Genomic DNA, 288358 nt, shown 5'->3' with positions numbered 1-288358 from the left:
AAAGGTGCCTGTGTATATTAATGAATCTAATGTCTTAAACTTTGATCTTGCTACCCTGCTCAACTTTATGGATTTATATTTTGATAGCATCGCTGGACGATTCGTTTGTTCGGACCTAAAGAGTCAATTCATTTGAAGCTCCGTTCAAATGAATCTTCCTCCCACTAAGCTAGTCCGCTATATAATGGTCCAGAAGGTACGCGAGCACTGAAATCTACATCATAACTTGCAACGTTATAACGGCGGGAAAGACGCGGGAAGAATAACCTTGAGCTAATTTACTACAGTAATAATGGTGTAGATATGCAAGCACTTTAATCTACACTATAATTTGTCACAGATTATTAATGTGGATATGCGTGCAAGTTAATCTGCATTATTATTATAATTTGCTACATGTTTATTTGTGGAGAATAAACAAAGCATGAAATATGTATTTTTACATATAATGGTGGAGAATGCAGGCAAGTTGTAACCTAGATAATTAATTTATACAAGCCACTATTTCTTTATTACAAAGGAAATCTAACAGAGATGAGCATAAGCATATTGTGGGATGAATGGATGGATGAATGAATGAGCTGCAACCTGCGAGCCCGCCTTCCAGTTTTAAACATCTGTGAACTGCTTTGTGAGGATTGTATAAAGGTTAGAATAGAGCGTGTTCTTTTTATAAAATAACTTTTTGCTACGCTGAACCACTGTGTCCCAGTGCTTTTCAGATAGCATAACAAGCCACGAGCCGATAGAGATCTCATATCAAGCTAGAACTGAGCGTGTTCCTCAGCTTCTAATTACCTTAAGTTTAAAAAGTTTCACTGCGTGTCCCAGTGTTATTTTTGATCGGCTTTGCAGTTATTAATAGCTAGAGATTGGTTGTCGCTGCGTGTTCCATCGTCAATCCAATAAGCCATCCCCCTCCCTGTTTAAGCTACAGCTAAAAGCATAACTGTGTTTGCTGAACAGAGTTCAGGTAACATCGCGTATGTTTTAGCATGATTTAAACAGCATCTGTAAAGTTAAGGTGTTGTGCCCAACAGTGAAAGCTGCTGCGTTTACGTCTTAGAAAAACACACACATACATACACGCACGCACGCACACACACAGAGGATCCGCAGAGAGCACTCGTGTGTTTTGCCTTATACTCGTGCATTACTAAACTGCTTCTCAAAGTTTAAGCCTGCTCTTGAAGGACAGAGTGTGAAACCCCACATCATAAAACCATTTATGATCGCTGGATAATGCATGATATTGCATAGAAAGGCGCCGACATTTCGTGTTTAATGTTTGAATCTGGGCTGCGTGCAAAGATTCACTTTTTCTAACATTCCCTTTGTTCTGGTTGCCTGGCGACCCGCACATAACCGGAAGTTACCATCTCTTCCGAGGGAAGTCTGAACTGCGCATGCGCAGCACATGTAAACAAACTGCGCGTTACGCCAACAGTTACATTGTTTACATTTATACAAACCTAGAAACATTAATTAATTAATGAATTAGCCTGCAAGGCTAACGATTAGCAACGGTGGTTAAATGCAGTGCCTGTTTGAGAACCTGAAAGTGATTTTAACCATTTAACATCTTTGCATTTTGTTGGTCTCTATATTCTCTACCCCCATTTGTACTATCTTTCGTACATTGTAATTTACTAACAGTTTGCTTTAAAGCAAAACATAACCCACTGTTCTTTTATGTAATAACTAATTACACTTTTACCAAAAAGGAAATACTGGTTCACTATTATTATTAATACAAATTACAATTTGTTTAACAATAATAAAGTGAATGTTCCATTTGTGTTGTGCACAAAAATCACAATATTACATTGAATTGTAATTCTATTTGCTCACAAGCAACTTTGAATTAACATTTCACCAAAATTCCCTTTTTAGTCTAATCCCTTTAGACATTATCAAGTCTTGAGCTTCGATAGTTTAAGCAAGCATACCACTTTTTACAACTTCTCATTCACCCCCTTTACAGAAAATCTGTTTTATCCAATTCAGATTTTGTCAATATCTAATTACATTGTAGTGGTTATGCACCGATAGGAATTGCATGTTTTTGTTTCCTTGTATTCTCCCTTCCTCCTGCACCTTTGCTAGGAAACCTCTCATTACGAGTATTGAATAAATTACAGACAACCCACTCTCATTATAATTTATTTTTACTAAGTTGAACGTCAACTATCAATTTTGTACTCGTAGCGAGAAGTTAAGGCTTCAGAGCTAGTGTGGACCAGGTCCAATTATTGTCAATAAACACCCCCTGTTCTCATTCTGCATTTGGGTCCTCCTTCCTCTAACTTCCTGACAAACTATGGCAAACTACTGGTCTTTTTTTACTGGTGGTGCAAGGACCTTTTTGGAACTGCTTGCTTAATTTTTTATTTTATTTATTCTTTGTTGGTTACACAGGGCCACTGCCAGCTGCTGTGGGTTTTAGTCATTTTCGCATATCTGTGTGAATAGGGATCATTTTGAAAATGCAGTCGAAAAATTAGACATTTTCAGTTTTTAAATTGTTGTGCAAACATGCCCTTAGACAATAACCATGTTTTCACTGTTGCACATAAAGAGAGCGAGCCAGTGCCAGTCGCATTTCCATAGTCACTTCCGGGGCCTAATCAGGCCAAAGCCAGCCAGCTAGGGCTTCGAAATGGAGTGAAAGCAGGAGCAGAGTTTCCAAGATGGTGTGCTGCTGTCATTACACTAGTATTCCCATCACGCACGAGTGCATGTGCCAAAAAAATGAATGAATAAGGGAAAGGAAAAACATAGCTAATGGTCAGTTTAAGATATTCCATAAAATAATAAATAAAGTAGTTTTAATTTAATAAGTGATATTTCCTTGCTGAGTCCTACTTGGTTTCAATAACACATAATAATCTTTACACCATATTAAAGGCACATTCGGCAGTAACTTTCAGTTGCCGAAAGTTTTTGTCAAGTTTAAAAGGAGTGTTTGTGCATGAAACATGCGCGTTTACATGCATGTATATGTGTGTGTTATTTTTTTGCCATTTGTGGGGCATTCTGGAGGCGGGGTTTGCATGCTGCACTGCGAGTTATTGGCCTGACAGTGGAAATGCGACATGATTTCGGCCTCACTGTTTAACCTCCTGGGCGACTGGCCCAACCCGGCCCAATAAAAGCCCTGGCTCGCAGTGACCTGACAGTGGAAATGCAGCTGATGAAGTCCTAAACTGGCAAAAAAAAATACTGCTGTTATGCATTTACAAATATTAAGTACAAAATAGAGGGATTTACCTGCATCCTTTGACTGGCCTCTTGCTTTTCCTTCTCCAGTTCACTAAAGTCTGGTTTGTTGTTTCGCAGGACCTTTATTTCCTGCAAAATACATTTTGCTATAAACATTCTATACTATCATAAAAATTAATTAATTTGACAATTACAAGCCACTAATTTAAATAGGACATGCATACATACATACGTAAATAATATAATAATTATTTTGTAACAATCTTATTGTCAAAAAATATATAATTCATCCTCCCTAAAATTCTAAATAAAGTGAAGAGATATATTGTATATAAATATTGTTTCATTTTGCTTTCAAGATGTTATTCATAGGCGAGGCAGTGGCGCAGTAGGTAGTGCTGTCGCCTCAAAGCAAGAAGGTCGCTGGTTCGAACTTCGACTCTGTTGGTGTTTATGTGTGGAGTTTGCATGTTCTCCCTGCCTTCGCGTGGGTTTTCTTCCAGGTGCTCCGGTTTCCCTCACAGTCCAAACACATGCGGTACAGGTGAATTGGGTAGGCTAAATTGTCCGTAGTGTATGAATGCGTGTGTGGATGTTTCCCAGAGATGGGTTGTGGCTGGAAGGGCGCTGCGTAAAAACTTGCTGGATAAGTTGGCGGTTCATTCCGCTGTGGCGACCCCGGATTAATAAAGGGACTAAGCCAACAAGAAAATGAATGAATGAATGAATGATGTTATTCATTCTGAATTATGTCTTTTAAAATAATTTATTCATGTAATGATAAAATGTTTTTATTTTCAGCAAACATTAATTCAGTTGTCTGCTTTTAATGTATTTTTTTTATTATTAAATGAATGCATTTTGTTGAGCATTGGACAAAAACTCTTACTTGTACCTTTTTGACTAATAGTACACATTAGAAATAAAAGAGGACTTCAATTTGCAGCCAAGAAACCAAACAATAGGGTGCCGTTGATTGCATCAAATTATGCAAATGTAAAATTAATAATGCTCCTAAATGAAAATTGAGAATACATAAGAAGTTTAAAAGTGTATCCTGCTCTGTCAGTTATCATGATCTCATGAAGTAATCTTTACCTCATCTTTAGCTTTGATAAGAGCCTCCATCTCTGCTATAGACTGTGTGAGCTCCTCATTCCCCATCTCACTGAAAGCAGAAACCCCGCTCTGAGCCTCCAGCTCCGCAACCTGAAACATGAAACCAACATCTTACATCAATTTCAGCCCTCAATCTGTACAAAAGCTGAAAAACAATGGAGAATGTGCTATGTCTAAGAAAAGGCTTAAACTCAAAAACTTTTTACAGCCTGAACTAACTTTGTCTAATCTGTTTATGAATTAGTCAGTAGCGCACATTTATTAATTTTGCCCAATTACCGTCATTTTGAGCCCTACTGAAGAACAAAAGTTTAGGGATGTTTCCTTTTACATGCACATGAACTTTAATGACAATCATGACCTTAAGTGTTCAATATGGAGTTAGCAGATCTCAACAAATCCTTGACAATTTTATATAGATCCACATTTGTGAGATCAGACACTTATTTAGGATGAAAAGACCTGCCTCTCAAAGGTGTTAAAACAACCAGGTTAGGGTCTACAGTCTGTGCAGGCCAGTAAAACTTCTCGTTTTTTTAACTTGCGGCTCACTAAAACAGTCACGTATAGGCTGATTTATACTTTTCTACACCACACTGCGTGCTGTGTTGCAATAACACTTCTGAAACGCTAGCTGGCAGTAGCTTATGTTCCTCCGAGTTGAGTTTTTTTGTGAGTGTTTTGTTTTTACTAAATGCTACCTTAAATGTACAAGTAGATAAAACTCGCTCATTTAGAGGCGGAAACCGGCGGAAGTGCAACAACTTTATTCATATGGTAAATACAAAACAAAAATTTCTAACTGGAGCTCTTTCACAGGATGCAACACTTGTAAACACTCGCTCTAACGTGCTCGCAGCTCTCAGCACTCCCCACACTCGTTACCACTACCAAGCAGACAAATCACAGAGCTTGCAATACGCATCGTTGCGCTGTGTAGATAAAATTGTTGAGAGGTGCACGCCAGCCACGACGGTGGCTATGCGACCAAGTCTTATGTTTCTGAGGCCCACTGCACTTTTTAATTAAACCCAGTATTTGTGGCAGGTTGGTGACTTACTCAGCAATTAGGGCACAGGCAGAGCGAGTTCAGACAGATTCTTCTGCATTCATGAAGTTTTGCCTCACTCCCATGCAATTTTTGTGTCTTACATTTATGTCTTACAGTACGTTTGGGTCTTATAGTACGTTTGGGTCTTACGTTTGGGTCTTACGTTTGGGTCTTACGTTTGGGTCTTACGTTTGGGTCTTACGTTTGGGTCTTACGTTTGGGTCTTACGTTTGGGTCTTACGTTTGGGTCTTACGTTTGGGTCTTACGTTTGAGTCTTACGTTTGAGTCTTACGTTTATGTGCAACATTTGACCTTAGTGACTGCAACTGCAAAACTTGCACTGTGCTTGACCAGCCAAAACACAGCAATCCCATTACGATGCTTCCAGAGTGAATGGGCCTTTATAATGCATGTTTTTTGCCAAGTTATACACCAGTTTATTTGCCTTCATTTGCAGATCTCAAGTCAAGAAATTCAAACTGGAATCATGGCAAGATATCCTTTAGAGTCCACTTTGCAAGGTACTTGTAGTCAAATTGTTGTGACAACTGACTGGGTTTGCAGCAGAATCTTCGACCCTGTTTGCACCTAAAAATAATAAATAAAATAAAATAAATATTATATAAGGATGCTATAGCCTTCTGTAACTTAAAAGACCACAATATTTTTGATATTAGAAGCATGGATTTTAAAGATATCCTATTATTAGGGATTTATGGTCAGCTAAAGTTCTAAAGAACCTTTTAAAGGTAATCCCCTGTTTAAAGTATTTATTATAAAGCGCTAATTTAGAAAATACTGCAAATGTTTTTTGTTTTGCTGATTTTTGCAGCCTGTTTGAACTTCATATTATGTCATTTTTAATGTTGTATAACCTACTCACAGGCGTATTTTAATACAATAGTAAAATATATATATAATAATCCAATTTAAATGAAATGGTGGAAAATAAAATAATAATATTAATTAGCAAATTCTAAATAATAATACTAATAACAACAACAATTATGTATACACACACACACACACACACACACACACACACACACACACACACACACACACACACACACACACACACACACACACACACACACACACACACACTTGAAGTCAGAATTATCGACCTTATTCTAAAATGCGGAAGTGCGCCTGTTTTCGCGATTGTCTTAGAACTTCCGTTTCAGTCGCCTATGGAGAAATGACAAGGAATAATAAACGGCAAAAACGGTCAAACTACTTGCTCTACAAACAAATGTTTGCATGACTATACAGACCAAGTAGAATAATACAACAAGGAAATATCAGTTTACAACATCAATCAGCGAAACGAGCAGTTTTTGATGTCTAAAAATGAATGGAAGTGAATGACACCGAAAGTCTAGTGCCAAAAAGATTCAAATGGCAGTGCACGCTCGTCGGCGGAGAATAAGGTCAATTAGCCCCACTTTGGTTTTTTTATTTTATTTTTTTTAAATACTTCTGAAATGATGTTTAAAAGAGCAAAGAAATTTTTACAGTATGTCTGATAATGTTTTTTTTTCTTCTGGAGAAAGTCTTTTGTTTTATTTCGACTAGAATAAAAGCAGTTTTTTAATTTTTTAAACACTATTTTAAGGACACAATTATTAGCCCTTTTAGGCTGATTTTTTTCCGATCCTAATTTTTTCTACAGAACAAACCATCATTATACAATAACTTGCCTAATTACCCTAACATGTCTAGTTAACCTAATTAACCCAGTTAAGCCTTTAAATGTCACTTTAAGCTGTAGAGAAGTGTCTTAAAAATATATCTAGTTAAATATTATTTAATGTCATTATTGCAAAGATAAAATAAATCAGTTATTAGAGATAAGTTATTAAAACTACTATGATTAAAAATGTGTTGAAAAAATCTTCTCCGTTAAACAGAAAACAATAAAAAAATAAACAGGGGGGGTAATAATTCTGATTTCAACTGATTCTAATTCTAATTCTGACTGTGTGTGGTTGTGCATACATTCTCACTATTCAGGCCAAACGTAACAACATTCTTGCTTTTACTTTCCACACAGTCATAGTTTCTGTGATTTAGCATCTCTTCTTCAGAGGTCATTATAATGTACAGTCAACACTACACTCGCACTCAGCCCTGAGGGAAAGTAAAGCAGGCCATCTCTGCACTCGGGTTTTTAGTGCTGTCACAATTCAGAGACATTTTTTTCTGTTTGTTAAGGAGAAACTTAGCGGCCTCATTTCCCCCATGGTCATTTGTCTTCTGTTCCAGGCAATGAAGCCATATTGTCTTTTCCTATAAATATCCCTGTACATGCTCTCCGAGGACCTGAACTATATACGTCACCTGGTTGATGTCTGTTTCAGTAGACCTTCAAAGTATTGCAAATCATTTATGTATGATTATGTAAAAACATTGTAAACTACCAAAGGGGAAATATTCAGTTTGCTCAAGTAACTGCTGAGATGAATTGTTAACACATGAGAACATTTAAAAGTGGCTGTTGTCCTAATATTGTCCTCAAAAAAGCAGCAGTGTGGAAAAAACTGAATAATTTGGAGCTCTTCTTGCGTCTCTCAATCCTCTTGTGTACATTTAAAGGTGCACTAAGCCAATTTCATAAATGTTCTATAATTTTGCAATGTTGATACGTGAAGGCTCTAAAGCAAACATACGCATTCCCCAACCGGACCTCCTGACTCATCCCTTTTTAAAATCTCCACTATCATTATTAGACATGCCCTTAGACTCAACTCATTTTAAAGTCATCATATGATTGGTTTAAACATATGGAATTTCTGAGAGCCCAGTGTTCAGCAATTTTGACTAGCCTACACGGAAACAAAAAAGTCTGATCGAATAAAAAAAAAAAAAAAAAAAAAAACTATACATCGATGACAATATCCAGTGGTAGAGTTTTATTAAATGCAGCATTCTTAACAATGTGAGAGTCATGACATCATATTTTTAAAAAGCGTTTAAGAGATTGTTTGAGGCACTTAAATGAAACCTAAAAGTGATATCTTTATCAGCAATGGCAAAGAAAAGAAGATAAGGGCAAAGGGCACTTGAACCACATGACGTACACACTATTCATGAGGTGCGTTGAGGTTAACGCTTGTGGGAGGGCGTATCTGAAGCTTCGTGCTGATCACTTTCTGCCTATACACAGCATATTTACCAACCACCTCCTTCCAGGCTTATTCCCCTCAGGTAACATGTATATAAAGACTATAAAGCACTGGGTGATTACCAACCATGAATAAGCAGGGTTCCCACTCTAAGTCAAACGTGAAATTCCAAGACTTTTCCTTGATTTTCACTGACTAAAAGCTGAATTTCCATGACCCACCTACTTTATTATTGATATAATGAGATATGTCGCCTTTGTAACTTCATGTGCTCTACTTTAACCATCTAGATGCAAAGTGTAAAGCGCATTGCGCAAAAGCATTAAGGGCGTGTGTAAATCCACTTTTGCTATTTTAAGGTTAAAAAATATGCTCTGCGCCACGGTGCATGGTCTAACAGGGTTGAGCTTCTTCTCTTAATGAGTTATGAGTCTGTTTTGAGCATAACGTGCATTAAACCAATTAGAGTCTCATCTCCCATTCCCTTTAAGAGTCAGTTGCATCGGGTCATGGCACTTTTCCGTTTAAAAGTGTAAAAACTGAACGCTTCACTAGCGGGAAAACAGATTAACAGACCATCTGCAGCGAGGCGATAAAGAACAAACCTCCTCCATTCGGCTTCTTTACTTTCACATTTTACTTTAATCCTTTACTCTCGTGCATAAGGAAACGATGGGAACACACTCCACTGAAGACATCCATCAGCCTACATATTTAATTTCGTTAAGCACAAAGATTTGTTTCCAAACTATTTCTAATTTCTAGCATACGAATAAATGAACAATAATAATGAAGAAACACATTCTTATGCTCCATATGGTGATGCATATGTCTTCAAAACCCTAGAGGTGGACAAATCTAAACTTGTTTTTATTAAAACTAATATATATATGCATATAATAAATAATACTGGTAATAATAACATTATAAAAATGCAAATTGTCATGAATAAACTAAAAAAAAGTAATAAAGTAATAAAAAGTAATAAAAAAAAAATGTAATAATTTTTATAACATTTTAATCCTTAATTTTTTTTCTTATTTGTGTATTGCTGTACATCCTATGTGTATTAAACAGTGTTTATCCATTTGGACTTCAGACCTGCTTTTAGTTGGTTAATTACGCAGTCTATTTAGGTTGCTCAAAATAGCTACGCGCCAACAATGTGCCTCAACACCCCGTTTTTACACCAGCACACCCATGAGTCCACAAAGTGGCGCAAATGGATTTGCTATTAAAACAATGTGGCACAATACGTGAAAAATACTGTTGCGCTGGTTTAAAAACAGTAACAAATCGTGTCTTATTGCGCAGAGTGTATGATAGAGCCCAATGTGTCAAGACATCCAGTCTCATTCACTTCCATAAATTTTTAGGGTCCATTCACATTTAAAAGTGTGTGGAAAGCATGAGCGCTTTACTTCCTTCTCCATTATCAATGCGAGAAATTGCTGCAGCTCTGATACCAGTTTTATTTATGAAGAAAATTACTGCACTGCAGTGTTTGAGTTTTCTGTGTTTGCCTGAAATAATTAGTCTACCGAAACGTGTATATTCCATACAAACTATGAAGCTGATTGTCAGCTCTTGTCATGTGACTCGCAGTGCACTCGTGGATTTCTGAAAAGTTGAGATGTTTTCAACGTGGTGTGCCTGGAAAGTGCGAGCTCGTTTTGCCGCTTATACGCTGTTCCCAATATGCGCGTGCAAGCCACACACCTTCATTGAAAATAACAAATTTGCTCATTCAAAAGACAATATGTAAACGGCCCCTTAGCTGTAAAAACAACTTAATACTGCTTAATGATGTAAAAATCCTATATTTTATTTTTTGTCATCAAATAAATATATATTATTGCTGGTTGACAAGTGGTTAAGCTATACAATGGCATGAAAAAAAGACCACCGAGAACAATAGTTATGTTTTCACCCAAAGATGCAAATAAAATTTAATACAATTAAAAACTAGATAAAAGATCTAGATCTTATGAAAGATTTGTGTATAATGCAGCCTTTCCACCCAAAGATAGTCAAAAAAACAAAACCATCAATACTTGATAAACTGGTGCCAAATATTAAAAAGAAAAGCAGATTTTGTCCCACTAGAAGAAGCTGCGCAGTCTTTTTCTTACATAATTGACTTATGCCTCAGAAGACATGCTGACAAACAAAGAACGTGTGGTGGCGTTTGGAGGTGTAAGAGGCTCCTTGGGCGCACAGACGCTCAAGTTTTGGAGGTATTATAACAATAATACCACTGTGAACTACTGTGATGACTGGTTAAGGTTTGTGATGATAGGTTAAGGTATATAATGTAAGTGGATTGGTATATATAAAATTCCCTGACTAATGTCTGGAACAGACCTTTTAAAATTCCATGACTTGTAGGAACCCTGAAAAAGTTTCTCCATTTTGAAGGCTTTTTCTAAATGGTGTTATTCTCCGGTGTTGCATATGTGTGATTGGTTAGTGTCTGTTATACATTTGCATAAAGTAATCTGATTGGCTGAAGCCTGCATTGGTGCTTGAAAAGTTAAAAGTTTTTAAACTTCTGCCATGAGCAAGAGACACAAAGCAAAACAACAGACACACAACTGAGTTTCAGCAATGCTTGACATCACGTCATTCAACATGAATAAGAAGCATTAATGTCAATGCTCCATATAAATAAGGCATTATAGTTGTGGCTACAATTTTTAGAACAGATGTATATGTAACTGTTTCAGCCTTTTCATTGAACTCATTACAACACCCATAAAATAATAAAAATATTTACAAAGTCATAATTAAGCACTGTAAAATCCCTGAATAGAGCCACCAAAAGGAAATTTAATTCACTGCCAATGACAAACAATCATATTCCCCAAAAGTCAAAGGAAATTCTTTGGTTTCAGTAACAAAAGGCATTAAAAGTACATAGAGTACTTTAATGATGAAGTTCTCAGAAAAAAAAACAAAAAAAACAAAAAAACACTGACACTATGCCAAAGATAAGTGCAAAAAGTAAAAATACCAAATATTAAAGTTAAAAGTGGATTAAAAACAGTATGACTCACTTCATCTGATATTTCTTGTGCTGAGAGCAGCCATCTGCATGTTTCATGAGCTAATCATTTGGTTCCCATTGTAAATGTCAATTCTGGGTGATCTATCCAATAAACCAGGGGTCTTCACCCCAAAATGGCAGAGGGCCATTTCAGTGATTGATAATCCATAGGAGGGCTGTTTTAACATTCAAGCACAAGAAAAAAAGCAGAAACCTGACGTAATTGATGCATCTTAGGATAACAGACATGACGTTTATATTTCAAGCATTACCTGTTACCAGTGATGATGCAAATAAGCACGTTTATTGTTCCATGACTTTTCCAAGACTTTCCAGAACTTTTAAGTACATTTTTATGACGTAATGTTTCATGTAATGTCTACTTACACATGGTAAATAATAAGAAAAACAATAACGTTCAAATTTATTACAGCACATCATAGAGCACGCAACAATCTATTTTGTTTACATTTTTATTAAATCTTTGTAAAATTAATTTTGATAATGCTTACATCGCACTAACAATGTGAGAGCAAGTTTTTGGCCAAGGACAGAAAATAAGTAAATACAACCAATGTATATTGAAGTTAGGGCTTCACAATATATCGTTTCTGCATCAATATTGCAATGTGTTCATGCAAACTATAATTCACTTTTATCTTTACTATATTTTATTTATCTATGCTTGTAATTTATTTGTTATATATTATTCATGATTCACTCCTCTACAAAATCCCCCCAATCAATCCAAGTAAACCTGTTTAATCATCTGGTGAAATTGTATTCACATCGCAATATATATTGCAGAAATTAAAAATATGGTAATGTCAGATTTATCCAATATCATGCAGCCCTAATTCAAGTATACAGATATTTGTTAAAATAATTTCCATGAATTTTCCAAAACTTACTAAATTTTTTCAGGCCTGGAAAATGCCATGTCATAATTCCATGACTTTTCCAGGTTTTCATGACAGTTTGAACCCTGTGCCCCACAAAAGCAGCTGAAATATATCTGTGGTTGTAGTGTGTAGGTCGAGCATTGGACACATAGTCATACTTCCACAGACTACATGCAGTCGAAATTCAAGCTTTTTGTTTCTTATTGTACATATTGAAAGGAGAGTTTAAATTGCTAGGAAAATATAACAAATAAAAGGCAAAATAATTATTATTTTGTCCCAAACAATTGTACAAACGTAAGAACAGCAGAAAGCCAGATCGCAGTTTGGGTAACTTAAGTGACTTTCCTGGCAATTGTTCTACTCAATATCTTTCTTTTTTTGCAAAACTAAAACAAGGGGGGGGGGGGGGGTCTTGTATAGCATATGAGGAAAATCTATTCAATGAAACAACTTGTATCAAATATTAGCAAAGGTTTCATATTTGTTACACCACCAGCATAACATGTAAGCCATATAGAAGTGTTTGCACAACAAAATACAAGTGGTAAAAACTGATAATAATTATTACGAATAAAGCACTTACGGACATATATTTAAACATTTAAATCACATGTGTGTTAATCTCGACCGTACAATGAGAGAAAATGAAAGTAAAACTAATCCGAATGCAGTACTATAAATGTCGACTAGGAGCAATTATTGTTCCTTACCTGCTCTCGGAGGCGTTCTGTTTCTTCTTGATACTCGGCTAATTGTTTTTTCCATTGTTCAATGCTGCTGTTAGCATCATGAAGAGCTGCTACCAGCTTAGTGTTGCTGTCTCGAAGAGAAAACAGCTCAGCCTCTGAGTTTATCTCACAAATTGACCTGTGGAAAAATAATAATAATAATAAAACAGCATCTGGGTTTCAGTTATACTCAGATTTTTCCTTCTGGAAGCTGAGTCAAAGACAAATTTCCTGAAAGTGTTTTAGTCCAAAGACAGCAGATGGCAAACTCTGCACACATGGCTGAGTTTTAAAATGTCATTTCTTTTGTGTTACCTTTACATTTTATGAACAGATTGTGCAAGAGATTACTCATGTTCCCTGTTAGATCTGAAATTTGATCACATTTTAATTGTAACAGCAAGTCTTGTTTAACAACGACAGGTAAGCCATTTGCTGGTTGACTTTCTGAACAATGTGATTTTGAGATGCCATAAACATTTACCATATTGAATGTTGTGATTATTTGGTGAAGTATGTTATGCTTGAGTCCATAAAATGTTTGACGTTAAACTCAGTGGCGATTACCCTAGAAAACTACTGAGGAGGAAGAGTACGTCAAGCGGATTGCGAAACCACACATGCATCTGTGTAAGACAGTGTGGCTCTGTATCAAGGGAAAACAAACGTGAAGCGACTATACTCTATCTATACTCTATTTACAAAATAGGAGTCAAATCTCCAAATATCAAAGAACTATTTTGAACAGTTTTCCCCAATTAATATTTTAACTAGATAATATGAAGAGACATTAAAAAATTATACATAAAATCAGTAAAATGTTAATTATTTTACCAAAAATAAAGTGTTGATACAAAATGCATCTTTTTTTTTTTTGTATTTAGTACTGACCTGAATGTGATAATTTAAATAAAATATGCTTACATATAGACATGATCTACAAAGGAAATTTTTTAGTTCAATTTATGAAGATTAAAACTGGGCCTCACAAAGGCCTTTTATTGAACTAAGGTAACATGGATTCAATCTAAAAACATTTCTAGGAGTTTGTTACAGTGTAAAACATTACATTTTCAGTTGCAAGCAGGTGCTGTTATGACTGGAACTGGATTTTGTTCAGGTCATCATTGATCTGGATTTTGAGGCAGATCAGACTATGCATGCCTGAGTTAAAACAATTTCCTGTTTTGTGGTAAAACATTAAAGTTTGAGAGGTCACCATGGATACGCCCTTCCACAAAAACTCTAAATCTTTGCAATTTAACATCCCCAAGGCCTTTAGATCAGTGTTTCTCAACCACCTTCCTGAAGGACCACCAGCTCTGCACATTCTCTCCCTAAGCATACACATCTGATTCAGATCATGAGCTCATTAGCAGAGACTGAAAGACCTGTAATGGGCGTGACGACAAAGGAGACATACAAAACATGCAGTGTTAATGGTCCTCCAGAAAAGTGGTTGAGAAACACTGCTTTAGATGACAATACACAAATTTGGTATTAATTTTATAAAATCCCTTAGGAGGAGTTTGTTAAAAGTACAACGCCTGAAAATGGTGAAAAGGAAGAAAGAGAAGTTAAAAATATTCAACTTCCTGCTCAGTTTCAAATTTTCCTCCAAGAAAAATGTTTGCAGGTTTTGGCATTTTTAATGTGTGTGGCAATTTTTGTACACACTCATGAAACAAAGCTTAGGGCCACTCTGCTGTCGCTGTCGAGCCATTTTGCTACACCCACTTCAGAAACCCATAACAAACATACATTTTCACAATTTCTGGCATATGTGCAAAGTTTTGTTAGATTTTGAGCATGTTTAGACCCTCAAAAATGCTATTAATTCTAGAGATGAAGATGAAGATTAAGAAGAAAAAGAGCAATTTCAATAGGGCCTATGCACCGTTGGTGCTCAGTCCCTAAAAATACCCACTTTATAGATTTACATACACTGATGCTAAATACTGTGTTGTTTTATTTAGTTGCTCAGAATGCAGTGCTCATTCATTGTCCTGAACCATTAACGGTTCTACAAAATATACCTCAAGTCCCCGAAATTATTTGCTTTTTTTTTTCTCCACATCAGTGTATTTGAACCCTTTCCAAAAAAACTATGATTATGAGTTCCATATTTTCACACTAACAGACTCTTTTTACACTGAGCAACTCTTACAGAAGGTTCAAACAAGGACTGAAGCTCCAGAGGGAACAATGCATTAAGAAGGTTTTTGAATTTGAATATGAGGGTAAATTTAACTTAATAAAATTAAATTTAAATTTTGTCTTTTAAAACATGCAAGAATCTTCTGTAGCATATGAAAGGGTGTACTAAGTACATCATCTAATCTTCCAGCCCTCCCTTTATCACTGTTTCTCCTCTCGCCCAATAACTGGTGTGTGGTGAATGCCATGGCGCCATTGTCCTGTGGCTGCTGCTGCATCATCCAAGTGAATGCTGCACACTGGTGGGATTGAGGACGCCCCTCTCTTATGATTGTGAAGCGCTTTGGGTGTATGGCCATACACGATAAATGCGCTATATAAATACACATACTTACTAACCATTTTTAAATCAAGTCAGCTGATTGATTGTTCTTAGAAATATCAGCCTAGAAAAAAATAATTTTTCATTTCACTTCGTTATTTTTCAACAACGTAACTACAGAAGACGCGAGCTTTAAATAGGAAAATGATCAAAACTCTTTTTAAAATTTGTTGAGCTAAATGCTATTGGACCAATCCGGTTCAATTAATTATGCCAAGCTAAAAGTGAACCCCTTAGAACAAAAAGTAGGCTCAATGGATAAAAAATTCTCTTGGAGAATTGTGAAATGAATGTTCATTTAAGAAAATTGTGGAGTTGATAAGATATATTTAAAGGGGCTGTACGATGCAGTTTCATGTTTTCTGTCTTTTAAGTGTTACAAGCTGTTTGCGTTTAACATCAGGATCAAGTGTGAACAGGCTCTTTTTAAAACTGCAGGTACATTCGTTCTGGGAATTTTTTGGAATGACTAGTTATAACATTACCAGTAAATCCTCAAAATTCAGCTCTGTCTGAACATAGAAGAAAGATTGCTGTTATGAGCACGTACAGGTTCAGTATGTATTAACGTGAAACCAAATCATTTTGCTGGCTTACAGAACAGCCTCTGATTCTGCACCCATTTACCTCCACCTGCTTTTGCAAGTCCACACCCTCCAGAAACCTCCAGTTGGTGAGCGTGGACTTACTGTACCATCACAGAGAAGTTCTAAATCACTTTCTAAAACCTTACCATTCACTGTTACTGGCTGGTGAAATGATCTTTCAATTCATATGCTGACTGCTTATTCACTAGTATTATTCAAGTGACAGCTAAAAACTATTTCTTTGCGAACACTTGAGCACTTCATTTAAAAAAATCCCCTCCTTACGCTATGACTTATTTCTCTGAACCTGAACAAATCCTTTGTATAAGTAGCACTTACACAATCTTCATTTGCAAGTTTCTTTGGACCAAAGCATTTGTTAAATTAGTGTTCTCCAACATCTGGGCAATACCAGCAGTCAAGGGCGCAGGTTTGCTCCTGACATTGGTAAGGTAAAAACTTGAGTTTATGTGACTTAAAGTTTCTTTGAAAAAAGCTCCTTGTGTACACTTTTTGTTATTTGCTGCAACCATTTTCAGTGGCACGTGTCACCCACCTCACACACCGTATCATTGTACTGGAAAATTCCCCCGAAGTTGTGACGCTGCTTGTATCTGAACGCAGCAACAGCCTATCACAGGACAGCAGAGAAAGGCACAGCCAACCACAATGTTCATATGTGTTTCGGGGCATTAATACTCAAAGAGAGATCTTGGTTTAACCCTTTCTGCATATCTAGATTAATGTTAATTTTTTTAAAGTTAATAAAATTATTGGTGGGGTAATAGTTGGTGAATATTGGTAGAGACCCAATGTCCATAGAAACTCTTTCTCCTGCAGGCAGTACTACATTTAAAAAAAGGAGAGAGATTAAAGGGTTAATTCACCCAAAACTGATGAAAATAATAACACACTCTCAATTAGTTCCAAACCATTAAGAACTTAGTTTAGTATAACTTAGAACTTAGCTCCCTCACCCTCCATAGACATCAAGGTATTCAAAGTCCAAAAAAGTACCAAAAAACTCCCTCAAAACAGACCATATGCATGCAGTGACCCAAACAGAACATAATTAAGCAATTATTTTGTGTGCATAAGAGACAAAAAACAACTTTCACTCAACTTCTTCCCTTCTGTGTCAGTATATTGTGCACATTCACAAGCACTGTGAAGTGACTTATGCCTCTTTTTTGGGTTAACTAACACTAGGACAAAATAAAAAAAATTAACATATTTATTCTCATCCCTTTTTTTTTTTTTTTTTTTAATTTAACATTTGGCTCATTCTGTGATGTGTACAGTATGTAAACTCTTGACTTCAACTGTAAAAAACAAAAATCAATGTACCATGTAGATATGAATGTTTTACCCTTCAGAAAGCATCTTTCTCATCTGTTCTTTTTCCGTGGTCTGCTCCATATCAGCGCTTTTACTGCGGAACAGCTTATCCTCACTAGAGCCATTGACACCAAGCAGCGGTGGAGACTGGCGATCCACAGATAGTGCCTGGAAAAATACAGAAAGAGACAATACAATGGCATAAAAATTCAAATAAATAACCTGTTTGAAATTTCTTGTCAATGTGTGTGAGCGTGTGTATTATGAATTTATTGCCATATCAGCTTCTCTAGCTATTTCACAGCAAAACCAGATCAGATTTTTATAAATATCACTTTTCTATAATAATTTTAAAAATACATCAACAATGCTATATATTGATAACACAAATAATAATAATAATAATAATAATAATAATAATAATAATACAAGAAAGTTTACTTTTGATACAAATTTGACCATTTTTAAAAAATTCATGTTTAAAAATATTACCTTTACAGAGTTTCTGGAACAAAATATTCCAAGTTTGTTCAGATACATTAGACATTCTGATTGAACCAGATACTAGTAATTAATAATTATATTTGTAGTTTTTAAAGAAAGTTCAACAACAGTTTCATATGGGTTGATCTATGCCAAAAAAAAAAAAAAAACGTATCATTTTGTTTTGGAAGAAAAGTTAAGTTCCAACTCTTAAATTATGGCTGACAAAGTTACGAGTATATTACATCTAGAAGGAAAAAAAAAAGGTATATTCTACTTATAGACAAGATTTTGTTATTTAAAAAAATGTAGTCCACTTTCATTTCCTTTCTACAAACATTTATGTGATTATGCCTTTAATACCTACTTTTACCACTGAATAGCACTGGTGGGTGTTTGGTTGGGGGAAAGTGTGTTTAATTTTTTGTTCCATTTTAATTGCTATGACTGTTTTTCATTTTCTCTCTCTTTTTTAATGTCTAATTGTTAAAATGTAAGTTTTATTTCTGTATTTAAAAAAATATATATTTTCAAGCGAATGTCAGCTAAAATTTCTAATAAATAAAATATTTAATGTGCAGTAGGTGATTGTTCTCTGAAACATTTTTTTTTTTGTGCTGGTTAAAAGTCTCTTCACATTCCAATAGTAATTAGGCAGAGCAAGGCATAAGACAAAAAAAATGTTCATCCAAATAAAAATTGTCAGGCCAATGACTCCTATAATTCTGATAAGTAGCCCAAACTGTCTGTTACAAATGAAGATTTGTACATCTGCGCAGCCTTTCATGCAGATCCGCAGTTTGCATGTGGACGCACGCCGCGTTGATGACGTGTACAAGAAAGAGAGAGAGGGATTGTCAGCGATAAAAACAAATGCTAAATCAAAGCTTTTTAAATTCCTGAACCAATATTGGAGTTACTTTTGCACGCTGGGGGAAGGACAACATCATGGCTGAAGTATTTGTTTTAGACAGGTAATGGTATTAAAAATTAGTAATTGTGTTATTATGTTATTTATAGTTTTAAAACTTTAAAACTGTTTTAGTCACGCAAAGCTGATGTAGATTGTGTTGTTACAAATGGGTTATATGCACAGAAGTGTTGTTCAGTCACTGAAATCTTCCAACGAAAGACTGATATGACTATTTTAAGTTTTATAAGGTTCCTTTTATAGCATCGATATTGCAGATTTTTATTTAGTTTAACAACGAAATGTCAATCAATAGTGATATTCTGCCTAGCCTGCTTTACTGAGGTGAAGTTGGTTTTATATTCACATTCGGTCTGAAATAGCATGCAAGTATGGCATGTAAGTATGGCAGGGAAGTAAAGTTATTCTGCTAATGTATAGAATTATGGCAGATCACCTACTGCACTTTTAAACCACAAAATTATTTCCAAGTCTCTCCATATAAAAATCGTTGTCAGATCACAAAAATAAGGCATTGCAAAAGTACACATTTAACACTTTGGTCACTGTTGCAATATTGACATTTTGGCGGAACGTCTCTTTTTAGTAAATGTCTCATGTGTCCGATACAGCATCTTGTATAAACAATCTCATAATAAAAATTGTTTGACTTTCCTCCGACTACTGGCTGCATTTCAAAAAGCTGATTTTCTAAGCACTGATACTATTCTGCTGCTAATGTGAGCTTTTCAGGATCAGTAAACTATTCTGAAATGTTTTGAAATATATATTGGTGTGTTTCTAAGCACATAAAGATAACTGAAAGATAACTGATAACTTCCGGCAGCTAGCTCTCTGCAACTCTCACATGGTCGCCCACTGAAGCTAAGCAGGGCTGCGCCCGGTCAGTACCTGGATGGGAGACCACTTGGGAAAGCTAGGTTGCTGCCGGAAGTGGTGTTAGTGAGGCCAGCAGGGGGCGCCCAACCTGCGGTCTGTGTGGGTCCTAATGCCCCAGTATAGTGACGGGGACTCTATACTGCTCAGTGAGGGCCGTCTTTCGGATGAGACGTTAAACCGAGGTCCCGACTCTCTGTGGTCGTTAAAAATCCCAGGATGTCCTTCGAAAAAGAGTAGGGGTTTAACCCCGGCATCCTGGCCGCCTCTGTCCATCATGGCATCCTAACCCTCCCCATATCATGATTGGCATATCATCACTCTGTCTCCTCTCCACCAATCAGCTGGTGTGTGGTCTGGCGCAAAATGGCTGCCGTCGCGTCATCCAGGTGGATGCTGCACACTGGTGGTGGATGAGGAGATCCCCCCCCCCCCCCCATTGTGTAAAGCGCTTTGAGTGCCCAGAAAAGCGCTATATAAATGTAACAAATTATTATTATTACTAAAAAAAATTTTTTTACATTTTATTTTGTTTAACTTACAATAAAATTAGTTTACAAAAGTCCCTGCAAACTTCCAGATATCTAATGATTAGGGAAACATCGATGTTTCAGCCTCCAATATGTATCAGCCCATATCTATGACTTGTTTGCCTTCATTTTAAAGCTATTTATCAACAATAATATGAAAAAGGCTGATACAGATAGTTAATAATTACATGGAGGCAATGAGTTGCAGGTATATGGAATAATCCAACATTTGTCTCAGAGTAAAATCTAAATAAAATAATCAAAGAACTAAATATCAGATGTTCTCCAGGAAGGCAGCTAGTGTGCAACATGCTCAACTCACTCACATTTGAGAGAATATTCTTCTCTGGAGCAGCAAAATGTTTAATTTACATATAGCACCAGCATTTACTATTCAATGTTCAATCATATTTTGATGGATGATGGTGCTGCTTAAAAGTCCAAAGGCCATCAAGATTCAGTTTATGCACAGTAGACATCAAAATCTGTGCCAAAATGCCCTAATACTTTAATGTCATGATGTCCTTCAAACAGTTAAGATTTCTACTTCCCGCAAGAGCCAAACCAACTCGTAGCTATGTGCTATTTAATGTGGATATTTGCTATTTTCTTTTTTAGGGCCAGATATCACATTTTTGTTCAATCAAAAGAGTGTATAGAAATAATGACATGATGATTTTTTATAGAAAATAAAAAAAAGATAAAAAGGTAAATAAACAAGGTAAGTATATATTGTTTGAGCAAGTTAAATCATGAAAATAAAATAAAACAAATAAAACAATGTCAAAAACAGTTCCATTTTAAGAATGCTAAACTGAATCATCTGAATACACTCAATAAACTGAATACACATATTTAATATTTCTCTTCTCAGTAATAAAATAAAATGTTGTAAAATAAACTATTTCTAATTTGTTCTAGTGACCTAGTCAGTGAGCTCGGTTACACCAAGCATCTCTAAAACAAGACTGGCCAACCTCTACGTCTGGCTATTGGGAATGGCGTTCTTCTGCTCCTAAGTATCCAGATCACTGGTTTCAAAAAGCATCAATTTGGTCATATTAATCCTTAAAACATTCTTCTAGAAATTTTTTGGTCTTACCAATTAATTTTCGTGTATCCAACTGTATTTAATTGATCTTCATGGTCCAGAGAATTGTTTCCTTAGATAAAGGCCATGTTTGTTTATTGCTGTTCTTATAAAAATCATTAAAAATTCTTTCCGCCTCTTATCAGGCAATATTAAAAAGTCTTCAGTAGTAAATTCAAGGTTTTTCTCCATTGTTTTGATCAAACATTGTATTTCCCTTGATGGTATTGTGATGATATTTTTTTTTTCACCATCCTAAAAGGTTTTCTGGCGAAACCAATTTCAGGCATATTTACGTTTTTTCTTCTAGTATCCAAGATCCACAGACATTCAACATTCTTCTTTGAAGATTTTGTCAGATTTTAATTTGGCAACATCTGCTACCCAGATTTAATAAATGCACAGGCTACATTTATTTTTGAATACTGTAGCAGTTCAGCCTTAAAGGCACAGTATTCACAGTATATCATTTTGCCACAGTATGTTACTGAGCTTTTCAAAACATAGGTGTGGAATCATAGCAGTTGTCATTTCATTATACAGTACATCCTGCAGAAAGCATGTTTGTGGATGAGCTGAAGTATTGAACACTTATTATGGTAGTATGAAGCTGAGTAAAGGTTTTTTCACACTGAATCTGAACTTTTCGTCCATATTATTGCACGTAAAAATTTATTTGACCTAATGTTGTCAATCGCATTGACATACTGTCACCAAAACTTGCCCGTCATGAAAACATTCAACCTAACAATGTGTCAATCGTATTGACATACCGTCTCCAAAACTTTTGTGCATCATGAAAAAATTAAAACTGGGTTTGAATTTTTTTGTTTTTTCCAGTTTTTCGCATCCGAACATGCACTTTGATTGGTGTTTTTACAATTCAGCACCACTATACAAGTGAAATACAGAATGCAGTTATTTGAGCCACAGATAACTTTATGACAAATACAGTCCATAAAATAAAGACAAATTGTGGCGGACAGATGAGTCTGTGCATTGGTCCTGCGGGCCAGCCTATACACCCTATACAGACCTACTCACACCTGCAGTTTCTCCACGATGGACGCCCAGCATTCTCCAGCCTCTGCAGCTCTACACAAAAAGTTTGGCCAAAAGAAAATAGTCATGCCCACATCTGCCTAGTTTTCTCTCTAGTTTTTTCCTTCACTTTTGTCAATGGGCGAAGTGTCTTCGTCTCCACTGGCTTACTAGGTTTGGGACTTGTGGTGCTGCGCATCAGTGGATTTGCTCTTCAGTGTTTTGACTTTCAGCAGTGAAAATTAAACTTCACTGAGCTGAACTAAACTGAACTGAACTTCAACTAAAAACTAGACTGACACAGTTCCAGTTTACTAAAACTTCTATGTTAAGCTGCTTTGACACAATCTACATTGAGAGCTGGAGAAATAAAAAGAGCTAGCCGCCTCATGGTCTGCTTCGGTCTGTTTTTCAGATAGGTCAATGTGGCCACCATCTAATGTCTACAGCCAGTCTCTGTTCAGGATTTGTTTACGTACGTAATATGTGAAGTATTACAAACAATGAATCAAAATTCCACTAATATCCTGAAATAAACTTTGAATTTCGGGATAATCGAGTGCAGCTCTTTAATCATGAGCAGAACCCCTTCCTCTCTATGTAGTATCGGATGAACACAATATGTAGCCAAATCCTCTTTCTACTTTGGAGAAGAGTGTAGAACAAAGTATAACTGCTAAAATTGACTCAGAAATGTCTTATTAATAAATATTTAATTTTATTAATAAATTAGATTAATAAATACTCATCAGACTCAGTGTGCAAGGATTGTATACAGGTTGAATTTTTTAGATATAAACACGAAAAAAAGGCATACAAAAATTTCAGTGTGCAAAAACCTTAAGGCCGGACGTCAGCAAAATATATTAGGGTAGTATAAAGCAGAGTAAGGCTGAATGTCAGCAAAATAACCCCTTTTCTTGTGTTTTTCAGAAATCTTAAAAAAAATAAAATAAAATAAAAACTTGCAAAGTTTCGAAAGGCTTAATTGTGTTTTAACACAATTTTCTGCCCTCTATACAAATGAATGGCTTTAAAAATCATTGTCAAATAAAAGTTTAATAATCATGACATGGCTGTACTACAAAAGCATTCTGTTCTCAAATAATCAATAAATAATCAATTACATTGTAAAGTTACTCCTTTAAATATGCCACTAAACTCTTACAGATGTCATTTATATAAAGTGATCTAGTTATTTTGTTTTGTTTGTTTATTTTGCCAAGCTTTTTTGTCATGTAAAGTTGTTAGTTTTGTTAGTAGCAGTGCCAGTAGTTTTAGATTTAGTTTTAAGTTACCAGAGTTTTAATTTGCATGTGATTCATATGAAATGTACATAGTACAGCTTAGAGGATTAATGCAACAAAATTGCAGTCGCACTCACGAACCGTAGTCTACCTGAAAAGGATTGCTGATTGGACTACACTGTAATAAATCAATTGTTGAGAAAAAAAAAAACAAAAAAACAAGACAACTTGATGCAGTAGGAACTTTGAGTTGTCTCAACAACTGTTTTTAAGTTCTTCTCAGTAACAATATTTTGTCCAGCTAACATAATTTATTTTATTCATGCAATGTTGATTATTGTATTTTACTAATAAAGATCTTTTTGTCACATTAACAGAAGCAACAGTTACTGCCATTGAGGCCAAAATAAATAATTAGTACTAGTTAGCATATCATCTTGTTTTTAATCATTTTGCTTAAAAATGACACAAACTTAATACTTTAATCATTCATTCATTCTCACTTGGTTTAGTCCCTTTTGTACCACACATCTTTCACCTGTGAACACAGGGATGCCAACTGACTCAGCCGGGTCTTGAACCAGTGACTTTCTTCCCATGAGGAGACTGTGCTACCAACTGTGACACTGTGTCACCCCTCTTATAAGCAACAGATAAACAAGCTTAATTTTCGATCACGTTTCGTATGTGCAAATGATTTAAATACCAACATTCCTTTTCAACACAAAAATGTTTGTTCAGAAAACATTAGCGAATATTGTTGACATAACATTATGTAGATTAATAGTTATTCACGATTCTTAGTATATATGACATAAAAAGAACAGTGTGCTGAACAAATGATGATTTCATTTTTTACAATGGATCAAACGAAGTGTTAACCTAATGCGTTTTACATGGTTAAAGTTGTAAAATTAAAGGTCTCAATTTAGAAATGCAAACTTTGCTTTATTTTTCTGTCAATTTTTGATGGATAGATCTTTTCAGCAAGGCCGAGGTAAGGGAAATTGAGTTTAAAATTGGATGGCGACTAAACGAAAACAATTAGCTGAAAAAAATCTAATAAAAATGATGCAACTAAAGCCTCCTCATGACGTGCAGAGGCTTATGACGTGCAACTGTTTTGTCTCATGTATATTTTTGGTAACACTTTAATTTTGATGGTCCAGTTGAGTACTAGTAGCTTGTCTGCTTAATATCTGTTGATACTGCTTCTTCAACAGACATTTTTCTGACTATAAAACTTTGCAAGCACATGTCATCTAACCCTAACCTAACAGTCTACTTATAATCTAATGAGAATTAGTTGGCATGTAAATGCAATGTAACTTAAATTCAAGTGTGACCATATTTTTTCACATATTTAACTTTTTTGGGGGCACAGATGCCATAAAAACTTTGAATCTCACAAAAAAAGTTGCTATCAAAAATATTCCACTCACAAAATAATTTAAGCTTTTGTTTGAAGATCCAGAGTTTTTATTCTTTGCTTTTGCTCTGCTTCCTTTAACATGGAAATCTTTACCAACTCACTTCTTCCATTTAGTCCATTGAGGTCAGATGAATAAAAGCAATACAAGTGGCTTCATTAATGTAGAAAATGTGTATATATTTACAGTAAGCCTTAATTCTACTCGAAAGCAATCATACTGTAGCATGATACTTAACAACATTGTTTACTGCCCAACAACTATCTTGACCATAGCATTAAAGTGACCGGTTTTTATATTTCACAGACATGTTACATCACCATATACCCGAGTAGCTACTTACAAGATGCATGCAATATTTATGAAACCTCTTTCTCTCTCCTCTTAAATGCCAAGCCTTATCTGGTGCTTTAAAGGGAATACCCGCATTTAAAACGAAAGAGAGTCCCAGTGAGTTCACATTTTCCATACTATGGTGAGAGTTAAATAATTCAAAAACCGAACCTCTTCAAAACACCATTTTTTAGTCTATTTGTTTGATCCAGAAACTCTTTCAACTCGCTCTGCACGTGACTACACAACGCGTGAGGCAGCATATGGCATTGTTTTTTGATTCAGATTAAAAAGGACATCAGGTTTATTTCGACCTGCTGTTTGCGAAAACCAGAGCAGTCCTTCTAAAAGAACACAGCTCTTTTGCTTACACTGTATTACACGCGGAGCTTTGGGTTTTCAAACATGTACAGTATTTCAGAGGAGCAATGCTTCTTGCTCTCGATGCTTGTATAATTCATCAATCTCAAATTCAGCATCCCCCAAAGGAAGACGTTCTATTTCTACTCCAACCGCTCAGGCCTATGACTTGTTTGCCTTCTTTATAGCGTCTCACTGTAGGCACGGGAGCTGGAGACGGAGTTCTTTGTGTTTAATATATTTAAGGGTAGAGCGAGAGGAATCAAAGACATGACAATTCCACTGCACAGTCAACGCCTTGAGAGCTCCATTTTCTTCAATAATGTATATTGCGGATTTCTACATATTTAATAAGGGATCATGGATTCCCACCACATACTTCTTTTATGATTAGCCAATCAATACCACTAGAAAGAGCTCAAATTAAACAACGGTCACTCGAGAACTCAAGCTTGATGTGTGCTTTTTCCCTGAAGAAAAAAAAATTGTTTGCGCTGGACATGCACTGTAAAAATCATGGGTTCCACACAAGAGCGCTACTCACTTGCTTTTGAGTGACGCTCCCGGCCGCTAGATCACCCCCTGGGGGCTGGCTGCAGTACAAGTCATAAAGCCCTTCTTCTTCATGTTAATGAAGGAGACTTGAGCCCAAATTTAAAAAAAAAAAAAATCATTACACTTGCAATAAAATGTCCTGAAAGTTGGTTTTGGTCAATTGAGGCACTGGCTATTATGCTGATCTAAGTGCAGATCTTCATTTTTGTAAACAGTATGTTTTTAGCCAGTAATTTGATGCTATTATACGAGGCGTGTCATTGTGATTGACAGTTGTGATTGACAGTTTCTCCAAAAAGATCATTGGAGCTTCAGGAGGAGACTGAAGTGTTATTATTCCATTTCTGTGTTATTTTACTATGATAAAATGAGTTCAGCAGTACACTAAATTTTCTGACATACAGGATCTGGTGAACAGTTTATTTGGTAAAGTGAGGGTTTTATCTGGCCTTTTTAGTTTGCCGATACATACCTAACCATGACGGGGAAAATATTAAAATATGATTGCTATCTAGCAGTAATTATCTTTATGGGTCGGAAATAATAATTAAGAAGACAAAACAAATGTTAGCTGATCTCCACATCGACCTCTTGCAAGGTTATTTGAACTTGATTTAAAGGACGTCTATGACATCTTGAGTTTCGGCATGCTCGAGTTAATCTACTGAACTTGCTGTTATAAAATATTAATGTTTTAGAAACCGAATCTTATAACAAATAGAGCTGTAAATGTTATAATTAATTTATATACATGATGTATTGTTGGCTTTTTATTTGAAAACTCCTAATAAGCATTAAAATGAATGTAAATTCTTCTTTGCCAGTTATAATTAAAAAATTGAATAAACTAAATAAAAACGGAGGCAAAATAAGCTGATAAACATCAGTAGAGTATTAATGCTGCTAGATTATTGCACAAATTGATAAGGATTATTTTATACAGTGCAGGGATGAGTAAATATCCAGTTGATATTTAGAAATCTTGCTGTATTTATCTTTTAAACACGTTTTTTTTATTGCATGTTAAATCGTTATCTATGGTGTGTAGGCTATATTTTGGTATAATAGTTTGTAGGATAATAGGATTTTTTTACTAGTTTTAGTTTTTATTTGATTTTGACTTTTTGTTTTTAAATTCAGTAAGTTTCAATTTGTCGTTTTAGTTTAGTTTTTATTAGTCTTAAAATTAGTTTTAAAAAAAATAGTTGTCGCCAAAAAACCTAAGAATTGCGTTGTTTCTACTCATTTTAAATAGGTAGTTTGAACAAAAAGAGTTTTTGAGTGTGTTAAAAGGCTCTTTATTCATATGCATTTAGTCATGGAGGAGGTATTGGTGCATTTAACAAGCACCTGACTGATAATTTTGGCTTCAAGGTTATAATAGTTTTGGGTTTTTCATTAGTTTTAGTTTTTATTTTGTTTTGTTTTTTTGTTTTCAAATTCTGTTCATTTTAATTAGTTTTTATGAGGTAGATTTACTAGTTTTTTTTATTTTGAAATTACTTAGTTTTAGTTTTTTTAACTTTCAGTATTAGTTTTAGGTTTTGTTTGTTGTTTTTGTAACTTAGGATGTTTGTTTGGTGCAAGATTGAAAATCATCAGAATAAACACTGTATAACAAAAACCCAATCAAAGCTACATTTTTTGACAAAACACTACCATCTACCCATCCTCAAATACAACAGCCCACAAGACCGCAGCCTTAAGTAAAATATGTGTGCAAGACTGCTTCTGAGGTTAGACACACGGTAGTTCACATCATTAATTCGAACCAAATCTCTTGTGACAATCTTTTCAAGTTTGAACTCAACATATCAAAAATATGTAGCAATCATAATTTAAGTCAGTTAAAACATCCCCATGATCTCAAAGGTTTCTTTACGTTTACTTTTTGCAACCAAACTGAAGCATGATTCACTTAATTAAATTTCATTATGACTTTCTGTTCTGAAATAAACTCTCGTTTAACCCCTAGGTTTGCCTGTGCTGCAGTTGCTCAAGTTTAGTTCAGTCGCAGCAGGCTGTCATGTACTGTTTGTGTTTGGTTCACTAAATGATGCATGTGCAGTGTTAACGGTTGACCGCTTCTCTAATCTGATCTCAGTGTACTGATCTAATAACTGAATATATATATATCGTTTCATTTTGAGGGGTTTAGGGCATGTAAAAAGGGGGTTATTTGCAGATAAGTGCTTAACGTTACTGGAGACGTGAATAGTTTCAAATGATTCAGTTCGATTTGGCGAACTACTTCATGTGGTTCACTTAGAAGATCTGATTAAATAGAATGATTCTTTCGTGATCATGATCACCAATACAGAAATAAAACTTATTATTGGACACAAATGTGTTTAATTAACACTTTTAAGTGTCTGCTAGTAGAGCTGAAGATCTTTGCTCGAAGCCGACTAGACGCGACGGATTATAGCTTAATTTCTATCATTTTAGACGGGGTCGGGTCGGGTCGGGCCGGGCCGGGCCGGGCTTGGGCGGTAAATTACAGACATGTGATGCATTTCAATTAGTGGGAGAAAGTAATCAAATCATTTGTAACAACATTAAAATCCATTCCTGCAAAGGTAAAACAAATAATGATGGAAAAGTCAAAAAGAGCGAATTCTGACTGCAGTCAGGCCAGCCACCTATTTAGAAGGAACGGTCATTCTAGCCGCCAAGGTATTTCGGCGGTCGGTCATACACTGCGTATTCAGTGTTGCCAATGTAGCAACTTTGTCGCTAGATTTAGCGACTTTTCAGACTTCCCTAGCAACAAATTTTCAAAACAGCAACTAGCGACAAATCTAGCGACTGGGTGTTCCTGGAGATTCTTATAGACTTTTATTTGTCCATACTGTACTGTCCCCACTCTTTTCAATGAGCTGCAGGGGATGCCGCTGGCTCTTTCCCTGCATCAGAGCACTGACAGACGGCCCAGTCCTCATACAGCAGTCTCTCCCACCTGCAACCTGACAGCAGATCACCCCTCTACGTACTGACGGCAAATGATTTAGCACCATCAGTATGAAGGTATTTCCACTGTATAGTCAAACCGATCTGCTTCTCCTTACTTATAATATAATTCAATTTGACCGTTTTTTTATTTTCTTGTTACAATAACAGATATTTTAAGTGAGAGTTTCGGAACTTGTCTGAGTTTATTACATCTTAGAGATTAGCCTACTGCATATTCACTACACATCTATAATGATATACTGTATTCAAACAGCAATCGATTTTGTTAAATGTATGCATTTTCTTAACTGTTTGTTCTTAATTGTTTTGTTTCATTTATTTTTACTGTCTGTTTAGAGCAATGTTGTAGCACCTTTTTTGCCCAAGACAAATTTCCTCTCTGGGACAAATAAAGTTTAACCTAACCTAAATTGACATGCATACATAGCGTAGTGCAAATATAAATACCCCTTTATTGACCATAGGCTGTTAAACAAACAGAAATCTTAGAATGTGATGAGGTCAGTAATATGCAAATAGACGTATGACGTAATCTAGCGACTTTTCGGGCAGAGCTTAGCGCCTTTTCATTGAAAATAGTTGGCAACATTGTGCGTATTATGGTAGAGCGCTAAACAGCAATGTATGTACAGCAAGCTGACAGGGAAGATGACGCGGTCACTCGCTACATTAAAACTGCTGTCATAGAAAATGAAATGGATGTTCTTGGCTGATGGAAGATGAACAAAAAATCCTACCCAAAACTTGCTAAATTAGCCAGAGCAGTATGCATCCTGGCCAGTAGCAGCAGCAGTGAAAGGGTGTTTAGTGCTGCTCAGTGTATGCAGGACTGCGCTAAAGCCATTTACAGTGGATTCAATAATGTTCCTCCATAATAACAAGTAGCCTAATCTTGGTGAGTAAAGGGTTTTTAAAATGATAAATAAATATTATAATAAAAATAAATATATTGAAATCATAATGTAGACAGAGTATATAGGATAATGTTAGCATTTTTCTTTTATTGTTCAGCTTCACTGTCGCCTTAAGGCCAGATTGTGAAGAGAAGTGGCGAAACAAATCCCACAGAGCCTTTATCTTAATTTTGTTATTGTCAAATACCCGTCATAATTTATAACTTATTTTAATTTAATTGGTTAAGAAAGACATATTTTTATTGGTGTGTTGGCCAATTTAGTCTAAGTGTATGCACCTATAGGTCTATTTAGAGTTCTGAGATGTTAAGATGTTACAGAGGACTTACTTTATTTCTTTGTTCCAACTTCCAAGCCCTTGTTATGAATAAACAATGTTAAAACGCATATAAACGACTCATTCATGAAAAAGGCAAGAGAGTTGTGTGCATGTGCACATTTAAATAATGTCGGGCGTTAAACAGGTTCGGGCTTTTAAAAAGCTGTCAATCAAAATGTAACGTTACTTGTCGGGCTTGGGCCAAATCCTGTCGAGCTCAGGCCTTGCAGGCCCAACTTTTATGGCCCGATTACAGCTCTATCTGCTAGGGTCATATTTAATGTTGTCACCATGCTGCTGTCATGTCCAGCCATTGTTTTTTTTTTTTGTTTTTTTGTGTGGGAGCAATAGCGAGTATGACGAGAGGAGGACAGGCTTTATCTGGCCAATGACATCAGTATTACAAACTCTGAGGTGCTGTACATTCAAACAACTGGGAGCACGAAAAATATAGATTTACTTCTAAAAGTATGGAGACAAAATAGGGCCATATATACTTGCAACATAAAAAAAGAAACAAGGATTTGAGCAAAAAAAACAAAAAAAAAAAACAAATAAATAAATAAATAAAATATATATTTTTCCCAGTATTACCTTTAAAAAAATCTTTAAAGTCAATTGCAATGCTCATTTGACGATTTAAAAACAAAGGATTCAGATATTTTACTTAATCTCAATTCAATTTTTGACATCGATTCATGGCTGATTTCCTTTTGTCACGATGTGTCCAGCTGATGACATCGCTTCATTGCAGGCAGGTCGGGGCATGCTGTACACGCCCCAGTTCCAGTGATTCCGCCCCCTTGTCAAATCAGGGCCAGAAAAAAAAACAGAAAAGTGAAGTGCAAAAAGAAAACCGGATCGCAAACTCACGGTTGACTAAAAAGCAAATCAAAATGAGCATTGCAATTCACTTAAGAGATTTTGTAAAGGCAATTCTGGAAAAAATATTTAGCAGATATATGTATAATTTTTAAAAATTGCAATTATTACTTTTTTTTGCACTTCTTGATTTTTATTTGCAAAAGTTTCTTTTGTTGCATATGGCCCTAGATTGCCTCCATATAAAAGGCTTACAGTATGTATTAAATATATTTACAAAGACAAAAATGAAGGATGTATTTGCTTTAATTTTAATTGGTTTCAGATAGTTTTATATTTTCACATAATACAGTTTCAGTTAGTTCTAGTTTTTATTTTTAATCCAGTTAATGAGAATGTTTTTTTAATTCTAGTTTTCATTTTTTTCAGTTTTCGTAAACCACAATAACCTTGATTGGTTTCTGTTTTTCATGTTCAAATATTGATTGACACTCTTTGAAATGAACTGAAATTGAAACAACCTAAACTGAGTAAATGACATTGTCTATATCAGCATTTCTCAACTGGATGGTTGCAGAAGTGTTGTGAGTGGCTCCCTGGGTGTTCGTGTGATGCATGACTTTAATTTTGAAAGACGTGTAAAAGAATATGTGCTGAGAAAAAACACTAAAGGCTGTTTCAGTGAGCGTAGGTTGGGAATTGGCCAGGTAAAAATACAAATATATAAGGAATATAAAAGTGTCTGACATGAAAAATAATCCTAGTCATATTCGCTTTATATATAAAAAAGTAGGCTATCACAGACACAACATTTTTGTCATTTGTTATCAAATAAATGGTCTCTCACATAAGGAAAACTGGGGTGCACATAACTGGTGCACATGCGCAATTCAAATAGAAACAGCAGACCAGATACAGAGCAAATTTTATTTTATTTTTTACACATTCCAGAACAGTGTTTCTGCAAAATCAGAAACTTCCCCATGCATCATTGGAAGGATAATTATTACAAAACCTGTGTGTTCTTAGCTGTGTAAAATAATTTGTGCTTTTGTTATATGGAAGTTATGTACTGGTGCCAGTAGACTTCAGATTTATTGCTTCAGCATTAATTTGCATGTGATTCAGTTGGAGTGGAACAGCTTGATAGTAAAACAGCTTGATATAGCCTAGAGGAATAATGTAAAATAAAATTGGTCTCTAATGTATGAAGTTGCAGTTGCACCTGTGACCAGTACCCTGAAAAGGACGGCCGATTTGACCATTGAACCAACATGTTAAACTAGTTTGGGGATCACCAAACTTGCTCCTGCATGACTGGTGTCCTGCAAATTTTTGTTCCAACCCTAATCAAACACACCTGAACTAGCTAATCAAGTTCTTACCAGGTATACTTGAAACACCCAGGCAGGTGTGTTGAGGCAAGTTGGAGATAAACCCTGCAGGGACACCGGCTCTCCATGTTTTTTGGAGATTGGTGACCCCAGATCTAGTGCTTGATATAGTGAAAGATTGTTACATTTAAGGTCTCAATTTGGGATTGCAATCTTTCCTTTACTTTTCAGTCAGTTTTTTTAATGAGTAGAACTTCCCTTTTTGCAAGGCTGAGATTGGGGATTTTGGGCTTAAAAAAATAGTGTTTGGTTGGCTTATGGTGTATTCACTGCTGCACTGGATTTAGATTTGTATTTTTATTATTATGGTTTTTATATTCAGTTTTTATTTTGTTTTGTTTTTGATTAGTTTTTGCAAATTTGTAATGTGCTGATGCCATTTAATTTTTCATATATCAATATGGCTTTATTTTATTTTTTATATTTTAGTATATTTTAGCTGTAATACCTAATAAAAAACCGAACTGTAGGGACTTAATTTTTCCAGACAGCAAATTTGGATGCATACACTCATTAGCCCCTTTCACACAGTGATACAGGTAAATATCCAGAAAATTACCACGACAATTTCACCGGCAAATTAAAAAAGGGCTATTTATACAGGCAAGGACATTCCGGAATTTTTCTAGAAAAGACCATTCACACATTCATTCCAAAATACTGGTATATTCTTACATCATTAACCAGAAACGAGCTATAAAAGGCTGCGCTTGTATTTGTACACCTAGAAGAGGTCTGGCTTTTATTGATGTTACATAATTTGTGTGTGTGCTGGTGCTCACCGGCTACTTCATGTGCACACACGCCAAGCAACTAAAGCAGAGCTTGAAGATAAACAAACAGCGGTTTATCATAAGCATTTTATAATTATTATTTTTTTTTACACAGTTGGCATTAAGAAACATAGTAACATTATCTGACTAACATCTAGAAGATAAATGTGTCTGGAAAAATATTCAGAAGGTTTTTATTTTCATAAACAGCATGGGTGTGAATTTGTCTGAATGTTGATTAGCTGGAGTAGACGTCTCATGTCAGTGAGTTCCAAGCGTGAATTGGCTTTTTCCAGCAATTTTCCTTCTGCGTTCACACAGAGCAGCATTCCGGCAAATTACCTATCATCTTACAACTTCTCTTTCTGGAAAATTGCCAGAACGAATTTACCGGTATTTTCAAAACGGATCTGTTCACACATGAACCCTTTCTGTAAAATTGCTAGTAATTTTCCAGAAAGGTCTGTAAATGATGTGTAAAAGAGGCTATCAGCTAAAGGCCCTAAAACTTGAGTTTTGGACATCACAGGGTCTCAAAACTTACTTTTGTACAAACTGACACACAAAGTGGAATGTGTCATTGTGCATGATTGCAGGGTTTCACATTCAGCTTTGAGTTTCTTTGTCATAAGAGTGCAATAAACCTGCACATGGCAGCTGCACAGGGACACAGGTGTGGACATTGTATGTGGAAACAGATGCAGATGCTAGATTGTCAGCTTACCTGAGGCAGCTGAAAGAGAGAGACGGTCCCATCATCACAGAAGAGACATAAAGAGAAAGAAGATACAAGCATTTTATTCATGAACAAGGGATGTTGACATAATGTTGCATTCTCACTGTCACACCTGACAAAAATGAATGGAATTAAGTGTTTTCATCACTTTATACAAGGTCAATTCCACTGAAAATAATTAGTTGAAAGAATTCATTCAAAATCATGCAACTGAAGCCTCCTGTGAAGCTCATGACGTGCAACTGTTTTTGTCTCATATACAGTGGGTAAAGAAAGAATTTAGACCCCCTTAAATGTTTCGCTCTTTGTTATATTGCAGCCATTTGCTCAAATAATTTAATAAAAAAAATTTCCCTCAATGTACACACAGCAACCCATATTGACAGAAAAACAGAATTGTTGTTCATTGAACATGTTTGCAGATTTAAAAAGAAGAACTGGGGTCCGTTCTTCGTACCTCGCTTAAATGATCTAAGATGATTTGGCAGATCCTGGATCATTTAATCTTGATAACTGATCTCTCGCTAATTTGGTTCTTCAGTTCGCGAATCAGATTAGAATGTCTGGATGAACTGATCTGAGATCGCTGCGTGTGTTGTGAAGGACTGATCTATCGATCCTCGAAATCATGATCAGCAATGCAACGATTGGCTGAAGGCACATCAGCGTAATGACATCATCTGATTAATATTCAATTATCCATGCGAGCAAAATTACATCAAATGAGCAGTAAACGGTTTGTTCAATATGACATGCAATAACCTTCCACATTTGTTGTGAGCTGCAGGCTTTACACTTTCATGTGTCAAGAGTATTCATCATGTATTTCAATGCAAATCAATGTATTTAGTTCTACATTTAGAAAATATTTTCTTTATTATAGTAGCTGTTTTTTTAATCGGATGTTTACAAAAGCATTTTGATATTGGTAAAGGCGTCTGCAACTTTTGTGAAGCATAATCACTGGCATATTAACTGTCAAAACATGTTTATGACTGCATTAATGTATTATTGCTTTTAAAAAAAAGTCACATATTGTGCATTTTTATTATACACAATTTGTACTAAAGCGATCTAAAAAGTTCATATCAATAAGTTTTCTCTTTGCACCACCAGTGGCAATCTTTGTACTTTCATTTCGAGGGTGCAGATTGCATAAGTTTTATAAATAAGTATAACTTTATTTATTTTATTAATAACTATAACTCTATATACATAGTTTAAAAATATTTACCATTTTCCCAAGTGTATATAACTACTACTGTAAGAAAATATCAGAATTTGGAACAAACTTTCTCTATTATCTTTGCTTGAACTAAGACGATCTAATCCTGTTTATATAAATTGAACCTGCTCACGACCAAGTTTGATCTACCAGAACTGTTGCCATGACAACAACTCTCGGATCAGCTTTGAAGAACGAAACAATCTTGGATTGTGTCAAATCGTCAATATCCAAATCCAGCTAACTGAGTAATCCACGTACGAAGAACGAACCCCTGAAATATCACATAATCCTAAGTATTCAGACGCTTTGCTGTGACACCCATATATTTAACTCAGGTGCCGTCTATTTCTTCTGATCATCCTTGAGATGGTTCTACAGCTTCATTTGAGTCCAGCTGTGTTTGATTATACTCATTGGACTTGATTAGGAAAGCCACACACCTGCCTATATAAGACCTTACAGCTCACAATGCATGTCAGAGCAAAAACTGTGAAAAAAACAAAAATCATCAGGCCAAACTGAGCTACTGAGAAGAGACTTGGTGAGAGAGGTAAAGAAGAACCCAAAGATCACTGTGGCTGAGCTCCAGAGATGCAGTCGAGAGATGGGAGAAAGTTGTAAAAAGTCAAGCATTACTACAGCCCTCCACCAGTCAGGGCTTTGTGGCAGAGTGGCCTGACACATAAAAGCCTGGATGTTTGCCATGGAGTTTGCTAAAAAAATAAATAAAAAATAAGGGTCATGGAGTTTGATGAAAAAACAGCTGAAGGACTTCGATTTTAAGAAATAAGATTATCTGGTCTGGTGAGGCCAAGATAGAACTTTTTGGCCTTAATTCAAAGTAGTATGTGTGGAGAAAACTAGGCACTGCTCATCACCTGTCCAATACAGTCCCAACAGAGAAACATCATGCTGGCATGTGGTGGTGGCAGCATCATGCTGTGGCAGAGTTTTTTAGCTGAAGGGGCAGGATGACTGGTTGCAATCGAGGGAAAGATGAACGCAGCCAAGTACAGAGATGTCCTGGATGAAAACGTTCTCCTGAGTGTTTAGGACCTCAGACTGGGCCAAAGGTTTACAATCCAAACAAGACAATGACCCCAAGCACACAGCTAAATTAAGTGCATTCACAACAACTCCATGACTGTTCTTAAATAGCTCAGCCAGAGTCCTGACTTCAGCATCTATGCAAAGATGCTGAAAAAAATGGCTGTCCACCAACGATTACCATCCAACCTGACAGAATTAAAGAGGATCTCCAAAGAAAAATGGCAGAGCATCCCCAAGTCCAGGTGTGAAAAACTTGCTGCATCTTTTCCAAAAAGACTTGTGGCTGTATTAGATCAACAAGCCGCTTCTACTAAATACTAAGCAAAGGGTCTGAATACTTAGGAATAGGGATGCTCCGATCAATTGGCCAGAGATCGGTATCAGCCAATAATCACATTTTATGACTTGATCGGCACTTGTCAATCTACCCCATCTCACGAACTAATCGCAAGTATTTGTTATAAGTTTACAAGCAGAGGAAGACACACATGCTCACCAGTATATTGCACATCAGCAGCGCTAAAACATGTGAGGTAAATGATGCATGAGCAACTGCTGGGCTTCCAACACAGCAGGTAAAATATAAACAGATTTATTTGTAATTTTTAGGTCTATTTGGAACTATATGAAGATAAGTGCCCAACAATGAAAATAAATCACCCTCACGCTATTTGTATACTATCAAGGAGTTCTTTTTCTTATTTTTTGCTGTCACACCATAGGACATGTATAATGTACAGTTCAATAAAGGTTTAACAAAACAAAAGAAAGTGACCCTTTATAATTTGTCAAACAGACTTCAAGCTAAATAAATATATCTATTTTGTCTTCAAAATGGTAAACACTCAAAACTTTTTCACTGCCTATTTGTCAATTATCAACATCTCATTAATAAGTAGGCTGATAATGTATTGATGGTGCTTGCTAATACAAACTTTACTACTAGTGTTATGAATCAGTATGGGACATATTTTTGATGTTCATTTTTTTTAAATTTGTTTTGTAGGATGCAGCTAGGAGGAGTGACATGATTATTGCTGAGAACTTGAGACTGTTGCCTGCAAATCAAAACAGCTCCCTTCAGTTGGTGATCGCTCGCTTGTCCTCCTGATGTTGTTTAAATTTAGTTTTTCCTAGTTTAATCACACATTGATCTATGTTATTCTTTTATAATGTTATCCAACATATGTATGCTTGATAGCCGGCTTTGTCAAATGGGGGCTCATCCAGGAAGTGAGAATTATACCCCTAGACCCTAAAAGCACAAACAATTTCCTAGATATTGGCCAATAACTGCTTTTGAATCAAAATACTTGAACAATTATAAATTCAATTAGGTGGATCTCCAAAATATTAGTACAACTGCTGTATGCTGTAATGACCTGTACCACACAGAATCAGCAGCCACATAAAAAAACAACAAAAAAAAACCCTGCTATTTGGTCTATTTACTTTTACTTTATGATTTTTTCATTATAACAGTGGTCCCTCGCTATAACCCAGTTTACTTTTCATAGTTTCGCAGACTTTTTCTGTGCAATTTGACATGCTTTTTCTACAGCACGTTCTGCGCCTTGATTAGGGCATTATGTACAGTACAGAACGCGTCCAGCTTGCCAAATTTATAGAAATCTTTTAATCGCTAGCAGTGTGACTCTAAAGTGCTGCGCCGTATGTTTGCAAGTTTTCTCCCCATAATGTCGACGTAACATTTTGAACCATCAAAGGCACCCAAACGGTAACACTCAAAAGGCAGAGGAAGATGCGAACTTCTGGACATGCTAAAAGAAGGTATAAGTTACACCGCTGTAGGGCGCCATTATGTCTTGCTGAAATGTCCACCCTGGTTTCATCTTCATCCTCCTGCTAATGTACATGTTGGACTGAAGCAGCTAATATTAATTAAAAATAAGGAAGGGCAGAGGTTTGCTCAATTACTTCCGAGTGATTTTAGCTGCTGTCTGGGCTTTCCACATTTTTCTACAACCCCCTTTCTTCTTGTGTTTAATACTTTTTTGCTGTGCAATTCTATTTTATTACACATAACATTATGGATTTGTCATTATTACACATAATAATTTATTTTTTTTGGTTGTTATCAACATCTGGTGAAAATTTTAAGTCAACAGCATGTTTAGAAAAAAATGTTTTCTGACAAAAATGGTGAAGTGTTGAATATTTATTTCTCCCACAGCATATTATATATTACATTAAATAATTATATAATTTAATAATTTTAAACCTTAAAAAATAAAAGTTGTGTTAAGTTTTATTTCTTATACTTGCAAAATCATTCCGTATAAATCAGCTATTTCTTATTTATCTTCACAAAATTGTGCACAGAAATAGCTAAAAATAAAAAAAATCTGCAGATTCGGTCTGGCCCTAGTAATGACAAATCAACATCAATCATAAGCAGATTTTTCTTTTATCTTTTTTTTTCCATACATTTCCTATGTATCAAACTCTAATCATCAATAATCAACTCTTAATACCATTACTTAAGAGTCTCAACAAAAAATATCAGTGTGGCAAGTTTCACATCCACATACTAAAGATTTAAAAAATATTTCAAAACAGACATTTTGACATGTAAAAGACATTCATTTATGTTTCACAATGATAAATAGCTATTATATAAACAGAATACTGGATTTGTCCTAAAAGCTTTTAGAAGCAGACACCAATATAGAGTCAGTGATCAAAGAGCGAATCTCTCTTTGTCTGACTTATTTATACGCTTCCATTTTACCTCATCACCACTGGTTTCATGTAGGACCCCCAAAAAAACAACAACACTTTATTAATTAATAAGGTTAGCATTATTCAGTGCACAACGTTGATGTTTTGAACTCTGAACACTCAGGTTTGATTAAATAATGAATAGCTCTCAGTCAGTGGCCCGCTTCATTCGCTCTAGAAAGGCACATTTGAACGCAAGAGCTCGTGGGGCGAAAAGCCTGTCATGGCCATTAAGCCACTACAGAAAATTGTATATCAGTGCACAAGACACACAGCATATTCCAATGCTTTTGAGATGTTTTCAATTGATTCTTTTAATAACAATTTTTAAAAAATCATGTATTTCATATTTTAAATATGAAATATTTCAAAATACAAATACATTATTAGTGGAAAGTATCTAGACACATTTTCAGAATTTTACTGCATAAAAACATTGTAAAATACTTATTTAAATTAGTATATTGTTTTATTGTAGTCATGAGAAATTAAATAATGATAAACTTACAAAAATACTGTTATAAAATATAATGATAAAAAATGATGTTTGTCGTTTGTTCAGTTTACTTATTTAAAATGAGCTAAAACACAATTCTTGAGGGTCTAAAGACAAATCTAATTAGTTTACAAGTTTATGTGTAATACAATTAAAAGAGACAGGAAAAAAGTAGGGCTGTGTAGGGCTCAGCCTCAGAGATGAGCAGAGCACACACATCTAATGTCATCTTAATGGGAGCGCTTTGATGGTCAAATACATACAAATTTGTGTCAAAACGCAGTGTTCAGTGATTAATCATTTAAACCCTCATTTAATAGTTAACAAGTTGAGAATCAAACGACATGTGTAAGTGAAACCATAAATCAGAACAGTACTGCTCTTAAAGTGACAGCATGCAATATTCCTGCTGTTTTTATCAAAAATCAAACAACAAAAGGACAAATTTACTTGCTGCTCTTGACTGAAGGACTTTTGTAGCTATAATTAAAGTTTTATTCTTACAGTGAAGATACTTAAAGCAAAGTTTGTTTTATATTTTTTTTTACTGTATTTATTTCCCTTTTCTGACTTACAGAAAAGAAAATAACTGTATATACACAGCTGAAGTCAGAATTATGAGCCCTCCTGGATTATTAGTGACCCTTTTCCCCCTATTTTCTGTTTAACAGAAAGAAGATTTTTTTTCAACCCATTTCTAAACATAATAGTTTTAATAACTCATTTCTAATGACTGATTACTTTTATCTTTGCCATGATGACAGTAAATAATATTTTACTAATGTTTTTCAAGACACAAGCATTCAGCTCAAAGTGACATTTAAAGACTTACTTAAGGTAATTAGGCAAGTCATTGTGTAACAGTAGTTTCTTCTGCAGACAATTAAAAATATTGCATAGGGGGGCTAATAATATTGACCTTAGGTTTCAAAATATTTAAACCTGCTTTTATTCTAGCCAAAATAAAACAAATAAGACTTTCTCCAGAAGAACAAATATTATAGGAAATACTGCGAAAATTCCTTGCTCTGTTTAACATCATATGGAAAAAAAAAAAAAAAAAAAAAAAAAAAATATATATATATATATATATATATATATATATATATATATATATATATATATATATATATATATATATATATATATATATATATATATATATATTTATTTATTTATTTATTTATTTATTTATATTAAAAAATTTATTAAAAAAATACATTTAAAATAAATTAAATTTAAAAAAATTAGCAGCAGGACGAATAATTTTGACTCCACCTGTATATCGTTTTGAATAAACATGATTACAATTATGACCAAAATAATCATGATTATGATTTTTCCCATAATCAAGCAGCCCTAGAAAAAAGTATTGAACACATGAAGAAATGGAGGTGTAGAAAGCCAGAGAAAGCTCAGACAGCAGCTTAAAGACGCCTTAAAGTCACATGTATTGCTCAGGTGTGATTTTTTCACAGTGTAAACATATTAATGGTTCTGTGAGTTTTGTCTATCCAAACTGATCTTTATTTTGTATTTTGCTGAATTGAGATTTTAGCTGCTGTCTGGGATTTCACTGCCTTTTTACACCTCCCTTTCTTCATGTGTTCAAAACTTTTTTCCTGTGTCATTTCATTTTATTACACATAACTTATTTTGTAAACTAATTAGATTTCTTTTCTTTTTATATATGCATTTCTATTGGGTTCAGGTCAGGGGACTGGCTGGGCCATTCTACAGCTTGATTTTCTTTCACTGAAAGCATTTGAGAGTTTCCTTAGCTGTGTTTTGGACAACTGTCTTGCTGAAAGGTCCACTCTGGTTTCATCTTCATCATCCTGCTTATGTAGATGTTGGGCTGAAGCAGCTAATATTCATTTACAATGAGAAAGCGCAAAGGGTTGCTGAATAACTACTGAGAGATTTAATATTATTACACATATTGTATGTAATTTGCAAACTAAATAGATTTGATTTTCTTACATATAGACTTGTCATCAACATCTGTTGAAGATTTCAAGTCAACAACACCTTTAGAAATATGTTTTCTGAGAAAAAATGGTAGCGTGTTCAATACTTATTTACCCCATTGTATAAAAAAACATGTTTGTGTCATTAATAGATTCCATGAATATAATACATGCTTCTTGCACCCAATAACAAAGCTTTATTTTTAAGAGTTTATACTGCACAGCTCATATAAAACGAGTCAAACGCGACTGAGTAGTTTAATCAAAGAACAGATTATATAAATTAACATCCCCCTCTGATGTGCAAGTAGACTTCACTATACTCTCACGCTGCTATAAGGGACTGTAATGAGCATTATAATTGAAGCATGAGTGAGTCACAAATGGTAAATGAAAAGGTCAGCCAACTGCAAAGCAAAATGAGCATGGCTTTTGAATTCCCAGGGTGACACAGTTATATAACTCTGCACAGGCTATAACCAGTCTCTCTATGTCACTTCTTGGCATGTGAGGACACGCTTTGTGTATCACACACTTCCTAAGAATTCAAAAAACAGTCAAGCAGTTCTCTTATGGGACTGGTTTTAAAACGTTCACTGAACCACTTGTAAATTAAGCTATTACATCACAATCCCCTGTGCTACTGTTAGTACATTAAAAGCGCTGGAATAAAATGCTCTAGCGAGTTATCTGAAACTAAGAGATGATGAGTTATTATATGTCTACATTTTAATCATTGCGGTATGCTATGGTGTGGTTTCCAGTTAAAGATTAACTCAAGTTGTATAGTATTTACCTGTGGAGCAGAGATGTTTAGGCCAGGACTTAACAGCTCAAACTTCTCCTGTGATTTGTCCCGGACAAGCCGTGCGGCCTCCTTAAATTCTTTAAACTGCTCTGAGAACTGCAAAGAAAACAAACATTTCTTGATTTTTTCAACAAATGTTTATATAAATATATGAAGAGTTCAAATGCTAAAACCTCTAATTGCCATCTGAAATTATCATCGAAAATAAGCATTTTTCTTAGGAATGCACTGAATATTCATCTGAAGGATTTTTATAACCGAAACAACTTGGCCAAAACATTATGTTGTGGTGATGCAAACAGAAACCGTGGCCTGCACGTGCTTGTCTGAAGCATCATGTCTGGGGTGTGTCTAGTAGATCTAATCGGATCCCTTATGCCTAGTTCACACTAGAGGATTTTAAGCCTGATTTGAGCTCGATTTGGAAGTTAACGAGCTCGCCGACAGATCGGGCTGTGATCGGGAAGAAATCTGCGGGTGCTCGGTGCTCGCCGCTCTTTATGTGTGAACTACTAAACAACACATCAACGAGGCTCGCTGACGCGTCGCCGACACCTCGCAGACGGAAATCCAACATTCAGCATGCTAAATATTCCAGAGCAGTCGGCCGGCTCAACCCCACGTGTGGTCAGATATAGTAACGAGCTGCAGCCAATGAGAGAGCATATCAGCATAAGCTGAATGCCTGTGTGTTCAGGAGCTCAGCAGAAACATCTGTGATTGGTCAGAATGGGCATCAACGCACTCGCTTCATTCTGCGTTAGCACAGACATGAGAGTAGGCTATATTAACAGTGGAACTAGAATTCTTTAACTATTAGAATTACCATACTGCTCATTCTGACCGTTCTTATATAAACGCCATACTGTCACAACATATTTACATTCAAAGCTATTATTAAGATATTATAATTAAGCTTTGAATGTTTGGCATCATATTTAATGACACTATTACCCTAAAAATATAATATTTTTTGGTAATACAGCCTATAAATATGTAGTTAAGATACTAAAACACTTAAAGGTCTTGGCTTTCATTTTCACTTTCAAACAGGAGCTATTTAACAGCACAGAATATGCTGTTTTGAAAGATATCTGAAGTAAATTGATGTTTTTGCCATCAGAAAGTTTTGTTTATGTTAGCAGGAAGTTGCCAGGCAAGAAAATGCACACACATTTAAAGTCACAGCGAAAAGTATCAGCCATGCATGCAGTCATTTTGACCAATATGGTAATTTAAGGCAGAAATGCTCAGTTCTTTACTGTTTTGTAATAAAAAAAATAACAATGTCAGAAAGAAATACACTGATAGTTAGAAAACGGCAGGGTGTTATAAATATGTTAGTTTTATTTCAAAGAGTTATAAAATTACAAAAATTAAAAACTCTCTGTATATCTTTCCACTGGAACCTTGCAGATGAGTGATTAATCCGCTGATAAATCAGCTGATTTGACTATGTTTTTAAATGCTTTCTCCAAAGCTTGAAACGCTGTCAGTGATGTCATCAGCACACAAGCAGCCAATAGTGTTCCGCTTTTTCTGACGACTCCTCCCTCAAATTTTCATTGGCTGTGGTTTGGTATCTTGAATGAGCTGATGGGGAATGAGTTGTTGTCAGATCATGTAGTGTGTGACCCCCCTCTTGTGGATCGTTCACGGAGTGTTGCGTAGTGTGAACACCACAGAGATTAAAAGACACAAAGTCAAGTCATGTAGTGTGAACAGCACAGTGATCTGCTGATGTTTAAAATCCTGTAGTGTGAACTAGGCTTTATTTGTGTCAGTACTTGATCCCCATTATAAAGATCATTAATATGCGAAAATAAAGCCTCACACACCCGAATTGATCCAGAAATTATCCATCCCTAAAGCTACTATATTTGTGACTATCAGTTCGTTGCCATATTTCTGCTAGAGCCCTTATTTTGCATTATAAAAGCTCATTTTTTTGTTTTTGGGGGTCTTCAACAACAGGCTGATATGCATGCAAAGTCAAAAAACACTTTCATTGAAAACAAGTAAAAAGCAAATATACTTTAATATGTTCTGTATATTATTAAACTAGATGGAGCAACATTACAACAGAAGCTTAAAATGTATTCAGTCTGATAAAACCGCACTGCTTCTACCCACATTATTCCAATCTGAAAAACCAGAAGCACTTGACTATGGCATAATATAAGTTCTGCTGCTTTTGTTCCATGTTCATCTATCATCAGCAATAGCTTCAGCATTTCAGCCTGACTCTGCTTATTACTACCATGATAAGAAATTCTGAATGCTTTAGCTCATCCATGATCATAATTTCTGCAGGACATTATTACATAAATATATATATATATATATATATATATATATATATATATATATATATATATATATATATATATATATATATATATATATATATATTCATATTTGTACCATATCAGTCAAAACTTTATGCAGTAGCCGTTTACCACAGTTTTAGAAGCTACTAAGGAATCAAAGGTCTTGAGCACACTGCAAAATTAGGTGAATTACAAAATTTGCACGAAACTGAAATATCCAATCAGCATCAAGAACAGGACAAGTTGAGATCTGTTTCTTCATTTATTCATTCATTTTTTTTTTGGCTTAGTCCCTTTATTAATCTGGGGTCGCCACAGCGGAACGAACCGCCAACTTATCCAGCACGTTTTTAATGCAGCAGGTGCCCTTCCAGCCGCAACCCATCTCTGGGAAACATCCACACACATTCATTCACACACACACACACACACACACACACACACACACACACACACACACACACACACACACACACACACACACACACACACACACACACACACACACACTACGGGCAATTTACCCTACCCAATTCAACTGTACTGCATGTCTTTGGACTGTGGGGCAAACCGGAGCACCTGGAGGAAACCCACGCGAATGCAGGAAGAAAATGCAAACTCTACACAGAAAAGCCAACTGAGTCGAGGCTCAAACCAGCGACCCTCTTGCTGTGAGGTGACAGCACTACCTACTGCGCCACTGCGTCACCCCTGTTTCTTTATTACAACAGATATTAATATTAATTCATCACCCAAAACGAAAGAAGTTTTATGTGTTTATGCATTTTCATTACAATTTTTTTCTTTTTATTTCTTTGGTTAGGAAAAATTTTACAATTTATGCTAGTTTTGCTCAACACACATCATCAACCTTAACCCTCTGGATGGCTGTTTGGTCATTTTAACAGAAAGAAATGTGCTTTTTTAGTACAAATGGTTCAAAAACTTTTTAAGGTTTAAAAATAAAGGTTTTTTAAGCACTTGCCATGGAAACAAAAAAAAAAAATTTAAAGACTTTTCATGGTCAAACAAGACAGCTTTGATAGAGAATGGAAAAGCTATTTCAGTTACATATTTAAGTAGACATTTGTATACTCTATTGTATGCTCAAACTGGTTACTGGGTCATAAATGGATTAAGCTTAAATAATTTAGTATGATTCCCTAAAAATAAAATATAATATTAAAAACATTATTAAATTAAATTATACAACATCAATATGGCATGAATCTATAAACCAGTTTACCAGTCCACAATATGCATTTACCTGCTGAAGTTGCTGCTCAGTGGAAAACCCAAGGCCGTACACAGTGTTCGCTCTGCTGTCTGCCCACTGACCAAACTTCTGTGATGTTTTTGTGAAAGTCATATTAGGTGTGATTGTGCTGTTGATAATGGCCTGCATAACAGTAAAAACAAAACAAAAAATTTAGCAAAATTAAGATGCAAATAACGCATATGACATGCTAAAATTGTTTTGAGGAGAGGTCTAAACATTAAACATCCCAAGGTCAAACTTTAGAAGAAAATCTTAAAAATACATTATATTTTAGCCTTGGCCAAGTGTTTTAGCTCAAAAACAGGTTCCTAAATCAATGGAATGCTTAGAGTAGTGAAGAGTAGTTCTAAACCAGTAAGACCAAATCACATGTCCTAAAATGGCCGTGGCAGATAATCTGCCTTGAAAAAAAAAAACATTTGACCACAGTGAGATTTTAATAAGTTATAATCAAGGAGGTATTTCCATATGGTTAAAAATAGTACACTCTTTGGCCACTTTATTAGGTACACCATAATAGTACCAGGTTGGACCTCTTATGCCTTGAGAACTGCCTTAATCCTTTGTGGCATAGATTCAACAAGGTACTGGAAATATTCCTCAAGAGATTTTGGTCCAAACTGACATGATAATATCATGCAGTTGCAGCAAATTTGTCAATTACACATCCATGATGCGAATCTCCCATTCCGCCACTTCCCAAAGGTGCTCTATTTAATTGAGATCTGGTGACTAGGAAGGTCATTTGAGTACAGTTAACTCATTGTCATGTTCAAACAACCAGTCTGGGATGATTCACGCTTTATGACATGATGTGTTAACCTGCTGGATGTAGCCATAAGAAGATGGGTACACTGTGGTCATAAAGGGATGGACATGGTCAGCAACAATACTCAAGTAAACTATAGCATTGACACAATGCTCAAATGGTACTAATTGGCCCAAAGTGTGCTGAGAAAATATCCCCACACCATTACACCACCACCACCAGCCTAAACTGTTCATAAAAGGCAAGATGGATCCATGCTTTCATGTTGTTGACACCAAATTCTGACCCTAACAACCGAATGTCGCAGCAGACATTGAGACTCATTAGACTGGTGTGGTTTTCTGATGTTGTAGCCCATCTGCCTCAAGGTTGGGCATGTTGTGCGTTCAGAGATGCTCTTCTGCCTCGGTTGTAACGAGTGTTTGAGTTTCTGTTGCTTTTCTATCAGCTTGAACCAATCTGGCCATTCTCCCCTGACCTCTGGCATCAACAAGGCATTTGCGCCCACAGAACCGCCGCTCACTGGATATTTTCTATTTTTCTGACCATTCTCTGTAAACCCTAGAGATGGTTGTGCGTGAAAATTTGAGTAGATGAGTAGTTTCTAAAATTCAAAGACCAGCCCGTCTGGCACAAACAAACATGCCACATTCAAAGTCACTTAAATCACCTTCCTTCCTCATTCTGATGCTCAGTTTGAACTGCGGCAGATCGGCTTGACCATGTCTACATGCCTAAATGCATTGAGTTGCTGCCATGTGATCGGCTGACTAGAAATTTGCATTTTTTCTAATAGTTTTTTTTTTTGTATTATTCACAAAATAAAAAAATAAAAAAACATTTAGTAAAAAAATAAATAAATGTATGCAAACATGTTCTTAATACAAATTAATTAATTTTTGCTTATACTTTTTAAATATTTGTTAAAAAATAGTAATACGTTATAAATATGCAAAGCATTTAAATAATATTCACTTAAATATTTTATAAGAAAATACATTAACTTATAACAGTGGAAGCAAATCTTTACATTAAAATGTCTACAAGATTAAAAAAAAGATTTTACCTTTAAAAATATTTAAATATGGCAACATAAAATCACACCCTGCAGAGTTTCCAAAACGTAATCTCTGATTCTGCCTTCTCAATCAGCCAATCACTGTGTGCATAGATTACAATTATGCTAACATCATCCATAGGAATGAGGTAATACCACTAAAATTCTGTCATGATTTACTGAGCGTTTACTTGTTTCAAACCTTTGAGAATGAATTTTTTCTGTTAAACACAAAATAATTTATTTTTTTTAAACAGTTGGAAAACTGTTCTATTCACTGCCATATTGTTGATTCCTACTACAAATGTCAATGGATAGATTTTAAGCTTTCCTTAAAATATCTAATTTTGCATTCAAAGGAAGCAAGAAACTCATAGAGGTTTATAACCACTTGAAGCTGAGTTTTACTCTGCTTAAAGGGATAGTTCACACACAAAAAATTCTGTCATGATTTACTGAGCCTTTACTTGTTTCAAACCTTTGAGAATTAATTTTTTTATTAAACACAAAATAATTTCTTTTTTTAAACAGTTGGAAAACTTCCATTCACTGCCATATTTTTTTCTACTACAAATGTCAATGGATCAATTTAGATTTTTTTTTAATATATCTAATTTTGCATTCAAAGGAAGCAAGAAACTCAGAGGTTTAGAACCACTTAAAGCTGAGTAAATATGGAGCACATTTTTATTTTTTTGGGTCAACTACCCCTTTAAGACTTATTTCCTACTCCTTAGCATAAGTTTGTCTCAGCAGGCTTACTCTTAGCTAACAACAATCAATACTATTTAGGATATGTCTCAAACTCAATTCCTGGAGAGCAGCAGCTCTGCACAGTTTTGCTCCAACACAAATAAAACACAGCAGATAAACTAAATCAAGATGTTTAAAACTACTAGGGACCATTAAGCAGGTGTGAGTTGGATAAGTTTGGAGCTATGCAGAGCTGCGGCCCTCCAGGAATCTAGTTTTAGACCATTGATTTAGGAGAACTTTTAGTGGCAAGATAAAAAAGTTTTGTGAATTTTGTGTTGCTCACCTTAGTGCCTCCTACACTGATAATGCGATACACACTCCTGCCGGCATCAAAGAAGAAGGAGACAGTGACAGCGTGTTTGCTGGCTGGAATCCAATTTCGTTTAGTGGCCGGGTCAATTTGGAAGACGTGCGCCTTCACGCTGAATAGTGGCTGTTCCCTTCAAAAAAAAAAAAAAAAAAATATTCATAACATACTCTGCATAATTTAATTCTTTATCAGAATGTCATTATTCCCAGGCTAATGTGGGTGATGTCATATTAGAAGTGTGATACAAGAAACAGTGATGTTTGTGATGGGAGGGAGATGAAGAGTCTAATGCAAGGTCAAGTGTGGGACATGAGAGGCAGACGTGATTATGAAGGGGCACAGCTGTGCTAACAGGCTGAGAAAGATCTTGCCTGAACTGCCTGACACAGAGCCACATCCTCTCAGCCCCAAATCAACACAAGATGATTATGGATGCCCTGATAATCAAAAGATAGGTCAGTGTGTGTCAACTCAACCAGAGGTCCATTTTTATCATGTCTTTATCATATATGTAGAACACCAAAATATTGAAAGGCAGGAATGTAGTTAGTCAAAATTATTAGCCCTCAAGAATTATTAGCACTTTTCCCCAATGTCTGTTTAACGGAAAGATTTATTTTAACACATTTCTAAACAAAAGAATTTTAATAAATAATTTCTAATAACTGATTTATTTTTTCTTTGCCACGCTGACAGTAAGTAACATTTTATGAGATGTTTTTCAAGAAACTACTATTCAGCTTAGTGAAATTTAAAGACTTAAGGTAATTAGGCATATCATTGTATAACAGTGGTTTGTTCTGTAGGCAATTTAAATAAATATTGATTAAAGGGGCTAATATTAATGACCTAAAAATGTTTTTTTTTTCTTTTTTTTATTATTTTATTCTAGTCAAAACAAAACATTTCTTTCTCTAAAAGAAAACATTTTATAGGAAATACTGTGAAAAAGTTCTTGCTCTGTTAAACATCATTTAGGAAAGATTTGGAAAGAAACAAAAAGACGCCTAGTAATTTTGACTTGACTTTTTTGACAACTGTATATTACTAGACTACCTGACAAAAGTCTTGTCGTCTATCCAAATTTTAGGAACAACAAATATTAACTTGACTTCTAGTTGATCTTTGGTATCAGAAGTGGCTTATATGAAAGGCAAAGGCCTCAAGATTATGCTTATTTTACCAAAATAAAATATGATCATACCTTGATTTTTAATCAAATTCAATTAGCTTTCTTGCAGGACTCCCAGAGTTCATCAAGATTCTTTCGAATCATCTTCAATGCCTCCTCCTTTATCTTACCCCAGAAATGCTCAATAATGTTCATATCTGGTTACTGGGCTAGCCAATCCTGGAGCGCCTCAACCTATATTTTGCTTACAGGAACTTTGATGTACGTGTAGAGGCTAAAGTATGAGAAGGAGCGCTATATCCTGCTGAAGAATTTACCCTCTCCTGTGGTTTCTAATGTCATGGGGAGCATAAATGTCTTGATACTTTAAGCTGTTGATGTCTCCATCCATTCTGCAGATCTCTTACATGGCCCCATACTGAATGTAACCCCAAACCCCATGATTTTTCCTTCACTAAACTTGACTGATAGCAATAGCTCAAACTCACACTCATTCAAAAAAAAAGTGACAGGGATGGCCAAACGCTGTAAACAAAACAAGGGTATCCATCTGGAGCTCCTCTGTGGACCTTGAGACTGGTTAAAGGGACAGTTCAACCAAAAATGAAGAATACGTCATCATTTACTCACTCTTAACTCGTTCCAAACCTTTATGAGTTTCTTTCTTCTGTTGAACACAAAAGAAGGTATCTTGTAATAACACTGTAAACACTGACTTCCATAGTATTTGTTTTTCCTACGATGGAAGTCAATGATTGCAGGTTATCAGCTTTGCTCAAAATATCTTCTCTTGTGATAAACAAAAGAAAGAAACTCATAACAGTCTGAAACCACTTGAGGGTGAGTAAATAGTGAGTACATTTTCATTTCTGGCTGAACTATTCCATTGAAGACTTTGGCCATCGGTCTCAATCCACTCCCACAGCTCTCAGTCCCACCCACACTCTTTACCAGGCCAACCAATCACAGATCTTGCGTAGTCATTTTTTTGTAAAGTGCACATCAGAGTTTGGCAAAGAGTACACCACTATGTGAAGCTGACACTGGAAATACCACATGGTCTCGAGAATAAATTGGCCTTAAAAGTTATATAGAGGCAGCAAATGACAATTTTCACCTGAGGTTTGGAGGCAAATTACAGAATGGTAAAAACGATTTTAGAAAAAAATTGCAGCCTCAATATTTCATTTACACATAGACAATGGTAGGTTCATGGTTCCTGTATTTCAGTTAAATATATCTTTAGCAATTCCGGTTGCATTACATGCCAACCTTAACAATTTGGGTGAATAAACACTACATAGGTTTTTCCCTATGATTGCGTGCCTCAAATTTAAAGAGAAAGTTCACTCTCAGGTAGTGTTGTCACAATACTGTAATTCAAAACCCATCAGTTTTGAAATTTAAAAAATATCCATTTCCCGAAGATCAGCTGGTCTGTTTATGAGCTGACATACAAGCGATCAACTGATGAACTGACTGATCTTTGTGGCTTTAAAATGCTCTAGTGTCCCTGTATCTGTAGTTACACTCAAAAACAGCGGTGAGTTTAGTGAACTGATGACCTTTACGGCCAATCACATTAATTTCTGATGAGTAATCAGTTGACTGCAGTAGGTAGTGCTGTCGCCTCACAGCAAGGTCGCTGGCGTTTGTGTGTGGAGTTTGCATGTGGAGTTTACAGGCATTCATGTGGGTTTCCTCCGGGTACTTCCGTTTCCTCCAAAGTCCAAAGGAATGCGGTACAGGTGTTGGGTAAGCTAACTTGTCCATAGTGTATGAGTGTGAATGAGTGTATTTGGAAGTGCGTCCGCTGCATAAAAACGTGTTGGATAAGTTGCCGGTTTATTCTGCTGTGGCGAAACCAGATTAATAAAGGGACTAAGCTGAAAAGACAATAAATGAATGAATGAATGTTCTACTGAAAAAAGTCGCACTATATTCAACGTCCTGAGGGTGATGAAATTTAACTGTAAATTTTCGGCTTTGTACTAACTATCCCCCTAGAGAGAACGAAAGACATTACACTACTTTTCTCAATTAATACCAAAATGAAAATAAAAAGTTTATTTTCTCCATTTCAACAAGTTGTTTTATACTAACTGGTCTTAAAAAGATAACCAATTACTTGGTAACTATACTAATTTCTAAAGATGTAATTAAGATTTCTTAACTTTCATTAACTCATCTTACAGGGTTTTGCCTGTGAAGTAATGCTCTTTTTGAGGCTTTTAATAGATGACAGGTGGTGATGGATATAAACATCGGCTTAAACCAAGTGACATACCATCGATTTTTCCTCAAAAGAAGTCTAAATGCCTCTGGAGATCAATTAAAACTACATTGGGAAACAGCAGAGACATCTTCCCATTATTTTCTCCTATTGGGTCATACCAAGGACCAAAAAATGTGCTACTAGAAAAAGAAGTCACACTATATTCAATGGCCTAATTGTGAATAAATTACCTGTAAATTTTCAGTTTTGGACCAACTATCTTTTAAGAATGAAAGATATTAGATGCATGAACGCAACGTTTCTCACCTGATACCAAAATGCAAATAAAACCATTTTCTCCATTTCCACTAGCCGTTTCATACTAACTGGTCTTAATCATAAAAAGAAAACACATTACTTAAGAACTAATCTTTAATCAATTCATATTACAGGGTTTGCCTGTGAAGTAATGCTCTTTTTGAGGCTTTTAGTAGACGACAGGTGGCGATGGATATAAACATTGGCTTAAACCAAATGCCATACCATCGATTTTTCGCCAAAAAAGTCTAAATGTCTCTGGATATCTAGTGAAATCCACATTGAGAAACAGCAAAGACATCTTCTTGTTCTTTTCTTCTCTTCTTATTACTAGGCAAGCAGTAGAGCTGCACGATTCTAGCTAAAATGAAAAATCGCGATTTTATTTGCTTAAAATAAAGATCAAGATTTTATCACAATTCTGTAGATGTAAAATAAAGGTTAATATGAGTGGGCTATTAATATTGTTATTCTCAAACATGTGGTAAAACAGCAATAGGCTTTGTGTAGCTATACTATTGGATAAAATGCTAAATTTTGTATAGACTTGGAATGGTGGACTTTAGATTTGTCCTGGTCACTAATGCTGATGATAATTCTGATGCTAATTTATTGTGTTTGAGACATATGCTTACAATCTGTCATTTTCTGCTTAAAATCTGTCACTGACATGATTTTCGTGAATACGGAAGACTGGGTGGGTTTTTGCATTTTGGCGAATTTTGGATACTTTTTGGGCTGGAATCAGTCAGCAACATCTGGCAACACTGAGTGTGCTTTTGGTTTCATTTTCACTGCTAAGAGCCGTTGACCTCCCGTGCGACTCCCAAACGATCACATTGTACCACAAACTGAATGTTATTAACAACTTTATTATCTGTTACTCCCAGCCTACCCAGGTTCTGTTCACTAAAGTAAACTTCATTTAGAGGCGCGGGCCCACCCTACCTGTGGTAACAGCTGACGGTCAGCTCACATCACGTGTGATTTTGCGGTCGCAGATACATTACATGAAGACAGAAATGACATTTTTGAGGTAAATTATATCTTATGAATACAGCATGCGACTCTTTCAACACCATTTGGAGGTGTCCACGTTGCGGCCTTCATTGCTTCTCTCCTAAACTTGACTTATGATTGACAGAATCGTAGAAACGATAAAGAGCTCTAGCAAGTAGTGAAGAGATTGCTTGTCTTGTTGCCCTTCAACTGAAAACTACAACCAAAAACAAAATGTGTTATTGTAAAAATAGCAACTGGTAGTGACAATAGTTCACCGAGAGCAACGATTTAATGTCATTGATGCCCAATGCACAGCACACCTAATATAATAGCCCCCATAAAACCTAAAATAAATGTAGATTTTTTTTTAAGAGTGACTTATATTTTAGTAACAGACATCTTTAAGTTATATTAAACCATCCAATAATCGATAACCTGCAATTCCTTTTAATGATCAATAGGGCTGCGGGAAATTGGAAAAAACTGACATTGCAATATATTTTTATTTTTCTCTGTGATTTACTTTGTGATATAAATATAATTTCACAAGATAACTTTAATAACTATATTTGTACACTCTAAATCCCAACAAAGTTAGGTTAACTCCATTTAAGGAAACTGATTGGAACAAACCATTTAAGTTCAAAAACTAATCCTAATGAGTAGGGCTGCTGGGTTTACCGGTACTAGTATTGCAATACTATTGCTCCAATATACTGGTGGTGTCACTGTAGTTTGTAAACGACAGTATCGTCATTAATGGTCTATCTACAATAGATTATGTTGAATGTGGAAAAATTCACTAAAATGCTCACACATTTATGCAATAACAGACCATTTTTAATTTTATAGTCTGTGAAGTTTTCTGTTGTTTCAAACGCTCATCTGAATTGGTTTGTTTCTGTGACAATCTCTTAAAAAGACAAAGGTAAAATTTTGAATGACTTTGGATTGTTACTTGATAAGACTGAAAAAAAAAATTGATGAAAAACCCAAAATAGCAACAGGAAACATAGAAACAATTTTTGACCACTTCATATAGCCTAATTGTTTTGAGAAAATGCTATTTTTGTAACAAATTTAACTTGGTATAATTTGTATCTTTATTTTAATGTATGTTTTATTGGTCAGTTACCTACAAAATAAACAAAAAGAATGTATACATTTTAGGTGAAGTGATGTGCAAATAATACTTTTTTCAATAACAAGGGAATTAGATTAATTAAATTCAAGACCTATTATAACATGTAAAATATAGTATTTCTGACTATTTTCTTTATAATTTGAGTTATGAATATAGTGTTGAGTATCAGAATACTAAGTCTTTAGCTGGTACAGAATCGTAAAATCAATTAATGGTATCGCGACAACCCTGCTAAAGAGTTCTATAAACTTAATCTGTTTGAGTAAACGAAGCAATTTGAGCATAGCCAAATTGTTTTACAGTGTAAAGAATTTTTATACTTTCATTTGATTGGGATTTTGTAGGGAAGTACATCTGCATAAAATTTACAAAATTTCTCTAAAAACTATAGCACGGATGAAAACAATAGCATAATGACAATAATTAAACTAGAGTTTACAGTTTCTGAAAAAAATGTAAAAAAACAGTTTTCTGAAAAAAATGTAAGTAGGGTTTACTGTGTCAAATCGCTGAGGTACAATGCATTACTGTACTGCCTAATTGACTCTTCGCTAAGCAACACCCAACACCGCCACACACCAATTGTGGCTTAGCAACCATAGCTACGCACAGGAGGTCTGTCAAGCTATTGAGCAAGGGAAACAAGCTAAAGCGTTGTGCATACGAATTGTGAAAATTTGATGCCTGGTATCCTAGAAGTTTTGACGGGGTGGTGGAATCAAATTCTTCCTCTGTCTCTTCCTCAGTTTGGCGACTGTACACAGCAAAATATGAGGACCCAAAACAACTCTATGGGTGTTAATTTCAACACTTTGAAAGTGTCTCATGGGGTCCACTCAAAACTGAGTTAAATCAACACTTTCAAAAGGGTTGGCACATTGACACCGAAGTAAGGGTTAATTTTAACTCTGGGCAGAGTTAAAAATGTAACTATATTTAACACCGCCTGGTAGTAATTTTTTTACTACAATATATTGTTATTTTATTCAACTCTCTTGAGTGTAAATATGGTAAAAAGGTCAAATAGACTGTAAATTACAAAAGAAAAACATTTTATTTGAAAACATTCACGGCTTCAACAATTCATTCAGTTTTTAAAATGCAACAATGTCAAATATGCTTTAAATTTTTTATTAGTACAGACAGTATCAACAAAATAGTTTCAGTCCTTTAGTCCAAACTTGATGTTTCATCAGTGCAATTTGAAAGTTCAATATAGCGTCACTCATAGTTTTCATCTAAACGCATAGTTTTCTTCTGAAATGACATTTTAAACAACTTGGCTTGCAAATCTTTCACTTCTGGTGTTTCCTTGGTCCTCCATATCAAACACAGCAGTTTATGAAGGTATAAATGCTGTAAACTTGTGTGAAAACAAACTTTAGCTAGGAAATCTCATCAAGCATGTCCTGTGAATGAAGTGCTTCCCAGCCACAGGATGACCTTTTTATCCATGATGATGTAGCAGCTGCTGATCGCTCGTCTGGTGGTTCCTGATGCACGGATATAGGGTGAAGCTCATCTAAGAACTCTTCAAGACTCCAGCATGACTAAGAAAAATGTTTGAAAACAAATTGCAATCAAATTCTATGATATATTTAAAAGAACATTTAAAGTAAATAAAACATTCAAGAAATCTAAACTCACCTTTTGAAAATCTTCATGATGATCCACAACTTGACTCTCCCAGCTGGTTGAGGTGACAGGATATGGAAAAGTAGAAAAAACACATACATCACTGTTGGATCTCCAAAAACAATTAGGTTAACCACTATGACTAGAACTGGAAAAACAGGCAGCTGTCTGTCCAGAATCTTGAATTTAACACAACACTTGGAGCAAAATTTAGAGGAGCTTAAAATCTTTTATATCATTTAGTGATGCTGACTTCCCCAAAATATTGGCCACAGTGTAAAAAATATTCATAAACTTACAGTTTTATGTAAGTGTGTGCCTGCGTGTGTGTGTGTGTGCGTGCGCGTTTCTTTACCAGATTCAACTTGTTAGGCCCTTTCAGGTCCAGTATTGACGCCACCTTTCCTAGAGTCTAGCAGATGTTTCAGGTCCAAATATAATCTAAAATATTAGGATAAGCAGACGAGAAAAAGTGCAAAGCAAAGAGCAAAACATTATTTAAGTAATAGTTCACCCACAATACAAAACTTATCACCTTCGTGTCATTTGTTATTCTTGAATGCTCTAATACCCTCTCAGCTTATTGTGAAACAAATACAGACTTTTATCAAACATACCTTCATTATTATCACCACATATGACCAAGAAGGTGTGCTTGGTCATTTCACCAACTCTGGAAATACACCATCCATCTCTAATCAGCCACCGGCACAGGGTCTTGTGTTATTGTATAGAGAACTGTGGCTGTTAAAAAACAACAAAACATTAGTATCTAACACATATGCATAACCTTCAGATAAAAAGGAGAGATGAACATCACAAAGTATGCCTCACACTTTTTCAGATATCTTTTGATTCAGATGTTGATTATTGATAATAAATCTACAAATCAAACCTTTATCATCATTAGGCTGCTCAAATATGAATCAGTTGATTAATTTTACAGACAGGTGGCTGTTTACAACGCACTAAATTGTCTTTAATAAAACGGAAATGTTGTGTACATGCTAGGTTTAGTCTATAAGCACAATATCATGCGGGAGAAAAAGTTTGACTAAGATGTTCCTGACTACAGAAATAGCCTAACTTACTAACGTCAGACATCCCGAGTTGGCAAAAGTCATTTTCGGGGGATACAGAGTTGATTTGCGGGAGGTAGCGGGAGAGATGAGAACCTGAAGAGCAATGGGATGAGTTGCGCGCGACGTACCTAAAGAGCGGTGGGGGTGACTTGCGCGCGACGTACCTGAAGAGCTGGGAGGGATGCGGTGGAGAGGGGTGTGCAAAGTGTTTAATGACCGGGCGGGAGACGCGCGATTTCCGGGAGATTATCATTCATTTGCGGGCATCTACTTGGGCATCTGGGAGTCTCTGTGCATTTGCGGGATAACGTTAACGTTAGTCCCGCAACTTCCGGGAGACTTCTGTAACGTTAAATGTCCGAGAAAGTGCAAACGCGGTCATTTAAAGATATTAATGTTAACATTCCGACTTTAATGGTTGTCAACACTTAATATAATTCAAGCGTACGTTATCACACGAGTCTATGGACTAACAGTATATGGACGGCCACGAATCAACCAGTTTAAAAGGGCCGCGGTGTTTAAAATAACCAAATTAACGTACACGAATAACAAACAATCATATGTTTTAGTCAGGAAGCCTTTTACAAGTAAGCATGTGTTGATTTACTCACCAGATATGTTTTAGAAACTCTCCAGAGCTTATGGAAACCGTCCTGTGTTGCCGTTAGCATCCGGGCAGAGTAAGTTAGGCTGTTAGGCGGCTCCGGGGATTCCCTCGCTAGTTTGCTTCAAATTAAAGGAGAAGTGTCGATTTTATTTTATAGATGGGAAACAACGCACAAAATGGCATTAAGCGTGACAGAAATGTGTTGAACATGTACATTTGATGTTTTTATGCACTTTGTATGCGTGAGCATATATAAAAACATTCTTGAAAAGAAGTCAATAGTAATGCAGTTAAGCTAGATACACAAACGACCATGAATGAACCGCAGAAGTTTTAAATTGTCACTCCATTCTAAAGTTATTAACTTAACAATATGTTTACAACTGTATTTCCTTAAAGAAAGTCAGTAAAATACCAACATTTAGGTAGTTTGACTCACCAGTTGCTGTTCTAAACCTCAGATGGAAAATGGCGTCTGGAAAATTCTTCAGTGACTGGGGCTGCATGAATTCCCGGATGTTGGAAATAACACCACCAAGTGTAGAAAAGATAACTCCTTGATTTCTCACTGAATAAAATCAATTCTAACTCTAATTATATTCATTTGTCAAAATCTAACCCTTTAACGTCAACACTTCACTCTGAAATGCTTCAACACCGAGAATTTAACTCTGATGAATTTGCTGTGTAGTGGGTTCCTTAGCCATACCCAAGGACTTTCCAGAAATTCATTATTAGAATGTTTTTAGCTTTGAGGAACTGCTTTACACTTGTTGCTGTGTGACAGGGTTCATTGTCCTGTCTATACAATGCTGGCTGATTGAGAGATGAATAGGGAATGAGCTTCTGATATATGATTGCAATCACTTTGGCATTTAAGAAGAAAAACTCCTGCTGGGAGAAAACTTCCACATTTTGGGTTCAGTCAACACAAACATAATGTTTACTAGACCCAACTAAATTAAACAGTCTACTCTGTCCACACAACATTTTCCTCAGCAATGTTAGTCTAAAATGTTTAATCTCTTTACTGATGAGAGGTTTGGTCACTGCTGCTAAGTGAGGTTTCAGTCCACACCATACCAAGTTGACTCTAAACAACTAGCGGCAATAAAAAAAAAAACAAGTATTGTCAGCTCACATCTGGTTCATCTGGATCAAAAAGCTGCATATAAACACACCAAACAGACCACAACCAATAGAAACAAGCATGACAGGACGTGTCTTCCATGAGTGGCTGGTCTTTCCACACCCGCAGGGGGCAGTAATCGGTTTTCTCATTAAAACAAAAGGAAACCGAAACCGTTGGCACACACACAAACTATAAACAAAGCGGTGTTGTAAAATGATTATCACAGTAATTGTCACTGACCACAAAGGCATTCACTCATGCATATGTCTCTAGTAGTCCATAGTGTTTGCAAATATTTGTCAAATGCAGCGAAATTACAGTCGTAATTCTTCTTCTGTTTTCCTTCCTGAATCCAATTGTTTACTTGGGTTTCTCATTTCAGTTTTTGTTCTCATGCTCTGATTTGTTGCTGAATAGAATTGGGGCAACAAGATCCAACGCTAACCCAACAAGAAGTGACAAGTAAAACACACCAAACAACCAAACCAGACAGCATTTCCTTTGGTTTAAATGTCACATCTATGTCGATCTAATAGATCTAAAACAAATAAGGAACTCTGCCTTTTTTATTAATTTAACAAACAAAACACTAGGGTTATATCCAAAATTGCAGACTTCCAGAACTAAAATCAGTATGTGAGCCGAGTAGTATGTCCAAAATCATAGAATTCGAAAAATCAGTTTGCATGAAGTTCCCCAGATGACCAACTACTTCCACCGAGATTCTAAAGAGTGCATCTGATGCACGCGGTCCCATGATGCCCTATGAGAAAATTCATGAATGGGAGTGAAGCGACGCAACTCACGTGGGTAGGTCACGTGATCATGACAAAATAGCGGATGTAGAACATCCAAGTTCCATTCATACTGCTCATATTAATACTGTGTAAAACATACTTTTCTAACTGTCAAGTAGTGCATATAAATTCAAAGGCAGTACCTACTGAGTAGTAGGTGGTTTTGGATGCAGCCTAGGTGCGTTTACAAAATGAAAAGGTTTTATACTGTATAAACAATTTAATTAGAAAAAAAAAAGAATAAAATTGTAATCGGTTTAAAAGTGGTTTAAACTAATTACTGTATTTCTACAGTATGTCACGATTTGCCAAAACAACTATTCTGCACAGCCTGAAATAGCGCATACGCAGCTGTTCATCGCTGTGATATTATAAACATGAATATATAGGTCATACAAATGCTTGCAGTACAGTGAGCCGCAATAAATTCTCGCTTTACTCTTGCTCACACAACACCACATTCCTTTAAAAAATGCATATTGGACTTTAAAACTCAATAACCAACAAATCTTTTGTAGGTTACTGATGTACAGATGGATTTCTTCATTTTGAAGACTATTTGGTTGCATATCAGGATGTTTAAAAAGTGAAAAGTTGTAAGCAGATGAAGAACTTTTATTGGATTTAAAAACACAGTGATGACGTGTTGATCATGTGATGCATTCATTTCAATCAAATCTATAATATTAGTAATATTAAAACATTGTTTTACCAGTGAGTGCACACAAACACAAAAATAACCGGATAATAGCCACTCATGCGAAGGTTTAGTGTCCAATGCAGGTTGATTCCAAATCCAGCAATACAACCCACACCACCAGCCCTTACTATACATGTAATCCACACTCTGCTTTTCTAGGGGAGGGGTATTGAGATGCTCGAGCAGCCACCCAAAACTTCCCACGTCTGTCTTTTCCTTATAGCCTGTTACCTTCTAGCAGTAGGATGCCTAAACAGATTAAGTGCAACACTTTACAATAAAAACAGCACACATAAATAAAAATGGAACTGAACTCAAGTTGGCATAAAGAAAAGCAGGAAATGGGACCTACTTGTGTGCATTCCAATTAAAAGCGGTGCACTTATGCCTCGTTTCCATTGAGTGGTACAGTACGATACGGTATGGGTCACCTTTATCAGGCTTGTGTCTCCATGGCCAAATGGTACTAATGGTACAATTTCGGTAGGTGTGGTGTTCGACAGAAAGTTGCAATCAATATCGTTTGAAGTTCACATATAGTATGGAAAGCACATCTTACTAAACAAATGCCTTATATAAATAAATACTTATGTATTGATAAATCTTAATTACTAACATTTCTATGAAAGGATTTGACTATAGCCGCAGATCAATGATATTGCGAATAGGCTACTGTAACGTCTACATTTATATAAAAAAAAATGAAGAAAAAAAAACAATTACAAATAATAAAATACCTAAAACATACATTTAGGCCTTATTTGGGTTCATAAACAACATTTTTATTTGTTTAACAACTTTTAAACAAATTAAAAAGATTTTAATTTACCATTTATAAAGTCAATTATTTTTAATAGATAAAAACAAAAATATTTAAAGAAAATGTCTGATCTCTTTATAATAAAATAAGCATCGTGTTAACGTGTTGTGTTAAAGCGACTCTTAAATAAAATGTTACAAAGTGTGTGCAATAGTAAAGCGTATACTGAACAATTAAAGCAAACTTTAAGGTGTGAATAATACCAATACAGTAAACCTTAAACTGTCAACAACACAAATTGTGAAAATCAAATCTGAGCTTTCATGTAAAGGAACCAACCATCATAATTCAAATACATATTACAAATTGTGAAGTTGAATGACTATATTACCACTAGGCTTGGGCGGTATTACGGTATTATGGTATAACGCGGGATCTAAAAATAGCAACGGTGTCAGTTTCAATATCGTTATACCGTCATAAAATATTAAATATCCTTTATTTAATGCCTACAAAAACGCATGTGTGGTTGTTACCACGGGACAGTGTGGAGGAGAGAGGGAGAGGGAGGGGGAGAGAGGGAGAGGGAGGGAGGGAGAGAGGGAGAGGGGGAGAGGTGACGTGACGAGTCGCGCTCCAAAGTGTCCTGCAGTTTGGCAGTAATTCCGGTTTCGACTGAACAGAAGGGAGACGTGGTTAATATGAACGAGAGGTCTGCATTAGAGCTGAAGAACCCGGCGAGACCCGAAAAAATCCAAACCCCTGCATTAAAAACCATCCCTGCAAAGGTGAAACAAATGATGACGAAGTAGTAAAAAAAGCTAATTTTGACGGCGGTCAAGTCAGTCACTAGTTCAGAAGGAACAGTCATTCCAGCCAGGTATTTTGCAGTCGCTCATACACTACGTATTACAGTAGAGCCCTTAACTGCAAGCTGACAGGTAAAAAGACGAGGCCACTCGCAACAGTGAAACTGCTGTCATGGAAAATTAAATGGATGTTCCTGACTGGTAGAAGATGAACAAACAATCCTACCCAAAACTTGCAAAATCAGCACGATCAGAACTCTGCATCTCATCCTGTAGCCGTAGGAAAGGGTGTTCAGTGCTGCTGGACACACCATGAGTGCAAGACTGCGCTAAAGCCAGTGGATTTAATAATGTTCCTTCACAAACACAGGTAGCCTAATCTTGGTGAGTAAAGGGTTTTTAAATTATAAATAAATATTAATTAAACCACATAATCATAATGTAGACAGAGTATACAGGCTAATGGTGGCATTATTCTTTTAATATTCAGCTTCACTGCCGCCTTAATGCCAGATTGTGAAGAGAAGTGGCGAAACAAATCTTGCAGTGCCTTTATCTTAATTTCGTTATTGCAAAAATACCCGTCATCATTTAGAGTTTATTTTAATTTGATTTGTTAAGCCAGATTTCTTTTCATTGGTGTGTTGGCCAATTTAAAGGCTAAGTGTATGTACCCAGGCTTATTTAGAGTGCTGAGATGTTACGATGTTACAGAGGACTTATTTTAGTTCTTTGTTCCAATTTCCAAGTAGCCTATAGACCAATTACCAACCTACATCACACATGACGTCACACGAGTTTCTGAATGGTTTAGGCTCAAGCCAAAAGTTTGGTGACGCTGTCTGAGCCTTACGTCATAATTTTTTTATTACGCCGGTAACACCGGGGTAAAATATGGAGGCGGTTTGACGGTATCAAAATTTGCATACCGCTCAAGCCTAATTACCACCAATATGCTAAAAAAATCTTTCAGATGGGGAGCTAGTGGTTAGGTTGAACAATTAAAGAAACCAAAAAGCCACCCTAGGCGACATCCTTACATCCTTTTTATTTACAATCTCTTTACTGCTGCAATACAGCACTCATTTTAGCATGTGTTGTTAATCTAACCTGAAGTGACGAGAGCAAGCGCAGATTCCTGCACTATTTACAATGGACTTTGCGCTCACACTCCCCTGGCATTTCTCGTATGTAGGTGACCAAACCATATTCTCAGAGGATGACAAAAGGACAAATCATTGCTGAAGCATGCAAGTTTATCGAGTAAAAGTGTTTGGATGCGCTGTGTTTCTCTGAGGTAATTAGTCTGCCGTTATTATTGAAACGTGTATATTCCATACAAAGTGTAAAGCAGATTGGTTAGTTCTACGTAAATGAATCATGGTGCACTTGCGGCTTTCAGAAAAGCTCAAATGTTCTCAACTAGATGCAGAAAATATGCGTGGTTCACGTGCACGCCACTTGCACAACATGTGCGCGTCCCTCCCATATGCATGTTATGCAAGTCACACGAATTCATTGGAAATGACAAACTTGAACCCTAAGCTTATTGGCACTGCTTCCATGGGGCGCCCTCAACAGCCCCATTTTAATAAGTGAAGTTTATTTCTAAACTAATTTTGCAGGTCTCGCTGGTGCTGCTGGTCTTGCATTATCCAATTTACGATTCATCAATAAGACGATTCCTAATCCATTATAAATATTCTAAGTTCCATATAACAGCCATCCTCATTTTGTAGAATTTCCCCTTCCACCTCTACTAGGGCTGCTCGATTTTGGAAAAAATCATAATCACGATTATTTTGGTCATAATTGTAATCACGATTATTCAAAACGATTATCAGTTGAAGTCAAAATTATTAGAGCTCCTGAGAATTTTAACAGTATTTCCTCTAATATTTTTTTTTCTTCTGGAGAAAGCCTTATTTGTTTTATTTTAGCTAGAATAAAAGCAGGTTTAAATATTTTGAAACCAATTTTAAGGTCAATATTATTAGCCCCTTTAAGCAATATATTTTTTGATTGTCTGCAGAAGAATCTACTGTTTTACAATGACTTGCCTAATTACTCTAATTAAGCCTTTGAATTGTACTTTAATCTGAATGCTTGTATTTTGAAAAACATCTAGTAAAATGTTATATACTGTCATCATAGCAAAGATAAAACAAATCAGTTATTAGACATGATATATCAAAACTATTATGTTCAGAAATAAGTTTGAAAAAACTTCTTTCCATTAAACAGAAATTGGAGGAAAAGGGTTGCTAATATTCTGGAGGGCTAATAATTCTGACTTCAACTGTGTGTGTGTGTGTGTGTGTGTGTGTGTGTGTGTGTGTGTGTGTGTGTGTGTATATATATATATATATATATATATATATATATATATATATATATATATATATATATATATATATATATATATATATACACATATATATATATATACATACATATATACATACATACATACAGTTATTTTCCACCCTGCAATGGAAAGAGAAATAAATGCAATAAAATAAAAAAATAAAAACAAACTGTGATTTAAGCATCTTCACCCTAAGAAAAACACTTTAGCTACAAAAATCCTTCAGTCAAGAGCAGTAAGGGATGTTCTCGTCATTTGATTAATGATAAAACAGGCGGCAGAATTTCTGCGCTCCTCTGCTCGTCTCAGTGTGCGAATGAGACCGAATGCTGACCGCATGCTTATGCGTGTGCACATTGCACACACACATAAGCACACGGTCTTTCGCACTTTTGGTATATGATGCAATAATCGTTTATCTCGATTAATGGTTTTTCATAATCGTTAGAAGCCATAATTGAAATCGAAATCGGATTTTCGATTAATTGCACAGCCCTAACCCCTACCCCTCCTTCTTTCCTAGATGGGTGGCCCAGTGGTTAACAATGTAGCCTCACGGCAATAAAGTTCTAGTTCTTACCAAGTCAGCTGACGTTTCTGTGCGAAGTTTATACGTTCTCCCTGTGCTCACATGGGTTTCCCGCGGGTTCCCCACCATCCAAAAACATGCAACTTAAGTTAGGTGACTAATCCAAATCAGCACCATAGATATGCTCCTAGTAAGTAGTTATATCTTAAGAGCACTATCTGTTCAATAGCTACTACAGCAGGGGAGTTCTCAAGATCTACCTGAGCTCAAACTCCCCTCTCGGCTTGCAAACAGGAGGAAGCCCCGGGCTCGAGGATCTTATGAGCTCAGGGTTCTCTCCCGGAACAGCATGCCAAACAAGCTTTATAATCAATCATCAAATGATTGTGAACTCTTAAAAACTATATCTCTTGAAACTACAGTACTTTATTTCGACACATATCGAATCTTTTTTTTTTAATACCGATTCTGTTGCCCAGCCCTATAAAAAATAATTTGCTCCTTTGTTTTTTTATACTACACACTGACATTTGTCCATTTCAGAAAGGATCGGATGTCAGAAGCACTTTAATAATCACACGCACATTGTTATTATGAGTTTAAGTTCGTGATTTTAAATATAGATGCACGGCAAGCGCACATGAGCTCTCTAGAGAGAGAGAGAAATCACCCACACTTTTAGATGGCAAAAAACAACAGGACACGCAACAGATTCTATTATTCTTTTGGCTGTTTAGCTGTTCATCAAGACGACGACAAGTTTTGTTTGAGCTTGGGTCCACCATGGCTCTTTTCTCCCCAAAAAGTGTTATGGTATGGTTTGCTTTTGGGTAACTTTTGACATTGGAAACTAGGGTTGGGCCGATAGACTATAGTCTTGTGTTTCTACGATAGGCAAAGTTATCGACAAGAGCTGAAACCTATGACGATTTTAAAGACAATATTTAGCTCATTTTGCACTAATGTAGACCTATTACATGTTTTAATTGCAATATTGCAATAAAATTAATAGTATTATTATTTTTTAAAATCATCATTAATAATAAATTAACTACAAATAATGACAGCTTTAGCTGCTTACATTAACATCACCTGACCAACACTTTCAGACAAAAATGAATTATTTCGATTGCTCTCTCTCTATGTCTCAGCAGCAGCAGCAGCTGAAGAACGAGCTGCATGTGAGGGCGCAGCCACATCTCATAGCAAATTAGTTTGCAACTTTGTTGCATAAAAATAATAGGCCAAATAACAAAACTGGATTTAATTAACAAACAAGTTAAATATAACAATTTGCAAAAATGAAACAAACGAAGAAGAACTCTGAAACCAGCTCAAATATTCTGGAATAAAACATGTTGCAGTCGTTGAAAATTTGAGACTCCTTTAACAGCACTCCCGCTAGATTCTCTCTTGCTTTCACAAAAAAAGCTATTTATCTTTTATATGCATTATTAATAGCCTGTTTAAGTTTTAAGGGAACATATAGCCTATTTTTTTAGTGCATGCATTGACTGCTCCTCTAAATACATGTCTTATCTGAAAAATACATGTCTTATTTGTGTTTAATTCGATAGAATGATAAACACGGACATGTGCATTTTTTAGAAAAAAAAACTTTAATAATTTAAAAATATGTTAGGCCTATGTTTATTTATAGAAGCTATTAAAATATTTTATTTATTTTAACTAGCCTATACTAAATTAAATTAAAATCTGTTTTTACCATTAGTTTTGGCATTAAAGAATTATTGAACAGATTATTAATAACTTATCAAAGAACATTTTACTGAGCTCAGTAAAAAGTTTTAGGTCAAAGAGGCTATTTAATATTAGAGCAATATGCTATTGCCGCCTCGCCGCAGCCATGTCTAAGATGAAACTCTTATCAGAAAACACATATGCCAAGCGAAACATTGTGTTAGATCTTAGCAAATACAAATGTGACACTGTTGATGATAACTTTAGTGATGATTAGGCCTGAAGCCGCCTGCGCTTCGCTTAACTGAACAAAAACGTGGAAAACTTCACCACATATACACGTGCGGGCAGCGAGTCCTTCATCTGCCTACTGTCTGAAATGACCTTAATGCATCCTTGTTTCTTTCCTGCTTAGTTAAATATAATTTAATTTGCTTTTATCCATATCCATGTATATTATATCCATTTTGCAGCAGTCCCATGGCCCGAGGATAACGGCATGAACCCGAAGTCAAATCCTGTCCCGCACCACACTGTTACATCGAGTCTTGTTTGAAATAATTTTAGTGTCAGCGCCTATTTAGCTGTAAGAGCGCAGTGAATTGTATTGGTTTGAATTATTATCCAATATCAAGTTTAAAAAAAATAATAATAAATTACCCGAATGGTTATTAAATATGTTTAGATATGGTTAAATATAATAATCAAATATATTATATATACACTTAACATAACACTACCGTGCCACCATGCGATAGTATTGTGTATTGGCGATCTCACAAGGGGACGATATGGAGTTCTAAAAATTTCGTATATCGCCCAACAATATTGGAAACAATATAAAAGCGTACCTACTAGGGGTGTAACGATACACTCAGCTCACGATATGATGTGTATCACGATATAACGTTCACGATTCGATATGTATCACAATATTTGGAATAAAAATTGAAAATTAAACTGAAATGCAAATTTTACCAAGTAAACTATTTTTTATGTATTTCTTTTGTTTCAACTTGTTAAACGGAACCTTCTTTAAGAAAATAAATTAAACAGGCCTGTCTCTGGAAAATAAAACAATTTAAAAACTTCTTTAAAAATATTATTGAAATGACAGAGACAAAATTAAGGAACAATTTAAGTAAAGGTGCAAAAAAAAAAGCTTTCTATTCAATTGAATTTAACAGTAAGAGCTTAAGGCTTTGCTTGGTCACTTGCGTTTTTTTGTGTGTGCCAGTTATTTAATTCATATTTAATTAAATTCATTTAGAGATATCTCTAATTACAATTGTGACTAGTCAAAACTCATTTAGAGATATCTGCAAATATTTTTCAATGGAAGTCAATGGAGGAATATGACTAGTCATAATATATTTGCAGATATCTCCAATCTGATTTCGTACTAGTACAATTGTAATTGCAGATATCTCTAATTGTCATTCCGACTAGTCGAATTATAATAATGACTAGTCAAAATATGATTAGAGATATCTCTAAATATATTTATGGATAGTCAGAACAAAGGTTTAAATGCTAAAACGGCTTGCCATACGCGCGCGTCTATCAAAGTCCACCCTCTGTAGTAACAGCTCACGGTCAGCTCACGTCATGTGTGATTTTGCGGCGGGAACATTATATGAAGACAGAATGATATTTTAGAGTGAATTGTACCTTATAAATAAAGTATGTGACTCTTTCAACACCATTGGGAGGTATCCCTGTTGCTGTGCAAAGTATGTAAATCACTGTGAAGACTTTAAAACTTAGGATGTTTGACCCAGTATGCGTGTCAAAAAGCGGACGAGTCTAAAGCAATGACTGTACAACCGAAATGTTGTCAGACGTCTGATTTTGAGAGGATGGGCCATCCTCTATTTCAGCTCTGCTCATCTTGGTCTGCTAACATTACTGCTGCTGCAATCTGAACTCACGTGCGACAGCAGGTGGAACGTAGCTCACGTGCAAACAGCTCAACTAATAAGAGAAAACGGACGTCATATCATAATCAAATCGTCATAACGCCACGATGCATATTGTGACATTTTTGCATCGCAATAAATCGTACAACGATAAATCGTTACACCCCTAGTACCTACCCATACCGTATCGTACCACTCACTGGAAATAGGCCATTAAACACCGCATTGGAATATATCTCATGTAAACACCGCTCCAAATCTTTCAATTGGAATTATTTTAATCAGAAAGACAAAAACGCGTACAAGTAAATGTGGTATTTCTCAAAATATCTTCCTTTGTATTTGCAAAAAAGGAAAGACTATGTAGCTTTTCCTATGAACTTTCTCCCTGTCAGCAAGAATGTGATGGTCTGAGGTTAACCTGCATTCTGCAGGTAATCTCGTATTGAATTTTAGTCATCAGTACAGTGAAGAAATCAGATTCGCATTAGGCTTTCCTCTGGCACATCAGCCCTGTTCACACAATCCTGAAGGTCACACCTGTATCATCTGTGTTGCTCCACAGCAAACTCTGGGTCCATCAATCTTTCCGGAATTAAAGCTCCAGAGGCCAAAGTGACATTTTGGTAATGCTTAATCACTCTGGCATTCTGGGAAGGACATCTAGGACAGAACTGCTCTGGTAAAGGTGGTGCAGGTGCTCCAGGAAAGACTGTTTATCAAGCACTTCTGCTACACAGTGGTGTATATAAAAAGGTCTCTTCTACATTTTAAACACCAGCCAAGACCTTCATTCAGAGACTCACCCCCCTGGATTGTTCCCAAGACCCCATATAGCATATTTTTATTCTTCAAAGATGAAAGACCTGATCAAATTCAGAAATTATACACATAATAAGCAGAATAAAAAAAAGAGAGACCAGTTTATTTTTCATTTAAGAAGTCACCAGCTGGGCAATAGCATGCTGTTCTGAAATTTCACATTTGGTTTACGCGATCCTCTGACCCAATTACCAGGAAATCTCCAATAGCGCCAAATGTATTTACAGAGTGCCATTCCAGCCCGTCTCAGAACAGTCAATCTCTGTTAGTTTTTCTCATCAGCTCAGAAGAGGAGGATGTGAATCCGTGTCAATAAAGCCAGCCTGCCATGCAACTTCAAACAGACATGTGTAAAGTTTACTGATGTGAAATGAATATGTTATGATGATTTCATGAGGTGACATATGAACTCCTTATGTGTAGCATCCAGGGCTGGGCGATTAATCAAAGGCAATATTCATGCACATTTTATTATAATTCCATATCTGTCATCAGTAGTACAGTAAACATAAGGCAGGTGCTTTCAGATGGAGCATAGTTTATATACAGAGTCCGTGTTGGGTAAGTTACTTTAAAAAAAAGTAAATAGTAATAGATTAGTAATAGTAATAAAGTAATAGATTACAAATTACTGAGTACAACTGGAAAATTGTAATCTGATTATATTACTAATTACTAGGCTCACACAAAATCTGCATGCGCAGAATTCTGCAGATTTTTAGCCCATCATTAATTTTGTTTATTTACTTGAGTAAATGTGTGTAAATCTATATTCAGTTTTTAAATTAATTACAGTAATATTATGGACTAATATGAAAATGTACATTTGATTTATGTACAATGCAGTTTGTACAGTAATATTTTTGTCTTTTAGTAGATATGTTACATAAGAGACTTGCTTTGTTTAACAGATAAAGTGAATCTATTTGGATTTGCATTTTAAACATTAAATAAAAGTTTAAACAATATTATTTTTTATTGCACATACTAAAGTTTTAGTTATGATACTCCCAAACAATTCCGCAGAAATTTGCTAATTTTTACCAGAATTCTCTGCAGAAATACCAAAAATCGTCCACAGATTCCATCTTGCCCTGCTAATTACTTCATGTAAAAAGTAATCTGAATACTTAATCAGATTACTTGTTAACTTATTCAGATTACTTATTACTTTAAAGTTACTTTTAAAACATATACAACATAAAAAGGCTAAACTGCAGCTCTTTCAGTAATTTAATAATCCCTGAAAAACATCACAATTGGTTGAACACAGTAGCTTGACATATTCAATAGAGTTTGGCCAAAACTTAAAAAACTTTTATCATTCATTTGTTGCAAACCTGTTTGTCTTTTTTTTTATTGAACAAAAAAAGACATGAAGAAAACTGGATACCTGTAACCATTGACATCCATAGTATGCAAAAGCACTGCAGTTTTTGGGTGTTCTGAGTTTGTCTAATTACTAGTCTTCCGAAATGTGTATATTCTATACAAAGCATGAAGCTGATCGATCAGTTATTGTCAAGGGACTCACGGTTTTCAACTGGTGTGCCTGGAAAATGCGAGTCAAAGCAATAGGTGCTTTGAGTATTTGCGCAAGCTGCGCACCTCCACTGGAAATAACGAATGTTTGCGCCCAAAAGACACAATGTGAATGGTACCATAAGCAGCTACGCACATTCAGAAGATTCTACTTCACATTCAGAAGATTCCTTCACTCCAGCACAAAAAAATCAATTTAGCCTGTTTAAGCAGAGTTAAACTGCTGTGTTTTTAGGCATCGGTGTCCTCCTTGGTTATAGAATGCTTTCTATTGACGTGCTTGAACAAATTGCTGGTTGAGGTCTATAGAAACAAGACATGGACTGCATTCCACAGCAATATTTTAGTTTTTATGCTCAATGAAATCAAAGTAATGTCTGTATTTCAATTTTGAAGAAGCAACCACTTCAGTCAGCAACCATTTCAGCTTGAGTTCTCCAGAAAATGTAAGGGCGCAAGCTTATTAACTGACATTGCAGCGGAAAGCGTTATTTAAAACGTTACCCTTTTGGTGGGCGTGGTGTACTACCGAAAGTTTCAGTTGATGTCATTCTCGTTCAAGGAAATGTCAAAGTAAAGCTGTACGGGTCGTTTACATATCATATGAGGAGCACTTCTCACAAAACAGATGCTTTATACCCATAAATACTTTTGTATAAATGTTTATTACTAACTTTTCTATGAGCAAAAAAAGTCCAAAGCTTATCATTGTAATTGACATAAATTTTACTGCGATTCGATATAATATCGCTTATCGTCCCAGGCCTACAAACACCTGACTTTGTCTCAGTTATCACAATTTTCAGTTTAATCACATATATCAAGCTCAACTATTTAACACTGCTACCCAAGTTTTAACATGTTTAATATATTTAATGCATTTTTATATTATTGTCATTATTATTATTAGCTACATACAAATAGATAATGGCAGACTCTTTAATTAAGATAAATTTTTTAACCTTTGACCAATTCCACAAATTTGCTGTGACCAATTGTGGAGTATTTTTTTCCTACCCAGTAGTCATGTGAAATTTCAATACCTTGGATACCAGATCTTCATGCTTTAAGTTCGATTTCGCAAATAGATACATAGATACATTACATTTTTTTACATTTGTTACACACGTGTATTTGCACAAAATATTGGATTGAAGTTGCCGATACCAGCTTGAATTTTACTCATTATCGAATCGTGAAGGCAATCTGTGGTATCAAGCATCAGTACTACCCAGTTTTAAAAACTGGTTAATGATTATTGCTAGTTAATTAGAATAAATTAATAAAATATAATTACATATGAAATAACTGTTTCTGATGTATGGATTCTATGCAGGAGCATGGGCAAGACATTGATATCACAACTTACAGTTGCAAGGAGCAAAGTTTAGTATAGACTAAATCATTGAGAAGTTCACTAACGTTAATCATCACCAGAAAACTGTTGTTTCACCGGAAGATCAAGTTGTGACATAAATGAATGGTGATTTGTTTTTTCATTAAATGTTGACTTAAAGCAGTTCATATGAAAATCTTTGATCAACAGACCATGGCATTTTCTGAATACCTGCCTCTTTCCAACTAGTTTATATAAAAAATACATATTTTAAAGATAAAAAAATAAATATGTAAACTATGTTGTTTTTATATATTTTTCAAGATATAAAAACAAAATCTGCACAATTACAATGTTATTCTTCATACAGTCATTATATATGTTAACTGTACATAGTTTATTTGATAAATGTACTGTAAAAGAGATAATAGGTCACGATGTGTCACGCGTAACGTTATTATTTAATTTCCAAAAACAGTTCGTCGATGTAATAATAATAATGTATTATTTTACAACAATTAAGACGATGCTAATTGAAATCACTGTTATTTGAATGAGATTTTTTAAATCCCATAACACCTAACGTTAGAGATCAGGAGTGCAGCGAGTAAATACAGCACTTTTGCCAGCATTGCGGTCACGTGCTGCTTTTTGGGTAAGAGATTTTTTGACAATTTTCATCTGATTTTGAAGGGGTTGTAAAGCTCCCTAATATGTAGTCTAGTTAGACAGCGCTGTGGATTTCGAAACACAACCGGACTGTGAGCTCGCGTTTTCCCTTTCCAAACTTACGCCGTCCAAAAAATACTGCTCCAAACTAAAGTTACTCAGCATTTTCAACTGTACCACGCTGACAGATGTAAACTCTAAATGTTCAAAACGAGGTTAGTTGCGTTCTTCAAAACCAATCGTCGTCGATTTTCTCACATCTGTAGTAAAAGCTGCTAGGAAAGCGAACTCACCCCATTCTCACAGAAGTAAATCAGAGGATTTTCAAGACTCCAGTTTTGTTTCCCAACTGATCCACGGAGAGCGAGTTGAGTCCAGTCCAGTCCCGTGTCCTTTAAATGGCGATAACCACTTAACAATGGAAGTGTCAAAACAGTTGTCGTGCTTTGTTTGCTCCGTTATGGAGTGATTTTATAGAAAGGGAGCTCTCCTTTGTCTAGTGTCTTTGTTGACTCCCGATTTCTCGTCCTCATAGTCCTATTAGTTGCTCTCCAGCGGCCTCTCTATTTCCATACTGTTGAAAAGCAAGAAACAGCAGCGCGCTTCTGATGCAACGCGTCGAGTCCTCATGGTCAAATTTCTCAAGTAATCTGCACCCCTCAATACTACAGTGTTCCCTCACATTAACCTACCCGAGCTATCTGCTGCCCCCTGCTGGCCATGAGTTGCAGCTTGTCTATCTATCTATCTATCTATCTATCTATCTATCTATCTATCTATCTATCTATCTATCTATCTATCTATCTATCTATCTATCTATCTATCTATCTATCTATCTATCTATCTATCTATCTATCTATCTATCTATTATTATTATTATTATTATTTATCATTATTATCATTAAAATAAACACATATTCCAATTTTGGTTCTTGCAACACATTTAAAATAGTTTGTACAGGAACAATTTATGGCTAATAACCAGGTATATTGGTTAAATAATGATGTGATTTGAATCAGGTGATGTCAACAGGTGATTGTAATTATGATTTGGTACAAAAGCAGCATCCACCAAAAGTAGGTCTTTAGGAGCAATGATGGGCTGAGGATCGCCAGTTTGCAGAAAAGTCCATGAGAGAAGTTATTGAAATATTTAAAAACAATGTTCCTCAAAGAAAGATAGAAACCCATTTGGATATTTCACCTGCAACAGTGCATACCATAAATAAAAGATACCTCAGGCGATCCCTCTGGTGGCACTGCATATTGAATTGTCAGTCATCTATAAGAGATATTACCACATGGGATCATGAATACTTTGACAAGCCTTTGTCAGACACCACAATGTTACACCCACAAATGCCAGTGAAAACTTCACTGTGGCAAAAGGAAGCCTAATGTTAACAGTGTCCAGAAGCGCTATTGACTTCTCTGGACTCTGAGGCATCTGGGATGGACCATTGCACAGTGGAAACTAGTACTGTGGTAAGATGAATCAGTATTTCAGGTATTTTTCGGTATTTTAGGTTTCCAGCATCTGTCATGGGGTTGTGTAAGTGCCCCAAAGGTAACTCCTGTGACGGCTCTCCATTAACAGGCCTGCAGCCAGCTTGATGAAAAAGGTGGTTCTTTTTTTTCTCAAAAAGTGTACCTTTTTGCAGTTATACTTAATTTTATATTAAATTATGAGGTTCAAATACTGTATTTTAGTGACATTTGAAGCATTTTTGCTGGATTAGCTTGTCAGATTTTTGTCAAAATGCTTATCAATCCTATTTTACCTCAAAGTGTTTGTTTACAAATGTAAATATTTAATTTTAAATTAAATATTTTGAACAAAGAAATATGAAACAATGCTTATTTTTAAAACACAAATTTATTGTCATCCATCACTTAAAAAAAAAAAAAATTAGGAATCTGGTAACTTGTTTTAAGTTAAAAACTGTAGCCCATAGGTAGGTCCATATGGAATCCGTGCTGCAGAATTCCACAGATTTCCACAGATTTTTAGCCCATCATTAATTCTGTTTATTTTGTAAATGTGTGTAAATTTATATTTACTAAGTTTTTTTTTAATTAATTGGAGTAATAATATTAACTAATATGAAAATAATCATATGATTTATTTACAATACAGTTTCTAAATAATATTAATAACTGTCTTTTAGTAGAGATATTATAGGAGAGACTTGCTTTGCTTACCAACTAAAGTGGATCTAATTAGATTTGCATTGTAGTCTAAAGTTAAAAAAAAAAGTTAAAAAGTTACTTTTCATATATTAAGGTTTTTGTTATGGGCGATGCAGTGGCGCACTAGGTAGTGCTGTCGCCTCACAGCAAGAAGGTCGCTGGGTCACTGTTTCGAGCCTCGGATCAGTTGGCGTTTCTGTGTGGAGTTTGCATGTTCTCCCTGCGTTCACGTGGGTTTCCTCTGGGTGCTCCGGTTTCCCCCACAGTCCAAAGACATGAGGTACAGGTGAACTGGGTAGGCTAAATTGTATGTAGTGTATGAGTGTGTGTGTGGATGTTTCCCAGAGATGGGTTGCAGCTGGAAGGGCATCCGCTGCGTAAAAACATGCTGGATAAGTTGGCGGTTCATTCCGCTGTGGCGACCCCAGATTAATAAAGGGACTAAGTCAAAAAGAAAATGAACTAATGAATGAAGGTTTTAGTTATGACACTCCCAATATAATTCTGCATAAATTCACAGATTTTTAACAAATTCTGCGCAGAAATAGCAAAAAATGTCCACATTCCGTCTGGCCCTACCTATAGGCAAATAACAAACCGGCAAGCTCATTTCCTCAGTCAGAAATTGTCCAGTTGAATAATTAAATTAAATTGGTTTTAAAGCCTTCTTCTATCGGTTATTTTCACAACTTATGATGACATACAGTCAAAAAGGGACAAACAAACTCATATAGGGAGTCAATTCTGGACTTTGTCAGTAGGCAGTTGGGTCTTTCGAACCACCAAAACCCTGGCTATGGGCCTGATTATTGCTAAAAAAGTACATCTAAATTTTAGTGCACAATATGCTGCATTCTTTTATACTTGCCTGGCCTGTTTGCAGTCCCGACCAGTTTCCAACAGAGAATGTGTGGTGCAATTTGAACTGGCACACATTAAGACTTGTTTGCTGGAAGAACGGGACAAAATTACACCTGAAACACTTCATCACTTAATGTTTTCAGTCTCTAAAAAAACAATAAAAATCTAAAATCTATCTATCTATCTATCTATCTATCTATCTATCTATCTATCTATCTATCTATCTATCTATCTATCTATCTATCTATCTATCTATCTATCTATCTATCTATCTATCTATCTATCTATCTATCTATCTATCTATCTATCTATCTATACTTTTGCAATATTGCCAAGTCATAAACAGATTTACAATAACAGAGAGTGGTTACAGATGAAAATATACAGAACACAACAGCTGCAATAACACATAGGCTTGTGAAAATTATAGTTACCATGGTAACTCAAGAGCTTGTCACTACAAATGTAAAAACCCTTATGCTATCTCAATTTCATTTTCACTATCAAGTTTAATGATGTGTGTGATTTTTTTTTTTCCTTTTTTTTTCTTCTTCTTCTTCAGTGTACATACATAGTTTTTCTTTTACTTTTTTCACTGGGAAGGTAAAGATCTTAATTGGGATTCATTCCTGTGTATGCTGAAGAGTAATCTGACCACATGCAGTGTAAACAGTGTCAGCAGGAAGACAGTGAATCAAAGAGAAATACAAAAACAGCAGTAGTTTGGTGAAGCCAGAGGGCAGCAGCGTCTCACTTTGGCACCAACACCTAAAGTAAAGTCTCTTGATTAACTCATGCAGATCATTCAAATGAAATTATGTATAATGATACAATAATGTGAACATACAACATAAAAAAATGAAACAATAAAGTGACATGCTCTACACATAATAATATAAATTTGTAATATTTGTGTATGTGGTTATTTTTAAGCTTTTAAGGAGTAGTTAAACAGGCATCTCATTTTGAAATATCATTATAAAAGCACCATTTTATGTGTCTTTTGTGTCTACTCAAACTTTGCATCAAATAAATTTGTTGTATTTTTGATAGGAAATACAGTAAAACATAATATTGTGAAATATTATATCACAATTTAAATAACTTTTAATTTTAAATGTGAAGGCAAAGCGGTTACTCATAATGTTCAGTCATGCTATGAAAATGACTGTAATGTGCTGCTTTATTGCATAAGAAACTTTTCTTGTTATTATCAAAAGTGGTGGGAAAAAAAAGTGTGACTTACAGTTTTTCTCAGCCTCTTCACATTTCTCAGATCAGAACTGAAATTCTCTGAAATATTTTTTAACCACCACATCTTGTAGTCATTTGTGAACTTCATGAAAGAAATTATGGACACATATGGTACATTCATGCAGTCTGCTGCTGTATGATACATTATCAGTTGTTGATGTTTTATATATAATATTTATATATATATATATATATATATATATATATATATATATATATATATATATATATATATAGCTAATTTAGCTATGTTGTTTTATAAACTGCCCATCCAAAAAAAGAAGAACTAAGCAAATACACTACCTGAAAAAAGTCTTGTCGCGTCCAAGTTTTAGGAACAACAAATAACAACTTGACTTCTAGTTGATCATTTGGTATCAGAGGTGGCTAATATGAAAGGCAAACTCCTCTAGATTTTGCTTATTTTACCAAAATAAAATATGATACATCCAAACACAGCTCCAACGTCATCGTTTAATTTGCTGATAACATAACGGTGGTTGGTCTAATCACCAATAATGATGAGACGTCTACAGAGAGGAGGTGCACACTTTGATGCAATGGTGTCAGGAAAACCACCTTTCACTCAGCATCAGCCAAACCAAGGAGGTGGTTGTGGATTTCAGGAGAGAGAAGAGAGAACACACCCTCATCGCCATTAACGGGACACCAGTGGATAGAGTCAGCACTTTCAAGTTTCTTGGGAGTCCACATCACTGAGGATTTAACATGGACTCCTCACACAGGCGCAGTGCTGAGGAAGGCACAACAACGCCTCTTCTTCCTCAGGCGTCTCAGGAAGTTTGGAATGAGCCCCACATCCTCCGCTCGTTCAACACCTGCACTGTGGAGAGCATCCTGACTGGCTGTATCACCACCTGGTATGGAAACAGCACCCGCAGCAATCGCAAAGGCCTACATAGGATTGTGCGAGCTGCTGGACGCGTAGTAGGAGGTGAGCTTTCCTCCCTCTAGGACATCCACATTAGGTGGTGAATGAGGAAAGCCAAAGGAATCATTAGCGACTCCAGCCACCCAAGCCATAGACTTTTCTCTCTGCTACCCTCAGGCAGACGATTCTGCAGCATCCGGTCACACACCAGCCGACTGAAGGAAAGTTTCTTCTCTCAGACTATCAGGCTGATGAACACTTAACACACCTCACACAAACTCTTCCATACCTCTCACCGCACACCATCAGTATGTAGCATGCACTGCACTTTAACCATTTCATACTTTAAAACAATACAGCCTACAACTAGGTGTACACCTATTCATTGTACATACACGCGCTGCAGATAATGTGACAACAACAGTGATTTGATTTGATCATGCCTTGATTTTTAATTATTTAATTAGGACAGTAAGGTCTGACTTTGCTTAGACAAAAGTCTTGTCACTTAACAGAAATAATGAACAGTATATATGTCATGGTGCCGTGGAAAAAGAGTTAATATGGTGTATGACTCCCTTGAGTTTAGAGGACTGCATCCATACATCTCTGCAATAACTCAAATAACTTAATAAAGTTATCTGGGATGGCAAAGAGAGCGTTTTTGCAGGACTCCAAGAGTTTATCAAGATTCTCTGGATACATCTTTAATGCCTCCTCTTTCATCTTACGCCAGACATGCTCAATAATGTTCATACCTGGTGACTGGGCTGGCCAATCCTGGAGCCCTTTGACCTTCATTGCTTTCAGGAACATTGATGTGTGCTGAAGTAGGAGAAGGAGAGCTATCCTGCTGAAGAATTTGCAGTGTTGCTCAACCACGTTTCTGGAGCACCACCACTGCATGTTTTGGATGTCTCCTTTGTCTGTCACACCCATTACAGGTCTTTCAGTCTCGGTTAATAGGCTGATGATCTGAATCAGGTGTGCCTGGTTAAGGAGACATGGCAAATATGCATTGCTGGTAATATCTAAGGAATGTGGTCGAGAAACACTACTCTATTGCAATGGTAGAACCAGTTCTCATAATCAGTCAAGCATTTTATTTAGAAGTTTTTTTTGTTTTGTTTTGTTTAAATAAATGTGTCTCAATTTGATAAATTGCACCAATGAGTCTTGAATATCTAATTAAGGGAATTGGAAAGCTTTAAATTGTGCAGTGATCAAATTGTTCTCTAAAATAGCCCAGACATACATCTCATGGACAGCCAGTTGGCAAAAATATTATTGACAGAGCGCACAATTATAATTATGAAGTGGTTTTCATCCACTGGTGGTGAATGAGGAGATTTCCCCCAATGTGTAAAGCACTTTGAGTGTCCAGAAATGTAAGGATTTATAAATATTCTAAAAAAAAAAAAAAAACCAAGTTCAACAATATGGAAATTTCAGCATCATTATTAGACTTCAGTATCAAAAATCATTCTAATATGCTAATTTGCTGGAATGTTTTGATTGTTATTGGTGCTCAATCATTAATAAGAGTTATTAACATCATCAGTGATACAAATACTTTTTTACATAGTCAAATTACAGCATTTGTGCAATTTGAATTTTACATAAAAGTTTTTACTGTCAATTTAGATTACCAAATGAGTCCTATGAACTGAACTACTATTTTTTAATATTATCTGGAGGCAGCCTTTATGATGCAAGCTGAGATTGCATCACTCAGCGGTGCAAGCATTGGATGCAGCTCACATTGCACTGCACCAAGTCTGCATCCAGACCCCTCTCATATTTTTTGTACTAAAACAAAAATGTGTTTAAAATATTGGTGATAATAAATGTTTCTTGATCATTATATCATCAAAATGGCTGATGAATTAAACTATCACAATATATATTAACATTGAAAACTGCTATTTAAATTTAAATACAATTTGACAATATTTATAATAGTAATTCTGCATTATTCCCTTTTCATTGTTTTCTTGTTTACATGAATGCAGAATTATTTTAAAAAGTCAATTTCTATTAATTGATTTATTTTATCTTTTTATCTCTTCATGATGACAGTACATTATATTTTACCAGATATTTTCCAAAACAGTTCTATACAGCTTAAAGTGACATTTAAAGGCTTAACTAGGTTAATTAGGTTAACTAGGCAGGTTAGGGTAATTAGGCGAGGTTTGGTATAATGATGGTTTGCTCTGTAGATTATGGGAAAACAAATTATAGCTTAAAGAGACTAATAATTTTCCCCTTAGAATGTTTCTTAAAAAAATAAAAACTGCTTTTATTCCAGCCAAAATAAAACAAATACGACTTTCTCCAGAAGAAACCATATTACCAGACATACTGTGAAAGTTTCCTTGCTCTGTTAAAAATTATTTGGCAAATATTTAATAAAAAATTGAAAGAGGGGCTAATAAATATATCCCATACAGCCCAATGTGTACTGATTTCATCCACTTTTAGCAAAACTAAAGCCACAATGTACATAATGTAAATACTGACACTGATATTCTGACCACATCTGCATGTAAACTATGACACAAGGACCTGTCATGTTGATCACTCTGATATGTTCAGTGATAAATTCATTTGAGAAATCACCAACCCTCAGTGAGGATTTTGAGAAAGTTACAGGCTTGGAGTTTGTATGAATTGTTTCGAGAAATGCAATGCAATCAAGTGACAAAATCAAGTAATATTGATTTATTTTACAATTATTAAAAAGAACAGTGGTTATTTGAAATTCATGCATTTTCAATTCATTTCATAAATAACTTTACAACTTTACACAGACCAAAGTTCTGTACAATCAAATTAAGAAAAACAAACAAGTGTAAACTTAAAAAACAAAACTAGCCCAACGTCTCAAAGGCTTATATCAAAAATAACCTTTATCACTCATTTTAAACACATTTGATGGTGTTATTTAGCTAAAATCATGAGGCAAACTATTCCACAGCCTTGGACCCACAACCACTCCACTTTAAACTTTCCATTACTTTGTGGAACAAGAAGTAATAATGTTTTTAATAAAATTTTAATACATTTTAATAAAATTTTTAGTTGATCCTAAAAAACAAGATGCTTGGTGTGGAGCAGTAAGTTCTGACACATAAAAGCTATCGCATGCACTGCTTTAAAACCAAATAACAAAATAGAAATAAAAGAGAGAAGCCAAAACAAAAGAAATATGTTGACGTTTTCTTAGCATCCACCAGCAGCTGAGTATGATACGGTGGATTTACAAGACCCCATAAACAGAACATGACGAGACAAAAGGAAGGAATAAACAACCTTCTTTAAATATTTTCGTGATTACTGCAATACAGAAGGAAGGATTTAAACAACCTTCTCTAAAAATTTCCTTGACTGTATTGATTATCTTGACAATTGCAATACAGAATGAAAGATTAAACAACCTTCTCTAAATATTTTTTTGACTGTATCAAGAAAATATTTAGAGAACCAAGCACCAGACCTAATTTGAAAAAAGCAACTCTAAACCACATCATTAATCTAAATGTTCAGATTTTCGTTGGTCATGGCACCCAGCTAACAGGAGTGATCTCAGAACACGCGGTAACATTACTCAAAGTTGTGTAAATGTTGGCACATGATGTTATTAACAATGTTTTTGGAACATTCTTGTAACATTTATAGAAAGAAAAAAAAGTTAAAAGATTCTTTGTCTTAGAACAATGTTTTTTAATAATGTCTTTAGGGCAATAGTTGCTCTTTATAAATGTTCTCATAATTCAGATAGAAAAAAAAGTTCATAGAACATTAATAAAATGTAAATGTAATCTTCTAATACCATTTTAATAACCTTCGGGGAACATTCTTATAACATGAGACTAAAATGTTTGAATAACATTATTACAATCTAAAATAACATTAATGATGTCTAAAAAAACTGGATTTGTTTAACAATTAAAAAAGAACATCTAAAAACATTCAAAAATATGACCCAAAGAGAACTGTAAGGGGACTATTTGAATTGTAAGCAGAGCTGTAGTCTAACCATGTGTTTAAATATGTGGCAATATTTAAAGAACCTCTTTTAAGGTCAAACATAAATGTTTACTTTGGTTTAATTGGATCAAGTAATGAGACATCCAACTCTTACCCTCCTCCAGGCATGCTAAAGGTTAAAAGGAACCACTGTATTCTCATAACCTCAGAGGGAGATACATTTGATATTTGATATTTATTCATTGGGATAAACCCCTTGAGACATTTGTGTGTCATTAGCAGATAAATGTAAAGACAAAATAAAACATTTAACCCAGACGTATCATATACAAAAAAAAAAGACGGCAAAAACAAAATCCTGAGGAACACCACAAATGATAGATGAAGATGTACAAAAAAATATGGCATACTTCACTGAGAATGTCCATCCTTTGTTTTCCAACCAACTTATAGATAACTGCTTAATGAGAATCCCATGGTCTACTGCAAAGGCTGCACTCAAGTCCAATAAGAGCTGAGACATTACCAGCATATCTGATTAAGTAAAGTCATTAACAACTCTCAAAAGTGCATATTTATCTAATATATTATATTTATTTAAAAATGAAATCAGCTGTAAATAAACCACCTCTAAAACATTTGATAGGCATAGCAACTTTTTATTGGAAAGGTATTGATTTTTTATTTCAAAAGTATATAGGTTAGGCTTTTAAAAGGTGCTATATGTAGGTTTTTGACTCTTCTATAGCATACAAATAACATAATATGTTTGCAGATATTTAAGCAACATGCTAAGTGAATATTCCTCTAATCTAAAGTCAGATATTCTGTTTGGAAAATGTGCGTTCCATGCTGAAAAGGCTGTCTTTGTTTGGGTCATATTAATTTTCTAAGGCACAGTAATCAAAATAGATAATTTGGCTTGGTAAGTCTTCATGCTTTGTCTTTTCAAACTAATTCTTCTTAATTATAGTCTTCTGCAGGCATTAATTAGGATAAAAAAAATTTAGGCAGATTTTAATTTCAAGGGATTAACCCACCCAATGCCACTTTAGCCAATTATATTTCAGCAACCCAGGTTGCCTTGGCGGAAAACCACGTAGTTCATTCAGTCAGTCAGGAAGGCTCTCAAAGTGCGCGTTCCTGACTAAAATGCCACCTCTTGTGGAAAGTAGCAGACTCCGAAATGAGATGCAGATTCAGAGTTCCACATGAAGTGGTTTTTAATTCGTCACCTTGGAATTATAAGGTATTCCAAATGAATTTAAGATATTGAGCTTCAAAGTTTGTTGCATTCCATATAGCAAACAGTATGTGTGTAACATTTGTTTTAATTAAGAAGTCTTAAAATGTAAACAACTTGTAAAAAAAAAAACATCCCATAATGTAAATAAGTTGTCATTTAATAAGAATATGTCAATAACTCAATTTTGACAAAACTGTCAGATAGAACCTTATAATTCTAAGGTGACGAATTAGCAAATAACATAAATATTGTGAACATTAACAGGTGAGCAGGTTACATCTTAACCTTGTGTCCTAACGACACAAAGCATGAAAAGATTTGCAGTGATAAGCGGCTGTTTGCACCAGACGAAACAACAGAAATTTAAATACAGTCATTCAAAAGCAACAGAATAGAATAGTGCACTTACTGCACTCCAACAAAATGGAAAGCTTTATAATCTAATTAAAACATATTAAACCCCATTCATTCATTTTCGTGTCGGCTTAGTCCCTTTATGAATCTGGGGTCACCACAGCGGAATTAACCGCCAACTTATCCAGCAATGTTTTTACCACATTAAACCTCTTTAACATTATTAAATGTACATGCTGAATCACTGATACCTGTTGGTTTACATTATTTCACAGTTTTTAAGTTCCATTTCAAATAGTTTATTTTATTTTCAAGGTGAACTATCTGCTGCTGCTTTCAGTATATATTAATACCTGTAATATAAAATGGCATTCAAACTCACAATATTAGCATTTAACACTGAATAAAGCACATAAGGTGTACCTGAGGTGATAACTGTCATAGTTTTCTGTTGTTTTCAGTTGTTTAAAGTGTTGGTTAGGACAAAAGCTCCTTTTAATATGGAACATTTTCTTTCTATCGTGTGCCTTTGCTTTTAGTTACAACATGGTTGAAATTAGCTTTTAGGCTCGAATGTCAGTCACTGCTGTAAATTGTCAATCTGGCAACCTGTGCTTGCATGTGTTTTGAACTAAGTGTGTAATATCTAGTTCATCCACTGGGTGTAAAACTTACATACTGCACCTTTAAATAGTTCATCCAAAATTGAAAATTTCATAACTATTTACTCTCTGTCATACAGTTTAAACCTTATTGAGTTTCATTCTTCCGTTCAACACAAAAGAAGATATTTTGAAGAATGTTGGTTGCCATCGACTTCCTAAGAAATACATAATAGTAATATCTCAATAGATGCCAATTAGATATTTTATTTTGTGTTCAACACATAATAAAAGGAACACAAATAGGTTTTGAACAAGTGAAAAGTAAGTCAATGATGACAAATTCTTTGAACCATCCAACAGAAATCCATTGCAATTTAAAGGTCTCCACCTTCAGAAATGTAATCACTATGATAAGTGAAACTATACATTTCCAAACTTCTAAAGGGTACCTAGCTGTTATTTGCACAATAACTGTAACACTATTACTAAAAACATCAATAAGCTGTAGGCTTTTATACTTAGACAGAATGAGAATTTGACGTCACTGACCACAACAAAGCGTTAAAGTGGAGGTGTGTTTGTGACCTCCGTAACTGCTGAGAATCATTCGCTGTTCTCAGAACTGGGTTTTTTCCAGTCATATCTTTCAGGTGCACTTTAAGGGCACAAACAAATGAACATAAAAGCTAAATACACCATAACTACAGTGGCTGCACAGTAGCTGTAGACACGCACACAGCAGACTGAGGAGGTTTGTTTCAGGTTGATCGTTATCAGTACTCATTACACACAAAGCCAGACGGTTTTTGTCATGACTATAGTGACGTTTTGTCACACTCCTGAACTTTAGTTTCAAAGAACAGGCCATTTCTGTATGTGGACTCTGTGTCATTGTCTTTTATAGGACTATCTGTTAAGTGGAAATTCTCTGGCAGCTGTAGCGTCTTTCCTCTGTAACTGGGATTTGGATAGAAACAGGATTTCATAAAGCTTAAGTCAGTAACTTCACCCTCCTCACCTTCCTCCTCTTCCTCTTCAAAAACGACAAGCCCAAAGTTTTGCAGTATAGTGCTCTGTCCGGGAGCCACATTCTCTGTGGATTTGTTGAGTTCTTGACGCAGCAGGAGAACAAATTCATGCACCTCTTCTGTAATCTGGCTCAGGTCCTGCTACACAAACATTTTTCATTTGGAATGCAGCTATACAGTCAATTTAATTACAAAATATACAGTGGACCATAAATTCAAAACCATTTACCATAAATTCAAGTTTCATAATAACAGAGTAGCAGCAGATTTTTTAAAAGAATATTTCTCAAGATACATATATTCTGTAGCAGAGTATAAAATTTTACGTCCATGATTTAGACATCTGATACAAATTTTGGACATTGTAATGATTCATATAATGGTAAGCCTGGCTCACACTGTGATTTTTAATAACCTTTTTTGTTTGTAGTTTGTCAGATTTGAATATAATCCCCATGTCAAATTGTAAGATCTCAGTTGTCATAAAGTCATACTGGGGTGTGTTTCCCAAACAACGACGTAACTCGCGGCTGAACTATCATAATACGATGCATTGTTTGGGAAAAGAACAATGTAGTTACGAATGTTTCCCAAAACTGTAGTTCCTCTGTCGCAGATGTCAGCATGTCACAGAAATGTAACATGCTGTTTAAATAGCAAATGCATTCATGTTCATATGTGTGCACATAGGCGTTCTGGTCTAAAGAGGAAGGCGTTCTGAGGCGCATTGCTGGTGCATTGCTATTTTGAGAAACTATAATAGATTTTTCAATAGATCAGAACAAAGCCAGTCTATTGTCCGGTGCAGAGCGCGTTAGTTGTGCCCCTCGCTCACACAATGCTTAATACATACAAGATGTAGAGCAATACACAAATATCTTTACATTTGAAAAAGAATAAAAATATTAAGGATATATATAGGATATAATAAGAATAAAAAAAGGATATAAATATAAAGGATTAAAATATTAAAAAACATTATTTTCTAGCCTACATAAATATAAAATCCATACTTTCATGCCTTCTTTATCTTGGGGGCTTTTTCAGTTTATTTGTAAAAATTTGCTTTTGTATAATGTTATTATTTTTAGCAGTATTATTTATTATATGCATATTTATATTTGTTTTATTAAAAACAAGCTTCGAATTGCCCACCTGTCAGGTTTCAGACCACATGGGGCACAGCATGTGTATTTGGATATAACCTTTTGAACACACTTCGTTATTTTTGTTCATTTATTCATTTGCTGGAAATTAGAACTGAATTTAGAATTAGTTTTGAAACAAATATTTGCACATACTAAACAAATTTAATTGTTTATAGGCATATTGATGTCTGTGCGTACAAGGTTTCCCTATCCATGAGAGTGAAAGTGAAAGTAGATAATGAGAGGCCTTATCTCTCATTCTCGCGCTGCAGATGCTCTGTTTAACTGTTTTCTTTCTAGTGAGACGCTCAGTTTTTCCACTTACAAAGTCGTCATGTAAATAGCAAATGCGCTATTGTGCGACGCAACTGGCTCTTAAAGGGAATGGGAGATGAGACTCTGATTGGTTTATTCTCAAAACAAACCTATAACTCATTAAGAAAATAAGTTCAACCCTTTTAGACCATGCGCCACAGGGCAAAGTGGATTATTTCATCCCCATTTTAACAAAATTGGATTCTGACATGCCCTAAATGTGTTTGCGCCCTGCGCTTTGCACTTTGCGCATGGACCGTCAAAATTGAGCCCGAAGATCGCTAAAACTGAACTGTAAAAATACTTTGAAAGCAAATTACACCTAAGAGAGATTACTTTAATGTGTTCCGAGTTTAAATGTTAGAATGTTCTAAACTACCAGGGCATGGGGGATAACTAGGAATAGGACAAAACCAGGAACTACAGTTTTAAAGAATTATTAGCCCTCTGATTTTTTTTCTTCTTTTTAAAATATTTTCCAAATTTTGTTTAACAGAGCAAGGGAATTTTCACAGTATGACTGATATTTGTTTTATTTCAGCATAGAATAAAAGCAGTTTTATATTTTTTAAACATTTTAGGGACAAAATATTTAGCCCAGTTAGGCTATATTTTTGTCTCAATAGTCTACAGAACAAACCATCATTAAACAATAACTTGCCTAATTATCCTAACCTGCCTAGTTAACCTAATTAACCTAGTTAAGCCTTTAAATGTCAGCTTTATAGAAGTGTCTTGAAAATATATAGCCAAATATTATTTACTGTCATCATAGCAAAGATAAAATAAATCAGTTATTAAATCTATTATGTTTAGAAATGTGTTGAAAAAAATCTTCTCTACATTAAAAAGAAATTGGGGAAAAAATAAACAAGCGGTCTAATAATTCAGGGGGGCTAATAATTCTGACTTCAAATGTATGTTTCTAACTACACGTCGAGAGGTGTAGTCGTAAGTAGGGATGCACGATATATCGGCCGATAAATGCTATTTTTATGATTATCGTTATCAATCCCATGTCTAAATTAGGTCGATATCTTTAAGCCGAAAATTACGTAATTGTACAGACCTGCCTGCAGCGCACGCGTGGGCGGAACTTGTTCAGACTCTAATGGAGCTTTCCTCACACTGTTTATTCCTTTAAAGTCTGTCATTTCTTTATGTGGTATTGCTGTGCGTTAATATCTCAGTAAGTTACCATGTTCCTTATCATTGTAGATGTGTTTGATTGAGTGTCATTGTGTATTTTGCTTTAAATCGCCTCAGGAAAAATATTACATGTGTAAAGTTAGAGATAGCAAGGGAGATTCACTTATTACTCCGGGGCCGAATAATGTTAGTTTCGGGGGTAAACTGCCTTCTCTTTTAGTTGCAGCCGGTGAATGAACGAGGACACATGTAACTTGGTCTAAAATACTTATTACTTTCTGTGTGGTACAACAAATCAGTCACTGAAAATAGTTCATTAGTAATCGTCCCTCATCCATCTGGATTGAAAAGTTATGATGTAGAGTCGGGTTGGCAGAAACTTCAAGCATTTCTGTTTTTGTGAGGTTAAGCTGAAGATGATGATCTTTCATCCAGTGTGAAATGTCTGACAGGCAGGCTGAGATGCGAGCCGGGACAGAGGGATCATCAGGGTGAAAAGAGAGGTATAGTTGGGTATCATCAGCAAAGCAGTGGTAGGAAAATCCATGTTTCTGTATGACTGATCCTAAAGATGTTGTGTAGATGGAGAAGAGAAGTGGCCCAAGAACAGAGCCTTGAGGTACCCCAGTGTTTAGATGCTGTAGGTTGGACACCTCTCCCCTCCAAGACACCCTGAATGACCTGTCAGAGAGGTAAGATCTGAACCACTGAATAACTGTGTCTGCAACGCCTAGTGACTCAAGTGTAGATAGCAGGATCTGGTGGTTTACCGTGTCAAAATCAGCTGACAAATCCAGCAAGATGAGGACTGATGATTTAGAGTCTGCTATGGCCAGTCTGAGATCCTCCAGGACAGAGAGCACGGCAGTCTCAGTTGAGTGGCCTTTCTTAAAGCCAGATTGCTTGTTGTCCATGAGGTTGATTTGAGTAAGAAAGTCCAGGATTTGATTGAACACGACTTTCTCCAGAATCTTGGCGATGAATGGAAACCGTGACACCGGTCTGTAGTTTTCAAGTAGCGTTTGATCCAGGTTGGGTTTCTTTAGCAGAATGTGTAGCTATGGAGGTAATAAGATCTGCCTTGTTAACAGCAGATTGACAATTCCAGAGGCCCACAGAGAGAGAAAATTGTGAAATAGCAGATACTTGTATTGAACGAAGGTTGTGAGGATTACGCATAGTGTACCTCACGTGCTTTGCAAGTGTTAGTAACAACAGGAATTAGTAAACACATGATAAAAGTGCAATGTAAACAAAAATAAGTGCAAAGATAAAGTAAAATACATTGAAAAATGCATTAAATGCAGTAAAAAAAAATGAAAAATGCAGTAAAATGCATTGTCGGTTACTTTGCTTGGCGGAGTCGCGCAGGTAGAGTCGATGGCGAAGGTAGAGTCGATGGTCTTTACACTTGTCGGTCTTAGTTGCGCAGGTAGAGTCGATGGCGAAGATAGAGTCAATGTTCTTTACACTCGTCGGTCTTCACACGAGGCTGCCGCGACTGCTGCCGCGGTGAGACTAGCTGCTTGTATACACCCAAGAGCACTTGCTGATTGAATTCAGCTGGGCACGCCTTGAGTGTAAAAACACCCGAAACTGTGGGGCGCGAAACCGTCTGTGAGCGACACACAAGCTCTTACAGTAACCAAGGAAGCAGTGAGTAAACTTTCTAGACGCACACACAGACACTGAAAACAAGTTTAAGTGTCCTAGAACCACACACAAACACTGAAAACAAGTCTAAATGTCTTCGGGGGGCACAAAACCGTCACAAACAGCGGAAAACAGTTTGAAAACAGCTAGAACCATCCACAAGCAGCTGAAAAACAAGTCAAAATGTCCTCGGGGGGTGCAAAGCCGTCACAAACAGTTGATAAACAGCTAGAATACAGCTAGAACCATACACAGACACTGAAAACAAGTCTAAATGTACTTACACACGGCTGGTCTCGTTGCTAAAATGCTTCTCCATATTAACAGTATTCACACTAGGCTATCAGAACCGTGCCCAGACACGTTTGACCCCCAGTACGCTTGTAGTGTGAGTGCAAAGCGTGCCTTAGCAAGAAGTGTGGTTTATTTATTAACTAATTTCGAGAGAATCACATGCTTATGATTAAACACTGGTACCGCATTAGCCCGTTATATTTGCACCAATCAGATGAATACTGTCACACTTTAATTACCAGAGCTTTCTACTCCAGTCATCTTCATGTTGAAGAATCCCCCCTTCCACCCCGCATGGCGGCCCGGTGGGTAGCACTGTTGCCTCACAGCAAGAATGCTGCTGGTTCGGCCCTCTCCGAGCCGGTCAGCATTTCTGTGTAGAATTTGCATGTTCTCCTTATGTTGGCGTGGGTTTTCCTCACGTTTTCTGGTTTCCTCCCACTATCCAAAGACATACACTTTAAGTAAATTGACTAACTGAGTTCAAACTCTCCTCTCGCCCTTCAAACAGGACGGAACCCCGGGCTCAAGGATATTCTGAGCTCAGGGCTCTCTCCCGGGACAGCATGCCAAATACGCTTTATTATTAATCATCAGCTAAGTGTGAACTCTTGAAACTGAAGAACTTTTAAGAGGCAGTTTCATATGCATTAATTAATCATTTCTACTTTTCAGTGAACACAAACGTAGTTTATTAAAGATACAAACCTGCACTTTCAGCAAAAAAAACAGCTGCACTTTCAGCAAACCTCCTAATACGTGCAGCATGATGACTTTCATAAACATTTATGAGCAGTGGATCTGTTAAGCAAAAGATTTGACTGTGTGTCCTCATATCGCAAACCACTTAAAATAATACAAAACAATATAACTAGCAATCTCCACTGAACGGATCTAGAGCGATTCTCTTCTGTTAAACAAAACAGTTCCATCATCGATGATGTAAAAAATTGAATGTGAGTGCGGACCGAGGGGAGGGGGGACAATCACGCTTTCAAGACAAACCCTGCCTAGTGTGAGTACACCCTAAAATATCTTCTTTTGTGTTCAGCAGAAGACATAAAGGTTTGATATTTTATTTTTGTGTTAACTGTTTCTTTAAGGCACTCACTAGAGTCAATGAACTATGAAAGAGGCTGTATAAGAATGGAAAAGGATCACAGCACAGTGTCATAAGGTCAATTACTGCATGTACACTTCCTACTAGCAGTTTTTGCTGAAGTGCCTTGGTTATTCGGTATAACAGTCTTTCACTTGACTGATACAGCCGCAAGGTTTAAAAATAAAATATTTTATCATTTCAGAAAAAAATTTAAATCTCAAATTTTTATCTCCAGTGTACCTCCAGCTTTTAGTTTATTTCACTTTCTTTAGTAGTACAACTGTGTCATTTGTGTAAATCAATGAAATTCTGTGAAATGATTTTGCATCGTTTTCCTCTTTATGTTAACTACTTAAAGTTCCATCACTGCAAATGCGCTGATGTGACATGTTGTGGGTGGCATTTTGACCACACACTGGCACATTTTCTTTCTGCTTAATTTGGGTCATTTTAATGTGCAGCGTAAGCAGTTTTGCCTTTTTAAAACCTTTCGTTTGTTATGTTTGAAATAGGTTTGAATTCTTTAGATGTTTGTGTGGCTAACCTGATCTTGTGGATATATGAATTCTGCCGCATCAACCACAGGACTCGGTACAACAGGACACAGTTTACGCTTAAATCTGCAAAGCAAAGAAACAGCTATGAAGTTTAACAGATAAATACCTTACTCTTTAGCTGATGATGCAATTCTATGTATACATGTAAGGAATAATTGATGAGAGATAATTGAATTCAATAGACTAGGTTCAATTATTCCACTAATTCTATGGTTGTCCTTAGCTATTAATAATTTAATAATAATAATAATAATAATAATAATAATAATTTAATAAACATAACTTTTAGGTTAGAAATGGTGGTTTGAACCAATGAAAACGGACCAATGTTATTTGTACAATTTTTGAGAAGGAAAGATATTAATAGCAGCAGTGTCTCTATTAATAGTTTAAAACTTTCTGCACCATATCACCTCATTAGTAAGAAATCTCATGTAGATTTTAAATGTTTTATTGATAAAATCACTTTTATTGATAAAATATTTTCTGGATTTAAGTAGAAAAATAGCAAACAAGTTTTTGAAAACATTTTGAAAATGAAATTAAATCAGTAAAAATTGCAAATATAGGATAAAAGTTGTAATATTTTGTCAATAACGTCAAAATTATGTGAATGCAGGTGTCATACATTGACAATAACATTAAAAGTATGGGCAGCATTAAAGTTCAAACCAGAATCAATCATTAACCATTTTGATTAAACTCAAAATGTTCACACGACGTATTTATGCATTAATACATCAAGCTATTTGTGAGTAAATAGACATGAAAACATTTTGAATTTATTCACTTCATTTGACCATCAAATTCGCTTCATTTGCACATTATGATACGATTATTATATTTTGAGAATAAAGTACAAATTACAAAAATTCATAGTATTGCTTATTAAAGAATGATACATGTAATTTGTGTTTGTAGTTGCAGCCTATACAGATTTCATGATACCTTTAAAAAATAATAATAATCTTGTGTTTTGCTGTTAAAATACATCAAAAACATGCAAAATATTTCTGTTTTTGATCTCAAGAAACAATGGACCTGCAAATCCTGGAGGGACTGATTTATATTACAAGAATATGTTATAAGAATAAGAATAAGTTATGAAATTTAGAGAAAACAGTAAAAAAGTTACAAGACAAAAGTCATACTGTATGGCAACGTATGATTCACATTGTAATATTTTGAGAATGAACTTAGATCAGTTGTGCTTCCTGGCAATTAAGCCCGCAACCTTGATTTAGTCATCTCTATGTGGTCTGCCAATCAAGCTACAGTTCATACACAGTAAAGCACATTGGCCGTCATTCAGTTCATCTGGGTTACAGTAATCTCACCTCCTGGCAGCAAAAGAGCAGATGAATGTACACAAGAAGGCAACCACGCAGACACTCAGGATGGTCTGGTCCTGCCATGATAAGCCTGAATGAAAAGGGCAGAACATTAGCTGTTGGCAGGTACATTCTCTTTGTGTTTTTCCACTGTTCATTTAAATCTTTCAGTTCTGCCTCAACATTTTCTCCTTTTCTAATGACTGTGTTTCGGTACCTTTTTCTTTTGAGTGTGTTTCAGTGTTGACCGTGGTGTTTGGCCCTTTGCCAGCAATTGTTTTTCCAGCTATAGAAATGGTGTAAGAGGTCCCTGGGTGGAGATTCTTGATCAGGAAGCTGGTTTTATCTGCTGGGACTTTATGGAGTTCTGAAGGAAGAGGAACAGAAAGACTTCTATTATTTATTTGTTTCATTTTTTAACAGTGAAGCACAACTACACTGCACAAAATATCTATAAACTGGAAGTTTCAGTATTTTGTGATTCATGTTTATATATATATATATATATATATATATATATATATATATATATATATATATATGCATTTAAATTGCATTATAGAACCCTGATCATTCTTCCAACGACTTTTGACCTTGAAAAGTTTGAAAAAGTGATTTTCTTTTTTTTTTTTTTTACATTTTAATAGTTTAAAGTAATATATTGTCTGGGTTGGTGTTGTATATTATGGTACAATAACCTTGTAATAAACTGCCAGTACATGTTCTGTTTTTATACAGACTTATTTCACTATATATTGTTTCTTATACATTACAGTATATTATATCAGAGTACTAAAATGTCAATAAATGTCACTTTGTGAAACTGAAGAGTTTAATTTTCAACATCAAAAGGTCACAGAGCAGAGATCAACATCCTATAATGAGCTCCAAGGAGCTCATTGTGGACATCAGGAAGGGACGAACAGGCTCACGTGATCTCATTCACATCAATGGGATGGCCGTTGAGTCTGTCTCATCCTCAAGTTCAAAAGCCCACATCTCAAATTACATGTCCTAGCCTGGTCAAGAAGGCTCACCAGCTCCTCTTTTATTTAAGGCAACTTAAGAAGAACCCGCTGTCATCAGCCGTCTTGGTGAACTTCTATCGTTGAGCAATAGACAGTATCATGACTAACTCCGTCACAGTCACAAGTATGGAAGCTGCTCTGTTGCTGTGCATAAGGCACTGCACCAAAACTGCCCAACGCATCACAGGGACCCCACTTCCAGCCATTGAGCACATCCAGAAGAAACACTGTCAGTGCCGAGCATGCAGTATTCTTAAGGATTACTTACAGACTGTTCTCTATCCTGTCTTGTGGCAGGTGCTTTAGGCTTCCCTGGACAAAAACCGGCCATTCAAGGACTGGCTATCCAGAGATATGTAAGCATTTGTGTGTGTGTTTGTGTGCGTGTGTGTGCGTGTGCGTGTGTGTGTGTGTGTGTGTGTGTGTGTGTGTGTGTGTGTGTGTGTGTGTGTGTTTACACACACTTGAAGTCAGAATTATTATCCCCCCTTTGAATGTTTTTTCTTTTTTAAATATTTCTCAAATGATGTTTAAAAGAGCAAGAAAATTTGTTATTATTAACAATTTCTTAATATCTTATTTGTTTTATTTCAGCTTGAATAAAAGCAGTTTTAAATTTTTGTATTAACTATTTTAGGGGTAAAAATTATTAGCCTCTTTAAGCTATATATATATATATATATATATATATATATATATATATATATATATATATATATTTATATATATATATATATATATATATATATATATATATATATATATATATATATATATATATTTATTTATTTATATATATATATATATATATATATATATATATATATATATATATATATTTTATTTATATATATATATATATATATATATATATATATATATTTATATATATTTATTTATATATATATATATATATATATATATATATATATATATATATTTATATATATATATATATATATATATATATATATATATATATAAATATATTTATATATATATATATATATATATATATATATATATATATATATATATTTATATATATATATATATATATATATATATATATATATATATATATATATATATATTTATATATATATATATATATATATATATATATATATATATATAAATATATTTATATATATATATATATATATATATATATATATATATATAAATATATTTATATATATATATATATATATATATATATATATATATATATATATATATATATATAAATATATTTATATATATATATATATATATATATATATATATATATATATATATATATTAGGGATGTGCGGAGCAGCCGGTATTTGTATTTGTATTTGTATTTGTTGAGGGGGGAAAAGTATTTGTATTTGTATTCGAGTAAAATTCAAAATGGCGCAAAAATATATATTTTTTCTATTATAATTCTAATTTACGTTATAGTGAAAGTATTGTTTAATTATACCCATTATATAAATTATAGATATGCAATATTGGCTGTTGTTTTTGAACATGTGATAAGAAATGTCATTGAAAAGAAAATAACATAGAAGCCATTATCTCATCCATGGTTAAACCAACAACTAATAAAATACCATTGTGAATATCATGAACCCCACCACCACTGTTCTTGTTGAAGGACACTGAATAGACAGAATAAAAACAAATAATACTTCAAAAAAATGTTCTTCTTCTGAAAGAACTTCTTTCCAATGCACAGAATTCCAAAAACTAATATTAACTAAATAAATCTTAATAAACACCTGCCCGGGAGATCTGGCAGAACAAAAGTATTCTATATAATACTAAAAGATACAGCCCTGCTATTATCATCTGCCTGCCACAAAAAAGACACAAAGTTTGTTTGTTTGTTTTTTTTTATGTTTGAAACTGACTTGCTGGGGCAGAATGTGGGTGTGTTGATGGTTTGGTGCTTGTGGAGGATTTACCAGAGCATAGCTGTGCTGATTGAGGGGATTGATGCTTGTGGGGGGTTCACAGACAGTATCAGGAGAGGATGCTTTTAGTGCATGTGATAATACATTACATAGAAGGTTGCGCGGTGCTCTGTTCAGTGAGAAGCGCTCTCTATGGCAAGCCTTTTTAGCATTTAAATCTTTGTTCTGACTCCATAAATATATTAGAGATATCTCTAATTATATTTTGACTAGTCATAATTATAATTCCACTTCTCAGAATGACAATTAGACATATCTGCAATTACAATTGTACTAGTACAAAATCAGATGAATTTTGACTAGTAACAATTGTAATTGATATCTCTGAGTTTTTACTAGTCATAATGCATTTAGAGATATCTTTAATTCATCATATTTAGAGATATTTACAAATATATTTGAAAATATCTCTAATTAATTTACTAAATGTCTAATTACAGTTGTAGATATCTTGAATTGGATTTTTGACTAGTCAAAATTCATTTGGAGATATCTCTAATTACAATTGTGACTAGTCAAAACTTATTTAGAGATATCTCCAAATATTTTTCAATGGAAGTCAATAAAGGAATATGACTAGTCAGTCATAATATATTTGCAGATATCTCCAATCTGACAAGTCGAATTATAATTATGACAAGTCAAAATATAATTAGAGATATCTCTAAATATATTTATGGATAGTCTGAACAAGGTTTAAATGCTAAAACGGCTTGCCATACGCTCACCCAGTAGCACAGTGGAGATTTCTCTAGTTATATCCTTTCAGTCGTTTGTTTTGCAGTGACATGCAGTCAAATATTTCGCCAAACAGTCCTTAGGGATGCGGTGACACGCAGTCAGATATTTTACCGGACAGATCCGCCACTTTTGGCGCGCATAAACAATCATAAAGCTCTCGTGCTGCAGGAATGAGGAGGTCTGCTGAAGGCGCGCAGCTGACGTGCAGTGAGAGGTTTGCGTCTTTAATAAACTACGGCAGTTTGCGATCACTGAACAGTAAGAATGATTAATTAATCCATATGAAACAACCCCTTAAAAGTCACGTCTCGCTTTCAGTTTCGGGCTTTGGCGCGTTTTGCCCCTCTCTCTCTCTCTCTCTCTCTCTCACACACACTTACTCACTCACTCACGCGGGCATGCACTGTGGTCTCATGAGGAAACGCTGCTTTTTGATATAGTGTTTTTCTTGCTCCCGAATACAAATAATTTTTCAAGTATTTGTTCGAATCAAGTATTCGTAAAAACACGCTATTCGTGCCTTTCCGAATACCGTATTCGGGTTCGGCTCCACCCTTAATATATATATATATATATATATATATATATATATATATATATATATATATATATATATATATATATATAAATATATTTATATATATATATATATATATATATATATATATATATATATATTTTATATATATATATATATATATATATATATATATATATATATATATATATATATTTATATATATATATATATATATATATATATATATATATATATTTATATATATATATATATATATATATATATATATATATATATATATATATATATATTTATATATATATTTATATATATATATATATATTTTTATTTTTTTTTTTTAGATTTTTTTCTTACTTGCCTAATTAACCTAACCTGCCTAGTTAACCTAATTAATCTAGTTAAGCCTTCAAATGTCTCTTTAAGCTGTATGGCAAAGATAAAATTAATCAGTTATTAGAAATGAGTTATTAAAACTATTATGTTTAGAAATGTATTGAAAAGATCTTCTCTCCGTTAAAAAAAAATTATACCGGGGGGCTGATAATTCAGGGTGCTAATAATTCTCTTTATATATATATATATATATATATATATATATATATATATATATATATATATATATATATATATATATATATATAAAATGGAGTTTTCCCGGTGGCCAGTATGTGAATTTTTTTTTTATTATTCATTCATTCATTTTCTTGTCGACTTAGTCCCTTTATTAATCCGGGGTCGCCACAGCGGAATGAACCGCCAACTTATCCAGCAAGCTTTTACGCAGCGGATACCCTTCCAGCCGCAACTCGTCTCTAGGAATTTGTTAAATTATGAAAATTTGAATTTTACATCACGTTTCTACATCGATGGATAAGTGACTGCATGAGCATTTCTGGCAAAGAATGTGTGTTTGTGTGCATGGAAATGTATTATCCACCCTCCCTGTTAGATTTGATCTTATCCATGTCCTGAAACACACCTCCTCTCCTGCTTTCATTTCTCATTCTGATGGGGGGAGCGATTCGTTTGTGAATGAATCCCAATTATGAATGACTCGTTCATATAGCCGACAATAATAGAAGTTTCTGGCACCGCAGCATCTTGTTGTCATATTTAATTCACATTGTTTGCTTATTTTATTCAATAAAACTAGCATTAGCGAGTTGGTGCTTGTTCAGCACAAAAGTTTATAACATATAAAAATGTATAAAACAAAATCTGACCTATGAAATGTTCTGCCTTTGTGCTTTGTTTTCTTCGTTTGCTACACCCGTACACAGCGCTAAAGTCTAGCATCTTCACATTGGCTTTAGTCTTGACTAGCGCTGTTGAATGAGATGGGAGCACAGTACAAATGTGGCGGCGCTATTGACGCATGCTCATGGTCTGTATGTGATATCTAGTGTATATTTCTATGGTACTTTATAATACTACAATTTCGAATGAAAAACTGTATTATATCTAGCACGTTTTTAGTTGTGTAGCAAGCAAAATTTGTCATAATGTGCAATATTTCATGCATGCAAGGATCACTGGTTTCACTCTCTCACACTCTTTGTCCTAAAGCAACTACTGTATGCTTAGTGGTTGGCCAGTGGCATGCAGGAATTACACTTACTACCAAGCCTTACTTACATGCTATTTCAGACCGAATATTTAAAGTAGCATGGTAAACAAAGTACTGTAGGGAGGTTGTCAACAGGTTGTCATTGTCTACAGGTTGTCATTGTTCAAAAATGTTTTATATCCACCAATGTGAATGTAAAATTAACTTCACCCAAGTAAAGCAGGGTGGAATAGCGCTATTTACTTATGTTTTGTGGTTAAAACTAATAAAAATCTATATTATCAATGCTGTAAAAGGTCCCTTATGAAATTGAAAATAGTCACAGCAATCTTTCGCCAGAGGATTTCAGTGGCTGAACAACGCTTTGTTGCATATAACCCATTCGTAAAACAACAAAATCTACATCAGCTTTGCATGACTAAAATAGTGGATCTGTGTGAGCTAGGTGTGCAGATGTACAAATCTACATTTGCTGACAGACAAGGCTTCTTATCAGGATTATAGGAATTATCAGCCTGACAAATTTGAATTGAACAAACATTTTTTTTTTGTCTCATGCCTTACCCAGAAAATAAAAATACATATAAATACATTTAGATCATTTGCTTTAATCATTATTATTAGAATATGAAGAGACTTTCAACCATCACAGCAAAAAATGTTTCTGAAGACAATCACCTACTGCACCTTTAATGCATTTACTAACCCGAACAAACAATGAACAACATATTTATTACAATATTTGTTCAAGTTAGTTAGTGTTTGTTAATAAAGATACAGTTCATTGTTAATTCATGTTAACTCAGTCCATTAACTAATGTTAGCAAGCATGAGTTTGGATGTTAACAATGCATTAGTAAAGGTTAAACTATGATTAATAAATGCTGTACAAGTATTGTTCATACGGTATTTAGTTTATGTTAGTAAACACATTAACAATAAACTAATGTGATTAATCGTTGGACAGTTGTGGGTTTTACGTCGGCCTACACTGTCAAATAGAACTGAATATTTTTCCAGATTTTGTTATTCATAGTATTTACCCCTATTTATTTATGCTTTGAAATTGCTTTATGAGACCTTGCTCCTTCCTCCAGCAAGCTTTGATGTTGTAAAGTTTGAAAAAGTGACTTTCATTGACATTTTGAATCGTTTGAAATGGTACATGGTCTGGGTTGGTGTTAAAAATAGTGATATATAAATAAACCATTACTTTTTCTGTTATTTTACTGACTTTTTACTGACTATTTCTTACACAATATTGTGTTTCAAACTACTAAAATGTCAAATAAAGTCAAATAAAGTAAAACTTTAAACTTCACAACCACAACTGCCATTTTTCTTTTACCATGAATTTTGCTCCACCTGAAGTAAAAAAAATAAAATAAAATGATAATAATGTCAGACTCCATTCAAGTAAGAATAGCACATATGGAAACATAAACATCACATCCTTTTGAAAATCTTAAAGCTTTCAAAGTCAAGGAAATGTCTTTTTTTAAAGTTTGGTTATAATCTTGCCAGTAAAAAAGAGTGGTTAATCCATAAAAATTCTTACAAACAGGCTCATAAAAATGAATGGTCAGTATAAACTTTGGCTTTACTTGTTTTTCCATGTCCAGATATCCAGATGATATAATGCTTTAGAAATCCTCGCTGCTCAGCCATAGGAATGTGACGCCAGTTCAGCACCACTGATTCATGCGTCAAATCAGTAGTATTAACACCGCCTGGACCTTTAATAGGTGCTGAAACAAATGCAGACAGGATATTGAAAATACGAAAAACATACAAAATTTGCTATTAACAAAGCATTAACTATGAACTGTAAACCTCTAATTTGCTGCTTATTTATAGTTAGTCTATAGTAGTTGAGTTTGGGTTAGGGATATAGAAAAAGATCATGCAGAATATGTATTTTATAAGTAAAAATAAACAGCCAATATCTTAGTAATTGGCAAGTAAAAAGCCACTAGTTAATACTGAGAATTGGTACTTTAAAAAGTGTTACCAATTTAAAAGTGTTACAAAATTTAAAATAACTCTATATGCTGTTCTTTTATTGTGCTTCAAATTTTTAAAGGGCACCTATGTTGAAAATGTTGAAAATGTTGCAGTTCTGTTTGGACAAAACTGCATGTAGGTATAGTGGGTCTACAGTCATATTGGAGTGATATAAACACAAGACGTCTCTTATTTTAATAAAAACATTTCCTGACGTTATAATAGGATCCAAATCTCTCCCATTTTAAGGCCCAATGCAACGTGATTGACAGCCACTTATTAATATGTCTCCACAGTAACCATATAATTATATCAACAAGGCACAACATGTGCAAAGCAACTGAGATTAAAAGATTTGTTCAGCTCGCTGTGATCATCAATCATCATTAAATTTGATCAAGAAAGAGTTTTACAAGTTTAAAACGTTTTTAAAACAGTGCATGTTTGTATTATTGTATTGTATTATTATTATTATTATTATACACTTTTTTATGTTACAGACTTATTTCAAAATTAAATAAAATTATTTATTTCCTCAAAATTCTACACATAAAACCCCATAATAACAATGTGAAAAATAGTTTTTTTTTAATTGTTGCAAATTTATAAAAAACTAAAAAGCTGAAAAATCACATGTACATGAGTATTCACAGCCTTTGCTCAATACTTTGTTAATGCACCTTTGGTAGCAATTACAGCCTCAAGTCTTTTTGAATTTAATGCCACAAGCTTGGCACACCTGTCTTTGGGAATTTTTGCCCATTCCTCTTTGCAGTACCTCTCAAGCTCAGTCAGGTTGGATGGGAAGTGACAATGTACAGCTGTTTTCAAAACTCTTCAGAGATATTTATATAGGATTTAGGTCTGGGCTCTGGCTGAGCCAGTCAAGGACATTCGCCGAGTTGTTGTGAAGCCACTCCATTGATATTTTGGCGGTGTGCTTTGGGTCATTGTCCTGCTGGAAGATAAACCGTCACCCCAGTCTGAGGTCAAGAGCACTCTGAAGCAGGTTTTTGTTCAGGATGTCTCTGTACATTGCTGCATTCATCTTTCCCTTTATCCTGACTAGACTAACAGTTCCTGCAGCTGAAAAACATCCCCACATTATGATGCTGCCACCACCATGCTTCATTGTAGGGACTGTAGGGATGGTATTAGCCTGGTGATGAGCGGTGCCTGGTTTTCTCCAAACGTAATGCCTGGCATTAACACCAAAGAGTTCAATTTTAGTCTTATCAGACCATAGAAGTTTATTTATATAGATCGTTCACACCGAAAGCGGTGAGAGTGTCAAAATTCGCTACATTGATCTCGTATTTAAAGGGGCCGTTGCAGCATGTCAGTTACATTCCTGCATAAAACATGCTTTCTAGCATGAAAATGTTGCGCACTTCCTATCAAATTCATTTAACAATGGAAGATCAAGTTGCATGTAGTGTGGCTTTGCTCCACTAAATTATCCAATGTGTTTATATGTCTGAAATATCCTGAAGCAGCAATACTGTTTTGTACTGTCGCATGAGATTTCTATATATATATATATATATATATATATATATATATATATATATATATATATATATATATATATATATATATATATATATATATATATATATATATATATACACATATATAACATTAATGCACATTAGTAACTCGCCAGTAACTTATTTAATGCATGTTCCTATAAGAAAACATTGGTCGGAACCAAAGTTCACAGGTCTGTGTTCTCTGAACTCTTCTCAAGCGGTGGACTTCTTCATTCTGATTGCTTGCCGCCGAACCGCGTCATAGCTCATTACAATAAACAACTTAATTTCAACTCTCCTCGACGCTCACACCAGTAAAAACGCGCTGCGCTGCTCCTCTTCACTTATTGCCGCCGGCTCTCATTGAAAATGAATGACTTCCGACTACTTTGACGCTCTTGCCACTTTCGGTGTGAACGTACGGTGAGAATCCTTCAGATGCCTTTTGTCAAATTCCAGGCAGGCAGCAGCTTCCATCTGGCCACCTACCATGCAAGTCTGATTGGTGGATTGCTGCACAAGATGGTTGTCCTTCTGTAAGGTTTTCCTCTCTCCACAGAAGAATGCTGGAGCTCAGACAAAGTGACTATCGGGTTATTGATTACCTCCCTGACTAAGGCCCATCTTCTCCGATCACTCAGCTTAGTTGGCCGGCCAGTTCAAGGAAGAGTCCTAGTGGTTCCAAATATCTTCCACTTATGAATGATGGAGGCCACTGTGCTCATTGCAACATTGGAGCGGCAGAAATATTTCTGTAACCTTCCCCAGCCTTGTGCCTTGAGACAATCTTGTCTCGGAGGGCCATAGCCATTTCTTTTGACTTCATGCTTGGTTTGTGCTTTGACATGCACTGTTAACCCTGGGACCTAACAGACAGGTGTATGCCTTTTCAAATTATGTCCAATCAAATGAATTTACCACAGGTGAACTCCAATTAAGCTGCTGAAACATCTTAAGTATGATCAGTGGAAACAGAATGTACCCGAGCTAAATTAAGAGCTTTATGGCAAAAGCTTATGTACCTGTGATTTTTCAGGTTTTTAAATATATATATATATATATATATATATATATATATATATATATATATATATATATATATATATATATATATATATAAATTTGCAACAATTTAAAAAAAAATCTTTTTTCACATTGTCATTATGGGGTATTGTGTGTAGCATTTTGAGGAAATAAATTAATTTAATCCATTTTGGAATAAGGCTGTAACATAAATGTGGAAAAAGTGAAGCACTATGAATACTTTCCGGATGCACTGTACATTCAGATATTATCTTAAGCATCATATTTAATCTTTGTCAAAAATAACTGTTAAATATAATTTAAAATATATATTAAACTTGTGTAGTACCTCCTTCAATTGAGTAAAAGGGACACATCTCAGCAGTTTGATGTTGTTTGCTAAAAATGTGGAGAATGTAATAATGACGTACAAACTTCTGCACTTCTGTAATTAAAACAAGAGATACACACATTAGCATACAGAAAACTTGCTTATCTGACACGTGTTCAGCACTAAATAAAAGAGTTCACTCTGCACCATTTTTAATGTGCTTGATCAATTTATCTTTGGATTTTTTCACACTGTTTGGCAGGATCTCGCCGTCTTCCATCTTGTACCATTCTAAGCATCTTTTCTTTGCCTTGGTGATATTTGTGAAAGTGACACATTCTGAAAATGATAGATCAACAAAATCATGTATGAGTTGGCATTTTACATTTGAGCATCTTTCAAATCAAATTTCTACACTGTAAAAATAAATCTGTACATTTTACAGTAAAAAAAATGAATAAAAATAAAAAAAACCTGGCAGCTTTGATTGTCAAAGTTTTGCCCAACAATATAATTTGAAACTGTAAAATGTTTTATATTTGATAAAAAAAAAAAAAAAATAGAACCATGGTAATGTGATCAAAAAAGCATTAAAAATTAAGTGTCATACAGGGAATTCTGAGAAAGTCCGTTCACGGTTATTCACAATATATATAATGTAAATTATGAATTAACACCAGACATTGCCTGCATCATTTTAAACAAACAAAATGAAAGTACAGATATTGAGTGAAACTTTTACTCAATTAAATGTGCAACAATCTGGCTGAATAAAAAAGTAAAGTGAAATAAATAAATAGATAAAAATAATGCTGCACTTAATATTGCACCTTTAAACAAGTAAAAGTAGGTTATTCAAATTAAAAAATAATAGAAAAAATGATTCAAATTATTATATAATTAATATTAATGATTCATCATTTTAAATTATAATCATTAATAAACAGCTACAGAAAATGTAGTAGAAACCACTAGAAAATTCTCATTTTCTCTGGATTTATTGGATTAGATATGAGTTTAAGTAAAAAGTTTTTGTTGTTGTTGGTGTTGTTGTTATGAAGGTCTTTATACTCTTTACAAGGTCATAACATTTCTTACAATTTTCAAATAAAAATACTGTAATTTAACTTTTCTTTTTTTAAATCAGAAAATGTCTGCTGGTCATGAGTAATCTTGAACTGGTGTGTGAGTGCGGTACATGATGGGATATGTAGCTTAGTTAAGTGGCAGATGTGTAGTTGGGTGGATGATAGAGTGTTTCCAGTGATCTGCAAAGACTAGATTGCTGGTGATCATAACAGTCATCTAAAAAAGAATGTAAACATCCAAAAGCAAGGGCCTTTTTAGTTATTTTTATGGAAAACAGCTCTTAACGATAACATATTTATTGTAAATTTGAAATGAATGATCAGTGATTTTGGTAAGCATAACTATAAATAATTATTCTAGAAGAAACTTGTCAAGTGTTCTCTTTTTTCATGTACTGTATAAGTCAAAACAATGTAAAACACGTTTGATTGTCCACATTTAATGTGCATAAGATTGAAGTAAATAAAATAAACATGAAGTAAATATGAAGTAAATAAACCAACAACTAGCTTTTTTGTTAAATAAAATTGTAAGAAGTAAAAACTACAGTTTGTTCTTCATAAATGTATTCATTAATTTTCTTTTTGCCGTAGTCCCTTTATTAATCTGGGGTAGCCACAGCGGAATGAACCGCCAACTTATCCAGCATATGTTTTACGCAGCAGATTTTCTTCCAGCTGCAACCCATCACTGGGAAATGTTCATAAACGTACTTAAATGAAAGTAGTCAGTAACCCAGTGAAGTACAAATCCCCCAAATTAACACTGAAGTACAGTAATCAAGTAAAAACACTAAAGTACATTAAACTCTTCACCGTTTCGATGTTTCACAGGAGGAATGATGATCTTCTTTGGTGCTGATCTTCCAACCTTGTTAGTTGCAATTATAGAAATGCTGGCATTTGAATAGGTTACTGAGATGTCAAATGTTTGATTCAAAGTCGAGAGTTGAATTCTCTTGGGTTTTCCACAAGACCAAACAGAGAGGTTCATATTGTAAGTCACACCTCCAATAGTCTCTTCTGCAGATGTGGCCTGGAAAAAAAATTACATTTAAGCAACTTTCTTATCACTATAACAAGAAACTAAAAAGAACCATATTAATGTGAACAAAAAAGCATTAAAATCGTGTGGTGCGAAGAATTCTGGGAAAGTCAGTTCCAATTATTCATTAATTCAATTTCATTTTAGCTTAGTCCCTTCGTTAATCAGGGGTTGCCACAGCGGAATTAACTTATCCAGCATATGTTTTATGCAGCAGATGCCCTTCAACCTGCAACCCATCATTGGGAAACACCTATACACTCTCATTCACACACAAACACTACAATAAAATAATTTAGCTTACCAAATTCACCTATAGCGCATGTCTTTGGACTGTGGGTGAAACCCAAGCCAACAAGGAGAGAACATGCAAACTCCACACAAAAATGCCAACTCAAACCAGCGACCTTCTTGCTGTGAGCTGACAGCGCTACCCACTGAGCCACTGCGTTTACAGTTATTTACAATATATTAAGGATACTTACTGTTACCTAAAAATCTATAAAATTTACGATAAAAAAAATGGCAGCTGTGATTGTTAGAATTGAATCGTTACAATACGGTAAGAACAAAAAATAAATTCCTAGGTTTTACAGTAAATTGCCGTATTTCATAATTATTATTCTGTTTATTTTTCATCATACAGCAATGTTCTGAAGTACTAACATCTTCAGGCAAAATGCAAACATAAGCATATGGGGATAAGAAAGTCATATTGAACCAATGCTCATCCCATCACAAGCAACTGTTCCCACAAGCAGCGAAACATATTAATATACAGAAACAACTCAGGGCTTTATTTTAATGGTTTAGGTGCAAATTCTAAAGTGCAGGACGCAAAAGCATTAAGGGCAATTCCGAATCCACTTTTGCTATTTTAGGAATGGGAAAATACGCTCTGCGCCGCAACACATGGTCTAACAGAGTTGTGCTTATTCTTTTAATGAGTTATGACTGTTTTGAGAATAAACCAATCAGAGTCTCATCTCACATTCCCTTTAAAGAGCATTTTGTAGGTTAAAAAACTATATCATTAAAAGGTATACTCTATAATACCATATAAAAATGTTTTATGAAGCGCAAGGGCATACATTTTAAAGAAAATGTGTCTGTTTTCCCACTTCAAGAAAGTCTGCTTTTTTCTCTCTAACCACCCCGGTGACGTCAGATCAGGCACTTATTTGACAGGTGCGCACTGTTTACAGTGTGGTAGAGTAGAATATTGCAGAAAATTCTGTTAGTTTTGTCAAAATTTATCATCATTATGGTGGTATATCATTGCATTTATGGGAACTGCACAAACTCCAACCTGTCAGCATATTAAGTCCACAAGTTTCCCATTGCTATTTTGGTTTGCAAAATAGGGTGAATCCTATAAGACTGAAAGCTGATGCGAAGACGGCAAAAAACATGCTCGTGGATCAGCCAGAGATGCAGCTCGATGAAAACGAAAACTATACAGACACTGTAACTGTAGAGTTGATTTTATATTCGCACATTCGTTTAGTGACAGCTTGTGACACAGTCTCTGTATTGTTTAACATAATACTTTGAATATAATGACTGAAATCACATGTAAATATGACTAAAAACAACATTAGCACTACTAAACTAAGAGTGTTGTACTTTGATAGTCATTGGCTGCTAATATGATGTTATTATTAGGAATTAGCAAAGAATACCTTTCTGAAATTATATTAATAGGGAGAAAGTCCGAATGTGTGAATATTAAACCAACTTTACCTCAGTGTAACCTCAGACCTTCACCTCGTTCATCGGGTAAACTATTATGACCCCTATAGTGAATTAATTATACATGGTATTATTTGATAAAGAAAAACTAAAAGGGCAAATAATTACTATATTTTTATATAATGCAGGCAGATAAACTCAGACACTATCTTTCATTTCCTTTTTTTTAAATATTGTAAATGTGTAACCGTTGACTTCCATAGTATCTGTTTTTCCTACTAGTCAATGGTTACAGATTTTTATCTTTCTTCAAAATATCTTTTGTGATCAACAGAAGAAAGTCAATGAGGTTTGAAACCACTTGATGGAGAGTAAAAAGTACTCTGTCCTGTCACTCCTGTCCACTACATTTGCTCTCCTTTCTAGATCCTTTCAGTGGGTTTACAAGGATGAGGCTGTCGGCATCTTTTCACACAGCATTCACAATTTAGCACACATTAAAGACATGATAATGTGGCACCCACATAAATGTTGGCAAAGTTACTGAAAAATTATTTTAATAAGGTTTACTTTTAAATGGGTCAGATAATATATTTTTCTTTCAGTATTATATGTTTGTTTCCTACTTATACACATGCTCACACAGATACTTATACATATATAAAGGAGTAAACATGTTGGGTATTAACAGTGCTTATGATTTTGTGCTATATAAATAAAACTTGAACTTGAGTTGCATATTAGAATTTGAACTTAAGGTTGAAGTTTATTTAACCATAAATGCAGATCATATCCGTTGATCAAATCTTTGTAAATGTTTTATACAGTAACAACTGCTTGTATTTTTTATGGATCTTATGCCCAATGAAAAAAAAAACTGACAAAACGACACATATATTAAGACTTATTTAAATTGTTTCAATATTTGATGGTATTTTTATTTTAATACAAAAGCTCTGAAAACCTTTTGTGTAATAAAATGTTCTAGTACCTTGTTTACATGTTTCTGCGTTATTCCAGATGTTCTGTGTTATTTGTGTTTTGTATTCACTTATCTACAATTAAAAAATAGGGTTAATGTGGCATAACTCTGTTAAATGCTCATTAGCTTTTTGTTACTGGTAAGTATTAATACTTTCCAGATGATCAATACTAGCTTTGCTATTGCCAGATAAGATTTCATTATCTTAAATATCTGTCTGTAAGCAAACACTGGTCTCAGCATGAACCTGCTCTGTTCTCCTCACAATTCAGTTCAATTACACTTCTCTGATGGCTATTCTCTCTGCTGGTCTGTCCACAGGCTTATAATTGTATGGCTGTGGTCTATCATTTTTGTGAATATCTCAGAATATCTTATCTCGGCAACCAAACGCACACCGCAATCAGCTATCTTCATACTATGTATATGCGCGATCTGATCTGGAAAATCTAGTTCCTACTTAACTCTTATGCACATTGACTCTCTGGGGTGTCCAACCTACAATATGCTCTTTAAGAGTCAGTTGCGTTGCGCCATCCGCTATTTGCATGGCAGACTTCGTAAGTGGAAAAATTTAACAATTTACTATCGAAAAAAAAGTTAAACAGATCATCTGCAGCGCTAAAATTAGAGAATGAGCCTTCTCCAATCAGCCTTTACTTTCACTTTCACTCTCTTTCATAGATAAGGAAACAGACATCCACTAGCCACTAGTTAAGCGTAAAGATTAGTTTCAAAACCATTGCTGAATTCAGTTTTAATTTACAGCACATGAATAAATGAACAATAATAACGAAGTGTGTTCAAAAAACTGAGTTATATCCAAACAAACATGACATGCCCCATATGGTCCAAATCCTGACAGGTGGAAAAATTTAAGCTTGTTTTTGATAAAATGAATATGAATATGCATTTAATAAATACTACTACATTAGAATAACATTATACCAAAGCAAATTGTCATGAATAAACAAAAAAAAGCCCCCCTACCAAATGGACTTGCTATTTAAACAACGTGATGAAAAACGGGAAAATTAGGTTGCGTTGGTGTGAAAATAACAACAGGTCATGAAAACACGTCTTGCACCTTATTGTGCCGAGTGGATGATAGGGCCCTCAGTGTCATTTACTGAGCTAACACCATTACGGTAACATATAAAATTAATGTAATGCAGAAAACATTATTTATCAACATTAGACATCAACATAAAACTCTAATGTGCATTTTCAAAAGAGAACCCCCCCTAAAAAAAACATATCAATGTCAACAAAAATATAAATAAAATATTAAGTGTCATGCAGAAAATTCTGGGAAAGTGATGGTTATTTACCATCTGTTAGGGAAAGTTTGGCATTTTTACAGTTTATTACCATTGAAATCACAGATATGTTTTAACAGTATAGAAAAATGAATCAGATGAGGTTTATCATAAATTATTTATGAAACCTTTGGATTTTATTTGTCAGGGTTTTTTTTATGTATGTTGTCAGATTCCTTAGAATACCTAGCTGTAGAAAAAGATCCAATTAGTTAAATTCTATGGGATTAGTTTATATATTTAATATTCAAGGGTTGTATTGACAAAATAGATGAATTAATAAGAAGCACTTAAAACACTTTATTGATGTATTGATATTATTACATAAATCTTGTTCTTTTTTGTTTCATTTATGTTTAACTAACAAACATAAATCACATAAAGTTTATTAGCTTTGTTATGGTAAAAGTATGCAATCCAAATGGATAGAAATTGTATACACAATCAGAATACATACATCGTATTTGTTATGCTTAAATATGTTTTTTATTGTAAAGAAATTTGGCCTCTTATACTTACAGCCCAGGTGATTTTAATATCCCTGGTACCATTTGACCATACTTTTTCATCCAAGTGTAATACAGGTGGAATGTGGATTTCTGCAGAAAGGTGTTACATTTGTAAAGAGGTTTTTACTTACTTAAAAATGGCTTTTGCACTGTGAAATTGACAGAGATGAAATCAAACCTAAGGGAATATCCGTCAGTGCGCTCCAGTCGCTCCACAGAGAATGTGAGTCATTACACTGAAGTGAGTGTAGTTTGGCCTGCCGCCTCAGCTGGATCTGGTAGACGGTCCGGTTGTGTAGATGTAGTGTGTATAAATCTAGAAACAATCATTTCCATCAGTTTTTTTTTTTTGTATTGTTTTTATTCACAATCTTTCAATAGTGAGATGATTTAAAAGGTTTATCATTGTGATGTAACAAATACTCAAAAGAATGCTAAAGTAGAGATAATGAGAATTTTATTATCTCAAGTAAATGCATCTTGGCAAAAAAAAAATATTACATTGTTTTATAAAAAGTAAAAGTAACAAAAAAATCTAATAAGAGGTGAAATTATTTTCATCATATTGAATTATTTTCTTATGCAAAGTGGAATAAATATCATAAAGTGTTTTGTCAGTATACAGACAAATAGGTTAAAGGGAGAAATAAAAAAAAAAATATGCTGAAAACATTTTTGAAGTAATAATGACAGCTTTTACAATGCTGCAGATTGGAAGATTAAAAATATATAGTCCTTAAGGCATTCTCTTTTCTTAACCAAAAAAAAAAAAAAAAAAAAAAAACCTTGGTTAAGATAAGATAATGAATTAGTCCACCCCAAAAAAGTAATACTCAAATAAAGAAATCAATAAAAAATAATTTGAGTATTTAACCCTGTTTATCACCATCATCATCTGATTTTTTTTTTTTTATTAAAATAATTTAGTTTCTGTTTGAACTCACTTGTACTACAGTACTTGTTATTTAAAATAAGTTGAAACAACACATTTTTGGGAACAACTTAATTGTTGCATGTTCAATTTACTTAAATTTGTAAAAACGATTTAGTTAACTTAATCAGATTGTTGTGGGACAACATGAAGGAATTGTGTAAAACACAGAATATTTTTACAGTGTGTATTAAGATATGAAGTAGGGAATTTTCTGTCCAGTCAAACCGTTAATGACTGAAATGATCAATTAATATAAACACAAATTTTTGTTGGAAATAAATATTCTATATTACATTACTTCCTGCTTTGCTACTGCTCAGACGCTTCTGCTTACTCCTCCGCTCCTTGCATGCTTGCTTTTACATTTTATACTCTAATATTAACTTGAGCCTATCAGCACAGTGCTCAAACGACACAGCATGAAGATCAACATCGAATCTACAAACTTTCTGGAATACAACTTAACCAACAAGAGGGCAATCATCGTCTAAACAATCATCCCGCTACCAGCTGCTTACATTCCTGAGACGGGAAAACACGGCTGTGAAAATGGCTTTGGGTCGTATTGATTTAGAATCTCCCTACTCCACAAACTGCCACAAACTTTTACAAAAGACTGCAGTTCTTGAAACAAAGGTACTTGCGTTCTGACCAGAACTGCCGGATCACACAGGACCGCTTAATTGTGGACCTTCACAGCATACAGCCGGTGAGTCCCATAAATCTACTCCAGCTATACTGTTTTGAGCACAAAAATACTGAATAAAACAGTTGAAAATGAAAGTGATAACCAATGGCAAAAACAAGGTGTGAGACCAAAGGGTACTCGTGGGGTCAGATAACGAAGATCATATGCTGCAGCATTAGCATCCTCTACCCCAAATACAGCTCAAACTCAAATACAGCTTCAGAGCAGATATGAAGTTTTCAGTAATATGGGTGAAGAATGGCTAAATGCAATCAGAAAGAGATCGCATGACTCAGCAGATAATTCTGCACGGAACAGAGGCTCAAGGCGGACAGACAACGGCATTCTGCTCCGATCGCAGCCGAGATAAGAACATTGGTTGTTGGAGATTCAATAATCAAAATTTTAGGAGCAGAGCTACAATCAGGGCCGGCGCGTCTATAGAGGCGACCTAGGCGGCCGCCTAGGGCGCAGTGTAGAGAGGGCGGCGTCTACGACACCTCCCTTACCACCTGCGTCCTCAGTTATATTCGCACATAGACGATAGAATAGAGAGGGTGGCGTCAGCGCCACCTCCATCAGCACCCGCGTGTCCTCAGTTATATCCGCGCATAGGGCGGCAGAATTGAGGTCCGCGACACCCTTGAGAACATATTGGGAACATATTAAGGAAACATATTAAGGAAATATGAGAATGCAAAACGGATTATCATCCATATGAGGAAGAATGATACTCGGAAGGAACAGTCAGAACTGCTCAAGAAAGATTCCTGTGAACTCTTGGAAACAGTTGAAAGATTGAAAATTCAGCCATTCATCAGTGGATTACTCCCTGCAAGAGGGACAAATATGTTTTCAGGGCTCCTTGGTCTAAATGCATGACTGCAGAAAACATGTAAGAGAAAAGGACTGATTTTCATCGACAACTTCAATCTCTTCTGGAACCAAAGACAATTGTTTACATCAGACGGCCTTCATCTAAACAAACTTGGTGCAGAAGTGGTAAAGGACAAAATCTATTTCTCCCTTCAACCTAAATTGGCTGTGTGTGCCACTAAACTCAACCCAAATGGCACACACACACACACCTAGCAAATGTCTGAATGTTCACAGGACTTCAAATCAGCTCCTGAGTGGACTTGTGGCTAACGCATCCCACAAGGACAGCGATAACACCACGCAGACACAACAACCACTAATAACGGACAAACTGCAGTCTGCGCCCTGCACACTGAGCTCAACACAGGTAGACTGTGATGCATCAGAACAGAATCAAGTCTCAGCACTCATGGATGATCTCCAGGAAAACAGCCAGGTCAACATATCTCAACAACCAGAAACCCTAGACTCACAGCCTCTGTCACCAGACACGTTCTCATTGTCACCTCGCTCGCCTCTCTTGAATTTTTCAAAAAAGATGGAGGAACTGGTGTTTGCTGGAACTAAACTCTCACACTCCATTGCTGCTAGCCCCCAGTTAGCAACCAAAAATCAACCAGCCTCACACCCATCTCTGAGCCCACCTCGCTCTACACCTAGGAGAGGCCTCAGGTCTTTGCGACAGCTCCAGGTCTCAAAAAACAACCTCATCCTCAGCTGGCAAACTTAAATACTGCCATTGAGGTGTCTCGGGGGCCTGCTTAGATAACAGTCTTTAGCAGATGTTCACAGAACAAGCAGGAACCTAGTGTGCCTGTAGCCTCTACGCAAATATGTTATATTTCATGACAGAAAACCAAAGATTTCTTCAAGCTGTATAGCAAATCATTCAAATCTGGTGTCTATTAAATGTAGATCTGAGACTGCTGTAGGGAAAACAACTAAAACTGTTAAGTTAGCACTTTTAAACATCTGATCACTTAACAATAAATCACTTTTAGTCAAAGATTTTATCAACGCAAATTGCCTTGATTTTATGCTTATAAATGAAACTTGATGACAGTTGTAGTGCAGCAGTTCTGAATGAAACAGCACCTTTAAACTTTTGTTTGCAGAGCTAATAGAAGAGGTGGAGGCATCGCTGCCTTGTTTAAAGATGTCTAAGGGCCCATCATACACCCGGCGCAATGCGGCGCAAGGCACAACGCAATTGTTGTTTGCTAGTTTCAGCTTGGCATAAGTGTCGTTTTGAAGTTTTGCAACATGCTGTTTAAACAGCAAAAGCATTTGCGTTCATATGTGCGCCCTAGGCACTCTGGTCTAAAAATGGAGGCGTGTTAAGGTGCATTGCTGGCGCGTTGCTATTTTGAGAAACTATAATAGACTGCACAATAGATCAGATCAAAGCAGGTTAGTTGTGCGCTTTGCTTAAACATTGCTTAATACACACAGAATGTGGAGCAATACACAAATATCTTTACAAATGAAAAATAATTATAGAATTAAAACATTACAAAACATATTATTTTCTAGTCTACATAAATATAAAACTCACCGCCTCCATGCCATCTTCATCTCGGGGAACTTTTAAAAATTATTTATGTCAACTAGCCTTTGTATAATGTTTATATTAGTAGTAGTATTATTTATTATATGCATATTTATTTTTGTTTTATTAAAAACAAGCTTAGATTTGCCCACCTGTCAGGTTTTGGACCATATGGGGCACAGCATGTGTATTTGGATATAACTCAGGTTTTTGATCACACTTATTATTATTGTTCATTTATCCATTTGCTGGAAATTAGAACTGAATTTAGAAATAGTTTTGAAATAATTCTTTGCGCTTAATAAACAAAGTTAATTATGTATGGGCTAATGAATGTCTGTGCGTACAACATGTTTCCCTATCCACAAGAGTGAAAGTGAAAGTAAAGAATAAGGAGGATTATCTCTCATTCTCGCGCAGCAGATGCTCTGTTTAACTGTTTTCTTTCTAGTAAAGAATTCAGTTTTTCCACTTACAAAGTCTGCCATGTAAATAACAAATGCGCTATGGCGTGACGCAACTGACTCTTAAAGGGAATGGGGGATGAGACTCTGATTGGTTTATTCTCAAAACACATCTATAACTCATTAAGAGAATAAGCTCAACCCTGTTAGACCATGCGCCGTGGCGCAAAGCGGATTTTCCCGTCCTTAAAATAGCTAAAGTGGATTCTGACACGCCCTTAATACTTTCACGCCCTGCGTTTTGGATTTGCGCTTTTCTGTATGGATCGTCAAATTAAAGCCCTATGAGTGTAAACAAGTGTCATTTGGTGACTATTTGTCTTTTGAATATATTAGTATAGCACTGAAAGGTGCTCCACGCATCTTACTGATCATTATCTACAGACCTCCAAATTATTATCTAACTTTTATTGATGATTTTACAGAGCTGTTATCAATAGTAACCTCTGAATTTGAACATTTTAATATTGCAGGGAATTTTAATATTCACATTGATAATCCAGAAATCAATGCTGTAAAAGAACTAAAAGAACAAAATGACAGTTTTTGACACTTTTGATCTGACTCAGCATGTTCAAGGACCCACACACAATCGTGGACACACTCTACTTATAACTAAGGGTTTACAAATTTCATCCACTGTTGTTAAGGATGTTGCACTATCTGATCATTTCTGTATTTTCTTTGATATATTGATCACTCCAGCTATTAAAGACAGATCTGTCTCTGTCAGAAAGAGATGCATAAATGAGAATACCAGTGAGCAGTTTATGAAGGCCATATCGCTAGCACCAAGTATATCTGCAGACTCTGTTGATACTCTCCTTGATTTGTTTAACTCTGAAGTTAAGAATGTCATACGTGACATTGGTCCAGTTAAAGTCAAGAAGAGAACGGGCAGACAGAAAGGACCCTGGACAAGGTTAACTTCGGTAAAGATGATGAAAAGACATGATGAAGTGATAATATGATAATATCTACAAAGAGAGTCTTAATGCTTTTAATGTGGAACTAAACACTATAGGCAGATTTTCTTTTCAAGCCTTAAAAAAAGCAGCCTAAACAATGCTTGTACTCTCTTTGTAACGGTAGAGAGATTAATCATATCAGAAAGGCAATCAGCTCATCCAATTAGCCAAGTTGTGTCGATGTCAGACAAGCTCAACCACAACTTAAGAAGCAATTAATGGTAAATTCTTAGAAGAGACTGTGCAAATTATGAAAACATCAACCTGCAGTTTTGACATGCTCCCCACATCATTCTTTAAAACGGTGTTTATCTGTTTAGAAATGGATCTTCTAAAAGTGGTAAATGCTTCACTTTTCTCAGGGATTTTTCCAAACTCACTTAAAACTGCAGTATTTAAACCCCTCTTGAAATAGAGCAACCTTGATAACACCCTATTGAGCAATTACAGGTCAATCTCAAATCTCCCTGTTATTGGCATTGAATCATTTAAAAAAAATGTTGTTTTTAACCAGGTTAACAAGTTCTTAAACTTCAAGGGTTGTTTAGACAATTTTTGATCTGGTTTTAGACCACAGTACAGAGAGCGCTCTTAAAAAGATAATCAAAGATATACTCCTAAATACAGATTCAGGCAAACTAACAGTGCTGGTATTGCTAGATTTCAGTGCTGGATTTGACACTGTCCATCACAGCATACTTCTGGATAGGCTGAAAAATTAGGTTGGTCTGTCTGGGACGTTCCTCAAATGGTTCAGATCTTACCTTGAAGGGAGTTACCTTACTTTGTCAGTATAGGTGACCATAAGTTGAGGTGTACACTCATGACATGTGTAGTCCCACAAGGCTCAATTCTGGCACCTCTACTGTTCACCTGTTAAAGTTTTACTACCTGTCTATAAATCACTAAATGGCCTAGGACCTCAATACATTACAGATATGCTCACTGAATACAAACCTAACAGATCAATTAGATCTTTAAGATCATATAAACTGGAAATTCCAAGAGTTCAGTCAAAGCAGGGACAATTGGCTTTCAGCTACTACGCCCCTCGCTGCTGGAATCAGCTTCCAGAAAGGATCTGATGTGTTCCAACATTAGGCACATTCAAATCAAGACTGAAATCCCATCTGTTTAGGTGTGCCTTTACTGAATGAGCACTGTGCTACGTCAGACAGATCGCACAATTGTGTCTTTTCTTTTTCATTTTTTTATAACCTGTTTTACCACATTTTCATCTGTTTTTATCTTTTTAAATGTTTTTTATTATTTGTTTAATTTTAAAAATTTTGTCTTTTTTTATTCTTGGTTATGTAAAGCACTTTGTATGAATGCCACTATGTATGAAATGTGCAATCTAAATAAACTTGCCTTGCCTTATATTTTATTGTTCATCTTTTGATTTTGTGCATAAAGAAACTCCATTTCGGTCTATAATAAACATACGAACAACGCTCAGCATTATACATCAGTGAATAATTCCAAAGCATTTTACATGTTTATGGTATAGATTCAATGAAATTAAAGTCAATTTAAGTTTATTTGTATAGTGCTTTTCACCATAACTATTGAACAAAAACTGCTTTACAATTAATGTGCATTATTAAATTCCAGTCAAAATGAGAAAACAAAAGTAGGGTGATATGAGTAGATAATATGAATTGTAATATGAATAGATAGATTCATTGTTTTTTTTTTCACCCTTCATTTGATTAGATTGTCAAAAGTTCAAAAAGTATTACGCTTTTGTTTTAATACTTTACAGTGTAGAAAAAAACACAAAAAAATAAATATAGACCAAGGTAATGAGATGATAATAAATATTTATAAATTTTCATTATTTTTGAGGGTGAACTATTCAGTTGAGTCTTGTTTATTAGAAACACAAAGGGCAGATTGTTGCAATATTTCACTGCCTTATTTTAACATGTAAATAAATTGAATGAACAGCTTAAGATTTCTTACCTTTGTAAGTGTTCTCCTTAGTTTCAAATGTTGCCTGCAATTTTAGAACATATCAAATATTTAGCAAAATACCACACTCATTTCAAGCTATAAAAATATAAGAATTTCTGAAGCATCTTACATTCTGCCATTCAGAGCCTCTCTCCCTCCATCTGATCTCATATATAACGCTTTTATTATCCTTTGGTTCATCCAGACTGAGAAACAGGTTTCCAGCTGACCTTTCCATGCTGGCAATGTTAGGTTTACTGTATTTGACTGTTGAAAATTTAAGAGTGAGTACATGATAGAGGAAAGCACACCATATATTGTCCTCAAAATAAATGAAATGACCAAAAAGTATTCAGACACCTTGAACATTTCTATTTTCTAGTTTGGAAAATGATAATAAAAACAAATACAAAAACAAATAGAGAAATGATCAAGATCAATACTTTGTTACACTGTAAAAAAAATTTTTTTTTAAATTAATGCCGAGTTCAGACTGCATGATTTTCAAAGTAGTCGTGTCACAGATGTTTTCACACTGCATGACTATCTGGGCTAGCGTTTTGTCGCGACTTTGTTTACATCGCAAGATAGAACGGTGACAGGGGGTTTCACACTGCATGACTTTACAATAGGAACAATTGCCCACAACTTTGTCCAAAATACATCTCAAAACCAAAAACAAGTAGTATATCTTTTATTATTACCTACATAATGAGAAAGAAGCCTTTAATGGTGTAGAGAAGTACATATTGCTCACCTGAGTTTAAAGGGGAATTAGAAATTTCTCCTCAACTTTTTTTTTTTTTGACCCGATTGTGATATTGCTCAGATGACATGTCAGACAGACACGGGTGCTCCTGCCAAATTTACACTAGTTTTTGTCAGTTTTTCCTTCACTTCTTGGGTCCAAATAAACTGAAAATTAGTGCTTTTAACTTATCCCCCACCCTCCCACTGGCTTGCAGGGGGACAATCTAAAACGCTTAACATAAAAAAAGCTTAAGGTGGCTTAAAGCATCTAAACATAAACCAGAGAAACCCAAATTTATGTCAAATTGTACTTGTAATTAATCCTAACTACTGTAAATAGAACGAGTCCCAATTCCATAGATAAAGTGAAAAACAGCCCATTAAGGGCTTTAATTTGACGGTCCATGCGCAAAGTGCAAAGCATGGGGCGCAAATGCTTTCAGGGCGTCTCAGAATCCACTTTTGCTAATTTAATGACGGAAAAATCACCTTTTCCGTGGCGCATGATCTAAAAGGGTTGAGTTTATTTTCTTAATGAGTTATAGATGTGTTTTAAGAATAAACCAATCAGAGTCTCATCTCCCATTCCCTTTAAGAGCCAGTTGCGTCACGCCATAAGCACATTTGCTATTCACCTGATGTAAAGTAAGAGTAATTGGAAAAACTGAGCATTTCAATAGCAAGAAAACAGTTAAACAGAGCATCTGCAGCACGAGAATGAGAGATAAGGCATCTCATAATCTACTTTCACTTTCGCTCTCGTGGATAGGGAAACCTTGTACGCACAGACATCAATTAGCCTATAAATAATTTATTTAGTTTGTTAAGCGCAAATGTTTGTTTCAAAACTATTTCTAAATTCAGATCTAATTTCCAGCAAACTAATAAATGAACAATAAAACCAAAGTGTGGTTAAAAACCTGAGTTATATCCAAATACACATGCTGTGCCCCATATGGTCTGAAACCTGGCAGGTGGACAAATCTAAACTTGTTTTTAATAAAACAAATATAAATATGGATATAATAAATAATACTGCTAATAATAATATTATACAAAAGCAAATTGTTATGAATGAACTTAAAAAGCCTCCCGAGATGAAGAAGGCATGAAGGAAGTGGTTTTTAAATTTATGTAGGCTAGAAAATAGTATGTTTTGTAATATTTTAATCCTTTTCATTTATATTCTATATATATTCTTATTATATCCTATATATATCCTTAATATTTTAATTATTTTTCATTTGTAAAGATATTTGCGTATTGCTCTACATCTTGTGTGTATTAAGCATTGTGTAAGCGAGGCGCACAACTAACGCACTCTGCACTGGACTTTAGACTGGCTTTGTTTTGGTCTATTGAAAAATGTATTATAGTTTCTCAAAATAGCAACGCACCAGCAATGCGCCTCATGAACTCCTTCCTTTTTAGACCAGAACGTCTATGGGCACACATATGAGCGCAAATGCATTTGCTATTTAAACAGTATGGCAGAAAACGTCAAAATGACTTTTGTGCCAAGCTGAAACTAGCAAACAACAATTGCGTCGCACCTTGCGCTGCATTGCACCGAGTGTATGATAGGGCCCTAAGCATTTTCTCCACCAATGAAGAAAAAGCTTACCGTGGCTTAATGTACCTTAACAACAAGTGGGGAAAATCTAATCTCTATTAAATTTTACTCATGACAAACACAATCTGATGTCAAAAGAATGAGCTCTAATTTTAGTAAGTGAAAATTTTCACAATATGCATTTTAAGTCCATTATAAGGAAACAGCTTAACATGGCTTGACGTTTCTTAACACGCACCAGGGAAACCTAAATTTCTGTCAAACTTTACTTGTGATTAACTCTAACTATTATCAAAAGAACGGGCAATTATTCCATAGATAAAGTAAACAATCACGTTAACCATTTTCTCCCTATTAAAGTCTAAGGAAAGGCTTAACATAACTTTACAACAATAGAGGGAAACCAAATGTTATATAGGCTGTTCATAAAATCAAAGTTAGTCTTAATTACAAGTCAAATTTGATAGAAATTAGATTTTCCCTGCTTGTTGTTAAGGTACACTAAGCCACGTTATGCTTTTTCCTTATAATAGACTTCAATGGTGGAGTAAACTCTTAATGTGCTGTTTTTCACTTTATCCATGGAATTGGGACTTGGTTTTTTTACAGTAGTTGGGGTTAATTACAAGTACAATTTGACAGAAATTTGGGTTTCTCTAGTTGATGTTTAGTTACATTAAGCCACGTTAAGCTTTTTTCACATTAATCATTTTAGAATGTTCCCTTACAGAAACCCATACTAGTAGATGCTGCTCTCTCATTGGTTGTACATAATCGCTAATGTTGTTTTCAGTTAAAACTCATTTTTGAAATGATTTGAATCGCCGACAGCTTTAGATATTTATCATGCTAAATATATCACAGGTGTTGGCGTCTCATCAGCTATTCTCTTACATCATGTCATTGATACTTCACACTTATTACACTTGTTACTCGCGTGAACAAGCACTGATTTGCTTGTGATTTCAGGCATTTGTCTGCGATTTCTCAAAACTTGTCGGCGAGTAAAAATCAGGGCTAAAATCATGCAGCCTGAAAGTTGTTAAAAGAAAGATCAAGGTCCCATAATGCAATTCAAAAGATACATCCATTCATACATAAATGGGCACAAAAAAATAAAAATAACAAAATACTGCAAATTTAGGGAAGTTTTTCACAGTTTAGTTAAACCAAATATCAAATTCTTTCATTGACTTAAAATATTGTTTTCCTTAAATTATACTGTTATACAAAACACAAAAAACAGGCTGCTGTTGTGCTTAGCATGATATTAAATGGGTTTTAGCTTGAGTATTTTTTTTGTCTTTAGTAGCCACTATGCAAACATCAATGGATAATACTATTTAAAATCTGAGGTACCTTGCTGTTTTTGTGGCAGTGAAGTGCTTATTATCCCATAATTGAGACCACAGTTGTAGTTGTACATACTTTACATTTAGCTTTTCTGTTGTGTACTTTTTAACAGCCAGTCTTTGAAATATATTCTAATATATATAAGCTATATTCTGAAATGTTGATTAACAGGTACAGTCTGGTGACTGCATTTGACTTAAGTGATTCACCGTGTGAAAAGGCTAAAATGGAGCTAAAAATAACCTAAAAATAGGCAGGAGGCACACTCAAAAAAGTGACAAACAAACGTCTATTGCTATTTCATGAGATGTTGAGAAATTTCATGCAAAATTGCAAAAAGTTGACAAATAGTTAATCTAATATTGGTGTATCTTTAACATCTTGTACAAAATATTGAGAACGAATAATGGCATGCCTCATTTCCCACCAAATTTTCCAGCCAGAGAAAGTGACATCACTTGGAGCAAGTCAACTGATGTGTCTATGTTGCTTTTTTTTATAATCGATGTAACACAGTTGCTTAAAACGAACAGTCACAAATGTGTTTTTTTATAAGTTAAATACAAAAATAATACAGACAATATATATTTCATGCAAATGTTGTTGTTTTTTTTATTTAACAAAGTAAACACACAAAACAGTTGAAAATTAGACTGAACCGAAAGAAAAAGCTGATTCAGGAGGCAGAGACGATCAAATATTTGTATAGTGGAAATGTTTAAGTTAAACTTTTCAAGACAAAATGTCCCTAAATAGAAACACACACACACACACACACACACACACACACACACACACACACACTATTGTTTTCTAGAGATAAGTTTATATATTTTGTATTAGTTTATATTTTATATTAGTTATTAATAAAAATTGTATTATTAAAGTTTTGGGGAAAAAAATAGAAGGTTTTTCTTGGTGATGCAAAGTATACCGACAATTCTAGAATGGCCCCTAAAAATACTACTTTAAATAACAGTAGTTAAAAAAAAAATAGGGTACAGCAGTTTTAAACAACTTAAGCTCATATTGAAAATGTATCGCTATATACATTTCTGGAGATCGCAAAATATGTCCCAGGAGGTACGTTTTTTTTTGTTTTTGTTTTTTTTGCTTCACGAATCCACCAGAGGCTGCTGTGTATGCTTTTTGTGTATGCTTTTTGACATCTCAAATTTCTCTTGTGAGTGCCATTTGCACCTGCTCTTCTCGCGAAAATCCACCAGAGGCCATTGTTGACTGACTGACTGACTGACTCACCATCCTCCTTCCCTAAACCCAACCGATAGTGTTTTCAAATTTACAGATTGACCAGCGCCCACCCACTTTAAACCCGATCGACAGTTAAAATGCAATCCAGAAAAAGAAAAGCCCTCGCCTGATTTTACCACGTTTTCAGAGTTGACCACATTTTCACCCTGTTATTTACTTTATATTTTATTTTTTGGAATTTGTTTTTGTCTTACTCGCTTTCTGAAACCATTCTTCACCAGACTCGAACCTCGTTGTCGTGGTCAACTCTTCTCTACGTTTCAAGTTCGCCTATGTACATGGCGAGCTACTGGACAAATTGGTAACAGCAGGAAAGCCGTCCATACGGAGCTAAGCGTTCAGCTGGTAAGAGCAAAAAGAAACAGCGTCATTCTGCCCCATAGTGTTTGTTTTAAAAACATATTGTAGCAATACTTAATTCTGGCTACATAATTCACGATCTCCAGAAATGTATACAGGGCTACGTTTTCAGAATGAGCCTATATTGGTTTAATGGATCTCTTAGACTGTAATCTTACCTGAGCAATTAAGGATGACTGAGATTTTGCTTGAATTACAGGTGAGGTTGCGCACTTGTGTCTGTACCCATATATCTGTCTTGCTACTGATGACCCCCAGTTCCTCCAAGGGAATGAATTTTTTTGACTGATTGCCAGTGTTCATATACAAAACACTTTTCTTTCCACTGTCCCTGTGCACCAGAAATTGAGATTTAGATTTAAAATAACGGTAAGACTTTACAAAAACAGTACATGAATAATGATCTATTAATATCTAAACTAAACATTACTTTATAATGAATTATTGATGAGTTAATGCATGAGCTAATCATGAATTAACTTTAACTACAACATGAGTCACAAGAGTTCATGTGTGAATAATTGCTACCTTAATTACTAGTTATTACATGTTTTTAATTAATGTATTAATTAACATTTAAATTTAAGCTAAATGTAACCAACATGAACATGTTTATGTATAATTATGTCATGACTTTACTTGGAGGAGCACATTACCATTAAATCACTACTCATGAACTCTAAACTGTTCATGTTGATGTTAACAGAACCTTTATCTATTGTTATTCATTGTAAACACACTAGACGGACGTGCATAAGGAGTTCACGAGTAGTTAAGGCTGAGTTAATGATGACGAACCCCTCCAAGTAAAGTCATTTTATAATATACTAATGTGGTAATGGGCAACACAGTGGCGCAGTAGGTAGTGCTGTCCCCTCACAGCAAGAAGGTCGCTGGGTCGCTGGTTCAAGTCTCAGCTAAGTTGGCGTTTCTGTGTGGAGTTTGCATGTTTTCCCTGCGTTCGCGTCGGTTTCCTCCGGGTGCCCCGATTTCCCACACAGTCCAAAGATATGCGGTAAAGGTGAATTGGGTAGGCTAAATTGTCCATAGTGTGTGTGAATGATTGTGTGTGGATGTTTCCCAGAGATGGGTTGCGGCTGGAAGGGCATCCGCTGCGTAAAAACGTGCTGTATAAGTTGGCAGTTAATTCCGCTGAGGCGACCCCGGATTAATAAAGAGACTAAGCCAAAAAGAAAATGAATGAATGAATAATGTGGTAATTAATACATTAATTAACAAACAATCATGTACTAACAAGTAATGGAGTAACTCATGTGACTCAAATTAACTCATGTGATTTTGTTACAAAAACACATATATATTTTCAAGCCTCTGTTCTCTGTATCTGAGGTTATGATATAGGCAACTGATTTTATTTTTAGATTTTACAGCCAATGCCAATACATTTTGACAAGTGGTACATCTTTTTTGTTGAATAGCTTTAGTTAGCCAATACTTACACCCTTTATAGGATGAAGAACTATATGTTAATTTTTGTTTTTAAGTCATAGAAGTCTTGCAATAACCCTCATTCGGATTTTCCAATGAGTATTTCAATCATGCCCTATAAAGAGTTAACTCTAAGGTGTACACTTTTTGTAATCATGAAGAAACTGTTAATATCTTTGCTGAATGTTTTAGTTGAACTCACCATATATAAAGGGTGTAGGTCTGGTTCTCCTTAGGGTTTGGATCATCCCATTCACAGTAAAAGTCATCGTCTGGATTAGTTGATTTTTTGTAACACTGTGGCTTAGTTGTAGGTATACATCCTGCTGCTTTAGGAACATTAAAATAAACATTTATTTAATTGTCATTTATGAAACAGATATTATTAGTCAGTCTGCGCAATACTGTACACTGTAAAATCGAGCAGGGGTGCATTTCCCAAACAACGATGTAATTTGTGGCTAAACTATCATAGCACGATGCATTGTTTGGTAAAAGAACGATGTAGTGACAAATGTTTCCCAAAACTGTAGTTTCTCTGTCGGAGATCCATCGTTTGAACCATGTAAGTTATAACATAAAATGTCCATAACAATGCGGGTAGTAACAACTTCTATAGAGAAGAACCCCATCATTTCTTTGTGCAAATTATCTTGTTTTTGCACACGCATTTAAGAAGAAAATCTAATATTAGTTTTAATAAAAATATGCGCTCACTTTCCATATTAACACAAATATATGTAGATGGCATATATAGGGCCTGTGTTTCCATTACAAATATTATTAAGATAATTACATAAACTATTGTAAATTAACAAAAGATAACACATATTATAATTTCATATATAAATCATATAAATAAATAATGAGACTATTTACGAAATTCAATATTTATTATTTATTAGGAAATGAAGAATCCTACTTTTATAATAATATTAATAATAACAATAATGATGATGATGATGATTATTATTATTATTATTATTATTATTATTATTATTATTATTATTAAGTAGGATATTGTTTATTTATATTTTACTTCTTGAAAAGTCTACACTTACATCTTGCCACATGCAAACCTCTGCAGAAATCTTCTAACCAACAGGTCCATGTCATATACAGTACAGATACTTCATAAATTCATACATTCATTTTCTTTTCGGCTTAGTCCCTTTATTAGTTCTGGATCGCCACAGCGAATGAACTGCCAACTTATCCATTATGTTTTTATGCAATGGATCTCTGGGCAACCCATCTCTGGGAAACATCCAGACACACTCTTTCACACTCATACACTATAAACAATTTAGCCTACCCAATTCACCTGTACCACATGTCTTTGGACTGTGGGGAAACCGGAGCACCCGGAGGAAACCCACATGAATGCAGGGAGAACATGCAAACTCCACACAGAAATGCAAACTGACTCAGCCGAGGCTCGAACCAGCAACCTTCTTTCTGTGAGGCGACAGCACTACCTACTGCGCCACTATACTTAATAAATAACCTATTAAAAGCATTAACAAATGCTATGTTTTGGAGACGTAACATAAATTACATTTTTTTAAATATTCTGTCACCTATGGCTTTTGTTATGTTTGTTATGTGTTTTTTAAAATTCCAAGTTTAAATGTTTGAATGTTCTAATAGGGCACAGGAGGGATAACTAGGAATAAAACACAGCCAGGATCTTTGTTTCTAACTACAGCTCCAGAGAAGTAGCATGTGAAGGCTGTGTCGGATCAAAAGGGTGAACTCTTACAAAATTATAAACAGAGCAGGGTCACGTGACTTCACTTACAGTAGGGAAAGAAATCGAAATAGTCAATTGTCACCTAAAAATATTAGTTAATTTATTTATCTACAATGAAAATGCATAAGATTTCAAGTATAGTAAGCTAAAAATCGGAATTTATCCCTTGAAAAAAAAAATAGGTCGTTTTTTCTGTAGTGTTGACTGTAAGATTCTAATATGTGCAACCTTTTAAGGTCTTTTTTTCTTAACAAGTCTTCAAGTATAATGATCCACCATAATAGGAATAAGTGGCTACTTATTTTTCTTTAAAAAAAATGTCCATTGTATATACAATAATTACACACACAGACACACACACTGAACTCAACAATTTAAATATAGTCTACCAAACCAGCAAGTTAAATAAACTTAAATATGCAAGTTTTGGGAGACTCTGTTCCTCAATTAAATTGAGGCAACGAGTTTACTCAATTAATTTTGTTCAGTCAACTTATTAGGGTTTTCAGTGTAGGTTCTGAATGTCGATTTCGATTACTTTTCGATTAATCACCCAGCTCTAGTTTTTAATTTAAAACTTTAACAGATTCTTTTTTTATAATGATATATGTGATACATTTGTATTTTTTAAAAATAATAAGTATAAATACAGTGCATCGGGAAAGTATTCATAGCGCTTCACTTTTTCCACATTTTTTTTTATGTTACAGCCTTATTCCAAAATGGATAAAATTCATTTATTTCCTCCATTCTACATACAATACCACATAATAACAATATGTAAAAATGTGATTTTTTTTTTAAATTGTTGCAAATTTTTTAAAAATAAAAACCTGAATTGAGCTCAGGTACATTCTTTTTCCACTGATCATTCTTGAGATGTGTCAGCAGCTTAATTGGAGTTCACCTGTGGTAAATTCAGTTGATTGGACATGATTTGAAAAGGCATACACCATATGGTCCCAGGCTTGACAGTGCATGTCAAAGCACAAACCAAGCATGAAGACAAAAGAACTGTGTGTAGACCTCAGAGACAGGATTGTCTCGAGGCACAAGGCTGGGGAAGGTTACAGAAAAAATTTCTACTGCTCTGAACGTTCCAATGAGCACATGGTCCTCCATTATCCGTGAGTGGAAGATGTTTGGAACCACCAGGACTCTTCCTAGAGATTCCTAGAGGATAATGACCCAAAGCACAACACCAAAATTTCAACGGAAGGGCTTCACAACAACTCGGTGAATGTCATTAAGTGGCTAAATCCTATTGAACATCTCTGGAGAGATCTGAAAATGGTTGTACACCATCACTTCCCATCCAACCTGATAGAGCTTGAGAGGTACTGCAAAGAAGAATGGGCAAAAACTCCCAACAACATTTTCAAACAATATTTTCAAAAAGACTTGAGGCTGTAATTGTTGCCAAAGGTGCCTCAACAAAGTATTGAGCAAAGGCTGTGAATGCTCATGTACATGAGATTTTTCAGCTTTTTTTATTATAATTCTTAGATTTGCTACACTTTCAAAAAAAATTTTTTTTTCAAGTTATCATTATTGTCATTATGGGTTATTGTGTGTAATTTTGAGGAAATAAAGAAATTTAATCCATTTTGGAATAAGATTGCAACTTAAACTATGTGGAAAAAGTGAAGCTATGAATACTTTCCTGATGCACTGTAAGTATATGTTTTTGGTATGTTAAAATTGTGGTTATGATGACCACCTCACAAGTTAATCCAGAAAAAAATAGTACCTAAAATGCGACTAAAATGCAATATTTAAACCTCAAATGAAAAGAAAATGAGGCAAAAATCTGCAAAAAGATCCACTATTTGTGAGAAACTGAGATTAAAAATCCAGTTTAGTTTGCAAAACTTAAATGATCTAAGTAAATGACTCTCAGTTTAAGTAAGGAATATGGTAGTAAGAAATAAATACTTAATACATTCATTCATTTTCCTTCGACTTAATCCCTGACTTATCAGCGTCGGGTCACCACAGCAGAATGAACCTTTAATTACTCTGGCATATGTTTTACTCAGCGGATGCCCTTCAAGCCACAACCCAGCACCGTGCTGGAAAACACCCACGCACGCTCTTATTCACACTCATACACTATGGCTGATTTAGTTAATTCAGTTCACTTATACTGCATGTCTTTGTGTGGAAACCCACACAAACATTAAAATTCTTCAGATAATAAAATTATAAAAGACTAAAATTACTTTTAATACTATTATTGCTATTTATTTATTGCTATTAATTAAATTAAGGTGCACAATTCAATTAAGTCAATGTAACAAATAGATATTTACAATGTACTTCATGGTGGGCTCAGGATAGTCACAGCAGTCATTTTTACACAACAAATTGACATGAATTAGACTTTATTCTGATCGCTGCCTTTAGGCATTCTGTTGACTACAAGTAACTAAGTGACTAACTGCAACTTTATGTCAGCTGCAAGTTATTTACAAGTTAATTTTAGTAGAAGTACCATTTTAACAGGTTAGCTGGTTAACATTAACAAATAACTAGCCCTTCTTTGAAATTTTTATTGTTTTTCAAATATTTCCCAAGTGACGTTTAACTGAGCAAGGAAATGTTTCGCAGTATTTTCTGTAAAAGCCAACCGTCAACTTTATCGAATTAAATGAGTGTAGTTAACTTAAAATTTACTGAAAGTTAATTCTACTCATTTGAAAAGAGTTTTGAACTCAGTGTTGAAGGTAATGAGTTAATTCATTACCTAATTTCTTCAACTTAAATGGAGTAAGTTTACAGTACTTATATAGATTAGTTTTTGAACTCAAAGGTTTTCAGCAATCGATTTCCTCAATTGGTTTGAGTTGCCTTAACTTATTGGGTTTTAGAGTACTCAGTCGGTTTGAGTTCTCTTCATTTATTGGGTTGTACTGTGCTCAATTTGCTTCATTTACTCATTAGGATTAGTCTTTGAACTTACTGTAAATGGTTTGTTAATATCGGTTTCCTCACATGGTTTGAGTTGCCTTAACATTTTGGGTTTTACAGTGTAGTTGCAATGAGCTTGGCACTATCTTTAAATTAATATCTAGTCTTTAATGTCACGTGATCTTTAAGATATCATTCTAAGATGCTGATTTGCTGCTTACAAATTATAATTAATGTTATCAGTGTTAAAAAACTCTGCTTTTGAGTAAGCCATGATATATCGGTAATCAAAATGTTGCTATAATTTAAGTATAATGTGAAACTATAATAAATTATAAATATTAATACAGATTGTATTACAATTGAGACAATAAAGACATTCTAATGTCAGATTAAGGTTTCTTTTCCAAATAAATGTTGCTCTTTTTTCTAAGAATTTTAAAAAAATTATAAAGAAAAGAACTATTCATCAGCATGTCAGAATGTTGTTGTTCAGTTTTTTTAAGAGGATCATTTGACCTATCAAAACTAGAGCAATATAATAACTAAAATAACTTTTCATCATCACAGGTTTAAATTTCACATTTTTTCATTTAAAATAGATGACAAATTTATATGCATACAGTATACAAGCTTTCAGTTTTTGCAAAAAAAGTATTATAATAATAATATTAAATGGTGAGCTACCTTGTGAAAACTTTTTAATAGCTGTTCAGTTAAAACTTAAAAAGCATGATCTTATTCTACATTCCTAATCCTACTTAAACTCAACTACTGCTTAAATATCTAAAAAGCAAATTAGTCGTTTATTGAGCTAAACGCTTTAGTTGATGGTTTATAAATAGCAAGAATTGTACTTTATATTAAAGAGTGACAATATTCTTTATATTATAAAATAGATTTGTAAAATAATCTCTATAGTCTTCAATGTCATTACGTGATCCTTAAGAAATCATTCTAAGATGCTGATTTGCTGCTTACAAACAACTAATTGTTATCTGTGTTAAACCATGATATACCAGTTATTTAAAATTTTGCTATAATGTATACAACATAATACAAACTTATATTATAAATATTAATAAAGAATGCATTAAAATTGTCCCAAAGAAGACATTCTTTTAGTCAAGGGTTTAATAAAAATTATATAGCAAAGAACTAAGGCTTGGCAATATGGCAAAAATGCAATCTCGATAATTATTTTCCATATTGAATAATTACTATATATATTTCAATACAAGTTGTTAATGCTTCCGGATTTAAAAGACTATCCCAACAATGACTGAAGCCACAAAAATTTAAAGAGTCCATTAAATGGTGGCTGAAAATGTTCTACATTTCTAATATCAAGACTTTTAGATTCCCATTGTTGCACATTTCTGCTGTGTGATTGGTTTAATATAGAGTAAAAACAAAAGTCCAGAGCTTATTGTTATTGACATAAATATTTATTGCGATTAGATATAGTATTGCTTATCAGCCCAGCCCAGAATATTGTTGCGTCTTTTTTGTTCTTTTTTTTTTTGGGGAGGATCATTTGACCCATCAAAACTAGAGCAACATCTAAAATAAAATAACATTTCCTCACCACAGGATTAAATTTCATTTTAAAATAGATGACACAAGTAAAGGCCTATAGTATACAAGTTTACAGTTAAAAAAAAAAAAAATTAAAAAAAAAAAAATATATATATATATATATATATATATATATATATATATATATATATATATATATATATATATATAATAAATGGTGAGCTACCTTGCAAAACTTTTTAGCAGCATTTAACATTTGAATTCAGCATGCTTCATAATAAAACCCCACACCAAAACAACTTGTTATTTCAATTTGTTTACATCCTGTGGCTTTCTAGTTATTTAATGGTGGTTCAGTTAAATGGTGCATGTAAGGTTACAAGATAAAAATCTACACACCATCCAGCAAAATCACAAAACACTGTTACTTCCGTAAGTCTATCAAGCCAATCTCACTATCATCTTCCTCTGTGGTGAATTGTATGTTGCGTTTGCTCTGATAACATCAGCTGAAAAAAGTGTGTGACAAACATACCTTCAGTCAAACTGACAGAAACAACAAGAAACAGCACAACCAATCTCATCTCCATCTCTTCTAGTGTTCAAAAAGCTCCTCGCTATGATATAAGAGCCAATAATTCGACACCACCATTGTAGCCAGAGTTCACGTTTTCAGTCGTTGTGTTGAATATGTCACCGGCAGAAACATATGAAGGGGGTTTAGTTCGTCTTGAAGCTCTAGTTCTGGGGCCAAATGAAGTGCTAACTACTGCATTACCACAAACCACACGAGAGCAGCAGGGGAAGCTCACCTTATTTCATGAGAAAAAAAACACGCCTGCTTTCTTTTGACGCCCTAAGAATGTATGAGAAGCTGCCGTACATGGAGTCTGTGTACAAACGAGATCAGTCGCCTATTTATATAAACCCATTGAGATCGCTTTGCAACATAATGATCGTTAACCTGACGTGGGTGGCTTTTGGTAAAGTGGTGCTTCAGCGTAATCAGGATTTGACCCCTGAAACTAACTTTTGTTTTTACATCCTTGTTTCAATTGTAACAGGCTTGCTTTTTCTAAACATACAAACGTTCTCTCTGTGTCGTTTAGAGTAGCCTAAAAAAGTACAATTCAAATCTAACTATGCCAACTTGTTAAGCCTAAACAAGTTCAGTTTCTTCAACTTAATGTAGCTATTACAGTTTCTGTGACAAATTAAGTTGAACAAAAACATAATTGCAAGTTGCAAATACTTAACATTTGACAATTCACAAACCTCAGCAGTTACTTGAATTATTTCACATCCCTTTTGCTGTGAAAACTACTGGCTTTTTTTTTACTCAATTCCAAAACTCTACCTTAATAACATTAATTAGTGGCAAATTAGTACTTTTTTGAGCTAAAACTCTTAGTTGATGGTTTATTAATAGCAAGAATTACACCTTAGAATAAAGAGTGACAATATCCTTTTGCTTTATGTTATAAAATAGAATTATAGCACATGCCATTTTAGTGTATATTGTGTATTTTGTTGCTTAAACTCTGCTACATGATAACATACTATAGTCATTTATGGCTGCATAATATTGGAAAAATCGTACATTTCGATATTTTGTTTTTCTGTACTATATATTGCGATATATTTCACCAGATGGCTAAAATATAAATATTTAGGAGGAAAAAAATCGATAATTTAGACTGATTGAGTGATTTTGTAAGGGTGTGAATCACGTATAAACAAAATTAAACTAATTGCAAGCGAGAATAATTACAATAGAGCAAAGGAAAAAGTAAAACAAACAGTGCTTTAAGGTTTTAGGGAGAGTCAAACAGTAATCAGATATTTATTTGGGTTGGGTTTGGTCGGTATTTTCAATTGTTGATCAACTACTGTATAATCCCGACTCAACATTGCGTATCCAACAATTGAATACCAATTGATACCTTGACTATTAAAGACACACATATTGCAATAATGATGTTAAAACGATATATTGTGTACTGTATATTGGCCTATATAAAGAACAAAAACTACAGCAAACTGTAGTGTTCACTATAGCAGACTGGTAATGTAGTATACGTTAGCTTTTTTTTCTACGGTAACCTGGGATGTAATCAGTGTGTGAATTATACGTTGATGATCGGAGGGGGGGGGGGGGGGGGGGGGGTTGGGGGGGGCAACTTTTTCGGTAATATTAGTTTGTGTAAAACACACTTCAGTGAATCAAATGTATATCTTTATTTAAATTATATCTAATTTATTAATGAAATGTATTTAGGTTTCCAGTGTTTTGTGGGATGGGCTATTTATTGTAATCTGACATGATTAGCTATTTCGGTTTACTCTAGGTCAAATTATAAAAACTATGTGTCTAATTTGACTTTACTTTTAGGCTTTATGTATTGTAACAAACTAATATTTTATGAGAAAACATTCTTGTGAACTCTTACAGTGACTATCGATGCTGGTAAATCTGCCAGTTTTAGACTGTTGAATGACTTTTTTCTCACAGACCAATTGGCACAATTCAAAATGGTATAAACCGTTATAGGGGTGGTCGAATGGATAGCTAATATTTTAATGATTCACATTAAATATCAGAGTGAACTTTTCTCAGTTTCAAAGAGCTGAACACCCATACATCGTTTTTTCATACATCATACATCAATTCTTAATTGGGGTGTCAATCCCCTCCAAACCCCCTGTAATTCGCACCCTGATTATAGTAAAATAAATATAGTTATAGAAAACTTACAGTAGCCTATAGGGTAATTTGTTTATGTTTCAAAAGTTGTTGTATTACGATAGCAACTATAGAATTACCATGACAGATAGTAACTAAGATGCTACCTCTATTACTTTACTATAATTCAAAATCACATATTATAAACTATAGAGTATTTTTTCATGTGGGCTGTACTGTAACTCAGACAATGTTCAATATAAAGACTTTGCACCTGACACACAGCAAAAACAAAAATCCCCTAATAACTAATTTATGAATATGAGCAAAATGAAGCTTGTTTTGGTGCACTCAGTTGACATCAGCTGCCATATGTTAAACCGCCTTTATTACTAATGACCAATCATTTATTTTTACATTCATTTAAAACTTTCCTTTGGCTTAGACTCTATTTCATAGGTCGCCACAACGGAATAAACCACCAACTATTCCGGCATATGTTTAACGCAGCGGATGCCCTTCCAGCCACAACCCTATACTGGGAAACACACACACTCATACACTATAGCCAATTTTGTTTATTCAGTTCACTTTTATCGCATGTCTTTGGATTGTAGGGGAAACCAGAGCACCTGGAGAAAACAAACTCGAACACGGAGAAACTCCACACAGAAATGCCAACTGGAGCAGCTTGAACCTATAACCTTCTTGCAGTGAGGCAACAGTGCTAAACACTGAGCCACCATGCCGCCCTATTTTACACATAATATTATTATGTATTTTTTTATTCATTTTATTTCATAATTCAGTTGTGTTCTGTGATCTCAGCTGAATTAGTCTATATTTCCTATACGGTAATTCATTCATTCTTTCATTTTCTTATCGGCTTAGTCCCTTCATTAGACCGGGGTCGCCACAGCGGAATGAACCGCCAACCAATCCAGCACATTTTTACGCAGCAGATGCCCTTTCAGCCACAACCCATCTCTGGAAACATCCACACACACCCATTTGCACTCATACACCATGGACAATTTAGCCCACCCAATTCACCTGAACATGCAAACTCCACATAGAAACGCCAACTGACCCAGTCGAGGCTCGAACCAGTGACCTTCTTGCTGTGAGGTGACAGCACTTCCTACCACGCCACTGTTTCACCCTCTACGGCAAATGTTTTTGTGTATTTTAAAGTGTCAGCCGACTAATGGTTTCTGTCAAATGATTTTGCTTTCACTTTTATACATGTGTTTTTGGGGGGTGGGGTGTCTGCAAATAGGAAATCAGCTATTTAACCACACTTACGGCTGCTATTAAAGTAAAATTAGCTGCTTCCTAAAGTTATTAAAATCAGCAAAGCAGCGGAGGTATATGCAGAGTTTGACTGGGAGGAGAGATTTACAACTTCACTAAAGTTTCCTCAGATCTTATATATGCTCATTTAGATTGAAAGTAGTTCAAAAAAGTATGTACGTGTCTTTAAAAAAGGTCACCGTAAAAGGTTTCCTGGAAATGGTGAAATTAATTTTCTCTGATGTTCAAATGTCAAAAAAAGAAAGAAAGAATGAATGAATAAATAACTAAAGCAGGAAAGAAAGAAACAAAAGGAAAACACAAAGAAAGAAAGAAAGAAAGAAAGAAAGAAAGAAAGAAAGAAAGAAAGAAAGAAAGAAAGAAAGAAAGAAAGAAAGAAAGAAAGAAAGAAAGAAAAATAATAATAATGGCGGTGTGACGCCGCTCCTCTTCGTGCTCGCCGGCTGACAGCTCACCGCCTCCGTGTGGAGGGCTTTCCCGCCGCAACCAGTTTGTCCGGTTACCTCTTCGTGTTATGTTGGCGGAGCGGAGGCCCGGAGGAGGAAGAGCCGGCTGAAATCTGAAAACGCAGTAAAAATCAGAAGTGGGCTTTTCTTTTTCTGGACGACTTTTGTAATTCATCGCTTGGGTTTAGAGAAGAGGGAGAAGAAGGAGGATGGCTGGGTCGTCCGATTGTCCGGTCTGTCAGTCAGTCAGTCAGACAGACAGTCGCTTGACAGCAGCCTCCGGCGGCTTTTTACCTGAGAACAGCGCGAACGGCGCGGCTTGCGAGAGGTGTTTGAGACACGAAAAAGCACGCACCGCGGCGACTTGCTGATTCGCAAAAACAAAAACTGCACAAATATGTACCTCCAAGGACGTATTTCGCGGTCTGCAGAAACATCCACGGGGTTACGTTTGCAGAATGAGCCTGGGTTGAAAAAGAAAGAAAGAAAGAAAGAAACAAAGAAAGAAAGAAAGAAAAAAAGAAAGAAAGAAAGAAAGAAAGAAAGAAAGAAAGAAAGAAAGAAAGAAAGAAGCAAGAACGAAAGCATGAAAAGCATTTTTACATTCATTTATAACTTTCCTTTGGCTTAGTCTCTATTTCAGAGGTCGCCACAACAGAATAAACCACCAACTATTCCGGCATATGTTTTACACAGCGGATGCCCTTCCAGCCACAACCCTGTGCAGGGAAACACACACACACTCATACACAATGGCCAATTTTGTTTATTCAGTTCACTTTTATCGCATGTCTTTGGATTGTAGGGGAAACCAGAGCACCTGGAGAAAACAAACACGAACACGGAGAAACTCCACACAGAAATGCCAACTGGAGCAGCCGGAACTTGAACCTATGACCATGCAGTGAGGCAACAATGCTAACCACTGAGCCACCATGCCACCCTATTTTACACAAAATATTATTATGTTTTTTTTTATTTACATACATTTTTATTTATTTTTTATTTCATAAGTCAGCTGTGTTCTGTGATCTCAGCTGAATTAGTATATATTTACTATATTCATTCATTCATTTTCTTTTCGGCTTAATCCCTTCATTAGTCCGGGGTCGCCACAGTGGAACGAACCGCCAACCTATCCAGCACATTTTTACGCCATTTTTAAATTTTTATGCCCTTCCAGCCACAACCCATCTCTGGGAAACATCCACACACCAATTTGCATTCATACACCACAGACAATTTAGCCCACCCAGTTTACCTGAACATACAAACTCCACACAGAAACGCCAACTGACCCAGCCGAGGCTCGAACCAGTGACCGTCTTGCTGTGAGGTGACAGCACTACCTACTGCGCCACTGCGTCACCCTCTACTGCAAATGTTTTTGTGTATTTTAAAGTTTCAGCCAACTAATGGTTTCTGTCAAATGATTTTGCTTTCACTTTTATACATGTGTTTGTGGAGGGTGGGGTGTCTGCAAATAGGAAATCAGCTATTTACCCACACTTTACCACACTTAACCACAAATTAGCTGCTTCCTAAAGTTATTAAAATCAGCAAAGCAGCAGAGGTATATGCAGAGTTTGACTGGGAGGAGAGATTTACAACTTCACTAAAGTTTCCTTAGATCTTATATACTGTATGCTCATTTAGATTGAAAGTAGTTTTAAAAAGTATGTACGTGTCTTTAAAAAGGTCACCGTAAAAGGTTTCCTGGAAATGGTAAAATTCATTTTCTCTGATGTTCAAATGTTAAAAAAGAAAGAAAGAAAGAAAGAAAGAAAGAAAGAAAGAAAGAAAAATAATAAAAGAAACAAAGAAACAAGGAAAGAAAGAAAGATAAAGAATAAAAAAAGAAACAAAAAAGAAAGGAAGTGAAAGAAAGAAAGAAAGAAAGAAAGAAAGAAGAAAAAGGAAAGAAGCAAGAACAAAAGCATGAAAGAAAGAAAAGAAGAAAGAAAGAAAGAAAGAAAGAAAGAAAGAAAGAAAGAAAGAAAGAAAGAAAGAAAGAAAGAAAGAAAGAAAGAAAGAAAGAAAGAAAGATAATTAATAAAAGAAACAAAGAAACACGGAAAGAAAGAAAGACAAAGAATAAAAAGAAAGAAAGAAAGAAAGAAAGAAAGAAAGAAAGAAAGAAAGAAAGAAAGAAAGAAAGAAAGAAAGAAAAAAGAAAGAAAGAAAAATAATAAGAGAAACAACGAAACAAGGAAAGAAAGAAAGACAAAGAATAAAAAAGAAAAAGAAAGAAAGAAAGAAAGAAAGAAAGAAAGAAAGAAAGAAAGAAAGAAAGAAAGAAAGAAAGAAAGAAAGATAAATAATTAATAAGAGAAACAAAGAAACACGGAAAGAAAGACAAAGAATAAAAAAGAAAGAAAGAAAGAAAGAAAGAAAGAAAGAAAGAAAGAAAGAAAGTAAAATGACTATTTATGCTTTATTAAATCCCTTATAAATGACAATTAAATGCTCAGTTAAATTCTAAACAGGAGAAAAGAACATAAACGATTTATTCATTCATTTCTATTCATTTCAAGTTCAAGATTCACAAATGAAACTGCATCAAATGACAAATAAATCTTTGCAACCTGATTAAAATAAAATGACTGTAGAGTTTAAACATTGCATCTTATTATATTGTTAAATTATTATATTGTTATATTATATTATACATAGCAACCATTACTATATGCATGTATAATAAGATAAATAAATGTTGATTTCAATTGTAAATGATTAATAAACTCTTTTTGAATGATCTTAAAAACCTCCAACTACTCTTAAATACAAATGGTTTATAAATAATGCAATACTTAATTTAGTAATGAAAAATCAACAAAGTATGAAAGTACAATTATTCAAGTCAAGAATACAGCAGTTATAAACTGCTCACTAACATTTATTAATGTAGAGTTAATGCTTAACAGATAATTAATTTAGATGCTAATGTTTAATAAATAATTCATAGTGTGTAGTTATTATAAAGATTTACCAAATATTTTAATAAGCATAAACATTTTACAGAAGGGTTAATATTGCAGTTTATATAAAATTTCCCAGCCGAATTTAGACTATTACAGTATTACTCATAGTGACAGTTTTGCTTTATGTTGTATTATAATAATGTCTGAAATGAATAACTATGACACAGTATCACAAATCTGTGGGAAAGAAAAATGTTTTTTGAGTTAAAAGAAAACCTCACCCGTTTCTAGTTTGATGTGTTACTTTCTCTTTTATTGTTTCTTTCTCTTTGAGTTTGGGACTTATATTATGCAAGTAAAAGTAAATAATTATTCTACATTAATTTAGATCAATTACTTAATAATCGGACACAATGTGTCAGAATTATATGATATTTTGCATATGATAACTTGATAAATGATATTATTAAGGTGTCCGAGTTTCTGCAGCATCGCGTTTTGCAGCCATCTCGTGGTCAAAATGGATATTGACCTTTTTATTTATTTTATTTTATGTTATTTTATTTCAGTAAAGGCAAAACCTAAAACAATTTGTTCATGTAAAATAGATTAATTAGGTGCCTTTGACTTTCAGCAACTTTGCGTTTTTGTGGTCAAATCATTTACTTGTATTTTTATTTTATTTGGTTTTATTAAATTTTATTTCATTTTATTTTATGCTTAGTCGCTTTATTATACTTTAATAATATGACCTTCTTGCTGTGAGGCAATCGTGCTACCCATTGCGCCACCGTGACGTCCTTATTTAATTTTATTTATTTGTTTTATTTTTAAATTTATCCACATTTAAGATCAATAAGGTGTCTATTACTTTCAGCAATGTCGCGTTTTGCAGCCATCTCGTGGTCAAAATAGGTATTGAAGTTTTTATTTTACTTATTTTAATCTAATTTATTTTTTGATATATTTATTTTATTATTTTTGTTTATTATTTATTATAAGCAAACCTAAACATATTCACATATAAATGGTAATAGTAAGATGTGTATGATTTTATGCAACTTTTTGGGGGTTTTGCAGCCATTTCGTGGTCAAGGGATTGATCTTTGAAGAAATTAAATTAAAATTAATTAAATTAAATTATTTGTTTATTATCTTTTTATTTTATACATTTTTAATTATTGTATTTATTTATTTATTTATTTATTTATTTATTTATTTTTTATTATTTATTTATTTTATTATTGTTGTTGTTGTTTGTTTATTTTATTTATTTTTATTATTTTATTTATTTTTATTATTATTTTATTATTTTATTACTATTATTACTAGTTTTTTTTATTGTTTGTTTGTTTTATTATATTTTATGCCATTTTAATTTTATTTTATGTCATTTTCTCTTCTTAAAAGTAAAAATTAACTCACAATTTGTGCTTACAGCCCAGAACTGTCTGAATATATTATATATAATTCACCAAAAATCCTTTAGAGTTAAATGCATATCTGTGCATGATGTTGCAAAAAATAAATGAATTAATAAATTAATCAGAGTTTAAGCTGCAGTTAGCCTAATCAGATACTTCTCTTCCAATATTACAACACCAATATATATTTATTTTTAATCCAAAAGCAAAAGTCACTGTGGCAGCAAGTCGTTCTGAGTTTACTTCTGTTCATCACCGATTTATTATCAGCAAAAAAAGGAAAAAAGAAAAAAAAAAGAAAAAAGAGAGAAGAAGGTAGGTCCTCATCACCATGGTAACTGAGAAACCTCAGCTCTCTATTTTGCAGTGTTCAAGTCCTCAACACAAAGAGAAAGAGAGCAGAAAGCAAAGCCCCAAAATATTTACCATAATCCCTTTTGATGTAAATACCATAGTTATTATAATAACACTTTGAAAGCTCCTACTGTATAAACTCCTTTATACTTTTTATTCATTAAAACACACGAGTGAGTGTTGATTTGGCTCATTTATGTCAGCATTTCTAATCAGGAAATGGCGTTCTTGTGTGAGCAAAATGCATTTTTGCACTTTTGCTTTTGCAGCCAGGAAATGCAATCTGCTGATTGGTCAAGAGCTTCACTGACTGTGTAATCATAAATGACACACCATGGTCTCAAGATAAAATGCCTTGTAGATATTGTAATGACAGACTTCAACAACGTAAATACAGGTGCCAGTGGTCTCTTGAAGGCCTCTGGCTTTGTTTGTTTTTCCACCTGTGACCAAATGGCAGAGTTGGTGCATTTGTTGAAGTATATTATGGCAAGCCAAATTAATATTTATTTGTTTGAGGGGTATCAATGGCATTTGTGATATTAAGTAAATGGTGACAGGTTTGCTTTCCTGCACCTATAAATGGATGACCACGAAAGACTGCACATATATATATATATATATATATATATATATATATATATATATATATATATATATATATATATATATATATATATATATATATATATATATATATATAATTTTTATTATTTTTTATCTTACTGTTAAACTTCCATGTGTGAACCAGTTAATAATAAAATACAATCAATGCATCAAGTTTTACAGACACCTACAAACACTTAAAAAAAAAAAAAGGTTTGTAAAAATGCCTGTTGGTGCTCTAGATTTGCTGGTTGCAAGCAAACACGCATTCACAATGGCATGAACTATTATAGGGATGGTCAAATTTATATTGATCCAACCCCTCACCCACCCCCTGTAATTTGCACCCTAGTTACAATACTGTAAAAATGCTGGGATCCACACATTTCCTTTATGTTGTCCCAACACAATTCAATTAAGTTATCCTTAATATCCAGATTGTTTTTACAAATTTGAGTGGATTTGAAATAAAACAATTACGTTGTCGATTACTTTATAAAAGTTAAGTAACTAAATACATCTGATTACTTTTTGATTACATTTAAGATTCTAACGGATATTTTCAACGAAATCATTTTCAAGCATTTATACCAAGCAGGTGTGACCTTACAGTAGCTCTGTTTACTGTTAGAATCTCAAAATCTTTCATCACTTAAATTAAAGTTATATTAATTTAATTTTAAAGCAGAGCCATCACAAAACCAGACCTTTTCACACACACACAAAAATAATGTTTACTGTTGTTTCAAAATCAAAATTTAAGTTAGTTAGGCAAGGTGATATATTTTTGGCAATTAAAAAATACATCTAAGCATTTTTTGGAATTTTCATTTTTAAATTGAAGCAACTTAAATCCAGATCAAACACATCTTAGTGATCAATAAAACTGCCAATGAAAAATATGAGGCAGGACTGTTAATTTCAATGATTTACTGTAAATAATATGCTGTACCAAACAATAATAAATTATAGTGCGTAACAGCAAAAACAAAAAATCAAATAAAACCAGGTGTTACACATTTAAAACTCTATTGATCCAGGATCAGTAAATGGAGCTTGTGTGGACGCTACTGCGCTACTTCACTAATAAAATAGCTTTGCTACTGTGAAAAGCTTTTTATTTATAAAGCAGAGATGCTACCGCCACGCTACTGAGAAATGTAGTTAAGCTAGCTACACTGTTAATGGGATAAAATCGTTTTAGTGAATTTTGGTGCCCTGAAATTCACGAATCGATAACTTTGTTAGTTATAATATATCATTTGAAATGAAAGGCTCTATTTGTATTTCTCCATATTCATGATAACGACAAAAATCATTTGCTTTTATAAAACAAAGAAAGGCTAGCCTACATACCTGCAGATACTTCCTCATGCTTTTCAACGGCAGTAAATTTGATTGAACAGTGTGTGTGTGTGGGGGGGAGGGGGGAATATATATTTATACTTTTAAATATAAAAGTTAAAGTTCTTATGAGCAATTTTTTAAAGATTTTTTGAAGGGGACACAAATAATACAGTCGAACTGTACTCATAAAGATATGTTATGATATGGTTTTATCATTATTGTTATTATAACATGGAGACTACGTTATTATGGTTATTTTTAACGTTTTTCTCAGGTTCAATGACAGCAAATTTTTCTTTACAACTATTTATTGCATTGTTTGTTGTGTTGTTTACAGTCAACAGACTGACTCCTGAAGCAGAATAAATGAAAGAAAAGAAGTTATCCATACTCATAATATACTGGGTCATTACCCACAACGTATGGTACCTAAAACATAAATATAAGTTTAACTTTTGAAAATTTAACACCCCAGTAACACCTTTTGTACATTAAAAAATGTTTTCTTGCTGCTTGTTCAAATTACTTATTTAAAATGAGCTCAATCAACATAGGCGAAGCAGTGGTGCAGTAGGTAGTGCTGTCGCCTCACAGCAAGAAGGTCGCTGGGTCGCTGGTTCAAACCTCGGCTCAATTGGCGTTTCTGTGTGGAGTTTGCATGTTCTCCCTGCGTTCGTGTGGGTTTCCTCCGGTTTTTTCCGGGTGCTCCGGTTTCCCCCACAGTCCAAAGACATGCGGTACAGGTGAATTCAATAAGCTAAATTATCCGTAGTGTATGAGTGTGTGTGTGTGTGAATGTGTGTGTGGATGTTTCCCAGAGATGGGTTGCGGCTGGAAGGGCATCCGCTGCGTAAAAACTTGCTGGATAAGTTGACGGTTCATTCCGCTGTGGCGACACCAGATTAATAAAGCGACTAAGCCGACAAGAAAATGAATGAATGGAGGAATCAACACAATTCCTGAGGGATTTTTGAGAACTTAAATTTGTAAAAACATTTAAGTTTTTGTAATTTATTTGTGTTGGGACAATATGAAGGTATTGTGTGGAATCCAGCATTTTAAAACTGAATTTAAGTTAACTTATTAGTTTGTATGAATTTAGGTGGTATTTTGCATGCATGCGGTTTACAAAGGAAATGGTGTTTGAGCCTTACAGTTTGTCAATTGGGCGACGCTATGGCGCAGTAGGTAGTGCTGTTGCCTCACAGCAAGTAGGTCGCTGGCTCGAGCCTCGGCTGGGTCAGTTGCTATTTCTGTGTGGAGTTTGCATGTTCTCATCGTGCTCACGTGGGTTTCCTCCGGGTGCTCCGGTTTCCCCCACAGGTCAAAGACATGCGGTACAGGTGAATTGGGTAGGCTAAATTGTCCGTAGTGTATGAGTGTGAGTAAGTGTGGATGTTTCCCAGAGATGGGTTGCAGCTGGAAGGGCATCCGCTGCATAAAACAAAAAATGAATAAGTTAACGGTTCATTCCACAGTGACAACTCCGGATTAATAAAGGGACTAAGCCGAAAAGAAAATGAATGAATGAATGAGTTTGTCAATATGTACAGTATATCAGTATCATTTTAACATGCATGTCTATACAGTTTTCTATGGCACCTTGTGATGATGTCAAGAACAGGTGTATTACATGTTCAGTATAGAGGTATTTTAATTCTAGCGTAAAACAAATCTCTTCAAAGTTTGCAAAAAAGAAAAAGAAAAGTCCTAAATGCAAATTAGATGTATTTCCAATCAAATATTGCATCAAGTATTATAATTAACAGTAAACAAGGCAAGCATAATAGAGATAGGGCTGCAGTTAATAATGATCAGGCAAGTTATAGATGTCCTAGTAGTGCAGCTTGCAATTGCTAAAAATAACGCTGTGCACAGAAGAAGAAACGAAGAATTTTTGATAAATGGCTTGGCAGCAAAAGCACTAAGACTATGTCGAGCCCCATACATTAGAAAAGACAACATCTACGATTTTTGGGAGGTTGTATTGACCAGACTTTTTATGCTCGAACTGTAGCTGGCTGCAAATGTTGTGCAATGTTATTGCGACAGCTTCAGCAGAAACAGCTGATTAGTCACATGGGTGTAATGTTTGCTACATCAAATTTTATTTGGCAAATGCATTATTCGCTCCCATTATTTGCATTAATTTGCATTAAAGTCCAAACCACCTCAAGTGAGCGTTAAAACTTTTTTGTTAACTCTGTGTAAAATCAAAATGTACAATGTTTATCTTGTTATTCTTTAGATGTTGTCTTTTTTAGATAATCCATGCAAGTTAATATATTGAAAACACTTTTTTTGGGGTATCTTTAATCAAATGTCCTTCCACATTTGGAGTGGCGGTGATTCTCTGTTAATGTCAATTTGACAACTTTAGCCACAATGTTCTTAACCACACCCCACTTACCATTAGTTTGCTATAAAGGAATGATGCACAAAAGGAAAGCCCAGCCCCTAACTCAATATTCTATTTCATTAAAAAGTGAACTCAGCAACTTCTGGTTTAAATGGATGAACTGCATAAAAGTGAAGTTAAGTTATTCCTTTTTTTTCTGCTATTGTGATGAAGCCCACATCTTATTGAAAGAGTTGCTGAAATAAATCTAATAAATTGTAGCGTGATGCAAGTTTCATCCTTTGGGAACTGATTGGATCATTGGAAGATGGGCATTGCTAACAAAATGGAGGAAGATTTGAGACAATTTGTGGAGCATTACTGTCCACCACATGAATTCAGATACGATACCTGATGACAGGAACTAGGAGCTAAATTTTACAGACAAAATTGTACCATATTTGTTTGAGGGGTGAAGGAAGGTTTTTGGTGTTTGATTAAAGTTAATGAGGACACTTTAAGCATTACAAATGAAACAAAGTGCACAGACACATTTATAATAAGATAATACTACATAGCCTTTAAAAAATAAGAAGAGTGTATTTTGATTTCATGCCGACTTTAAGTGATTTTTATTCAAAATTTTGTTCCATTTATACAGTTCCTTAAAGTCTGCATTAACAAGGGGTGATGGAAACCCAGTTAATCTGTTAAGAAATAGCCGTTTTTTAAGCAAAGCATATTGTTCATAAAAAGACAGTAGCCTATTAGATAGCTAACTCAAAACCCAGAAGTTTAAAAACATAGTCTCACGACAAGTTAGTTTTGATAAATAAATCTTAAAACAGCTTGCCATACAAGCAGCTCATTGGCGAAAAGCTGCCCTGATGCCATGAAAACTGTAATTACATGCTAAGACATCAAGTCAAAAACAAGTCTCTCATAAACATTTAAATGACATCTCTTTGTACTTTTTTTTCTTTTTTGTTTCCTTTCCACCTGTGTTGTTGCACGTTGTTGTAGCACACCTCCCCGAGCAATCACATGGGAGATGTGACCGCACCATTCAATCTCAATCATCTCTCACTCGCTCTGCCTACCACAGTCACTTTCGCTTAGAAACATGACATCACTTTAACTAAAAGTGTTCACAGAGAATTAGTCTGTTTTAATGGAGTACCTGCGCCGGTGCAGCAGAAAACCTCTCGCTGTCGTTTGGCAGATGTTAAACGACGATGTGTAAACAGTGGACACTTTGTGTTGTCTCGCGTGAGATCTGAAACAAGCTGTTTGTTTTCACCTGACCGTTCTTCTTCACGGGGTTCTTAGAGATGAAGAGGAGAGACAAGCTGAAAATCCCCTCCCTCACTTTGGAGTAAGCTCAAATATATATTCTTTCGTTGTTCAAATGTTCGTGATGAATTATTTACTCGAGATGGGGGAAACCCCTCGGAACTGCTGTGAGAGACGAACCGACAAAGACAGCTGATAAATGTTATTAAATAACGTCGTTTGTTCATATTTCTGCGTATCCCCGCGTTATTCTATGGTTGGTAATGATGTGAAATAAACTAGCAAAAAAAAGTAACGATATAGGTAGCACTAGCATTGACAAGTGTTTGCTGTACGGAAGCAAATGTCAAAATTACTGTATCGCCTACAGTTTGGAACACGAGTTAAATAATGTCTTGCAGTATATTTTGTATATTCAGTATATAAACACTTCATTATTATCGATTAAATAGACAATTTTGTTCTTAGAGAGTGCATTTCCTTTTATTTTAATGCGCACGACTAAATCTGACAGTCAGTGTCCTTGTTAATAACGACTTTTGTTTATTCATTTGAATATATATCAGGGTTTCTTCTGATTTAGCATTATAGAAATTATTTAATGTTTAATTAAAAAAAAGTTAAATGCTAAAATGTAGGATTGTTAAACAAGTTTGAATATATTTAAAAGCACATTGTGTTAAATTTTACATTAAAATATTTTTTTGACGTAAAGTAGCCTATACCTTACCTCTTTCAGCAATATATTTTTATTAAAATTATACATGAACTTTACTGCAAAATGATGTTTAAAATTATAAACTTATAATTTATGAAAACAACAAACCTTATGTATGTATGTATGTATGTATTATTATTATACACATTATAGTTCATTGTTATGGTTTTTGATCGTATCATCCTCTAAAGAGTAATGCTGTTCATTATTTTTTAATGTTTATTGCATTATTTGAGTTCCATGAGTGTTGTGATATATCTTGATATTTTAATGGTAGGCCCATTACTATACATTTACTGTAAATTTCTGAAAATCCACTGTAAATATAACAGCATATACATTCATTTTCGCTGCCTACAATTCCAATATGGTCTTCACCATAATCTCCATGCACCAAATGTTATTTTATTGGAATGACTCCACATCACGTTGCATCACATTACAGCTGAATACATCAGGGGATTGCAGATGCGCTTTCTATTGGGTGAACACTCTAATCACACTTTCAGGATCCTACTATGAGCCAAGCTTTTAAGTGAGAACACGAGTCTGAGTGTTCTGACACTCTCCTTATCGCATCCGTATCGTTCTCGCAATGTTTTCCTGCTTTTTCTGACACTTGCTTCTGCCTGCCTTCAACATGATCACTGCAGCTTTCCAACCCTGTCCTCCCACTCTGAGCTTGGAGTGAATATAGTCGACCCCACAACCCACTACATTTCCAATCCCAGCGTGTAGGAGCTCGCATCCGGAGCATCCTTCTTCAGCAGAAGCATCTGCAAATATGATTGAGGATTACTGCTGTTGTTTAATGGGGATTTTCTCCTTTGGGTTCCAGAAAGCATTGCATTGTATCTATGATATTATGAGTTTGACGAAACAATGCAGATTCTGAATGTGAATGCACAGAGAGCTGTTGAAAGCAGCATAACATCAGATTGTTGAGCACAGGGGGGTAGGATTCACAGTTGGGTCGTCTCCAGTTTTCTCACTTCACCATGACAACATCTTCACACTTCCACTGCGCTTGTTGCTATCCATTGCGGTGAGAATATGCAGACTGCCAGACGGTGGCAGCCCTATTTGTACAGTCATACATATTTAACGTTCCAGTTAGCTTTTAGGTCACCAAAAAATGCTCATTTGTTATGCAAACCAGAGAGTTCATCAAAGTTTGACTCATGCTATAGCCAGAGCACTTCGGGGGATATTTAGTACAAAGGGTAGAACGGCCAGTTCTAAAACAGTGTCATTAAGGTCACAATAATCAATACCTTTCTAAAGCAGCTCAAGCTAACAACATGCCTCGTTTCTGTTGTGGTTTGCTCCATTAATCGGATTTCAGTTTGACTTTACGTGTAAATACCTAGCCAGAGTGTGTTATGGTGCCCGGCTGATGATGTCACTGAATGGCGTGAAGGAAACATGAGAACCTGCAGTTAATGGCCCAAATGCTTTTTTTGTGGAACTGAAAGTTATGGTGGCAGTAAACAGTAAGTGACTTTGAAGGTCACACATTAAAGTCATTTACTGAATGTTTACAGTGGTGAAACAGCTTCCACCAAGCAATTTTGTGTTTAAAAGACATCTAATTGATATCTAAACATACTAAACATGTCATGGCTTAAAACATGGCTAAATTTGGCCTGTCAGTGAAAACCCAATAGACGTCTAACAATAGCCCAAAACTATATTCAGACATATCTGACTGACTTCTCATTAGGACTAGGCAATACGACAAACATATTATATCCTTATGACAATAAACGTATATCATATTAACTTTATATATATATATATATATCAACATGGGGACGCAGTCATGCAGTAGGTAGTGCTGTCGCTTCACAGCAAGAAGGTCGCTGGTTCGAGCCTCAGCTGGGTCAGTTAGTGTTTCTGTGTGGGGTTTGCATGTTCTCCCTGTATTCGCGTGGGTTTCCTCCGGGTCGGGTTCCCCACAGTCCAAAGACATGTGGTACAGGTGAATTAGGCTAAATTGTCCGTAATGTATGACTGTGTATAGATGTGTATTTATAAAAAATGTACTCAATCATCTTTTCTCATTTATTTAGAACTCCTGTGTAAATATTGGATTAAATATGTAGAAATATATTATGTATAAAAAGATGAAATCTAAAACACTTTTACCCAACATAAAATATTGATAAAGAAATGCTAAATGTAAACATTGTACTACAAGCGTGCAACGTTCTCTCCATGTGTTATTCTTGTTTCTGTTTTAGTCTAATATCCCATTCTCAATATTAATAGACTTTGTATTTTTGCAAAACAATATGTAGTATATCATTATAAGGTATTGGATGAAAACCGTTTTTCAAGGTTTACCGCAGTTTGGAAAAGTCAAGGTTTTAAAACTGCCAACCTTTCTGTTATATCGTTCCTACCCAGACATTTTAAAATAGCATATTTTAGATCAGTAATTACAAAACCGTGATACCGTGATATTTTTATCCAAGGTTATCATACCGTCAGAATCTTATACCAGCCCATGCTTGATCATCATATTGCATAGCTCTACTTCACATTTGTAATTAGGACTACATATATTTCTGCGATATACAGTATATTGCGAGTGGAATTTCTAATACTTAGAAATAAATCATTTTACATTGATAGGGAATGCATCGGCATGAAATTTAATAAACAAAATGACAAGCGTAAACTAATACAACAGAACAAAGATGCGAATTAAATAAACAGTACTCTAAGAAGTTTAACTGTTAAGGTTACGCAATTAAATAATCAGATGTAAAATAACACTGTAGACATAGTCAACAGTCAACAACACTCATTGTCTTTGGACAGTTTTGAAAAATATTTTGGCTCACTCCAAGTGTTAATGTAGTATTCATAGTAGAAAAAAATTAAACGCAATAGCCCAAAAGATTTAAATTCTCTTAATATCTTACTCAGTCACAGTCTCAAAAGGTGAATTATAATCCAAACTTGACATTGCAGATACTGTGATGTGACTATCTATGCCAGAGATTCCCAAACTAGGGCCTGCTGGTCAAAGTTCACCCTTGGTAACTTTTAATTTGGCCCTCCATCCCATCTTAGAAGGGAGGTAGTTTTTTTTTTTGTACTTTGTTTTATTGCTGAGCTACAAACAAGCATACTGAAATTAAATGTTTCAATTAAAGGTTGTGAATGAATCCGATTTTAAAAATACACTGTGACTGATGTATAGAATACCATGCAGAAGACATGGCAGAGGCAGGTGCAGCTTTACTAGTGGATTCAGCATTGATCTCCATTGTGTTAAAAAGGAATTATGTTTTTATTCTTATAAGTTTATAAAACTATAAAAAAAAAAAAATTTAAATATAAAAAAATATTAAAAAGTCTTTATTAATTAGTATGCAATAAATTAAGAAATTATTAATTGAAAATTTAAAGTAATTAAACACAAATATATATATATATATATATATATATATATATATATATATATATATTGCTGCTTGTTAAACCTTTTGTAAAATGAGCTTAAACAACACAATTCTGGAAATTTTTTTCTGGGACTACTTAATTATTTAATGTTTAATCCACTTATATGTGTTAATTTAATCGGTTTGTCTTGGAACAATCTGAAAGAATTGTGTGGAACCTTGCAACTTTTCCAGTGCAGTTTGGTATATTCACCTTCGGCCCACTGCCCTCAATCAAATTTGGTTTTTGGCTCTTCATAAGAAAATATTTTTTTCTTTTTTAAATATTTCCCAAACTATGTTTAACAGAGCAAAGACATTTTCACAGTATGTCTGATAAAAAAAAAATTTTCTGGAGAAGGTCTAAGTTGTTTTATTTCAGCTAGAATAAAATCAGTTTTAGAAATGAGTTATTAAAACTATTATGTTTAGAAATTTGTTGGAAAAAATCTTTCATTCATTCATTAATTTTCTTGTCGGCTTAGTCCCTTTATTAATCCGGGGTCACCACAGCAGAATGAACCACCAACTTATCCAGCAAGTTTTTACGCAGCGCATGCCCTTCCAGCCGCAACCTATCTCTGGGAAACATCCACACACACATTCACACACACACACACTCATACACTATGGACAATTTAACCTACCCAATACACCTGTAACGCATGTCTTTGAACTGTGAGGGAAACCGGAGCATCCGGAGGAAACCCACGTGAAGGCAGGAAGAACATGCAAACTCCACACAGAAACACCAACTGAGCCAAGGTTTGAACCAGCGACCCAGCGACCTTTTTGCTGTGAGGCGACAGCACTACCTACTGCGCCACTGCCTCGCCTGGAAAAAATCTTATCTTTGTTAAACAGAAATTAGGAAAAAATAAATAGGGGGGCTAATAATTCTGACTTCAAATGTATATGCTGAAATGATATTGTGCTGCCCTTTTTGTAATCAATCATGCCCTGTTACAAAGTCCTGCTCCCTACATTTTTTAGTTATACTTTTGTAGTTATCTCAACTTACATCAATAAAACCGACAAAAAAATAAGTTAAACTGTGTATAACTTTAAAAATTTGCTGAAACCTGATTATCTTATTAAAATGAGTTAAAGCAACATAAAAGTATTAGCGTGTGTCTATATAATGACTACTAATCTACTTTGGAGGATTGTTAGACATCTGTTTGCTTTTTATTGATTTAGCTTTGTTTTAACCTAGACGTCTATGTTTCGATGTCTATTAGACCTTTTTTAAACACAAAAAAAAATGTTTTGCGGGGCCAGACAGAAAACAGTTGACAAAAATAGAGGAAATTCGTAATTTTCATATGGTTGTATATGAATTGAACTGTTCTAATAGTCAAATGCATATGCTGTCAGATGTCTGATATGAATCATGTTGCTTATTAACTCATCATCATCATACATTACACATTCCATCTCTTCGCCAATGACATTTTCCATCAGAGCAACTGCTGCTAAGTGGAAATCATGCTATTGAAAGATGTCGTAAGTGATTTTAGCCATCTTGCTAACCTTCACCTTACTAAAGACCATCTGTCCATTTATTCACATGCCCTCCATGTTAAAGCCAATCCCCAATCACATGAGAACCTCCAAGGATGCTGGTTGGTTAAAAAAATGGTGTGGGCCACACTCCTATTTTTAGCCTCTTAACATAAATTATACATAACTTGCATATACATAAATGCTGTACTTTTGAAATAAACTATGAAAGGAGAACAGCTCTGCCGTACAAAGGGAAAAGACTAGCGGCACTTGAATGAGAAAAGTGACATTAAACATTTGTTCTCCAGCCAAATTAATTGAAGTTTGGACACTAGAAATCTGGCTGCTAAAGAAAAACAAAAAAATTATCTCATGTGATAAAGGAGGCCTGAATATTCAAAAAAAAAAAAAATAAATAAATAAATAATAATAATAATAATTTCCGACCAAACACAAAAAAGAAATTGCATTTTTGCCTTTGTATTTCAGCTATTTTCAGTATTAATGATAATCATTATAAAAAAAGTTTCTTGAGCACCCAATGAACATGTTATATCACCGGCCACCTTATTAGGTACACCTTATTAGTACCAGGTTGGGCCCCATTTTGCCTTCAGAACTGACTTAATCCTTCATGGCATGGATTCAAGAAGGTACTGCAAATATTCCTCAAAGATTTTGGTCCATATTGACATAATAGCATCATGTAGTTGCTGCAAATTTGTCAGCTGCACATCCATGATGCGAATGTACCTTTGACCCTTGAGATCTGGTGACTGTGGAGGCCAATTGTGTACAGTGATCTCATTGTCATGTTCAAGACATCAGTCTGAGATGATTCACACTTTATGACAGGGCGCGTTATTCTGCTGGAAGTAGCCATCAGAAGATGGGTACCCTGTGGTCACAAAGGAAAATACACGGCAACAATACTCCACCATTACACCACCAGCAGCCTGAACCATTGATACAAGGCTGGATGGATCCATGGTTTCATGTTGTTGATGCCAAATTCTGACCCTAACATCTAAATGTTGCAGCAGAAATCGAGACTCATCAGACCAGGCAATGGTTTTACAATGTTCTATTGTCCAATTTTGGTGAGCCTGTGCTTCAGTTTCCTGTTCTTAGCTGACAGAAGTGGCACCCAGTGTGGTCTTCTGCAGCTGTAGCCCATCTGCCTTAAGGTTGGACGTGTTGTGCGTTCAGAGATGCTCTTCTACATACCTCGGTTGTAACAAGTGGTTGTTTGAGTTATGCCAAGTTCAGACTGCATGATTTTCAAAGTAATCGTGTCACAGATGTTTTCACACTGCATGACTATCTTGGCTAGCGTTTCGTCTCTGCTTTGTTTACACTGCAAGATGGATCGGTGACAAGAACTTTCATATTGCATGACCTTCGCCGACAAGTTTGTCCGAACTCTGTCTCACAGCCAAAAACACGTAGTATGTCTTTTGTTATTAACTACATAATGAGAAAGAAGCCTTTAATGGGGTAGAAAATGTGCATATTTGCTCATCTGAGGTTAAAGGGAATTAGCCATTTCTTCTCAACGTTGATAATAAACTAATTTCTTTCTGTATGAAATGTCAAACAGACACGGTTACTCCTGAGTCCTGTCAAACCTCCACTAGTTTTTCCTCCATTTCGTGGGTCCAAATAAACCGAAAAAGAGCGCTTTTAACTTCTTCCCCAGCCTCCCGCTGGCCTGCAGCAAGTATACACACACACACACACACACACACACAAGTAAATGCTGCTCTCTCACTGGCTGTAGGCGATCGCTGATGTTATTTTCAGTCAAAACTCAATTCACACAGCATGATTTAAATCGCCGACAGCTTCAGATATTTGGCACGCCAAATATCTCGCAGGCATCGGCGACTCATCTGCGATTCTCTCAGATCACGTCTTTGATAGTTCATACTGTGTGATTGTCACTCACGTGCACGAGCAACGATTTGCCTGTGATTTCAGGCATTTGTCTGCGATTTCTCAAAACCTGTCGGCGAGCCAAAATCGGGGCTAAAATCACGCAGTCTGAACTAGGCATTACTGTTGCCTTTGACTCCTCTGACCTCAAGCATCAAGGAATTTGTGTCCACAGAACTGCCACTCACTAGATATTTTCTGTTTTTGGGACCCTTCTCTGTAAACCCTAGAGATGGTTTTGCGTATCTCAGTAGATCAGCAGTTTCTGAATTACTCAGAGCAGCCCGTCTTGCACCAACAACCTTGCCACATTCAAAGTCACTTAAATCATTTTTCTTCCCCATTCTGATGCTCGCTTTGCTCTGCAGCAGATCGTCTTGACCATGTCTACATGCCTAAATACATTAAGTTTCTGCCATGTGATTATCTGATTAGAAAATTGTGTTAACCAGCAGATGGACAGGTTTACCTAATAAAATGGCCAGTGAGTGTATATATAGTCACACACACACACACACACACACACACACACACACACACACACACACACACACACACAGTATACTGTATATACTGTATATATATGTATATACAGTAAGTATGTACATATATATATATGTGTGTGTGTGTTTGTGTGACTATATATACATATATCAATTGTGTATACAATGAAATTTTATATTAAAATTAAAATATAAACACATATAAATAAAAAATTTTTTTTTTAATTACAATAGAATTGAATTACATTTTTATTAAAATAATGATTATTTTTCATGTTAATCATATATCTCAGCATTGTTTTTTTTTGTTTTTTTTACTGTATTTTAATTTAATTAATTGATCAAACCCTCTGTATATTCTTTGGGTGGTAGTACTGTATACAGTTTATGCATAATCCCGAAAGAATCACTTACAGCAGCTTTAACATGCAAAGTCCCTGTTCGTATCTCATTCATCCATTTGTGCACTTTTTTCCCCTCTTTATATTTCACGTGTCAAAGCAGCACTATGCCATTTAATTAATCCCTAAAGCACTTTGAATTGCAAGTGCTGCCTAAAGCATGATGAAAACAATCCAAAAAAAAAAAAACAATCCACATGCACTTAGTCAAAGCGCTAATGCATGTAAACGTGTCTTGCTTTTCAGTTTGTCACCCAGCCAGAGTCCCATCATCCTGAGTCCATGCAGTCCTGGCAGCCCCTGCAGTCCTTTACAATCCCTTCATCCCTGGAGGTAAGACAGTCCATCCACATGCCAAAACATTACATAAACCTGCTGCTCCTGGTCTGCTAGAGAGTCTTCTGTTAGTCAGCATGTTTTTTTTTTTTTTCATTAAATGGAACCAGTACTCATATCTGTATGTTACTCATGTCTTATGTGTATGATTCATATCTGGATAGCATAGCCATTAGGCTGAGTTTTGCCCGCAAACATATGTAGCTGATTTTAATATTGTTTGTCGCATTTTGAAGATTTTTTGGCCCTGCAGTACAATACAGTACATGCAGGGTATTACAGAGTTTTTTTTAAAAGATATATATTCATAGGACAAGCTTGAAGCTTAAACTTCCTTGCATGAGTCTGGGCATCTTTTTTATTATAAAATTCACCATCATCCACTGTTGTATTTTTAATTAGAAAAATAAATACACACATTTTATTAAATTATTCTTGAATGTTTATTCTGTAGTTTTTTAAAATAATTTATTATTTTTAAAAATGTTTTAGCTATATCATTACATATAATTAAAATAAATATAATAATTGTAAGCATAAGTCTTTGAATATTTTATTTTTAAGTATATTTTATTTAATTTATTAACTTGATTTATTTTATGTATGGGTGGCTCTGTGATTAGCACTGTTGCCTTGCAGCAAGAAGGTTGCTGGTTGGAGTCCCGGCTGGGTCAGTTGGCAAGTTTTTATATGGAGTTTGCATGTTCTCACCGGGTTTGCATGAGTTTCCTCTGGCTGCTCCGGTTTCCCTCACAGTCCAATGACATGTGCTATAGGTGAATTTGATTAACTAAATTGTCCATAGTGTATGCGTGTGAATAAGTGAGTATGAATGTTTCCCAGTACTGGGTTGCAGCTGGCAAGACATCCGCTGTGTAAAAAAAATGCTTAATAAATTGGCGGTTCATTCTGCTGTGGCGATCCCTGGTGAATAAAAGGACTAAGCTGAAGAAAAATGAATGAATATACAGTACCAATATTTAGTCATTTTTGAATAGTTAAGAATAGTAGTCATCTGACTTTTCACTCACAAGTCACAACACATGAAAACATTTGCAATTCTTATTAATTGTAATTTAGTTAATAACAATACTTTTTTCAAAATTTGGAAGATTTTAATAATAAAAAAAATTAACAAAATGTGAAAAGTAATCTCATACATGCATACACACACAGCTGACATCAAAATTATTAGCGCTCCTGTCAAATTTTTGTTCTTTTGTAAATATTTTACAAATTATGTTTAACAGAGCAAGGACATTTTCACAGTATTTCCTGTCATTTTGTTTTCCTGGAGAAAGTCTTTTTTTTTGCCTGGAACGAAAATAAAAGAAAAAACTTTTAAGAATTTTAACTTTTACTTTTAAAATTTAAGGTCAATTTTATAGTATATTATTTTACAATATTACAATATTATTACAATATATTATTGGGCTGCATGGTGGCGCAGTGGGTAGCATGTTCGCCTCACAGCAAGACGGTTGCTGGTTCGAGCCTTAGCTAGATCAGTTGGCGTTTCTGTGTGGAGTTTGCATGTCCTTCTTGTGTTTGCGTGGGTTTCCTCCAGGTGCTCCGGTTCCGGTGAAATCACATGCGAGTATGGGATTTCAAGTTTGACTTGAAAACGCACTATTATTTTGATAGTGAAATGTTGTACTTTCATTGGCTGCTAATATGATTTTACTGTTTAGAATTAGCAAAAAATACTTTTCTGAAATTATATTATTAAGGAGAAATTTAGAATGTGTAAATATAAAACCAACTTCACCTCTTTATGGGTATGGGTTTGGGTGACTGATATGGCTACATTTTTTTATTGCATAACCTTCAGTAACAAACATACAACACTATACAAAATATGAACCACACAAAAAACTAATACAACAATGGTAAAAAGCAAAAAATAAATAAATAAATAAATAAATAACAAAAAAACAAAGATAAATAAATAAAAATAAATTAAATTACACAATGAATAGTGTTCAGCATTTCTACATCCAATGAATTTAAGAATTGACTGGGGAATAAAAAAGTGTCATAATAATTCATGCTTTTCAACAATTTCACAGTAGAAATAAAAAAGTCAAACTCGATACAAAAAAACTGTTAATGTGGGAGATGATTTAGCAAATTTCTGTTTGTGTATGTAAAACTTTGCCAATAAAATAAAGAGATTACCAATATATTCAAGACATTTGTTGGATTTGTTTTCATAATAAAAAAATAATATATTTTAATGTAAAATAATAACTAAGTTTTGTCCTTTTTTGATAAACACACGTGAAATGTGACGTCACCAGGGAGACATTTACGTTGGGTTATGCCACTTTTAAGACTGGTTATGCCTTCGGTCTTAATTTATATAGTAAAAAAAGTTTATTTAAAAAAACATTTTTACTATTATTATTTTTACGACGAATAGCAGAAATCCGTAAAACAGACGTCTTTAAAGTAAATCTCACATTCGGCTAAGCTAGACTCGTCTCCCCTCTTTTCAGCGAGATGGTACATTCTAAGCTTATCAACCGGCAATCAATCAACACTAGAGAAACAAGCACAACACACACAGCATCTTTACTCTTAAACATGGGCTCACACCTGCTACCCGCTGGGAGTCGCATTTCGGAAAGTAAATAAATGACTTTCTGCCACCTCGAGACGATATCAAAAGAAGCTGTGAACAGAATGTGAACGTTTGAACTTTTAGCAAGTTGCACGACGAGTCCAGGCAAACAGCAGCGTGGCACACAAAGAGCAGATATGAGCCGTCGCGAGCAAGACGCGGTTTCCCGGACGAGTTTATCCAGTCAAGAGGCGGACTCATGAATCGGAAGAGGTTCGACTCTTCGTTCTGGTTCTGTTCCTCGGTGTCGCTTGGACAGTTGACACTCTAATCGTATGCGATTATGTCTGATCCAAGTTCCTGGAGCGCGTTGCCTGGCAGCAGCAAAGCTCATTTTGTTACAGGCGTGATGCTCAAGCGATCCAAAAGGTAACCTGCAACATTAGACACACATGTTAGGAAGTTTTGTACATGCGCAACTTTTGGTCGACTTATGTAATCGCACCATGGAGTGCTATGTCTGAAAACATGGTGTACTGCTTGCCTAGGTATCATAGTAGCGTGCCTAATCAAATATGACGCACTATAATAGACCAGGGTCTATGAAAACTGCTTTATTTCGTGCTATCGTTGCAGGTAACTCTGTATGCTCTGATATGCATCAGTAGCTGCAGAATTGAAGATGCAATGCCAGAGAGTGCATGACTTTACAGAGGTGTTGGGTGAGCAAGTGTCACATCACATGCACATCTCCAGTCTCTCTTAGCTAATGCAGAATGCAGTCATGCTGAAGGACACCCTATTTGATGCCTGCAGATGTTGCAGAATTACTTGCGGGTTTATTATTAAATCAAATAAGCGATGGTATTATAACACTACTGATCATTAAATCCTTTGGGGTTTTTCTTTTTGTTAAGTTTGCTTTATACAATCAAAGCCGGTGCTGGATTATGAAGAAAGCTTTTTATTAATCCCTCTCCCCCTCTTGTTTGTGTGTTGCAGCTGTCGCAGCAGTAATAGAAAGAGCCTTGGTGTTGGAACACCATCGCCCACCCGCCCTCTTTCGCCTCTGTCCGCCCACACAGGTAATACTCTTCGTCACATGAAACCCGCGCCAGGACAGCTGACATTGAGCTTGCTTGTCACCATTGAGAGGTTGATGTAGCTGGAGTAACACAAGCCTGTCCACTCCGTCACCCTCATGAATCTCACCACACCAGCTCAAGGGTTTACTTTTAGTTAAAGGGATAGTTCGTCCATAACATTGTGCATTTATGTTCTTTGTTGGTTTTTAACTTTTTTCAACTTTAAGCATTTCTTGCTTCATCTTCTGAAGCTGCATGTTAGCTTTGTGTTAGGAAAAGACCAAAGTTTAAAACGTTTTACATAGTCTTCATTCACAATGATTCAACCACTTAGTGATTTAATCTCAAGAAATTGAAGAAAACTAAATGAACTGTGCAATATATAGGAATTAGGGCTGTGCAATATATAGTTTGGGCGATATTACAAAAAAAATGATCACGATATCATGTTTCATATCATTTGCTTTCGATAAATATAAATATTTTAACAATACATTTTAGGATAGTAGGATTTTTTTTATTTAACCACCTTAATTTTATTTACCAACTTTACTATGGCAAATAGATTTACAAAAATATTTAAAGAAAGTATCTCATCTCTTTATAATAAAATAAACATAATTGTTGAAGAGACTCTTAAACGTGATAAAATGTTACAAAGTGTGTGCGGTGGTTTAAGGTAGATCAACATCTATAGGGTGTCAATAATAATGATGCAGTAAACCTCAAACTGTAAACAAAACAAGTTATGATAATCAGATCTGAGCTTTCAAGTAAAGGCACCAGCCAACATTATTCAAATACAAACCGCAACATACATAACAAATTGTGAGGTTGAATGACTACATTACCCCCTATGCTAAAAAAATCTTTCAGATGGGGAGCTAGTGGCTAGGATGCACAAGAAAAGAAACCAAAAAGTCACTCTTACATCCTTTTTAATTTACATTATCCTCACTGCTGCTATACAGTACTAATTTTTGCGTGTTTTGTTATTCATACCTTAAGTGACAAGCGTGAGTGCGTGCTTTGTGTTTGTCTGAGGTAATTAGTCTGTCGTTATTACTGAAATGTATATTTTCCACACAAATGTGAAGCAGATTGGTTTGTTCAAGTGCTCTGGGCATTCAGAAAAGTTCTGATTTTTTTTCAGTTAGGTGTACCTTGAAAATGCGCCTGCGTTGTCTACACACTCTGAGCAGCCACAATTTAATAAATCTATAGCGCTTCATACCAAAAATACATACCAATCTTTTTATATTATCATTATTGACAATAGTGTTCGGTCAATAAATACAGATATCAGTTTTATTGCCCAGCCCTAGTTTTAGCATTGGTATTGTAATGCGAGCATCTGCAATATCTGCATCGCAGGATCTGCTGTGCTGAAATCATTGTTAGGTTAGTACTGTATTAAATTTGTGGTCATGGCAAAATTTAACTATTCTAGTTTAAGTTTATTCCCTGCCTGTGATTTAAAGTTGAAAATTCTGTGAAATTCAGACACAAGAAATTGTACTATTTGGAACTTCAAAAAAGATTTATTTTATGTGGTTATTCATACAATGAGGATGGTACAGTGTTATTTTACATTTGATTATTACATTTTTTGTACCTGAATAGTTAGAATCCAACCATGAAGCTTGCATGTCTCACTTTTATTTCTGCTATATTGTAATTTTCTATGATTTTAGCTATGTTTATTATATTTCATGCATTATTCACACCATGAGAATAATCCTAGATAGTTCTAAATGAATGAATTCTTTCCAAATAGAGCTATTTAAGCTATCTGGCAAAATTATATTGCAATAAATTTTGCAGAAAAAGAAATCTATATCGCAATGTCATATTATTTTTCAATATCATGCTGCCTTAAAAGCGATTGTTGAAATATCGCATATACATATCGCAATCGTTTGCAATAAATGAGTGATGTGTGCCTGCTTTTAGCTCACCCTATGAATGACTTTTTAGCACTACAGGCTGTGTAGTTACATGTTAACGTGCCTTTCTAATATATATATATATATATATATATATATATATATATATATATATATATATGCAATAATTTCAATATGAATGAAAGTGGACTGCCTCAAGTGTTTTTGTTTACCTGATTGGTCTTGATGTTTTCAAGTTGATGCAACTTTTTTGTTTTTTTGCATCGTTAAATTGTCTGATTTGTTTTATGCAACAGTAAAACATGACTGTTCTCTTTAAAATGTTGCAATGCCTTTTTTTGCCTGAAATAAATATCTGTCAGTTTCATCATTTTCAAAAATATGACACTGAATATTGTTTTAGCAATCATGCTATCAGATATTGCATTTTTCTTAAATATTGCACATCTAACAAATGAACTGAGAGATTTGCTTGCAGATCTGCTAAACAATTCACACAAATCAGAGTTAATTACAAATCTACCTTTAATTTAAGTACAATTACCCCATAGTTTTATTTATTGATTTATTTTTTATTTATTCACATTTCTATTTTCTTTGTCTGCAATCATTTACAATCCACGAATCGGAGTGAACTACATATTTAACTTCATTAAATTCATTAAGTATAGTTAATCAGCATCTTTCTTTCTTTCTTCTAACTTCTAAAACACGTATTTGTGGAGCCAATTTTGGCATGTCATGTTTGTTATAGAAGTTTTGCACCACAGGGTTAAATAATTTTTTGAGAAGTCATCCTAAGATTGAGTTACTCATAATTGTCTCTGCATTTTAAGCTGACAGTAAATGTCTTAAAACATAAAAAAAACAACGATGCTACGTCACCTTTAAACATTATAGACAGTGATTCAGACACATATTATTGTTCCAAAAGGAGATAAGTATCCTAAACTGTGTGATTTGTGAAAAGTCTCAGGTCATCTGACGTCTTCTAAACCCTGTGGCTTATGTAACAATATGTGCTCTGTTGAAATTTCCTCTTGTTCCCCTTCCAGCTGCCAGCAGCCCTCTGGACAGCCCACGAAATGTGTCCACTGCTATTTGCTCTCTCAACTTCCCTTTCGCCCGCAGGTAGACAAATGCTCTTATTTTTCTTTGCTCATTAAATAGATGTCAGATCAGCATTCTTGATATTCATCAGCATTTACCACAATGTCAACTCTTAAGTAGGCTCATATTAGATAAAGTGGACTCATATATTCTCTTGTAGATCTTTCTATATAGAACTCACTAAGTGTGTCGCCTATTTTCTCTCTCCTCATCCCTCTTTATTTCCTCTCAGCCACCTGGCTCGAGCTGACAGGTAGCCAATCTCTTTTTCACGCTATGACCTGACCAAACCTCACCCACCTTACGTATTTTTTGTGATTAAGTGTATTATGTATGATACCTGATTTTTTTTTGGTCACCGTGTCTTTCCATATGTTATTTTCAATTAAGGATGTATTTGTAAATTTGTTAAATGTTAAATTTCTATCAAATATTTAAAGGACATATTGAAATGTTTTATATAAATATAGAAATGACTTTAATTGCTATCCCATGTGTCAATTTTTTACTTTTGTCATCCTGTTAATATAAACTTTTTTTTTTTTTTTTTTTTAAGTGAATGTGTATGTCTGAAAAACTTTAAAGGCTACCCAACAGACTATATAATATATATAAAAATGCTATTTCCCATTAGCAAAGTTTTGTGGACTGCAAGACAGGGGCGTAGCATGAAGGGGTGTGCCTTGTAGTAGAGGTGTAACTTGCAGTTATCGAGATCCCATTTAAACGTGCGGGATGTCACAACGAGATGTTGTTAGAAAGATGGCAGAAGTACTTTTTCAGCAAATGTTTTCATACGTTTTGTCCAAATTCATCCGTAACCTGTTTATTTAATATATTATTACATTCATTAATTTAGCAACTTGCTGACTTTATCTATATTGTCATGACAGTTCGCTTAATTGGCGTCACCCTCTGTGGTTGCAAATAATAGTGAATGCGTCAAGTATTAAAGCCTTGTTAACTTGTGGTTGTACGTGCTTAAAGTAGGCGTAGACGTTAATAATTATGATGGTTGGGTTAAGGGTTGTGTTAGGTGTAGACGTTAATGTAGACATTTATAATTATGATGGTTGGGGTAGGTGTAGAAGTTAATAACTATGATGTTTTGAATTAGGGTTGGGGTAGGTGTAGACGTTAATAATTATGAAGGTTGGGATAAGGGTTGGGGTAGGTGTAGACGTTAATAACTATAATGGTTTAGTGTTGGGTAGGTGCAGACGTTAATGGGTCAATATCACTATAAAGTGCCCTTTGTTGTCCCCATTACAATCATGGAGTTATTTCGGCCATTTTGTGTAATAATACTATTCTGGTTGGATACAAGTAATGCATAAGTACTTTAATACACTTTTGTACAATAGTATCTGCATTTAAATTGGTTTTCTTTATTTTATTCCACTTTCTTCTAATGCATCACTGCCCTTCTCTTGTGTCCCTTATGCTGGACAGCAGACATCAACCAAGCCTAATAATAATAAAAAAACACATAATCAAACAAATTTCACTTTTCCTTTATTGTTGCCATAAGTTTATAGCAAATAAAAAAGTTTTTTTGCCATTTTATTTGTATTTTTACAAAAATATCTTCAATTTCATATACGTCCCTGAATTTAATGTCCACCCTGTCATTATGGGTCACTTGGCCCTTTAATTACTAATATGATGCAATCAGTGACATCATCACCAGAAGGTTGACATATTTGAAATGAGATCAAACCAACAGCATCAAGAAGAGTAAGTACTTCGTCTTATTTTTCATTTTTATCATCATTATGTGTTCATGGTTTGATGTGGTCACGCATAACATGTCCACCCTGTTGGCGTGAACATCTGAAAAGTAAATATTTTTTTCGCCAAATGTTTAGGTATATTTGTCAAAATACTTAAAAGTCACCTTCAAGTTAGCTTGTTATGATTGCTAGTGTCCCACCATGTGCTTAATAAAAGCAGATTAGCTAAAATTGTCCACCCTGTCATTGTCCACCCTGTCATCAAGGCTGTTATGACAGGGTGGACATCAACCGCTGAGATGGGTAACATTAGACTACGTATCACATTTAATGACAATTTAGAAACAATATAACTAATTGTGAAAACATATTTTACTGTATTTATTGTGTGCTAATAAAATTAAAATTTTTTTTGAGAAGTATGGGACTTAATGGAGCTGAGATAGCAAGGCGTTACAGAGAGCGTCGAGATGCAGATCCAGACAGAAGAAAGCAGTATCTTGAGGGAGAGAGAGCCAGGTGGCAAAGAGACAGGCAGACTCGAAAGAAGATGAGTGTCAGTGAAATAAGTGAGCATGAGAGGAGAGAAAAGAGAAAGAGATGGAGGAAGGCTAAAAGACAATGCTTTGCTTGTGTCAGATACACCACCCATCTCTCCTGAAGCTCAGCATGAACCAGGGCCATCCAGGTTGGAATCTATAGTAGACATTTAGGGATATACTTAAGCTGGTTAAAAGTATTTTGAGATATTACTTGTATGTAGAGTATGTCTTGACTGAGTCTCTCTCTAATACGCACGCAAACACAGAAGCGTGTGCACATGCAGGCTCACAAACTCTCTCTCTCTCACACACACACACACACACACACACACACACACACACACACATAAGGACACTCAAAATTTTCCCTGTGTGTCTGTGTATGTGTGCGTATATGGAGAGAGACTGAGTGTGCATTTTAGAGATTTATATTAACTATCTTAACTGGTTTTGAAGTAAAACTTTTAGGGGGAGTGTAATAAAGTTTTTTGTTTTCACAGACAAAAGCATCAAGGACAAAACATTCGGAGAAGATTAACAAGAAAACTAAAAAAGAAGATTCAACAGCTGGAGATAAAACTTAAAACCATCACACATATTAGTATTTTGTGATTTTAATGGTTAAACTGAAATGTAGTAACGTTAAAACATTGTTTGAGCTGTTCGTCATCCCAGAGCATGTTCTTGAAGCCAGGGATATGGAATCAAAGCCAGGGATATGGAATTTGTTAAGACAAAAGTGCACAGTATACATCTGTTCTTTTATGACTCTGTTTAAGTGTGTTATTATTGGCACTTCAGTCTCTCTTCCTTCAGTTGTCCTCCCTGTCATGTTACCGTCCACCCCGTCATATGTCATTGTCCACCCTGTCATATGCACTTTAACTGAAAAAAATAAAATGTCTTTATACAAATGACAATCTTTAGCATTTGTTCTTTTAGGAACATTTAAGGATAATTTGGTTTTGGATAAATTCTGGTCAGATATGTTTCCTATATTATTTTTTACTTTAAATGGTATGTAACTCGGGCAAAGCTCTGATAGCAGAACATAGTTTTTTGTTATTTCCAAAGTTTTTGAAGTTCTTTCTAATATAAAAAATATATATATAAGAAAAGGGACAGAAATATGTTGCAAAGGTGTATTTTTTTAGAATGATAACACTGTCAGAAATATTTGCTTTCTGTATCCATTCGTCCCTGACAGGGTGGACATATTTTGTAAGTTGGTCCAAATGTTTTTGCTTATAATTGTTTTATTAAAGGTCCGGGAGCTGGACCAACCAGCAATTGTTGAAGTTTAAAGTCTTCTTAAAAGAATAAATATGTGGTTTAACAAAAAACTTGAACACTGTCTTTAAGAAATTTTCATCTGTCAAAGGCACTCTATGGTGATATTGACCCTAATAACTGTGATGATTGGATTTAGTGTAGGGATAAGTGTAGACTTTTATTACTATGATGGTTTGGTTTAGTGTTGGTAGGTGTAGACGTTAGTAACTGTCATGATTGGATTTAGTATAAAGGTTGTAGTAGATATTTACAATGATGGTAGGGTTTAGTGTTGGGGTAGGTGCAGATGTTAATAATTGTCATGATTGGATTTAGTGTAGGGGTAGGTGTAGACATTATTTACTATAATGGTTGGGTTTAGTTTAGCCACGGCTACTCTACCCATTCAAAACACTCAGTTATTGTTGTTGTTGTTTTTAATAGCGGATTATAATCGCACCAAAACATATTAAAAGGTAAGTGGATTATAACAGCGCAAACGTTTTTGTAACCGTATAGTGCTGTGCGCTATCTGTTTAATCCTTTGGCGTTACGTGCTGGCTGACTGACTGACAGGTGCGCGATGCGTGAGCCCAGCAAACACGCAGAAGCTTTCAGTTAAGATGAACACAGTTTCTATAGTTATACTTTATTTAAAGATAAAGTATGACTCTGTATATCTCTGTAATCACTCTATCTTGTTGGAGTTTATAGCCATTTCGCTTTACTTCAGGACGTATTAATGCCGCTCTGAAGGTCTAATCACTGTTTTAAGTTATCCAGAGCTGTATGAATGTACAAATCCTGAATATCACAATATTATTAAATATTACAATTGTAACAACATAGACAGCAACACTTTTGCACAATTGATACCCAGCTGATTCAGTCGTTTCATAAGAGGACCGCGCTTCTTCTCTTCTTTTTTCCTTGTCAACATAAAGGCAGTGAGGTGCGCCTCGCGTTTTTGGAATGAAAAAAAGCACGTTAGCTGTGGTCGGCCACTTGTTTAACTGCAAGACATACTTAACTTTGCGGGACGATAACGTATAACCCGTGGCTACAGACACATTTGCCAAAGAAGCAAAATGGAAGAAGAATATTGCTGTTTGAAACAGACGTGTTGATGCCAAAAAAAGCGCTGATGTTGACCTGGATCGGCGTCATAAACGCAACAAATAGGCTTTACCTTTTATTTTACAGCTTATAAAGCAAGTATGCAAATTAATGCAATATCATATTTAAACAACAAAACTGTTTACAAAAAGTCAACATGTGCGCGTGTTGTTGTTGTCTTTTCATCACGCAGCGCGCACTTGAACCGCGAGGGAGAGAAAGGAAACCATATATCAGGACATATTCTTTAAAATAATGATTTCTATTAAAAATGTAAAAGGTTTTGTGATTATAATAACAGTGGGGCATTAAATAAATGCATATTTTCCGTGGAGCGGGCAATTTGAGGAAGTCAGCTATTTTTATTTGACGGAAGAAAAAAAAACATATGATTGGAAAAAACAGCCTATGCCGGTTATTAAAAAGAATCAGTCAGTATTTTCGTTTTGTAATATAAATTAATTATTTAAGTGTAAATAATTTAGGGCAGTCCTATTTATTTTATTTAGTTTATTCTGTTCTTCTGTGTTAAACACTGCAGGTGCGTGAAAATGCTCTGTTGTTGTGTTCTGTTATTAATATGCTAGCATATAAAAATAAATCAGTATTTTAAAATGCAATATTTAATTTGTTGGACATAAAGTAGTCACGTCAATTTGTTTAATATAAAATTAATAGTAATCTGACCAGTTAACCGTTAATAACCGATTAATGAGCGGCGGTTGTCGGTTAGCAAAACTAACCGAAATAAGCATCCCTAGTAAGTGTAGACATTAATAACTATGATGGTTGGATTTGGTGTAGGTGTAGACATTATTTACTATGATGGTTGGGTTTAGTGTTGTGGTAGGTGTAAACGTTAATAACTATGATGGTTGGCTTTAGAGTTGGGCTAGGCATAGATGTTAATAACTGATGGTTTGGGTAGATGTAGACATTAATTATTAAGATGGTTGGGTTAAAAGTTGTGGTAGGTGTAGACGTTAATTATTATGATGGTTGGGTTTAAGGTTGGGGTAGGTGTAGACGATAATAATTATGATTGTTCAGTTTAGGTCTGGTGTAGGTATAGACGTTAATACATATGATGGTTGGGTTTAGGGTTGTGGTAGGTGTAGATGTTATTAACAGCGCCATCTTGTAGACAACATAGTTTTGACATCTGGGTCTTCATAACTTCAAGTTAAGTTTCTACTGCAAGTTACGCTGCCCCTGTTATGCCCCTGTCTTGCAGTCCACAGACATGCCCTACTCGACTAAGTGGCCACATACAGGTTTGAGTGACATGGCATCATACTGACTTCTAAAGTGATCTGCGTTTTCTTTTTTAGAGCGGAAGGGAGACGATGGTCTCTGGCTTCGCTTCCATCCTCAGGTTACGGGACCAATCCTCCCAGCTCAACAGTCTCAGTATGTGCCTCAGTATGAATCAACAATTCCTTCTTACAAAACTGTTCTGATCCATGACAATAAAATAAACAGTAATGACAAGTCGAAGCATAAATTATGAAAGATTTTTCAAATATTTTTCAATTGTTTAATTTAAAGCTCTTTAATAATAAAAACACTGTAAGATGGAGTATTTCTTCTGAATTAATCAGCTGTGTGAAATATTCTCATATTTTTTAATTCATAAACTTATTTTTTTAAAGTCTGTGTAAAATGGAAACGTACAATTTTTATTTTGATAGCGCACATTCTTACCGTACGTTCACACCGAAAGCGGCGACAGCGTCAAAGTAGCCGGAAGTCATTAATTTTCAATGAGAGCCGGCGGCGAGGAGCAGCGCGGCGCGTCTTCGCCGGCGTGAGCGTCGAGGAGAGTTGAAATGAAGTCAACTTTATGGTAATGAGCTATGACGCGGTTCAGCGGCAGGCAATCAGAATGAAGACGTCCATCGCTTGATAGCAGTTCAGAGAACACAGACCTGTGAACTTTGGTTCCGACCACAGTTGTTCCCAAGGGTTTGATTATTGCGGTCGCCGCATTTCCAATTATTTCTAATTTTTTCCTACAGGAACATGCATTAAATAAGTTACTGGCGACTTACTGATGTTCATTAATGTTATATAAATTTATCTTAAAGCGGGAATCTCACGCGATGTGACAGTACAAAACAGTACTGCTGCTTCAGGATATTTCAGACATATGGACACATATTGGATAAATAGAGCAAAGCCACACCACAAGCAACTTGATCTTCCATTGTTGTATGAATTTGATAAGAAGTGCGCAACATTTTAACGCTAGAAACATGTTTTATGCAGGAATGTAACTGATATGCTGCAACGGCTCCTTTAAATACGAGATCAATGTAGCGAGTTTTGATGCTCTCGCCGCAGGAGCTGAAGGCAGAGAGCGTTGTCGCCAGGGCGGCCAGAGCGACCTTGGACGCTCTCGCCGCTTTCGGTGTGAACGTACGGTTACTCTTTAGGTGAACAATCATTCATTTTCTTATCGTGTACACTACAAACAATTAAGCCTACCCAATTCACCTGTACCGCATGTCTTTGGACTTGTGGGGGAAACCAGAGCACCTGGAGGAAACCCGCGCGAACGCAGGGAGAATATGCAAACTCCACACAGAAACACCAACTGACCCAGCAGAGGCTCGAACCAGTGACCTTCGTGCTGTGAGGCAACAGCAGTACCCACTGCGCCACTGTGTTGCCTGAACAATTAGTTTTTTTTTGTAATCGTCAATCAAAATATGACAATTTGCTTCCACTTTTGTTGTGGTGTTCTTTTTTTGTAGTGGTGGCTTCAGCCACAATTTTCTTGACCATGTCTCTTTGCTATGAGGGAATGGTGTGCAAAAAGAAAGCCTCGTCTCCTACTCAATATTCCATTGCAGTTGGAAGCACATTAACATACTAAAATGAAAGTCTCAGCAACTTCCAGTTAACGCAGACTTTAATAGTAGTTTTCTAAAACAAATTAGACTGTTGTTTATTAATCCTTGTGAATATGGATTAATGCTCTTATTTTATGTTGTTTTGCAGTCATCTTCCTCATCTCAAGAACGACTCCACCAGCTTCCATACCAGCCCACACAGGACGAGCTTCATTTCCTGTTCAAACACTTCCGAAGTTCGGAGAGCATGACTGATGAAGATGGACGACCCTCCACGTTTATAAGACCCCGGTCACGTAGCCTTAGGTAAACAAAAAACACGAATCAGTTGTGTTTATTGTATGATATTATGCCATTGTTTGGATTGTAGTAGTGTTGTTATTACGCTTTAATTATTTATCACACATTTCATGGTATGACCCTGAGTTTTAGGAAATTCTTACTTGCATGTTTTTATCTCTTTTTGTCATATGTAACTTTACTGTTTTTGCGTGTGTAATGACGTGTTTTTTTATTTAGGTTGCCTTTTAAAATCTGGCAGGGGGCAACAGATGAAAATTAGCCCTTGTGGCTGACTCTGGCTTATTTACAGTTTTACTGTTGATTAATGAGCATTGTCCCTGTTAAATAAAATAAATTCAATTCAAGTTTTATATCAGCATGAAGCGCATGTGACAAAGTAGTTACACATTCTCTGACAGAACTGTGCTGTTCATGGGGGAAATTGGGTCTTTACTTTCATTTATGACTTTGATATTTCTTTCAAGCTATGATATATTGTTTATAGAGTTATTGATAATAAGAATTGAAAAAATGTGCGTGTCTGTGTGTATGTATATACAAAGTGACTGTAATGGTTATAGTCAAATTTAAAAAATGATCTTAAAGGGATAATTTCACCTATTGCTTCTGTCCTTTGGTTTACACACTTCCATGTTGTTTCAAACACTTTTCCATCTATTTCTAATGAGCAAGACCTTTTTGTGATAACCAGAAATTTATTTAGAAACTTAGAAAGTTATTTACTGAAATCTAGGCTAGCCTAATTCCTTGTAGCATGGTTGGTGATGAGAAATATTAAAAGGATGCCCCCCCAAAAAATAATTTAACCCAAAATTAATAATCTGACACTGTTTACTCTTTCTTCACTTGTTCCAAATCTGTTTGACCTTCTTTCTTCTGTTGAACACAAAAGGAAATATTCACTTTGACTTCCATAGGATTTGCTTTTCCTATTATCTAAATTTGCATGAGTTTCTTTTCTTCTGCTGAACACCAAAGAAGATATTTTGAATAATGTTGGTGTCACAAAAGTGTTGAAATACAGTTGAAAGTTGAAATACAGTTTTTTTTTTTCTTAATGTGTTAGTCATTGTGAACGATCAACAATTTGGGTTGCATGTCTATCGTGTTCATAAGAAAATCTAAATTTTAATTGTCGCATGAACTATCCCTTTAACTTGACATGTTTTAAAAGATTACTGATTAATTGTTGTCTATCCCTAAGAAAAATGTTGGGTAACTTAAGATTATGCTATTAACTATTGCTTATTACCTGCATTATATTAATATATAAACTGTTCATTAGTAGTTAAAGTATGATCTTCAGCAACCCTAATCCTACTCAAAACCTAAACCCAACCTTACTCATGATTTATAAACCACTAATTAGTAGTTTGTTAAGCTAGTAGTGTTAGTTAATGGTTTGTCAATACCGTGACTTGTGGCTTAAACAAAAGTGTTACCAAATGTTTTTGTATCTCTTGTGCAATGTTCAGAAAGGAGTGACCAGAAAGTCAACCATATGGGTTTAGAATGAGGTTTGGGATGAGTAAACAATGACAGAATCTTCTTTTTTTTGTTGAACCATCTCGTTCAGTGCTAGTTGTTGCCAGACTGGCTGTCAGATGAGTGGACTCCTGACTAATAGGAATATCCAGGCTCTCCCCATCAAAACAAAACAAAAGGAGCCTTTTTTGTTTAGCAAAAGAGTCTCCCCTGAGGCTGAGTCACTGAAGAGACACATTTCACTATGGTGTAATTGAACACTGGGTTTTGAAATTGCCTTCGGCCAGTTTGCATTTAAAAGGACGAGTCTGGAATAGTAACTAATTGTAGATTTTAATGTTTAAAAAAAAAAAAAAGACTGATAGCCATTCTGAACTTGGCTATAGTCTATTGGTTTCACTAAAGCTGCAATGCAAAGCCTCACCTTTAGCTCACATCCCTGCAGGATTTAGAAGTTTAAATGTCCACCCACAATGCTTTACGCCTCTAACAGTACTCGCACACAACACCTCTCACTTGCTTTTTGAAACAAAGGAATTTAGTTGCAATGTTAAATTTTAAACCTTTAATTGATGGAGATTTTTTTATCAGTTCTTCCTCTTGTTTTAGCCCTGGACGAACTGGTGGCTCATTTGATAATGAAATTATAATGATGAATCATGTCTATAAGGAACGCTTTCCAAAGGTATGGAGCACCAAACATATTTAAATATATTCTTAGTATGCGTGTACATACTCTACATATCTAAGCTGCTAAATTCTATCCACGTTGTGCAGGCCACCGCTCAGATGGAGGAGCGTTTGCTGGACATCATCAGGCACTTTTCTCCAGACAGCACCCTGCCGCTGGGAGATGGAGTCCTGGGATTCATCCAGCACCAGTTGGTGGAGTTGGCAAGGGACTGTCTGGATAAATCCCAGAAGGGCCTGATTACATCTCTGTACTTCATAGAGCTGCAAGATAAACTGGAAAAAATGCTGCATGAGGTGAGATCGGGATTAAAGTATATATATATATATATATATATATATATATATATATATATATATATATATATATATATATATATATATATATATGTTTGCACCTAATGTTTTGAGCTGTGTCAAATCATGTGCAGAATGACAATTGTTTCAGTATGAGTCTCATTGTTGATGGTGGAGATGTGGCCTGGTTGATAGATCACATTCTCTAATGTGGCATCTGTATGCCTGCAACCTGTGTACAGAAAACTGAAAGTAAATGATATTATAGTGGTTGAATATAGAAGAATTATAGAAGACTTAACTTTAAAGAGCCTCTATTGTGGGTTTTTGAAAATGACCTTCCATGGAGTATGTAACACAGCTCTAAGTGAAGGATAACATCCAGCTGAGGTTTAAATCTAAAAGTGCAGCTTGTTTAAAACTATTGATTCTTTAGCTAAATATTTGAGTCAAATAAATGAATCGAGTTGGGTTCGGATCTTTTGTTTCATTGTATCAAAGTTTATATGGATATGGACCAGTTTTCTTTTCCTCAGGATCATAACATGCAAGTGTCGTTATTATTGTTGGCTCATTTTGTGTAGTTTGCCAAATGTGTTTAATTGTGTGCGTAATCACCCCGCACGGCTTGTAATCACGTATCTATTATAGATCAGTGCTTGTACTGTATCTCTCAGGTTAAATCTGTATAAGGCTGTTTGCATATTGTGTCCAAAACCAAGGCTGTGTCCGAAATCGCATACTTCCATACTATGTAGTACGCTAAAATCAGAATGCGAGCCGAGTAGTATTTCCGAATTCATAGAATTCGAAAATCAGTATGCGAGAAGTACCGGGATGACTTACTACTTCCGGCGAGTTTCTGGGGTGCACATTCCATGCATACTATGCTATCCCATGATGCCCCGCGAAAGAATTCATGAAAGGAAGTGAAGCAACGCAACTGACGCTGGTATGTCACGTGACCATGACAAAATGGCAGCTGTTGTATGTCCGAATTCCATTCATACTTTTCACATTCATACTGTATAGAACAGGGCTATTCAATTAGTTTGTCATGGGGACCGGTTCATGAAAAGCATCCCAAACGAAGGGCCGGAGAGATAAAAGTTGCTATATGAGTGATGACACAACTGAATATATGCTGTATTTGTGCTCATAAAGACACCCACTTTGGCTTTTTCTACATTAAAATGTGAATATATTGTATTTTAAAACAACATAATTTAAACAGATTATTTTCTAATTATTCTTTATAATTTTTTTTTAAATAAACATTCAAATGTTGTATTTCAGAGCACAACAAAAGCAGTTCATTCTTGAAGTATGGCTTTTTCTACATTCAGACACATTCATATGTAAGGGTGTCACGATTTTGATTTTTAATCGAAATCGATCGAAATTTATGCTCAATTTCGATTAGCGAATCAAAAAATAGAATCGTCGATGCTGCCACGCCCACATGTCACGTCAGCTTGGCTTGCCAAGCGGGAAAAAAACAGGCTTTTTGAAGTGCTTGTTAAACTGCAGAAGCAGGAGACCCGTCGACAGAACTTAAACCCTCTCCTTCTTTCAATGAAGTCGCCGGTGTGTAAGCATTTTGGATTTCCAGTGAGTTATGTTGACAACGTTCGTGTTGTCGACAAAAAAAAAACACAGTTTCGCAAGCTCTGCTATGTACGTATTACGTACGGTTCGTCCGATAGACAACACCGGCATCACGATCCTCCGCCCGCCCCCGTTGCAAATCCGCTAGCGAAAAGTACACACTCAGGCCCTGTTTACACTCTTTGTTTTTAAATGGCATTTTAGAACGACAACGATTTGACATCCACAGTGGCGTGTGGCATATCTGAGCAGCCCTCCTTCCTCTCTACCTCTGAAAATGCACATCACGTGACCACTCAGACACAGACGCACATACAGCCTTGCGCTCGAGACAGCAGGTCCAGGCAGTCAGAGGACTGCTTCAATCTTTCACTCACTTGTTCTTAGTCATTTTAGCGAACACCTCAGATACTGTTGGCTGGTTCCTGTTGGTTGTGCGTCTTTTTTTACCGACGCCATATATATATATATATATATATATATATATATATATATATATATATATATATATATATATATATATATATATATATATATATATATATATATATATATATATAAACGACACCGATCACTGCCTATTCCCGAGTCCCGCAGAAAAAGTGATTGACAGGTGGTAATTATGTGTGTATCTTGCCTTTATTCATTTACTGTATGATTTGTTTATGGGTAAAACAAAGACCAAGCAGGTCAGGTAGTTTAAACGGTAGGCTACAAATAATTAATTGGTCATTAATTTATTAATTATTCATAATCGAAAATCGAATCGAATCGTGCCTTCAGAAACGAAAATGTAATCGAATCGAGGATTTGGAGGATCGTGACACCCTTATTCATATGTTATGTTTTAAACTGCATAACAATTAGGGATGCAACAATTATAGATTTTGGTTGATAATTATAGTCTGAATCATGGTTCCACGGTTATCACGTCTAATGTAAATTCAAGTTTTATATTGGGTAAGTAGCCATTTAGATGAACTGTTGTTGCCATCTGCGTTTATACATACATAATCATTTTAATAATAATTTGTCTAACATATCTTTTTTTTTTTTTTTACACTGCACTGAAAGGCACGCACAACTCTCACCGTGAGATGTTTTCTACTGCATGCGCCCGGAGAGACGTTGCTTCGCTTGTGCGCGCATATTGTCATACTTGCATTAGCAATAATAAACTTGCAAACAGAAAAGACGTGATATGGGAACGGCCGTTGCTATTGTTAATCTGGTGTGCGTGCGTATTAGCCTCGGTGTACATAGCCTACTTGGAACTTTAAACTAGCACACAGGTGACAGCTTGTCATAACTTTTCCGTGCAACAGAAATGTGGCTTAGAGAAACCTTTACGATTCATTAACTGTGACAAATTAAAGAGCAGTTAATAGTGAAATCAGCTAATCGTTGTATCCCTATTAACAATAACAGTGAGAGGCATTTTATACAAAACATATCTAAATGTTTTCGGCTGTCCGCACCACTCTCATGTGGTAACTCGCGCTCTGCGCAGCCTCTGCAGCTTGCGCAGTATTGAACAGACAGACGCACGTCACCTCATAACTATAGCGGCTGTTTTTAGACTGAACATGGTATAGAATGTACTTTTCTAATGGCCGAGTAGTACTTTTTAAATTCAAATGCAGTACCTACTAAGTAGTAGGTGGTTTTGGACGCAGCCCATTTTAAAAATGTGACATGTGCTTCTTCCTTTACTGATTTTTAAGTGTGTTTCTGAACTGGTAATACTTTGCTGTTTGCCTTTGCTGCGGCCACCATCAGCCATAAATACGCACACGCGATGAGGTCAATTTTCAAAATAGTTCAACTTTTGCAACTACGTGGATTAATACTGAATGTGTCTCATTCTTATTACTTGGGGTTACTTTTAAGAGTAGAGCAATATGCTTGCTTTTAACTGCATTGATTTATTGCATTCCTGCATTGGGTTCTCGCATATTTTCTGGTTGCTGTTTTATAGCCGTGGTGGGCTTTTCTCTCTGTCTCGTGCTGTACGCAGTTAACCAATCGCAACAGACTGGGTCATCTGACCAATCACCGCAGATTAGCTTTGCGCTATGGAGAGGTTTGGGAACAAATGAATCCCAAAGATTCATATGGGAGTCGCTGGGATAATTGGGTAAAAATAAATGCATATTTTAAGACAATGAAATAGTTTTTTTGACCTTGCACGCATATCAGCATGTTGTTGGAGACCCCTAGAAACCAAAATATGACCTATAGGAGCTCTTTAAAACAGTCATGAAGGTCTAGATGGGGCATTTTTGTTACACAAGTTCCTGTTTTGTTTTTCTTCTTCTATATTGATCTTACCACATATCTTTGATTTGACAGTTAAATGTTTTTTGACAGTCAAAAGTTAAGAAAAAAAATCTAATAAATAAAAAAAAGGTTGCTGTGCTAAGCACAATTCTGAAGCTTTTATTCATTTAAGTTTGCCTTCATTAGTGTGCCATGTAACTTCATTAAAGAAAGAATCTGATCAGACACTAGTCATCACAAGTTGTTACATTTGAGAGAAGCGAAACTATGAAAATAATTTTTGCTGCTTATGAGTAGGAGTTGGGAAATTTGCTAATGTTAAACAAATCCTGCTTGCATGAAAACTAGTTTTTTTTTTCTTATTTATTCCTACTTCAGTAACTTATGGCTTTTTCATGGCAAGATCAATATAAACATATTATGTTATAACATCAACTTCAATAAGAAGTAATATTATGTTGAATAACAATTCAATAAGACAAAACAACACTTCAAATTGTACATTTAAAACATTAAATCTGATTTTTCAGTCCAATACCTGATCAATTACATTTCTTCCAGGGGAGACATTTTTTAAAAATCATTCATCAAAGTGCTCTCAGTGTAAACAATCTTGTCTAGCAGTAAAATTTCACATTCTAGCTAAATAAGTTTTATGGTGAGAGAAGCTTGATGCTAGTATCGAAACACTGTCATCACAAAACAAATATGCATTATAAACAATAAAATTGTAAGTCAAAGACACTTAAAGTATTTATCGAAAAAAAAATCCAAAATCTTTTATTCACATGGCTGTTATTTTTAAAAAGAGCACTATTGTGCCTTGGACTAATGATTAGGGTTGGGTATCGTTTGGGTTTATTTCGATGCCTGTGCTAAATCGATACTTTTTAAAATGATACCCAAGCCAAAACGGTGCTTGAACTGATACTTTTGAGCCACAAAATTATGGTGGACAACTCTAGAAATTTTTTTTGACAAAATCTTAAAAATATATATTTTATTAGAAAAATATCACTTAAGTATAAAGTAGACATCAATTCATATTTTATATATTTGAATTACATTAATACATTTCCTTTGATCATTTGTTCAATTATGAAATTACATTAGCTTACTACTAACCTGTGGAAAGGCTGTCATAAAAATACTGAACTCCTTGTACTTTTGGAGGGTACATTTTACCATATATCACAAAATACTTAAGTCATTTTTTTCATGCCTCTCTCTGCAGTCTTCATAAACGATAATTAGATAACTTGAACTCAAAATAATCTTTCTTGTTTATTTATTTGACAAGTAAATTTGTACTGGTGTAGGAAAACACATTTCTAACATTCAAGTACATCAAGGCACATTGTTGCACCTGTAAACTTTAACAGATAAGCCTACAGTTGAAATCAATTTCTTTTGCCCTCCCATTCATTTGAAATTATGTTTCTTAATTTTCAGTGTTTCCTAAAAAATAATTATTCTGGAGTCATAAGTTGTATTTCTTATTGTTTATTTCTTGAATAAAATCAGTTTTTTTTTTTCTTTAAAAAAATTAAGGTCAGTATTATTAGCCTCCTTAAGAAATATTTACTGTATATTTTTGATATACACAACAAATCAGTTCCAAAATAATTTGACTAATTATTTTAACTTTCGTAGTTACCTGATTAAGTATTTAAATTACACTTTAAACTGAAAAAAGACGTAAATACATAAAGGAACTTTGTCTGAATACAACTGTCTTGCAAAATAACTAGTAAAATGTTATCTACTAACTGTCACTATGGGGTAGATAAAAGTAGATATTACAAATGAGTTAGTTAAACTATTATGTTGTTATGCAAAACTAAATGAGTTGAAAATGACTTACATGAGCATGACTGAAAACTTCATTTGATCATTGTGTTACATCTGTTCTTTGGTACTTGCCGACTGTTTGTAAATTCAAGACTGCATTTCCTAACATAAAACTATGTACACTAGATTTCTAATTGATAATGGTCTCTGCATAGCCACGGACTTCCTATATTAAAAGTGTTAAAATCGCTATTACCTGTGTCAATTTGGGCGTCAACCTCTGACGAATGCAGGGAACTAGGCTAATGGGCGCAGCACTGTCACTGACAGAGAGAGCGAGTGCCCGAGACAGCGAGTGCTCGTGACACCTAGAGTGTGCAGAGAGAGGCCTCAGTCATATCTCTGCAGTCTGCCACCGATGGCTGATCTCGCTTCCCTGTGGCGTTTTGACACAAAAATACGTGTCCAAATTTAGGGGGCCAAGCTTGTTGACACGGGGACTCGTGGAAGAGTGCTCTTTAAATGGAATTTGATACCACAAGTTAAATGGAAAGAAAAAACCTCAGCATTTCGCGACGCTGGTGTCTGTGGTCCTTTTAATGTTATCAAAAATCACTGTTTACATGGTAATCTAGACTTTTAATCAGAGTATTGTCTCAATCATATTAAAATAAGAGCATTAGTGTCCACGTACTCATTGAAAGTGCCAGATTATGTCAAAGACTTCCTCTTTCTCTGTCTTTGAGCCCTCAAATGTGCCAAAAAACAAGTTTGACGTGTTTCCCATTACACGCAAGTTTTGTAAAGCATCTTTTACGTCGCTGTGTCAGAGTCCTTGCTTGTAAAATACGCTTTAGAACGCTTAGTTCAAGCAAGTTTGATGAACGCGATCATGCGCGCCGATCTGAAGAGAGTCTCTCTAGCTCATCAAATTCGCTGTACTGCGTGCGTTGCATGCGTCCGTCCATTCCCTAAGCAACAAGAACAAACGCCTGACATCGCCTTTCCGTATTCCTCAAAGTTGTTTAGAAATAAATATTTAGAGATGATGTGACAACGCGTACTTGCGTGTGCCTTTGATGCATCCCTTAAAGCTTCTTATGTCCTTGTCGCAGCACCAGTGGCACCGAAATTAGGCACCGAAATTCATATGCTGATTTGATCCAGTACATAACGGTTACAACGGTATAGCACCGTGTTTCAGTGCCCAACCCTACTTATGATTTCTTAGTTTTTCTTTTTGAATCCCATATCCAAAGAGCGCCAACGCCTTAATTACCCATGAAGCACTTTTTTGTTTTATTGGATTGTGAGATGTTCTGTAGTTTATCATTTGTGTGTCAACATTTGTGTTATCATTGGAGCAGCCAAATAAATTTGATTTGGCCTGAGTATCGTTGACCACAGCTTTAGTAATGGTGGCATTCAAATATTAAATAGACTTTGACATGCAGTATAATTTTTATGCCCGGGCACTGAGGTTAAATTACATTTTACTTTGTTTGTGAGAAGTTTCCTCACTTTGTCAAACAGTTCTAAGCTATATACTGCTGCTTTTGTGAGTGTGAGTGTCATCTTGGTAATCCTGTTCTTTTCTGATTATGCCAAAGCCAGCAGGTGGTCTTAGATGCGATGGTTGGGCTCTGCCAGAAATATCAGGCTGTCGGTGACATTAGGGCACAGTTGGTTTCTGTCACCGGTGTTGTTGGTGTGCTGCAGATGTTCTGCCGCTGATTTTAAGGGGCCAGAAATGTTGCAGAAACTGTGACCACTTCCCCTATAGAGAGTGTGAAATGTGCCATATTCCTCAGGGTGTTTTTACTCCAATAAATAATCTCTGATTTTTTAAAAATACCTTCCACGATCTAAGAGTTAGCGTCGTGTGCGTACATTTACATACATGTGAGCGTTCGCATGCATATGCAGTTGCGCGTGCCATTTTGTATATAAATGCATGCGTACCCTGCAGCAGAGCTTTTGATTAGGAATATAGATCTCTCTGTTCAAGCTCCGTGCTCATCTTTTGCAACTACGGGGTGTTAGTTTCCATAGCAACACTTACGCCCACCCTGTATGTAGCGTTCAGACAACCCCAGGCAAGACTCTGCACTGTCAGATCGCTGCTGTGCACTGGATGTCGTGCTCATAGATAAGGCTATTAAAGTGTTTCCCACTTCCCTTAGTCAGCGGTGCCAAGCGCAGGGCTCCTGATGCTGCAGTCATCTTGCAGTTTAACAGCTTTAAATGTTCAGCCATCAACCTGTTGGGATTGATAGTCCTATTCAGTTTTTTTCTGGTTGGGATGGGGTTGCGTTACTTGTCTGTTCTGTTACTTTGTCATTTTCTTTCTGCCTTCTGTAATTGAATGGTCTTTGGTGCTTTATTTTGACTGTAGTTGTCTATTTTATATTGTTAGATTGATATGTTGCCGATGTAAGATCAAGGATGAATGTTGGAGGATATAATTTTTAAAAATTAACAAAGTTAAATGGTACACAGTATATTTTAATAAATGTAATCACCAACAAGCACTGCCCACAGACCTATGGCTAAACGTCTGGTGCATATGGCACACTTTTCTGGAAACACTTCAGCTGATTCAAGTCCTGCTGTGATTGGTTGAAATATACAGGATTTCTGAGAGGCGAGTGTGCAGCAATTTTAACTAACACTCCTGGAAACAAGTTTGAGCACATGAAAAAAGCTGCGATGATGAATAATGTTTAATACACACGGGATTCTTAAAATTTTTTTGTTAAAATTACTAGAGTGTTTCAATAAAAAATGTCTTCTGAGACATTAGCTATGTTTACATGCGCACTAATACACAAATTTTATTATGATTAAGACAATACTCTGGTTTAGAGTCTACCATGTAAACAGCTATTTTTGATTGCCCTAATCCAACTAAAGTCATAATCGAACTAAACATAAATCTAATTATGACATGTTGCATTAGTGATGTGCAAACAATAATTATGCAGAGAATTCTGCAAGAAATGGACATTATGAAGTACCTCTGAGTTTGTCGCGGGGGCGCCAAGCATTGAAGTTAATTATTAGTATTCTTTAAATACTTCTTGGTAGGAAAATTATCAAGTTTGGCACTCTTGTAGGACGGTCATGACCACTTAAACTTAGTCACTTGATCTAGAAAAATAAAAATGTTCGCACTTTATTTTGATGGTCCGTTTGTTGAATTTAAGTTACATTGCATCTACATGACAACTAATTTTCATCAGATTATAAATAGACTGTTAAGTTGGAGTTAGAGTTAGTGTTAGTTGACATGTACTTAAAAAGTTTCAGTTAAATGTCTGTTAAAGGACTGTTAAATGTCAGTATCAACAGATATTAAGCAGACAGTCTTCTAATACCCAAATGGACCATCATAATAAAGTGTTACCAAATTTTTTTACATCTGATTCCTCTGCTAATGTTGAATACATTTGACACCATACATCAAAGTTCCATAAAGTACTTTGAAATGTGCATTTTTTTTATTCGATGTTTGATGTAACCTCCACTGAAACATAAAGAGAGGGACGGATATATAAATAGTAGCTCTTTTCCTTTTTAAAAAGCAGCCAATAGTGTTTCGCTTAGCTCTGCCTGTAAGAATGATTGAGGTCGAGTGCAGCAAATGAGAAGCATTTTGAAGAGGGCGGGGCATGTCAGATACTAGAGAGAATTTGATTGGTCACGAGGTGACTTGAAACAAATCGTTGATCTGAAGTGACAACTGCAAACTTTGAATAATTACTTTAGTTTTATATTTATTAGTGAAAATATCTAATAACTCTTGAACTTAAAGATTCCACCTATTAGCAGCCATTTTGAAAAATACTTTATTACATTTTTTTCACTGCTAATCCTACTAAACTGAACCAATTCGTACCAAATTTGCCTCAGATCTTTTGGATCTTTGGACTGAGCCGTACAGATGACAGATTTTTTATATGCAAATTTGTTCAAATGTTATGATGTTTCAAACTCAACAGGATTGACCTGAAATTGGTTAAACAGCTTTCAAACTTGAATCATTTGAAATAAAATTCTTTTATATACTTCATTACCACACGTCAATGCTGGCATAGTGCCATCTATGGCTCTGGAGATATCAAAAATTCTCTTTTGAATCATTTGAATCGGTGCTTAAATTATTAAAAGTATTTCAGAAAATCCTCAAATGTTCCTTGGGTCATGCCCAAACTGCTAATGTCCATTTTTCCAGGGTGGGCTGGGCCACCTGCCCACCATTTTGAAATTAAGTTGTGTTATCATTTTGAACCATTCGTAATACCCAATTATAATTCTAAATTTTACTACAAAATAATTACTTGTATAAAATATTTTTTTTCTGTTTTACTTTTAATTATATTTTATATATACTGATTTTGTAATTGTTGATTATATTTAATTTAGTTATATTGTATTGGTTTCATTTGTATTTACAATTTTCAAAAAAAAAAGTTACCACTGTAAAGTCACACTGGGTCAACATTGTGTTAGGTTTCAATCCATGTGAAAAGAATGCATAATCCCAGTAAATAAAACAAAACATATTTAATAATGTCTAAATAAAAATGTAGTATTTGGAACAAACAGGAATGAAAATAACAGTATTTTTTAGTATTCATACAGCAACACAACTTTTTTCTAAGCTTTTCTTTTCTAAGCTTAAACTCACTTAAAGCAAAACTAAATGTTGTAAATGGAAATGAGCTGTACAAACAAACCAGAGGCTCACGTACCTCAAGTTTGGCACAAATCCATGTTTTGCCTTCTTTATGTAAATTGCATTATAAACGTCACAGCCTGAAGTAGAAGCCAGAAGAAGAAGCCAGAAGATGAATAAAAAGTCTTGTATTCAGTGAGGTAATTAATTTAAAAATACATACATAATTATACATTTTACTGGTTAATATTTATTTTCTGGTTTAACTGCCAGAAAGAAATCCATATTTTCAGACTTCACTACTGTTGTTGTTTTAAAAAGCAAAGTAGCCTTAATGCGTTTATGTATTGTATTAATATTTTTATAATATCCCATAGAACTCGTTTTTTGGTTTCTCGCATAATAATTACACCATCAAAGATTAGCACTATCATAAATAGATTGTAAAACTTTGACCAAGCATATTTTGCTAATGTAAACAGTGAGGACAAACAGAAGCTGGGCATCATTAAAAAGCTCCTTGCTGCAGGGCCACAAGTCACAGTCGAGTCTGAGCTGCCATCTGCTTCTGATGGAGAGAGACTCGTCGGCTGCAGTGCTAAAAAAGGAAACGCTTCATTGTTTTGATGTGACGGTTTGTGTCAAGTTAGAAGCATCCATGTTTCCTTCAAACCCCTCTACCAGTGGCACTTGGCTGTCTGTGAAACATGAATCATGCATCTTCTCATGCTAGCAGGCTGTTTAATGCTGATTTGATAGCACGTCTCCTTTGCTTTGTTCAGCTTCATCAAATGCATTAAGATGCGGTAATTTTAGTTTTTCGTAGGAGTCGCCTGACCGAGCATGATCCCTTGTTTACTCGGCTTTTGTCCTAAACAAGCTTACGCGAGGAGACAGCAGCTCAGGATAGATGAAACCGTTTTTAAGTGCTCCACCGCAGACAATTGCGTTTAGGATATAATCTCTGAATATTTCGGTTTTGCAGTCTAATGCTTGTCACATCTAGATTCGATGAGCACACAGAGTTGAAATTTGCACGAGTGCCTGGGAAGGGTTTGATCCTGTAGCACCACAGTATAAGTAGCTCATTACCTCCCACTCCCACATCCCACGAGCTAGCAGATTCCCCTGCACAAACAAGAAATAACATTCCAGTCACTTCGCCAAATACTGTCCAGTGTTCAGGACAGACAGAGTGTTCTTGAGTCTGTTTGTTGACTAGCACAGCATGTTGCTCAAATGGTGAGCCTTATTAAATGAATTCATATTTAATTCAAGCTTATTTGACATTTTATTCCCCCCTTCGGTCTAATAATGTTAGTTGACATTTCAAAGTGTTAGGATGCTGAATATTTCTAGACAAAGGATGTACAAGACATGTATTACAATTCTAAATCAATGGATTAGATTTATGTAGGATGTAGTATGTCTAATTGACCCTTCGCTAAGCCACACCCAAAAAATTGCCACACACCAGTCGTGGCTTAGCAACTGTAGCTACGCGCGGGAGGTCTGTCAAGCTTTCGAGCGAGGGGAAAACAAGCCAAAGCGTTGTGCATATGGATTGTGCAAATCTGGTACCCGATATCCTAAAAGTTTGGACAGCGTGGTGGAATTTTTTTTTCCCTTTCCAAAGCCTAAAACCCTGGGGGAGAAATGCCAGCGTGGATCAATTCATGTGAGGGGCCGTAAAAGCAGCACAATCCAGTCATATTTCTGTCTGTTTCAAGGTCCTAGGTCATAGGACTTCACAGTACAAAATAATTGACGTACTCGGGGTGTGAATTGTAGGCGGGTCAGGGGGGATTGACTTCTAATTTTAATCCTCGATCCCCCCTAAAGGATGCCAAACCGCCAACTTATCCAGCAAGTTTTTACACAGCGGATGCCCTTCCAGCCGCAACCCATCTCTGGGAAGCATCCACACACACATTCACAGAAACACTCATACACTACAGCCAATTTAGCTTTCCCAATTCACCTGTACCGCATGTCTTTGTACTGTGGGGGAAACCTAAGCACCCGGAGGAAACCCAAGCGAATGCAGGGAGAACATGCAAACTCCTCACAGAAAACTCTCCACACAACCAGCAACCCAGCGATCTTCTTGCTGTGGGGCGACAGCACTACCTGCTGCCCAACTGCTTCGCCCAGCAACATTATTAATATTTAAAATACAGATAAGAGAATAGTGTTCTCTGATATGTATCTTAAATAATAATATTAAAAGTTTAAATATTAGATAATATAAATATACATTATATTTGTCCACCAATATAATGCTTTATACCAATTCATTTCAATCAACTTTTATTTATATGGCACTTTTCTACAACCAAGGTTGACCACAGTGCTTTACACAAGTAAAAGCAAATTATACAATACAACTGAAAAGGAGACGATGCAAAACAATACAAAAATGATCAATAAAATCAATAAAACACAATACAAGTGTCAGTGCTATGCATTAAAAGCCAGTTTAAACAAGTGAGTCTTAAGCTTGGCTTTAAAAAGTGGCAGGACAGTGATTGTACGAAGCTCATTTGGAAGAGTATTCCAGAGTTTAGGACCTGCAACTGCAAAAGAGTGGTCACCCCACTGCTTGTATCTTGACTGAGGGACTTTAATCAGAAGTTGGTTAGCAGATCACAAAGCTCTACTGGGTTTGTGAATGTGCAAAATTTTGCATAAATAAGTAGGAGCAAGACCATTGACGGCATTCAAAACAAACATCAAAAGTTAAAAATCAATTCTAAACTTAACAGGGAGCCAGTGAAGGGAGTAGAGAATTGGTGTAATATGTTCACTTTTATAATTTTTAGTTAACATGCGAGCAGCAGCATTTTGCACAAGCTCCAAACAATGAAAACATGACTGGTTAACTCCAACATAAAGTGCATTACAGTAGTCCAAAAGCAAACTAAAAAAGCATGGATTGCTTTCTTAAGATCAGCCTTGCTCAGGAAGGGCTTGACTTTAGACTTCAGCAAAGCTGAAAAAAACTTGCTTTAATCACCGAATCAATCTGCTTATTAAATTTTAGAGTACTGTCTAGTCTAACACTGTCAAGTTTTTGTCCATATGGCTGAAGCAAGGAAACTGAGATGAAATGGTTGACCTCTTAGAATTGTCAAACAGAATACACTCGGTTTTGTCTTCATTTAGGCAGAGAAAATTTTGTAACAGCCATTTCTTAAAATCATTTGCAATCAAACATTTGCTAAAAGAATCAAAGTGAATCTAAAAGGTTTGGTGTAACAGTAGTATAAAGCTGTACATCATCAGCATACAAATGAAAAGAGACATTGTGATTTAAAGTAAGTGAACCTAAAGGCAGCATGTACAAAGAGAACAAAACAGGGCCCAAGATGGATTCCTGAGGCACACCACAGGACCAGTTTAACACAGCCCCTTGAAACCCAACTTGCTGGGCCAACTGCGAAAGGAGGACTGAGTGATCCACAGTGTCAAATTTCTTATTTGAAAAATCATTCTGTGAGATGATTTCATAGTCGCTTTGATTATTAGTCACACTGAATCAATAAATGCAATTAAATCTTTTGTTTGTTGTATTCTGTGCTTTTTTTTTTCTTTTTTTGCATAATGCTTGTGTGCTGAGAAGCTCTTATTGTAAAATATGTAAAAACTAAGATTTCTTGGGTTGTTTCTCATAAATGTTTTAAGTTTCCACGCCAACGTGATTTTACTACTGATCATACAACTGTGCTTTCCAGAAAAGATGTTCAATTCAAGTTTTTTTGTAATTATTTTACAATAATTATTGTTTCAAAGCAGTTTAACAAAAGGTGCACGGTGAACTTTAACTGTTAAAAGCTATTAGTTACTAGTTGATTAGTTAAAGTTAAGCTGCAGTTATATAGTATATAGGTTAGGGCTGCACAGTATATCGTTTCAGCATCGATATCGCAATGTGTGCATCTGAAATTGTCTCATCACAATATATGCAGTGTTAAATCTGAATTATTGGTGACTTCTGGTCTACAAAACTGTTTGTAATTACTGTATTTATACAAAATTTGTAGGATTTATGCAAAAAAAAAAAAAAAAACTTGTCTTGTTTTGTTCCAAATATGTAGATATCAAAGTGAAAACAGGGTTATTTTGCTACTCCACAGAAAACTGTCAAATAGAGCTATTCAAACGATTTTATATTGCAATATATATCACAGAAAAATAAAATACTGCAATATCGGTGTTTCCCAATATCGTGCAGTAGGGCTGGACAAATAATCGAGAAGTAATCAATATTCTGAACATATAATATAACATATATAACATATAATATAACATTTTTCAGGTCAGTTTTTTCAATGACTTTCCCTACAGCGTGTGGAGTAACTTGACCCCGCTCTGTTAAGGCTGATTTAAACTTCAGCATTGAACGCACGGGTGTGGTCAGGCACAGGCTTTTGTGCAGCCGCATACCTGTGCACCTCTCAAAAATGAATCTGCATGTCACACGTTTGCACTACATTGAAGATGATTGGAAGCTGCACCAGAGATGACTTGAGACGGCATATTTTCCATTATAATAAAATTATTTTTACATAAAAAGATTTGTTTACAGAAGATTAAAGAAATGCACTGCTTAGCATATTATTTGTATAATGTTGTTTTATTTAGAAGAGATACTGCTTATTTTCTACTTTTAATATGAAAACATTGAAATTAATTAATTTATTAATTTAATATATTTTCATATTTTTATAAGAAAAAAGTGACTGTTGGTTTTTGGCAGTGTGTGTTTTAATTTCAGTTTTTCAACGTTGATGTTCAATAATTAAAATAGTAGATAGTGTGTTTCTTTTAATTATTTTAAAACCAAGTAATGCACCTTTCATTCAAAAATCTCTCATTTGTAACCTATGAGTATAATTACTGTACAAAACTTATCAGTGAACTATGAGGGCAAAAAATAAAAAAATAAATAAAAAAATCGTGCATTAATTGTAATCGAGTTAAAATGTTCAATTAATCAAGATTTAGATGTCAGGCCAAATCGGACAGCCCTAATGTTGGTGATGTCTATGTGTACATGTTTAATCAAGTCTTTTAAGTGTGTGTGTTGTCATCTAAGTCTTGATGCAAATTTGCATGAAAGCTATGCACAATTGTGTTTGTGAATTTATTTCGATTAATTAGTCTTATATTTTTAGGCGTATTCATATACTGTATAATAAGATCAAGAAAAATCTTGCCTTGTCCATGTGTGTTTGCATTGCTCAGGCGCTGGATCGTTCAGAAAGTGAGGAGGTCTCCATAATCACTCAGCTGATCAAGAAGATCCTCATCATCATCTCTCGGCCTGCACGTCTGCTGGAATGTCTGGTCAGATTCTGCACCTACATTAAATCACAGCCCTTGAGTCATATTCCTAACAGATCAACACTTCACAAACTGTGCTCCTGATTGTCAATGTCGTGTCTCTGTAGGAGTTTGACCCTGAAGAATTCTACCATCTTCTAGAAGCTGCAGAAGGTCATGCCAAAGTTGGCCAGGGCATCAAAACAGACATTCCTCGCTATATTATCAGTCAACTTGGACTCAACTGGGATCCACTTGATGGTTTGTTGTCTGTCATTTATCTGGTGATGTTTTTGTTTTGAACGCCTGTCAGTTTCTTTTTAGGCTAACGTTGTTATCGTTAATATCTTTTGACAGAAGTTGTGCAACTAGAGGAACAGTTTGACTCTGGGCCCACGTTGACGGTTGATTCTCAAGAATCTGCAGAGGTAAATGCATCACAGACAGATCTGGGGCATTGAATAACTCTGCCAGGTTTTTAAGACGTCACTAATGATACATCCTTCCTGTTGCTTGAAGCAGAATAAAGTTTCTACACCACTACGGAGAAAACCACTGGAGAGTGATTTTGAGACCTTAAAACTCATCAGTAATGGGGCTTACGGGTAAGCAAAGCAGGTTATGATGATATTTATTATTATTATTATTAATATTATTATTATTATTATTTTTATTATAAGGACAATCTCAGCTGGCAAAGCCTACAAGCATTTATATATAGATTAAGGGTGGAGCCGAACCCGAATACGGTATTCGGAAAGGCACGAATAGTGTGTTTTTACGAATACTTGATTCGAACAAATACTTGAAAAATTATTTGTATTCGGGAGCAAGAAAAACACTATATCAAAAAGCAGCGTTTCCTCATGAGACCACAGTGCATGCCCGCGTGAGTGAGTGAGTGAGAGAGAGAGAGAGAGAGACGCTCAGTGCAAAACGCGCCAAAGCCCGAAACTGAAAGCGAGACGTGACTTTTAAGGGGTTGCTTTATATGGATTTATTAATCATTCTTACTGTTCAGTGAACGCAAACTGCCGTAGGTTATTAAAGACGCAAACCCCTCACTGCACGACAGCTGCGCGCCTTCAGCAGACCTCCTCATTCCTGCAGCACCAGAGCTTTATGATTGTTTATGCGCGCCAAAAGTGGCGGATCTGTCCGGTAAAATATCTGACTGCGTGTCACCGCATCCCTAAGGACTGTTTGGCGAAATATTTGACTGCATGTCACTGCATAACAAATGACTGAAAGGATATAACTAGAGAAATCTCCACTGTGCTACTGGGTGAGAGCGTATGGCAAGCCGTTTTAGCATTTTGTTCAGACTATCCATAAATATATTTAGAGATATCTCTAATTATATTTTGACTTGTCATAATTATAATTCGACTAGTCAGATTGGAAATATTTGCAAATATATTATGACTGACTAGTCATATTCCTCCATTGACTTCCATTGAAAAATATTTGCAGATATCTCTAAATAAGTTTTGACTAGTCACAATTGTAATTAGAGATATCTCCAAATGAATTTTGACTAGTCAAAAATCCAATTCAAGATATCTACAACTGTAATTAGACTTTTAGTAAATTAATTAGAGATATCTTCAAATATATTTGTAAATATCTCTAAATATGATGAATTAAAGATATCTCTAAATGTATTATGACTAGTAAAAACTCAGAGATATCAATTACAATTGTTACTAGTCAAAATTCATCTGATTTCGTACTAGTACAATTGTAATTGCAGATATGTCTAATTGTCATTCTGAGTAGTGGAATTATAATTATGACTAGTCAAAATATAATTAGAGATATCTCTAATATATTTATGGAGTCAGAACAAAGATTTAAATGCTAAAAAGGCTTGCCATAGAGAGTGCTTCTCACTGAACAGAGCAGCAGCGATGACGTAAGCGTGCCGAGGCCCGATATGGTGTGAGCGCGGGCCGTCGGGGGAGACGGGAGGGGGGACAAGCGTGCTTTGGCCCGGTTCGAGGCAACTGTACCTAGTGTGAGTACGGCCTCAGTCAGTAGTCGGAGGGCGGGGTGGAGATAAAAGGTGTCTGGCAAAAGCTTCTCCACAGCAACAGACAGAAGGCTTGGCTGAGCAAAAAAAATACTCCACTGCATCACTATTTTTGTTAAATAGATTTTTGTACCTTAATTGGGTTCCAAAGGCAGTTTATAAACTTGTAGCGGAGTTGAAGTGGAGTTTGATCGGGATATTCTATTACGCTGCATTATTGACGTCTGCAACCGGGTGCTCTGTTTACGCAACGTTAGCTCTGTTTGCGCGGTAATTTAGACAATAGACTGTTGATAGAGTAACGTTAACGTTCGTTTATAAAGGTTAAAACGATGCTTTTGCAGTTGTGTCGAATAGTATCCACTTATGGGAGTTATAAATAATATAAATAAATAATATAAGTCTAAATTACTGTCTTTTGCAGACAGCAAGATATATGCTATAGGCTAGTTAACCTTAACATAGCTTCCCGTCACTTTTTATTAATTTGAAACTCCTCAAATACATTTGGGCACCCAGAAAAAGAGTGAAAAAGACTGCTGCTGAGCCATTTCTTGGTCCTCCACCAGTCAAAAGAAAAAAAAAAAACCTTCAGGTTCTGTGTGGAAGCATTTTACAGTCAGTGGTGCTGCAGATAAAACAAAGTGATACTGTATAATGTGTGCAAAAGTGGAATCAGCAGAGGCAGAGATATTAAACATCTGTCAACATCTTCTATCCATAATCTTTCATTCAATTCTCTTCGGCTAAATCCTTTTATCAATCTGGGGTTGCCACAGTGGAATGAACCACCAATTTATCCAGCATGTGTTTTACGCAGTGGCTGCCCTTCCAGCTGCTACCCAGCACTGGGAAACATCCATACACTCTCTTTCACAAACATATAATAGGGACAATTTAGCTTACCCAATTCACCTGTATTGCATGTGTTTGGACTGTGGTGAAAACCGGAGCACCCGGAGGAAACCCACGCCAACATGGGGAGAACCCAGTCGGGGCTCGAACCAGCAACCTTCTTGCTGTCAAGCGACAGTGCTACTCACTGTGCCACCGCGCAACCTTCTATGTAATGTATTATCACATGCACTAAAAGCATCCTCTCCTGATACTGTCTGTGAACCCCCCACAAGCATCAATCCCCTCAATCAGCACAGCTATGCTCTGCTAAATCCTCCACAAGCACCAAACCATCAACACAGCCACATTCTGCCCCAGCAAGTCAGTTTCAAACATAAAACAAACAAACAAACAAACAAACTTTGTGTCTGTTTTGTGGCAGGCAGATGACAATAGCAGGGCTGTATCTTTTAGTATTATATAGAATACTTTTGTTCTGCCAGATCTCCCAGGCAGGGTTTTATTTAGATTTATTTTGTTAATTTTAGTTTTTGGAATTCTGTGCATTGGAAAGAAGTTCTTTCAGAAGAAGAACAGTTTTTTGAAGTATTATTTGTTTTCATTCTGTCTATTCAGTGTCCTTCAACAAGAACGGTGGTGGTGGGGTTCATAATATTCACAATGGTATTTTATTAGTTGTTGGTTTAACCATGGGTGAGATAAAGGCTTCTATGTTATTTTCTTTTCAATAACATTTCTTATCACATGTTCAAAAACAACAGCCAATATTGCATATCTATAATTTATATAATGGGTATAATTAAACAATGCTTTCACTATAACGTAAATTAGAAGTGTAATAGAAAAAATATGTATTTTTGCGCCATTTTGAATTTTACTCAAATACAAATACTTTTCCCCCCTCAACAAATACAAATACCGGCTGCTCCGCACATCCCTAATATAGATATATATTTAAGGGTTAACTCAAATTGCTGAAATGATGACTGTTCTAAAGAGTGTAATATATTAAAAATCTAAATGAAATGTTAAAAAAATCTGAGTTTGGTGATATATAGCAATAAAATATACTAAATAAATGTAATTTCGTACTGTAAACCCACTTGTGCTTAGGCCATAACTCTGTACTTCATTTTAATATGTATAGCTAAAAATATTCAAATAAATGTATTAGAAGATCTATTGGTTATACTTTTTTTTCTGTCTCTCCTGCAGGGCTGTGCATCTGGTAAGGCATAAAGAAACTCGCCAACGATTTGCAATGAAAAAAATCAACCGACAAAACCTAATACTGCGGAACCAGATCCAGCAGGTGTTTGTGGAGAGAGACATCCTGACGTTTGCAGAGAATCCGTTTGTGGTCAGCATGTTCTGCTCCTTCGAGACACGGAGACATTTGTGCATGGTCATGGAGTATGTGGAAGGTAATCTTATGATTATGTTTGGGTAACATAAAAATAAAGTATTGTGTAGTTATAAAATAATTAACTAAATATGTATTACTATTAATACACGCAACAAAAATATGAATGCAATGTTTTTTTGTTTTTGTTTTTTCTGGTGAATACAAAGGTGTAAAACTTTACTTTTATACACAAAAAACCTATTTCCCTAAAATATTGTCCATACATTTGTTTAAATCTGTGTTCAAGAGCAATTTCTTTTGCAGATGTAATCTATCCAGCTCACAGATATGGCATATCAAGATGCTGATGAGAAATCATGATTATTGCACTGGCATGTCTTATCCATAACCACACCGATATGGATTTTTTGGCTGATATCGATAATTGATAACTCTTCAGACTTGGAGGCCGATATATATATATATATATATATATATATATATATATATATATATATATATATATATATATAGGCCGATAATTATAAATATTTCAAAATGTTTTATTTTTACACAGCAAACTTTCTAAAAGATTGAACTGCTCTTATAAACTGAATAGTCCTTACTCAAAGCAAAAAAGCTATAATTTCTAAATTACAAGGTGATTATATAGACCTATATTCACAATTTCACATGAATCAGCATGCAAAAAATAAATTATTAGCTTTTTTTCATAACAAATTAACATGCAATTTGACTGTTGCATAAAAATAAATAGCTTAAATAACAAAATGGGATTTAATCAACAAGCAAGTTAAATATATTTTAAATAAAATGAAAATGAAAGAGCTAAGGACTGAAACCAACTCAAATGTTCTTGAATAAATGTGTTATAGGGATGTACATATGTACAAATATGTCATGTCCATAAAAGCCTTTTTTAGAGTTTTTTTGACAGTTCAGAGCCACCGTACAAGCGAATAGCTAAATACAGATGGTACGTTTTACTTTAAAAAATGCGGCATAGATTCATCCTATTTGGCATTTTAGATTCTTTTGAATACATGTAGGTGCTGCTTGTCAATCAGAAAATGCTTCTATGTTTGTTAATGATCAATGAAAAGTTTATGATAAACGGCTGTGAGTTTCACTCAGTACAGATTTGCCCTCGAAGTCAGATTTTGATACAAAAAGTGTTGAGCACACAGATGACTTTATGACAAACACATAGCATAAAATAAAGACAGACTGTGGCGACGAGTTGAGGGCGAACTGCTCCCCTGTGCTGCAGTGAATACTGTCAGATCAGTGTGTGTGTGTGTGCGGTGACAGCTCTCAAACGTGCTCATTATAATCTATGAATATTCTGATTAAACTAAATACAGTCTTACATCAACAACACATGGCAAGCAACGTGTTGATAATAACAAATAATCATTAGATTACAAACAACCCACGTGTGCATCGCTGCTGTAATGTTTACACATGTAATATTTTTTTCCTAAGGTGGTTTAAAACAAAATAAAGATATCGGCCTAATTTAGACATTGGATTGATAACGATATTCTTAAAGTATTTATCAACCGATAACGATATGGTCGCCAATATATCGTGCATCCCTAGTGTCTTCGGCTGACCACAATATATGGTCACTCTAATGCTACGGGCACACTAGAGTTTGAGTATGCAAAATTCTGTTGTATGACGCTGTGAAAAAGGGCAGGATTAACTAAGATGATTAAAAAAGTGACCGACCGGTCCATATTTAAAACATCTGTACACAGAGTTCATGTTTTGATTTCTGTTTGGTCTCACGTAGTCATTATGCTTGAACTTTGCAACACAGCGAGCTGCGTAACTTGTTGCACGAGCTTGCATTTCCGGTTTAACCATTCACTTGTGTATAAATGGAAGTCTATGGGGCGAAAAGGGCAGTGTGACCACAGCTTTAAATGTGCAGGTTGTTGATTGTGACTATGTTGGTCCACTCTAATGGTGGTGCGAAGTTACTGGATATTTGTAGTAACTGAAACAAACTGTTGTGTATGCTGATACAGAGCATACTAAGAATGCTTAGTGGGTGACAAACTAGTAAATATGTGACCATGCAAGAGAACTTGAATGATTTCAGCTTCCAGGAATTGTGTACAGATCCTTGCAAAATGAGGCTGTGCATTATCATGCTGCATTGAATGTGCGCATTTCCTTTTTTACTTTCGACACGGCTTGTCAAGACCCTTGACAACTTGAAAACAGCAAGCATGCAGATGAGCGTCACTGAGATGGACACAATTTGTGCAGAAATGAATTGCTTATGTAAAAAAAATGTTGTGCTTTAGGTTATGTGATAAAACTGCTCATTTTAAAGTGACCTTTTATTGTGACCCGTCTAAAGCAAAATCTTGACTTGCCACACCTGAGGTGGATGAATTATCTTGACAAATCAGAATCACTCACTGTTGCAGAGTTCACACTGTACGAATTTAGACGATTGCCTAAAAACTATGGTTAAAGGGTCACGAAACACCAAAACACATTTTTGAGCTGTTGACAGTCGTATATGTGTCCCACACTGCTAAAAACACTATTAGGACACCTATATTTCACTAAAAAGTGTAAATTGGTTGTTTTTGCGTTATTTCAAGCAAATTCGTACTTCTGGTTCGAAACGAATTTTTGAAGCTGCGTCACGGTCATGACATAATAGCATTGTATTCCAGCGTGCAGACTGGGCGTCTGTGCCAGAGTGTGTCTTATTACGTCTTACAGTGTGATGCATTAATGCATGAGTAAGGCTTGGTTCAAACCAATCAGCGCGCTCTATTGTGCAACTTCATTAATATTCATTACTGTCACAGTGTTTAGACGGCAGAGATGCCACGTTGTGTTGGCAAAACAAGCGTGAAGTGTTGCTTTTATAGTTTGCTGCAGTTAAGTTTCGTTTTCATTTTCTCTCTGTAAGAGCTCAGACTCACGTGTGGATTACAGTGTACGCGACGCTCGACAACAATAACTTACGTGTCTAAAGAGGAACATTGTTTACCTGAGAGCTGTTCTCATCTGCAAACACTGAGATCCGGATTCGCTTGTAGTCTTCTCTTTATAAAGATGCGGCTCTAGTTGCTGTTGATTGTCCTGTCTCTACAGATTTGGTAAGTGAGTGACCAGTGCTCTTTGTTTATTCAGTTTGTTCATATCTAACAAACTATTGCACCGAGTGTAAACGTTAGCACCACAACCAAACTTTAACCTCATGTAGGGTTTTTACCGCATATAGTGACCGGAATAACACACGCAGCTTTCTGACACTACCTGCCGTGTTTACTAAGTTTCTGGGAAAAGCGGAGGGGTTTTTTTTTCTCTCATTCGCCGTGCAGTATCAAACATTGCATGAAAAATACACGCTTAGAGCAGCTCCTCGAATCAAATATCTCGTTTGTCGCGAGGGGCATGAATAAATTCCCTGAATGAAAGAGCCAAACTGCAGTTAAAGTCCACCATTTAATAATTTGGCAAATAATTCGACTACAGATGTCCATGTAGGTTAAACACCATCACTTTCTACTGTGTGTGTGAATTTTGACTCTGAAACTCGCGCGTGCCCAAATAGACACTCCCACAGCATCCCACTTTTCTTCCTCCGACACTCCCCCCTAAACAGAGCTGTACACGCCCACTTTTCTGACTTTTTCCAAAGTAGAGGTGTGAAAACACCCTGCTGAAACGAGGGGGTTTCATGGCCCTTTAAGGCAAATTGAAGCTCGTTCACATCAGCGATAAAATGCACTGTGACTTATCAATGACTAAGAGAATTGCTAGATTAAAACGCTAAATGTCTGTTCCTGTTGGTGAAAATCATGCTCTGTGAAATGAGTTCTGACTGAAAAACACATCGGCAAAGACTTGCAGCCAACGAGAGGGCTATATTCAAATTTTTAAAAATACTTATTGCATTTCCAGTTTCACACTTGATATATGTCTTAGTTCCTTATCACTTAAGTACGTTCAGAGCCATATAGAATTGCGAGCGATTTGTTTCCAGTGCAATGAAGCAGTGTGTATCGTCCTGTTGCTCATCCATTGTGCAGTGTGAACAGTAGCAGCTGAATGCTACCCCAGCATGAAAACAACAGCGGCCTGATGATATTGAAACTCATGCAGTGTGATCTCGGCACAACAAAGATTTAGAATATATTAACTTGTGTGTACATAGAAATTGTTTTGAATTTAGGTGAGCTCATGACAAATAGGAGCAAAAAGTGTGTTTATAATGTATATGCATGTAAATTTTAAAATTCTCTCCAGGTGGTGACTGTGCTACTTTACTGAAGAACATGGGTCCGCTTCCAGTGGATATGACTAGAATGTATTTTGCAGAGACTGTTCTGGCGTTGGAGTACCTTCACAGTTACGGCATTGTGCACCGAGATCTCAAACCAGACAAGTGAGAATAGAAATAAACCCTCCATTTATGTGAATATTTTTCAATTCAGCTGTTTTTAAATGATCTGTTTACACTTCACAGCCTCTTGATTACTTCAATGGGACACATTAAACTTACTGATTTCGGGCTTTCCAAAATCGGACTTATGAATATGACGACCAATCTGTACGAGGGCCACATTGAGAAGGACACCAGGGAGTTTATCGACAAGCAGGTGTGGGCCACAGCACAATACCTCTTTAATACATTTGTTCAATTTTCATGGAAACTTTTTGGATAGTTCACCCAAAAATATACATTTTTATCATATTTTCCCTCTTTAAGTTATTACAAAATGCATTTCTTCCTCTTTTTTTTTTTTTTAGAGCCAAACTAAAATATTTTAAACCAACATGAACCATACCACTTTTGTTTTTCCAATTAGGTTCTATTGAATTTCCATTCTAGTTAATTAAATACAATTAGTATATCTTTTAAAGCGTATACATTTGAAATGCCAATACAGTTTGAACAAGTTATGACAGTTTTTTTTTTATTATTATTTTGCATTAGTTTGATCATTGAAACTTAAAAATAATCATCATTTACTGAATCTCATTTTGTTGTTTTATGTTGTTTTTAAACCTTGTGATGTTGTTACAAAAATTGGGATACATTTAATGAAATCTGAGTGATTTCTGTCCCTCCATTGAAAGTATTTCCCCAAAAATCTGGCATAAAACATTTACAAAGAGATTGTCCAGTTGTTCTGAAGTTCTGAAGTGTCACTTTAAAAAATAAATGGATGTGTGTTAGTCTTTTATCAGCATGCACTCATTGATTAGCAAACATCAACAGAAGCTCAACTAAACCTGCTTGACATGAAAGAACACACCTAACTGGTTTTTGTGGAAAGTTCAAACATGCTGATGTGACAAATGAATCTCAATAGGTTTTGTGCATCAAGCCAGCATGCTAGCCTCCATGACTGTATGTGACTCTAGATCACAACACTAGTCATAAATGTCAATGTTTAAAAAAATATAATAAGCTTTATTATATCATTTTGTTTTGCCTCTATTTAAAAATCTGAATTTGGAGGGCTTTAATAAGGAGAAATCTCCTTTAAAAACTAAAATCAAGTTTTGTTGTATTTACAATATATTCATGAAATATTCATAGAAGATTGTTTACTTGGTATTTAAATTATTTCTGGAATAAGATAAAAACCAACAATTTTGACCAATGCAATATGTTTTTTTAACTGTTGGCTATTGCAGCATAAGATTGGTTTTGTTGTCTATGGTCACATATAGGTGAATAATATAAACATTTGCTGATCAGTGTTAAAATGTGAATAATGTCTTAGAAACTGATAGTATTTTAAGAGTATTTGGATCAAACTGCTTAATAAGGATTATTTTGCTATCTATTTATTAACATTTGTGAAGCATCAGAGTTTTAGTTCAGAAGCTCAGAATTCGTTAAAAATAAAGATAAATAAAAGTCAAATGAGGTTGGAACAGTGTTAATTTGGGGTTGACTAATCCTAATTTAATTCTTTTTTTCTCTAAATCAATCAGTTTTTTCTCTGATTTGTGTTTACAGGTTTGTGGCACTCCAGAGTACATTGCTCCAGAAGTGATCCTTCGACAGGGCTATGGAAAGCCAGTGGACTGGTGGGCCATGGGAATCATCCTGTATGAGTTTCTTGTGGGATGTGTTCCGTTCTTTGGAGATACACCAGAAGAGCTTTTTGGGCAGGTTGTCAGTGGTGAGTTTAGATGTATGTGCTTATTTAAAGGTGCCAGATACTGAATTGATTCAATAAGTTCAATTGTTTACTGAAATCTACATATTAGGTATATGGCTTAGGTAAGTTCAAAAATAATACAGAAACCGTTATATATGTTCATTTACTTCCCTATAAAATACCCCATGAAGCAGAAGGTTGTAATTGACCATATTTGGAACAGCTGTGAATATTAATTAGCTTTGCTCTGAGACAGCTCTCAGAGTCCCCTCTCTCTCTTTCTGCAATCTCACTAGTGAACATTGCGATCAGGGATGGGTAGTATTTATGGTACATGTATTTAAAATACATATTACAAAATAGTATTTAGTCATTTGTATTTAATAGGGTTGATAAAAATGTCTTAATATTTTGTAACAAAATACTTTAGTGTATATTAGTATGTATTTGTAAGGAGTCTACACGATGACATCATGAAAATGCACTTTCTGATTGGTCCTTTCTCAGTTATTAGATTAGAACAGAATTTATTTATATTGAAGACAGCAATTCAGTCTACACAGACTAGTCAAAAACATCTGACTTATATTATATATATGAAGAGATTATTTGCAAAAAACAATAACTCCATATTTAGTAATTTTGAGATATCATGTTTTTATGTTGTGCATTGAAGAAATTATATAGAAATTACATATGGAAATGACTAAAAGTGGAGTTTTTAGTTTTCAGAAATCATACACATTGAGTAGGCCTATTAAAGAGTTCAATTGCAAAAAAACTAATTTATGAAAAATTCTGTGGAAAAAAAAATCTATTTAAAATTAAACGGTTCATATATCACTCTTTTAAAATATAAGAATGTTAATAGGTTAAATTATAATAATTATTCAGAGATTATATCAATTTTACTGGTCACACAATCAGTGGAAACATAATCAACAGATATACTACTATATTCTAACTCGTTTCTTTTTTATTCATTCAGTATATTTGTTGTACAAATTTCATACAAAAAGCCCTGTTCAATGCAGATAACAAATAAAAATGTATAGATATGTATTGATGTACAGTAGGATTGGAAGTAAACGAGGTGGCAGAGAATCTGCTAAAACTTGCTCAGAGAAAAGCTGTTGATATCAGACATTGTTTACTTCAAGTTTAACAGTGAAGGGATAGATCGAATTGGCCTGTTTATGGAAGGTTTGCAATGAAGGTTCATGCCAACTTGTAAAGTATTTTGTAGTATTTTTAAAATACAAGAATACAGTATTTTATTTTGATAAATTTGTGGAGGTAATATGGAGGTGTTTGGTATTTTATTTTAAAATGCATTTTAATGTATTTTTACCCATCCCTGGTTGTGGCTAATCAAACGCAGCCTGGCGTGTGCATATTAATGATCGCATATGCAAATCAGTCTGTTTTTTGGCTGATGAACTTTTGATGTTTTGGCTCATTGTGCTGTTATGGCTGACGTAAAATGTGACTTAAAGTACATGCAAATGTTGAGGGCATGCTAACATGCATAACTGTCTGCTTTGTGTTCTTCATGCATTTTTTTACTCTTATGGAATTTACATAGGAACGAAAAGACAATTTGAGGCTCATGGTATGGCCACTCCTAAGTACAGAACGTTCGACTTTAGCCATAGGTATCCCCAGATTTTCTATGTAGGGCACTTTTAAACCACTCTGTCAGCTGCAGATACTTATACTGCTAAAAGAATCAGAACACTTTGCCAACTGGTTTAAAATGGACTGCCGTAAAAGGATTTGATACCCTGTGTTCTTTATGCAGATGAGATTATCTGGCCAGATGGAGATGATGCCCTGCCTGTAGACGCCCAGGACATGATCACACGATTACTAAATCAGAGCCCGCTGGAGAGACTTGGAACAGGTGCTTGTTCATTCATTTGTTGTTTGTTAGAGTTGTTTTAAAAAATAAATACTTAAAGTATTCAAATAAACTGTAACTTTCTGAAATTCCTTGTCCAAAATAAAATTGTCTGAAATCTAAGCTGCTAAAATGGTAAAAAAAAATATATATATGCAAAAAATAATATTTATTTTGTCATATATTATATTAACTTTTGTCATATATTATTTTAATGTTTTGATAAATAAATATTTGTTCTTTTAAAGGTTGATCTAAATATTTTGCCTTTATATTTTAGTCTTTAGTGCTGGATGATTCTTTAAGCATGTATTACATTTTAAAATGTATTACAGGCAACTATTTTTACCCTAAAAGAGCCCTATTTTGGGTTTTTGAAAATGACCTTTTATGTAGTGTGTAACACAGCTCTAAGTGAAGTGAAATATCCAGCTAAGGCTTGAATCTGAAAGTGGACAGCTTTTAAAACTATTGATTCATCTAAAAAAAAAAAAAAGAAAAGAGTCAACTCATTATGAAGACGATTCATTCTAACCACTATGAGTCTTTAGCCGTTTCGGCGTGACGTGGCTATGAAACATAAGCCCCGCCCAATTGTTGCACGCGCAAATCCGGGAAACTTTAAACCTGTGGCCCCGCCCACTAACACAGCAGCAAACACGAACAGATTCTGAAGTCATCATGAGTCATAAAGATGCTGTGCTTTGGAAGTGTGAGGGAAAGGAGTGATTTAGCCATCTACATACATAAAATGGGAGATTCATTCGTTTGTTAAAGGAAGGATCAGAAAAGACTACTGATTTGTGAGACGAACGGACTGACAATACACCAGGGGTGCGTGCAAAATAAGGCCAGTTTATTAGGCACATAGGCAGCCTGCTGCACTGAGGAGGAGCGCTGGTGAGCGCTACAACCCCCTGGCTGGGGATTTGATTGTTGGGCAAAGCAAAGTACAGGTAAGCCCCTGAGAACATATAACACTCATGCAAGAGGTGCCATAGCAATGATTGCAAATAGAAATGATCTAAATTGCAGCTGAGAAGGGAGAAAAGCTCCAAAATGAAAGAAAATTAATACAATCATACCTGGCCCTCGACACATTTCATAAGTGTAAGTAAATGGCTTGTCTCCTTGTTTTCTCTCGCCTGCAAATGATGTATTTAATTGTGTTTTGTTACTTGTAACCGCTCGTACTGTATAAGGTTATATTTTCGTCTAATGCCACATTGAAAACACGCCGCATACAGTATACTGCTTTGTTTACGGATTTAAATGCGTTTGTGAGCCACTGCCATTGGTCGTTGCTATGGCTACCGTCCGCTGTTCCTACACACGTGCGGTGGTCAAGGTTCAGTATAGTTTAGCTTTTGCTGCTGTGTTGATTAATACTGAATATGTATCATAGATAAGAATGGAGCAATGTCCTGGTGTTTAACTACACTGCTTTTGGTGGTAAGGTGTCTAAATAACACTGTTGAGTAAGTTTACCTATGAAGCGTGTTTGGGTGTCCGCTGCAATCGGATCCTTTACCAATGTTGATGAACCAGGGGCTTGACATCACGACAGGCTGTCATTGGTCCAGTCGGCTCGGATTAGCTTTGTGCTAAAGAGGGGTTTACATTCTTGTACAGCTCATTCAGCTGTACATTCATGATAAACTGTTCGACGTGCACTGCTCTCTGGGGTTTTGTGCTCAAAGCTCTCGCTGACTGCCTGGAGCTCAGACGTGCGCATATGCTGCAGCGCATGCCAGAGAGTGTGGTCGCATGATGTGGGTTTTTATTGGTATAGTGTGGAAAGAGATCTTTTCAGAAATGCTAGATGAAACGGCAGTGTGGACGTGGATCATTTTCATTCAAAAATACCATTTAAAACTAAGACATACAGTATTATTGTAAACGGGACCTAAGTGTGTATTTTTTGCAAGCGGGTTGCTGCTGCGACAGGGGCGAGGTTCACTATGCCAGCTCAGCATTGTGATGTCTATCAGCCATCAGCAATGGACCCAACCCTATTCTGGACTGTTGTGATGAGTTTTTCTATGTATGTTAGGTGGAGCTCCAGAAGTAAAGCAGCATATGTTCTTCAGTGGTCTGGACTGGAACGGACTCCTTCGTCAGAAAGCCGAATTCATCCCTCAGCTGGAGGGTGAAGATGACACTAGTTATTTTGACAGTAAGTCTCACTAATTCAACACAGGGAGGAGATTTTTTGTGCTACACAAATGCCTGAAGCGGAGTGCTCTGAAAATGTCAACTCATTCTTGCGGCTTAAGCACTGAGATGCAATTATTATTTCTTTATTGTACATACCTGTTATTCTTTAAATCCTCAACTCTTCTTTTGTTTTATTTGTTTTTTTTTTTCCTTCTGTGCAGCACGCTCTGAGCGCTACCATCATTTGGCTTCTGATGAGGATGAAGAAACTAATGATGAAGAGTCTTCCTTGGAAATACGACGGTTTTCTTCTTGGTCAAATCGTTTTAGCAAGGTGTGATCCTTTTGCTTTCTAAATACAATGATGACATATAAAACATCATATTCACTTTGTTGATCTTTTAATCTTAATTGACCAATTTATTTTATTTTTATTTTTTTGAGACAGAAAAGGCTTTTACATTTAATCACCTACAACCCTGAATCTGAAAAAAGTTGGGACAGTATGGAAAGCGCAAATGAAAAAAAGTTGTGATTTCTAAATTTAATTCAACTTGTATTTCATTGCAGACAATACAACAAACATTATTTAATGTATTCCTTGTGATTTTTATTTTGTTTTATTTTTTCAAAATAAACACATTCAATTATTGGAGTCAGCAGCGCTTCTGCACACTGTTAACAAAGGGCTTCCTTTTGTCAAAGTACACTTTTACTGGTATTTGTGGATGTAACTATGTAATGTGGTACTTGGCAAAGGTTTGCCAATGTAGTCCTGAGCCTGAGTGGTGATATGGCTGATAGATGAATGACACCAATGGCATCTGAGGCATCGGTAAATCACGGTTGTTCAGCTTAGACTATGCCCTTGTGCCCTTGTCCTTTACACACTGAAATTCTACCAGATTGAATCCTTTAATTATTTTGTGCACTGTTCAAATGTCTTTCTATCTTTCTTTTATGAACTTTTGTTTTTATACATTTTAATAATTTTTTTCACATATTTGTTGGCAAACTGGCAGTCTTTACTTGAGGACTAGACTAGATCTTTCTTGGAAACTGCTTTTGTACCAAACATCACCTGTTTCAAATCACATCATTATTTTACCAATTTACCTGATTATTAGCCCTAAATTGCTCCTGTACCAACTTTTTTTAAATTTGTTGCAAGAACTTAAACGTAAAACGTATTTATTTTGAAATAAAACAATAAACATCATGAGGAACACATTAAATGATATTTTGTGTGCAATGAAATACAAGTTAAAGTAAATTTAGAAATCACAACTTGTTTTATTGCGTTTTCCATACTGTCCCAACTTTTTCTGTTTTGGGGTTGTAAAATTAATTTCTACTCTCACTGCCTACTCTTAAACCAAGCGCATAGTAACTAGTTTCTTATTTATCATCTAACATATTAGAATGTGAAATTTTTAACGTTGCAAGGCAAGATTGTTTTACTGAGAGCGCTCGGATGGATGTTTTTAAAAAATGTGTCCTCTGGAAGAATTTAAAGTTATTTATCATATATTGAACTGAAAAATCTAATCTTAAGTTTTAATGTAAACTTTTGTCATTTTTATTGATTTTGTTTTTGTATCATCTGGTATTATGAAGTTGTTGTTGTTGTTATTATATGTAATAAGTATCTTGCCATGAAATAGCCATACGTTGCGATATATAAGCAAATATATTTATCATCTCTGCTTTATATAGTAATTGATTTAACAAGGTGTAAGCTGATGTCTGAGTATCAAACTCTTATTTGGCAACAAATTAGCAAAATTGTGTTGAGTCGTACATCATTCACTTTGGTCATGATGGCTATTAAAAGCAGACCCTATCATTTATGACGTAAAAGCAAAAGTATTGATTTTATCCAGTCTTGGTGTTTTTTTCATAACCAATTCTGATACTGAATTAATTTCATCTTATTAAGCTAGAAACCAGAAAAAGGAGACAACGATTCTGTGTATATTAGCTAATTTGAGCAAATTTTTTTTTCAAATTATTTTGTAGAATTTTTAAGTATGAATTAAAAACACAATGATTTAACTTTGAGTTTATACTACATAAAGCTCACATGCAGAAAACAGTTGACAGGTTTGATAAAAGTGCTAATTCGTTTTCTGCCAGTAGGTGGCACTAAAACAACTTGTTATCATGATGACGAGTGAGTTGCTCTGCAGGTGCAGATTTGTTTTAAATGCAACCGCACAATCTGCACATTTGATAATATCAACTAAAGCACAAATACCGTGAATGTTGTTTATTTATAAACATGGTTAAATCAGATCAATATATGTTCTGATAATTTTTTCTGAATCTTTGATACATGTAAAATTGTAAATAATCACCTAAAGACGATAGGCTACAATGAAAACCACATAAGGCTTTTTATTTAATTCAAAAAACAAGTTCAATTTGATGGTAATATTATCATATCTCTGTCACAGTAGTGCTTATTTTGTTACTGACAATGCCCTTTCCTGACCACAATTTAGCCACAGCCATATCACCCTGCAGCCCAAGACCGGTTACTCACTGAAGCTAAGCAGGGCTGAGCCTGGTCAGTACCTGGATGGGAGACTACTAGGGAACACTAGGTTGCTGTTGGAAGTGGTGTTAGTGAGGCCAGCAGGGGGCGCTCAACCTGTGGTCTGTGTGAGTCCTAATGCCCCAGTAAAAGTGAAGGGGACACTATACTGTCAGTGGGCGCTGTCTTTCGGATGAGACGTTAAACCGAGGTCCTGACTCTCTGTGGTCATTAAAAATCCCATGGCACTTCTCGTGAAAGAGCAGGGGTGTAACCCCGGTGTCCTGGCCAAAGTCCCTCTATCGGCCCTTACGATCATGGCCTCCCAATCATCCCCTTCCACCGAATTGGCTCGATCACTGCATGTCTCTCCACTCCACCAATAGCTGGTGTGTGGTGGGCGCACAGGCGCCGTTGTCCTGTGGCTGCCGTCGCATCATCCAAGTGGATGCTGCACACTGGTGGTGGTGTGGGGAGACCCCCCTCATGATTGTAAAGCGCTTTGGGTGTATGGCCATACACAATAAATGCGCTATATAAATACACATTACATTACATTAGAAGATTCTCTTCATTTTCAGTGCTGCTGTGCCTCAGTCAAATAAAGATAAAACAAAAGAAATTGTTCCAATAGTTTCCTTTTTTGTGCAATTAAGGAGGTCTTCGTTTTTCTTTTCTTTTTTTTTACCATCCACCTTACATTCGATACTTGATTTTTTTGTGCAGTTATTCTGGTTTCTAAAAACTCAGCATTTTTATTCACAATTGTGTAGGTGTACAGCAGCACAGAGCACCTGGCAACCCCATCCAACCTGAGTTTTTCCTCAGACCGCAGTCATAGTGAAGAGATAGAGGACCGGGCAGACACTCACTACCATGGAGAGATCCAACGACAGGCCTCCACTGGAGACAAGAGGCTTTCGGCGCAGAGGGCAAGGTGACAATAAAGAATTATGTTTACTCATAAAATGCCAATTTACTGACATGTTGTGGCAAACAACTACAGCATATTAAACAATGCAGAAAATAACAGTTTTATGCTATATATTTTTAGGGCTTTTCCAGAAATAGACTTAAATAGAAATAGAAATAAATAAAATAGAAATAGATTTAGAAAAATAAGCATATCCCCAAGTGTTTTTGGGTAGTCGCTACCATCTTGCTTCTCATCTAAAGACTTTATCTACTGGTAAATGAAATAGGAGAGATTCAGTATCTCAGAGCTTGTTAAAAAAATTTACAATGTAATGAATTAAATAAGGATTTATTCAGGTAGGATTTTGAAAGAATTTCTTGCTAGACTTTAGTACACAGGAAAGTAAGTTAACTACACATGCTAAATATGTTTGGAATAAGGCTTATGTTCAGGATTAGTTGCATCCTATTATTTATAATTTACTCTCAACTATAAGAAGTACATGTGAAACAAGGTCATTATAAAACCTGGTGTTGCCTTATTTCTTTTTTAATCAAAATTTCACATTACTATCACTGTAGTTATATATGTGGATTAAAGCAGTGTAGATGTCATGATATTATGACTGAAATACCTGTATTATATGTTGAATTTGTGCTTTTATCTAAGCTTATAGCTGAATGCTATGAAAAAGCTACCTAATTTTAATTTTTATTTTTATTTTTTGTAAGTTAATGTTTTTTAACTCTATTTAATTTTTCACGTCTACTTATTTACTCTCAATTAGCCATGTAGTAAGTGGGAATGTTTATCCCATCAAGGTCCTGATCTCCCTGTTGGGTTTTATTTTAAGATGCTGGATAGCTGGTGATAGATTATCTTTTACTTGTGTGTTTTTATTGTGGCACAGTTAGACGTTATTTTTCCTATGCACTTTAAATGCATGTTTATTTTTTTTCAGCCTGCGCCCTCGAACCTCCTCCAGCTCTTCTCAGCCTGAGCGAGCTGTAAGTCCTCTAGTGGTGAGCAGCACACACAGCCTGGAGGCCATGCCTCGTTTCGCTCTGTCCACTGATGATGAAGGTAAGCTGACTGACAATTAGCTAATTATTCAACTATAATAAACATGTTGTATCACATCTGTCAATGGTGATCCTTTTGAGAATGATCATGAAATTGTATTAAAAGGGGTAGTTCACTCCGAAAATTAAAATTTGCTCACTATTAACTCTTTCTCTCAATTGGTTCAAAATCTTTGAGTTCTTTCTTCTGTTGAGCACAAAAGATGATATTTTGAAGACAGCCTGTAACCACTGACTTCCATAGTAGGGAAAATAAAAACTATATCAAAGTTGATAGTTACAGGTTTCCAGCTTTCTTCAAAATTTTCTTTTGTGTTTAATAGAATAAAGAAACTTGTAAATGTTTGAAATAAATAAAAATTATTAAATAGTGACAGAATTGTCCTGTTTCTGCGTGAACTATCCCTTTGATTAAATATACAGTTGAAGTCAGGATTATTAGCCGCCCCCCCCCCCACCCCCCCTAATTATTAGACCGCTTTTTTTTCCCCAATTTCTGGGAGTTTTACTGGGAGAGGATTTTTTTGAACAATTCTAAACACAATAGTTTTAATAACTCATTTCTAATAACTGATTTATTTTATCTTTGCCATGATGACAGTAAATAATATTTTACTAGATATTTTTCAAGACACTTCTATACAGCTTAAAGTGACATTTAAAGGTTTAACTAGGTTAATTGGGTTAACTAGGCAGGTTAGGGTAATTAGGCAAGTTATAAAAAAATTGCTTAATAAGTTTGTCCCTAAAATGGCTTTTAAAAAATTAAAAACTGCTTTTATTCTGGCCGAAACAAAACAAAAGACTTTTTCTAAAAGAAAAAATATTATCAGACATACTGTGAAAATTTCCTTGCTCTGTTAAACATCATTTGGAAAATATTTTAAAAAAGAAGAAATAAATTCGAAGGGGGCTAATAATTCTGACTTCAGCTGAAATTTTGAATACAAAATTTGTATTTATTAAGTTGTTTAACTTTTATTAATTATTGTAATAATAAAGTGGGATTGTAATAATTTGGATTAGAAAACATTTTAAAAGTAAAAAGTTTGGAATCAGAAGATTTTTTTTTTATGATTTTTGAAGACGGCTGTAAGAAGGTTGCTCACTCTGTTCTGTAACCTTTTCACTTTTATTTCGCCTACTGTATTTTTTCTATGGGCTGTGTTCCAGACATCAAAATGATAATTTACTTATATTTACAAAATATATTTAGGTTTGTCAGGAAAAACACTGGTCAACAAAGTCTGTTCTCTGTATTTTAAATACAATTTAAAGAGTGAATTAACAGATCAAATATTCTTGATTTCATTTCATTTTACAAATGTGTGTGTATACATTTTATTTTTCTCATTTAGTTGCCTTACCACAATTAGACTTCCCACATCTCTTTCAGCCCTTATTTAAAAATAAAAATCCCTGCAGCACTCAATAATGATGGGGAAAAGGGCTTTTGAATCTGATATGTTTTAATTCTGCTGTCTGATGATTTTCTCTTTTAAAAAATGTATAAAAAATAAAAAAAATAAAAAATCCTCTCCTCAAAGAAAACCTCTTATGGATTGTGCAGAATTGTATTGAAAATGTGTCCATTAACAATGTTCAGTCTTTAGTCTTTCTATTATAATACTAGAAAAAATTAATAATATAATAATGCAGTCACTAAGGTGGATTTGTGTTTTAATTCTGCAGCTGAAGTTGTCGTTTCTAACCTGCGAAGAATCAGGCTACGTAGCAACAGCACAGGAACGAAACACTCGTCTCCAAGGGAACAAGGGGGTCCTCCATGCTTTGGAAACCAGCTGGAGACACCCGACAAACAGCGACTCTCACCAGGACGCAAAGTCCCCAAATCCGCATCAGTGTCCACTCTCTCACTCATCATTACTCCAGGTCAGACCCCAAACACGGCTACCAAAAAACACAGCTACCATAGCAACATCTCAAAAGTGTCCTTTTCATATATAGTAAAATAGTACAGTGGAGATGAAAATTGTAAAACAGTTTATGAACGCATGTAAGTCTTGTAAATTTTGAAGATATTTTTATTTTGAATAAAGCTGCATTTGATTAAATCACATCCGTTGGAAAGACCTTTTTGACGTTTTTCATTTTTTCCCCCAGATGACGGGAGTGGCAGCCTACAGGGACGCTCCATATCCCCTCGTTCATTTTCCTCCAATCCCTCATCGCGAGACTCCTCCCCCAACCGAGACCTGTCGCTCAGCATCAGCAGGCTCCGTCCCCCAATCATCATCCACAGCTCTGGGAAGAAATTTGGCTTCACGCTACAGACTATACGTGTTTACATGGGAAACAGTGACATCTACACCATACACCACATGGTCTCGGTGAGCAGAGAATCATTAATAAATCTTCCTTTCACAAAGCATCCTGTCTGAATTTAGACACTTAAAGGTGCTGTATGAAAGTTTTTGATTCTTCTAAAGCACAGGTGTCAAACTCAGTTCCAAAAGGGCCGCAGCTCTGCAGTTTAGTTCCAACCCTAATTAAACACACCTGATCAAACTAATTGAGTCCTTCAGGCTTGTTTGAAACCTACAGATAACTGTGTTGAAGCAGGGTTGGAACTAAATTGTGCAGGGCTTCGGCCCTCCAGGAATTGAGTTTGACACCCCTCTTCTAAAGCTTATAAATAGTATAATATGTTTGCAGATAGTAAAGAAACATGCCAAGTAAGCATACTTTTTATCATAAAACAATGCTGAAGTCAGATATATGGCTTTGAAAATGTATTTTCCGTGCCGAATTGCTTTCTTTGTTTTCGTAATATTTCAGCAGCCCGGGTTACCGCATGTCATTCATTCATTCAAAAGGCTCTCATAGCATGAGAAATGTGACCTCCGGTGGACAGTAGCAGACTCAGAGAGATGCAGATTGAGTTACACCAAAGAGCATAGTATCAAAAAGAGAGGGTGCTCCAGCAACACTTGAAATAAAGGAGAATATTGAATTCAATAAGTGGCAACATGTTTCGGCATTATTTCATTTCATTTTCTCGATTACTACAAGTGTTGCTAGAGTTCCCTATTTTTCATGATTATTAATCAAAGGTGATTTCATGTTGTACAGTAAAGCAGGTTCTAGTAAACCTGCTTTACTGTACAACGTGACATCGCCTTTGATTAATAATCATTAAAAATAGGGAACTCTAGCAGCACTTGTAGTCACCCGGCCTTCACCAGAGATTTACTACTGATCACACAACTGTCCTTTCCTGACAAGATGTGTGTGACAATCTCAGCTTTGCTCAATTGCATTTGTGACTTCATTTTGATTAATTGCCCAGCCGTGCTTTCATTCTATGAAGTATAAACTTTGCAATGACTCCACAAATCCCGTGTTTGGAACTGTGGAGCGTGATCATTTATATTACCTGTTCGTGTAATGTTTATACGTCAGTGCTGAATTGATATATTTTGCGTCCCAAATTATGTCTGTATTTTGATCCATGTTTTGTGCTTCTATTTTCCCCTGTCTGTCAGGGTGTGGAGGAGAGCAGTCCTGCCCATGAGGCTGGACTGCGAGCAGGTGATCTGATCACTCATGTGAATGGAGAATCTGTGCAAGGTCTGGTGCACACAGAGATGATGGAGCTTCTCCTGAAGGTATTTAAAAAGCAGCATGCTGGGATTCGCTGAACCATTGTGTAATATTCTAAAGTAGACCATAAACAAAATGTCATTTGAGGAATTTTGCAAAATACACACATTTTAAAACACATACTTAAAGAGATAGTTCACCCCAAAATGAAAATGTACTATTTACTATCACTATTTACCTAAACTTTTATGAGTTAGCTTTTTTTCTGTTGAACACAAAAGAAGATCATTTGAAGAAGGTTTTCTGGTACCCGTTGACTTTGATAATAGGAAAAATATATACTATGGACGTTAATGTTTTTTTCAAAACAACTTATTTGTGTTAAACAGATAAAAAAGAACTCTGTCAGGTTGGTTACATGTACAGGATGATGAGTAAATGATAACAGGATTTTCAGTTTTGTGTGAAATATTCCTTTAAAGCTGTATTTGACAGTTGGTTTTACCATGGTAAGAATTGATTATTAGGTCTGAAGCACTTTAAACTGTTGTGAAATCACTGTTGCACATCATTGCACATGTGTATTGGTTATTTAATTGGTTTATATTGGTCTTACTATGTAAAAAATGTATTAAAGTAACACAAAATGTTCATTGTTAATAAGTTTTGATAAATACAGTCATAATTTTATCATCAAATGTCAACAAATGTATTTGTCCATAAAAATGTTCAATGAATGGAATAATTTAGTTATCTGAAAGGCAATTTTGACTTTTGATAGTAATTATTACAACACATCTACAATTATTTTGACTATTCAAACCTTTAACATTTATTTTAATGGTCTGTAATGATCCATAACTAAACTAGTAAAATGTCAATGACTGTACTATAAATTCAACAATGACTGAATATAGATAGTTTGTCAATAGTTTATAAGGATTTTTTCGATAATTAATTCTCAGTAGTAACTAACAAAGTAATTAATAAATAAATAATATAGAATTAAGAGAGGTTTTTTTATCATCTCAGTTAGTTTCATCTACTTTGTTTTGGCTGTTTTGATGTACAGAGTGGTAACCAGGTGACTCTGCAGACTATCGCACTGGAGGACACGTCTATAAAGATCGGTCCGGCACGCAAGAGCAGATGTAAAGGAAAGATGGCCCGCCGCTGTAAAAGCAGATGGAAGGACAATAAGGACCGGTCAGGAGAATTAATGTTCTTATAGCTCATGTTTATTCAGTTATTAAATAGTGGTTGGGTGTTTTAATGGCTAGTTCTATTATTCAGATATCAAGATAAACAGTGGAACCTGTAATGTCTACATGCATAATACAGTTTTACCCTTATGTACTGTTGGGGATGTTTTCAGTCACTCTGGGGTGATTTTGTGTCTTAATTTGGTCATAACTTTTTCTGTGTTTCAGCTAGCAGATTAATTTTTAATTACAGATCTTATTTTGAGAAATGCATTGAATATATATATATATATATATATATATATATATATATATATATATATATATATATATATATATATATATATATATATATATCATACTTATATATATTACTATCATATTTATATATATTACTATCATATTTATATTAATATTTATATTCATATTTATATTACTCCAACAAATTATATATTTCGTTGGTAGTTTTCCCTGTTGGGAAGAGGTAAAATTATTCATTTGTACTGTTGGCAACAATAACCCTTTAGATAGGCCTGTTGGCCTTGTTTCTGAATTTTATATGGAGTATAACAGCAAATTAAAGTGTGTGTACGTGTATCTGTGAGTGTGTGTGAGTGACCTTTATGCACTTACCTTGATGTGTCTAAGAAAATCAAAAAATGCATCTCAGCTCTCAGAACTACATGGTATGAATAAAAACAAAGACTCTATTTATGTACCATAAAATGTGGTTATAATGGACGTCAATGGGGCAAAATGCGTTCAGTGATAACATTAGTGATATTGGCAATAAAAGAGTTAAAAAAAAACTGTAATTTTTCTTAACAAGGCAGTAGTTTTGATCAGGACTGAGGTTGATTAACAGAAATATATATTCGTATTTATATATGGATTTCAATTACATTTTAATTTGAATCAGTATTGATTAGTAATCAATATTTATCTCAGATGGTAACTCATAAAGAAACATGGCATGTCTAAAACAAACTTTGTGTATTTTCATCAATGTTTTTAAATTGCAAATGAGAAACTCATTAAAATATCACAATAACAGAGTTTACATAATCTACTATTGGTGTATGCTTAACATTTTTTACAAATGATGAGAAAAGAATAATGGCACACCTCAAAATCCTTCTAGACTTTCCCAACATAGGAATTGACATCACTTGGAGCAAGTCACATGCTTTTATTCTCTCAGTGCTTTAAAGGTTGTTATACTTTTTTATTACCCTGTAGCAGAGTTGACTACAATGTAGGGACATACACCATTTATTATTTTACTATTGGAATGACAAATAATACAGAAAATATATGTTGCATGCAAGTGTTTAACTTGGTAAATGGATGCAAATATGAATATTAGTCTTGAATGCATGTTTCAGTCAAAAATAGGTCAACCAGAAGTTAAGTTAATATTTTCAAGATAAAATGTCCCTAAATGCACATTATTTTTTTAGAAATAACTTGTGTAATATTCAAAACAGTTAAATAATAGAAGGTTAAGGTTTTATCTACATGCATTTGTAGATGCATGTTTATCTAGATGCATTTCTAGAGTCACCCATAGTATATACAGGCTAATATGTTGTCTTTTTCTGATGTTAATGACGTTCTGTTTGATGCACGTGCAAGAGTTAATCATTCATCGAGGTTTGCTGTTAACCCAAATAATCTGTTGTGTACACAGGAGGCGCAACATGCTAAAGAAGCTGTCCAAACAGAGCACAGTTATGCACAGCAGCCGCAGCTTCTCCTCTGGCCTGCATCACTCTGTGTCCTCCAGCGAGAGTCTGCCAGGCTCTCCTACACACAGCCTTTCTTCAGGACCCACAACACCCTGCCGGAGCCCCGTTCCTGACCACACCACTGGTATGACCTGACTGCTTTGAGAAAGGAGAAACAATTTCAGCAAAGTCGTCATACCTTAATTGATCAGTTCAACTTTGGGAAAATTACAAAAAAATATTCAAAACTAAATTATTTGTGATGTTATTGTTGTAATCAAGCTTACATTTAATTGTCAATTAAGTAAAACTTATCCGTGAGTTGATTTTCAGAGCAACAGCTCTGTTAGCTCAAACCTGCTCGGGAGCAAGCCTATTTCATATAAACAGGATTAGATTAGGTAATTTCAAGCAAAGGTAATACTGAAAGTATGTACCAAATGCTGATATTTTCTAATTAAACTTATGCAATCTGCACTCCGAAATAAAAGTGCAAAGACTGTCATGGGGTTGTTGTCCCCAAGAGTTTCAAAAAGAACATTTATTAATATGGACTTTTGGAGACAAACGCATACTATTTTAAGGTACCAGCATTAGTACAATTTATCTATGATAATAGACATGCACAATATTCTCCTTTATATAATTTTTGCAGTCATGCATGTTTTGACAGTTAATTATGACAGTGATTTGATGCTTTGTAAAAATTGCAGATGCATTTACCAATATCCAAATGCTTTTTTGCAAAATTAATTTAAACTGCCAGTTATTCCTTATGCCGATTAAGAAACTTGAATAGACCTAGGCTACTATAATAAAGAAAAACTAAATCAGTTGCTAAATACTCTCGACACATGAAAGTGTAAAGGCTGCAGCCCACAGTATACGTGTAAAGGTATTGCGTTTCATATTTAACAATTGCTGGGAATTTTATGCTCACATGGACTAATGAACATAACTTGTAACGAAACACCAAAACACATATTTTGAGCGGTTGACAGTCATATATTTGTCCCACGCTGCTAAAAACACTATCAGGACACATATATTTCACAATAAAAGTGAAAATTTGTTGTTTTTGTGTAATTTCGAGCAAATTCGTTCTTCCGGTTTGAAAATTATTGAAGCTGCATCACGGCGATTAGATCCTTGTGTGTATTCCAGCATGTAGACTGGCTGTCCGTACTTGGGAGTACTTCGTGACGTCTCTGAGTGTGCTGCATTCATTCATGAGAAAGACTTGGTACTTACCAATCAGCTCGTTCTATTGTGTATGTGGTGCAACTTTATTAATATGCATGATAGCTTAAACCATTTGTACCTGTACAGTGTTCAGGCGGCAGAGAGACACCATGTTGTGTTGCCAAAACAATGGGAGAAGAAGAATTGTTTGGAGATATGAGTCGTCAGTTTTGCTTTTGTAATTTGCTGCCAGGAAGGCTTTGTTTTCATTTCCTGCTATATGAGCGCAACAGAACTCACGTGTGGATTACAGTGCACACAACGCTCGACAAAAATACGTGTCTAAGGAAAAAATTTTTTACCCGATAGCTTTTCTCATGGAAATGTTGAATTCCGGAATTGCTGCTAGTCTCCTTTTAATAAAAACGTGGCTCCAGTTGGTGTTGATTGTCCTGTCTCTATAGATTTGGAAAGCGATCAGTGGTCTTTGTTTATTCAGATTGCAAAGTTAGTTCGTCAGCAGTACTCTTTCAGTGTTTAAAAACGGACCTTAGTCAAATGATTTCTAAGTTACTTAAGTACATTAATATCACTACAATATTATAGACTGAAAGATCCGTTATAAATTCTGCTCTCCGAGTGTAAACATGTAAACACCGCAATCAAGCTATTACCGTCGTGGAGGATTTTCGCCGCATTTTGTGATGGAAATAACACGGCTTTCTCATGCTACCTACCGAGTGCATCTAAGTTTCTGATTAATGCTGAGTTATTTTTTTTATCTCATTTGCTGTGCGGTATCAAACATTGCACTAAAAATACATGCTTCCAGCAATTCCTCTGATCAAATATCTCATTTGTCACGAGGGGCATGGATGAAATTCTTAAATGAAAGTGCCAAACTGCAGTTAAAGTCCACCATTTATTAATTTGTCAAATAATTTGATTACTGATGTCCATGAAACACAGTCACTGTCTTTCTGCCCGCGTCTGTGTGTTTGTGCGTGTGCCCAAATCGAAACTCCCATTTTTATGCAAATTTTTATGCACCTTCACTTTTTCTGTCCTTCGACACTCCTCCCTAAACAGAGCTGGACAAATCAACTTTCCTGATTTTTTTCAAACTAGAGGTGTGAAAACACCCTGCTGAAACGGGGGTTTCATGGCCCTTTAATCAGATTATGTCATTACGCTACTGTGCCATCAGCCAATCATTGCATTGCTCATCATGACTTCGAGGATCGATAGATCTGTCCTTCACAACACATGCAGCGATCTCAGATTAGTTCATCCAAATATTTTAATCTGATTCGCAAACTTGTATAAAGAAACAAATTAGTCAGAGATCAGTTATCAAGATAAATGTATCCAGGATCTGTCAAATCATCTTAGATTATTTAAGGGAGGTGTGAAGAACAGACCCCAGGTGGCTCACAGGTGATTAATTTTGGGGTGAATTGACCTAAATTGAAAATGATTTTAGGGGTTGTGGGGGATTTCATAGATTTTATAGCCCTGAGTTAAGTTTGTTGCACGCAGTCTAAAATTTGTATAAACTTTTTGCATGTAAAAAAATATGCAACCTCACATTGTCGGCCACATTTACCCACAACCACTAAAACGTATGTACAGCATAAAATGTAAAAAAAAAAAAAAAAAAAAAGGCTGCATCCATAGAAAAATTTTTGAGAGGTGTTTTGACAATCAAAAGACTTTGACTTCACAGCATATAGAGCACTTTTTAACAAAACAAAGTGTGTAAAATAAAGACTGAATGTGAAGGATGCTTGAGAATCATTAATTAAAGCTTATTGTATGCTCGTCTCTATTCAAAATTAATTAGTTCACAGAAATTTGTGTTTTAACACGGCTGCACCATTGAAAGCAAAGTATCAAAATGCCACAGATTTTTTTAAATAAACCGATAATCCCATAGCTCATCCTCTTTATGCAATGGATTGGATGGACATAATTTTTTCTGAACTTTATTTTGAATAAGAGAGAGAAGAACTTAAAGCATGACTGCTTTAATTGCCACAGCCATATCACCCTGTAGCCATAGACCAGTTACTCCCTAAAGCTAAGCAAGGCAAAACATGGGAAAACTAGGGTGGTTGGAAGTGGTATTAGTGAAGTCAGCAGGGGGGTGGGGGGGCGCTTAACTTGCTGTCTGTGTGAGTTCTTGTGCCCTAGTAAAAGTGAACCATACTTTCACTGAGTGCCGTCTTTCTGAAAAGACGTTAAACCGAGGTCCTTACTCTCTCAGGTCATTAAAAAGTCCCACTTTTCTTAAAGAGAAGGGGTGTAACCCTGGTGTCCTGGCCAAATTCCCTTCATCAGCCCTTAATCATCAGGACCTAACAATAATCCTCATCCACCAAATTGGCTGTATCACCGTCTCTTCACTCCACCTGTTGCTGGTGTGTGGTGAGCAGACTGGCATTGTTTTCCTTTTGCTACCAACACATCATGTAGATGCTGCACACTGGTGGTAGTTTGGAGAGACCCCCCTCATGAATGTGAAGCGCCTTGAGTGCATGGCCATACACGATAAATGCGCTATATGTGTTGTTTTGTGATGTTTGTTTGTCTGTGCATGACAATTTTTTTACATAAGGAAGACTTATAAAATTTTAGACTTCAATTTGCGAAGCCCTTTATAATTTATAATGTGTTATTTATTTTTTTTTTTCAAACATCTGTTCAGATACCGGCCTGCCCCAGAACGCCTCTCCATGCTCCAGCTCTCCGAGTTCACCGGCAGTTCAGATGCGTCCCAGTTCACTGCACGGACTCGGGTCTAAACTTGGCAACCAGCGGTACACTAAAGTGGGCAGACGGAAGTCCACCAGCAGCATCCCTCCCTCTCCTCTGGCCTGCACCTCCTCTCCACAGGCTCTGTCACCTCAGCGCTCCCCTTCACCATTACCCAGCATTTCCAAAACCCTCCACTCCTTCCACGGCAAAACCCTCTCACCCCCCACCATCATTCGGCATGTGGTCAGACCCCGAAGTGCAGAACCTCCACGTTCTCCTTTGCTAAAGAGAGTCCAGTCTGCAGAGAAACTTTCAGGGGCGTTATTCGCTGACAAAAAGCCACATGCGGCCCGTAGACACACCCTTGAGGTCCCTCATTGTGAGCTGGACGTCTCTGGAGACGCTGAGGGAGAGGTGGCCTGCGGTTCGGTATATACAACAGATCACGGCAGGCTTGGTGGATACTTGTGTGCCCAAAGATTAAGGGACTGGCCTAGCGAACGCATGGAGCAGATTGTGGTCATGCGTAAACTCAATCTGTCTGAACGCAGAGATTCCTTCAAGAAGCAGGAAGCTGTGCAGGAAGTGAGCTTTGATGAGCCGGATGCTCCACAGACTTCCGCTCAGACAGGCACATCTACTGGCACGCGGCCCAAGCATATAATGGGCGAATCGCAGTCGGAGGAGGAATGTGTGGCAAGAAGAAATCCGTTGGTTCCTCAGATTGCCGTGCAGGGATCTGAGAGCGAGGAAGCGGATGATTGGAGGCTTTGCTCAGATGAAGATGAAGACGAGGCTGAGGAAAACGTGTTGCTTACTCGGAATCAGGGTGAGCCTCGGATCCACACCGCTAACATTTCCTCGGTTGCTACATGTGAAGCTACTGGAGTGATTACAGTTACAGCAATGCCAGAAAATCATCCGAATCCTGAAAAAAGCAAACTGATAAACAGATAAATGAGTCAAGGACTGTTACAGTACGTGGTTCTCCATTTGGACTCCCCGACGCACCTGCTTGCACATTTGAGCAGCACAGAATTCCAACGATTACAGAGTGAAGTATTTTATTAGCATGTAAATGGAAGTAAGCTAGTCTTACGCAGGGAATAATTAAGCTTTTTTTTATTTATTAATATTTATTAGAGTACTGTTGGCCAAAAAGAAAACTAAAGTACGGTTGCTGGTCTGGTTTTCTCACTTTCTGTGAACCTGTCGAGAAGGGAAACTGAATGATTTTCTATGAAAATGTGCAAAAGCATTGAATTCATTTCATTTTCCAAGAGCTTTTCATTTTTGCACAGACTTTGTGTACGGTTTATAAAGCTGCGAGTTCAAATGCTATTTCAATGGAATAGTTAAGTGGTTCTTTTCATGCATTATTCCACATTCTCAAAGTGGTTCCAAAGCATTTGCAATCATCCATGCGTAAAGACGATAACAAAAATACTGTGGAAAGCCAAAAAGGTACTTGAAATCTGGTAAATGTTGGTCAAGGTGTTTAAAAAAAACAGGAGAATTTATTGTCTAAATTACTATCTTATATCAAACCAAATAGATGTTTTAGATATTTTTTGTTACCTGTTTTTTATTAAAATGAATTAATGAAGTTTAAGAACAAATTCTATGATTATAAATAGGGTAACAATACTGGAATTTGATACCAATCGGTACTAAAATTTTAAAAACGTCCATTTCCTGTGAATATTTGAGCGCTGTGAAGCCTGTTCTTTAAACATCACTGATTTGCCATTGTGTTCACATGCCTAACAGAAATGACTGTGATTGGTCGTGAAGGTCATCGGTTCACCGAACTCACTGCTGCTTAGTGAGTGTAATCACAGGTACAGGGACACTAGAGCATTTCAAAGACACGTCGATCAGCTGTATTGACTATAAGTTGACATAGATCTGCTGATAAATCACGGCTTTAAAACTCTCCAGTGTCTCTGTATCTGTGGTTACACACAATAAACAGCAGTGAGTTCGGTTAACTGATAAACTTCACGGCCAACCACAGTCATTTCTGTTGAGCACGTGAACACAATGGCAATCCAGCACTGTTGAAGAATGCATTCCACAGTGCTTAAATGTTAGCAGGTAATGGAAGTATTTAAAATTCCAGTACCAATTGATATAAGATACCAGTATCATGACAACCCTAATTTTAAATAATTATTTTAATTTATATTTAAAATACAGTAAATTCCGATCATGAGAAGACAACTTAAAGATGTGAAGATCTTCTTAAATCCAAACAAAAACGTTAATTTTTTTTAAGGTAAAACTTTTAACGCACAATTAATTGATAGTTTCTCAAATTGTTCTTCCTGTATGTTTTTTTCACCCAGCTTTGCATGTTCAGTTTACTTGCAACCTAAAAATGTTCCCATCACAGGGTTTAAGGTAAATGGAACCTATGACTTTTCTAAGAGATAGTTAAGCATGCAGCCTCATGCTTCATGCTATCTAAAAACTTACACTGAATAACCGCACAAAAAACAAACCACATCATCACGAGCTTTCCGCGGACCGTTGGCCTGTCAGGAGTTCTCACAAGCTTTTGTACTTGGGATAATGTTTACATTTTTTATATATTTGGATTATATTTTATATATTTGGACGGTGTAAAGGAATCTGTATGGCCTGTTTTAACTTGATTAGAAATGAGTCAGTGGGTTGAGGTTTCAGCTTGATCATTGTTTTAAAGTTGAACGTGATGTCTTTGTTTAATAGGCAAATCTCACCAACACTGCACACATCGGACTGGATGTTTGTGTTTAAATGCATGAGTATCTTCCAAAAACGTTTTTTCAAAAGACGTCGTTATTTGTATTTAATAGGACAGTATTTTTATTGCATTTAAAGTGCATGAATGATGTCAGAACTTTGTTAATATTGGACTTTCAGAAGAACAGCACATTTCTGTATGGAATTTTTAAGGTTTATTGTTAATTGCGACTTTTGTGTTACTTTATGCATCAGGCTACTGTAGTCGTAAGCACTTTTTGTGACACAAACTGGTGTAATTTTTTAGTAGGCCGTATTTTTCCCGCCTGTCAGACAGCCGATTGCATGCTGCATGTTAAGTGAATATACAGTGCACGTTGACATGGCGACCTGAGTGCAATATGTGTTTAATGGTCAAGTATAATCAAGCATTTGAATTACAGTAATGTTACTAAAAGCCTAATGTTATGCAGACCCTGTTGTGACATTTTATCCAATCTGTAATCACAGACTTTAGTGGATGGATTGTTTGTCATGTGGATCTGGAGCATGTTCAGATGAACAGGGTCACTACTGTTACATTCACACTAAAGCTTCACAGCACTCAAAACCATCATATCATATCATATATATATATATATATATATATATATATATATATATATATATATATATATATATATATATATAAATGTCCAAACTTGGCCCTGTGTCCGAAAACAGTGTCCTGCAGAGTTGAACTCCAAACTAGTTTAATTGTGTGTGTGTGCGTGCGTGCGTGCGTGCGTGCATGCGTTTAATTAGTGACCGAACTAAAATATGTAGGACACTGGCTGTCCAGGGCCGAGTTTGGACACCCCTGATAAAGACTTGTGTTTATATGGATATATACATACATACATACATACATACATACATACATACATACATACATACATACATACATACATAGATGCATACATCCACGGGCACACACACTGCTCTGCTGATGGTTTCTTCCATTTTTTTCCCTAATTGTCAAGAACTACAAATTATTGGTATGTGTTTGTAAAAAAATACTTTTATATATATTTTTTAATGTTTTAACTGTTTGTCAGATGATGTTTTGTAATAAATCATTGACTGGTTAAGAGGGAATACTACTGCCTTTTTATTTATTTATTTTTTTGGTTGATTCAATGTAATATATATGTATAAGCTTTCTTAAAGCTGAAAACACTGAAATAATGAAATGGCAGCCCTGAATCCTGATCTATGAAAATTAAAAACGTCATTTGATGTATCAACAACTGTAGATTTTTTTATTTTTGTTGAGGTTACACAATACAAAGAATAACATCTTGATGTCTTGATGACTAAAAATGATATTCTTGAATTTTTTATATTATTTTTTAGGGGTTCACCTTTATTGTGATAGGACAGTGGAGATTTTAAAGACAGGAAAGTGTGGGGTGCAAGAGATCAGAAAGAAGCTTGAGCCGGGAATCGAACTCGGGTCTCCGTGAGCACCTCTGTGCTGTGTCGACAATGTTTTTCTTATGAAGGGCCAGAAACCAAACTTGTTTGAGGACTGTTAGTCAAGAGTAAATACCAAACTGTATTACTTTTAAGTATTTATGAGTAATTTCCTATTATTTAAAAATAACTACAAAATAGTGCTTTGAATTATATTAACTAATGCAGTAATTTTTTAACTTTTAAAATAAATGTATTGCAATAAAAACATAAACTATCCTATTAATAACTAAATTTAATTCAAAGCTGAATACTAAGCTGCATTTGCCTTGATTTGCTAGCTGATGTTTTGTGCATTGTCCTCTGTCTGTCGAGTGACAGTATTTACATTTTTAAAAATCAGATTCCTTTACAAAACCAAAGAAATGACATAACAAACAAAAGGTTACATAAATTGGAAATGACGATCTCTGTCAAAGATATTCATCCCAACCACCTACCCATCATTCTCCTCTTCTCAAATGGGATGGTGGGCCAAATCAAAGATTAGCATAGGCCAGCTTTGGCGCCCAGGCTCTAGTTTGTGCTTCTCTGCTCCAAATACTAGGCTATTGGTGCTGACATTTTTGAATAATTTAATTGAACACCATTCTATTTAGTGCAAATGTTGATTTTACAATCACATGCTGAACAAAAAGAATTATAGCTTAAAACTTCACATGTCAGTATAGTGGTTTTACGGGTTGTCCTTGACTCATAAAAACAGTAAAGGAGTCCAGACTTTTTGCCATCAGTCTGAAGTTCTGACTAAGCAAAGCTAATCCAGTATGATTGTGCGCTAAGGTCCTGGGGGGCACTGAAATGAAGTCTCGTTACAGAAAGTGTGGATCTTAGCAGGCAGCAAACACTAAGCACTTCATTGTCAAGTTGCAACAATAAAGAATTCAATTCAATAAAGATTAAAGATTCTGCTGGACCTTCAGGTAAAATTTCAATGACAAAGCTATATCTGAAACAGGACAAGAAGAAAGGTTTAAATGGAGGACATTTAAAACTTAAACTGAAATCATTTAAATCAGAGGTTTAACTGAACATTTTTAAAATGAGAACCAGTAAATGGATAAATCGAACAATTTGATGCCATGATCTGAGAAACGCACCAGTCAGGAGTAATGCGGAAATTTGTGAAACTGAATATTAAACAAAATAAATTAAAAAAATTAAATATTGATGATCTCTTAAAATCCAAATAAAATGCAACTTTGCATAAAACATTTATTATATATAAAGTTCTTTTACAGAAAAAGTGGTTTGCCTTAATACTCTATCAAAATCTGAAGGGCAGTGCCTCTTATGGTTCATTTCCACGTAGACGTACGGTTCTAACAATACAGTGTGTATTTATTTCCATTGTGGAAATTACCAAAATAGTGAACTGTACCACTTTTTTAGGACCCTTTTCTTAGGGTACCTATACAACAGTGTTGTTTAAAAGGGTGGAGCTAGACTTGCTGCTGAACACTATTGGTTTACTAGGAATTGTCACTTGCATCTGCATCAAGAAACAGAAACAACATCATTGAAACAACGGCACAGGAAAGCACAATTGTAAAACACAGATGAAACAGTGCCACAAAAGTATAATGATGGTGTGTACCCAGCTATAAATCATGCTAAAATAAAGCTCATCTTATCTTGTGACAACCATATGGCAAGAAGCAAAAAAAATGTTTCTGCTCTATGTCTTCCATTGTTGTTTATGGGACTTAAATGCATGACATCCAATCAAAACACAAGCGGTGCCAGTTTATTTTGCAACATCTACATTTGAAATGATGAATTTAACTGCACAAAAGGCACAATGGCGCATAGTTTTCTTCTATGAGTGAGAATGATGTCAATAGCGACTTTCTTGTTTACACCACTCTTACTGTACAAAGAAAGGGGACTGTTGGTGGTTGAAAAACCAAATCTCACTGTATTGTACTAAGCTGTACTATGCCGCTTAGTGGAAATGAGGCATTACAGTAAAAAATCCCTCTGCTGGTTTCACCATCACAACATCCCACTAGCTATCTAACTTTCACAAGTTTCCGATCCAGATATTGGTCAGTCTCAATCCTCCTTCGCTTCAGTGGTCAAAAAGATTTGGCCTGCATAGTGATGTTGCATTGACACAACACTTGTAAAGTGAGTGGCAACTTCTGGTTTGAATGTTAGTGATTCTGAGTTCCAGATCATTACACCAGCAATGCACAGTAAAAACATTGTGAAAAGTGATTTTGTGCCACTAGGTGCTGCTCTCTTTTGCCATTTTTACACTGTGGCCTACTAATCGGGTCACTTTACTTGGTTTATTTGGCTTGATTTGCTTCTAAAGTTTATTACTGATTCAATATCAGTATTAATAGCTCATCCATTTGCTATGATCCCTTTTTTAACCTTCAGAGTGGCCACGTTCCTGAACGACCACCAACCCTGTATGTTTTGGATGTTTCCTTTGTCTTTCACACCTATTACTGGTCTTTCAGTCTCTGCTACTGAGCTGATGATCTGAATCAGGTGTGTTTGGTTAAGGAGACATGGTAAATGAGCAGAGCTGGTGATCCTTCAGGAACGTGGTTGAGAAACAGTAGACTTTGGCATATGAATGGGGCCTTCTAAATGGAATGCGCTGTTCAACACCATGCAACTTTTCTATGCAAAGGATCATGGGGGTCTAGCATTCCCCAATGCTATCCCTCATTCTGTGGGATACAATCCAGTTTTGAGCGCATTGGTTCAGGGGACACTTCAATATGTTGGCCATGCTTGTTTTCACTCAAAAGTGCCATTTGGCAGGTCATGTAACCCATTTGGAGTGTACCAGTAGTATAGTTGGGACACTTGTTTGGACTACTAATAAGGGTGTCACGATCCTCCAAATCCTCGATTCGATTACATTTTCGATTCTAAAGGCACGATTCGATTCGATTTTCGATTATGAATAATTAATTAATGACCAATTAATTATTTGTAGCCTACCGTTTAAACTACCTGACCTGCATGGTCTTTGTTTTACCCATAAACAAATCATACAGTAAATGAATAAAGGCAAGATACACACATAATTACCACCTGTCAATCACTTTTTCTGCGGGACTCGTGAATAGGCAGTGATCTGTGTCGTTATAATGGCGTCGGTAAAAAAGACGCACAACCAACAGGAACCAGCCAACAGTATCTGAGGTGTTCGCTAAAATGACAAAGTACAAGTGAGTGAAAGATTGAAGCAGTCCTCTGACTGCCTGGACCTGCTGTCTCGAGCGCAAGGCTGTATGTGCGTCTGTGTCTGTGTGGTCACGTGATGTGCATTTTCAGAGGTAGAGAGGAAGGAGGGCTGCTCAGAAATGCTACACGCCACTGTGGATGTCAAATCGTTGTCGTTCTAAAATGCCATTTAAAAACAAATATAGTGTAAACAGGGCCTGAGTGTGTACTTATCGCGAGTGAATTTGCAACGGGGGCGGGCGAAGGATCGCGATGCCGGTGTTGTCTATCGGACGAACCGTACATAATACGTACATAGCAGAGCTTGCAAAACTGTGTTTTTTTTGTCGACAACACGAACGTTGTCAACATAACTCACTGGAAATCCAAAATGCTTACACACCGGGCAGAGGGTTTAAGCTCTGCTGACGGGTCTCCTGCTTCTGCAGTTTAACAAGCACTTCAACAAGCCTGTTTTTTTCCCGCTTGGCAAGCCAAGCTGACGTGACATGGGGGCGTGGCAGCATCGACGATTCTATTTTTTTATTCGATAATCGAAATTGAGCATAAATTTCGATCGATTTCGAAATCGTGACACCCCTAACTACTAATATGACTTATTATTCCTGGTCACTTTATCACAATAAGTTGTGCAAGACAGTCATTTAAAATGACCCATCAGTGCCTTTTGCTGAAATTGGCCAGTCATCTTTTTTACATCACATTTTCAAATCAGCACAGGTCACTTGAAACCTCATCCAAGGTTGGGCTAAAAGATTACCAGGTACTATGAACTATACGCCACAAAAAAAACTATCAAGCTCTACCATGAAGTGAAAATGTGCCATAAATAGCTGTATTTCCACTATTGGGCCAGTGCGAGCCAGGGCTTTTTTTGGGCTGGACCATGCCAATAGCCCCGAGGGCAGTGAGGCCGAAATCATGTCATGTTTTCCACTGTCCCAACGTGGCACGCAAACCCCACCCACTGAATGCCCCTCAAATCAAACATCACACATCCCACCCAGTTCAGCGGGAATCAGGCACATAAAGCACATAATCGAATCATTACAAAACAATTAAAAAATGGAAACAACCGAAACCAAAAAATTACACCATTTCCCTTATTTTTTGCCGTATGTACTCATGTCTTTTTAACTAACAAGGAAATAGCATAGTACTACTTGTCCACAATCATCCTAAAACAAGGTAGCAAATTAATCAACTGTGTGAAAGAATTCTCATAAAACATTTTGCTTATAGCAATTTCCGTTCACATATTTGTTACATCTGTTATTTCTTAATATTAGATAATTTGGTACCAGAGTTACCAGATTCACATTTCCATGTAAATGTTTAACCTGATTTGTCACATTGTTTGCTTTTGCACAGATTAAACCATGTACTTTGGCACTGACCTTTCATTCCATTTCAAAATAAACTGGTCTCAGTTCCTCTGCACACATATCTCTGGATGTTAGACCTACTAGCAAGACAAGAATAATCCTTTTAAGCATGGGAAATCATCCCTGCACCCCATCTCCAGCAACTATTGACAGCATCTACAGAGTTGCCCAGGACAATGGGATCCTCCCGGACATCACACTTGATGGGACTGTGGCAAATCTACTGTCCCTCAATTCCAGCACTGCACTCAACCTGCAGTATACTGCCATCCAGCAGAGCCTGACCGCAGACCAACTAGTCACTTTAGATACCAACCTGACCTCTATTTTTGGACAGAATGCAAACGTATCTTACGGAGGTGTCGGCGTTGTGGCACTAGCTTTGTCTTTCCTGCTTGAAACTCTAGCATCCAGTATTGTCGGTCAAATGGATGGCGTGACTCCAGACCCATTTAAGAAGGCTTTTGGATCAGATAACTCTTCAGAAATTGCTAGCATTGTGAGCGAATATCTCAAGCTGGTTTCTAGGAGGGCCAATGACATTGAGGACATGGGAGAAATAACTGAACTCTATGACCAGAAGTTGAAATATGCTGTGATCGAACTTTATGAAACCATGACTGTGGATCACCAGTTGAACACTTACAATATTAAGCAGTGGGTCAATGGAGCAGCGATTCACCTGCACATGAGGATTCATGGGATTCGTTTAGCATCTGTTCCTAAAGGCACAGCTGAATCACTGCGTTTGTCTTACAGAACAGGGTTGTCAAGGTTAATCCAGCTCTACTCTGGTTACTTGAGGCAGTATGTAAGAGAGCGGTCCACCACGCAAAGTCCTCCGGTAAAAGCAGGATACTTGATTGTTGAACCTGGTAAGAAAGTTAGACACCGTGTGGTCCACAATACCTGCCAATCACAGGCCATTGCTGCGGCAGTGGTCAGCCGAATTTTAGCTGCACAGAATGTTGGAAAAATAGAACAATTTTTTGATGAAGCTGGTCAAATCTTGGACCTCCTGCTTCGACAGACAGACTCTTTTAAACTACACAGACAACAGAAGATTCAGTCTTAACTTTTAGTCTAAACTTTATTATTGTTAACTATTTTTACTGATGTTTACTATTTTTCCCGATTTTCCTGATACTACTGTATGTCTAATGCTACATTATAACAACCCAGTTGTACCCCAACGTCATGGGGATGTGGGATTTTGTTTGAAAATGAATATCGGGTTGACGTCAATGTCCAACACCAACATAAATTCAACTTAGTCAACCAAACCAAATGTCTAATCATGTTACACTTTAATGTTGTGTGGAAGTTACTACTATGCAATCTATCAGATGTTGGATTTTGGTCACTTTCCAACACAACCTAAAATCAACCAAATATCAACGTAATCTGATGTAATATTGGACGTCAAAATAACATTGTCCTTAGAGGCTGGATAGACATTGAGTTTTGGTCACCTGATGTCATGACCTAAATCTAAACTAATATTAATGTCTTATGATGTTTTGTGCCTGCTGGGTATATTCATAATTTTGCCATACTATGTTAACAATGCTAAATGCTAGGTTACGTTTGAATTTCAAACATCAGAAGTATGTTTTTACCCTATTAAAGGTTGTTAATCCAGATTATGCAACTTGTTAATTCTTGATTGCAAGTAAAAAAAAACTGTCTAAAACATTTATTACTATGGCTCAGATTATGCTGTAAACCAGGGGTGTCAAACTCAATTATTAGATGGCCGAAGCCCTGCACAGTTTAGTTCCAACCCTGCTCCAACACACTTACCTGTAGGTTTCAAACAAGCCTGAAGGACTCAATTAGTTTGATCAGGTGTGTTTAATTAGGGTTGGAACTAAACTGTGCAGAGCTGTGGCCCTTTTGGAACTGAGTTTGACACCTGTGCTGTAAACAGACAACAACAGGTGATGTATTAGCCATTCAGCTAACGTTCACAGTTTTGGCCGGCCAATTTCTGCTGATCTTCTGATGGACTTTCACACACAATGAACTCTAGCGAATACTTTACTGATCCCAGCAATCTGGGGAGAACTGTCAAACTTGTCCAAACTACAAAAAGGCAGCGGTAACCAAAATCACCACTTGCTACAACCAAGGTATGCTGAAGAGCATCTTTAAATGCATTACATGTTGTATTGAGGCAATTTCACAACAGGTAATATTCCTGTCAGATAATAGGAAACTGAAGCTACAATTTGCACTTTGCTCAGAACCATATCAAGACAAGTCAGTTTCTGCTGCAACATTCAGATGTCTTAACAATATGAAATCATGGATTTATCCTGCTGCTATGAACAGTTTATGTCTTTGGTGATATAATGCTACTCGTTTGGTTCATTAGTACCAACTGAGCATCATTTAAACATCACGTCCTACTTTAGCATTGCTGCTGACCATCTTTTTATGACCACAGTGTGTTGATCTTGTGATGACTCAAAGTCACCAGATCTAAATCATTTGGGATTTGGTGGAATTGTTGATTTACATCATGGATGTTTGAAACCCGGTCCCACACCACCCAAACCACTTTGAGCTGGGATTAAACCAGAGACTGTCAGCATGGGAGTCAGATGCTCTAACAAGGAGGCTAAAGACCATGGTATCTATTGTCTGTCGCTAGAGCACCTTTTAGAGGTCAGAAGAGTGAAGTTTACCTGCACAGCACTAGCCTAGCTGGCCTCCACTACACTCACTCCCCTTAATTGCACTCCCATCTGTGTCACAGCACCAATGTAACCCCGCGGGTTCCCCACCACCCCACCCACTCCAAGCTGGGCGCACCAATGTAATGCCACTAGTCTAACACCACCCAACCTGCCCCAAACTTGGATTGAACTGGCAACTGTCTGCACAGGATTCGGTTGCTCTAACAAGGAGTCTACCCTGCTGAAAAATCCAGCTTAAACGAGCCTAGGCTGGTTGGCTGGTTTTAACTGGTTGACCAGCCTGGTTTAAGAGGGGTTTTGGCCATTTCCAGGCTGGTTTCCAGTCATTTCCAGCCTGGTCTTAGCTGGTCAGGCTGGAAAATGACCAGCCAAATCCAGCTAAAACCAGCTTGACCAGCCTGGTTTAAGCTGGACATAGCTGGTTTTGGCTGAACTCCCAGCTTCGCTAGGCTGGTCAAGCTTGAAATGACTGGAAACCAGCCTGAAATGGCCAAAAGCCCTCTAAAACCAGGCTGGTCAACCAGCTAAAACCAGCCAACCAGCCTAGGCTGGTTTAAGCTGGATTTTTTAGCAGGGTAAAGACCATGGTCTCTAGTGTATTTTGCTAGAGCAGCTATAGAAATCAGAGGAGTGAGGTTTACCTGTACAGCACTTCACTAGCTGGCCTCTACTACACTCACTCCCCTAAACCTCACTCCCATTTGGGTCACAGCACCAATGTAATGCCACTAGCCTTACACCACCCAAACTGGGATTGAACCAGCAGCTGTCCGTAAAAGAAGTCAGTTGTTCTAACAAAGAGTCTAAAGACCATGGCCTCTAGTGTCTGTTGCTAGTGCACCTTCAGAGGTCAGAGGAGTGAGGTTTACCTGCACAGCACTTCACTAGCTGGCCTCCACTACACTCACCCCCCTAAACCTCCCTCCCATCTGGGTAACAGCACTAATGTAACACCACCAGTCTTACACCACCCAACCTTCTTTAAACTGGCAGACTGTCCGCATGGGAGTCAGTTGCTCTAAAAAGGCTAAAGACCTCTGGCATCTGTCGCTAGATCACTTTTTACAGGTGAGAGAAGTGAGGTTTATCCGTATAGCACATCACTAGCTGGCCTCCGCTACATGTGCACACAACTACTTTACAGAAACTGTGGAATTTTATCATATCAATATGACTAAAATGACTAAAAAGAGAAACTTTGAACAGAATGTGAATTGGAGGTGCTCCTATCGGAGGCAGACCAGAGAAAATTGTGTTATTTGCAAATTTGTCGTTGGAATGAGCTAGTTGAGTGATTTCCGCCCGTTTGATCGACAGAAACAACAAAGCTAAAGAGGGCGGACATCAGCGGCACAATTGATGTAGCTCCTAAAGAGCATTTCAACATGTTTTGACACTGTCATTCATGAACCCGGTTCAAATCCAGCATCTGATGAACTCATTCTTCTTTTTTCCCCACTACATATCAGATTTTGCCAAACGAGGAACACACAAAGGAATCATTAATAAGTGTGTGTATTATGTTAAGCGCATTTGAGCATCACATATTATTTGCACATTTATTGAATGGAAATGTTTCTGATTCATGAATGCATATTCGTCTTCAGATGGTGACTTCATAGCAATGTACGTGCAGTCGATCGCTCTGATTACATTGGGAAAACTGGCGATTGCTGCAAGTTGCGCTTTAATGTTTGGCTTGGTCAACTGCATGGTATGTAAACCTTATTTACCTGGTAGACATGTGGATGATCTCGTCTCATACAGCTGCCATTGCATGGCTCAAAGATACTTTGTAGGGTCCAATTTAACACAATTGCCTCTAGGAGTTGCCAATGGAAATAAAACAAGCACACACAAGAAATCGACGTACGCCAGACATGAAGTTGGTATGGACCAATGCACATTCTCATGCTCAATACATCGTTAGTAAGTCCAAACGTGTGTGTGAAACCTGGCGTAATTGTGCGTATGCCGCGTTGATACATGAGGCCCCTGGCAATCAAGCATCCAACTGCTGCTTTAAATGTTTCCTTGTTTACTGTCTGTGAAACTACAGCGCAAAAGTCACTTATACTATAATGGATTTAGGATTGTGCAATTTCTAAAACCTCTTTTATTCATTCGGTGTTTTTATAGTGACATGTCAGCTAGAGAAATATTATGAATGACTGCTTGAACAACAATTTTTTGAAGTATATAAATACATTTATTTGTCAATGAATACAACAACAAACATATCAAAGTTCTTGCTTTTAAATCAGTGTTATATGTATCAATAAGTACATATGAACCATTTTTATGGGATTTCTATGCAATTATAGAAATTTAAATCGTAACAGTATGTATTAAAACAATTTTTATCCTGTATTATCCCAAAATTCAGTAAAATTTACTACCCGTATACTACAAGACTCTTAAATGCTTGATTTTAATAGGCTGATGAACATGCTAATGTGCAGTTATTTTCAGATGATCAAACAGCTTTAGTAATTCCAGGCAGGTTTTGACCACATTACAGTTTCATACAGTGGTGGAAAAAGTACTGAACAATCGTACTCTATTAAAAGCATCATTACTTGTCCAACGTTTACAACATTAATGCTACTCAAAGTACAGTATGAGTGAAAAGTAAAAAGCTCTAACTACTACTCCAAGAAACTACTTAAGCATAAAAAGCAGTGAGTAGTACCCTGTGAAAATTAGTTCACCTTATACCTTGCAAATTAAAAATGTAACTAACATCAGTCATTTTTTAAGGGTCTTTATAAGTATAAGTGAAATTATTTGTCGTACATGGACTATAAATTTAAATGTGACCTGGTTGTTCTACTTAGCCAATCATAGTACACCCCAAATCAGAAAATCAGTTGGGACAGTATGAAAATTGCAAATTGAAAAAGTAAGTAGTGACCTCTAAATTTACTTTGACTTGTATTTCACTGCAGACAATATGTACACAAAATATTTCATGTTTTATCCGTTCAACTTTATTTCTTTTGTAAATATACATCTTTTCATGCTGTCATTCAGACCTGCAACATACCAAAAAGGTTAGGACAGGAGCAATTTAGGGTTAGTAATCAGGTAAATTGCTTAAATAATGATGTGATTTGAAATAGGTGATGTCAACAGCTGATTGTAATCATGATTTGGTACAAAAGCAGCATCCGAGAGTGATTTAGTCCTTTAGGAGGAAAGATGGGCCAAGGATTGCCAGTTTGTCAACAAATATGTGAGAAAATTATTGAAATGTATTGAAATGTAAAAAAATAATGTTCCTCAAATAAAGATAGTAAAATACTTGGATATATTTTACCTTCAGCAGTGAATAACGTAATTAAAAGATTTAAGGAATCTGGAGGATTTTCAGTGAGTAACACTGTGAGGACAAGGACGATTCCTTAGGTGATACTCCAAGAATCGTCACTCCTCCATAAGCATTATCACATGGGATCAGGACAACTTTGGCAAACCTTTGTCAACTACCACATTACATAGTTACTTCCACAAATGCCAGTTAAAGCTACTGTGGTAGCCGAGGGACCCAACCAGATTTCTTGTGGCGCAGGAATATATTTACGAATAAAGTGCGGGAGGGGTCAGTAACTCTGGTGTAATTTGAACTGAAGCTGGCGGTCTAACAATATCGCTCCTGAACGTGTGTGTGTGTGTGCGCGCGCATGTGCACTTGATGCTGTCTATGTGTGCGTGTGTGTGTGTGAAAATGAAAGAGAGCTTGATGCTGTGAGTGGCTTGCTTGCTTGGTGCTGTCTATGTGTGTGTGTGTGAATGAGAGAGTGATGCTGTGGTTTAGCTTTTTTTTTTCTTCTACCCCACCACCCCCACTCCGGTAGCAGGAATGGTCGCGTTGGGTAGGAAATGGGGCAGGTTGAACAGAGGGTGAACAAATGCTGAATATAAGTGGGAGCGGTCTAGTTACAACTAAAACCTGACGATGTTGGGATTCAAAATTTAGTCCCGCACAGATTTGTATCTGGGATAAACCATCACATAGGGGTGACGTGACCTGTGATAAGGGCCTGAATCAGTATTTCTGGTGTTTTTTTGGGGGGATAAAAAAACGCTGTTAGCTCCGGACCGAAGAAGAAAAGGATCATCTAGACTGTTACAAAGTGGTAAATGCTTTACTGTTTCAACTTTTTTTTTTTTTTTCAAATGTGTTGCCAAAATTGGAAATGTGTTTATAAAAAAAAAAAATCACAAGGAACTCATTACATAATGTGTGTTGTATGGTCTAAAATGAAATACAAGTCAAAGTAGAAATCACTACTTCTTTTTTTATTTGTGTTTTCCATTCTGTCCCAACGTTTTCTGATTTGGGGTTGTAGAAAAGAAAAAATGAACATATAGTTCTGAGTACAGGTTGAAGGAAAATACTGTAGTAAATGTACAGCACTAAAATGGACTCAAGTAAAAGTACACATTTTTAAAACTACTTAGCAAAGTACTATTCCTGAGAAAAATTACTCCACAATAGTAATTTGAGCATTTGTAATTTGTAACTTTACAGTGGTTGGAAATCACTACGCCACACAATTTCAGTTATTTCAAATTATTTCACAGCTTATAACAGACAGAAATCTAATAAAAACTGCACATAAACCTTTCGATGACATGCAAAAAAAAAAAAAAACATTCAGGCTAGGGCATATTCTTGGATCCATCTATGTTGATCCTGGAACAACGTTTCCAGTCAGCCAATCAGAATTAAGGGATATGTTTACAGTTCTATTTTTGGGAATGAATAATGTATTTTGAGTTTAGAGTTTAGACTTTTTTTTTTATTATTTTGCTTGTTCAACTACTTATTTAAAATAAGATGAACCAACTTATTGTGATTTAGCACAACTTAATTGTTTTTGCAAATTTAAGTAAATTGAACATAAAACTCTTTAAGTTAATAATCAATTTGTTTTAGGACAACATAAAGGAATTGTGTGGAACCCAGCATTTTTTTATAGTGAATAAAAATGACTTTAATGTTGTTGGCATAGATGTTAATCCAGGATTGCATTGTACTTGGCAAAATCACACCCACCTCCCATACATCTTTGAAGATGAAAACCTGAAAACAATCTTGAAATGCAACATCTAACTGATATCTTTAGTTTCACTGACTATCATAGGCAGAATAATAGACCTTGGTCTTTAAAAATATAAGAAAATAATGCACATCCATGTCCACACCGGGTCTACAGTGCTGATTGGTCTTTCTATCTGCCTCGTTGAGAGTAAGATTAACTGATTGGAGCTCCAGTCGTGACAAGTTTATAGTACGCCCCCTTCAGGCCCATCAGATAGTCATGCGTGCCCTTCTCAATGACGTATCCTCTTGACATCACAGCTATGATGTCAGAGTTCTGGATAGTAGACAGACGGTGAGCGATGACAATACATGTTCTGCCTTCTCTGGCTTTATCCAAGGCCTCCTGTACAGTCTGAAACACAAACAAACATAGACTACGAGTTCCTAAATGACCTCTTAAACATCTTCTAAAACTCGTTTTGCTAGCTTTCCTGCTCACCTTCTCGCTTTCTGTGTCTAGTGCTGAGGTGGCCTCATCCAGAAGCAGTATTTTGGGGTCTCTTATGATCGCTCTGGCTATGGCAATACGCTGTTTTTGACCCCGGGAAAGCTGGGAACCTTGGGAACCAACATTGGTGTCGTATTTCTGCATCATGGGAGGAAGATGTATTAATGAGATCTTTTTTTCCACATAAGACCATGCCAAAAACATCCCAGTGACCACCCAGAAAGACCCTAGCAACCAATCAAAACAGTAGTATAGTATCTACTTGCATGTGCCATCCATCAAAGAACTGCCTTGCAAAATTGGAGACAGCATGTCCTTAAACCCACTTTAAAACTAAAACTGCTTCAGAATATAAACTACTTTTTTTTAATTAAAACTACTACTAATGTAAGGCCTGTTCACATCCTGCATGGTAACTATAACAATAAAGATATAGTTATAGTTTAATACACATTTGAAATCATTTCAAATATAAAAACAGGGGACTTTATATCACAACTAGCATCCTCTTAAAAGTGAATTTTCTAAATGATGAACAATAAAATACATCTACAGCCAATCAGAATCAAAATGTAAAGTCTTTGAAGTTGGATTTTAATTGGCTGTCAGTGTTTTTTATTTTTGTTCATCAGTTAAGTTTAGGGTTAGGGTCAAGGGTTTAATGGTCAATGTTGTGTGTCCCTCCCTTATCCTAAAATGTTAAATTCATCTCTATACTTAATTAATTAAATAATTAAATAATATATTGAGTAGAAAACGTATATTATTTGTGTTTCTGTTATGTTACATTACTAATATTTGTGATTTTTATATATAAATTTTATTTGGATTATACATTTTGTACAAAGTTGCGTAGGCACCTATTGTATCTGTTCTGGTTCTTATTATTCTTCCGTCTTCTTCTCCTGCTCTGGGAATCTATGGCAGCCCTATGAACCGCTTGCGGCATTTGCACAAACTTTGGCACACTGATAGAAGACAACCTGATCTTCAACCACATCAAATTTGGACTTTCTAATTCAAACTCTCAAGCGCCACTACTTGTCCAAAGTTTCACTTATGTTTATCTTTTATCTCAAAATTCTATTTTTCCTCTGATTTCTTGGTTCATGCTGAATCAAACGCACCCTAGGACGCCATTTTTTGTTGTGAAAATGTTTTCGCTGTTTAAATTTTTTTGTAAAACATATTTGAACGAACTCCTCCTAGGCCGTTTGTCAAATTTTCACCAAAATTCAATCACGTGATCTACAGACCATGCTGACCAAAAGTTATGGAACTGAAGTTGATTAGATGAACTGTTTTCAGCTTTTCTGCATTTCGTTTTACATCCAGCACAGCATGACAAATCGAATGATGTCTGATTTTCACAGGTTAAAAGTTTTGGTCGTCGGCCATTTAGAGTTGTCAAAAATGCCTACATTTTACATGCACATTGGTAATCGGTATGTGTCTTCGGGACTTTCGGGCGCTCAAAAAGTATCACAGTGCCACCTTTTGGTCAAACGTTATAAAAATATTTCTAAAAATGCCAATAACTTTTGACTAATTTTGCCTATTGTTATGAAACTTGTCTTGATACTTTTCTTGGGTTGTTCTGACAATAAAGATTCCAATTATGCATTGATTAACTGAACTTCTTGTCCGCCATTTAGCCTTAAGTCAAAAAACAACTTTTTCGAACTCCTACATTGTTTGGCTAATTTGCACCAAATTTGACTCAGATTATCTTCAGACCATGCTGACAAAAAGTTATTGAATTTCTGTCAATAGGTGATGCCAAACTATACCTTAGGCTGTATCCCTGCGATAGTTCATGATCATAGGTCTGGGATTGTCGTCTCACACTGACAACACCATAAAAAATATAGTGAGAGTGCCACATGTGGGTCAAGAGTTATAAGACATTCATTAGCCATTATTAATGAAGCTTACAAATTTGGTGAAACCTGTCTCAAATTATTCCTTGGATCATGCCAACACACACAGATAGCAATCATGCCGTAATCTGCCAAACTTCCTGTCCGCCATTTTGATTTTGTTCAAACCATTCTTTTTAAAACTCCTCCCAGACCGTTGGTCCAATCTTCACCAAATTTGACTCGGACCATCTTCAGATCATGAAAACCAAAAGTTATGGCATTTATAGACAAAACTGATAACCAAAACTGTTGTCATTTTGCAAAAGAGCAAACTTGATGTAATGCTGCCAGATGATTTACAGGCTGAATCACTGCAATGGTTTGTAGTATTGAAACCAAACTTGATGTGTGTGATCTAGACCTGTCTTTGACCGAACTACGTCAGTTTAAGCCACCTTCTGGGTAAAATTTATTAAATGACTATTGAATAGTTTTGTCTACTGACATGAGACTGGTCTTGCAGATTCCTTGTATCATAAAGAGAACATTAATATAATTTATTCCCTAACTGAGACAACTTCCTGTCCACTATCTTGAAATTGTTTGAAAATGTTGTTTTGAACTCTCCATAGATCGATTGCCCAGTTTCCACCAAATTTGGCTCAGACCATGTTGCCAAAAAGTTATAAAACTTTCCAGTTGTTCTGTAGCTTGTTGCTGTGTCTGTTTCTGATGTGGCCGCAGGGCTGCTTGGCTCCAGTACTTGCTGCTTGCAGCTATTGTTACATTTGTATTATTTACCTAGAATTTTTATTAATTTATTATTTATCATTACTTGATATTTATTTAGAACAATTTGCTTGTTTGAATAATATATATATATATATATATATATATATATATATTTTTTTTTTTTTTTTTTTTTTTTTTTATCATATTAATTAAATTATTTATTTACAATTGTATTGTCCCTGGATCCCAGTTTGAAAACTCTACATGTATTAATACTTATTTACTGTTATAACTATCACTCTTGGTGTGAACAGGCCTTGGAAACCTTGATCTTTTTATGTAATTTTACTTATTGTTTATAATAATTTTTTATACATCACCTTGGGTCATCTTCTGTTTTTTTAAATCTTCTTTATCGATAAATGATTGAATCTGATTAGACGTAAACCAATCAAAGTGGAATCTCTGAGATGTCAACGTATAATTCAGATAGAAAATGCAATTCAGTTGAAATTGTTATCATCCAAAGATTCATTAGTCATCACCTCAGGAAGTGACATCACAAAGTCATGCAGCTGGGCCTTCTTTGCTGCGGAAATGACATCGTTCATGCTGAGCTCACGTTGATTGTCCCCATAGCGAATGTTCTCTGCAATACTGCAGTCAAAGAGAATCGGCTCTTGGGAGACAATCCCAATCTTAGAGCGCAGGTAAGCAACGTTGATCTGAGAACTTTCACGACCATCGATCAGCTGATCCATACAAAATAATGAACACAAACATAAAATAATGATTTAAAGCAGAAATTAGTCAATACTGTATGTTTACATGGACAACATTAACACAATTTAAGACGATACTCTGATTAAGAATCTACCAATCTAAACAGAAGGAGTGTGAACTTGTAAACTAGGGCTGCACAACATATCGAAAAAAGTATCATTATCGTGATAGCAGTATATGCTATATAATCATATCGCAGAGACGTGCAATAAATAACTTCTTTTTTTTTAAATAAAATAAAATAAAATTTTCTTTAGGTAAATGTTATATCGCAAAGAATATTTTTATAAGTAATCTTACGGTTTTAGTTTTACTCCATGTCTACAATTATTGTCCTAAAGTATGATTAAATGTCAGTGAGTTGGTCTTGTAACCCAAAGATTGCTGGTTCGATTTCTGACAAATAATTAACTGCACTTGAAGCTTTCATAGAAAAAATGTTTAACAAATCAATGCGGAAGAGCGCTAGTTTTTGCAATTGTTTTAGAACTTCCGTTTCAGTCGCCTATGGGAGAAATGACTAGGAATAATAATAAATGTCAGAAAACGGTCAAACTTCTTGCTCTACAATCAAATGTGTTCACGACTCTACATAAAAAGTGCAATAATATAATAAGAAAATATCAGTTTGCAACATCAAGCTGCATAACAGGCTGTTTTAAATGTCTCAAAATCAATGAAAGTGAATGAGAGCAGAAATCTTGAGCTAAAAAGATTTCAATGACTGCCGTATGCTCATCCGTGAATAATATGGTCAATATGGTTTAGTAAAATGGGAAATTGAACATTCTAAGAGTAACATAATAATCATAATGTAAACGATTAGATAACTAATGTACTGAGTGAAAGGTTTTCTTACCACACGTCCACTGTTGGGATCATAGAATCTCTCCAGTAGTTGAACACTGGTGCTCTTTCCACAACCACTGCTCCCCACAAACGCTAAAGTCTGTCCTGGTTTAACACTCACATTCAGTCCATTCAGAACCTGAATATCTGGTCGGGATGGGTATGTGAACTTGCAGTCTATAAACTCAATGTCCCCTTTAAAATTATCCTAAAAAGAAAGAAAAAGTAGTTGACTTCATTTAATCTTTGATCAAAGTCTAACCATTTCCTTCCATGTTCGGAGTAGCAGTCCTTTTGTTGACATCAGTTTGTTGACATCAGTTTGATGGAATCATGTGCAAAAAGAAAGCCCCGCCCCTAGTCAATATTAAATTTTAGTTGGAAGTACATAATCACACTACATATAAAAGTTTCAGCATCATGTAGGTCTTGAACAATATTTTACATTACACTGTCGCTTATATATTGTTTTTCTCCGCCATTAAACTGAACGTGAAATAGAGTGATCCCTCGCTATAATGCAGTTCACCTTTCGCAGCCTTGCAGTTTTGCGTTGTTGTTTTTTTAGTGCAATTTGACATGCTTTTTTTACAGAACATTGTGTTCTGCGTCCAGATTGGTTGTAGACCATTGTCAATCAATCTCCTTCGTGTCTCCTGTACAGTACACAATGCATTCAGCTTGCCAAATTAACATAAAAATCGTGAGCAGTGTAATCTCCAACGAGGATGCAAAAAGTGTTGTAACTAGGGTTGGGTTGATCGACGATGCCATCATCCATCGCCGATGGCTCATAGACATCACAATACTGATCCGCCATCGCAATCCTCCACCCAGCCCCCGTCGCAGCAGCAACCCGCTCGCAAAAAAAAAAAACACACACACGGCCCCGTTTAGACTAACATGTCTTAATTTTGAAATGGTATTTTAGAACAAAAACGATCCACATCCACACTGGCGTTTTACCTAGCATTTCTGAAAGGATCTCCCTCTATACCGCTGAAACTGCACATCACGTGCGCTGCAGTATATGCAGATGTCTGAGCTCAGGGCAGTCAGCGGGTGCTTTGAGCACAAAACCCCAGAGAGAAGTGTACAGGTTATTAGGGATGTATCACTGGATCGTGTCTCACTATAGTTGGTAAACGTGATATTTAATTAATCTTGTCTCTATCTAATGACTCTTCATTTTTTTTTATCTATCAGGTGACGTGTCACAGCATCAGTACACTACTTCAATCTTTCGCTTTCATGCTTGTACTTAGTAATTTTAGTGAAAACCTTAGATACTGTTGGTTGGTTGCTGTTGGTTGTGCACCTTTTTTACCAACCAAGTTTGTCGACGCCATTATAACGACACAGATCACTGTGATTGACAGGTGGAATTTGTGTGTAACTTATCTTTATTTATTTATGATTTCGTTATGGGTAAAATAAAGACCATGCAGGTCAGGTAGTTAAAAAGGTAGGCTACAAATAATTAATTCATTATGAATGAATCATTTATTTATAAATAATTTATTCACCACTGCCTACGATGATGATACCATCATCCATTGCTATGTTTCACATTACACATCGTACAATGCAAATTGGTCAACATCGCCCAACCCTAGTTGTAACTGTCCGCAGCAAGACCATTGTAAAGGGGGTCACACACAAAATGTGCTGTGCCACACAGCGCCATGCATTTTATAATTGTAAACATAGGTGTCTATCAGGGTACGCACACCGGAACCGTAAGTCCCAGCTATGACTCAGGACACTGTTCATATTTCTGCCGCACCACAGAGCCCCATCTGAATAATTTTATTTGAAATAACATGCGAATGTGTGCGTCCAGTATGTGTTACTTCCAACTGTCATGTGAGCGGCGCATCCAGTGTGTGACCCCCCTAGGGTGGGGTCTGCTTGTTTTGTGAATCAGTGACTGCAGGAAAAAGAATATTATGCTGGATGCCAACATTCTATGCACAAAAGCTAAAAAGCTTTATTAAGCTTTTGCTGACAGCGAACGAGGGACCAATGTGAATGGTTGGTACTGATTCTTAAAATACCCATTTTTGTCCGTCTTTGCTGTAGACACTGATTTTGGGAATGCGGTCCAGTAGCTGGAAGAATCGGGCAGCAGAGATCTTGGCTTTGGCGTAGTCTGGAGTATAGGAGGACGCTCGGCCGAGAGCCGTGCCACTTGTAACAATTGCTGAAATCACCCTGTAAATGACAGAAAAATCAAAATACACTCTTTGTTGTCCTCTGTAATTCACTGTAAAATATTAGTTCAGATTACTCAAAACATTTTTTAAGTTAATAGAACTTAATGGTATTTTTTACTACAACAACATGTTTGTGACAAGTGGGTGGCAAACAGGTGACCTTCATTATTAATGTTGATCATAATTTAATACATTTTCTTAATTAATTCATTTTCCTTCGGCTTAATCTCTGATTTATCAAAGGTTGCCACAGCGGAATGAACTGCCCAATATTCTGGGATATATTTTACACAGTGGATGCCCTTCCAGCTGCAACCCAGTACTGGGAAGCACCCATACACTCTCATTCATGCACACACTCATATACTATGGCCAATTTGAGTTCATCCAGTTCATCTATACTGCTTGTCTTCTAACTGTGGGGGAAACCAGAGCCCGTTTTTTTTTTTTAAAGTAATCCACTAGGATTTTGGATAACGGATTGGATCGAATCTTAAAAATGGGTTTTTATATAATTACATATAATAATTACATAATTGGATTAGATCACGTAATCTAATCTTGGTTTTGTTTAGGTTCAAACTTTTAGTTTGGGTTTTTCAAACCTTTTGTGTAGAATTTGGATCCAAAGGTAACACTTTACAATAAGGCTCATTAGATAATGCATTTACTAACATGAACTAATCATGAACAACACGTGTACAGCATTTATTAATCATAATTAAACATTTACTAATGCATTATTAACATTTAAGTCCATGCTTGTTAACATTAGTTAATGCACCATGAGTTAACATGAACTAACAATGAACTACTGTATTTTCATTAATTAACGTTAACTAACATAAACAAATACAATAGTAAATGTATTCTTCATTGTTTGTTCATGTTAGTAAATGCATTAATTAACATTAACTAATGAACCTTATTGTAAAGTGTGACCGATCCAAAAATCTGGATTAAACTGAACCCATCAGAAGGGTGCAATCAGCGTGGATTTCAAGCCCAAAATGTAAAAAATGTAAAGAAATCTTTAAAAATATATCAAATAGTACTATATTTGGATCATGCAGTAAGATATCATAAGATATCTTATTCATAAAGTTTTAATTGTATTTGTTCATCCGTCAGTCTACAGTGATTAGATAGGCTTTAACATATTGAGCCTTTCAGTACATTTACATTTACATAGGCCTACAACAAAGTAGAAAGAGTTTGGCCTTATAAAATAATCCTCCAAACAGCTGTCAAAATAGACCAAAAACAATCAATTTTATTCTGTTATTAACTGGTTTATATATAAGTGGTTTTTTAAATGACTTTCAACAATTGCAAAAAGAGACTGAAAGGGCAGAAGCACCGCTTCGTCTGGCAGACAGACTGACTCTGACCAAACTGCAGCAAACCAAGGCCACACTTGAGACCAGCCTCCTAAAGGCTATACACTCAGACAAGCTGGTCTCTCCACAACAGATGAGGAAGTCTGAAATCATTGGGGAGTTTTTGACATTGTCTTTTTTAAATTCAATACATCTATATTTGAAAAATAGCAGACTGCTGGAAGAGGATGGGTTGGGTTTTTCTTGTTTTTATTAATTTTTTTTTATGTGTGTTTTCATTTAAAAAAAATAAATACATTATATTGACCCCACACTGGCTATTCTACTTGTCGCTCTTTACATATCTATAGTTCTACATTGTGATTTCCTATCCTGTTTGAGCACTGGTTATCCAGATTTAGTGATCCTTAAAAGTTCCTATCCGGATCAGATTGATCAATTTCATCCGGATTAAACCTTTTGAAAAACCGGGCCCAGAACACCCGCAGGAAATCCACACGAATGCTGGAAGAAAATGCAAACTCCACACAGCAATGCCAACTCGACTAGAACAAGTAACCTTCTTTGAATAATCAACTTCTTCAGAATAAACTAACTGAATTTGTTTGCTATGTTTGTTTCTGTATTGTGTTACCTGAAAACAAAACTGAAGTGTAGCCCTTCGTGATAGACCAGGTATCCACCAAATCGATATGAGGCAGAATTTGCCATGAAGACCACACACTGTGCAAACCCATAGCAGGCGCCGTACACATTCGCTTTTTTCAGCGCAGCTTGGTATGGGGCCTCCAGCTGAGTCTCAAACATTTCAACAAAATTACGCTCTTTTCCCAGTCCGGCAATGGTGCGGATGTTATTCAGAGCTTCTCCAGATATCTGCACTCAGAAGACCGATTGAGAGACAGTTTTAAAAAGCTGATGAAAAATGAAGGAACACTTTCACATACCTCACAGACATTTGGTGTTAATATAGCACATGGGTTAATCAATGATTTTAAATGATAGTGAGCTGTTTTTTGTTGGGAGGCGATCTAGTTCACAATTATGAAAGGATTGTATTTTTATGGTAATAAAATATGACAACAGACATTCAAAGCTTGAATCTTAATAGAAGCTTTGAATGTAAATTTGACATGGCAAAAAAATCTTTTTCAGCTAGAGTGACCTCTGTGGTCATTCTAGAACAGGGATGCCCAAACTAGGGCCTTGGCCCAAAGTTGGCCAACAGTAACCTTTGATTTGGCCCTTCCTCCCATCTGAGAAGAGAGGAAAAATGATGGCCATGGTTTAGAGAGTATGATTTGAAATCTAATGCAACAGGCCTGTAGCCAGTGGGGTTTGGGTGGTTCGAAAGACCAACCCCCCACTGACAAAGTCCAGAATTTGGCCCCTACGGGAGCTCATTTGTCCCATTTTTGATTATAGTGCAATCATAAATTGTGAAAATAACTGATAGAAGAAGGCTTTAATTATTCAAATGGCCAAATTCCAACTGAGGAAAGTGAAAGTATTTTAAAAATAAGTATTTATTACATATATTTTTATTTAAAATGCTGATCTCATAACATTATAAAACTTTAATTACAGTTTGCAGTTTAAATGCACATTTGTAAATATACAGTTCGTAGTAAAATAGTAGACCTACAGTAAACACATTGACAAAATTGTAGAAAACATTTTTGGAGCATAAAAAAGTGTGGTCACCATCCAAAAATCTAATCCAACAAAGCTTAAACCTCATAACTGAATAAAAATGACTGCAAAGAGGTCCAGTTATTGAGAAAAAAGAACCAGCCCTTTCAATAGGCTGGCTACGGGCCTGTGTAACCATGTTTGTTTGTTTGTTTGTTTTATTGTTTAACATTAACTGAAATTAAATGTTTCAATTAAACGGTGTAAATGAATCAGATGTAGTTTAAATGTACACACCGTCACCCAATGCATATAGGACAAATCAAGGCAAAGGCAGATACTGCTTGACCAGTGTATTCAGCATTGAAATCCACTGTGTAATAATTGTGATGTTTATGTTTTAATTGAAATACGTTATCATTTTAAATGTTATACTGCATTAGTTAATATGATTTAAAGTACGGTTATCTGTTTAATTTTAAGTCTTCTAAAATAAATTGGGAAATTACCCAATGGCAACTTTGATGTAATATACAGTAGCTTACTATATTTACCTTCCGCCCGAGAGGGGTCTGGATGCAGATCTGTTGCAGTGCAATCTGATCTGCATTCAATGCTTTTTAATGCGCTCATCTAGCCCCACCCCAAACCCTACCCGTCACAGTGATGTCACTCACTCCATTGAGTGCATTGTGTCTGACATTGCATCGCTGAGTGATGCTATCTCAGCTTGCATCATAAATGCTGCCTCCAGATACTATTGTTCGGCCCACTGCTTTCAATGATATTTGGCTTTTGGCCCTTTATACAAAAACATTTGGGGAACCCCTTTTCTAGAAGTTGTAGAATTCTGATTGTTCTAGTGTTAACAAGAGAAGTTGGTTGTTCGGAAATGAATAATGCATCTCTTCAGCGAAACAAACTCATTTAAGTCCACTTATAGGGCTGGTCATTCACTAAAAACTCAATCTATCCAACCTTGCTGCTGGAATTGCTGATCTGAGACGTGGTCCAAATGTAAATTTAGTGATGAAAGCAAGTTTAATGTATTATGGTCCGATGGAAAACATTATGTTTGTCATCAAACAGGGCAATGTGACCCACTCAAATGAGAAAAAAGCAAATCTGTGAAGCTGAAAACATTGGAATAATGAAATGGCCAGCCAAAGTTATTGTCACAAAAGTTTTTTCACAAAACAAAGACAATATGGAGGAGGAAAAGTTATTTATTTAAAATATGGTCACACTTTATTTTGATAGTCAGTTTGTTAAATATGTGTTACATTGCATGTACATGCCAACTTATTCTCATTAGATTATAAGTAGACTGTTAGGTTGGAGTTAGGGATAGTGTAAATTGACAGACACATACTTGCAAAGTTTCTTATAGTCAGTTAAATGTCTGTTGAAGGAGCAGTATCAGCAGATATTAAGCAGTCAGATTACTAATACTCAAATGGACCATCAAAATAAAGTGTTGCTAAAAAAGTTTCAAAATATTTTAATTTTAAGTTCAGTTATAAGCAGAAAACACTACAGTCCTATGGTACTGCACTTAGTTTTAGTAATAATCTACAACTGAGTAATAGTCTTTATTGGGATGCAGGAAATCTATCCCAGCAAACAATTTTGTGATAATAGACGTCTAATATACATCTAAATGCAGACAGCTTTTCTAAATCAAGGCTAAACTTGGCCTGTGAGTGAAAATCTAATAGACATCTAAGAATAGCCCGGAACTAGACTAGTCGTCAAATCGACTGATTAAAGGGACTTTATATGTGTAGTCAATCAATTCTGTTTATTTGATGACTAGTCTAGTGTTGACCTATTCTTAGGCGTCTATTAGATTTTCACTGACAACGTAAATTTAGCTTTGTTTTAGCCAAGACTACTATGTTTAGACGCCTATTAGACATGTATTAGACATCTTTTAAAAACACAAAATGCTTTCTGGGAAAGGTCTAAATTTGGATTATTATTAATTATGATTGTTTATGAAAGAAATCGAGTGTTTATAAATTGTTCTAATTTTGATCTCCACTACTGCAGTGTAGCATGAGCTCACCTGCCCTGCTGTCTCCATGGCCTCTTTGTCCTGCTTGGCGAATCCAGTAAGCATTTTAGCCTGAAACCCTCCAGAAAGAGCCAAGAATGGAAGGAAGCACAGGATGACCAGAGTGAGCTTCCAGCTGAAGTAAAAGGAGATGATAACAGCCACACCGATGTTGGTCAGAGAATTCACAATCATGCCAATCTGAGAACCTGTGGCCTGGGGTGAGAGTTTATTTAGTCTTAATAAAGTTTTATTTTGATTGAAAAGGGTCACATAACATGTGGGAGTTAATGGAAACATTTCAGCTAAGTGATTTTCTTACTCCCTGGACTTGCGAGGCATCTGTAGCCAGTCGTGTTGTTAAAGCACCAGGGCTGTTTTTGCGATCATCAAACCAGCCGATCTCCTGCCCCAACATTGCGTGAAAGCCCAGACGCCTCAATCTACGAGTGAGCAGCTCGCCGGATTTAGAGAATGCATAGCCCTGAAAATAAATACGAATACCCAACAATAAGCACTTTTCTCCATGTCATTTAACATCCAAAATGTGTCGAAGCACAATTAAAAATGCTGTTGCAGAACTGTGTAATCAAAATGGGTGAACAATATTTTTCTGAAGATCTTTTTAGGTCATTAGCTTTAATGGCAGAGATAACCATAACTAGAGTAAGTTAACGTTAACTAGAGTAAGTAAAGGTACAGTATGTAAGTCTGGCCCCCAGCAGTTGAACTAGATATTGCAATTCAAACTCAAAACACTTTTTCACTTAGCTCCCCCTCTGATGACTCCATGCAAATGCAGGTTGACATATTGACTACACCACCATGAGCTAGCATGCGTGATTTGCTCTTCAGTGTTTTGGCTTTCAGCTGAGACATTTACATTACACTTAACTGAACTAAACTGAACTTTAACTGTGAAAACTGGACTGAAGCAGATCCAATTCACTAGAACATCTACGTTAAGCTGCTTTGACACAATCTAGGCTATATTGTTTAAGCACTTTAGAAATAAAGATGAATTAAAATAAATTGAATAACAACATAAACTACAATGGCAACAATCACCTCAGATACTGATTATGTGCTTTTTTCAGTGTTAAATGCAAATAATGTAAGTATGAAGGATTTACTTCCGATCTTGAACTGTGATTCAATGCAAACCAACAAATATCAGTCACTCTTAATGTACTTTTAATAATGTTACATGTGTATTAATATGATTCTAATCCTTAACATTTCATGAGGTGCACTGAGTGCACTATTTTATGCTTCTGAATGGCTGTATTTAAATTAAAGGTGGGCATGGATACATTTTTTTAATCTAGATTAATCTCACTGTAATCTTGGAATTATTCTAAATTAATCTAGATTACAATGGCTCATTTGAATTCTGCCGAAGGCATTCAGAATATGTGTGCTACCCAAATAATGACTAAAAGTAAGACTTTAAGAACGGGTTTCTCAAGCCAGGTGTCACATTAGACCAGAGGCTCATCTCCTGTTTCCACAATGCATCACAAACTGCTTGAGAAACTGTTCTACTATGATAGTTGGTGATGAAAGTAAATTATGTTCAATAAGATGTACTTGTGTTTACTAACTGTTATTCAGTTAAACTCAAAACAGCAATTTTTGATTACCTTAATCCCACTAACGTTATAACTGACCTAAATAGAAATGGAATTAAGACGTTTTTATGCATATATTAGTGGCATTAGTTGTTATTTTCTTTCCATTTGATGTGCGTCATTAAACTCTGTAACACTCTCATCAGTTCTTACTCCTTATTTGTGTTTAATACCTCTGTTTGTCATGGGGACATGAAAGAAATGTTCATGAGTGAATGTGAAACTGTCGCAGTTAAAAAGTCTCCCAAAATTACAGGAAACTTCTACATGAAAACACTTCACATAAACTCCTTAATTATATTATTGTCTATTGTCATGTAAGCGTAGTCAGTAGTGTCTTGAACTAAGTGAAAGATCCAGAAGGGCATCCTGCTGATTTGATTCAGAAGGGCACTTTTTGTCAGACGGCTCATTGGTTTGACTTTCATTCCCCGTCATTCATTTTTTAAAAGCACCCGCTCCATTTTTTTTTTTTTTGCACGTTTTACTCAATTTCATGAATGCTACAGGTGCCTAATAGTTAGATGTGAAGCTAACATTAATCAGATTCACTCTAGTGAACTGAATCCATGTTAGCACATCACGTTTGATGTGTAAATTTCACAGTAGTATGTAGTGAATACACACAGGCTCGAAGACTCGTTCTTGCCACCTACAGTGCAATTCGGCCAGGTATACATCCGCACTAAATTATCAAGGTGAAAGTCATCATAGTTTGCGTAGAATTGACCCAGCTCCCAACCCAACTTTGAGACTAGATTAACGGACAATAAGAGTCTCGCATTAATGCAGCATGTTAACGCCAATAACGGCCTACGACTAATTTAAATTGATCACATTTTCAACTGCGGCTGCATGCAATGGTGCAGCTGAGAATTAAATTAAATACAAAGCGTTTTTCACCAAGGCAACCCAGATTGCTGAAATATAACTGGGTAAACTGGCAGTGGGCAGATTATAGAGACCAAAACAAAGACAGACATTCTGGCACTGAATGCACATTTTTAAAGGAGAATAACTGACTTTAGCATTGTTCAGTATGTTTACTTAGCATGTTTCTTACACATCTGCAAACATATTATGGTATTTTTATGCTTTTTAATGTCAAACTCAGTTCCTGGAGGGCAGCAGCTCTGCACAGTTTGGTTCCAACTTTAATTAAGCACTACACCCTTGGTGACAGCATAATTTATCCTTGTTTTATCCAAGATGTCTATATATTTAGATGTCTATTAGACTTAATTTAAACACAAAAAAATGCTTGCTGGGACTGGTTTACTAGCCATTTGAATATAACTCTGTTGTCACTTTAAGTTGTGTTAAATACTCAGTAACTTAAAAAGTCCTTCTATAACAGCATGCAATATTTCCAGTAAAATGTTATTATTAAGACAAACCTGTAACATTTGTGTGAAAAAAGAAACCAAACCAACTACTACAAAGAACAGACAGATGCCATTAATCTCCCTCCGTTGTTCAACAGGATCTGGCATCGAAAATGTCTGCAGGTTAAAAGAAAAAGATGAAAGTCACACTTACTGAAACCACTTGAAGTACAAGAGAACAACAGACAGGAACCTCACCGCCAAGATTTGACTGAAAAGGAGAGAGTAGACTGGGTTCACCCCTCCATTCACAGCGGCTCCAATGCTTCCAAAAAACATGTAGGGCCATTCAGGAGCGTTATATTTCAGGATACGAGCTACTGGAGCCGGTTCCACCTCCTCTGCAGTATCTTCAGGAACACCGCTCTACAAACACACACACACACACACACAGTATGTATACCGTATGTGTTAGCTGATTGAGATGTAATGAACATTTGACCAAGGTTTTGGAAAGCTCTAACCTTTCCCATGAACTCCTGAAGAACGGTAGTTTCAGAATATGAACGAGGGCCTAGTTCTCCAGCAATGGCCACTGAAGATTCAGGAACAGCGTTTGACAGCTGAGATCGAGATCTTTGGTGAATAGAAGCTCTGCAGGTATAGTGATAGTGAATGAGAGGTTTAAACAGGGAAATAGTATAACAATAATACTTTATTCTTATTCTGTGCTATTTTCAAATCACTTCCCAAGGGAGCTGTTTAACTATCCTGCTGAAGAAAAAAACTATTAAATTCATTATATAATTTTTGATGCCTTTAATGGATTTATTGGATATTATATCATTTTAAATGGAAATTCTAATTGTCCTTTGGGTCTAGAATGGTATTGTCTTTTGTTTTATTCTGATAGTGGCAATAAAAATTATGAATCCTAAATATTTTCCAAAACCACTAGAAACCATAAAATTGCATCAGCTTTATGGTAAATGTTAAAATTGATAGTTTGTAATGCCTTTAATATGGTGGTTGAGAGAGCTAAACACCAACAAATTAAGAAAAGATCTTTATCGATTTGACAGCAAACTTGTTGAAAATCACATTATGAAAATTTTCACAACCCATGCAAATAGCACAGAGCACAACAGAAATGTTTCAAGGAGACCCAAAAACACAACGGACCCGGCTATTTAGGTTATGGGCTGCATCCAAAACCACCTACTACTCAGTAGCTACTGCATTTGAATTTAAACATACTACTTGGCCATTAGAAAAGTATGTTCTATACAGTATGAATGTAAGCAGTATGAAAGGAATTCGGGCGTACTACATCTGCCATTTTGTCATGGTCATGTGACCTACACGCATCAGTTGCATCGCTTTACTGCTATTCATGAATTCTCTCATGGGGCATCATGGGATAGCGCAGCGTGCATGGGATGCACACTTCAGAATCTCACCGGAAGTAGTAGGTCATCCAGGTACTTCTCGCATACAAATTTTCGTGAATTTTATGAATTCGGACATACTACTCGGCTCGCATACTGATTTTAGCATACTATATAGTATGGAAGTATGTGGTTTCGGACGCAGCCATGGTTATTTATGCTAATCAGGATGTTAAACAAAAAAACTCATTCTTAAAACATACCACTATATACTTTTTTAGAGAGCACCAAAAATGTCCCAGGAGGTCTTTTTTTTTTTAAATTTTTGTTTTTGCAAATCCACCAGAGGCCGCTGTGAACACTTTTTCAGATCTCAAATATCTGCACCTGCTGCTGGGTAAATCCTCCAGATGCTGCGGACTGACTGACTGACTGACTGATAGACTGACTCACTCTTCTCTAAACCCAACCAATGGTGCTTTCGAAAACACAGATTGCCCTGCCCACCCACTTCCTTAAACACAACCGACAGTTTTAAAAAGCAATCCAGGAAATGAAAATCCCCTGCGGTCGCCTGATTTTTACCAGGTTTTCAGATTTTACTACATTGTCACCCTGTTATTCACTTGTTTATTTTATATTTTGGCTTGTTTTTGTCTTCATTCCACATGGAGGTAAGCGGTCAGCTGTTAAGTGTGAAAAGGAACGGCCTCATACCACCCTGTAGCATTCATTTTAAAGACAAAATGCAGCCATACTTTCTTCTGGCTACATAATTCGCAAACTCCAGAAATGTATATAGAGCTATATTTTCAGAATGACCTTCAGCTGAAATATTGAGATCAACTAACTGATAGATGAATGAATCACTGAACACTCAGTAGTATTGAAACTAAATATAGGAATAGTCCTACAAGACCTAAATAGTAAAACACCAAAACTATTTTACAACTTTTACCTCAAGCTAGCACGATAGCTTCCAGCCCTGTTGAGACTCCTTCTCTCTGCATCACTTTCACAACATTCTGCTTCCTCCATCTCTAAGAACGGAAACAGACAAAATTTCATTCACTTTATTTACTTGTTATCCTGTGCACATATTGGAATAGAGCTTTGTGTTTAAAGAAATTTAATAAAAAACAGTTATGCCATTATGTCAGGAATTTAAATTACCGCTCAGTGCAAGAGTTGTTCACAACTCAACTTTAGATTAAAAGCATTGCAAAAGGCTGATTTTGTAATATAATGTAAATCATTGTTGTCGTTGTTTACTAAAGCTTTTTTGTGAATCGATACAAATTGTATGATTGCGCTAACTAAACCGAAACTAAAATGAAATAAAAATGATTAAATATAAATATTTGATGGCAGCATAAAAAACAAAACAAAAAAATGAAAGATCGACAAATTTCATGAATATTTTATCATTCTGCTGACTTAAATGGAGCTATATAAAGGAAAATAATATATAATTATGTAAAAATTCTGTGATTATGTAAAGTGAAATTAAGCTAAAAAATATTTTTAAAAGATTAACAATAATATTATACAAAATAAAAAAAAATTAAATATTTTTGAACTAAAAAAAAATTCTTTGGAATGTAAAATTAATAAAAAAAAATATAACATTAGTCCAAGAGTTAATAAATAATAATGGAACAAAAATGATGTAAATAGTGAAAAAAAAATCTATTGAGTGAAATTTGGCTGTTTTTAAAACAAGAGTGGCAATTTAAGTTGGAATTTTTTGAACTTTGAATTTAGGGTTCTTTGCTTTACATAGTTCAATGCATTGGAGGACATTGACACATGTCACGTGTAAGGATCCTAATACAGAGTACTAACAGTAGGAATGGAAGACTGTGTGTTACTCACCCTGTTGGGCTTTCTGGTTCAAAGCTTTGTCTCCCTGGCTTTGAAGAGTGACCAAGGTGAAGTAGACGCCCTTTCTTTCCAACAGCTCATCATGTTTTCCTCTTTCAACAGCACGGCCGTGCTCAAATCCCACAATCACATCTGCATTCTTGATCGTAGATAAACGGTGAGCTATGGAGATAGTGGTGCGACCCATTCTGACCTTCAAAAGAAGATTGATGTTCATTCACTCACTCATACATCACAGCCAGTTATGTTTATTCAATTACTTATACTGCACATCTTTGGACTGTGAGGGAAAAAGGAGCACCCGGAGGAAACCCACACAAACAAACTGCCAACTGGCCCAGACGGGACTCGAACCAGCAACCGTCTTGCTGTGAGGCGACAGTGCTAACCACTGAGCCACCATATAATTGTTGTTTTTTCAGGTAAGTAATAATAAACGTTACAGTGCCCATCTTCCATACCAGAATTGCAGTTCAAGCAGCCCTGCTTGAAGTGGGTATCAGAAATTGGTGAATTTGTGAATCTGGTGCCATGACCCAGATGGGAGTGAGGTTAAAAGATGTTTACAGGGCACAGGGAGCCTTGGACTAGAGGGGTTATGTTAGATATGTTTCCATCAAGCTGTTTGTATGTACATTTTTCAATCATATAAAAAATGCTTAATGGAAACAAAGGCCGCATTTACACTGCATGGTTCAAGTGACTCAATTCCAATTTTTTTCCACCATGTGGCACAGATCAGATATGGCCCATGTATGTGTAAGCAGGAAATAATCACAGATCAAATACAGAAATGGAGAAAAGGGTGCTCTTTTATTATCAGCTATCAGTCAGCACCCGCTTTTTTTTTTTTCTGGTCATTGCGCCTTTGCCATGTGCTGTGTAAATGTAGACAATTGGATATGAGTGATTTTTAAAAGATGATGTAAGCAGGTCAGAAAAGAAATCAGATACAGTCACGAAATCGGAATTGACCATAAAGAATTGCAAAGTGCAGCCAAAATGTACAGTATGTGTACAACTGGGTGGTGTAATCCTTTTATCCAGTATGACAAAATGTCCATAAATTAAGATAAAAACACAGTTACAGAATAAATTCCAGCAAACACATCAAAACCAGAAAGCACATCCAAGTTAAGTTATTTGTTTTAACAGATCATGTGAACACAAAAATAGGTGTGCTGGGACAGCATTAATGAGCAAAACAGTGAAGTGACCACACAACATAACATAACACATCTGAAATGTTGTTTTAGCCATTCCAAAATGCCTTAGCCCAAGTCAATGGATATTACCTCCTAGAACTTTCTAGAGTGGCTGCACACCCAAAGACTGGTTTCACACCTTCAAAAGCCACTGCTTTACACTTTACACTTCATCTCCTACTTCTGAGGCAATAGCCATTTATTATATTAGGAAAAATGCCACAGTGGCTTCTCCTGCCACAGCAAATTCCTTTTTTTGTGTGTGTTTTGCTATTGTTGCCGTGACCCGGATGGGAGTGAGGTGTAGGGGGGTTTACAGGGGTTAAAGGAGCCCCTCACTGAGCAGAGTCTGCGTGTGTTAGGTAAGGGGAGTTATGGTTCTATGAAGAATCTTTAACATCCATAAAAATGCCTAATTCCACAAAAGGTTCTTTATAGTGTAAAGTTTCTTTAGATCTTTAAATTTTTTTACTGAAACGTTCTTTAAGGAACATAAAATATTTCTATGACATTACTGTGAAAATGTTAGTTTTTTGAGGTTTTATTTTTTTAAAGACTTTATGCATGCTGACCTTGTCCAAAGCCTCCTGTACAACAGCTTCACTTTCATTGTCCAAAGCAGATGTGGCCATGTCCAGGAGGAGGATTCTAGGATTCCTCACAAGAGCCCGGGCTATTGCAATTCGCTGTTTCTGACCACCACTCATCTGTCCACCACCCTCACCTACTAAAGTCTCAAATTTCTGAAAAGAAAGGGGCATTGAAGTTAGAGGCATGTTTTATATGTTTTTTTTTCTTTATTTCTAAAAATATAATTGCATTTAAAACTACAGTGTATTTTTATTATTATTGGAACATCTGTTGAAAAAATTCCTGGATGAATTTGGAAGATTGAAGGTGTCTGTGTTTTTGGGGAGGAGAAGAAGTCCTTAACACAATATTCTCTTGTTTACAAAATGGTTTGTGACTTCTCTAATAAACTCTGGTGTAAACTCAAAAGAGATGCAACACTAACAGGAAACACGCAGAAGATTAAATTTTAATAAACAATAGAAATGATTTCTAATTATTTGCAGAGAAAAAGTATGACAATGGATGTATGAAATATGCACCATGTCAAAGTATGACATGCATGCACTTAAGTATGCACTTAAGAAGTGTCTGAATTCTCTTTTGCTATTTTAAGGACATGAAAAATGGCAGACGTATAAGGGTTGTCCTTATGAGTTGTTGAAATACTTTGGGTGTAATGTGCTTTAAGCCATATGTCTCTAATCATATGTCTCATCTCCCACTCATTGCGCCATGGTGCATTTGCTATTTACATTGTGGCCTTTGTAAGCAAAAAAACTGAACAATTCACTAGCGAGGAAATGGATCTTCTTTCGCAAGAGGTTAAAGCAATAAAAAAAAATTATCCGGATTCTACCAAAGCACGCTGACATGAAGAAGGCATGGGAAGAGGTAGTGTTTTATATTTATGTAGACAATAATAATCTTTTACATTTCTGAAAGGATTTTTTTTCTATTTAATACTGTTTGTGTGCTGCTGCACATCCCTGTGTGTGTAATTAACAATATGTTCACACATTTTGGACTTTGCTATCACTAAATTTCTCTTTAAATAACAAACAGGAAACTGCACCATTGACTTTAGACCTGCTTTTAGTGGGTTTATGGTGGGGTCAATTTAGGTTGCTTTAAAATAGCAACCCACCAACAATGCCCCGTAACACACCTCCTTTTCACACCAGGCACACAAATGGGCACAAGCGGAAATGCTATTTAAACAACATGTCGGAGGATGTGAAAATGATCATGAAGTTATATTAAATGAAAAAAATTAATCTGTAAAATAAATTCAAATAGACAATGCTATTAGCCTTGTGGTTAGTGTGCTTGAGGGCCTTTACTGATCCTTCCCCTCTCTATATATCACTGTCCTATACTAAATAAAAAAAAAAAATATATATATATATATATATATATATATATATATATATATATATATATATATATATATATATATATATATATATATATCCATATATATATATATATATATATATATATATATATATATATATATATATATATATATATATATATATATATATATATGGCTGATTCCAGCGTTATGGACGTGACATTTGCAGTAAAAAAATGAAACGTATATTCTCAGAGAAGGTATATGTTAACAGTATATTGAAATATATGTTTATATTTTTCTTACCCCTTAACCATGGAGTTCAGGCATCAAAAAAATATCAGTCTATGCAGGTGTTTTATATTTAAAATGACGGCAAAATGAATGCGTTACGGACGTGACAAAAAAAAGACATGAGTTTTGTGAGTTGACATACTTTGTGAAAATTCTGTGAATGAAAATGCAGAAGCCAAAAAAATATATAACAGTCAAAAGGATAAGGGTTGGCTCTGCATGGGACATATATAATTAATTTTATTTAGTTTTTCATTTTTGCATTAATGAGGAAAAACTATCGTTACGGACGTGACTTGTCTTCGTTATGGACGTGACTGCTCTGAAATTGACAGTTGACACATTATGAAAATCAGATAAATGCTTTCAAAACTTGACCAAAGACCTATTTGTGGATATCTGTTGGGTGTGTAAACCAATAAACTTTAACCTCTGAGACATCTGAATGGTAAGGTTGCACAATTAATCAAACTTAAATAGATATCACCTTGTTATATTTAATTCGTATTATGGCATGTGTGTTGTTAAAGGTTAACGCACGTTCGAATGTTCAAAACTCAATTCGGTAACAATGTTGCATGCTAACATGGTGCTTTTATACTCTGAATAATATAGAATTTATAATAAACATAATCAGCTATAATGGGCCTATGTTTAGCAGGCTCCTAAAGTTAGTGTTTCAGACAAACTTGAATTAAATCATTGCCCGACTGTTGCGCAAGACCTTGTCTACGTGGAGAATATTTAAAATCTAGTTGTCACAGATATGGCAATATTATATTTGACAAAGTTTATTTTAGTTTATTCTAGTTAACGTGTTAGTTGATGGAATAAATAATTTAATTTCTCCACTCGCGCTTGCTTTCTTTTTCTCGTCGGCAGTCACTTCAGGACAGGTTGCAAAAAGTTCATACGCACCAGGGTGAGAGAGAAAACTTTATAACTTAAGAAAGGTTTTGTGTAGGCTATGTTAAACAAGCAGAAAAATAGTCATTGGTTGTAGGCATGTACGATGGATGACTATAATGTTTATATTTTTAGGCTATAGTTCATAACTTTGTGTAAAATATTGAATTAAATATTTACAGCTGCAGGTCCTATCGATTTTCTAACAAATGTATTACTCATATAATGTAGTTAAAGCTTAGATCAATATCAAGATTTTATTCTTATTCTTATTAAAATAATTTTAATAAGCACTCAAGCGCATTTCCCGGGTGCTGGAAATCTTTGAAAATGTTTCAATTTTAATGTAGGCTATAGCCAATTTTTAAGCTTTGAAAGTGCTTAGATTTTGGATAAAGGGCTTGGAAAATGAATTGTGTCGCTTTGATAATTTATCTTTATAAATAGTTATTTAATTAATGAAATAAAAAACATATTTATGCTCTGCATGAAACGAAAACTCCGCTGTGGCCTGACCCGCGGCGTGCGCATTTTGAGCAGTGGGAAAAGACCAAATGCATGGAGGTTATTGATTATGCGCCTTGCACGCCTCGCGTTTTGTCATTGCGCGCTTTGTGCGCTCCAGAAGAAAAGCATGTTACCTCAGTGGCGTCTTTCATTCTTCAATCAAACGAAAGCAGAGGCGGGGTTTCCTTGGAGGTGACAGCAGTGTCAAGATGACTACGGCGAACTTTTTGATGACGGAGAGACTTGTGGTCGTTGTTTTAAGTCATCCAAAGTTGTATGACTTTACAAATCTTGAATTTCATAATGTTATTTAAAAATTTAAATTATGAAAACATTGACAGCAACACTCGCGCACAATAGACCAGCTGATTCAGTTGTTATCTATAGTGACATTCAAAAGAGCACCGTGCTCCTTTTCTTCTCTTCAACATAAAATGCATTGCGGAGCGCCTCACGTCTCTGGAATGAAGAAGCGTGTTCGTTGTGATCGGCTTTTATGAGCAACACATATTTGTTAACTCGCATGACAGTAACACGTGCAAACACACGTGCTTACATATGTTTTTTTGCCAAAAAAGGAAAATGAAAGAAGGATATTCTGGCCACAGTTTGACACAGGAGTTGACGAACAAGCGCTGATCCTGGTCGTCTGTGCTGCCTGGAGCCGCGTCATAAACTCAACTAGGCATATTTCATGATTTAGTGCAGACTACAATCAACAAACCACCCTTTTTTCCATTTGGAAAAAAACAGCTATTAATAGTTCTTATATACATTTTAAATAGCCTAATCTACAAATCAAACAAAGACAAATATTTTATAACTTCGCACCAAACTGATGCTTTCATTTTACAGCTTATAAAACATGTATGCAAATTAATGCAGTATCACATGTAAATAACAAAATTGTTATATGCTTAGCCTATACTTTACAAAATGTATAGGTTCAAAGCCTTATGGTTCATTGTCATTATCTTTCACTATAGGCAGCGCGTGCGCACATGAACCGCAAGTAAGACGGAGGAAATAGGTTAAGTCATTATGGCCAATTATGGCAATACGTAAAATGTTGTTTTCTTATTAAACATTTATTTCTGAAATGTTACTAAAGTGGTTTATAGTTAAATGAAATGTTCAGTTCTTGATATAACATATGGATGTTATGTAATGTAAGTCAGTAATTGTAATGCAGCATCTTAATGAACAAATATGCGCTAGTCATTGGCTTATATTAATAAGGAGTTCAAAAATGGTCACGTCCGTAACGCAAAATTGTGGTTGTTTAGAGCAAAGACCTGAGATGAATTGGCGATCATAATTAGTATGGACATATTTTGGCTTTGTATACAAAGTTTCATTTTATTTGTTATAATATTTATTCCACAGTATAAACTTTTTCATTAAATCGTTACGGACGTGACACGTGACCGAAGCTGCGTGATGTCTTAAATATGTAGCTCATAAATCAAAAGGGCAGTAATGTTATGAAAAAGTAAGGGTAATCATTTATACTACAGACTCCAATCCTTCTGCAGAATGATTACTGTTAACATAAAGCATGGAAAAGGGGAGTCTTTAATCCCTTATTCTAAAGCACGAAATGTGGTTGGATTATAATGAAATTTACCATTGGCACAATCCTCATATTTCATGGATAAACAAACCAATTTTATAAAAATTTAACAAGAGCACATCATTACAATAAAATATAGACCTTAATGAGCAAATTTAAATAGGTTTTGTTATTTTGGTCAAAAGTTTATTTTTTCATGATAAGGTTGACATTTTCATGGAATTGCTCATATATATATCCTTTAAAATATTTTTTAAAAATCCAAAAATTATTGATGTCATTGTATGGTAATTTTGAGAAAATTTATCTCCTGCCTGTGGTAAATCCATGATAAAGTTGTAGGCATTGGCCTCTTTGGCGGCTGTGATGATGTCATCGTTCGAGACTCCGGGCCGTCCGTATCGGATGTTCTCAGCAATAGTCGTGGCAAACAAAACAGGCTCTTGCTCCACTATTCCAATCAGAGAACGCAGCCACTGTATGTTCAGACCCCTGATGTCATGGCCATCCAGTGTAAGCTAGAATAATGGAAAGTTGGACAATTTCTGAATCACATCCACCAATAACATTGTGGAATGTGAAAGTCTTATTTCATTACCATTCCCTCTTTGGGGTCATAGAACCGTTGGATGAGTTGGATTGCTGTGCTTTTTCCAGCCCCACTGGGACCCACAAATGCCGTTGTCTCTCCTGACTTTACCTGCAGATTAAGCTGATCCAGGATCTATGAAGGTGAATAGTGTCAGGTAAGTTACTTCAAAAAAGTAATTAATTACTAATTACATCATTAAAATTGTATTTAATTGCTTTTCTAATTAATTAAAAAGTAATAGTTACTCAATAAGTATTTAATTACTTGACTCAATACTAAAATCTACAAAATTCTCAATGTATAGACAATAGAAATAAAACTCTTAACTTTTAATTTTTGTCAAACAGTAGATATTAAAATAATTTCATCTTTTTTGTTTAAGAAATAACACAAACATTTAAACATATATTAAAAATATATATGCATCAAAACACGAAACATTTCAAATTAACAATATAATATAATGATTTCAGCAGCATGGACCATGCCACACTTTGAGCTAGACTTTATTGTAAGGATGTATTGATAAAAGGGATGGTAAGTGAGATGAAGGTGAAGGGAGGAAGAGGATAAACAGTGAACAGGTACAGTGCATCCAGAAAGTATTCATAGCACTTCATTTTTTTCCACATTTTTTTATGTTACATCATAAAATTCACTTGTGGTAAATTCAGTTGATAGACCATGATTCGAAAAGGCGCACACCTGTCTATACAAAGTCCCAGGGATGACAGTGCATGTCAAAGCACAAAGCAAGCATGAAGACAAAGGAAATTGTCTTTACACATCCGAGACAGGATTGTCTTGAGGCACAAGGCTGGGGAAGGTAACAGAAAAATTTCTGCTGCTCTGAAAGTTCCAATGAGCACAGTGGCCTCCATCATCCATAAGTGAAAGATGTTTGGAACCTCCAGTACTCTTCCTAGAGTGGCCGACCATCTAAGCTGAGTGATTGGGTGAGAAGGGCTTTAGTCAGGGAGGTGATTAATAAATGGTCACACTGTCTGAGCTCCAGCGTTCTTCTGTGGAGAGAGGAGAACCTTACTGAAGGACAACCATCTGTGCAGCAATCCACCAATCAGGCCTGTATGGTAGGGTGGCCAGACAGAAGACAGAAGCCACTCTCTGCCTGGATTTGGCAAAAAAAAAAAAAAAGGCTTCTGAAGGACTCTCAGACCACGAGAAACAAAATTCTCTGGTCTGATGAGACTAAAATTGACCTCTTTGGAGTATATACTAGGCGTTACTTTTTAAGAAAACCAGGCACCCTGCATCACCAGGCTAATAAAATGCCTACAGTGAAGCATGGTGGTGGCAGCATCATGCATCATGATGTTTTACAGCAGCAGGTACTGGAAGACTAGTCAGGATAGAGGAAAAGATGAATGCAGCAATGTACAGGGACATCCTGAATGAAAACCTGCTTCAGAGTGCTCTTGACCTCAGACTGTGGAGACGGTTCATCTTCCAGCAGGACAATGACTTAAAGCACACCGCCAAAATATAAATGGAGAGGATTCGCAACAACCCAGTGAATGTCCCAGAGCTAAATCCTATTTAACAGCTCTGGAGAGATCTGACAATGGCTGTACACCGTAACTTCCCAGCCAACCAGATAGAGCTAGAGAGGTACTGCAAAGCGGAATGGGCAAAATTTCCCAAAGACAGTTGTGCCAAGCTTGTGGCATCATATTCATAAAGACTTGAGGCTGTATTTGGTGCCAAAGGTGCATCAACAAAGTATTGAGCAAAGGCTGTGAATACATGTGATCTTTCAGGTTTTTATTTTTAATACATTTCAAATTTTAATTAAAAAAAAATAAAAAATTTCACATTGTCATTACAGGGTATTGTGTGTAGAATTTTGAGTAAATTAATTAATTTATTTTGGAATAAGTCTATAACATAAAAAAAGTGGAAAAAGTGAAGTTACTTTCTGGATGCACTGTGGGTAGGTTGATTGGGTGTCCTACGATGATGCCAAGAGAGGGGGTACAATTTCTGCAATATTTTGGTAGAGTGATTGGACCCCCAGATTCAAGGGTTATAAGGGTAGTTTACGAAAAGCAAGGAAATAGTGCTTAACAGTGACAATAACAGTGTAACAGTAACAGTGCTAGAGGGCTGGTCTACCTTAAATAAGTTGTAGGGAGTAGGTAATTGTTTAAGGAGGCAAAGTGAGGCATGGTTTCGGTGGCGAACCTTTGTTAACAAGTTAACTGCATAATATATGTATATTTCATACATAAAGTATATACTAACATACATTTCTGAAACATTCCTTTGTTTTAGGTGTGCAATTTTTAGACAAAAATGTAATTGAAAATTTAAGTTATTATGCAAAACACCTAAATAACAACAACAAACATAAAATAAATTTACTTAATCTGCTTCTCTAAATGTTTACATTATATTCTTATGAACTAATTTCTCAATGTCTCATATGCAATTGCCTTGATCAATTATTTGAATGTTCTTTAATATAAAAAAATAGTCATTGCAATTAATTTAAACTCACCTGACACTTTATTAAGTACGCCTGTTTAAATGCCCGTTAACGCAAATTTCTAATTAGCCAATCACAAGGCAGCAACTTAATGTATTTAGGCACGTAGACATGGCCGAAACAATCTGCTGCAGGGCAGGTCAAACCAAGCATCCGAATGGGGAAGAAAGGGGATATAAGTGACTTTCAATGTGGCATGGTTGTTTTGTCAGACTGGCTGGTCTGAGTATTTCAGAAACTGCTGATCTACTGGGATTTTCACAGACAACCATCGCTAGGGTTTTACAAAGAATGGTCCCAAAAAGAGAAAATATCCAGTGATCGGTGGTTCTGTGGACGCAAATGTCTTGTTGATGTCAGAGGTCCGAAGAGAATGACCAGACTGGTTTGAGCTGATAGAAAGGCAACAGTAACTCAAATGCCCACTCAGAAGAGCCTCCCATGCAGAAGAGCCTCTCTGAATGCACAACACATCAGAAGACCACACTGGGTGTTACTCCTGTCAGCTAAGAAAAGGCAACAGAGGCTACAATTTATACAAGCTTGCCAATATTGGACAATAAAAGATTGGAAATGATACCTGGTCTGAAGAGTCTGATTAGGGTTAGAATTTGGCATCAACAACATGTAAGCATGGATCCATCCTGCCTTGTATCAACGGTTCAGGCTCGTGGTGGTGGTGTAATGGTGTGGGGGATATTTTCTTGGCACACTTTGGGCCCATTAGTACCACTTGAGCATTGTGTCAACACAACAGCCAACCTGAGTATTGTTGCTGACCATGTCCATCCCTTTATGACCACAGTGTACCCATCTTCTGATGGCCACTTTCAGCAGGATAACGCACCATGTCGTAAAGCACAAATCATCTCAGACCAGTTTCTTGAACATGACAAGGAGTTCTCTGTACTCAAATGGTCTCCACAGTCACCAGACCTCAATCAATGCATAAGGTGCACCCTTGGGATGTAGTGGAACAGGAGATTTGCATCATAGATGTGCAGTTGTCAAATCTGCAACAACTGCGTGATGCTATCAAGTCAGTGTGGACCAAAGTCACTAAGGAATATTTCCACTATCTTGTTGAATCTATGCCATAAAGGATTATAGCAGTTCTGAAGGAAAAACGGGTTCCAACCAGTACTAGTAAGGTGTACCTAATTAAGTGGCCAATAAATGTCTTTTACTCTGCGTCGCTGAATTGATTTATACAGAACTGTTAATACCATGCTATATTTAAGGAAAGTAACTGTGATTAAATTATCTAAAGATGAAAAGTAATGCCTTGACTTTTGAAAAGTAATTTATAACAGTAGTTACTTTGTAAATAATTACACCAATCAACGGAGGTGAATAGAGTTCATGTAAAGCAGAAACACAGCAGAAAGCCTTGTGTAAATGTTAACTTTACCTTCACTTCAGGTCGAGATGGGTAATGAAAAGTTATATTATGAAACTCCAGATCTCCTTTCACTTTGTCTAACTTATATCCAGCCTCAGAGAGACAATCAATCTCTGGTTCCTGAAAATAAGACAACATTCCTGTCAATACATCACTTGCGAAGGTGTCTGACAGGCTTTAGTGTCAGATAGATGTCAGACATGCAGTAATACAGACGTTTTTATCTGATTTGCTCTTGCATTGAGCAGCCAAGGCATTGCCATTTTTTCACACTTACTAAATCCATAAAAGAGAACGTAACTTTCATTTGCTGTCTATGTAGCATCATCTTTTTGGTTATCAGAGGAGTGATATTTGTCTGACACATGTCTTTGCTTTTATAGTTCAGTTAAAAAGTATGTTACTGCTAAATGTTCAAAATACTTCTAGTGAAATTAAAGTTTGAAATAAATGTACATGATGTAGTTAATAACAATAATTAGGGCTTTACATTAACACCCACCAAATGTTAGACACACACTTTGGCTGGTTGAAAGTCATTTTTAAATTGTTATTTTCTTAAAAACAGGGTTTGACAATAAGGATGGCCCAATATGGGCTCAAATGCGATCTTAGAATTGAGAAGCAGCACAACTGACAAAATTCTCGCGCAAGCAAAAGAAAAGTGAATACCGGATGAGAGGATAATCACTTGTGCCAACAGCTTATGTGATGCACGCGCTCCCGTTTCCTTGCTTGAATGTTTGTCACCTGCTTTCTTTTGCTTACAGTTATTTTTTGTAAATATGATTTGATTTTTTTACAATAACATTGCTTTAATAGGATATTAACTTCTTGTTTATGTGTAGTTAGCAGGTGATCTGAAACCTTTAGCCAGGGCAGAATACTGTGCATATTTTAGATACATCACAATAATTATTTTTTAAATGTTTTTTTATGTTTTGTTAAACAAAAAGTAAAGTATACAGCTATATTTTGCTTGTTTTTACACATTTAAAAATTGTGGCTAAGAAACAGTTATTTATTTAGTGTGGTTAAAGATAAATTTAGTAAATCCTTAATTTTGAGCTTTGAAAAGTCCTGTGAAAAAATAATAATAATTGTAATACGACACTATGAAACTATGACCCTTTTGCTCATGCTCATTGAGCAAGCTTACACAAAAAGTGAAATAAATGAGGAGGCATGTGGACATAACACAAAATCTATATCAAGTAATTGTAGCATGTCAAAGTCATATTTATACATGTAATGCATGTAATACATGTAATACATGTAATAATGTAATATATTTTCCCAACAACAAAAATGTTGCTAGTGAAAATGGCAAGTGGCTAGTGATGTTGGAAAACTACTAGCCACAGTGGCTGGTGATCAAAAAAGTAAATGTCAAGCCCGATAATAATAATAATAATAATAATAATAATAATAATAATAATAATAATAATAATAATAATAATAATAATAATAAAATATTAAATATTAAAATATCTAGCAGTGTAAATTATTGTATGTTTCTTTAAAATTATAATATCTATTTTTAATGGGCTTTTATTAAAAAGAAATTGTCTAGCTTAGTGTTCTGTCATTTTTATATAATTTTCAATTGAACTTTTAAATATTGGTTTTAGCAATGTTAGTTCTACAACATATTGTATTTCAGTTTAATATCATTTTAAAAGCTCAGATTTTTATTTAGTAATTATATTTTACCTTCTCTTTTTATTAAAATGAAAATAATTTTGTTAACAAAAATCATATATGATTAAATAAAAAATAATAAAGTCAATAATAATGACTCTGTTTTAGATACACATCAGTTTGGTTTAGTGACAGTCAGTCGGTGGTGTAAAGTAACTGATTACAAATACTCAAATTACGGTAATTGATTTGTTTTTCTCAGGAATTGTAATTTACTAAGTCATTTTAAAAACATGTACTTTTACTTTCCCTTGAGTACATTTTTAGTGCTGCATCGGTACTTTTACTCCACTACTTTCCTTCAACCTGCCACTAATTTATTTATTTTGTCTACAGGGATTAGAAAAATCAGTCCTGTCTAATCGAATTGTACATAGGAGGTAAATCACCACATGACGAACTACCTCAAGACATGTGTGTTTTATAATTGCAAACTGTTTGGAAGCATTAAATGTGTCCAAGAAGATGTCCAAAATCTTTACACACATTGACCCAGAGACTGTTTAGATGCATGTCACTGATGAAAAGATGACAAATGTTTACTGTATGATAACTAAAACAGCCTTAAACACCAGCAGGCAAAGGACATCAGCATTATGTCAGATTGACGTTGTACCCCAAAAGACGTTGCAGTTTCTTTGGAAATGAAAATTGGGTTGAGAACGTTCAAGGTTACAGAAGTAACCCTTCGTTCCCCGAGGAACCGAATCCTCCCATACGTGGATTTTCTAGATCAAATCCACCTATAGCACTGGAGTTCCCCAACCGAAGGGGAACTCAACGGTACCTAAAGTATCTAACATCCAACCTAAAACCAACCAGATATCAAATTCTAATGATTTTAGAGCTTGACGTTGTGTTGATGTTACCACTATGACGTGGATTTTGGTTGGATTGGATTTTGGTTGCCATATACCTGACGAATAATTGTCAGTATTTGACGTCAATATGACGTTGGTTTAAGATGTTGGCTCGACATTGGATTTTGGTCACTTCATAACAACCTAAAATCAAGTAAATATCAACGTCACTTGACGTCATTATTGGACATCAAAATAACGTTGTCCTTAGACGCTGACTAGACGTTGAATTTTGGTCACCTGACGTCACAACCTAAATCTAACCGAATATTACTGTCTTATGACATTGTGTGCCTGTTGGGCAATAACTAAATGCACTACAGAATGTTACGTTTACACACAAATCCACAAATTAGATGTAAACACATCAGCTTTTCACAGCGTAAAACTCACAACTCACTACTCTTAAGTGCATTTAAAAGGGCTACTTTTTACTCATACTTTGAGTAATATTTACATCCGATACTTTTACTCTACTTACACTACGTTTTTAGGCAAGTAATGGTACTTTTACTTGAGATTATGATTTTTCAGTACCCTTTCCAACACTGCAGTCAGTACTAAATATTAATGTTTTCCATCATGTATCAGTGGCCCACGTGAATGTTCTTACGCGGTCTATTGTCTCAAAGATAATGGTGGCAGCTCCTCTTCCTGCAGCAAAGGCCTCCAGGCAAGGAGACGCCTGACCCAGATTTAGGGCAGCAATGAGCACTCCGAAAAAAACCTGAAAACAAAACCATATTTGTCTTTTAAAAGGGACCTATTATGCAAAAATCACTTGTATTAGGGGTTTAAACACAATAGCATGGCATCAATGTGTAAATATAGCCAGCCTCTTATGATAAAAAATTATTAATTCTAGTTTTTAATAATCACACTTTATAAAAACAGTCTGCAAAACACTTTGAATTGACATTCTCCCTTTCTACATGTCATCAGAGGAGAAAGCCCCGCCCATTAGTGACTGTCTCTCTCTCATAGAGCATAGACAGTCCTGAGTAAGAAGCAGTCATTCGCCAATTGACTTTTAATCTGCTGAAAATAACGTCAGCGACTAAGATGATTGTACATGTGGAGTTTTAGTAAACACAAATGCACACTATAGTCTCCATAGACGACCTTCTTCTGAGACACTTTTATTGATATTTTCAGTTTTTGACAGAGATAACATCAGTCCTGTTTTGAATCGGATGCTGTGCTAATTAGCTCCTCCCTTTGTAATGGGGATTTTTGATGACAGGGGTAGGTAGGATCCAATATGCAGCTTTATTTGAGTAATCAGGCAGTCAAGGTTCAATATCAAAGTAGACCGTAACACGTAGATAATCTTAAAAGTAAACGATGAAACAGGCAAAAGGGGTTGAGACAGGTGTCCAACAATCAATAAACAGTTTAAGCAAACAAAGGGTCAAAATATGGCACTAAAGTAAAACAAGACTCAGCACTGTATGTGTGTGTGAATGGTGTATATACACTGCTCAGCATATATAAGTACACCCATCACAAATCTACACGCAATTTTATGTTATCGAAAAATATTAAATACAAATTTAAAAAAGCGAAAAAATCAGGAGAAAAAAGCAAAAAAAAATTGTTGAAATTTACTAAGTTGTAGTTTATTTTTGCAATATTTTACTTGAATTTAATTGTATTATCTGTCAACTGCTAAATAAATTGATGACTAAAATATTATTTTAATTAATATATCTGTTTAATAAATCAGTTTTTTTATGCAACAAAATACATTACCTATATTAACTGAAAAATGGATCAAAATTTTCATTTTCAAAATGGGGTACACGTAATTATGCTGAGCACCGAGTGTGTAATCAGGGTGGACTTAAAACGGGTGTGTGACTGTGGGGCATAATAGGATTTGTAGTTCAGGTAAAAGACAGGGAATGTTCTACAGTGACCTGCGAGGGCTACATCTCAGGTGATTGCAACAACCCTTTTTGAAAAGAGGAATGGGAGCAAAATCCCAAATAAATTTAAAGCGACAGTGACCAAAACGGCACAATCTGAATCAAAGCCTAAAAGGGGCAGTATCAAAGAGTTATAAAACATTATGTGTGGGGTATTTTGAGCTGAAACTTCACATACATACTCTTGGGACATCAAAGGCTTATTTTACAGCTTGTAAAAAGGAACATAATAGGATCGCTTTAAATCTGAATTATACTGAATGACTAAAATGAACCATAACATGCAGATTTTTTGCATGTTCTTGCATGAGAGACATCATGTGCAAGTACCTGCAGTAATGTCCCTGGACTGTACTCTTGTGTGTCCACTACTAAACTGGATCCATACCAGAAAGCCAGTGCGTAACAAAGAAAGATGATGAACCACATGTATCCTGTGAAAAAGCCCATGATCAGACCTTTCCGGATGCCCCATTGTTGGGCAGAGATCAGATTACGATCATACCTGCAGAAAATATACATTTAAAGAGTTCAAGAAGGTAAAATAATGTAATTTCAAAGGAAATGGCAAATGTTTTTGATGACAATCAGTCATCTTTTTTAAATGTCCTGTAAGTTACCTATCCACTTCTTTTTTCTCTCCACCAAAGGCTGCCACAGTGCGCACACTGGACAAAACCTCATCTGCCACTGCACCCGCTTTAGCGTACGCCTGCAGCTCCATTCCTGTCAGTTTTGCCACAAACTAGACAAACAAGTGCAATCAAAACAAAAGTATTTCACTTTGATTAATTTTATACAACAGGTCATTCCAGTCCTCTGATGTTATTGACTATTTATTGTTTGTTATTGTTTGTTTCCGAGATAATTATGAGAGCCTGTTTTCACCAAAAATTTAAAAGGTTGGGGATTTTTGTTTGCAAGAAGGTCACTGGCATTTTTGTTTACATGTTCTCCTCGTGTTCGTGTGGGCTTCCTCCGGGTGCTCCGATTTCCCCCATAAGTCCAAAGACTTGCTATAGGTGAATTGAATGAGCTAAATTGGCCATAGTGTGAATGTAAGAGTGCATGGGTGTTTCCTGGTGTTGGGCTGCAGCTGGAAGGGCATCTGCAAAACATATGCTAGATAAGGTGGTGGTTCATTCCGCTGTTGTGATCCCTGATTAATAAAGGGACTCGGCCAAAAAAAAATGAATGAAGAAATATATATATATATATATATACATACATATACATATACATATACATACACACACTATATATATCACAATTTTGCGGCTGGAAGGGCAGCCTCCTCATAAAACATATGCCAGAGGCGATTCATTCCTCTGGGGTGACACCATATAGACGTAAGATGCTGAATTCAGATTTTATAATCTCACAATTTTTTTTTTCTGAAATCAACCAATAAACTCACAAAAAATGTGAATTTTTGAATCTCTTAATCAAAGGTCTCCATATTGACTAAAATAACTAAATAAATAACTAAAACAGCTTATTTATGACTTGCAGAGATTCATTCTGTTTAGATTTGATTGATTTATTCATTGATCCATTCATTTTCCTCAGGCTTAGTCTCTATTTCAGAGTTCACCACAGCGGAATGAACTGCCACCTATTCCAGGAAATGTTTCACGCAACGGATACCTTTTCAGTCACAACCCTGTACTGGAAAACATCCACACACATTCACACACATACACTATGGTCAATTTAGTTCATTGAATTCACCTATACGCATGTCTTTATATTGGGGCAACCAGAGCACCTGGAGGAAACCCACGCGAACACGGTGAAGAACAAGCAAACTCCACACAGAAATGCCAACTGGCCCAGCCGGGACTCAAGCCAGCAACCTTCTTGCTGTGAGCTGACAGTGCTAACCACTAAACCACTGTGCCGCCATTGATTTATTTTATTTTATTTTTTAATTATTGGTTGAAAATTTTACAAGGTGAAGGCCTGTTCACTTACCAAGAGTGGTATCTTTATTGATAATGGTGACTATAAAGTTTTCACAATCATTCTAAATCTGTGGCAATAGGAACAAAATCACTGGAATTAGTTTCAGAATGATCTATTCTAACAGCTTAAAAAATTTTGAAATATTTATTCATTAATTTTCTTTTTGCCTTAGTCCCTTTAATCCAGGGTCGCCATATCAGAATGAACTGACAACTTATCTAACACGTTTTTACGCAGCGGATGGCTTTCTAGCCGCAGCCCATCTTTGGGAAATCGGAGCACCCGGAGGAAACCCACTCGAACGCAGGGAGAAGATTCAAACTCCACACAGAAACGCCAACTGACCCAGCTGAGGCTTGAACCAGCGACCTTCACTGTACTTTTTACTCAAATGTACTATAAATGAGGAACTGTTTAAGCGCAATGTATGAAAAACTTAAATCTGGTTTATTTAAAAACCAAAAATTATTTTATTTAAAGGGGTTATTTACACTCCTAAGGGCTGTATTTCAACAGTCTAGGCACAATGTCTAAAGCGCATTGCGCAAAAGCATTAAGGGCATGTCCAAATCCACCTTTGCTATTTTAAGCATGGAAAAATACACTCTTCACCACAGCGCATGGTCTAAGAGTGTTGTGCTTATTCTCTTAATGAATTATGAGTGTGTTTTGAACATAATGTGCATTAAACCAATCAGAGTCTCATCTCACATTCCCTTCCCTACACTTCACTAGTGAGAAAAAGTCAAACAGATAATCTGCAGCAAGAATAAAGAATGAACCTCCTATATTCAGCCTTTTTACTTTCTCTTCACTTCACTTTTACTCTTTTCTTTACTCCTTTACTTTTGTGGATTAAGAAACCAGTGTTATATGCCATTACCAATATCAAAATGTTTTTGTAAGCATCCAGTTATTCTTTACACCAAATAAAAAACTGGCTACAATAATACTACTATAAAAAGGAATATCCGCTCTAACTGTAAAACTAAACAAATTGCTTTTGACACATTAAAGGGCCAAGCATGCAGACCACAACAAGGTGTAAAGTTATCGCGTGTCATATTTAACAAACATATTTTATGTAATTTTGCTCACATGGATAATTGAATATTATTCAGATGATGTCATTACGCTGCTGTGTCATCAGCCAATCGTTGCATTGCTGATCTTGATTTTGAGGATCGATAGATCTGTCCTTCACAACACACACAGAGATGTCAGATCAGTTCATCCAGACATTTTAATCTGATTTACGAACTTGTTTGAAGAACCAAATTAGCCAGAGATCAGTTATCAAGATTAAAAGATCCAGGATCTGCCAAATCATTTAAACAAGCTACGAAGAACAGACCCCAGGGGATGATCTAAGATGATTTGGCAGATCCTGGATCTGTTCATCTTAATAACTGATTTGGGAACAAGACAGACTATTTATTTGGCAAAAATCTTAGGGTAACTGAGATCGACTTTTTTCCCCAATTCCAGCTCTATCTAACTTAACTATGAGCCGAAATCCTTAAAGGGGCACTTCATCTAAACAAGCGAATGTGATTTGAACTTAACTTAATTCCATATTGAAGGCTGCGGTATATCTAGCAATTTTTGCTTTTTTGCACACTTGAATTATGTAACTTAATTTAAACAAACTCTTGAAAAATTTATGACAATTCAGCAATAAGAACTTTTAACTTTAAATTAAATAGGAAATAAACAAAGTAAAACGAAAAAGGAGGACTTTATACCTTCAAATGATATACCTAAAACTAAAAATTATATCATAATTTTCTCATCCTCCACTTGTAAACAAAAGCCACTGACTTCCATACTATTTTTTGTTTATACTATGAATGCTGTCGCTGTTTTGTTCACCAACATTCTTCAGCGTATCTTGTATTGTGCTCAACAGAAGACATTCATAAAAGTTTAGAGTGCCAGTAAATGGTGAAAAATGTTTCAAATTTTCGAGAGAACAACCCTTTAATAGAGTAAAATCATAATATATGATCTATATAGCTAATGTTTGAATTCTGACACGTTTCCTTTCTCACCAGAGCCATGAGTCCTGCTCCAATCCCGATCAGAGGAGACACGGAGATGATAACCAGAGTCAGTTTCCAGCCTCTCGCGAATCCCATGAGAAAACCACACACAAAAGTGGTGAAGCGCTGGATGAAGATTCCCACCTGATCAGCAATGGCATCATTTATCTTGTTGATGTCACTAAGATCAAATGGAAGCACACACATTATTAGGTCATTCAATTATTTCCAACGTCTCTGCTCTGGCAAGTACGAACATCTTACTCAGACATTCGAGTGTTGAGTTCTCCTACTGAAGTGCAGTCAAACCAACCAATCTCCATCCTCATGACCTTCCTGAAGTACATCTTCCTGATAATCTGAATCTGTCTTGCTGCTGCAGTGATCCACAGAGAGATCTGATGGAAACAACAAACATATTTTTGTAAATTTGGTACATTTCATTGACAAAAAAAACAATAACATGATTAGTTTAAAAAGCTCACTTGGAGGTATCCTAGAATGAAGACCCCTGCTCCGATGCCAACATAATAGTAGGCAAAATTGGTCATTTCATATTCAATATCCAAAAGCCTGAAGCAGAAGACCACACTGTCATTAAACTGCATTTATATTATATTACATCTTATTCTTTGGTAGACGCTGTAACAAGTAATTTCAGCCACATAAAAACAGCGGTAACACTTTACAATTAGGTTAAGGCATTTACTAACATGAACAAACAATAAACAATACAATTATACAGCATTTGTTCATGATTGTTAGGATTAGTTATTGAAAATATTTTTGTTTATTGTTAGTTTGTGTTAACTCGCATTATCTAATGTTGTCAAGCATGAATTTGGATTTTAATAATGCATTATTGAATGTTGAACTAAAAATAATAAATGCTGTATAAGTATTGTTCTTAGTTTATGTTAGTAGATACATTAACCAATATTAAATAATGAAACCTTTTTGTGTGACTAGAATAACAATATGTTAATAATAGTAATAATAACAACAACAACAACAACAACAACAACAATAATAATAATAATAATACTTTTAGTATTTACACAATTTCTGTTAGGCTAATTTAATTTACATTATTGTTCAGATAAATTCAAGCAAAGAATATAAGTAAATAAATGATTAAATAAAGATAGCAAAGGGGATTGTGAGTGTTAGAAGATAAAAGATTAAAGTAAATTGTTAAATATATAGAAAGTAGGCTGAATAGTGTAGACACTACCTGACCAAAGTCTTACCGCCTATACAAGTTTTATAAAAAACAAATAATAACTTGACTTCTTGTTGATTATTTGGGATCAGAAGTGGTTATATGAAAGGCAAAGGCCTCTAGATTACTCTTATTTTACCAGAATAAAATATGATCATGCCTTATTTTTTGATTATTTAATTAGGACAGTAATGCCTGACTTTGCTTAGACAAAAGTCTTGTCACTTAACAGAAAGTATGTACAGTATAGAATATCAAGTCATTATGGATTGGGAAAAGAATGAATATTGTGTCTGACTCCCATGAGTTTAGAGGACTGCAACCATATATCTATGCAATAAATAATTTAACTTAATAAAGTCATCTGGAATGGTAAAGAAAATGTTCTTGCAGGACTCCAAGAGTTCATCATGATTCTTTGGATTCATCTTCAATGTTCCTTTTCATCTTACCCCAGGCATGCTCAATAACGTTCATTTCTGGTGACTAGGCTGGCCAATCCTGGAGCACCTTGCTTTCAGGAACTTTGTGGAGGCTGAAGTATGAGAAGGAGCCGTATATCCTGCTGAAGAATTTGCCTACTCCTGTGGTTTGTAATGTAATAGGCAGCACAAATGTAGATCTCTCTACACTCTGCGGATCTTTCACATGCCCCCATACTGACTGTAGCCCCAAACTATGATTTTTCCTTCACCAAACTTGACAGATTTTTATGAGAATCATGTGGGTTCCTATACTGTAGGTCTTCTGCAGTATTTGTGATGATTGGGATACTGTTCAATAGATGATTTTTCTGAAAAATCTTCTTTTGCCACTTTTCCAAATAATCAACTACAGTAGAAGACAAGTTATTATTATTATTTTGCTCTTACAACTGGGATCGATGACAAGACTTTTGTCAGGTAATGTAAATAGAAGTTTGTAAGTTTTTAAAATACAAATGTAATAAACATATACTTTATTAATATACCGATTTACAGGAGAATTGAATTTTTGAATATAAGAATTTTAAGTTTAATAGAAAAAAACTCTCATTTCTAACGTTATTTTTAAACAATAAAATGGGCTATGAATACCTTTTTGAAAATGAACATAAATCATATTAAACTTTTGAAATTTTGGAAACTATGTTTTACATTTTTTATGGAATCAAATCTGTATTCAAACAAAAAATGAAGTCTTTAAATACTGTAAACACTTGTACACGGTATGTTTTGCAGACATTATTTTAAATTTTCCAGTTAACGGTAAAATTTGCAATGTAATGTAGTGTAAATTAATGTGTATTAATTATTGTGTATTATTAATTATTAATTAATGTGTATTATTATTAGTGTAATGTGTATATAGCGCATTTATTGTGTATTCACCTGGTGTGACGGCAAAGGACAACGGCGCCAGTGCGCTTACCACACACCAGCTATTGGTGGAGTGGAGAGATAGTGATAGAGCCAATACAGTGGATAAGGATCATTTAGCTCATTGGCCCTCAACTAAGCTGAAATTTAAATAAACCAGTATAACTGTTGTTTCAACTAAAAAAGCATATGTTGAAATAATAAAAGTTAATTTAACACTAACATCGTGTACAGCTCATTTGCCATTTTTTTGGAAGTATTTTCATTTCTGAAAGCAACTTTCACAAAGAGACTTTACTTAAATGTCTTGATTTTTAAAGACAGGAGCCTTGCTTTAATCAAAATACTTCATAAGTCTTGCGATTGTCTGTTATTAGTAGATTATATTTAGTTTTGTTTTACTTAAAAATTAAAGACTAAGATTAAAGATTAAACTGCAGGTCCAGTGCAAAAGAAGAGCCCTTTTGGGTTTCCCAAATAACTTTTTTCAAGCAAAACAACTCTTATTTTCTTAAAGTAACGAACAATCATTCATTAATTTATTTTTCTTCGACTTAGCCCCATATCAGGGGTTGCCACAACGGAATGAACTGCGAACACTACAGCCAATTTTGTTTACCCAATTCACCTAAAGCGCATGGGGAGAATAAGCAAACTGCACACAGAAAGGCCAACTGGCCCATTAGGGACTCAAGCCAGCGACCTTCTTGTTGTGAGGTCACCACTGAACCTTTTTCCATGATAAAAATATTTGGTGAAATAGAAATGCTTCTGTGGAATGTTTAAGATTCTACATTACACCACTGATATCCAATAAAAAAAAGCTCAAATTTTAAAGCAGGATCATATTTGTTGGTCATTCTTTTTAAAATTTTGTAAGAAAGACAGGACAGTTCTTGCTTTCTTCTTACCCGCATGATCTGGTCATGTTCTGTGCCAGGTTTTCTTCCTGAGTCAGGTTTCTCCACTGTATGGTATTATTTACACAGGCTTTCTGTGGGTCACTAAGCTCATTGAGCTCAATGTCGTAGTCTATGAAGGTGTCTGTCAGCATGCCAAACACCAGCAGCATCAGTGGCTGTGCTGAGCCATGAGCAATCGCACACAAACTCCCAAAAACCATCATCCAGATCTCCCGGCAGCTGGCGAAGCGAAACTGAAGTCAACAAACAAACATATCCAGCATAGTGTAAAACATTCAGCTTTGAGTCTACAGAAATGAGTCTGCAGCAATACTATGAACAAAACAATTATGCACGGATGAAGTTCTCAAAATCACTAAATCTTTCTTTTTAGAGGTTAAATCATCTATTACAGGGGTGTCAAACTCAATTCCTGGAGGGCCGAAGGCCTGCACAGTTTAGTTCCAACCCTGCTCCAACACACTTACCTGTAGGTTTCAAACAAGCCTGAAGGACTCAATTAGTTTGATCAGGTGTGTTTAATTAGGGTTGGAACTAAACAGTGCAGAGCTGCGGCCCTTTTGGAACTGAGTTTGACACCTGTGATCTACTATGTCACTTACAGTCATTTACAGATGGGTCTAAAAATGGTTCATTCAAGAGTTCACACTTAGCTGATGATTGATTATAAAGCTTGTTTGGCATGCTGTCCCAAGAGAGAATTTGAATTCATAAAATCCTCGAGTTCGGGACTCCCTCCCGTTTCCAAGGTAAGAGGGGAGTTTGAGCTTAGGTAGATCTCAAGAACTTCCCTGCTGTATTTTCTAATTGACAGATAGTGATTGCTCTTTAGAGATAACTTACTAGGAGCATGTCTATGGTGCTGATTTGGATTAATCAATTAACTTAAGTTGCATGTTTTTGGACGGAGGGAGGAAACTGGGGAACTCAGGGGAAACCTTTGCGAGTACAGGGAGAACGTGTAAACTTCGCACAGAAATGTTGGCTGGCTTGGTAAAGACTAGAACCAGTGATGTTCTTGCTGTGAGGCAACAGTGCTAACTATTGAGCCACCATACCACCCATCTAGGAAAGGAGGAGGAGTGGGGAAGGGGGGGGGTTCTTCAAAACGAAGATGGCTGTCATAGGGAACTTAAGGTATTTATAGTGGCTTAGGAATCGTCTGATTGGTGAATCATAAATTGAATAATGCAGGCCCGGCTGCAAGCAATCATGAGCACATGATCCTTTTAAAATTAGTTTATAAATAAACTTCACTTATTGGAACTGATTGTCCCATGAAAAATCTTTTACATCCATTAAATGGGTTAGTTCGCCCAACAATAAAAATGTGCTCACAATTTACTCGCTCTCACATTTTCCAAACTTTTTGAGTTTCTTTATTCTGTTAAACAAAAAGATATTTTTTAAATGTTGGAAACCAGTATCCGTTGACATCCATTGCAGAAAAAACAATACAATGGAAGTCAATGGTTATCGTTTTCCAACATCTTTTAATATGTTGTTTTGTGTGTGTGTGTGTGTGTGTGTGTGTTTGACAGAATTAAGAAACTCATAATGGTTTGGAACCACTTGTAAATGGTGAGTACACTTACATTTTTGGGTGAGGTATTCTGGTGGATGTTAAAGATGTTTCAAACTGGATTAGAATTAGTAAATGGTGACAGAACTGTCCCTATAACAAGATAGTTCATGCCAAAATAAAATGTAATTAAACTTTTATAAGTTCCTTTCTTCTGAGAATTTTGGGTGAACTATTCCTTTAAAACTTTCCATTCTGCAAAATGTTCCTTAGATTGTTAAAATATTATTTACACTAAGTGGCTAACTGGCACAGTTGAGCTTTAGGGCATAGGTTATCATTAAAAATGAAAAGGAACACAATTTTACCAAAAGCATTCGTCAAAAAATAATGTCTGTTAATTAAAGAACTGTTTACTAAAACGTTTCCTGAGGAACCAAAAATAGTTGTTATATGGCCCATTTTAAGAGTTGTTTGTTTGAAGAGATAGTTCACCCAAAAATCTAAATTCACTTATTATTTACTCAACCTCAGGTGGTTCCAAACCTTTTGCATTGTAGCAAAAACTATAGCTATTTTTTAAAATTGGATTTTTAGAAAGGGAAAAGCCATTTCAAAATAATTTACTCCGTCTTCACTTGTTCCAAATTGGTTTAAGTTTTTTTATTCTGTTGAACACAAGAAAAGATATTTTGAAGAAAGCTAGAAGCGAGAAACCATTGACATACATACAACCCAGGCTCATTCTGAAAATGTACCCCTAAATACATTTCTATAGAAAGAGCCTAGTACATCCCAGGAGGTAAATTTTTTACATTTTTTTTCATGAGTCCATCAGAGGCCGCTGTGTATGCGTTTTAAGATATCAAATTTGTCTCTCAAGTGCCATTTGCACCTGTTCTTCTGGCATATATCCACCAGAGGCTCCTGTCGACTGGCTGACTGACCAACTAGGCAATTATCCCACCAGCCCCCTTCCCTATCCCAACCGATAGTGTTTTCAAAGGCACTGATTGACCCGATCACCCACTTCCCTAGCTAAACCCAACCGACAGTGTCTTCAAAAATAATCTATAATAGAAAATTCCCCTGATTTTTACTATGTTTTTAGATTTTACCACATTCCCAGCCTGTTATTTACTTGTTTATTTATTTATTTATTTTTTGTTTGTTTTACCTGCCTTCTGGAACCATTTTTTGATGGACTCAAACCCTTCATTGCTATCAACTCCTCTCTGCATCTCAGTCTGCAGACGTACATGGCGAGCTAACTGGACAAACTGGTAACAACGGGAAAGCTGTCCATATGGAGGTAAACGATCAGCTGGTAAGCGTGAAAAGAAATTGATACATACCGCCCTTCAGCATTCGTTTTGAAGACAAAACGAAGCCATATGTAGCTCTGGCTGCATAATTTGCGATCTCCCGAAATGTATAGAGGTATAGAATGAGATATGTTACAACCATGCATAGCAGAAAAACAAATATGGAAGTCAATGGTTACTAGTTTCCAACATTTTGCAAAATATCTTCTTTTGTATTTAACAAAAGAAAGAGAGAGTTAAGTAAATGACAGAACTGACTTTTTTGGACAAGTTATAGGGATGAATGCACAATGTGCTTCAATACAATTATTCAGGGGCAGGTTTTGCAGAGAACGTGGCATGGGTAAATGAAAATTAATTATTTACCAAATAAATTAATACAACAATTTTTAAGCGCAAAATAATAATAAAGAAATTATGATAATCCTTAAAAACAAAGTATTTACAATTTAGGATGAACTATCCCTTTAAGAGTATGACTACAGTTTATGCATCGAGCCAGCCAGTAAATTCATATTACAAGTTTCTGACAGAACAAAACGCCACTACTTAACAATAGTATATTTCTCATTGTTACAGTACAAAACAGATTTTTTTACCAGCTGAAAGAAGCCGACGCGGATGGCCGACTCTTCTTTCTTGCTTTTTTTGGACCTGCAAATAAAATATTTTGTGAAAATGCTGGAAAATGAGCTTCCATCTTCAAGAAAAGGGAGACAATTTAACTCACTTATTATCCTTTCCTGAAGCCATTGTCCTGTATTAACACAAAGTCGTTTAAAGAACTATTTCTAATCAAAAAATGTTTTAATAACTAATTAAATGTATCAAAAAGAAGGACTTACATGTAATCACCACTTGTCTCTGCAAATATTTAATATATTAATGAATGAATTGTGCAATTAATTTCAGAATACTTTGAGGAAACATTAATTAAACATTTTACCTTCGTCTGAAAATTCAAATCCATCATTTTCCTGTCCAAACCTCTTGACACTGCGCAGCTTTACAGTTCCGGGCATCGTTCTGCCTGTTCTTCTCTTAATGACATTAAGAAAACAGATGCTTCAAGATAATTGAATTTCACCAAAACAAAACATATAATTTTTTCAATCCAGCACTGAAAACCTACCTAACTGATCCTCTTCTTTGCTGATATTTGTTGTTTTGCAATAAAAAAAAAATTCCAGGAGATACTCCTATAACGCAGTCATGTTGGTCTAGCAAAACTCCAGGTAGATTCCTTGTTAGCTCCAGGATTGTTTTGGAGTGAATCTCTGTATTGTAATCGTCAGTATTTGTATTTAGCTAAATGTGTTGGTCGGTTTTGGCTCAGGTAAGGTAACTGTCCTGCAGGTTTGTTCATTCAGGGAGGGTGAATGACCTCCATGTACAAACACTGACAAAACAAAATCAATATGACAATTCAAGCGCATGTGCTCACAAGATTTGAGGAGTAATATGGTCGACATTAGTGCTGGAAATTTCATTAATAGTAGGAAGCAATTCAGATGCGACTTTTCTGAAGCATTCAATAGGATGGCCATTTGTCATGCAGGTTTTTTTTTTTTTTTATTGCAGAAAGAGTTAATGCTGGTGTTCTGCATTTTTACTGTCCTGATATTTGGGAGATAACTAAAGATCAATTCGGAGAACTGTTTCTCAGGTGAACTAAAATCAAGGTTAAAGCTTGTGTGGTCAATCACCTCAGCGTGTTTCCGTCCTGCAGCCATGGATGAACCATCACGCACTGCAAAATCAATAAATTTGGAAGAAACGTGCTGCTTTTAAGCACTGAAACAATCCCATTTAGATTTATAAAGCATTCTGATGTACATACTGACATTCGGCACGCCTTACTGTTTTCATAATTTGAGCATGCTTGTCACACTTTAATGTTTTAGATTATTCATTTTCCTTCAGCTTAGTCCCTTATTTATCAGTGACTGCCACAGTGGAATGAGCTACCAACTATTTCGACGTATGTTTTATGCAGTGGATACCTTTCTTCCAGTGGCAACCCAGCACTGGGAAACTCTCTCCCATTCACATATGCACTCACTATGGGTAATTAAGTTTATCCAATTTACCTACTATGCATGTCTTAGGACTGTGGGGAAAAACAGAGCACCTGGAGGAAACACACATAATCCAAATCCACATAAATTCCACAGAAATGCCAACTGGCCCAGCCAGAACTTGAACCAGTGACCTTTTTGCTGTGAGGCAACAGGACTAACTACTGAGCCACTGTGTCGCTGTTTCAGATCATCAAAATAATTTAAACAATATTAATTTGCAATGCTTGTGTATGAGTTTTTTAACTTGTAAGGTTTACTTTTGTAAAGCTCGTAGTAGTTATTGATCCATAATTTTCTTTTGTTATCTGGGACTGGGTCATGAGGGAGAACTCCTTACTTAGTTCTTAAGAAAGAACTAACCCTAACCCTTGCCATAATTTAAAGGGCACCTATTTTACCCCTTTTACAAAATGTAAGATAAGACATTGGTGTCTCCAGAATGTGTCTGTAAAGTTTCAGCTCAAAATACCCTCCAGATTATTTATTATATAATGTAGAATCTGCCCACTTTAGTGTCTGGGGACTAAGTAGCTGTTTTGTAGCCTGTGGCTTTAAATCCAAGTGAGCTTATTTTCCTCGCCCACCACTCCAACGTGCATGTCTGCCATCAGTGATAGAGACAGACTTGGATGACACTGAAATAAGGTCACTAGTCAAAAACACAGTTAGGGCCTACTCACACTATGTTATCCGAACCGTGCCCAGGCCTGTTTCCCGGATTGTTTGAGAAGTGTGAGTGCTCTGAATCGGGCTCAGGCATGGTTCACTTGGCCGGCCCTGGCCCAGTTGGAAGAGGTGTGCATAGGCGCAGTTCACTTGGGCTTAGGGGCGGTACGCTTGTGTGTGAGTGCAAAACAAACACAGCCCAAAACTGAAAGCAAGACGTGACTTTAAAGGGACTGTTTCATATGGATTTATTAATAATTCCTACTGTTCAATAAACGCAAACCTTCATAGTTTATTACACGACAGCTGCACCTTCAGCAAACCTCATAATTCCTGCAGCACGAAGACTTTATTATTATTTATGAGTGGCTGATCTGTTCAGGAAAATATTTGACAGCATGTCACTGCATATCAAACCACTGAAACAATATAACTGAAGAAATCTCCACAGTGCTGAGTGAGAGCGCTTACTGAACAGCGCATCATTGATGACGTAAGCGTGCCCACGCCCGAATGTAATGTGAGTGTGGGCCGTCAGGGGAGACAGGAGGGGGGACAAGCGTGCTTTGGCCCAGTTCAAGACAACTGTACATAGTGTGAGTACGCCCTAATGCCTAGTTCAGACTGCGTGATTTTAGCCCCTATTTTGGCTCGCCGACAGGTTTTGAGAAATTGGCGGCAAATGCCTGAAATCACAGGCAAATCGCTGCTCGTGCATGTGAGTGACAATCACACAATATGAACTATCAAAGACGCGATCTGAGAGAATCGCTGATGAGTCGTCGATGCCTGCGAGATATTTGGCGTGCTAAATATCTGGAGCTGTCGGTGATTCAAATCATGCCGTGTGAATTGAGTTTTGACTGAAAATAACATCGACGATCACCTACAGCCAATGAGAGAGCAGCTTTCACTTGTGTGTGCGTGTACCTGCTGCAGGCCAGCGGGAGGCTGGGGGAGAAGTTAAAAGCGCTCATTTTCGGTTTATTTGGACCCACGAAATGGAGGAAAAACTAGTGGAGGTTTGACAGGACTCAGGAGTAACCGTGTCTGTTTGACGTTTCATACAGAAAGAAATTAGTTTATTATCAACGTTGAGGAGAAATGGCTAATTCCCTTTAAACCCAGGTGAGCAAATATGCACATTTTCTACCCCATTAAAGGCTTCTTTCTCATTATGTAGTTAATAACAAAAGATATACTACGTGTTTTTGGCTGTGAGACGTAGTTTGGACAAACTTGTCGGTGATTCTTCCTATTGTAAAGTCATGCAATGTAAAAGTCCCTGTCGCCGATCCATCTTGCAGTGTAAACAAAGCAGCGACAAAACGCTAGCCCAGATAGTCAAGCAGTGTGAAAACATCTGTGACACGACTACTTTGAAAATCATGCGGTCTGAACTCGGCATAAATGTCACATCCCTGGCTCGTTCCTGGTTCTCCACCTACCACTCTCTCTCCCCATCACGTTCCCTCACCACCAATCATCGCTCCCCATCTCCTGCCACCTCTCATCACGCCCAAGCACATTCACCTAAATTCTAATTAGACACACCTGCACCCTTCATCAGCACTCCCCATATAACCCAGCGATTCCAGTCAGTTAGTGGCTGGAATGGATGTCTGACGGTTCACTTTACCTTCTCCCTGATGTGTTTCCCCTCTCCGATGATCATTTAACCTGTGAATGCTTCTCTCAAACCTGTGGATGAACTAAGCAATCATTAAGGGAAGTGACTTTACACTCATGTTTGCTTGAAGCTATCTGTTTACAACTAAAATTACAATTTATCAGCTCTACTGCAAAGACTCTCACTTACCTGCTTCTCCTGTTTATTAACACACTACTAGTTAGAATAAATTGATGAAAAGAGATAACCCTCCTTGTCCTCATTGTGTGACCATGACAGTAAGTTTATTTGATATATTTGTGGTTGAATTTATTTAAGCCTTTCTGAAAGGATGGGTCACACACAAATGCCATTTGCAGTACGCGCACGGCCGTGGTGTTTTATAGCTGTTAGAGAACTACATGGCAATTTTACTGTCTTTATTACAAACATGCACCGATTTAAAAAAAAAAAAAAAAAAAAACATTTGAATTTTAGAAATTGAATTGAGGTACAGCTTATCACAGAGAGTTGTAATCCCAGTGTTTGATGTTTTAATCCTAGTTTCTTTGCAAAAGATGCTCTGTGTACATGTGTATACAAGTTACTATGGAGACATGGCAACTGTCAATCAGTTTGGTGAGTGGGGTAAACTACACCTTTGTCAGTGTTGGGAGTAACACGTTACAAAAGTAATGTATTACCGTAATGTATTACTTTTTCCTGTAACGCAGTAGTGTAAGGCATTACTAATACATTTTCAGTAATATTTTACATGGTACGTGTTCAGTAACGCTTGCATTACAGCAAACCTTTTGCCTGCAAGACATCGGCAAATAGATGAAAATGGCAGAAGACGGTACATTCGCATAATGGACATGCATGCATATGGTGTTATTTCACTGACAAATGTCATAAGTTCATATTACAAGTCGAGAGAGTATTCATGTAATATGAGCGATTATAATCCTTTTGCTCACCCTAGCCTGGATAGGTCACAGTAATTCTGCTACATCATATCGCTTTCTACTTGATATAAAATGCTCTGCAGTACATTTTGGTAGGTTTAGTATGTTAAGTGGTCACACTTTACAATAAGGTTCATTTGTTAATGTTAATTAATGCATTTACTAACATGAACAAACAATGAACAATACATCTACTACTATCTATTTGTTCATGTTAGTTAATGAAAATACAATAGTTCATTGTTAGTTCATGTTAACTCATGGTGCATTAACTTATGTTAACAAGCATGGACTTGGTTGTTAATAATGCATTAGTAAATGTTCAAATGTGATTAATAAAGGCTGTACATGTGTTGTTCATGATTAGTTAATGTTAGTAAATGCATAAACTAATAAACCTTATTGTAAAGTGTAACCTGTTCAGTTCTAATTCTGTAGATTTTTTTTTTGGTGAAAGTAACTAAAAAGTAATATAAGAGTAAAATTAAAAATTTAAGACAGTGATATTGTAAAGGAAGGAATTACTTTCTAAATAACAGTAACAAGTAATCCGTAATGTATTATATTCATATTATGTGAGTTAACTTATTTCTTTCATGTTGTTCCAACACAAATCAAATTTTTATTATTTTTTTTTTTACACAGTAGGCTTTACTCCACCCCTAGCCCTGAAACGTCAAACACCCAAAATTCTGAATGTCAAATAATTTTGAGTTATGTTTAAACATTTTGAATCATGAAAACACAAGCAGCAACACTGTGGCTCAGTGGTTAGCACTAACAGCAAAAAAGGTTGCTGGTTCGAGTCCCAGCTAGTTCTGTGTGGAGTTTGCATGTTCTCCCCATGTTTGTGTGGGTTTCCTCCGGTTGCTCCGGTTTCCCCCACAGGCCAAAGACATGCGGTACAGGTGAATTGGATTAGTTAAATTGTCTGTAGTGTATATGTGTGAATGTGAACGTGTATGGGTGTTTCCCAGTACTGGGTTGCAGCTGGAAGGGCATCCGCTGTGTATAACATATACTGGTGGTTCATTCAACTGTGGAGACCCCTGATGAATAAAGGGACTAAGCTGAAGGAAAATAAATGAAGACACAAGCATGTCTTCGTAAACCTCAACATACCAAGGTCATAATGTCATTATACAAAATGTATATACAGCTATCTTTATGTTGATTTCCCATAGACAATGATTTTTATTTTGTTTTTTTTTTGTGTGAACCAAAATGTTACTAAATACTAGCATTGCTATTCTTGTGGGTACATTTGGGCTCTAAAATTTAAGTATACAATAAGATCCAAGTTCAAATTTACAGTTAAAGTCAGAATTATTAGCCCTCCTGAGTTATTAGCCACTCTGTATATTTCCCCTAGTTTCTGTTTAATGGAAAAACAAGGTTTAACCAGGTTAATTAGGCAAATCATTGTGTGACAATGGTTTTGCTTTGTAGACAAATAAAAACATATAGCTACATGGGCAAATAATATTGACCTTAAAATGGTTATAAAAACTGAAAACTGCTCTTATTCTAGTCTAAAATAAAACAATTAAGACTTTCTTCAGAATAAAAACTCTCGTAGGAAATGCTATGAAAATGCTTGCTCTGTTCTTCATTATTTGGGAAATATTTAAAGAAGAAAAGAAATTCAAAAAATGGCTAATAATAATTTTGACTTCAACTGAATCTGTTTTTGAACTTTTCCTGGTTTCAGCTTAACGTTTGGACATCCATGCTGGGGCTCCAGTTTTACATGTTTAGATGGTGGAGGGAGTTTGATGAAGTTTGAGCGCTTGACAATGTGAATGTTTTTATCACAGGCTGTTAATGGCTTCAGACGCTCTTCTCAAGCCATCTGGACATGTGGAGAGTTTGTTCTGTGGCAGCAAGCTTGAGAGGAGGAGCTGGGAAAATCATGTTCATCAAGACTGTCCCAAATCCATCTGGAGAACATGAAATGTGAGAGCGCTGATAATAAAGCACACACATTATTAAAAAGCACGGTGTGAAATCAAGAATTAGTCTACCATTCAAAAGTCTGGCTCTGAGAATTATGAAAGCAGTCTATTTATCAGTTTTCCTTATAAAAAAAAATACTTTTAACTTTATGAAGTAAACTTAAGTAACGCTGAAATTTATATTTAAGTACACTGTGTCATAAGTATACTTGGATCTGTTACTTGAATACTGCTTGGGACTATATTTGTCCACTTTTTTAGTGTATTAAAGTATACATTTAAGTGTACTATTTGTACATATTTGTATACAAGTTTTTATGTGTATTTGTAAATGACTTTGTGTGACTTTGTAGTTTACTTTTGTAAAATTTGTTGTAAATGATTAGTGATAACAGAAGGAAAGTTGGCCACAACTGCCCCAAAGTACATTGTAAATATTACATACTTAGCCTTTTTTTCCTACTAGGGATAGTTTGTAATTAAAGACACACTAAAAAGAATATTGTTGTTGCTTATTCAAACCACATTTATAATGAGCTTAAACAACACAATTCTAAAGATTTTTTTTTTTTTTTTTTGAGGAAACCTACAGTGTAGATTGTACCAGTTTGCAATGAGTTGAAGATATACTGAGCATGTTTTTAATCAGAAATAGCAAACATGTTTATGATTTATAGGTTTTGAAAACATATATTTAATTGTAAAACTGTAATACTATCATTACATTAATTATTTTAGCATAATTTAAGTTGTTCCAATCCAGCACATAAAAGTACAATAAATAAATACATTATTCAGTCCATCATTTTCATTTCGACTTAGTCCCTTTATTAATCCGGGGTCGCCACAGTGGAATGAACCGCCAACTTATCCAGCATATGTTTTATGCAGCGGGTGCCCTTCCAGCTGCAACCCATCACTGGGAAATACCCATGTTGTCGCAAACTGAAGAGGGTGGGGTGGGTTTTTGTTTGTCACGAGTCGAAGAGTGGGGGTGGGTTGAGAGGCGTTGTTGCAAGCTGAAGGGGAGCTCTGTACAATTACAGTTGACCAACTGATGCCATATGAAATGTTTTGACATTTTGTTTTTGGTTCCTTTTGTAGACATCTCTGGAACATTGCAGCACATGTAGGATGAGGAAGCTCTTGGATTTCATCTAAAATATCTTTGTGTCGGTGACGCAGGGGTGCAGTGGGTAGCACGTTCGCCTCACAGCAGGAAGGTTGCTGGTTTGAGCCTCGGCTGGGTCAGTTGGCATTTCTGTGTATAGTTTGCATGTTCTCCCCCGTTTGCGTGGGTTTCCCCCACAAGCCCAAAGACATGCTGTATAGGTGAATTGGGTATGCTAAAAATTGACTTTAGTGAATGAGTGTGTATGGGTGTTTCCCAGTGATGTGCTGCGGATAGAAGGCCATCTATTGCATAAAACATATGTTGGATAGGTTGGTGGTTCATTCCCCTGTGGCAATCTCAGATTAATAAAGGGACTAAGCCGTAAAAAAATTAATGAATATCTTTGTGCCCTGAAGATAAACAAAGGTCCCAGAGTCGGGATTGGAAGGACATGAGGTTGAATAGCCTAATTTTTGAGCAAACGAGCCATTTCTTTAAACTTATTTTGATAGATTAATTATTAATGAGAAAAACCATTTTCTCAATTTCATGACAAGAACGTGTACATTCTCCTCATTCTCTGCGTTCATAAACTGGTAATATGATGGAGAATTTTTCCAAAATGCCAGAAAGTGATCCACTCTAGACAACACATGTCGTCTCTGCAGAGTTACAGGTATTCTACAAGCTATACACAGCAGGGTGAGATGCTAAAATACTGTTCAGTACTTTCCCACAAGCATGTTGGTGTTTTTTGTCATGTATTTACTGTTGTAATTTATTAAATGTAGAGGAAATAGGGCATAGTTGTAACATTCTTTACATTTCTTTCTAAATCTTTGAGATCTTTTAAGCCAGTCACAATGTGTTCAAAATGTGATTCATACTAGTTCCACATGTCTGCTATTACACTAATGGCAGTACAAACAGAAAATGCACCTTATGTTTCAAACAGGAGTGAAATGTTACAATGTACCCCATAGTCTGGGTTAGTTGTAACAGATGTAACATTTTAAATGAGAATTATAAAAAAATTAATGGATTTCAGTTGTCAGTTTAACTGGTGTGTGTCTCTGTTACAAAGCAGAGTAAAATGTGCAAATGTTTTTCGATTTCAGCAACTGAAAGACTAGAAAGGCAATTTGTAATTGCAAGCTTCCTGAGCCCATAGAGGACAGGTCAAACACAAACTACATTTTTGTGTTTTGAGGTCTTTCTCTTTACAGACATACTGAAATAAAAACATATAGTTCAATTTGCTTGGGGTTGATGGCAACATTTCACGGATGACAGACCAAGAGTTTTGTTGTTACAGCTGACAGAGTTATAGCCATGAATTTGCTAACAGCTAACATTAGCACCAACAACATGCATTAGAAATATTAAACAAACACACAACTGACAATTTGATATTGATGGGGTCTTTTTATGGGTAAATTAATTATTAACCCAAATGTAATTTTTACCCTCTAACATGCTGTGTTTGCAACAGGACTCATTTGCAACAGGACTTCACTTCACAGCATTTGTGAAGTGAACTTAATTGTAACTTGTCCCTGATATAAAGATTGAAAGTGACCTGTGTTACAACAATTTCGGTGGTCCCCTAATACACTCTAAAACCAAAAAAGTTAAGGTAACTCAAAACGTTTGAGGGAACCGATTGCAACAAACCATTTAAGTTCAAAAATGAATCCCAATGAGTACTGTGAACTTAAGCCATTTGATTAAACAAAGCAATTTGAGCACAGCAAAACCCAATAAATGAAGAAAACTCAAACCAATTGAGTACTGTAAAAACCCAATAAGTTAAGGCAATTCAAACCGTTTAAAGAAACTGATTGCTACAAACCATTTAAGTTAAAAAATAATCCATATCAGTACTGTTAACTTACTCCATTTAAGTTGACGTTATGAGGTATTTAATGAACTTATTAACTTTAACGCTGAATTCAAAACTCTTTTCAAATGAGTAAAAATAACTTTTTTAACTCTTTTGAGTTAACTACACTCATTTCGTTTGATAAAGTTGACTGTTGGGTTTTACAGTTTATTGCAACTCAAATATTACAGCAAAGCACAATAGTGGGCAAAATAACGTTGTAGGTAGTCCTAGAGATGGCAAGGACTGATCTAATGTGAACCTTCAATGCAATTTAAATAGCTTAAATATAAAAAGTATCTGCAAATTTAGAAATATATAAATTCATAAATATAACCGGCATACTGAAATGTCAAATTCAGTTTATGATATTAAAAAGGTAACTGCCAAAAATTTACATTTCCTTACCATTTAAACCTGTATTCATTTATTTCTTCAACACAAAAGATATTCTGAAAAAGTTCAGGGAGGACACCCATAGTAGGAACAAAAAGTCATATGGATGTTTTTTCACCAGCATTCTTCAGTATAGCTTCCTTTGTGGACAACAGGAGAAAAATCAAACAGCTTTGGAACAAGTAGAGGAGGAGGAAATGATTGAGGTTTAGTAGTTAGCTACCTTTAAAAGCTAAACAGAAAAGCCTACATATACTCAT

General features: G+C 35.5%; 4 protein-coding genes and 3 long non-coding RNA genes across 33 annotated transcripts in view; 3 read left to right on the top strand and 4 right to left on the bottom strand.

Annotated features, from left to right (window-relative positions):
- homer3b (homer scaffold protein 3b) overlaps positions 1–74149 on the bottom strand; it is an 81930-nt gene extending 7781 nt beyond the window's left edge. The window contains 9 exon segments of one of the 5 annotated variants that reach the window (NM_201113.1): positions 3271–3351; positions 4321–4431; positions 13183–13339; positions 17696–17832; positions 34460–34468; positions 42754–42861; positions 46363–46494; positions 49240–49396; positions 73782–74098. In NM_201113.1, coding sequence (NP_957407.1) covers positions 3271–3351; positions 4321–4431; positions 13183–13339; positions 17696–17832; positions 34460–34468; positions 42754–42861; positions 46363–46494; positions 49240–49396; positions 73782–73786 — 897 coding nt within the window. In that variant the 5' untranslated portion in view covers positions 73787–74098. 5 annotated transcript variants of the gene reach the window in all.
- LOC141376568 (uncharacterized) lies at positions 12675–15058 on the top strand. The gene is made up of 2 exons (XR_012387077.1): positions 12675–12886; positions 12940–15058. It is a non-coding gene; the product is annotated as an uncharacterized lncRNA (long non-coding RNA).
- LOC141376567 (uncharacterized) lies at positions 56193–62920 on the bottom strand. The gene is made up of 7 exons (XR_012387076.1): positions 62802–62920; positions 58844–58994; positions 58409–58523; positions 57330–57456; positions 57068–57153; positions 56725–56767; positions 56193–56627 (listed from the first exon to the last, which is right to left on the bottom strand). It is a non-coding gene; the product is annotated as an uncharacterized lncRNA (long non-coding RNA).
- A 10531-nt stretch (positions 74150–84680) lies between the features above and the next one.
- Positions 84681–146493, bottom strand: il12rb1 (interleukin 12 receptor subunit beta 1). 8 transcript variants are annotated; one of them, XM_073916558.1, is made up of 16 exons: positions 145837–146224; positions 136070–136130; positions 125224–125350; positions 123731–123903; positions 118395–118531; positions 118274–118307; positions 111005–111142; positions 110837–110916; positions 106096–106315; positions 104399–104530; positions 104210–104305; positions 100906–101049; positions 93678–93827; positions 93467–93551; positions 92117–92192; positions 84681–86052 (listed from the first exon to the last, which is right to left on the bottom strand). In XM_073916558.1, exons 2-16 carry the CDS (start codon positions 136101–136103, stop codon positions 85699–85701), a joined length of 1980 nt encoding a protein of 659 aa, XP_073772659.1. In that variant the 5' UTR covers positions 136104–136130; positions 145837–146224; the 3' UTR covers positions 84681–85698. The 8 variants fall into 8 exon arrangements, with proteins under 8 accessions (XP_073772659.1, XP_073772660.1, XP_073772661.1 ...); XM_073916559.1 differs by having other exon boundaries at positions 84681–86049; XM_073916560.1 differs by lacking the exon at positions 136070–136130 and having other exon boundaries at positions 145837–146493.
- mast3b (microtubule associated serine/threonine kinase 3b) lies at positions 145725–220115 on the top strand. Of its 15 annotated transcripts, none has more exons than XM_009305917.5 (28): positions 145725–146031; positions 154711–154797; positions 158366–158448; positions 161411–161486; positions 161698–161718; positions 167460–167538; positions 169132–169289; positions 171381–171456; positions 171549–171758; positions 187363–187464; positions 187569–187701; positions 187798–187868; positions 187963–188045; positions 191546–191754; positions 195981–196119; positions 196201–196333; positions 197707–197872; positions 199653–199754; positions 201805–201927; positions 202130–202242; positions 205218–205381; positions 206322–206443; positions 208135–208335; positions 208567–208793; positions 209949–210071; positions 211079–211212; positions 212899–213080; positions 216825–220115. In XM_009305917.5, exons 1-28 carry the CDS (start codon positions 145988–145990, stop codon positions 217829–217831), a joined length of 4368 nt encoding a protein of 1455 aa, XP_009304192.2. In that variant the 5' UTR covers positions 145725–145987; the 3' UTR covers positions 217832–220115. The 15 variants fall into 15 exon arrangements, 14 of the variants coding, with proteins under 14 accessions (XP_009304192.2, XP_009304191.2, XP_073772651.1 ...); XM_009305916.5 differs by having other exon boundaries at positions 187960–188045; XM_073916550.1 differs by lacking the exon at positions 154711–154797.
- Positions 220116–229882: 9767 nt separating this feature from the next.
- LOC141376566 (uncharacterized) lies at positions 229883–233493 on the top strand. Its single transcript, XR_012387075.1, has 2 exons — positions 229883–229924; positions 230021–233493. It is a non-coding gene; the product is annotated as an uncharacterized lncRNA (long non-coding RNA).
- On the bottom strand, positions 232695–278850 carry abcb11b (ATP-binding cassette, sub-family B (MDR/TAP), member 11b). 2 transcript variants are annotated; one of them, XM_003199465.7, is made up of 29 exons: positions 278560–278761; positions 278374–278467; positions 278273–278291; positions 278158–278184; positions 278027–278081; positions 274569–274813; positions 271563–271650; positions 271342–271475; positions 271087–271258; positions 267691–267815; positions 267401–267575; positions 265756–265869; positions 262591–262701; positions 258680–258805; positions 258396–258599; positions 253447–253617; positions 251661–251862; positions 250744–250825; positions 248922–249051; positions 248656–248823; positions 248470–248574; positions 245764–245925; positions 245454–245657; positions 242388–242629; positions 240255–240411; positions 238208–238405; positions 237111–237317; positions 233963–234109; positions 232695–233875 (listed from the first exon to the last, which is right to left on the bottom strand). In XM_003199465.7, the coding sequence occupies exons 2-29, from the start codon at positions 278447–278449 to the stop codon at positions 233675–233677; spliced, it is 4047 nt and encodes a 1348-aa protein (XP_003199513.3). In that variant the 5' UTR covers positions 278450–278467; positions 278560–278761; the 3' UTR covers positions 232695–233674. The 2 variants fall into 2 exon arrangements, with proteins under 2 accessions (XP_003199513.3, XP_073772657.1); XM_073916556.1 differs by lacking the exon at positions 278273–278291 and having other exon boundaries at positions 278356–278467; positions 278560–278850.
- Between the last annotated feature and the right edge of the window lie 9508 nt (positions 278851–288358).

This window comes from Danio rerio, chromosome 11 (assembly GCF_049306965.1).
Source record: "Danio rerio strain Tuebingen ecotype United States chromosome 11, GRCz12tu, whole genome shotgun sequence".
Lineage (NCBI taxonomy): Eukaryota > Metazoa > Chordata > Actinopteri > Cypriniformes > Danionidae > Danio > Danio rerio.
This window is presented reverse-complemented; position numbering and strand designations above follow the sequence as displayed.

Bases quoted from the DNA above. Each gene is read 5' to 3' on its own strand.
- il12rb1 (XM_021479950.3), bottom strand. From the start codon at position 131,813: ATGGAGATGAGATTGGTTGTGCTGTTTCTTGTTGTTTCTGTCAGTTTG. The intron at 104,531-106,095 runs GTGAAGAGTTTA...TATCATTTTCAG, and splicing joins TCCTGTGAAACATCGAAACG to AATGTGTCACTTTCACAAAT. The intron at 104,306-104,398 runs GTGCAGAGTGAA...TTTTAATTACAG, and splicing joins GATCAAGCACATTAAAAATG to AAGTGCAGAAGTTTGTACGT.
- mast3b (XM_009305916.5), top strand. From the start codon at position 145,988: ATGAAGAGGAGAGACAAGCTGAAAATCCCCTCCCTCACTTTGGA. The intron at 161,719-167,459 runs GTAGCCAATCTC...TTTCTTTTTTAG, and splicing joins CACCTGGCTCGAGCTGACAG to AGCGGAAGGGAGACGATGGT. The intron at 211,213-212,898 runs GTCAGGAGAATT...TTGTGTACACAG, and splicing joins TGGAAGGACAATAAGGACCG to GAGGCGCAACATGCTAAAGA.
- abcb11b (XM_003199465.7), bottom strand. From the start codon at position 278,449: ATGCCCGGAACTGTAAAGCTGCGCAGTGTCAAGAGGTTTGGACAGGAA. The intron at 271,259-271,341 runs GTAAGATGTTCG...ATTTGATCTTAG, and splicing joins CTCAACACTCGAATGTCTGA to TGACATCAACAAGATAAATG. The intron at 245,926-248,469 runs GTTTGTCTTAAT...ATTTATTTTCAG, and splicing joins TTTTCACACAAATGTTACAG to GGCTATGCATTCTCTAAATC.